The sequence below is a fragment of the Lutra lutra genome, chromosome 17 (assembly GCF_902655055.1).
Source record: "Lutra lutra chromosome 17, mLutLut1.2, whole genome shotgun sequence".
Classification (NCBI taxonomy): Eukaryota; Metazoa; Chordata; class Mammalia; order Carnivora; family Mustelidae; genus Lutra; species Lutra lutra.
In genome coordinates, this window is record NC_062294.1 from 13617402 (window position 1) to 13860169 (window position 242768).

Here is a 242768-nt window from a genome sequence, read left to right on the forward strand (position 1 = left end):
CAGGCCTGTACCCCTGGGGCTAATAATATATTATATGTTAATTTTAAAATTTTTTTAAGCAAAATAAAATAAAATGCCAGAATGAGGAAAAACACTCTGTACCCTGAGGTGAATCCGCAATGATGAAGTCACCTCACTAGTTTCAGTCCCCAAGAAAAATTTCAAAACTAAGAAATATCTAGTGTGGACTCCAATAAAAAAAAAATGGTATCATCCCTTTTAGAATACTAATGTCTAAAAAATGTCACAATCTTTGTGGATATGGCTAACATGAGAAAAAGTTACTATTTTCCACCATTAACAGATAAATGAAACTGGTAATTTTATTCTTACCTTTCTTTTAAAAACCTGAGATTCCTTTAAATGCGAAATATTTGATTTTCCTGAAATCTGACTCCCTTGCACCTTTAAAAAAGAAAAACAGCCTACTGAAATACAATTCACATACTATAAAATTCACCCACCTAAGTGTAAAATGTAACGGTTTTTAGCATATTCAAAGTTGTGCAACCATCAACACAATCAATTTGAGAACATTCATCACTTCCCCCCCAAAAATCCTGTACCTGTAAGCAGTCATTCTCCACCTTCCACCCGCCAAATATACCCTCACCCTCAACTCCAGGCAATCACTAACTTATTTTCTGTCTCTATGAATCTGGCTAATTTAGACACTTGACATATATAGAATCACACAAAATATATGTTTTTTTTTTTATTTGGTTCTTTCACTTAGCATAGTATTTTCAAAGCTCATTGGACCATGCATCAGTACTACATTCCTTTTTTTACTGCCAAATAATAGTCCATGGTATGACTGTGTCACACTTTTTTTTTTAAGATTTTATTTATCTGACAGGCAGAGATCACAAGTAGGCAGAGAGAGAGGGGGAAGCAGGCTCCCCGCCTAGGAGAGAGCCTAATGTGGGGCTCGATCCCAGGACCCTGGGATCATGACCTGACCCCGAAGGCAGAGGCTTTAACCCACTGAGCCACCCAGGCGCCCCTATGTCACATTTTATTCATCCATTCATCAGCTGATGGGTATTTCGGTTGTTGCTATCTTTTAGCTATTAATGAATAATGCTGCTATGGACATTCTTATAAAAGTTTTACGTGGACATGGTTTTTATTTCTCTTGTTTTCTTTACTGTAGGAGTGGAAGTGATGGTCATATGGTAACTATATGTTTAACCTTTTGAGAAACTACCAAACTTCTTTCCAAAATGGCTGAACATTTTACATTCCTACCAGCAGTGGATAAACATTCCAATTTCTCCACATCCTTACCAACACTCATCTGCTTTCTTAATTGTAGCCATCATCAAGGATGCCTGGCTGGCTCAGTTGGTAGAGCAAGCAACTTTTTTTTTTTTTTTTAAGATTTTACTTATTTATTTGACAGAGATCACAGGTAGGCAGAGAGGCAGGCAGAGAGAGAGAAGGGGAAACAGGCTCCCCCCTGAGCAGAGAGCTCGATGCGGGACTCCATCCCAGGACCCTGAGATCATGACCAGAGCCAAAGGCAGATGCTTAACCCACTGGGCCCACCCAGATGCCCTGAGCAATCAACTCTTAAGCTCATGGTCATGAGTTTGAGCCCCATCTCAGGCAGAGACATTACTTTAAAAGAAAAAAGAAAAGTTAAAAAAAAAAGTATATAACCATATAGTAAGTGTGAAGTGATATCCCATTGTGATTTGGAATAGCATTTTCCTAAAGGTGAATGATGTTGAGCAACTGTTTGAGTACTTATTGACCATTTCCTTGTTATCTCTTTGAAAGTAAACTTTCTAAATGTCTTTGTCTCTGGGTCTTCCTTCTGCCCTACTAATATTTTCAGTTAAGCTCAATATCTACTTGTAGTTCACATAACAAGAAGATTAAAAAGTAATGGCAATACACTGGTCTTTGCATTTTCTCATTCATTCATTCATTCATTCATTCATCCATTCATCCAATATCGTTTGAGAACTGATTATGTAACAGAGGCTGTTCTGGGCACTGAGCATATACAAGAAAATAAAACGTACAAAGAAGTCCTTGTCTTTGTGAAGTTTACATTTTTGTGTCTTTCAATTTTTTTTCAACTTTATTGAGATATAATTGGCATACAGCACTATATAAAAGTTTAAGGAGCACATAGTAACAACTTGACTGACATATATTGTGAAATGATTTGTAAGGGGCTTCTGGGTGGTTCAGTTGGTTAAGTGACTGCCTCCGGCTCAGGTCAGGATCCTGGGGTCCCAGGATCAAGTCCCACATCAGGATCCCTGCTCAGCGGGGAGTCTGCTTCTCCCTCTGACCCTAGCCCCCATCCCTCCCCATCCTGCTCTCTCTCTCTCATTCTCTTTCAAATAAATAAAAGCTTGGACACATGGGTGGCTCAGTGGGTTAAGCCTCTGCCTTCGGCTCAGGTCATGATCCCAGCGTCCTGGAATCGAGTCCCACATCTGGCTCCTTGCTCCGCCTCTGCCTGCCACTCTGCCTGCTTGTGCATACTCTCTCTCTGACAAATAAATGAATAAATGAAATCTTTTTTTTAAATGTAAAAAAAAGACAAATAAAAGCTTTACAAAAAATGATTTGTGCAACAAAACATCCATCATCACATAGATACAACAAAAAAGAAAAAAATTATTTTTTTTCCGTGATGAGAACTCTTAGGATCTATTTTATTAGATACAAAGGAAACATGGCATAAAATTTACCAGCTTAATGATTTCTAAGTGGAAGTGTACAATTTAGTAACGTTCAGTATATTCACACTGTTGCAAAACAAATCTCCAGAACTTGGTTCATGTTGCAAATAGGAAACTCTATACCCACTGAACCAGAAATCTCTTTTTCCCCCTCTCCCAATGCCTGGTAACCACCATTCTACTTTCTGTTTTAATGAAATTGACTACTTTAGATACCTGGTAGAAGTGGAATCATACATTATTTGTCATTTTGTGATTGGCTTATTTCATTTAAAATAATACTCTCCAGGTTTAACCATGTTATAGCATTTCCTTCATTTTTAAGCCTGAATAGTATTCTGTTGTATGTATACACCACATTTTGTTTATCCATTCATCCATCAGTGTACATCTTTGGATTGCTTCCACCCCTTGACTCTTGTGAATACTACTACTATGAACACAGATTTACAATATCTCTTTGACACCCTGCTTTCAATTCTTTTGGATATGTGCCCACAAGTAGCATTGCTAGATCATACGGTAGTTCAACTTTTAATTTTTTGAGGAGTTTCAATGTTTTCCATTGTGGATACATCATCTGACATTCCCACCAAGAGTAAACAACAATTCCAATTTCTTCACATCCTTTCCAGCACTTTTTTTTCTTTTCCTTTCTTTTTCCTTTCCTTCCTTTCCATTCTCCCTCCCTTTCTTTTTTCTTTGTAATCATCCTAAAGGACATGGATATCTCAATGTAGTTTTGTTTTGCCTTTCTCTGATGATTAGTGATGTTGAGCATCTTTTCACCTTTCATTTCCTTGGTTAGGTTTATTCCCAAGTATTTTATTCTTTTTGATGCTATTATAAGTGAAATTAGTTTCTTAATGTTTAATTTTTAATTGAAGTATAGGTGATATGTTCTAATAGTTTTTTTTCTTCCTAGTAGTTTTCTTGGGGGAATATTTAGGGTTTTCTACCTATAAGATCATGTCATCTAATAATAGACATAACTTTACTGCTTCCTTTCTAATTTGGTTGCCTTTTCTTTTCCTTGCATATTTGCTCTAGCTAGACTTCCAACCTAATGGTGAATAGAACTGTAGAACTGGCGAGAGTGGGAATCCCTGGAAAAGCTTTCAGACTTTGACTATTATGTTAGCTGCAAGATTTTCTAGGATGGCCTTTATTATATTGATGTCATTTCCTCCTATTTCTAGCTTGAGTGTTTTTATCATGAAAGAGTGTAGAATCTTGTCAAATGCTTTGTCTGCATCGACAGGGATGCTCGACAGGGATGCTCGTGTTGTTTTCATACGTTGAACCATTCTTGGATTCCTGGAATAAAGCCCACTTGGTCATGGTGTATAATCCTTTTAATGTGCTGTTCAATTTGGACTCCTAGTACCACCTTCACCTTCTCTGTATTGTTCCAATTTTAGTATACATGCTGCCAGAGTAAGGACTCCTGTGGCTTTTTTAAATGTGGCATAATGTACTCTGAATTCCATAATGTACTTTACATTTCAGTGCAATTACTGAATTTCTCGTTACCAAATGAGTAAATGCCTTAAAGAGCAAGAATTCTTTTCCATGCTTGAAACGCTGATAGAAATTATGAGACGCTTACTAGTTCATCTCATTGCTTCCTTTGCAGAAATGGCCTCACCTCCTACATAATATACTTCAGCTGTAATGTTGGAAAGCGACTGCTTCTTTGGAAGGTGCTCTGCAACAATGCGACCCATAGAAATCATCCCGATTTGCAGGTTCTAGGAAACCCATAAAACTTGCTTACAAATATACCCAAATGATTTAAAATACTAAGAGTATGAGTAAGATGTACCAGGAATTCCGTTCTTCTCGAACTACGAAATCAGTAATTCAACCTTTAAGGTGCTTAAAACACAGCCCCTCCCGATGGTAATGTGTGGAGTGTGTGGAGCATAGCGGTGGATTCATTTTTTTCTGCCTGAGATCCGAACATAAACGCCAGATACTTGGGACCACGAAGGACACAATTCTTTGGAGTAAAGTTTCAGGGACCACACAACTGTTGTCAGCTAACAACAGCTACGGGGAATTTCTGCTTCTGTATCACAACTCATCGGACTTGTTGGGATTGGCCCAGAGGGAGGAAAAGAAAAATGTACATTTCACTTATTTAACAGGTGTTTACAATACCTAGGGATGTGTCAACTTCCGGGAAGTCTCCTGCCAAATGTGGCCCAGACAGGGGACAAACGAAGAAGAGAATCTCTCCACAGGGCGCGGGTCCCAGAAAGAAGCTGGAGGAGGAAACACCGAATCCCCCAAACGAGAAAAAGCCAGCACCAGCTAAAATCCTCTCAGGTTCTACGCCTGCGCCCTGAGCGACGCTACGATTCCCGTGATGGCGCATGCTCCCTGAGCTGCACGCCCCCTCCCGACCCCGCACGCGCATCGGCGCCTGCGCAGCGAGGGTTTCGCCTCACCTGACTCCGCTCCTGCGGGGTTAGGGCGTTGTTGGCTTTTAGGGCGTGGGGTCGGGTGCGTTGTGGCACCAACTGTGTGGTACTTGCCGGTAACCCGGTAGGCGGTGCTCTGGCCTAGAATGAAAGGTGAATTCACAGACTTTTTAATGCAGTGTGTTTTGAGACGCTCGGACGCCTCCGTCTCTCCAGCTGCGGCCCTCCGAGAGCGCTCTGGAAAGCTGTTCATGGGGGAATTTTAATCTTGTTTGGAAGCAGCCCCGCCCAGGACTTCTTTTTATCTAAATATCCAGGAGGTGTCGGACACCTCAGAAATACTCCTTATTTGTCTTCCATAGGAAGCTGAATTATAAAGTTGGGTAATACTTTTAAGAAAGGAAAGAAGAAAGGAAAACTCAGCGCGCGCGCACACACACACACACATACACACGTTTACCTATACACAGAATAATTTCTAAGAATGGACCAGCAACTGCTAACTGATTACCTCAGGGGACAAGAGACTGGGTGGGTGAAGGACACGGGCAAGAGAAATGTTTTTGGTTTTTTGTTTGTTTGCATCCCCTGAAATTGCCCAGTGTGCATGTATCTTTTTTTTTTTTAATGTTTGAGTATTTCCTTGACTCCTCTATCAAAATGTAGACACAAAGTTGGAAGTTTAAGAAGTCTGAGTAGAAATCAGTAAACTGGTTAGAATTATATGCACATGTCAAGATAAAACGTCTTGTGTAAACCACCAAGTCTTCCTGTATAGTTCGGGACAGAGATCTTTTGGGGGTTGGGGCCAGGGGGATATAGGAAAAGAGGAACCCGGTACTTTCGGAAAATTATTGGCATTAGTGGCATACAGGAAACATATCTTTATCATCTCAATTGTTTTGTTCCCTTTGGATTTGACAAATTTAAAAGGTAAATTCTAGTGGGAACTCACTAAATACGGACTTTTGATGTTTATTTTTGTAAAGGAAATTGAACGGGTGTGACTGGCAGGGTTGAGATCTGAAGTTCCTTTTCTAGATAAGGAAAATTTCTCTTAGCGAGTAATCTCCAGACTGATTATAGTATACCCCTGCCCCCAACCTTGCAAGATAATTTCATGCTTCCTCCTCTAAGGGAGGTCATGAGGAAAAAAACTAGTCAATTGGGCATAAGAGGATTTGCAGGCAAGAGGCCCATAATGAAAGACATCTCATACCTCTCATTCCCTGGGTCAATAACCCCTTCAGTTTCATTCATCAGTGAGTGGCTAGTGGATCTAGAGCATAGGAATTCGGCACCAGAGATTGGGAGTTCCAAAAAGTAGGAAGTGGGAACTCAAAGGCCACAGGTTTATAATGTTGCTTCTTAGTTTGCCTTGTTTTTAAGTAGGAAGCCAAAAGTTGAACTCCCAAATAAGATGTTTCAGGAATAGTGTTTCTTAAGTAATTCCCAATGTCAGTACATGGACAAAGAAATTAATGAAGCCTAGAACGCATCAATCAGACTGAACAATGAACAGCACCTGGAAATAGGAATTCCCCACAGAGGAGAATAACCACATCACAAAAGAGCATACTTAGTAAAATTTATTTTTTTAAAAAAAGAAAACAATAATTTATGCCCTTGGCAAAATAAAGGATCTTGTCAATATAAATGTTTCTTAGAAAACATATGAAAAGATAATATAATATATATATATATCAATAAATCAATATTAACCTTACAGAAAAAGCAATGATTCCATAAAAATGATAAGTGAGGATCTTTCTGGCCCTTACACCACAGTATTTTGGGAAGGTCCTATGATTCCTCCTTTTTTTTTTTTTTTTTTCATATAGATGTGCCCTCATTTTAAGAAACCCTAATGTACACACATCTAAATTTAGAAAGTTCATTGATTACTTTTAAATCAATAATTCTACTTATTTACGTATGTATGTATGTAATACACTCCATGTGGGGCTGAAATTCATGATCCCAAGATCAGGAGTCACGTGCTCTACCGACTGAGCCAGCCAGGTGCCCTGTACAATCAATAATTCTTTTAAAAAATCAACAAAGTTTCTATAAGGGATCCTTCAAATTAGAAAATTTTCCTACCGTGTTTAAAATATAATTAACAAAATATATATGTCCCCAACTTCTTTCGTTTATAGTTCTATTGCATAAAGCAAGGTATACCTGAAGTGAAGCAGTAACAGAGTTGGGCCTCAGACCTGACTGGAAAGAGTGTGCTCTTACTTATAGCATGAGGAAATGTTTGGGGGCACAAATTCTCTCAATCTTTTATTTCTCTCATCATGAGCTTTTTTTACTTTTCTTGTCTCTACCACTTTCTGGTAAATTTTGCTCACCTAGTACTCTCAGGGAAAAAAGGAGGAAGTCATACAGGACGGGGCAGATTCCTGAATTAGTGAGTCACTCCAGCAGACAAAGTGAGAGGAGATTCTGGGATTCGGTGTGTGTACGTGGACATAGTTGGGGGAAAGCAGGAGCAATTCTGAACCCTTGATCTGCTTTTGAGGCCCCTCTCCCAGTAGGGGCATCTGATTCCTCTTTAGGAATAGCAACGCCCAGTCCAGCCCTCCCCGGGTGGGACACATACTCAAGAGAATGGACTTGGGCCTATTTGTCACACTCCTCCTGGCTCCCTTCAGCACAGTGGTAGTGCAGCTCACAAAACTCCTGGATCCGGCTACAGGCCTCCAGCATCATCACTTTGGGGACCGTGATTACCACTCGGAAGAAATTCGGGTACTCGAAGCACTGCAGAAATAAGAGCCTGTTATTTTTGTAGCATTTGAATCTGGTACTAAACCTCCCTAAAATGATCAGGGTCCTAATCAGCAGGAAGCAGTGATGTCATTGACTCAGAGCTGTCAGTTTGCTCAGTTCCACCATGCAAGGTGAAATGAAATGGGGTCACTTATGTCAGGGGGGTTTAAAACAGACCCAGGAGGTTATTAAGGAGATGGACTTTAGGCACCTCTTCACTGGTGAATCCATGAACTTTTGAACTGGGCCAAACCACCAATCTTACAAGGACTCAGCCAGAATCCTTATTTACTCCTTCCTGCAACTTGCTGTAGTAAGTGTCTTTGCTCAGTGATAGCCTTAGTAACAAATTATATTCAGCCAAGATTAGTTTTCTGCCACCAATCAAAATTCTATAAACAATAAATACAAGCATTTCCTTTTGTCTTTAAAAACCCTTGACTTTTGTTCCAGGGCGATGGGGAGGGTGGGGAGTGGGAGGACACTATTTGGATTGCTGTCTAAATCTGTGTTCCCCGAATTCCAATTCTGAGACACCAAATAAATGTTTTTGTTTTATTTTGGTTCTGCTTCTTTTCTCAGTTGACACCGTCATTGAGGTGCTAAGTCTATCACAGTTAATTCGTCTTGAAAGGGACTTGTGGGACAGGCTCGTCTCCCCTCACCTAAAATGTTCCACCACAACTTTTCTCCCCAGTACAGATGGGATAATGATGGGGGAGAAACACATCTTAAATCGAGGCCATGAGACACATCAGTTTAAATCTTATCAAATGAGAATACACTTTGTTGGGGCAAAAAAAAAAAAAAATCAGGTTAAAGCCAGCTCAGGGAGAGCTCCTGAGGTTCTAGAAATAGTTGAGAATGTCCTGAGAGACACACAAGCACTCACCGTTGCTGGGAGGCAGTGGACTGATTGCTCAGCAACTAACCGCTCTGTGAACTCCACATCGTTCTCAAATTCTGGGAAATGTTCCATCTCAATTCCAACCTATACCAATAACAGGGAGAGGCAAATTTATCAGAAGGAGGGAAAACAGACCAACTCCCTATGCTAGAAATTAAGGTAGGGACTGCTCTACAAAGTATCTTGGAACTCCACTACTGAAAACTAAGAGTTCTAATACTTATGAGGTCATGGAATTTTTCATAGGGAAGAGAGAATTATATTTATATTAATATTTACGTTTTTTGAAGAGTTCCTTCCTGGATGATGATAAACCAGAGCTGCAAACAGAATGCCAGTATTTCTCTAAAAAGCATTACAGGCCAGGCAATTCTTGACTGCACGGAACAATCCCACCTACTGCAAGATACTTGGTATCCCCAGTCCACGAAATGCCAAGAGCATGCCCCCACAGCGGCCACAAGGCACTCTGCAAACAAACAAAACTCCCATATACTCCAAACACCCCTAGGGAACCAGTATCATTCCTAGTTGAAAAGTACAGTGGTGTGGAAAGCCTCTTATTTGTGTCTTTTCTTTTTCTTATTTGTATCTTCTATCTTCCCTGTATCTACCCATAAAATGATTTTCTGAATCAAGGAATTAAGAAGTCATTTTAAAGGGTGTTTTGTTGTTGTTGTTGTTGTTGTTGTTGTTTAACATGTTAGTGGGCAATTCAGAATAAGGAATTCCTAAACTGCCTGGCCCGGAAGCTCAGTTGGTTGACTTTGTGAGTGCTGCAGACTGGCTTGTTTGCCCTATACCAACTACCTGACACCCACATACTTACCATGAGGTACATGGCCCCCAAAGGACGGATTGGCTGGAGTCCAGGGATGGCAGCCAATGCCCCATAGCAAAGATCAGCATTGGACTGTAACAGGAGGCAGGAAGATGTCAAGGGACAAAATTTAAGTGAAAGAAAACCAAGTCATTAAAAGTAGAGCCCACACCGAAGGCAGGGAACCCAAGTTTGCTCTGTTGGCATAAAGGGTCAACAAGAAAAAGTCTTATCCCCGGAAGCTTTCAACCAGGAGCTGAGTGAAGTGCCAGAAATGAAAGAAATGTCAGGGTGGCTGGTTACACTGATGCCACCTCCTGATTTGGAAACCCCGTAATGGAACACTGCTCCAGAAATGAGGACCCATTATCCCTAATTCCACGGGTGACTTTCCCTGACTGCCAGAGTGGAAGGCCACGGGCTGCGCTTACCTTCAGGAGGCTCAGGGTGTTTTGGTAGAACTCCTGAGGTGTGCGATGCAGGATGCTTTTCAGAGCTCCCTGGACAATGGTACAAGGTCCCAGGATCCGCTGACTCAGCTTCACCAGCCCATCCCGGATCTAAAGTGCCCCGGCAAACAGATTATTTAGCCTTCCTTAAGCATTCCAGCTTTGGGGATTCTTGTTCTGACCATTCTTTTCATCAGGTTTTACATCTCTGAAGAAGCGATGGTGCTTAGTGGCATTCTTGGATTAGACTGCTTGGGTTTTAGCCCAGCTCTGTCACATACCTCCTGTATGACTCTGGGCAAATGATACAATGTCTTAGTGCCTCACTTTTCTCAGCCATAAAAGGTAGATGATACTAATCCTGGCCTCATCGGGTTGCTGGGAGGATTAAATTAAAATGATGTATTTTGAACACCAGCACATCGTAAGCCTGCAAATAACACTTGGGATCATTACTGCTATTGTTTCCTTTTTTGTGGTCTGAAAACTAGAAGTGGATGGAACTTCTTCACAGAGCCAGGTACAGGAAAACTGAGTTTTGGAAAGGAATAACTAGTACCCTCTTTACCAGCATTTTTCCAGGCACCCAGAACTACAGGACCAAGGAGAAGGAAAAAAAAAAAAAAAAACACTACAACAACAAAAAAATCACCTCCTAATTACTATGCGCGCAAAGTAAATATATACATATATACTAAATTAGAAGTACCATTTCACCAAATTGTTCTTACCTCGTTGCCAAAAATGTCTCTTCGGTCATGAATGAGGATCCAACCCAACCTCCAGCCAGGAACCAGCCAGCGCTTGGCCAGGCCTCCACAGGACAGGATGGGCACGTTGCTGCTGAGGCTGGCCAGAGGCTCAAATGTGGAATCCGAAAACACCTGAGGAGAGGAGATGCTTGTTAGAGTTGTCTCCTGGCTTACTTTCCTCCAGATCCCATGCCTCCCACCCTTTACTTTGTATAACTAGGGACGGGGCCTTGGATTCCTGGGCTCATCCTACCCCAAAGCATGAATGGGAGCCCAAGAGGCTTCAAAGGAGACTGTCCCAAGATATTTAATCTGGTGTCTGGATTAAAGGAAGCCTACAATGAGGACACTGACCCCGGCCTGGGAATATATATATGTATAACTCAATGAAGCTTGCTCTAGGGAATGAATGCCTGTTGGGATTAGAAATCTAAAAGTAAAATTGGGGCCCACAACTGTTTGTCTGAAATTCCAGGGCCCATATTTGTTGCAGAATGCAGAATTTTTTGGATTTTGGAGATGTTATGTAGCACATGTATGATATATTACATAACGCCCCGAAGGCAGTCAGGAACAGCACTCCTAATCAAGCAGATTAACATTTCTGTCCCTTTCCGTACATTTTTGACAAATATATAGATCTGTAAGTGAGATACATCAAAAATCTTCAAAAACTTTGTATCAGGTCAAGTCAGGTTTTTCCACCAAATGAATTTCAAAAATCTTCAGATTTTCAGCTTTTTGGACTTTGGAAAATTGGCTAAGGTGTTGTAGATCTATATGTATGCTTTTTTAAGGTGGGGGGAGGAGGGGTAGTGGGAGAGGGAAAGAAACCATCTCAAGCAGGCTCCACACCCACTGTGGAACCTGACACAGGACTCCATCTCACAGAACTGAGATCACGACTTGAGCTAAAATCAAGCGTCAGGTGCTTAACCGACGGAGCCACCCAGATACCCCAATCTATGTATACTTTTAAGAGTGCAGGGTTACTGATTTGCTGTACTGAAATGATTAGCAATTATAGAATTACTTCTGGTTATTCTAGATGCTAAAGGTCTCATGAAATAATTTGGAATTGAGATTATTGTAGTGATATATCCTGCCCAAGACTTACCATGTCTCCATAGATCTCATCAGCTAAGATGGGTACGCACTGCCTTGCAGCCACTGAAAAGAAGAGAAATGGGCTGAAATCGTTTACTGTGAGTTGCCTTAGCAATTAATATTCACCTGGACTTGTTTTATTTTGCATTCCATGTTTGTGTGTTTTGTTTTCCTCTTTAAGAACTATATACTCTTCGGGGCACCTGGGTGGCTCAGTGGGTTAAGCCGCTGCCTTCGGCTCAGGTCATGATCTCAGGGTTCTGGGATCGAGCCCCGCATCGGGCTCTCTGCTCGGCAGGGAGCCTGCTTCCTCCTCTCTCTCTACCTGCCTCTCTGCCTGTTTGTGATCTCTCTCTGTCAAATAAATAAATAAAAAATCTTTAAAAAAAAAAAAAAGAACTATATACTCTTCTTATACTCTTCTAGGGTACAGAGCCTAAATTTTCCATTTAATCAACTGGATATTTCAAACCCTCTCTTCCGCATATGGGAATGGTGCAGGGGCAAGTGTTGCCTTTTTCCCCTGGTAGACAAGTCCTACCTTTCCAGTGGCATGTTATTCACTGGGAAACCCCGTGGAGCTCCCCCATTTCCATCCTCAGCTTAGAATGGACTCTTTTCTCATTCCAGAAAACAGATAAAGGATTCCATCCCCATATCTGCTCCTGTCAAATGAAGTCTGATGGACTTACCAGCCAGAATTTTCTGGAGATGACTTCTACTGAACACTGACCCACAGGGGTTTGATGGATTGTTAACGATGAGACAAGCTGTCTTTTCATCAATCAAAGATTCCAGTTGTTTCAAGTCGATTTCCCAAGACTTCTCTGGCTAGGGAGGAAGAAAGGGTGAGACCAAGATGATTCTGAAAAATTTAGGGGTAACATGCACCTAACACTGTTTTCTAAATAAAATGTGTTTGTGCCCTCCACCACCCACTTCCAGATCTTTCTGTGCTAAGATAATTGTCATATATTTTTATGACATAATAATTGAGCACTTGTGTCTAAAATTAAAAAGTTGTTTACCAATAAATTGTAGAGTTTGACCTCAATTCCCATCGATTCAGCCAAAGTCCTGTAGAGAGAGAAACCAGGTCTCGGAACTAGGATGTTTTGTCCTGGGTTGGCCAACACAGCTAAACAAAGTTCAATAGCCTGACTGCAGCCACTAGTCAGAATGACATCCTGAAAACAAATAAAAGGCTCACTTTGTTAGGAGTTCCAACAGCAATAGAAGAAAAGAGATTATCCAATGGGTGAGTGGCAAGCAATAATAAACTTACTTTTACAAGTTCCAAGTGAAGTAGTAAAGGACTATACTAAGCCAAAATTAAAAGAAATTAATGTTTATGTATATCCATATCTAAATGTTGAAAATGTTGACCACTTAAAAGACGTAAATTACTTGGGGCACCTGGGTGGCTCTGTTGTTTAAGCATCTGGCTCTTGATTTCAGCTCAGGTCATGATCTCAGGGTCATGGACTTGAGCCCCAAGTCAGGCTCCACACTCAGCAGAGAGTCTGCTTGAGATTCTCTCTTTTCTTCTTCCTCTGCCCCTCCCTGCTCTTTCTCTCTCTCTCTAAACCAAATAAATAAATCTTTAAAAAAAAAAAAAAAAAAGGAAGTAAATGACTTTAAAAAGGACATAGCAGCTGTGACTCAGCAGATTTCCATGAGAGATCATTTTGACCTTGGACTTTTTCACTTGGCTAGTTATTTTGACCAGAAATTTAAAGCCTGACTCTTCTCTGAAATAAAGACTGAGGGCACCTCTTATGTTAAGAAATATCAACCACACAGAGTAGACAATAGAGGGAGAGGAACATTTAAACTTGGCACTGCCATCAATTTGATATGCCATAGTACCTTGATCTTCCCAAATGAGTGGACTTCAGGTGAATGAGGGAAGCTACAAATTTAAGAAAAGATCCTATTGGTAAAATTTTTAAAAATGTTACTTATTTGGTGTTCATGAATTACTGTTTTTTAATGAACTTTTGTGAAGAATCAAATGTAGGGGGACCTCGGAGTCCTTTGAGGCTCCTTAAGACAGGAGACCACCTAAGTTGTATGCAACATCATCATCATATTGTAATGACATTAAATATAATCATGGATTAGGGGATGCCTGGGTGGCACAGGCAGTTAAGCATCTGCCTTCGGCTCGGGTCATGATCTCAGGGTCCTGGGATCAAGCCCTGCATCAGGCTCCCTGCTCAGCAAGGAGTCTGCTTCTCCCTCTCCCTCTGCCTGCCACTCCCCCTGTTTGTGCTTGCTTGCTCTCTCTCTCTCTCTCTCTCTCTGACAAATAAATAAAGAAAATATTTAAATATATATATATATATAACCATGGATTGGCAGCTTCACTCTATGAGAAGTCCTCAAATTGCCAAAGGGAAATTCTCCACACCTTTTTCCCCCCTGAAACCCTCATTCCTTGTGGGACAGAAACAAGGAAGAAGATACAGATTGTCCAATACTGCTTCAGAGCTGATACATTGTCTAAGACTTACCTTAGCTTCCAGGGGTGCCTCAGGCCGGTGGTAGTAAGAAGCAATCTCCTCCCGACTGGATAAGTAGCCTGAAAGTGTAGAAGGGAGAAGCTGACCACTATGCCTGAGAGCCAAGAGGGCTTCCTGTGACCTTCTGCTCCCTTAGAGTACGTGCTATTCAGGTTAGCTCTCAGCCACCACAGAGAAAGGAGATTGACTTTATGTTTTACATTTTTATAATAAGCTGAAATGTATGGGGGCTCCTGGGTGGCTCAGTCAGTTAAGCATCTGCCTTCGTCTCAGTTCATGATCCCAAAGTCCTGGGACTGAGCACCACATCAGGCTTCCTGCTTAGTGGGTAGTCTGCTTCTCCCTCTCCCTCTGCCCTGCTCCTGTTCTCTCTCTCTTTGTCTCAGTCTCTCTCTCTCTCTCTCTCAAATAAATAAATAAAATCTCAAGAAAAAAAAAAGCTCAAATGTATGATTAATAACAAGGAGAACTCTCCAAACTATAAAATACTCTGCACCATCTTGGTTACTGTGATTATGTTTTATTTTTCATTTAAAAAAAAGAAAGCAGGATTCAGATTATTTCTAAATCCCTTCCAGGCACTATATTTTTTGAAAAGTTATAATCAATGCATTCAATACACTGGGTCCCTTTTACGTTTTTTAGATCATATGATATACCTATTTGTGGTTTTGCACAATATTTTTCTTTTACATTCTATTCTTGAACAATATTTCCAAATGTTGGCTTACAAACATGAAGTAGAGTTACCATCATATAAATTATCTTTTACAAAATTGCTTTCCATAAAGATTCCACCTCCAATCAGAAAGTCCAGATGCACTATTTCATAATGTTCCACTTAATAAAAATAAATGTCCTGGGGCGCCTGGGTGGCTCAGTGGGTTAAGCCTCTGCCTTCAGCTCAGGTCGTGATCCCAGGGTGCTGGGATCGAGCCCCGCATCGGGCTCTCTGCTCGGCAGGGAGCCTGCTTCCTCCTCTCTCTCTCTGCCTGCCTCTCTGCCTACTTGCAATCTCTCTCTCTCTGTCCAATAAATAAATAAAATCTTTAAAAAAAAATAAATGTCCTGAAGTTATACAAATCAGCACTTCCTTAAGTATTCATAAGGAAGAGCATTTTCTTAGATATACATTATGATCTGTATTTCTTTTGGCATGAAATGTTCATATCCTTTGAATATCTGTCACATGGAGAATTGGTTCTGGTTTTTCAGGTTGAATCAGTTCCTTAATACTTTGGGAATAAAAGTTATAAACTTGTTTTATAATCACATTTTGATCTTTTTTTTTTTAGATTTTATTTATTTATTTGACAGAGAGAGAGAGAGTGATCACAAGTAGGCAGAGAGGCAGGCAGAGAGAGGAGAAACAGGCTCCCTGCTGAGCAGAAAGCCCAACATAGGGCTCGAGCCAGGACCCTGAGATCATGACCTGAGCCAAAGGCAGGGGTTTAACTGACTGAGCCACCCAGGCTCCCCTTTTTTAAATTTTTGTTGTATGAAACTTTATAAAGTGTAAAAAACAAACCTAAAAGTTTTGTCCCTCAGACCTCTCTGAAATATTTTTAAAATTCTATTTTATGGGGCGCCTGGGTGGCTCAGTAGGTTAAAGCCTCTGCCTTCAGCTCAGGTCATGATCCCAGAGTCATGGGATTAAGCCCTGCATTGGGCTCTCTGCTCCGCAAGGAGTCTGCTTCCCTCTCTCTCTGCCTGCCTCTCTGTCTACTTGTGATCTCTCTGTCAAATAAATAAATAAAATCTTTAAAAATAAATAAATAAAATAAAATAAAATTCTATTTTAGTGGGGCACCTGGGTGGCTCAGTCGGTTAAGCCTCTGCCTTTGGCTCAGATCATGATCCCAGGGTCCTAGGATTGAGCCCCACATCAGGCTCTCTGCTCAGCAAGGAGCCTGCTTCTCTCTGTCCCTCTACCTGCTGCTCCCCTGCTTCTGTTCTCTTTCTGTCAAATAAATAAAAATAAAATCTTTTTAAAAATTCTATTTTAGCATGAAACTGGATTTGTATTCTACATTAGAAATATGTAATTATGGCTTGGCTCTGTGACAACATGGATGGACTCTAGAGGGTATTAGGTCAAGTGAAATAAGGCAGACTGAGAAAGACAAATTCACTTACATGTCAAATAAAAAAAGCAAACAAATGAATGAACAAACAAAAAACCAAAAAAGCTAAATCACACCTATAAATACAGAGAACGAACTGATGGCTGCCACAGGGAGACGGGCTGGAGGATGGGCAAAAATGGGTGAATGGGACAAGGGGATCCAGTTATGAAATGAGTAAGTTACGAGGATAAAAGGCACAGCACAGGGAATACAAGTCAATGATACTGTCATGCGGTACATGGAGACAGATGGTCGCTACGCTGTGGTGAGCACAGCATGACATACAGAGATGTTGAATCACTATGTTGAACACCTGAAACTAAGGTAACATTGTATGTCAACTGTATTCAAATAAAAAATAAAAATAATTTTAGAAAAGAATATGTTGCTTGGTGCACATAATAGAGAGATGTGCAACACTGAAATAAAGCCAAAGGATCACTGATTTTATTACAATGCTTGATGTGGAAATGTTTAATAGATGGAGACAGTTAAACATAAATAAGAATAGGAATGGTTAAAATGGGTGAAGAGGTCAACTGTATGGTGACGGACAGTAACCAGACTTGTGGTAGTGATCACTTTGTAGTATATAAAGTTATTCTATTATACAGCTGTACATCTGAAACATATTTTAAAACACCTACATAGGAATATTTCTTTCTGTCAGAAAGAACCTTCTCATCTTCAGGAGGAAAACCCCTTCTTTATATTCTAGTTTGTTTTTATCTCTTTCACCCGAGACATTTAAAACTGCATTTGAGGGGCGCCTGGGTGGCTCAGTGGGTTAAAGCCTCTGCCTTCAGCTCAGGTCATGATCCCAGGGTCCTGGGATCGAGCCCCGCATCGGGCTCTCTGCTCGGCGGGGAGCCTGCTTCCTCCTCTCTCTGACTGTCTCTCTGCCTGCTTGTGATCTCTGTCTGTCAAATAAATAAATAAAATCTTTAAAAAAAAAAAACTGCATTTGAATGTGGTTAGAACTCTAGCTAAAATAATCATCATATGTATGGAGAAGGGGAAATAAAGCCAAGAAGCTATTTGCATATGCATTAAGTAAATTAATGTAGGACCTGGAGGGTTCAGTAAGCAAGAAGCTACAATGACACCCAGGGCCTTCCTATTAGAATTAGCAATGATAGGATAGGAGTGCTATCTGAGAAAGAAGGAAGCTTAGAAAGGAGGGCTCCACGTGCCAGAGGAAGCCAGGAAAGAAGGTGGACTTTGCTGGCTGTGTTTAAGCATTCTGAGATCGCCTTCCCCAAATCCAAATGACCACTGCATTTTAGCCTTTCCTTGGGAACTGTGCATCAAGGAAGCAAGAAGAACCGCTAGAAATTTATTCCTAATAGAAGGGCACTAAAGATTTGGAAGCCACTGGTTCGAGTCTCAGGAGAAGCTTACCAATGGAGGGGGCATAGCCGTTATATTTCCCTGAGTCCAGGGCATCTTTCATGGCTTGGGTAACTTCAGGGTCTGTAGGCAGGTTTCCAAACACAGTAGGGTCCCCTTTTCATGGGAGAAAAGAAAGAGCCACAAAGATGTTACTTTTCCATGCCCAGTGCTCAGACTCCCCCTCTACTCCCATCTTCTCCAACCAGCTGTAAGGACGGCGGTAAGAACAACAGTGATCGCCCCTCACCCAAGAGCCCCCAACTCACCAATCGACAGAGCAATCATGGTTTTGTCTGGATTTGGCTTCACCTTCATGCTGTCCACGATGGCCCGGATGGGATTGAAAGTTTTGTTGGACATGTCTGAAGGCTTCACTGACCATCTGGCCTTCCTGCCTTTCCTTTTTTCTGGTAAGGAGCCTCTCCCACCGATGTTGACATGCATATCCAGAACAGAGGGGAGGCTGCTGTTGCCATTCATCTGAATCACATACGGGTCCATCACTCGTGGAGCCTATGGGAAAAAGGAGGTCCCTGTGACTCTACCAACAGAGCACCATCCTGAGGGGCCATATTTCGACCTACAAATCAGGGTGATTTCACTAAGCATCTCTTTTCAAACTGCCTTCTTTCGCCAAATTTCTCATGCTTTCTTGTGAATGAGGGGAATTTTAAGACCTTCTGCTGAGATAGAAGACAAAGCAAGAACCCACTGTATAACATTAGCAAAGACCGTTCCATTGAATACTTATCTACTGTGAGATTTGCTGTGTGCAACCCTAATGCCTGTAAAATTTTAACAGCTCTCGGTGCAACTGAAGGGAAATGACATGAAAACTGTGAAACCGTCAAAGCTTATGTGTTGCCTCCTTTCCAAACAAAGCCTAACAAGAATCTCCCTAATGCTTCAACAGACCGTGTCTTGCCCTCTGCAGAGAAAAACCAGGAAAAACAATTCCACGTGGTTAGAAATGTAGCATTAATCTTGTCATTAGTAAAAATAAAGTCCTGTCCCATAAGCATCTTACTGCCCTGTGGAAAAAGAAGTCAACACACCATAGAGAAAAAAAGCTTACACCCCAATTACCACCACCAGATTAGCTGAGGCTTGAGATTTTACCTTCCAGCTAAAGGAGAAACAGCCTCTAAGTAGGGAAACTTGGAAGCTCTCTTAGTGTCCTTCTTTCACAGGTCACAGTGACAATGGCCTCAAGTGCAATTCTTGACTCCTAAAATAGTCTGCACATATGGGCGTTGGGCCCAGAACTTTTGTGCTATTGGTTAGGGTGAAAACTAGGTGGCCAGCCCTCCCTCCCCTCCCCTCCCCTCCTCATTTCTGAGGCTTCTCACCTCTAACCCTTCCCCCACCCCCACCAGCAAATCAGGAGTTTGTCCTCACTTCAAACATCTGGAATTCTCTGTGTTAACTCTTTCTGGACACTTTGTGAGACATCTGAGAGGACTGTCAGAGGAACAGTTATGATTACAGTCGGCAATTTTTATTAAATCTCTTTTGATACAAAACAACCCAGTAACAAGTTAACAGCACAGAAACGTGTAAGGTAAAAAGTGAGGGTCCTTCCTTGTACCCTGGTCTCTGTATGCTCTATTCTCACTTCCAGGGGTAGGGAGTGGTAATGATTTGGCCATTTCTATCATTCACCAAGATGGACTAATAGGTAGGTATGCAGACGACAAAATACATAGATACAAGATAGATACACAGATACATAATTTCATAGGTTTTCAAAACACTGAAGGGATCAGGTTTACAATTTGTTCTGCAACCTGTTTCTTTACTTCCTACATCTTGTCCTCCTTTCCTGGTCCAGGAGGTTCTACTTCAAGTCACAACGAAGTGGGCAGTTGAAGCAAAATAAGTCCCACTCAACAAATAGCTTAAACGACAGAAGGGTTCAAGGCAATTAAAACCTGAGCAATGTCATCTTGTCCTCTGAATTCTCCCTCCTGTACTGGGTAAGGAGTTACTGGGAGAAAAAGATGTTGAGGTCTAAACAAAACAACTTCCCTAAGCACACACAGCAGAAATCTCAGCATTCTGGCAAGCCTATGGAAAACACTGTCCATTCAAGGGTTAAGAGAAGCCTGGGGACTCCATGGCTCGGCTCCTATCTGTTTATTTATTGGAAGACAAAGAGTTGTTACATAAGTTCTTTCTTCTCCATTTACTTTTGGGTGATTTCAGTCTCCAGGGGAGTTGAATAACCTTTTATTTTTCTGGACCTTTCTTCTCTTAGTGCTTTGAAGAACTTATCTAACACATTCCCTTCCCCAAACCAAAGAAGCAAGCATTCGCCACCTCATCTTACCAGGGGAGCAACAGAAGCATAAAGCAAGGACAGGAAGCCTGCCAGGTCAAAGAGAATTTTAGTTCTAAAACTGGAAACCAGGCACCCTGAGCTAGAGACCTATTGCTGCTCTGTTTCAAAAATGCAAACGCACAGCCCTGTTCTTGCAACATCCAAAGACACAGAGAAGGAAAGACCTGTCAGTTTTGTTATTTGGCACCCTATAGCAAAGCCTACTTTGTTTTACTAAATGGTGGTTAAACATGGCACAGATAGATATATACTTCACAGGATGGACAAGGGTTAGGCCTTGCATACTTGCCAAGACAATGAGAACACAGCATTGTTCCCAAAGCACACAGATTTTGTCAAGGGAGAAGACCTTTCTCTCCTAAATGCTTTTATTCCTCAACCACCTCTATTTGAAATACATGAGTACCAGAGAACATTAGAAAAAATTAAAAGCATTTATAATCCTATCACCAGTCCTAACACATTAGTCTTATTCCTCCCCCCAAAAGTTGGGAATTGTGTTCTATATCTTTTTTTTTTTTGAAATTGAGATAAAATTCGGGTAACAAAATATTCACTGGCTTCTTCATTTCAGAGCGTAAGATTCAATGATTTCTGGTACACATTGTACATCACCACCATCTAACTCCAAAACATTCTCTTTTACTCTTACTTTTTCAGTAGTTAAAACCCTCATAGAGTAAATTCAAATAGAGATGTTTATAAACTAATCCCTGAACACCTTTCCCCACAACCCCACTCCATAAAGATGGCTGCTTTAGTCATTTCTTGCATATCTTTAGTGTTTTCTGTTTCTTTTCTTTTCTTTTCTTTTTATAATTGAGAAAGAGAGACGGTGAGAGAGACAGAGAGCACAGCTGGGAGGAATAACAGAGGGAGAGGTAGAAGCAGGCTCCCTGCTGAGCAAGGAGCCCCACATGGGGCTCTATCCTAGGACACTGAGATCATGACCTGAGCTGAAGGCAGATGCTTATTCCACTGAGCCACGAGCCACCCGTGTTTTTGGTTTCTATACAATACTTATGTAGCTGGTTTTAAAGTTGTTTGAAAATCTGGATACAACATATTTGTTCTGTAGCTGCTCTGTCCCTTATTGTAGCCACTAGTCAAAAGCAGCTACTGAGTACTTAAAAGGTGGTGTTGGTATAAAATACACATCAGGTTTTGAATACATATATAAAAATAATGCAAAATAATTCATCAATAATTTTATATTGATTACATGCTTAAATATTTTGGATACATTGGGTCAAATAAAGTATACTATTAAAATTAATTTCACCTTCTTCTTTTTACATTTTAAAGTACTTCTACTAGAAAATTTGAAATTACTATGTGGCTTGCATTGTGTCTATTGAATAAGGCTGTTCTTTTTTTCATAAATCATTAAAATTTTTAAAATTTTATTTATCTTTTTAAATTCAACTAGCCAAGGTATAGTATATATTATTAGTTTTTGATATAATGTTCAATGATTCATTAGTTGAATAATGCTGTTCTATAGCTTGCCTTTTAAAAAATCTTAACATGTTGTCTTGACATCCTTTCCATTTTCATACATGGAGATCAATTTCATTCCTTTTAATGGCTATATAGTATTCATTTAATCATTCTATTCTTGTTGACATGGGACAGATTCTCATTTTTTTTCTTAAAATAAAGCATATTAAACACACTCGTTAATAATGATTGAGAATTTTTATAAGTATCCTATAATGTGTGGGATAGTTTCCTAGAGGTAGAATCACATTTTGAATACCGATAGACCTGCCAAACTGATCAGCTGATGGGCTATAGAAAGAAGAGACAATATAGATATGTTATCTTGACAACCTGCCACTCAAGAATTAGACTCTCAATGATCTCAGCTACACATGAGACTCAGGTTCAACTCCCCCTCCCACACAACCACACAGTCTATGGGCTTGGTGTTCGGTCCTCATCAGGAAGTTAACATAGGAGCTCCAGATTACTCAGATAATCAATTCTGGGGTAGCAGCAGTATCAACCCACCTATGTCTCTGGTGTTCCATTCCTTTTCATTGTTTGGCCTCTGGGGTATTCCCTTTTTGTATCTTTGGAGCTCAGTCAGACATTTTGTTATATGTATTTTTAAAATATTTTATTTATGTATTTGAGAGAGAGACAGTGAGAAAGAGCATGATCAAGGAGAAGGTCAGAGGGAGAAGCAGACTCCCCATGGAGCTGGGAGCCCAGTGTAGGACTTGATCCCAGGACTCCAGGATCATGATCTGAGCTGAAGGCAGTTGCTTAACCAACTGAGCCACCCAGGTGCTTTTTTGTTATATTTTATCCAACATTTCTAGATATATATTTTTAGATTAAACTGTAGTTGATATATAATGTTACTTTGGTGTCAATATTCAGCATGGTGATTGGACAATTCTACATGTTATGTTGTGCCCATCACAAGTGTAGCTACCATCTGTCACCATAGGACACTATTACAGTATCATTGATGGTATGTACCCTATGCTGTACCTTCATTCTCACGACCTACTCATTTTATAACTAGAAGTCTATATACCTCCCACTCTCCTTCACTCATTCTGCCCATCTTCCAATTCTCTTCTCCTCTGGCAACCATCAGTTTGTTCTCTACTTATAGGGCTGATTCTCCTTTTTTTTTGTTGTTCATTCATTTGTTTTTTAGATTCCACATTTAAGTGAAATCATATGGCATTTTTCTTTCTCAAGGTGACTTGTTTCATGAACACAATACCCTCTAGGTTTACCCATGTTGTCCCAAATGTTAAGATCTCATTTTTTATGGCTAAGTAATATTCCATTGTGTATGTGTGTTGTGTATGTGTATCAAACCTTCTTTAACCATTTATCTATCAATGGACTTGGGTGGCTACCATGTCTTGGCTATTATAAATAATGATGTAATAAACATAGGCTTGCATATTTTTTTTGAATTAGTGTTTTGGTTTTCTTTCCATAAATACCCAGTAGTGGAATTACTGGATATTTCTATCTTCAATTTTTTGAGAAAATTCCATACTGTTTTCCACAGTGGCTGCCCCAATTTGCATTTCCACCAACAGTATATGAGGGCTCCTTTCTCTTCACATCCTCACCAACACTTGTAATTTCTTGCTTTTTTTTTTTTATACTAGCCATTCCAGCAACTGTAAGGTAATATCTCAATGTAGTTCTTTGATTTGCATTTCCCTTATTAATGATGTTATGCATCTTTTCATGTGTCTGTTGGCCATCTGCAGGTCTCTTTGGGAAAATATCTATTCAGGTCATCTGCCCATTTTTTAATCAGATTACTTGGGAGTTCTTTTGGTATTGAGTTGTATAAGTTCTTTATATATTGTATATCAACCCCTCATCAGATATATCATTTGCAAATATCTTCTCCCATTGAGTAGGTTGCCTTTTCATTTTGTGGATAGTTTCCATCACTGTGCACAAGCTTTTTTTTCAGTGTAGCCCCAATAGTTTATTTTTGCTTTTGTTTCCCTTGCCTGAGGAGACATGTCTAGAAAAATGTTTCTATTACTGATGTTAAAGAGATTATTGCCTGTGTTTTCTTCCAGGAGTTTTATGGCTTCAGGTGTCACATTTAGGTCTTTAATCCATTTTTAGCTATTTTTGTGTATGATGTACGAAGGTGGTCCAGTTTCATTCTTTTAGATGTAGATGTCCAGTATTTGCAGCATGATTTATTAAAGAGGCTGTCTTACCCCATTGTATATTCTTGCCTCCTTTGTCATAGATTAACCATATAAATGTAGGTTATTTCTGGGCTCTCTACTCTGTTCTACCGATCCATGTGTCTGTTTCTGTGCCAGTACCATACTGTTTTGATTATTATAGCTTTGTAGTATCTTGAAATCCAGGATAGTGACACTTCTGCTTTTGTTCTTCTTTCTCAAGATTGCTTTGGCTATTCGGGGTCTTCTGTGTTTCCAAACAGGTTTTAGAATCATTTATTCTAGTTCCATGAAAAATACAACTAATGTTTTCATAGGGATTGCAATGAATCTGTAAATTGCTTTGGGTAGTATGGATATTTTAACAATACGAATTCTTCTTATCCATGAGCATGGTGTGTCTTTCTATTTGTTTGTATCATCTCAGTTTCTTTCAAAAATGTTTTGTAGTTTCCAGAGTACAGGTCTTTCATATCCTTGGTTAAGTTTATTCTAAGTATTTTATTCTTTTGGTACAATTGTAAATGGAATTATTTGCTATTCATTATTAGTGTATAGAAATGCAAAAGATAGCTGAATATTTTGCATCTTGCAACTTTACTCAGCTTATTACTTCTAATAGGTGTGTGTGTGTGTGTGTGTGTAATCTTAGAGATTTCTATATATAATACGTCGTCTGCAAATAAAGACGTTTTAACTTCTTCCTTACCCATTTGGATGCTTTTTATTTATTTTTTCTTGTCTGATTACTGTGGCTAGGACTTTCAGTACTAAGTTGAATTAAAGCAGTGAGAGTGCACATCCTTGTTTTGTTTCTGAGCTAAGAACAAAATCTGTTTTTCACTTCTGAGTATATTAGCTGTGGGTGTGTCATATATTGCCTTTATTAAGTTGAGGTATGTTTCCTCTAAGCTCACTTTCTTGGAAGTTTTAATCATGAATGAATGTTGAATTTTGTCAAATGCTTTTTCTGCATTTATTGAGATGATCATGTGATTTTTATCCCTCATTTTGTTAATGTGGTGTATCACATTGTTTTCTGGATATTGAGCCCTCCTCTCATCTCCAGAATAAGTCATACTGAATGATCCTTTTAATGTATTGCTGAATGTCGTTTACCAATATTTTGTTGAGGATTTTTGCATCTATGGTCATCAGGGATATTGCCTTACAATTTTTTTTTTTTTTTTTTTTGGTTTGCGCTTTTTTTTTTCCAGTGTCTTTGTCTAGTTTTGGTATCAGGGTAATGCTGGTCTAATAGAATATATTTGGAAGCTTTCCTTCCAATTTTTTTTTGAGTAGTTTGAGGAGAATAGGTATTAACTCTTCTTTAAGGTTTGGTAGAATTCGAATGTGAATCCATCTGGTCCTGGACTTTTGTTTGTTAGGAGTTTTCTGATCACCAATTCCATTTCATTATTAGTAACTGGTCTGTTTTTCCGATTCAGTTTTGGAAGGTTGTATATTTCTTGGTATTTTTTCATTCTTCTAGGTAATTTATGATCCAATCTGTTGGCATATGGTTTTTCAAGTAGTCTCGTATAATCCTTTGCATTTCTGTGGTGTCAACTATTCTCTTTCTTTTTTTTTTTAATTTATTTTTATCTTTTTATTAACACATAATGTATTATTTGTTTCAGGGGTACAGGTCTGCAATTCATGAGTCTTACACAATTCACAGAAAAATATGGAACACTTCATGAATTTCAATGTCATCCTTGCACAGGGCCCATGCTAATCTCTGTATCATTCCAGTTTTAGTATAAGTGCTGCCAAAGAGAGCACTATTCTCCTCTTTCACCTATGATTTTATTTATTTGAGTCCTCTTTTATCTTTCTTTGATGGGTCTGGCTAAAGGTTAATCAACTTTGTTTATCTTTTCAAAGAATCAGCTCTTGGTTTCATTCATCTTTTCTTTTTTTTTTTTTTAATCTTTCTCCACTTTATTGCAATTTTTAAAATTTATTTTCAGCATAAACAGTATTCATTGTTTTTGCACTACACCCAGTGCTCCATGCAATCCGTGACCTCCCTAATACCCACCACCTTGTTCCCCCAACCTCCCACCCCCCACCCCTTCAAGACCCTCAGGTTGTTTTTCAGAGTCCATAGTCTCTCATGGTTCACCTCCCCTTCCAATTTCCCTCAACTCCCTTCTCCTCTCCATCTCCCCATGTCCTCCATGTTATTTGTTATGCTCCACAAATAAGTGAAACCATATGATAATTGACTCTCTCTGCTTGACTTATTTCACTCAGCATAATCTCTTCCAGTCCCGCCCATGTTGCTACAAAAGTTGGGTATTCATCCTTTCTGATAGAGGCATAATACTCCATAGTGTATATGAACCACATCTTCCTTATCCATTCGTCCATTGAAGGACATCTTGGTTCTTTCCACAGTTTGGCGACTGTGGCCATTACTGCTATAAACATTGGGGTACAGATGGCCCTTCTTTTCACTACATCTGTATCTTTGGGGTAAATACCCAGTAGTGCAATTGCAGGGTCATAGGGAAGCTCTATTTTTAATTTCTTGAGGAATCTCCACACTGTTCTCCAAAGTGGCTGCACCAACTTGCATTCCTACCAACAGTGTAAGAGGATTCCCCTTTCTCCGCATCCCCTCCAACACATGTTGTTTCCTGTCTTGCTAATTTTGGCCATTCTAACTGGTGTAAGGTGGTATCTCAATGTGGTTTTGATTTGAATCTCCCTGATGGCTAGTGATGATGAACATTTTTTCATGTGTCTGATAGCCATTTGTATGTCTTCATTGGAGAAGTGTCTGTTCATATCTTCTGCCCCTTCTTTGATATGATTATCTGTTTTTTGTGTGTTGAGTTTGAAGAGTTCTTTATAGATCCTGGAGATCAACCTTTTGTCTGTACTGTCATTTGCAAAGTCAATGTACAGAAATCAGTGGCTTTCTTATACACTAACAATGAAAATACAGAAAGGGAAATTAGAGAATCGATTCCATTTACTATAGCACCAAGAACCATAAGATACCTGGGACTAAACCTAACCAAAGAGGTAAATGATCTGTACTCAAGGAACTACAGAATACTCATGAAAGAAATGGAAGAAGACACAAAAAAGATGGAAGACCATTCCATGCTCTTGGATTGGAAGAATAAACATTGTTAAAATGTCTATACTGCCTAGAGCAATCTATACTTTTAATGCCATTCCGATCAAAATTCCACCAGTATTTTTCGAAGAGCTGGAGCAAATAATCCTAAAATTTGTATGGAATCAGAAGAGACCCCAAATTGCTAAGGAAATGTTGAAAAACAAAAATAAAACTGGCAGCATCACGTTACCTGATTTCAAGCTTTACTACAAAGCTGTGATCATCAAGACAGCATGGTACTGGCATAAAAACAGACACATAGACCAGTGGAATAGAGTAGAGAGCCTAGATATGGACCCTCAACTCTATGGTCAAATAATCTTCAACAAAACAGGAAAAAAATATACAGTGGAAAAAAGACAGTCTCTTCAATAAATGGTGCTGGGAAAACTGGACAGCTATATGTAGAAGAATGAAACTCGACCATTCTCTTACACCGTACACAAAGATAAACTCGAAATGGATAAAAGACCTCAACGTGAGACAGGAATCCATCAGAATCCTAGAGGAGAACATAGGCAGTAACATCTTCGATATCAGCAGCCACAGCAACTTCTTTCAAGATATGTCTCCAAAGGCAAAGGAAACAAAAGCGAAAATGAACTTTTGGGACTTCATCAAGATCAAAAGCTTCTGCACAGCAAAGGAAACAGTCAACAAAACAAAGAGGCAACCCACGGAATGGGAGAAGATATTTGCAAATGACAGTATGGACAAAAGATTGATATCACTCATCTTTTCTATTTCTATTTCTCATAGTTCTACTCTGATCTTTATTATTTCCTTCCTTCTGTTAACCTTTTCCTTCTTTTTCTAGTTTCTTTAGGTATGAGGTTAGATTATTTGAAATTTTTCTTGATTCTTGAGGTTGGCCTATATCACTAAAAACTTCCCTCCTAGAACTGCTTTTACTGCATCCCAAAGATTTTGGACCACTGTGTTTTCAATTTCATTTGTCTCCAAGTATTTTTTCTTTTCATCTTTGATTTCTTTGTTGACCCCCTTGTTGTTTAGGACCATGTCATTTATCTTCCAAATATTTTTTTTCCAGTTTTATTATAGTAATTGATTTCTAGTGTTATACCATGAAAGCTGCTTGCTATGGTTTCAATCTCCTTAAATTTATTGAGACTCATTTTGTGGTCTGACATGTGATCTATTCTGAAGAATGTTCCATGTGCACTGGAAAAGAATGTATATTCTGTTGTATGTTCAGTCTATCTGGTCTAATGTGTCATTCAAAGACATTCTTTTTTTTTTTTTTTTTTCAAAGACTTTATTTATTTGACAGACAGAGATCACAAGTAGGCAGAGAAGCAGGCAGAGAGAGAGGAGGAAGCAGGCTCCCTGCTGAGCAGAGAGCCCGATGAGGGACACTGGGATCATGACCTGAGCCAAAGGCAGAAGCTTTAACCCACTGAGCCACCCAGACACCCCTCAAAGACATTCTTTTTTTTTTTTTTAAAGATTTTATTTATTTATTTGACAGACAGAGATCACAAGTAGGCAGAGCAGCAGGCAGAGAGAGAGGAGGAAGCAGGCTCCCTGCTTCCCTGCTGAGCAGAGAGCCCGATGTGGGGCTCAATCCCAGGACCCTGAGATCATGACCTGAGCCGAAGACAGAGGCTTTAACCCACTGAGCCACCCAGGTGCCCCCCTCAATGATTGATTTTCTGATGGGTGATGTAAATAGGGTTCTACATTTGTTTCTGTTTTAAGATTTATTTATTTATTTTAGAGAGAGGGGGAAGGAGTAGAGAGAGAGGGAGAGAGAAACCTAAGTTTCATGTGCTCAGCATGGAACCTGACACGGGGCTCGATCCCACCACCCCAAGACCAGACCCAAGCCAAAACCAAGAGGCCCATGCTCAACCGACTGTGCCATCCAGGGGCCCCTAGATTTGTTTTTAAGTTCAAGTACAGTTGTCACACAAGGTTACATTAGTTTCAGGTGTACAACATAATGATTCCACAAGTCCTAGATATTTTTGTAACCGAAGATTCTCTAGGTCATTCTGACCTTAATATTGCCAGAAATGGAATTCTGTCTCCTAGTTAATTTGAAACTGTCACTTTCATTTTATACCTAATTCCCGTATCTTTCTGAACCTTTGATGGAATGTTCCATTCTAGAACAAACATTTTTACAGTTCCTGATGTGCACTGCCAGCTTGCTTTCAGAAGGGCCAATCACCTCCCTATTGGTAATTGTTTGCAAATCCTGGGAATTGTTTTCTAAAGAAATCTTTGCCAAATGGATTGCCAGGTGGATAAAGAAAATGGCTTTAAGTGTTGATGTTATTTCTGTCCCTTTTTATTTTGATGAGGGTGGTCATTTTCATCTATTTCTTTAGTTCTTGGTGTTTTGTGAGTTACCTGCTCATGTCCACTACCTAACTTAGAGGGTGACTCATTTTTTTCTTAGGTGAGAACCAGACCTAGGAAGTGACTGCAGGGGAGCAGCACAGCTGCTCTGAGATCACCTGCCCGGCTGCCTCTGTCTCAACCCAGCTGGCTCAGATTCAGGTTTACCGGTCAAAGAACAGCCAGCAGCACAGGATTTTGGTGGGTGGTCCTGCAAATAGTGCAGCTGACGCAGAATCTGCTGGGTTACGGGGGTGTGAAGGGGGCAAGGGCGGCTCTATCAGGTCATCCATATGGACACGCCCTCAGATTCAGTAGCTGACAACTGAACCTAGATCAGAAAGAAAAACAGCCAAAGCAAACAAGTTTTGGTAATTTCCCTCTTCTGTAGCTCATGTTTTCTATCAGTAGAATCCTGAGGGTAAAAACAAATCAGAGGACCCATGTCTACTTAGGAAGCCTTACTATTCTGTTCCTGGGCTGACAGGTTCCAATAAACTGTAGACATACTCAGATAAAGCTACACCAATCAGCCATAGTTATGACTTTCATTTAAAACCTAACAACTTGGGGCGCATGGGTGGCTCAGTAGGTTAAAGCCTCTGCCTTTGGTTCAGATCATGATCCCAGGGTCCTGAGATCGAGCCCTGCGTGAGGCTCTCTGCTCAGCAGGGAGCCTGTTTCCAGGATTCCATCCAGGAGCCCATGTTACATTTAGCAGTCATGTCCCCTGAATCTAATCTGAGATAGCTTCTCAAACGTTCCTTATTTTTCATGACCCTGGCGTATAAATTATTCCTCAATTTGGGTCTGTCTGATGTTTCTTTTATGGTTAGAAGGGAAGATTACTTGAACTATTATTAATGTTAAGGGCTCTAAAAGTGAAAAAGAAAGTAAACTGTCATCTGTTTGCTGACTGAAATGCCTGCTGGCCATTCTATTTTGGTTTGTTCTCTGCATAACTATTAAACCATGCTCCACTAACTCAGTCATTTTTCTTTTGGAAAATGAGAACTTTTCTTATGAGAACTTGGGTTTTTTCATTTGTGGATGGCTAGAACCTCAATCCGACTCCAATTCTTAGCATTCTTAGGAAGAGTGTCATTTGTACTTACAGAGAAAGGCCTAAATAAACAGGCCCAGATTCCTGGGAAATAATGTGTGTTCTTCACATTCTGATGTCCAGAATAATCCAGAGTTTATTTTTTTAAAAATATTTTATTTAGGAAAACCCAAAAGGCTCCACTCCAAAACTGCTAGAACTTGTACAGGAATTCAGTAAAGTGTCAGGATATAAAATCAATGCACAGAAATCAGTTGCATTTCTCTACACCAACAACAAGACAGAAGAAAGAGAAATTAAGGAGTCAATCCCATTTATAATTGCACCCAAAACTATAAGATACCTAGGAATAAACCTAACCAAAGAGGCTAAGAATCTATACTCAGAAAACTATAAAGTACTCATGAAAGAAATTGAGGAAGACACAAAGAAATGGAAAAATGTTCCATGCTCCTGGATTGGAAGAATAAATATTGTGAAAATGTCTATGCTACCTAAAGCAATCTACACATTTAATGCAATTCCTATCAAAGTACCATCCATTTTTTTTTTCAAAGAAATGGAACAAATAATCCTAAAATTTATATGGAACCAGAAAAGACCTCGAATAGCCAAAGGAATATTGAAAAAGAAAGCCAAAGTTGGTGGCATCACAATTCCGGACTTCAAGCTCTATTACAAAGCTGTCATCATCAAGACAGCATGGTACTGGCACAAAAACAGACACATAGATCAGTGGAACAGAATAGAGAGCCCAGAAATAGACCCTCAACTCTATGGTCAACTAATCTTCGACAAAGCAGGAAAGAATGTCCAATGGAAAAAAGACAGCCTCTTCAATAAATGGTGTTGGGAAAATTGGACAGCCACATGCAGAAAAATGAAATTGGATCATTTCCTTACACCACACATGAAAATAGACTCAAAATGGATGAAGGACCTCAATGTGAGAAAGGAATCCATCAAAATCCTTGAGGAGAACACAGGCAGCAACCTCTTTGACCTCAGCCGCAGCAACATCTTCCTAGGAACATCGCCAAAGGCAACGGAAGCAAGGGCAAAAATGAACTATTGGGATTTTATCAAGATCAAAAGCTTTTGCACAGCTAAGGAAACAATTAATAAAACCAAAAGACAACTGACAGAATGGGAGAAGATATTTGCAAACGACATATCAGATAAAGGGCTAGTGTCCAAAATCTATAAAGAACTTAGCAAACTCAACACCCAAAGAACAAATAATCCAATCAAGAAATGGGCAGAAGACATGAACAGACATTTCTGCAAAGAAGACATCCAGATGGCCAACAGACACATGAAAAAGTGTTCCATATCACTCAGCATCAGGGAAATAAAAATCAAAACCACAATGAGATATCACCTCACACCAGTCAGAATGGCTAAAATTAACAAGTCAGGAAATGACAGATGCTGGCGAGGATGCGGAGAAAGGGGAACCCTCCTACACGGTTGGTGGGAATGCAAGCTGGTGCAACCACTCTGGAAAACAGCATGGAGGTTCCTCAAAATGTTGAAAATAGAACTACCTTTTGACCCAGCAATTGCACTACTGGGTATTTACCCTAAAGATACAAACGTAGTGATCTGAAGGGGCACGTGCACCCGAATGTTTATAGCAGCAATGTCTACAATAGCCAAACTATGGAAAGAACCTAGATGTCCATCTACAGATGAATGGATAAAGATGATGTGGTACATATACACAACAGAATACTATGCAGCCATCAAAAGAAATGAAATCTTGCCATTTGCGACAACGTGGTTGGAACTAGAGGGTATCATGCTTAGTGAAATAAGTCAATCGGAGAAAGACAACTATCATATGATCTCCCTGATATGAGGGAGAGGAGATGCAACATGGGGGGTTAAGGGGGTAGGAGAAGAGTAAATGAAACAAGATGGGATTGGGAGGGAGACAAACCATAAGTGACTCTTAATCTCACAAAACAAACTGAGGGTTGATGGGGGGAGGGGGGTTGGGGGGGGTTGGGTTATGGACATTGGGGAGGGTATGTGCTATGGTGAGTGCTGTGAAGTGTGTAAACCTAGCGATTCACAGACCTGTACCCCTGGGGATAAAAATATATTATATGTTTATTAAAAAAATTTTATTTATTTGACAGAGAGAGACACAGCAAGAGAAGGGAACACAAGCAGAGGGAGTGGGAGAGGGAGAAGCAGGCCTCCCACCGAGGAGGGAGCTCGATGCAGGGCCAATCCCAGGACCTGGGATCATGACCTGAGCCGAAGGCAGACGCCCAATGACTGAGCCACCCAGGCGCCCCTGGAATAATCCAGAGTTTAAACCATGCTCCAATCCCTCAGCCTTTCTCTGGATCGCGATCACTAATTTTTTTGTAATAATACATTATTGTTTTCTAAAATTGAAACATAATTCATATACCACAAGTCAACCAAATGTACAATTCACTGGTTTTTAGTATATTCACAAGGTTTCACAATCATCACGACTATTTAATTCCAGAACATTGCCATCACTCCAAAAAGAAACCCCATACCTATTAGCAATCCCTGCCCACTTCTCACCACTCCCCACCCTACCCCAGCTCCAGCTGCCCTTGCCTGGCAACCAGTAATCTACTTTTTATGCCTATTCTGGATATTTTCTATAAATGGAATCATATACAATGTGGTGTTCAAGAACCCTTTATGGAAGTCAGAAGCTGACCCCAGGTTCTTTCTCTGCTCTAATAGTGCTAGTCTCCCTGTGAAATGGTGCCTCTGCGTGAATGGCAGAGAAAAGTCACAAATGAAGGAAAAGAAATGCACTCTAATGCCCCTTCAAGATAATATTTAATGACTCATTATGCTAAATTTATTTACTTTTGTGATACCAGTGGCCACTTCTTGAGACAACCATAAAGATAACAACTTTGTCTGGTGTTCTTTTTCGAAATGAGTCCTCTGAGTTGGAAAGCAATTTTTTTTTAAAGATTTTATTTATTTATTTGACAGAGAGAGATCACAAGTAGGCAGAGAGGCAGGCAGAGAGAGAGAGGGAAGCAGGCTCCCTGCTGAGCAGAGAGCCGGATGCGGGACTCGATCCCAGGACCCTGAGATCATGACCTGAGCCAAAGGCAGCGGCCTAACCCACTGAGCCACCCAGGCGCCCTGGAAAGCAATTTTCTTACAAAATTACACACATGCAGGGTGCCTGGGTGGCTCAGTGGGTTAAGCCTCTGCCTTTGGCTCGAATCATGATATCAGGGTCCTGGGATTGAGTCCTGCATCAGGCTCTCTGCTCAGCGGGGAGCCTGCTTCCCCTCTCTCTCTCTGCCTGCCTCTCTGTCTACTTGTGATCTCTGTCTGTCAAATACATACATACATACATACACACATAAATAAATCTTTTAAAAAAATGTTAGCTCCTCCAATTCTGTCTCCAATTCAACAGGAGACAGGTACTATTGCACAGCATAGAACCCAGGCACAGAAAAGTTAAGGAACATGTCAAAGGTCACACAGGGACTGAACAGCAGAGTCAAAACTTAGGCCACGGTAGCATTCTTACCCACCAGGCTATACTGCCTCGTAGCCACTAAAACATCCCACCCTGTGTTCATGGTACTTAAGTGACAGTTAAAAAATCAATAAAGCAATAAAAATCATTAACTTTTGTGACTAAAGTGACCTCCCGAACCCTGGTTAATTAGGCCATTCGGTTTGCTGGCCAATTATCAAATGACGAAAGGAAGGCAGAGCCAATCCTCTCTGGTTGGCTTTTGTTCTGTTAACATTTGCTGAGTGCCCTTGACGTGACAAGCACTGTGATAGGCACTGGGGATAGATAAATAAAGAGGCTCCTAGACAGATAATCACCGCCATGGAAACCTGCAGAAGATTCACAATGTGCCCAGAGGAGCAGAGAAGGCTTTTTTGACCCTTGTGTTGCAACTTGAAGAAGGAGGCCATTTGCCAACCAGACGAGCAAAGGAAGTCTGGACTGTCTGGCAAACCTCCTACCCTCCAGATCTGAGGCCAGGCAGATTCCTTCCCCTCTCTTTACAAACTGATTTCAGTCCCCTAGAACACAGGAGCAGCTCTGGTTCCCTACATCTGCCAGAGCAAATATTGAGAAATGTCCAGCTCAGTGACTTCAGTATTGTACCTTATTGCGTGTGCCACAGAACGGATCCATTCCCCAACCCGTGGCCACCCGAAGGAGAATCATATGGCTTGAGAGGCAGAGGAAAGTCCCAGCAAATCCGAGCGGGGAAAAATGAGAGGCTACCGAGGAACGCAGACGGAGAGCAAAGAACAGAAAGAGAATGACCAGAGATTGATCCTGCTAAGTTTCCTGCACACCAGGGCACGGGGAGTGCAGATATGGTGATGGAATATTGCCTGACTTCAGGACAACAATCCACAGCTACAAGGCATGTGAATGCCAACTCTCTCCCAGGAACCCTGTCTCCTTTCTTAAAAAATAAATAAACTAAGAGTTACAAGCATACCCTTGAACATACATACATCAGTATTTTCTCAAGAGATTTTGTATATGACCAATCTATCAAAGTGACCGATAAATTTGCTCACAAAAGTTATAGATTTTTACTTCTCTACTGATTTTTTTTAACTACCATTAAGTTCTCACTTAGATGTCAGTGAGCCCTAACATGAAAATTATTAACTGCAATGCTTATGTGTCTTGTGAATATTTGATCAATGTATTCTTGGCTTCTTGTGCTTGTGCCAAAGTGTGGACTCTGGGAAAGTGTATATATTTCTAGTTCTTTTCACATTTGTGCATTTCTGAGGACAGGGGCCATATTTATTTAACTGGTTTTAAGATTTTCTTTTATTCTATTTATTTGACGGAGAGAGAGAGATCACAAATAGGCAGAGAGGCAGGCAGAGATTGGGGCAAGCAGGCTCTCCGCTGAGCAGAGAGCCCGATGCGGGCCCAACCCACTGAACCACCCAGGCGCCCCTATTTAACTGGTTTTATACAGCGCTAGTTTCACGCACAAGGGAACACTTAATTCAATTTAATCAAGAAGTGGATGCTTATTCCCAAGAAGGGGTTAAAGTAAGAGCACATTCACACATCTCAATTTTTAAAAACTCATAAAACAAATGTAATTTACAAGTACCAATTTACAAGTACCAAATAAATGAGACCAAAATATGCATCCTAACTAATAAAAATGGCAGGGTGTCTGGGTGGCTCAGTTGGCTAAGCGTCTGCCTTGGGCTCAAGTCATGATCTCGGGGTCCTGGGATGGAGCACCGTAACCAGCTCCCTGCCGAGCATGGATGATCTAGCCTCAGAAGCCACCCTTTGTCATTTCTATGGTATCCTACTGGATACATAAGATTAGCACTATTCAATAAGGAAGGACATTCAATCAGAGAAAGACAATTGTCATATGATCTCCCTGATATGAGGAATTTGAGAGGTAGAGTTGGGGGTTTGACGGGTAGGGAAGGAAAAAATGAAACAAGATGGGATCGGGAGGGAGACAAACCATAAGAGACTCTTAATCTCACAAAACAAACTGAGGGTTGCTGTGGGGAGGTGGGGTGTGGAGAGGGTAGTTGGGTTATGGACATTGGGGAGGGTATGTGCTATGGTGAGTGCTGTGAAATGTGTAAGCCTGACGATTCACAGACTTGTACCCCTGGGGCAAATAATATATTATATATTAATAAAAATGTCTTTAAAAATAAGGAAGGACATTGAGGGGCACCTGGGTAGGTCAGTGGTTAAGCATCTGCTTTTGGTTCAGGTCATAATCCCAGGGTCATGGGATCGAGCCCCACATCAGGCTCCCTGTTCAGTGGGGAGCCTGCTTCTTCCTCTCCTACTCCCCTGCTTGTGTTCCCTCTCTCGCTGTCTCTCTGTCAAATAAATAAATAAAATTAAAAAAAAAAAAGAAAAGAAGGACATTGATGTCAGGAGGCAGAAGTCACTGTGGGCCATCTTGGATTATGGCTACCCCATCATTCATCAAGTTATACAAACCAGATACCTAAGGTCATCTCTCCTCTCATCCTTATATTTACTACTGGTATCCCTTTCCTCTTTTTTTTTTTAAAGATTTTATTTATTTATTTGACAGAGATCACAAGGAGGCAGAGAGGCAGGCAGAGAGAGAGGAGGAAGCAGGCTCCCTGCTGAGCAGAGAGCCCGATGCAGAGCTTGATCCCAGCACCCTGAGATCATGACCTGAGCTGAAGGCAGAGGCCCAACCCACTGAGCCACCCAGACGCCCCTCCCTTTCCTCTTTTGATTCTGTCAGTTCTGCTTCTTATATTGCAGGGTTCCGTTGGGTGAGTATGTGCTTAGAAGTGTTATACCTACTATATCCTTTTATGATTATGAAATTTCCCTTTATGTGTTTAATAATATTTTTGTCTTAATATCTATTTTGTCTGATATTAGTATAGCCACTTCAGTTCATGTATAGTTACTCTTTGCATGTGTATTTTTCTCCATCCTTTTACCGTCAGCCCATTTGTGCTTTTGAATCCAAAGTATGTCTCCTGGGATGACTGGGTGGCTCAGTCAGTTGGGCATCTGCCTTCAGTTCAGGTCATGATCCTAGGGTCTTGGGATCGAGTCCCACATCAGGCTCCTTGCTCAATGGGGAGCCTGCTTCTCCCCCTGCCTGTGCTTTTTCTCCCTCTCTCTCTGTCTGACAAATAAATAAAATCTTAAAAAAAAAAAAAACTAAAGTATGTCCTTGTAGTTAGCATATAATTAAATCTTTTTAAAATATTTATTTATTTGAGAAAGAGAGTGAGTGTGGGAGGTAGGGGCAGAGGGAGAGGGAGAGAGAGAATCTCAAGCAGACTCTGCACTGAGCATGGAGCCCAATGCAGGACTCTATCCTAGGACCCTGAGATCACCACCTGAGATGAAACCAAGAGTCAGATGCTCAACTGACTGTGCCCCTCAGTCACCCCAAACTGAATCTTAAAAAAAAAAATTCAGTCTGACAATCTCTGCCTTGAAGTTGGGTAGTATCAATTCCTCTAACTTTGCCCTCTTCCAATATTCTGTTGGCTATTCTAGGTCATTTCCTTTCCAAATAAACTTTAGGATATGTTTGTCAATAGTCATAAAATAACTTACTGGGATTTTTGGGGGGCGGGTCATACTGAATCTACAGATGAACTTGGGAAGAAATGACAATTTGACACTATTGGCTCTTCCTATCCAAGAACATGAAATATCTCTCCATTTATTTAGTTCTTTGATTATATATATATATATATATATATATATATATATATATATATATATATATCTTGTACCTACTTTGTTAGATTTGTGGCTATTTCATTTTTTTCAGTACTAATGTAAATGGTATTATGTTTTTTAATTTCAAATGTCACTTGTTCATTGCTGGTATATATAGGAAAGTGGCTGATCACTGTATCTTACTTAACCTTGCATTCTGAAACCTTGCCATAGTTGCTTATTTGTTCCAGGAGCTTTTGGGTTTTTTAAAAATTTTCTATGTAAATGATCATGTCATCTGTTAACAAAGACAGTTTTCTTTCTTTCTTCCAAATCTGTATGCCTTTTATTTCCTTTCCTAGTCTTATTGCATTAGCTAGAATTCCAAGTATGATGTTAAAAAGCAGTGATGAGAAGGAACATCCTTGCCTTCTTCCTATTCTTGTGGGAAAGCTTTGAGTTTCTCACCATTAAGTATAATATGACCTATACATTGTTTTACAGATACTCTTCATGAAGTTGAGAAAGCTCCCCTCTATTCCATGTTTACCAAGAATTTTTATCATGAATGGCTGCTGGAGTTTATCAAATGACTTTTCTGCATCTATGGATATGATCATGTGGCTTTTTTTCATTAATCTGTTGATGTGATAGATTACATTAATTAATTTTCAAATGTTGAACCAGTCTTGCATACCTGAGATAAATTTCATTGGGTCATGTTGTATAATTCTTTTTATACATTGTCAGATTAAATTTGCTAATATTTTGTTGAGAATTTTTACATCCGGGTTCATGAGAAATATTGGTCTGTAGTTTGTCAGGTTTTGGTGTCAGGATAATGCTGGACTCACAGAATGAGTTAGGAAGTATATTCTCTGGTTCTATCTTCTGAAAGAGATTGGAGAGAATGGATATACTTTTCCTCCTTAAATATTTGGTAGAATTCACCAGTGAACTCATGTGCGCTTGGCACTTTCTGTTTTGGAAGGCTATATACTGTTAAGTCAGCTTCTTCAGCAGATATAGGCCCATTCAGATCATCTATCTTGTACTGTGAGTCTTGGCAGATTGTGCCTTTCAAGGAATTGGTCCATTTCATGTAGGTTATCAAATTTTTGAACAGAGAGTTGCTCATAGTATTCCTTTACTATCTTTTTAATATCTATGGTATCTGCAATGATATCCCCTCTTTAATTCCTGATATTAGTAATTTGTGTCACCACTCTTTTTTTCTTAATTATCCTGGCTAGAGTTATATCAATCTTTTCAAAGAACCAGCTTTCAGTTTTGTTGATTTTCTATGGATTTCCTGTTTTATATTTCATAAAATATAAAAATATTTTATTTAGTTATTTGAGAGAGAGTGAGAGAGAGCCCAAGTGCGGAGAGGGCCAGAGGGAGAGAGAGAACTAGACTCTGCTGAGCAGGGAGCGTGATGTGGGGCTCAATGCCAGGACTCTGGGACCATGACCTGAGCTGAAGGCAGATGCTTAACGGACTGAGATACTTGGGCACCCCTATTCCATTGAGTTTTGCTCAAATTTTTATTATTTCTTTTCTTCTACTTACTTCAGATTTGCTCTTCCATTTCTAGTTTTCTTTTTTTTTTTTAATTTTTAAAAGATTTTATTTATTGGACAGAGAGAGACAGGCAGAGAGGGAACATAAGCAGAGGGAGAGGGAGAGGGAGAAGCAGGCTACCTGCTGAACAGGGAGCCCAATTTGGGGCTCCATCCCAGGACCCTGGGATCATGACCTGAGCTGAAGGTAGACGCTTCACAGTTGAGCCACCCAGGTGCCCTCATTTCTAGTTTTCTAGAGTAGAAACTTAGATAATTGACTTAAAATCAACCTCTCTTGGTTAATGTTCCATGTGAGAATGAGAGGAATGTGCACTCTGCACATTGGTTGGATGAAGGAGTTTATCTATGTCTTTTATATTCCTAATCCTCTTCTTTGTACATAAGTATAAATACAAACAGTCTCTATGTGTATATATACATAGGCATACAAACGATAAATACAATTTGCATAAGGTCCCTTGAATATATAGGTATAATTTGCATGGATATAATCTGATAGTATACTGGATGCATCAAGTTTTTTTAATCACACATTTTCATATTTTACCTTAACCTGCATATTCATGACTTTAATAATCCAAACTATTGATATATGCTTGGAAAACTTTACCTCTGCCTTAGTACTACCACTCTCCAAAGAGAGGGAAAAGGAAGCCAGAATCACCAAAGAGACTCTAAGCCCTATGGAGAGCATTAGTCTTCCCAGAGTCTATGACTTCTTGAGGTCCTACTAGGGGGAGTGTACTAGTTTACTAGGGCTGTGGCACAAAGTACCAAGAACTGGGTTGCTTAAACAACAGAATTGTATTGTTCCAGAATTCCAGAGGCCAGAAGTCTGAGATAAATGTATCCACAGGGTTAATTCCCTCTCAGGGCTGGGAGGGAGAATCTGTTTCATGCCTCTCCCCAGCTCATAGTGGTTTACTGGCAATCTCAGGCATTCCTTGACTTATAGGTACATCCTCTTACTCTCTGCCTCATCTCCCTGTGCACTCTCCCTGCGCACTTGTCTGTGTCCAAAATTCCCCTTTTAATAAGAATGCGAGTCATATTGGATTGGAGGCCCACTCTACTTCACGACTAATACGCAATAACCTTATTTCCAAATAAAGTCACATTCTGTGATCCTGGAGAGGGAACATAATTCAACCCAGAACAAGGAGCAACTAGGAGGGTTGGTGTGACAAAATGGAAAGATATAACAGAATTTGGGCTCCAGTCTTAGGCTGTCAACACTCTGTTGTTGACCCTGAGCAAACCGGGCAAATAAGGGAGGTCCTATAGATGATACCAACGCTTCTCTTCTGGTTCTGTTGTTCTCAAAATAGCACAGCTGTGGGAAGACTTAAAACATAAAGTTTTAAGTTAGATGGATTTAAAACAAGCCATCAACTCGAGAGAGAGATCTTTTGAGAGGACTGTAGAATGAAGAGGCCCGGGATGCACGGGGCAGGGTCCCTGGGACTGGTTTGCAAGAAGAGCTACCCTCACCACACACGATATCACAGGACCACTGCCTTCAGGCTCTGATCATTTCCAGCCTTTTCAGAGTTGCAACACCAAACATGTTACAGTTGTTTATTTGATTTTGTGGCATTGCCTATTACTCTCTACCTCTCTGCAGCTTCCCTTTCCCCCAGCCCCAGACCAAAGGAACTGCCAAATATGGACTTACTTTTAAAAATTAATTAGGTCTTGCCAATTTTGTCATACCCTAAGATAATTCTATCCCCTTTGTCAAGGATATAAACAAAAGCAGATGGCCACTGGGCACAGAAATGGATGGAGGAGAGAATACTCTGGACTACCCAAAGGACCATGTTTAGGAAATTATAAATTATTATTTTTTAATCACCTTACACTATTTTTTAAGACTTTATTTACTTATTTGACAGAAAGAGAGAGAGGCAGCAAGAGAGGGAATACAAGCAGGGGGAATGGGAGAAGGAGAAGCAGGCCTCCTGCCAAGCAAGGAGCCCGATGCAGGGTTCTATGCCAGGACCCTGGGATCATGACCTGAGCCGAAGGCAGACCCTTAATAACTGAGCCACCCAGGTGCCCCCACCTGACACTATTTTAAAGCACTTTCACTATAGCAAGTACATAAACTTTGATGTCCAAAGTTACTGGAAAAATATTAAACATTAACATTATTTGGAATAAGGGATTCTAGACTTATTGGTGACTTTTTTATGGGTGATTTTAATTTCTTCTCTACATTTTTCTCCATTTCAAATATTTCTACCATAGTAAGTGCTTCTAATAATCCAAAATAATAATATTGACATTATTTATTTATAAAGCATTTTCATTTCTTTATTTGACAGAGAGAGAGAATGGAAAAGCAGGGGGAGTGGCAGAGGAGAGGGAGAAGCAGGCTCCCTCAGCAGGGAGTCTGATGTGGGGCTCAATCCCAGGACCCTAGGATCATGACCTGAGCTGAAGGCAGTCACTTGACCACTGAGCCACCCAGGCACTCCAATAGTATTGACTTTAAAAGATGAAGCTTATTCCTCTAGTCAGCAAATGTTTATTGAGCATTTACTACATGCCAGGTACTGTTACAGCAGTCAAAAAACAACAGCTCCGGTGGGGCTTCCATTTTGGCAGGTGGGGGCTAAGTGATATTATTAGGCACAGATCACTTGTTCCTCTGTGTAAAAGTTCACTCTGAGCAGATTTTTTGGGGTAGCGGATACAAGGGGTAGGGGATAACATGAAGGACATGATGCTGAATGGAGAAGTCAGAAGGTGAGCAACACCCTTTGTCTGTGTCCAGATTTTACTGGAAACTAGCTCTTGAAGTCAGAGCTTCACCCTCCCCAGCCCCAGGCTGCTTCTTGTACTCAATTGCCTTCCCAGAGACATTGTGAAACCTGAGTTGGGAATCACCCACAGCTGGGTGCTACTGGTCAAGGTGGTGCTAAGAACAGGACAGGGCATTCTGCTGACGTCAGTGTGCAGAAAGCCAACAGGGCCCACACTTTTCAGCTGATGCAGGCCAGTGCATTCTCTCCAAGTCACCTTTGAAGGCAACATGCTGGACATTTAGTGAGATGAAAACATTGAAGGAAACTGTTTTTGTTATTACTGATGTCCTAAGATTCTGAGAACTGCTAGTGTTTGCTGGCACCTTGCAGACTTTTTCACTGAACACTATAATAGAAACGATGATGCTCCTAGAGGGCAGAGGGCATTACCAAGTACATGAAGCTCTAGAGAGACCCAGAACAGAGACAGGTAATTACCCAGGACTTTGATTTGCTAGGACCATGTTTCAGACATGGACCACCAGAGTGGCCCTTCAAGAAAACAAAGGCACATCAAGATACAAAAATATCCATATTCCCTGACCCCAGAAATCCCACTCCTAAGAATTTATCCTAAAAAGTAAATTATTTCCACACTCGCTATAATATTGTAACACTGAAAACATCCTAAGTGCCCCAAGTGGGGGAAAAGCTAAATAAGTTGTGATAACATCACATGTTTAATGAATACACATTATAATAATTAGTATAATCACAATTGTAAAGGTATATATTCCATCACAGAAAAGTGTATTAGTTTGCAAGTGCTGCTATAACAAGATGCCCCAAGGTCGGTGGTTTAAACAAGAGAAATTTATTGTCTCACATTTCTGGAAGCTAGAGGTCCAAGACCAAAGGGTTCATAGGATCGGCTCCTTCTAAGGGCTGTGAGGGAAGAGTCTGCTCCAGGCCTCTCTCTCAGGCTTGCCAAGGGCTGTCCCCTCCCTGTCTCTTCACATTGTCTCCCCTATTTGCATATCTTTGTCTGTCTTCAAATGTCCCCCCCCCCCTTTTTTTAAAGATTTTATTTATTTGACAGAGAGAGAGACACAGCGAGAGAGGAACACAAGCAGGGGGAGAGCGAGAGAGAGAAGCAGGCTCCCCACTGAGTAGAGACCAATGTAAGGCTTGATCCCAGGACCCTGGGATCATGACCTGAGCTGAAGGCAGACGGCCAACGAATGAGCCACCCAGTTGCCCCAAATGTCCCTTTTTCTAAAAAATTTTTTAATTTTTTTTATAAACAAATAATATATTATTGGCCCCAGGGGTACAGGTCTGTGAATCACCAGGTTTACACACTTCACAGCACTCACCATAGCATATACCCTCCCCAATGTCCATAATCCAACCACTCTCTCCCTACCCCTCTCTCCCCCGCCCTCCTCAGTCTGTTTTGTGACATTAAGAGTCTCTTATGGTTTGTCTCCCTCCTGATCCCATCTTGTTTCATTTATTCCTTTCCTACCCCCCAAGCCCCTCCCCATTGCATCTCCACTTCCTCATATCAGAGAGATCATATGATAGTTGTCTTTCTCCGACTGACTCATTTTGCTAAGCATAATACCCTCTAGTTTCATCCACGCTATCACAAATGGCAAGATTTCATTTCTTTTGATGGCTGCATAGTATTCCATTGTATATATATACCACATCTTCTTTATCCATTCATCTGTTGATGGACATGTAGGTTCTTTCCATAGTTTGGCTATTGTGGACATTGCTGCTATAAACATTCAGGTGCATGTGCCCCTTCGGATCACTATGTTTATATCTTTAGGGTAAATACCCAGTAGTGTGATTGCTGGGTCATAAGGTAGCTCTATTTTCAACTTTCTGAGGAACCTCCATGCTGTTTTCCAGAGTGGTTGCACCAGCTTGCATTCCCACCAACCGTGTAGGAGGGTTCCCCTTTCTCCGCATCCTCGCCAGCATCTGTCATTTCCTGACTTGTTAATTTCAGCCATTCTCACTGGGGTGAAGTGGTATCTTATTGGGGTTTTGATTTGTATTTCCCTGATGCTGAGTGATGTGGAGCACTTTTTCATGTGTCTGTTGGCCATCTGGATGTCTTCTTTGTAGAAAAGTCTGTTCATGTCCTCTGCCCATTTCTTGATTGGATTATTTGTTCTTTGGGTGTTGAGTTTGAGAAGTTCTTTATAGAATTTGGATACTAGCTCTTTATCTAATATATCATTTGCAAATATCTTCTCCCATTCTGTCAGTTACCTTTTGGTTTTATTAACTGTTTCCTTTGCTGTGCAAAAGCTTTTGATCTTGATGAAGTCCCAGTAGTTCATTTTTGCCCTTGCTTCCCTTGCCTTTGGCGATGTTCCTAAGAAGAAGTTGCTGCGGCTGAGGTCGAAGACGTTGCTGCCCATGTTCTCCTCAAGGATTTTGATGGATTCCTGTCTCACATTGAGGTCCTTCATCCATTGAGTCTATTTTCATGTGTGGTATAAAGAAATGGTCCAATTTCATTTTTCTGCATGTGGCTGTCCAATTTTCCCAACACCATTTGTTGAAGAGACTCTCTTTTTTCCATTGAATGTCCCTCTTTAAAATAAGGACACCAGTCACATTAGATTAGGGGCCCACTGTAATGACATCATGTAACTTGATTACCTCTGTAAAGGCTCCATCTCCAAATACGCTCACAGTCTGAAGTACTAGAGGTTAGGACTTCCACATATCTTTTTTTTTCCTCCCCAGAAAGTCATGACACTGTTTTTGTTTTTGTTTTGTTTTGTTTTGTTTTGTTTTAAGATTTTATTCATTTCATTTGACAGACAGAGATCACAAGTAGGCAGAGAGGCAGGCAGAGAGAGAGAGGAGGAAGCAGGCTCCCTGCCAAGCAGAGAGCCCGATGCGGGGCTCGATCCCAGGACCCTGGGATCATGACCTGAGCTGAAGGCAGAGGCTTTAACCCACTGAGCCACCCAGGAGCCCCCATGACACTGTTTTACAACAAAACTGTGTTCTGTGACATAATGCTAAGAGAAATGTTAACAATGGCAAACTCTCACTTGGCATTTAAAGTGTTTATAACACTTTAAACTATCTAAGACTCTATGTCACACTACCTAAGACTCTATGTCTTAGGTAGTGTTATAAACACTTTAAATATGTTAACTCATTCAATCCTCACAGCTATGATGTATTAGTATCCTCATGTTGCCAATAAGAAAATTGAGGCATAGCAATGTTATTATTTTCTCAAGGTCACATAGCTAGTAAGTGGTGGAATCAGGCTTTGAACCCAGGCAATTTGGCTCCACAGACCAAACACTTAACCTCCTCATCATATTGCAAAATGGTATGTGTTATATTTACAATAGTATTAAAATATATTTCACATATTTTATAAGTATACACATATATATGTATATATTTCTGCAAAGTTTTAATAGACTGTGCAAAAAAGAAAGTAGTTTATAATTATGAAGGGTTATTTTTTATGATATTGCATTACTTTTACAATTAATACATATATATGCATTTATAGACTTTTCCTAAAAACAAAGAATGCTTTGAAAATGCTTCCACAATCTGAGAAAATTCTTAAGGATACTGTACATCAAAAGATTCGTGATGGGGCACCTGGGTGGCTCCATCAGTTGGGTATCTGCCTTCGGTTTGGGTCATGATACCAGGGTCCTGGGATCAAGGTCGGCAGGGAAAATGCTTTTTCCTCTGCCTACTGCTCCTCCTGCTTATGCTCCCTCTCTCTCTATCAAATAAATAAATAAAATCTTAAAAAAAAAAAAAAAAACTAGAGATAACACCCATCAGGGATAGTCAGCCTCCACAACAGCCCAATGATCCTTGCCTTCCAGTGGCCATGCCCTCACATGGCCCTCCCACATGCAAGCAGTGCTGACCTGCGTGACCAATGATTCCCCTGAAGTGGTGATAGCATGTGACTCCCAAGGCAAAGGTCAAAATAAAAAACACTGCAGCTTCCACTTCGATCTCGTGGATCTCTTGCTCTGGGGAAAGCCAGCTGCCATGTCTTGATACCCAAGCAGTCCTTTGGACAGCCCCAATGAAGAGGAACTGAGGCCCCCGCCCCCAACAGCAGCAGCGATAACTTGTCCACCACGTGAGTGGCTGACTTTTGGAGCAGATCCCCGTGCCCCATTAAAGCCTAGATAACTGCAGCCCAACCGAACTCTTGGCTGTAGCCTCACAGGAGCCTCATGAACCACCCAGACAAAGCACTCCTGAATTTCTGACCCACAACACGCCCCTCCAAGAAGTCCACTGCCTACTCCCTGGCAACTGTGACTATGTTGCCTCATGTAGCAAAATCAACTTTGCAGATATGATTAAGAATCTTAAAATAGAGAAATTATCCTGGATTATCTGGGTGGGCCTAGTCCTGAAGCCTGAACTCTATCCTGCCTGGGTTCTAAAACTTGTTTTTTGGGTAGGAGTTTGAGGGGTTGAGCTCTAAACCTTTTGCAACTTTTTGAAATGGTGGCTACTGTAGGGGGGTGATTCTTAATTATGCATGTGGACAGTTTACATGGAGGGGTGTCCCTCAGGCCCTGACGACTCAGCCTGACCTTGATAATTTTCTTTCTTTTAGAGAAATGGGTGCTTGGGGATGATATATAGAAACTACTTTTTGTTTTATTTTGTAGAGTATTAAGAAAAATTATTCAACACTTGGAAATGAGACAAGAGATAACTGTGTGTCTTCAATGTTCTAAGAAGCATTGTGAGGCAGGCCCACACCGAAAGTACTGATTCTCTAGGGGTAGAGTCCTCTTGTTTGACTTATCACTGGCTCTTGATAGGGGTTCAGGTTCTATAAACTTCGATGCTCTTCTGGATTGGTAGACTGCAAATGCTTTTTGGAAACAAAAGATTGACGGGATTTCTTGTCTAGTAGAAAGAATAACTTTAAAGTTTATAGCTTATGGTCCTGTAGGTTGGGTGACCAACTGTTCCCATTTGCCTGGGGATGGAGGGACTTCCCAGGACAAAGAATTTTCAGTGCTAAAACCAGGACTGTCCTGGGCAAACTGAGGCTATTGCTCACCTGCTGCAAGACAGCAGCCAGTGTGGGAGCTCACTTGACCATCTTCTTTTGGTGTGTTGTCTTTCACTGGAAATACTTTGGTCTCTCCCATAGGCCTCTGGACCAGTTTTCTCATACTGCTGTTCTGTCATTAGTAATAAACAATCCAAATAAATAAATTAAGCTAAATAAATAAAAAGGGCTAAATAAATCTTTGACACACACTTCACCATTTGTGTAAGAGTCATGCTTGTTAGGGGTGCCTACCTGGCTCTGTCAGTGGAGCCTGAGATTCCTGATCTCAGGGCTGTAGGCTCGAGCCCCAGCCTGGCTGTAGAGATTACTTAAAAATAAAACTTAAGGGATGCCTGGGTGGCTCAGTCAGTTGAGCGTCTGCCTTCGGCTCAGGTCATGATCTCAGGGTGCTGGGATAGAGCCCTGCATCAGGCTCCCTGCTCAACGATGAGTCTGCTTCTCCCCCTTCCTCTCCCTCTGTGATTTCTCTTGCTCTCTCTCAAATAAATAAATAAATAAATCTTAAAAGGTAAAATAAATAAAATAAAAATAAAACTTAAAAAAAAGGTCATGGTTTTTAGCCATTTTAAATAAGAAGTACAACAAGAGAAGGGGTTTCTTTGGTGAGAGGAAGTGGAGTAATACTGCCAGGGAACCAGGCCCTGGGGAGGCTACTGGAGAAGCTGTTTCTATTTTTTTTTTTAAGATTTTATTTATTTATTTGACAGAGATCACAAGTAGGCAGAAAGGCAGGCAGAGAGAGAGATAGGAGGAAGCGGGCTTCCCGCTGAGCAGAGAACCCTATGTGGGGCTCGATCCCAGGACCCTGGGATCATGACCTGAGCAGAAAGCAGAGGCTTTAACCCACTGAGCCACCCAGGTGCCCCTGTTTCTATTTTTCATCCCATTATTAATCCCCTCTTTCTTGAGCCTATAGATATGCTTAAGTCTCTCCCTTCTAGGAAAATTGTCTCCCCTTCCTCCCTGCAATGGTCCTGCCTCCTATCTTCTCACCCAAAAGTACAGTCTGGCTCCTTCCTAGCAAGAAGGAATCATCCTCCTCCCATGATCTAGCGAAGGTCACTTACAGTCCAGATACAACTGAAAAGTTTCTAATATTGGATTTACTGAATTCTCTGTAATAAAAAAAGTAATAAAAAAATTGATTGCACCAATACCTGGTAGTCATTGGGTACCTGATGTTCTGTGAGTGTTTGTTTTTCATTGAGCATTTGACATTCTGTTCCCCAAGCTCTTGGCCACCTGGCCACTTACAGATCACCTGCTCCTCATTGGTTGATGGAACTAAACACCTCCTTCATATCACTCAAGTCCACCCCTTGTCGTCTCCAGTGCCAAGGCCTCAATGTGGGCTAGCTCACCTTCTAGGACGTTCTGGAATATTATTACTATTGCTTCTGATTAAAAGACATCTCTGGTGGCTCTGCAGGACCTGTAGTCATAAAGCTAGCATGTATCCCAATATACAAACACAGCTGACCCTTGAACGTGGGTCTGAACTGTGCAGGTCCACTTACATGTGGATGTTTTTCAATAAATACGGTACATCACTGTAAATATTTTCTCTTCCTTATGATTTTCTTAATAACATTTTTTTAAGATTTTATTTACTTATTTGACAGAGAGACACAGCAAGAGAAGGAACACAAGCAGGGGGAGTGGGAGAGGGAGAAGCAGGCTCCTCGCCGAGCAGATAGCCCGATGCAGGGCTCCATCCCAGGACCCCGGGATCATGACCTGAGCTGAAGGCAGACGCTTAATGACTGAGCCACCCAGGCGTCCCTTAATAACATTTTCTTTTCTCTCGCTTACTTTATTGTAAGAATACAGAATGTAATACGCATAACATACAAAACACTTGTTAATGCACTGTTATGTTACCATTAAGGCTTCCAATCAACAGTAAGCTGTTAGTAGTTAAGTGTTAGGGAAGTCTAAAGTTATATGTAGATTTTCAGTGGGGTAGGGGCTTGGTACTCCACCCTCCCCCCATGTCATTCAAGGGCCAAATGTATTTATTTAAAATTATACCATTGTATTAACATATTACTTAATATTATAAACCAGGTACAAAGGAAAAAATTCCCAAAAAGATAACATTCACACATTAAAGCGCTAATATGTCTTTCCTACCCCACAGTGGAGGTTGTACGCCCTTGCTTGGAGGCCCCAGACCCACAGCAGTAAGTGCAAGTCCATAAGGCTGATTTTCAAGACTGGTCATGATTTGGTCCCTGCCCCTATTTTCCCCTGACTTCCTCCCTTGTCCCTTGTGCTGGTCCAAGTTGAAGGAATGGAAGCTGAAGCTACCCAAACCTGCCTACTTTCTATTCACTGCCCCCCCCCCTTGGTTGGAATGCTGCCTCCTGCCTTTGTTCCCCAAGCCCCAAGCCCTTTTGTCTTATTTATTCCTAAAAGCACTCCTTCTTCTGGCAAGCCATTTTTTGGTTGCTTCTGCCTCCCTCCATACCGCAGGTACACTCACGCACAGCTTTTCCTTTGCAATATCATGTATTTCCCTCTCTGCCTTTTAGAGCTGTGAGCTTTCAAAGACAGTCCGGGAGGCACGTGGGTAGCTCAGTCAGTTAAGGGACCGACTCTTGATTTCAGTTCAGGTTATGATCTCAGGGTCATGAGTTCAAGCCCTGTGCAGGGCTCCATGTTTAGTGGGGAGTCTGCTTGATACTCTTTTCCCTCTGTCCCTCTCCCTACTTATGTGCATGTGTGCACGCATACCCTCTCTCTCTCATATAAATAAATAAATCTTAAAAAAGAAAAAAATCTCATTTACTTAGGAGTCCACAGTACCTGATAAACAGTAACAGTGACAGTAATAACAGCTAGTACTTTTATAGTATTAATTATGTCCAACCACTGCTTCAAGTGTTTTACCCATCTTTACTTGATTTAATCCTAGGAGATGTGTGCAAACATCCCTATTCTGCAAACAAGGACACTTGGGCACAGAGACATTGAGGGACTTCCTGAAGTCATTTGCATAGTATGCAAAGTTCAAGGAACTAAACTGAACTGTGTGTTTTTTTTTTTTTAAGATTTTATTTATTTATTTGACAGAGAGATCACAAGCAGGCAGAGAGGCAGACAGAGAGAGCGGAGGAAGCAGGCTCCCTACTGAGCAGAGAGCCCGATGTGGGGCTCGATTCCAGGACTCTGAGATCATGACCTGAGCCGAAGGCAGCAGCTTAACCCACTGAGCCACCCAGGCGCCCCTGAACTGTGTGTTTTCTATCACACCTGTGATCAGAGAAATAGTCACCCACGCTCAGGTGAGCTGGGAAACACTCAGGCTGAGAAAAGGGGAGATGGCGCAGACACCCCAGCCTGAGCCTGTGCTGCCCCCTGCTGGTCATCTCTGCCTTCGCGGCAGGCTTAACTGTCTGAAAGTCCCTGTCACCTGAGCTTGAGCCTGGAGTCTGGCGCCCAGCACAGGATACTGTAAGAGGGAGAGGGGCCAGGAGGAGATCGTGCAGAGAATATGCAGGGGTAACCCGTGGATTCACACATCTGAAGGGCTGTCTTCCTAATAGGGACGGCTGCATGAAACCACTCAGAGTTAAGAACAGAATTGGGAAAATAAACCCTCTGCCCCCAAATGCCATAAAATGTACCCAAAACCAAGAGGAATGTTTATTTTTTTTAAGAAAAAACTTAGGTGAGTATCTGGATTCGTCTCACATTAGGTTCTCATTTAGTTAGGATGGAAAACTAATTTACATGAATATATTAGTTCTCAAACGGGGTGCCTCAAAGAATTATTTAAAAATGTAGATGTTTTAAAAAAAAAATAAAAAAAAAATGTAGATGCACAGGCTTCATTGCGAGCCTGCTAAGTCAGAAGAGGCAGCGCGTACTATTTCTCCTCAGGGAGAGCCCCTCACTACATTTCCCCAAATGCACAAATCTCTAAGACCATTGAGCATCCAGCTTTCCCAGTTTAAATGACGGCAATGCCCTTCTGTTTGGGCCTCAGCAGAAAACTATGTTATTTTTGCAACACCAAACTGTAGATGTTCGATAGCCAGGAAAACAAAAAAAAGTTTTGCCTATACACATGCAAATTCTATCCTGTCTGGTAACGGTTCAACTGATTTTCCTTTCCCTCATGACAAGCAATCAATTTTGCCTCCTTCACACACTCATTTCATTATTCCCGACCTATCCTGGGTGTGTTCTTCAGATTTTCTTCTGAAACTGTTGTAACAGCTGCCTGAGTCCCTCAGTGATTACTGAGTTAAATAAGATGTTTAGCATGTGTCCACTTTATATCTGAATGAGAGTTGTGATCTTACCTAATTTCAGGAAATTTCTCTAGAAGACACCAATGGCGAGTACTTTCCTCTTCCATTCTTTGGCCATCGGCTACTGGTGCTCTTTATTTTGGCTGAACATTCAGGGGTTTCATCAGAAAAGAGCTCCTGCCCTTGTAACCTTTCACCATATGCATAACATCTGTCCAAGGGTTCCTGGAAGAAGGTGGAATAACCAGAAGATTTTATACTTCCAACTAAGGCAAAGAAGAGGTCAGAGCATTGGTTCCTAATATTTTCTATAAAAATGAAAAGAACATACATTAGACTAAAATTAAATAAGCCCATCAAATTTTCACTGGGTTCTAACTTAGCTACCTTACTTACTCCCTCCTTACTTATGTAGTTGATTGATTGATCAGAAATTACACATAGTTGGAAACTTTTCTTTTTAATGCCCCTTATGCCGTCTTGTATCTTATGCAAGATATGGAAGATATAAGGTCCCTGTCATCTTTCTTAGAACACAGATTCACCAACAAGAACTAATGTTATTTATCCAACAATTAGTTATTAAGCACCTTCTAAATGCCATGCCATTATATTGTCAAAAACATCATTCCAGGCAGTCGACAGCCCAGAGAGAGACCGACAATGCAAATCAATACAAATAAATGTAAATTTTTCAAATATTGGGACCAATAGATAAACTGCATGTTTTGAACCAAAACTGCAATACATTTGGCAATTCAAAAAATTTCCCTACTCAGAAAAAGGAGAGGCCAAGGTGAGCTCGAGTCATGGAAGGTACTATCTTTTGCTGAGTAACTAATCCAATCCCCTGCTCCCCGGCCAACTTAAAGGCATAAGAGAACCATTTACTATGCTCATGGATTCTGTGGGTTGGGAATTTGGAAAGGCCCAGTGGAGATGGTTTATCTCTCCTTCATAAGAGTAAGAACTGAGCAGGAAGATCCAAAGGCTGGAGGTGATTCGAAGGCTAGGGTTGGAATCACGAACATGCATTCACCAGCCTTTGGCAGGTGACATGAGCTGTCAGCTGGGACTGCAGCTGGTGCTAACAGCCAGAATACCCACACATGGCTTGCTCATGTAGCCTGGGATTGCTCACATTACTGTGACTGCAGTCCAAGAGGGAGCATTCTCAGAGAGCCAGGGGAAAGCTGCATGGCCTTCTATGACAGGCCCTAGAAGCCATTTTGTCCCTTTCACCACATTTTGTTCAGGGCTAGCTTCAAAGGATGTGACCTGTGCAGTCACCCAGGACCCCTCGCTTAGAACATCCTATACTTGGTTTAATACTCTGCTGTCACCGTCTTGAAATTCCTAATAATATTTACACAAAGGGCCCCACATTTTTATTTTGCACTGGGCCCTACAAATTATGTAGCCAGCCCTGAATCTCTTCATCCAGACAATTGCAAAGGACTGCCCACGCTCCCAGTGTGGGGATAAAGACTCTCCGTCTTAAAGGGGCAGTGGGAAGGTTCTGGAAGAGTATGTGGGACTGGAAATACTATTGTGACCTGTTTTAGAAAAGGCAATCTTCCCTAGACAGTTTGTGGCGAAGTTAAGTCATCACTTGGATTTTGGAAAGACTTTCCTCCAGAGCCTCCCACAAAAATATATCCAGGTCCCCCTTGTTCCACAAGGCATCCCAAAGGGAGTAAAAAAGCAATATGTATCTGTCAATCCTTCCATTCAGCAAATCCTGACTGAGCACAGAATGGGGAACATTTACAGATGACTCTCAGATACCCAGCCCTGAGTGGACTTGGTGTTCAGAGTGATGGAGTCTGTGAAGGGAGAAGAGAAAGCAAAGGGCTAACTACTGTTAAAAAAAAGAGAAAACACTGACCCTCAGCCCTGGGTCCAGGGTCAAATGTGCTTTTGACAGGAAGCTACACCCTGGGTGTCCCGCAGAGTCCTGCTCAGGGGGACAGCAGACTGGAAGACCACTGATCTGAGTCAGGGCAGGCCAGTGTCGCATAAACAATGAATCTTGGAACACTGAAAAAATAAAATTAAATTAAAAAAGAGAAAACAATGTGGTGCCTTGGGGGTATCTGCCTTCGGTTAAGCATCTGCCTTCAGCTCAGGTTATGATCCCAGGGTCCTGGGATCAAGCCTCATGTCTGGCTCCCTGGTCAGTGGGGAACCTGCTTCTCCCTCTCCCTCTGTGGCTCCCCCTGCTTGTGTGTGTTCTCTCTCTGTCAAAAAAATAAATAAAATCTTTAAAAAAGAAAAGCCCTAAATGGAGTCATTTGCACCCTTTAACAGCAAACCAGTAAGTAGTGGATCGAGGTAAAGATGCCAAACAAAACAAAAACAAGGGGAATAAAAAGGTAAGGTGGTAAGGGTTTTGGTTTATTCAAAAAAGGGGTTCCAGGAGCCCAGAGGGAAGGCCTGAGAGAAGCAGCACTTTGCCATCTCACTAACCATCCCATGTCTGCCTGTTCACCAGGCTTCCTGGAAGGCCACAGCTGTCCCAGGCTCAGAACACGGTGCAAGGCCCGAGGATTTGGCCCTCGGCGTTTCTGCAGGATGATGTCTGGCAGCTAGGCCTGTTGACTCCCCACTACCGGCTTTCCTCCTACCCCAGTCACCACTTCTCAATCCTTTTAGGATTAGCTCTAAAGGTTAGATTTCCCTGGGGCTCAGCCCAAGGTTCTCCTGGCATTTAAACTTCTCCCTCTTTAGGTAACTGCCTTTATTCCCACAGAGTATCTCTGCCCCCTCTTCCTCCAGACTCATTCATCTATCCCTTTGCAACTGGACGTCTACACTTGGATGAATCATTGCCACATCAAACGGAGCATGTCTAAAATGGAACTCTCTACTTTGCCCCACACCCCGTTCCCTCCAGTCTTCCCATTTCAGTAAGCACTTGCCTCCACCACCCTCACCCCCCACATCCAATCTATCCTTTAAGTTCTTCCTCCAAACCACAACCCGGATCCACCCACTTCTCACCAGCAACTGAGCCACTAGCTCCCCTCACTCAGGTTGCTTTGGCAACTTCTTAATTTATCTCTTGCCTCTCCTCTTGGCTCCTGGTCCTCCACCCTCTACAAAAAAGCCAAGCAGTGATCTTTTCAAACCATGTATCAAGGGTGCCTGGGCCTCCCTGTGGTTAAGTGTCTGACTCTGATTTTGGCTCAGGTCATGAGATCAAGCCCCTTCAGACTCTATGCTGGGTGTGGAGCAGGCTTCAGATTCTCTCTCTCCCTCTGCCCCTTCCCCTCGCCTCTCTCTCTCTCTCTTAAAAAAAAAAAAAAAAAAAAAGGAATAGTAACAATAATAAAAACCTAAATCAGAGCAAGTCACTTTCTTGCTCAAACTGTTCAATGCTTTCCCATTACTTTCAGAATGAAAACAACCCCTCACTGTGGAGACCCTACAACACCGGGCTGCTCCGCCTCTCAGCTTCATCCCACATCCCCACTCTGTATTACCTAGCTTCTCTTTCTGGCACAATCTTTCAGCTACCCCCAAAGCTGCCTTCCGGGACTCAACTCAGAGGTCCCTTTTGAGGTCTAAGGAAAGAAACCTGCCTTCCTCCTTAAATTTTAGACATTGTCTCTTTCTTCGTTTAGTGCCCTTTCTCTCTTTTCCCACACGTGCTAGAAGGGAAGCGCCACGCAATGGGAGTTCGCCACTGTGTCTCCACGGCCTGCCAGCGTAGCTGCTCGCGTGTATTTCTCTAAAGGATTAACAGACGGCAGTTTTTATGTTTTTAAACATCTGTACTTGGCAAAGGAAAAGCTGACTATTCTGTGCGGTTACTTTAAAAAACGTTTATAAATCCGAGACTGTTGCAGTAGATGAACTGGCCTCAAGCCCCCCTGAACAACACAGTTTTAAGCATAGAGGGAGACGGAGGAAGCGAGAGAGGGCAAGTGCAGGGGGAGACGGCTGGGTGGCTGGAGGGGCAGGAACCATGGGCGAGTGACTAGATGGGCACGCGACGGGAATGCGCACCCAAGGGGCTGAGGAAGTCCAGAGCTCGCTTCCCTATGCCACCCACCTTCCGGGGTCACGGAAAGGACGCGTCAGGGAAGACTAGGTGCGGCGGGCGCAGGGGTATCCGCTGAGCGGGGCGCAGAGCAGCGAGCCACCCTCTCCCCCGGCCCTCAGCCTCGCACACGCTCCCCGCGCGCCTGCACGCCAGCCACGCACAGCCGCGCCCCCTACCGGCGCGCGCGCTCAGGTGAGCGCCCTCCGAGCCCGCCGCGCGGCTAGTGCGCGTGCGTGCAGGTGAGCGTCCCGCCCCGCTCCCGCTCCCTTTCCCGCCTCCGCCCCCGCCCCGGTGCTTGGCCACCTGCCCGTGAAACTGGTGGTGGATTGTTGCCCTCGGGTCGCTCCGGGGCGGGGACACGGAAACTGGCCATGGAAGGTACGTCGGGGACTCGGGAGCCCCGGGCCCGGCCAAGAGAGCGGGACCCAGACCGGCACCTCCGCCCGGACCGAGACCGCCACCCCGAGCGACACCGGGACCGACCCGGGGACCGGCGGAGGGAGAGAAACGGGGGCGAGCGGAGGGACCGGGACCGGGACAGGGGGAGGCACCGAGACCCTCGCCAGGACAGACACCGGGTCGGGGACCTTCGCGCCGGTGAACAAAGAGTCTGGGAAAAATCCCATCAAAGTCGGACGCGGGACAGACCCCGGAGGCCGAGCTGGGACGCAGCCCCGCCCCCCTGGCCCGCACCTTGGGAAACCCCGGAGCTACCGCCCCAGAGGAAGGAGCGCTTCGGAGCCAGTGGCCCGGCAAGGTGAGGTGGGGCTGCGGGGCGCCCTGCGACCTGGGGACCCGGGGTCTGAGACACTCCTCTCTCTCCCCCGCTGCGGTGCTCCAGCGCCCGACTCCATGGTCTAGGAAGGCGGCTTCAAGGAAGAACGTGCCATTCCCCCTTTTGTGGTCTTAGAGGACACCTGGGAGGGAAGGAAAACCTTACGGTGCCCCACTTCTTGATCCGAACCCGATTAACAAAGTAGAAACCACCCCTGTTGGCAGTGGCAGGGCCGGGGACCAGATGAGGAGGAAGAGAAAACTTCAGGAGCGGAAAGGGAAGGAGTGGGAAGGAGGGTAGGTAGGTGGGGTTAACCTGAGGCTCCTCCCTGACCTCATCCCACCCTACCGAGACGTGCCCACAGGACCGTCCCGTGGGGCTTCGGACCCTTGTCCTGTGTTCCAAAACCAGCCTTCCAAAGTCTCGTCAGGGTCTGATAAGGTCAGCCCAGTGAAGGGTTAATAGTTAAATCTGTAACCTCTTGTAGGGGTATATGCATTTCAAAACAGACTGCTGGGAGAAGCTACTCTTAAACCCAAAGAACTGAATCTACCTAAAACTCCCCCACTGAAGGGCAGAGATTGCCCAACGTTGTCAGTGAAGTCTTCTGGACAGCCTCCTGCAAATCCCGACTGTTCAGATCCCACCTCCCTGAATGAACAAACTGGGCTGTCCCTGCCTTTTAGAGCACAGACGATTCTGGTAAGGTCTTGTGAGGTGAAAGCCTCATGCTATCCTGGAAGACTTAGGGAGCTGGGAGAGGGAGTGGAAGGGAGGAGAGGAGGAAGTCAGCTCTAGACTCCACACCCCTATCAGGAGTTGGGTCTTTTTTCCATCGAACATTCCATCCAGCTCCACAGATATTGCTGAATTCCCAGGTTATGTGCCAGGCCAACAAGGAGACAAGTAGGTACTGGAGTGACGACTGCCTTCTGGTTTTGGACACCTGCTCTTTTCTCTAAGGTAGAGTCAAGCTCCTCTCTGCTGTAGGATTTGAAGGTTTAAACTCAGTTCCCTTCCCAGTTGTGTCCACATAGCGGGAAAGCTGTTATCCTGAGCTTATGTTACATTATCTAAAACCAACTAGCCAAACTCTGACAAAGGTTATACCCAGATACAGTCTGAGGCACGAGCTGTTGTGCGTTCCTGACCAAAACCACATTGATTTGGTAGCTCCCGAGCTTCATTTTGGGTTTCTTTTTAAATCAGTATCCTTGTCCCTCACCACGACCCCCTGCCCCCCACCCCCACACCCAAAGTGAGTGAAGGGATTACTTTTGCTTTTTTGGCTCATAGCCAGTTGGTGGTTTGAAACCAAAAGACAATTTATTTCCGCCTTTCTTCCACACAATAAACTTTGATTTAATGGGCAGGGTGGAGGGGCCAGGGCTCCATTACTTAATGGGTGAGATCTACTGACAGTGTCCACAGTCTGGTAGGAGACTGACCAGTAAATCTGCCACTGCAGGGGAAACAGATTTGGAGAGAACAGATCCCCTGCCTGAGATCTGGAAGGTTTCCTGGAGGACATTGACCTCGAAGCTGAGTACTGGAAAAGGAGCAAGAATGAGGGGACTTTGGTGGCTCAGTAGTTAAGGTTAAGCATCTGCCTTGGCTCAGGTCGTGATCCCAGGATCCTGGGCAGCCTGCTTCTCCCTCTTCCTCTGCCCCTCCCCCGCTAGTGTTCTTTTTCAAATAAATAAATAAAATCGAGAAAAGAAGAAAGAAAAGGAGCAAGAATGGTAAGACTGGGAGAGGAAATGAAAGGGGTTCCAAGCAGAGAACTAGCTTCCACAGTGACCTACAGAACGGGAGTGCAGGTCATCTTTTTGGGGGCCAGGGGAGAGGAGCAGTTCACTATGGTTGGGTCTTTGAGTGTGATGTTGTGAAGAGAGATGAGCAGGGCCTTGTGTGCTGTGCTGAAAGTTTGGACTTTATCCAAAGTCATGAGAGTTTAAGGATTTCAAACCCCAGAGAACCATAATGAGAACAATGAAGGATCCCTGGCGTCCAGCAGGTAGAAAGCTCGGGATATGCTGGATAAAGCGGGGGAAGAAAAAATAGTTCCAAAACTAGCAGAGGAAAAGGGAGAGACAGGAAGACACACAAAGTTATCTGTATTACCCATATGCCTAGAGAATTATTGTGGATTCAGCCCTTTGCAAAGTAACAAGAGAAGGAAGAGAATGCCAGCCTGGGCATCAGAGTCTTTTGAACGTAAATTAGCTTTAAAGAAGGCCTGGTCCATGCTGAAATGGAAAGTTAGGCTCACAAAGGTGGCTCCCAGCTACCTGGTTAGATAGCTTCAGCAGGTGGGCAAACCAGCATCCAATCAGTGCTCAGAATTATAGGGATGTGTGGCATGGTGGCTTAGCAGTGTTGGGCCAAGTGTTTGGATACCCTGTGGGGCCCCTAAACCAGAGAATTCTCTGGAATATGAAATGGTGCAGCAAAATCTGTTTGTTCTGCACATCTCTTTAATGTCTCTTTAATGCCAGCGTGAGATGTTCAGGGTTCTAATATTGAACAAGCTGTTGATTTTGAAGCCCCTAATGGCCACGTATGTTTTCAGTTACAGTGAACCCACTGCAGGGAGATACCTGCCCTCGAACCCCAGGTCTGGACTAGAGGAAGTGGAATATTACCAGTCAGAGGCTGAAGGACTCCTGGAATGCCATAAATGCAAATACTTGTGCACTGGGAGAGGTAAGCCATTTGGGAGGCATTGTGACCGTTTACTGTTTGCTGATGGTTCTGGAAGGGGTCTGAGCTGATGAAGTGAAAATTCAAGCAGACTTCCCTTTTGGGTTCCTAACATTTTCATTTATACAACTGCATGAGGTTCGCATTCCCCCAGGCCTCCAAAAAAGTAGGTACATCTGAAAAGTATAGTGAGATTTCCAGTGCTTCTCTTCAAATGTCTGGCAGTCAGGCGAGCAGCCATGGTTTCGGGTGGCAGGTGGAACCTCAGGGAGAACCAGCTGTGAGCTGCCCGCCGTGGGAGGGCTGGGTTAGAGACAGAAAGCCACCTGGAGGGGGCAGCCTGGTAGCAGTTCATGCCATAGGATGTCTTTTAAAGTTTGTTGTCTGAGATCCATAGGAAGAAATAGATCTTCCTTGAAGGCCCGGGTTCACACACATACACGCACGTCGTGAAACAGTACTTACCTTATTAGATATCAGCTATGTGAGTAATTTCTGTTCTACCCTGTTTTACTGAGAACAAACAGGGGAAAAAAAATAGTTATAGAACATGCAGTTTGCAGAATATGTGAATAATATGTGTCGGCTCCAAGTGTGGTGCCCCGAGTTCCCATCCAAGCATTCGTCCTGGCCTTGCCAGTAATGAAGAAAATCTGGTTTGCCACGGTGAGCCCTTGTAGCTCACGTGATTTGGTGAGAAATTCTTCTAGGCTGCCTATGACTAAGGGGGAAAACTTCTCAGCCTAAGGGAGAGAAATCAAGGAACTTGTACCTGAAAGTGTATCATAGGATGATTCCAATAATGTACATGATTATGGGGTTCCCTGGAACTTCCGTTAAAGAGCTCTAGGCAATCCAGGTATGAGAATCGACACTCTGGTTTACATGTATTGGCACAACCTCGCTGCTTCTAATTTGCTCAATAATTCCTGAAACTCAGAGAGGTATAGTAAGAGAACAAAGCCACACAGCTGTTACGTGAAAGACTTGCAGTGGAAACTCAGAGCCTAACTCTAAGGCCTGAAATGGTTTACTTGCTTGACCTTTCTTTTCCTTTTTTTTTTTTTTTTTCCCCTTGATGATAAAAATAATGGGAATAAGCCAGAGGCTGCGTTAACAGGTTTCTCAGTAGAAGTATGTTTTCCTCTGTGATTATTTTACCAAGAGGAGAGGGCAGGACTTGGGCCTCCTGACCAAAACACACCTTGATTTAGCTTTGACTGCTTCCGGCTGTCTGGCTTTGGACCTAGAGATCGTTTCTGAGTCAAGACAGTGGAAGGCTGGTTTAGAAGTCAGAACCCTGGAGGGCCTATAAAGATCTCTGGATATGCAGAGGCCCACATCAGTACATAATTCTTGGTGTTGTGTCGAGAGAAACAGCCATTGAACACCAGGAACTTGTCTCCAGCAGGCAGTGCAGGCCTGGATAAAGGTCACCCGAAGATTTCCACCCCTATCTTAAGAGTAGGTCTTTTGTGACTGCTTTTCCTTATCAGTGAACTCATCTCCTCCCTCAGCAAACTGGTGGAAATGGGAGGCTGCTATGGCCCTCTCTGACTTCCTAGGGAGACTCCGAAGTCATGCTTTGCTAGTTCAGTGGGACAGTCAGGACACTGATGGAAAGAGATGGATCTCACATTCACTTATGAGCAAGTCCCCTCAGATACTAAAATCTTTAGGGGGTGAGGCTTAAGATCAGATAAAGAGCAAGTTCAGCTGTCCCCGTGTGTGTCAGATCACCAGGGGATCCTATGCACATACAGGTTGTGCTCATTTATTATTTGGAGGGACGGCTAAGAAGTTGCAAGTTCCCTGGGAAGAACGTGTATTTCCTGCTCCCTCTTTGGCTCCCTGATTTGTTTGGAGCAGTTTCTTTTTTTCCTTTGTTCTTTCTCTCTCCCCTTTGACTGGCAATGTTCACATCATGATGTTTGCATTCAGCTTGTAGTCTGAATTACACGTCTCCCCCAGCCCTGCTTATTCTCTCCTGGTTCTGTTAAAACTACAATAGGAACAAGGGATTGCAGGGGCTCTGCCCTCCCCATACAGCAAAACATTGGGAAAACCCTAATTGTCCTTTACACTGGAATTTTTTAAACTCATCGTGGTATTCTATACACCTTCTAAAAATACGAAGTAGATTTATATTTGCTGAGATAGAAAAAAAATGTTCCTCCTATATTCTTAAGTGAAAAAATAGGTTATATAATAGGGGCTAGAGTAGGACCCTGTTCTTCACCTAAAAGCAAATAACAGAAAAAATGATAAACTATGATAAAAGTCCAGAAGAAAAAATAATGGTATTTTTAAATAGTTGGATTTTAGGTAATTGTGACATTATATGTTTTTGTCTTTATTTTTTCCTATCAGTATATAGTATTTTTATAATTAAAGACAATAATAAGGCTGTCTGCATCTTGGAGGAAAGTGAAGAGAGTAAAGACAATACTTGATAGTCTGTCATTCCCATTGGAGAGTGTGTAGATAGATGTACCATGACTTCATACATAAACCAGCTGGACCCAGGCACAAAATCCCGTTCTCTAAACACCCACCAGGGAGCTGCTGACCGTCTGCTCGTAGTCAACTGACCTACCAGGACTGTGCCAGCATAAACAATTTCCAGCTCAGAGCACCTAGCTTTATAGAATCCTGAGGAAAAAGAAGCCACACACAAAAGAGTACATAACTGTATGATTCCATTTACATGAAATTCTGGAAAGGCTAACCTCGTTCCTAATGGCAGAAAGCAGACCAGTGATTGTCTGAGGAGGAGGGTGAGGCATTGACCACAAGCAGTCTCTTGGGGGAACTTTCTGGGCAGATGAAGATATTCTGTATCTTGCTTCGGAAGACCTGGCATTTGTGTTTGTCAAAACTCAACAAGCTGTACACTTAACGTGGGTCATTTTGTTCCGTATCCATTATATCTCAATGAAGTTGATTTTAAGGAAAGCAGCCAGTTTGGGCAGAAAAGCTGGAGCTCTTTCCTCGTCCAAGACAGAGAAGCCAAGGGTCCCCCAGAGAACCTAGCCCTGCGAATAGAATCACAGCCCAGATTTGCTCTTGAGGGAAACCAAAGAAAACAAAGTTAAATTGTAAAACAGACTTACTAGTTGAAATCTAAGAACAAGGAAGCCCATTACGTTTCTTTAATTCAGTAAACCATGTGGGTTTAATTAACTTGATCTTTCCTCTTTCCAATATATGTGAACCACGGTTAACATTTTGATGTATGACTCCCATGCTTTTTTCCCGACTTCATTGTATTTTTTAAGCTCTATGTTATTTCCTTCAAACTTGGAGAAGTTTCCTCTTTCCAACTGAAGCAAGCCACAAAACGTATCTAAAGAGGAGATCGGTCTTTCTTAGTCTCTTTGGCAAGGAAGGGGTGGGGCAGAGAATGTTCTCGCCTTCCATGGAGGATGCCTTTCTTTCTGGCCGGGAGCTGGCCTGATTTCTCCCGCCATCTTCCTGCACCCCGGCGTGGGGAGGCTCCCTTGAGAGTTACTCTTATTTTTAGCTCTGAGCACCTCCGACAGCATTTCCAGAGCCCACAGTTCCCCGCTCCCATCTCATGCCCCTCACGCAGCTGGGGCAGCTCGGGCCTCCCGGGGCAGAACCCAGAGCCCGCCGCGGCGGCGTGAGCTACCACGGGGAAGAGGAGCATCGAGACGGACGTCTCCGAATACGAAATAGCAGCTCTCAAAATGGTAACACACCCTTCTTTTGCAGCCTGCTGCCAGATGCTGGAGGTGCTCCTGAACTTGTTGATCCTGGCCTGCAGCTCTGTTTCTTACAGTTCCACAGGGGGCTACACGGGCATCACCAGCCTGGGGGGCATTTACTACTACCAGTTCGGAGGCGCTTACAGTGGTTTCGAGGGTGCCGACGGGGAGAAAGCACAGCAGTTGGACGTCCAGTTCTACCAGCTGAAGCTGCCCACGGTCACTGCGGCGATGGCCTACAGCGGAGCCCTCATGGCCTTCTGCTGCCTCCTTGTCCTCCTGGGCGTCCTGCGGGTCCCGTGGCACTGCCCCCCATGGCTGCTGATTGAAGGCTTGTTGGACGTGCTCATCGCGGGGGCCTATGTCCCCGCTCTGTACTTCTACTTCCACCAGCTCTCGGCTGCCTATGCGTCCCCGGTGTGCAGAGAGAGGGAGGCGCTGTACCAGAGCAAAGGGTACAGCGGCTTCAGCTGCACTTTCCACGGGGGGGATATAGGAGCTGCAGTCTTCGCCGTCCTGAGCATCGGGCTCTTTGCTCTGGGGGCTGTGCTGGCCATCCGAGGTTACCGGCAGGTCAGGAAGCTCAAAGAGAAGCCTGCAGAGATGTTGGAGTTTTAGGCCTTTTAAGCCAACCCATCAAATGTCAGCGGTGGAAGTTACTCCGAACCACTGTCTTTCACGGAATACTTGGCCATGGGACTTGCCTGCACTTGAAGAGGGTGGGGCCAATATCAGTGTCCTAGGGGGGCCAACATCGGTGTCCTGGGGAAGCTCCAGGTTACACGGAGCAGCCTTCTCTGAGGTTATAAGTTCTCGAGTCCTCTGCTGGTGAGCGAGTCAAAGTTATTGAAACAGACCAAAACTGGAAGTCAGGACTCACGAGGAAAAGGCACGGGCTGCAGCAAAATGCACTTTTGATTAGCTCAAGGGAGATAACCCTGTGAATCTGAAGAACCTTATCTTCCAAGTTGGAGGAAAGCCCTATACACCGGAGACAACATTCAGGCTTAAACTTTTGTAAACACAGCTGTCTTAAGCAGATGAGCCCCAAAGTTTTTCCACACTGAGGGCTTGGATCCTTCACTTCCTTGATGCTCTGCAGGCAGGGTGTAGGGAAGCTGGGGAGACTCCGCCTGTAAGTTGGAGGTAGGCGTGGGCCGAGCAAAGAGGAATCAGATTCATTCACTGGGCTGCAAAGAAGCTATTCTAACAAGCCCCTTCCAACGGCCTTGAAAACTCAATAAGTGTTTTGTACCTCTTGTAAATGTACCATTGTACCGAGAATTAAACCCAACATCTGGAATTCAGGATCCATCCAGAATAAAAGAATGTAAAATCTTTTCCAACGGAAGAATGCAACTTTTGGCTAGACAGCTTCATGGGTTCTTACTGCATGTTAAATTGTGACTTCGGGAACATTACAACATATTCTGGATACAAGTGAATATGATCTTTGCTTTACGTAAATCCAATAAGAGTCCAAAGAAAAATTTTAACTTGGAGGTGATGCTCCTCTTTACAACACATTTTTAACAGTATACCCTTAAACACAGGCAACTTGTCATATTTAAAAGGTGAGTTCCATTTGGGTTTAGAAAGTGAAATAAATGCTTATCTATGATTAGACAATTTCTTGAAGAATACATAAGAAAGCATGAAGAGTATTGGCTTCTGGAGAGAAGGAGATTTTATTTTCCATTTTAGCATAGCTTGACTGCACGTTTCAATTTTATTTTAGAGAAATAAAAAACTTGATTTGCTCCCCTCTTTTTTCACATTTACAGGGCAAACACAGAAGTAGATGTCTAATTAAGCGGGGTATTACATGATCAGCCACAAAACCAGCCTCACCCAAAAAGACCCCATAAAAAATAACCAAAATCCCATGTCTGTTTTGGTCTCCACTTCCCTCTCTAGAGCCCTCGCTCTGCTCTCTTTCCAGAGACTTGTCCCATCCTACCATCAAAATAAACTGCTGGTTCCGGCAATCACCCCTGTTCTCTTCTGAGAGCTGTGAATCTTTCTGCGCTAACAGCGAGGTTAGAAGTACAGGAGCCTGGGGGTGCCTGGGTGGCTCAGTTGGTTAAATATCTGACTTCAGTTCACATCACCATCTCAGGGTCCTGGGATGGAGTCCCTGCTCAGTGCGGGGGGTCTGCTTTTCCCTCTTCCTTTGCCCCTCCTGCTCGTGCTCTCTCTCAAACAAATAAACAAAATCTTTAAAAAAAGAAGAAGAAGAAGAAGAATAAAATACATGAGCCTGTTTGATATTAATAGCTAAGCCAGGCCAGGCCTGCCTGGTCTGTGATGGTACTCAGTGGCCATATTCCTTCAGCAGACCCAACAGCACTGGACCCGGCATCAGACCATTATTCCTCTCAACTGTCCTATCCGGAGGGTGGAGGGTAGTTGACAAGATCTAGATTTATTTCATTTCAGCCCAGCAGATACATGCATGGATCACGACTGCACTGTTTTGGTCGAATCTGCCCCAGGAGGAAGCGTTCAGGTTTCTCCATCTTGTAGCACGACAGTATTCCTGTCTCCTTCAGGGGTGAGACGTTAATCTGCGCACAGAAGGAAAACCAAGGCAGAGAAGGGTATTGGATGCAGGGGAAAAGTGCTCCCCCTGAAGTAGAGCGATGTTTGGGCCAATTCACTTGTTCTGCTCTGGGGAGCAAGTGGCCAGTCCCTTACAGTGCCTGGGTGGTGAGTGGGCAGTTCTGATCTGATGTTAATTTCAGATCTAAATTAGAGGAATGTAGCTTGTTGACTGTCAGAGCTTTTGGCTGCTGTGTCCCACAGACGTCCCAGGAATTCGTGTGGGCCTGGCAGGAGTTAGGACCACCCGGCCCAGGAGATGGTGCCTCAGTCTGTTAGAGAGACTGGTATTTCGCTGCCCAGTTTTTAAATGTTATGGTACTCCCCGGTGTACTAGCGAGGCTTCCCGATTTCTGGGAAACCACACTTCTCATAATTTTTCTCATTTTTTAAATCTCTCACTAAGCCCCTTCCATTGTCTAAACGTTAGTGAGTAGCATCACTCTCCGCTTGCATTCACATTTTATGACTTTCCGAATATTTACACGTACTTGGCTTTCACCGGGGCCTCAGCCCAGCCCTGGGGGATAAGACAGGCAGGCACCACTTTCCCCAGATGAGGTGTGTGAGGCTTCTGGTCCGGGCAACATCCCCTGCAGCAGAGTGTAGGGACGGGAGCCCGGCGTTCCCACTCTAGGTTCATATGCTTCTCTCTGAATTCTATTCTCTGACCCCTGGAGCATGACAGGTGACATTCTTCCAGAAGTACACCTAAGCAGAAGGCAGGGCCTCTGTTAATGATGAATGAAAGCTGACCTTGGACGAGAAGATACTCAGTGTCCAGTCACCTCTCGTTTCCTTAAATGCATAAGAAACCCCCAAGTGAACAGCCCATGTGTTGGTCAGCTGAACAGGCCGGTCTGTCCCCACAGTGGCATCGGAGCCCACATAACGAAGTTTGTGGACGCTGTGGGAGCAGATCTGAAAACACCTCCTAGAATAGTAAATGAACAAGACTCAGAACAGCGTGTGGGGTATGCTTCCTGGTGAAAAAAAAAAAAAAAAAAAAGGGAAGTGGGGAATGAAATGCAGATTTGAGTCTGCTTCATATGCATGAAAGAACACTGGAAAGTTATATTAGGAAATAATGAAAGTGGGTGGGGGCAGAGAACAGGATGGTCAGGGACAGGAGTGATTTTTCCCAGTGTTATTCCTTTTTATGTCATTGTTTAGTTTTTTAAAAAAAAACTTTAAAATTTTAACTGTAGATTCAGGAAATGGTAACAGATGCGCCCTCTACCCCGTGTTCCCCGGGGCTCCTGTCTTGCGTCACCAGAACACGGTGCCGGCAGCAGGACACTGACGTTGGAGAGCTGTGGATTTCACCGGCTGTACTGCACTTGTGTCTGTGTGTGTGCACACTTCCGTGCCATTCGGTCACAGATATCTTCACATCACCACCACCACCATGATCAGCGATAGAACTCTCCCATGCCAGACGTTGCTAGGGCTCCCCCACATCTCCCCATCTGCCAATAAGCATGGGTCTGTGCTCACTCTCCAAATTGTGTGCTTTGAGACTTACATAACAGGAATCACACAGTGTATAACCTTTAACACTGGCTTTCCTCTGCTCATCGTAATTCCCTGGAGATCCGTCTGAGCAGTCGTGTGTCTCCAGAGCTCCTTCCCTTGGACTGCTGAGTGGAGTTTCTCGTGGCATGGACACATCTGACTGCTGACCCTTCGCCTGCGGAAAGATATCTAGGTTTCTGATATGAGGCAATGACAGATAAAGCTCCTGTGAGCTTTCATGTGCACAGTTTTGTGTAGACTTTCAGTGTGTCTTTCTTTAGGATAAATGTTCCAGGAGTCTGGTCTTAGGGTCACACGGTACGTATATATAAAAATATGTTTTTTTAAGAAACTTGACAAAATTTTTTCCAGAGTGGCATTTTGTTTTTTGAACATGTGAATATTAAGGAAAAAAAAAAAAAAACAACTGGGGTTCCTGGCTGGCTTAGTTAGTAGGGTATACAGCTCTTGATCTCAGTGTTCATGAGTTCAAGCCCCATATGGAGCATGGAGCCTGCTTAAAAATCCATCCATACATGGGGCGCCTGGGTGGCTCAGTGGGTTAAGCCACTGCCTTCGGCTCAGGTCATGATCTCAGGGTCTTGGGATCGAGTCCCGCGTTGGGCTCTCTGCTCAGCAGGGAGCCTGCTTCCCTCTCTCTCTCTCTCTCTCTGCCTGCCTCTCCGTCTACTTGTGATCTCTCTCTGTCAAATAAATAAATAAAATCTTAAAAAAAAATCCATCCATACATACATACATACATCAGTTTAAAAAACAAAACCAAGGATGTTAATATTGAATCAGATCGTGTCCTTAAAAGCAGGGCACCGGCGGTACTTCTCGAGTCTAACCTAGACTTTTCCGGGTGAGTGATGTCGGTGTTAAATCCCAAATCTCTCTCCTCCTAGGTGTGGTACAGATAGTGGAGGTGATACTGAATGGCATGGTTCTCATGTGTGTCGTGTCCTCCTACTTTGTCCTTGCTGGATTCACTGCCACCTTCACCAGTGGTGGCGGCTTTGGGAACAACTACTACTCACCATTCGAGGGCACCGAGCTGGAGCAGGTTCGGCAGCTGGACCAGAAGTACACAGTGCTCCGGGCACCCCTGATCTACGGGGGCGTGGCTGTTTCTCTGGGGCTGGGTGTCCTCACTATGAGTGTTTTACTCCAAGGAGCCAAAAGTCTTGAGGAACTGTCGGGGAAGTGGCTCCTCCTAGAGGCCACCTTCAGCCTCCTGGCAGCGGTGAGCTACGGCGTGGGCACCGGCATTTACCTCCACGTGGCCTTGCAGATCAATTCCACGGACACTTGCAGAGCACGAGAGAGGCTCTATGCCCGCAAGGGTCTCACCTGGATGAACTGCCAGCTGGCAGGCACGGACGGGGCGGCAGCCACCTTCGCCTGCCTCCTGGTGCTGCTGTACGGGGCCGGCGTGGTGCTGGCCCTGCAAAGCTACCGGGAGCAGAGGCTCCGCAAGGAGAGCCAAGCGCAGCGCAGCAGTCACAGCGATGCGCCCGAGTACCTGTGGTCTGAGACCCTCTTCTCTGTGGGCAGTCCACATCCCTGTTTCTCTCAAGAAAAGGTGTCTTTTCAAATGACACGTTAGACAACGGTGGTTTTCACATAATTGATTTTGCAAATGGTCCCGTCAGGACGCTTGGGTGGCTCAGTGGTTGGGCATGTGCCTTCAGCTTAGCTCATGATTCCAAGGTCCTGGGATCAAGCTCAGCAGGGAGTCCGCTCTCCCTCTGCCTCTTGCCCTGCTTGTGCTGTCTCTCTCTCTGACAAATAAATAAACAAAATCTTGGAGGAAAAAAAAAAAAAGTCCCACCAGTACCAGTGCAGAGCTCCATGATCATCTCCGTTTTCTTTCGAAAAGTCTTCGTTGGCTGAGAACTTGGGAAAAAAAAAAAAGAAAGAAAAGAAAGAAATCACGCTTTTGCAGCAAAGAGCAACATCCAGAGTCTGGGTACACTGCTGCGGTGATGGTAGGATCATGATGATACAGAACTAAGGAGCCAGAGAAATTCAGAAGGAGAGAGGAGACCTACACGTCCAGGGTAGCAGGCCCAGCGCTATAGCAGAAATACTCTTGTCTGACATGACTACTTAAAGTCACTGAAAGAAACCTGTCTTTGCTCCCCGTATTTGGTCCCTGGGGAATGATTTTAAAGCAGCTGTATGACTGAATTCTAAATGAGTAGCTACAGTCTGATTCTCCTAGAAGGAAGCCGCCATGACTGCCTGAGTCCCAGGAGCCATCTTCCCTTCAAGGCGGGAGGTGGGACTCCCGATACATGAAGGCAGATGCCGGTAGTGTGCAAGTTCCTCCTCACAGTTGGGCTGAGAGAAAATGGGTTTTTGCCAGCATTCCAAGTTCCTTGTTTTTGTTGCAAGTCATTCATTTGGATTTCACATCCCTAAAATATGTTATAATTTTCTAAAATACAAGCCTTTCCAGAGAGAAATAAAATTCATGAGCTTCTTCAATGCATTATTCAACTGATTCAACAGAACAGTTAATTTTACTAGACTAGAAGGGTTTTTTGGAGGTTTCCCCTTTTCTGCCTTCCCTGACAGCACTCTCCAGAGAGGCCTTCAAAGGCAGCTTGTCATCTCTCGTGACCCTGGATTGTTTTCACAACGTAATATAGATCATTGACACTGAATATTAAAAATAAAGTTTTCGGGGCGCCTGGGTGGCTCAGTGGGTTAAATCCTCTGCCTTCAGCTCAGGTCATGATCCCAGGGTCCTGGGATCGAGCCCCACATCCGGCTCTCCACTTGGTGGGGAGTCTGCTTCCCCCTCTCTCTCTCTGCCTGCCTCTCTGCCTACTTGTGATCTCTCTGTCAAATAAATAATAAAATCTTTAAAAAAAATAATAAAGTTTTCAGTTATTTTAATCTCAAGTTTTATGGCTGCTCTTATACTTTACGACCGTCTCAGACTTTCAGTTCATGTCAGATGCACCTCGAAATACACACGCCCTTATCGTTAAGTTTTTCCCTAATTGCCCTCTTGCTTCTCAACAGCTAGTCCTTTTTTTCTGTAACATCACAGTTTTACTTTCATACTATAAATGAGGTTAGGCTATTTATAAATTAAATTTTTAGTACACTTCTAAAAACAATTCATTTCCACAATGCCAATTCTGACATCAATTTCCGATTCTTTAATTTCTAGTGAGTAAGAAACCAGCAAACATGAGCCTCTTTCCACATATACCAAAATGGCTGTTGGGAGAAACTTCCTTTTCCTCCTCCCCACCTTCCAGCTGCTGTCCTCCCTGGAACATACTCCTTCTCCTCTCAAGTCCCTTCAACAGTTACTTCTTGTAGAACCGATCCAAGCTGAAAGATCAAAACTAAACCTCATACAGAAATGGGAAAATACCTCATTCTCCTTCTATGTAGAAGTAAAGCTTGGAGGAAAATAATCAACTGAGCATCCACATTCTTAGGTTAACGTACAGACGCGGTGCCACAGAAAGTTGCTTCCCTGTCACCCTCAGCCTTGAGGCCATGGCCAGAGCCCCGTTTTCTCCAGCTAGTAGGATGTTTAACAGCAGCAAAAGTCAAAAGAACTCGCTCCTTCCTCACACACACCCCAGAAAAGAAGATTCCTGCCCTGCCCCCCAAACCTAGCATTCTTCCCCAAGACATGTCCCTGTGAGAGTTTTACCCATGTCTGAGTCTTACTCTTGATAAAACGGGGACTCTGGCCTATCTAGACTCCAGCACTGTGCCCCGGGCGGCTTAGCTACTGCCCCGGAGAGTCCCCTCCTCCTGAGGGATTGGAGTCCATCTGTCACTGCACTCATAACCTTCCACCTGTGCAGTTTCACCATGTCCAAAGGCTGGAGCAAACCTAGCCTTATTTACTACTCTTGTCTGATAGGCAAGTCAGGATTTATTGTTCACTTGCTACAGATGAGGAGATGAAGTTTCGAGAAGGTTTAAGTGGCTTACCTGACAGCTGACGTTTTGTTGACTGCTCATCATAAGCCAGGCCTGGTACTGGGCTAAGGCAGCATTTGCACGGTCTCGTTCAAGCTCATAAGTTACTGCTGGGAGAGATGGGGTTATTTCCATTTTTAGCAGGTGAGGAAAACAGTCTTAGGTTATTTAACTTGCCTAATGTCAAATCTTTTTCTTTAAGAGAGGGACGGAGAATCTTAAGTAGGTTCCACACCCAGCGTGGAGCCTGATGTAGGGCTTGATCTCACGACCCTGAGATCACCATCTGAGCTGAAATCAAGAGGTGGATGCCTCACCACCAACTGAGCCACCCAGGTGGCCCTAGTCAAATCTTTTAGGTAGCAGAGACAAAACTTACCCAATACATTCAGAACATGTTCTGAGAGACTAACGTACTCTTGTGTGAACCAGGGGCTAACAGAGGAAGCAGAGAACACATTCAGAGGACTTGACTTCTGTTGTTGACTTCTCCCTGGAGTAGGGAGGGGAGTGTCTCAGAGAGCTGAGGCACTAGAGCATACAGATGGTGGCCCCGAGCCCTGCACGTTGAAGGAGCTCAATGAACAGCTGACACACCAGGGTTTCAAAATGTTCATTCTGCCAGATGAGGAGGAAACCTGCAAAATGACTTCAACTTGGCTTTTATTAGAGAAACCTAATCTTCCTTGGAAGTCCAGAGATTATGGAGGACAACCAGTGGGGGAGGGAGGGTGGTGAGGAGATAATTTAGAGGCTGAACTGGATTTTAAGTATTTTTGTGAGTCAAAGCACACTCCTACAGCTAAGGTTCTTACACCAAACCCTCACCTTAGGACAAATGCGACGGCTAGGTTATCCAACTGGTCCTTCTGTGTCATCACCAGCTCTATGATTTGGGAGATATCAGTTACTTATAACTGGGTTTCTTCTAGTCAGCTAACAGCCTGCATGCAAATAAGGACTGTTTCTGGTCTTTGGGATTTATTTAAACATATAAGTCAAGTCAGAATGTTTCTTAACATAAAAAAATCTTTATTGCTGTTTCAGCTTAAGAGGTGAGCGAAAATATTTATTCTTGCCTTAACTCATTGCTCCATAGTGTCATGGAATGTGGTTTCATTTGTTATCTTCCTCTAAAGCAATAAATAAATAAATAAATAAATGGGGGGGGCAAGAAAAATCCTAAAGATGCTTTTGGTTAAGAAACTAATTCTATATACAAGTTAGAGAAAATTACAGTTTCATGCCAAAATAAAGTATTTATAAAATAACAGGTATTCCATTTTAAAACAAAGCCATGAAAAAGATATTCCATTTTATTTTATTTATTATTACTGTTATTGTTATTTTTTACAAACAATAGATTTGCTGCAACATGCTCTGGCTCATATTATTGAATTAAAAAATTTAACACATTTCAAAAATATCAAAAATACACTATAATGAGTCTTAGGACTACAATACAACAATGATTGCACAAAACCATAAGATATGAACTCACTGTCTGGATGACATCCACTGGCAACAGTGAGAGAAAACCCTAGAGCATCTGGGAGAAGTGTGTGAAATTCAGAATACAAGGAGCTTCTGTGCGACTGAATGATCACCAAATGAAGGAAATAGCAGGATTTACTGTAGCTGCTTTTCTCAATCTAGGAAGTGCTTACCCAACTACGGGGCAAAAGTCACTAACTGGAGAGAAAGATGAACTCGCCTCCATGACTGGGGGAGTCTGAAAAGGCCCCGCCCGGAGGGAAGTAAAAAGTGACGCGACACAGTTCTCTAGCGATGCTGCGGGCATCACTGAATGGCTTGGAGGCTAATTATTTAATAATTGGTACATTTATCGGTAACAGCCAAATGCTCCCTTATGGAGGTCTCTTCATTAATAATTATTGAGTAGATAGAGAAGGTGAGCCTGTGGCTTCCAAGTACCTGCTTTTGCTGAAGGTCTACGTGGGAAGAAGAGCAACGTTTGAGATTCAGTAGATACGCCTGACCGGCTCCGTCTCCCGGAAAATAGCACTCGCTACAAACAACTGTAATAGCACCCAGGGATTACCAAGCTCTTGTGTTGGCTCTTCCGTACACCGAGGAATGAATTCATCAGTTTATTGCACACATACACTCTACAGTAGTATAATAACGCCCTCACTTGCATGAGGAGTGCCAACTCAGTGACTCTACGGTAGACTTGTAATGACATAGCGGCATTCAAATGTTCAGAAAATGAATTTCCAACCCATTAGGATAAAATAAGAATACCATGGCTGCCAAGACTCATGGGTTTTTCTTTCTTCCACGGGACTCCTGAACTGCTCCCAGAAGTAGGAGTGATACACTTTCACAAATCCTCTTACAGTTCTCTATTAAATGGGAGGTACACACAGAGACCTGAGAATCACCCAGAGGCCAGAATCTCTGGGCTAGAGATCAATGGTACTCTGCCCACCTGGGGAAAACATCCTCTGGGTAAAGTCCTGGGCAGTAGATTACATTCACCTGGAGACAGATTCCTGGATTTCACCATGTGACAACCTAATCAGATCACACGAAGATAAATGACCTCATAGGTCAAGAGTTCTGTAATCTATTTTTGGTAACGGACTATGGCCTTCTTACCCTCTATTTTAATACAAAGCAATTATAGAGGGAAATGAATGAAAGAAGTCACAGAAAAGAGTAGTTTGGTACTAATGATATGAAAGCCTGTATGAAAGGTTTTCAATGCAACCTAGTGTTTCCTGAAAATAAATCTACCATGTAAAAAGAATATATGGAATTTTAGAGTTCTCCTGACAAAAAAGTAAATACATTTACTTTGGGTAAAGTCATTTCAGAACTGGGTTTCATGGTAGCTCCAGTAAGTAGGGTGGGAAACAAAGACAAGAAAACGGTTCACAGAGATAAAGAACTATTGTTAAGAAGCTATTCTATGAAAGTGGTATATTCCCAAAGTAACTTTCTTCTGCAGACAGACAGCATCAGTGTTTTGTAACTCAAAGATTCTGCTGTCTGGGTAGCAAGATGTTTCACATGACCCATCACTATTATTTTGGGCTTTTCTTCACTTTCATTTCTCCTTCACCCCCCACCCATTTCCCCATATAAAAATAGGGCAGCAACACACAATTCGTTCCCTCTTTTCTAACAGCATCTAAACTTTGCATGAATCATTATTTTCCCTACTTCAAATTAAGACCTGAGTTCTGACCAGTAGTTTGATATATAGAAGTCAAGTTTTTCTGACAATATGGGGACTAAAACTCAGATTCTTGAGGGGTTGAACTTCAGAAAGCCACTGGAGTGGTATGGAACCCCCCAAGAGTGAACCCCACTCACACACACACACACACACACTCTCTCTCATGGATGTGGGGCCTCTGAGATGAGGACACATAACCATTTGTGGACAAGTCATCTGGTTTTCTACTATTGCTTTAACAAAAACTTCAAAAACTCCCTCAAAGATATAAATAGATGGACAGCCAGATCTATATATATCTCAACCCTATCTTTAACATTTTGTTTCTCATAAAGCAAATTCATGATTCTGCACTATTTTCTTTTTAATTGTTAAAGTATTCTAAAAATTCAAAGCACATTCCCCATCGGGTGAAATCAAGCAATGTCAAAATTTTATAGGAATAAGTAGGAATTAGTTTCCTAAGTAAGTCTTCTAATGGAAAAGGCAACAGAACAGAAATATGGAAGGACTGCATTTTGCTAGGGTTATATGGAATGTGCAAAAATACAGTAAACCAGGTTTTCTGTAAGCTTAGGATTTTCTTAATTCAGTCCTCCTTCCTCCTCCTATTAATTGAGCCTCGTACTCCGAAACCATGTGAGGTGGATAAGCAGTTTTCAGAAGCGTACTCTGTTCAACATTAAAGATGTGAACTCATTTCTGACACTTTAGGAAACGATCCCTCTGCTCTAGAGTAAGAGAAGGACCTTGTCTTAACCCATGAGCTCCGTCCATCCGTCTGCTCTCATTCAGCCTCAGTCTGTGCAGAGTCACCCGCTACACTCAAGGTTACCTGGAGGCAAGCAGCATCAGCCTTGGCCCTACATGTGAGGAGGCTGGCTGCCAACTCCATCACACGTTGTGGGAAGAGGCCAGTCCCCAAATACTTCTCTTGTGATCTCCCGGGCAATTCCTGGCAGGTGTCACATGTGTCAAGGAATTAAATCTCTTTTTCTGACTGACAGGGAAGCAGCCTTAATTCTCTTTCCTTCCCCATCTTCATCCCCAAAGATCCTACTCCCCCAAGTTTCCCAGGAGCTTTCCCAGCCTGCCCTCCAACAGTTCGAAGATTGCCCAGGGCCCTTCCTAGTACCCTCACAGAATGCTCCAACACCTGATGATCATTCTGTCTACAGACAAAGGTGACGGGCTGCCTCTAAGAAGATTGGCTCGAGTGCAGATTCAAAAATAAAAAGTTCACAGTCAATGAAAAGTGCTCTCATTACATTACATACATAAATTATCGGTTGGATTGGTTCTACATTTCCAATAAACATCATTTCGAAAGGCTGTATTCTCGTAGAGAAGAATGAAAAGCCATGTGACTAGTCACATCACATCCCATCAGTTAGGTTGAGATATAAGGTGATTTCTCTGTCACAGAGATCCATCAGCAGCAATTAGTAAAGAGAATCAATCTTCAGTTATTTCCTCCACAGAAAAAGTCCCTTTCCTGCCCAGGCAGGCAAATTCTCAAATTATCCTAGGAGAGAAAGGGTTAATGGCAGGTGGTAGGACTGATACAGAACCACATCGGCTTTCTTCCCAGTAACTCTGGGAATTCCAATGCAGGTTAAATGTGAAACTTAACACTGATGGTGTTTATTAGCTTATCCCGGAGCAAGACCCTGATAGCTCTTACCACGTTTGGCTCCAAGTTCTTCCCCTCAGCTACGGTTTAGGAAAGCAAAGGCACCAGGCCTCTGGTAGGATCCCTACCCCGACACTGCGCAGCCTGGCCCAATGCTCCGGCTCCCGGGGGAGGGTTACAGGGCCGTGTCAAACTCCTCCGGGAGCTCGGTCCGATCCTCGTCGTGGGGCTCAGGCTCAGGCCTGCTTTCCTGGTGTTGCTTCATTTGCTCTTTGACTTCTTCCTCCAGGTCACGAGGTACAACAAACTGATCCTCCGGCTCCAGCTGAGTCGGGGCAGCGAAGTAGCCAGTCTTCTTCCTGGGTGCTTCTGTGGCCACTTCAATGAGGTTCAGGCTATCTTCTAGGGGCACGATCGAGCCATTCGAGAGTTTCTTTCCGTAGAGACAGGAAGTGGAGGGGGACTTCTGTAACTCCATCCTGTCCTTGCTCCCTGGCAGAAGTATGCCACTATTCACACTGTTCTGTCTTCGGATCCCAAAAAACGATCCTCTAGCATGTTCCTGAGGACACGGGGTAGGAGAATTCTCTCTAAGAGTGGGAGAGTTCTCGAGATCCCTTCCCCTACAGCAGTGGATATCTACTTCTACTTCCACTTTGCTGCCATTTGTTATGACACCTTCGACAGGCTGGTCGTCATCACTGTCCAGGCCATTGTCAGACTGGTTACTTGAGAAAGTCGCACAAGAAGGCTGACGCTGAAAGAGCGTGGAGGTGGGTGTCGGGTGGAGGCTGCAGCGCCTCTCCGGCCTTGGAAGCAAGCCAGCATCCAGCCCGACAGTGTTGTGTTCGTCGGAAGCGGTGGACCCCACCTCACTGCTCACCTCTGAGGTGGACATCTCGCTGCCGAACTCGGAGGCAATGCCACTGCTGGAGGAAGGAGTGGTTGGCTTGGGGGGGTCCTTGAGGACAGTGGTTGAAGCAAATCCCACCGGACCTGGGAGAGTGAGCCCATTCATTTCACACGTGCACCCTTCCTCTCCAATGTTCAAATAAACCACCATCGCCCCCACATTGTCCTGACAACCATAGCTCTGGGCTAACGTGCACAGCTTCTTGGCAGCTGCTAATGGGTCCTGCACGTGGCGTACTGCGTCGACAGCTTCTGTATATGACAGGTGTTCCCACAATGCTTTGTTTCCCAGAATCAGCAACTCATCTTGAATGGTAAGTGGAGTGGCAGATATATGGGGTTTAGGGAGGATCCAAGGGTAGAGGTATGTACAGCCCAGCATCCGGGTACAGCAGGTTACCCCATTCACTTTGTTGTCCTAGGAGACAAGCAGAACGCAAAATTCTGAGTAACAAGCAACAATGACAAACAACTGCTTATCTTTCTAGATCATAATGTCTAGTGCTCTACAGTAAAAGAACAGACAGGTATGGCTTTTCCTCAGATCTCTATAATTTAAGTGGACTTACAAAAATGAATGTACAGAATTCTTAAAGGACAAAGTATCATGTGGTTATTATACCAAATAGTTCACAGGACTGGAGTTAAAACCAATTAAAATTAAGTGGCGAAAAGTTTAGCACCTCCATCTCAAAAGATACTGGCTCTCCTAGAAGTACGGGCCTCAGCATGTCCTTAAACAGAAAAAGAGCTGTTAGAAAAACAATAAGCAGTGCTGGTATTAACCCTCCATCACCAGTATCCTCACAGAGGTGTGTCACTAAAAATGATTTCACATTAAAGGCACAGCTGGGACAGAAAAGATTCAGTTAGATATTAAACGGCTAAGAGAATCTTTGTAGTGCAAGCATTAAATGACCTCTAAAGCTATTTAGCCTAGAAAAGTCAAGTCTGAATTCCATGGCATAATTTACCTCATCTGTAAGGCCTGTACCCGGAGTGAAGAGCAGATCAAGTCACAACGGATACAATTCTAAACTTAGAGGAAAAAGAATAATCCTCTTTTGCAGGTTGGGAATGGTCATCTGCCAAATACTTTGTACTGATTTCTTTTTAAGATAAAATCAAACAAAACCTCTAAAAAGTCATCAATATATTTGTTTCAGAGCTGTGGTCATTCTCTGGGTAAAAATCTTGGCTGTCTCATTTACCAGAATTTGTCACAAACTCTAAATTCTATTTTCTTCATCTGTAAAACGGAAATAAAAGCACTTCTTTCATGGGGATTATTGTGAAAAGTAAATAAAACAAGAGTCAAGTGCTTAGCAAACAATAAATGCCTGTGGTTAAACTGACACTTTAAGAATAATTCCTGCCTGCCTCTGGCGCCCCAAGTAAAACCAAAACATTATCTAAATCCTGGAAAAAGAGATTATTCAAACACAAAGTTATCTTTTCTCTTTCCTTTGTTTTGACTGAAAGACCTTCCTGAGACTAATGCCTTGGTCTACCAGAATCTCCTTAATATCAACCCACACCGTAATGGCCCTTTTTATGGTTTTGTGTTCTTTGGGTGGAATCTCCTCTGGGTAATCCTTACACAGAATTCTGACAGAACAGACAGCCCAGAAATGGACCCACACACACATGGTCTGTTGATCGCTGCCGAAGGAGCAAAGGCACTTCAATGGAGAAAGGACTTTCTGGTCAATGAATACGGCCGCAACAGCTGGGCATCCGCACGCAAAAAGCAGAAAGGACTCTAGACACTGAGCTTACATCTGTCACAGAAATTAATTAAAACCAGATCCACCTAGATTAAAACATGAAACTTCTAGAAGATAACACAGAAGAAAATCTAGGTGACCTTGAGTTTGGCAATGAATTTGTAAACACAAAAAGCATGAACCCATGAAAGAAAAAAAAAGGTAAGTAGAACTTCATTCTCAACTAAAAACTTCTTGGGATGTACCTGGCTGGCTCAGCCAGTAGAGCATTTGACTCTTGATCTTAGGGTCATGAGTTTGTCAAGATCCACATTGTGTGTGGAGCCTACTTAAGAAAAAAATTTTAAAAAATTTAAAAAAATTCATATGAAAACTTCTGCTTTGCAAACAACACCATTAAAAGAGTGAAAAGAGGGGTGCCTGGGTGGCTCAGTGGGTTAAAGCCTCTGCCTTCCGCTCAGGTGATGATCCTAGGGTCCTGGGATCGAGCCCTGCATCAGGCTCTGCTCAGCGGGGAGCCTGCTTCCTCCTCTCTCTCTGCCTGCTGCTCTGCCTACTTGTGATCTCTGCCTGTGTCAAGTAAATTTAAAAAAAAAAAAAGACTGAAAAGACAGACACAGACTGGGAGAAAGTATGTGCAAAACACATGTTGATAAGGACTTGTACCCAAAATACACAAAGAACTCTTAAAACTCAAAAACAAAGAAACAATTAAAAATGGGCAGAGCATCTGAGCAGAATTCCACTTTTGCAGTAAACAGTGTTCACATGCAATTACTAAAGTCTCTTTGAAAGCCAAAATGTGATGCTAATTACTAGAAAAGGAAACAAGCTATAAAACAGTAGAGATACTGATGCTTCATTATTAAAAAGCAAAACCAAACCACCAGAGCATACTAAGCCAGACACAATATAAACAGTAACAATATCTTAAGACTTTGCACTTCAGAACAGTGATGTCAAACTGCAGAATTTTTTCTTCTTCTACTTGGAATAACAAACCAGAGGAGTTGAAAATTAACCAAGGGAGACATCTGCATTGTTTACGTGCTAGCTATCAGCTGAAGGATCACAAATTAGGATTTCTCATTTCTAATTTGCCTTTTCTTTTTGTTAGTCATTAACTATTCATTAGATTGTCTTCTAGTACTATTATCTGGATTGGACACAATTTACCAGGCTTGATGGGAAGAAAATGGACCTTCACTGCCTGTATGCAGAACAGCATTCAGTAGATTTGGGAAGCAGAAGCAACTGGTAGAGAGTGAGACTCACCTCTGTTATGATGGCTTTCTGGTCCTTCACCCTTTGAGCCTCCTCCGGATCCTGCTCCAGGCTGAAGACTTTCGAGAGGGGCACTGGCTTCCCACTGCGGCACAGGACCGCTTGGCACGTGCCAACGTTGGCTACAGTCAGGCTAAAACTACTTGTTGGGTCAGCAGTGTCAGGGCGGATGTAACAAAGGAGAGCGGAGGAGCCCAGCTTCTGGCCAGCCATTCCCAATTTCCTATTGAGGAAAAGAAAAGAAAAGAAAAGAAAAGAAAAGAAAAGAGAAGAGAAGAGAAGAGAAGAGAAGAGAAGAGAAGAGAAGAGAAGAGAGAAGAGAAGAGAAAAAAAGAAAGAAAGAAAATGAAGTCGTCGAAGTAAGAAACAGTCCTTTGTGTCCACATGTTCCTCGTTCCTCTGCCACATGACTAAGAGCCAGCTGCCCAGTGGTCACCTGAAGGCAGACTCTTAACTACCGGACACGCCTTCCACGCACAGCTGACTGAGAAAAGAGATTTTACAAACAGGCTGAGGGTGGGGGAGCCAGTGAAGCTACATCTTTGTCTACAGCTTCTGCTTGTGTCTGATCATAGACTGTTTTTTCATTCGGTCACTTTCAACTTCAGCCCATCAGAAGTCACCTGGTGGGCTCATTAGAACAGATGGCTGGGCTCCCTCCCCAGAGTTTCTGATGCAGTGGGTAAGGGGCTGGCCCAGTAATCTGCTGTTCTAACAAGTTCCTAGTGGTGCTGAGGGTGCTGCTCCTAGTACATCACTTTGAGAACCACTCACTTAGGCTGTGAAGTCCTCCAAAGAAGGACCACTCTCCCTCCTCTATGTCCTGTACACATGGCATCCATCTCCTCTCACCTGGCACCAATGCTAAGCACAGAGCAGACACTTTGAGAAGGATCCGGTTGCAAATTCCAGCTCTGCCATTTGCTCACTGCAGATCCATAGCGAGATATTTCTCTGGGAAATTTTTCTGAGAAAATACCCATTTCTTTGGCTTGTTTGGAAAGTTAAAGATATGGTATGAGAAAGACAGACTGGTCTTCTGCCTGGCTCTTGGGGGTGCTTCATAAACCGAGTTCTCTTTCCCGAACTCCTTCTTTTGCCAAGTTCCTAGCTCAAGTCCATTACTGAAAAATAGACTCTTTTCCCAACATCTTTGCTTTGTGTTATAATGAGAGGTAATACCAGCTTGGGCTCCAGGTTATTCCATCTCAACCTGGATGATACAAGGTTATAACCTCTCATTTGTGCACGGCCTTCCCACAGCCCACCTGATGTACACGAGGCTATATTAGCTACTAAGAGATTTTCAATAGTTTGATTATATAGTTTTTGCCCTTAAGTGGCTAATTAACGGTAAATCCCCAATAAGAAGTATTCTAAACACACAAATCTGATCAGTGCTTATTAACTTTTTGTAGGTCACTGAGTCTGTGAAGAATCTTACAAAAGCTTACACACCACCCAAATGTACAAATGCACTCATACACAATCAACCTTCTACACACGATTTCTGGATTTTCCAGATCCTCAGCAGCCTCTGGGTTCAACAGGGAAAACAAATGGCTCCCCAGGCTCTTCAAAGGACCAATGTCCTCGGGCTCCTGGGTGGCTCAGTCAGAAAAGCATCAGCCTTCAGGTCAGGTTGTGATCTCAGGGCCCTGGGATGGAACCCCACATTGTGTGTGGCTCCACACTCAGCAGGGGATCTGCTTCTTCATCTCCCTCTGCCCCTCCCCATGCTCGTAATCTTTCTCTCAAATAAAAATCTTTAAAAAAATAAACAAAGGACCAAAGGCCCCACATTTCTCCATGCTGGTCCAGAGAACAGTTGTAGCAGAAGGATCAAGTGAGACCTTGATCCTCTACCTATAAATTTAGACCCTGACCTTCTGGCTTAGTGAGATTTACGTTCCAAAAGTAGAACCGAGTTAGGGATTATTCAACCCACCTGCTTACCTGTGAGATACCAAGAAGGTGTTAGCCATGAACACCGTGTCATTTGTTGACTGCTGTACTTCTTCCAAAAGCACGTCCGCCATGGTGCACTGGAGCAGGCGAGGGAGCTCCTCGTTCCGGTCCCCGTCAAACATGCCGTACACAGCGCCCACCCCCTCTGCAAAGTTATCCACAGCCAGGGCAGAGACACACAGCCTGTAACACAAACAGGAGAAAAACAACCATCAAAGCAAGTTATGGTAAAAAGGATTCTTCTCCAGGTAGCCTTCTTTGAAAAATACGAACCGCGGGTGGAAAAAACAGTAGTAAATTCTAATCTACACGTGAAAAAAGCATGAGGTAATTAGTAGCACCTGAAAGAGCTGATGTCCTAAGAAACGGGGGAATTCAGCCACACTCACGGGCAGTACATACTCGCTTTGCGGTGCTGCCAAAGGCTGGGAAGAGGCAACGTTTTCCTTTAGTAGTGATTAAGGACTAGTATGGTCAACATCCTTCAGCCAGAGACCCCCAGGAGCACAACCACGGCGGAGCAAACTAGGCTTATTCCTCCTCGCAGCAAGGAACAATGCCCACCACGGAACTCTGGGGTGAACAGGTAAAGGTGTGCTGGAAAAAAGCCTCGAGAGGGTTTGGGCTTTCGCTGGGTCATTCTGGGAAAGGTCTGATGAAGTAAACCAAGATTAGGTGCTGTCGGAAAGTGGGGTCGTTCTATGGCTGGGTATCTCAGTGAATCTGATCTATACGGAAAGAAGAGTAGCGTGAGGAGAAAGTAGCAGTCACCGTTTTAGCCGTGAGAGGGGATGTTCGGTATTTTGTGGACTGTGCGTTCATCTTGGTTTTGTCTCACTGCACCATGCTCCCGGAGGGATCTTCTCTCGTGCCGGCATTCTATGATGTGTTTATGTCCCACAGGAATCAACTTGGCCCAGCTTTCAGCCCCAGATCAGATGTCAGGGGCTGCCTTTTTAGTTTTTCTCCATGGCCAAGATACTCACTTATTTCTCTGCCCTGCCATCTCAGCCAGTCCGTGGCTCCAGAAGGTTGATGTAAGTGTAGCATCGGTGGTTGGCAAAGGTTTCTGGTCAATTTTCAAGGTGGTGATATGGCTGTGGAAAGTGCACGAAGGGAAGATGAGACCACAAAGGCTTCTGTGTTTCACAAAAACTATCCCCAAAGAACATGTGTTTTTATAAAATCATTTACTGACAGACCAAGACTCATCTCCAGAGAGAACGAGGAAAGAAGTGTGCTGACCCACAGGCTAAGGAGGAGGAGAAAAAAAAAAACGGGTTGGAGGAAGATACAGCGGCCAAATAGTGTGGCAATTGGTACTGTTCACTTCGATGAAAAACCAAGCACATCCAAAGATTTCCAAGCCTTAGCCAACTGTCTACTTAAATATTCTGATACAATGAAGGCTTGGTACAATGAGTGAGGTTGCGTCGTCTCTCAGATGATGTAATGCAGTGTAATCCAAGCCACCTAAAATGTCTATGTACAGATATTCAGCGTGTGGCTGAGCAGTACCCATGACACTGAGTTTGATATAAATAGGCTGTCTACTGGATAGAATATCTATCCATAATTGAATTAAGTAAAAGAACAGAGGGGCTCTATGGCCTAATTCATTCTATTTCCTTTAATAAATCAAGATCCCTACCGACCTCTACAGGAGATCAGCAGCATGGCTGACGGAATTAAAAGCACGTGTGGATTCAATTTCAAAATTTTTCCTACCTAAATGTGTCCAGCGTCTTGTGTTCCAGAACCAGATTCGTATTTCCAGTCAGGTCAAGGTCTTGTAAAGTAGCAGGCAGAGCCTCGGGAATCAGGATTTCTGTCAAGTCATTGCAACTTAGGTCCACAAACTGAGAGGAAAATGGGGAAATCAAAAGAAAATACATCACAGACAGTGAATTCTTAGATCCCTAAAAGTCCCCTACCATATCCTCAAAGGAAATAATTTCTTCCCAGGGATTGATTAAATTTGTTGTGATCTCAAACTGCCACTTTCTTCTCCTCTACGAGAAGAGAGTGACCTGCCGTTTCCCCAGCAGGACACTGCTCCGTCACAGAAAAGTACCTGGATCTGAGGCAACTGCAGTATCTCTGGGAAAATACTGATGTTGTTGGAGTGCGCCACAAGGGTGTGAAGCCTTTTGCAGTTGGCTATGGTCGTGGGAATGGTTTTAAGCTTGTTGCCACTTAGGTTCAGTTCCTCCAACTGCTCCAATTTATTTAGTTTGCTGAAAAAGAAACAACCACATAGCACACTGCATTCACAGGGGGCAGCCACCAAGCCAGTGTGACAGCGGCGGCCTGGTCCGCTGCCAGAGGGCTGCTCAGAATGAAACAGCCAGAGGCCAGCAAAGGGGACAGCTCCCCAAGAGGACTGCTCCCTAAATCTCAGCCTCATCTGTCTCTCACTGGGTTCCAAGGCCAGAAGCTTCCCTTGCTTCTCTTACAGCTCTTAGATCTGGTGGGTATGAACATCTTTCTGTTATCTGACTTACGGGGAAGAGGCTGAATCCGCGCTGGCTTGTGGTGAGTGGATTATCATGGGACTAGCTTGGCCATTGCTAACTAGCTGCAAAATACCACACAATCTAATGTCAGCGGGCATCAACATCCTCAGCTATGAAATGAACAAGTTGTACTAAATCATCGCTAAGATTCCTTTCAGGGCTAAGTCTCTGCAGCTACCTGTGCGTCACATAATCCACCTTCAGTAGACATCTCAGGAGGGCTCGCTCTGCACGCAGCGACGTGCCAGGGACTATGATGTGAGTGACTCACTGTTCTGCGGGCCTAAGCAAAGCTTTTTTTTTTTTTAAGATTTTATTTATTTATTTGACAGGCAGAGATCACAAGTAAGCAGAGAGGCAGGCAGAGAGAGAGGAGGAAGCAGGCTCCCCGCTGAGCAGGTAGCCAGACATGGGGCTCGATCCCAGGACCCTGGGATCATGACCTGAGCCAAAGGCAGTGGCTTTAACCCACGGAGCCACCAGGCGCCCCTAAGCAAAACTTTTACACAGCAAGCAAAATATCTTCAGACAGCCTAACATTTTTACCTAAATTATTACAAACTGCTCTGTTTATAATTTATTAATTAAAAAATTATAAAAATAAAGTCCTATAACATGAAGAGGAAGTTTAGAAAATAAATAAAACAATAATACCACCAATCTGAAATTACTGTTTCTGCTAAATGAGATGCATATGCAGAATTTTCATTTGCATATTTGTTTTACATAAAATTTATCTCCTGCCCTTTCCATGTATCATAAGTAATTTCTATTGCTAGAAAATTCATACTTTCGAATAAGTTCAGTAAATTCAAATTGTTTTCTTTCCTACTATAATAGTAATGCATACTCATTGAAAAAAAAAAACTGAAAAGTAGAGATAAACAGAAAAAAATCTTTTAGTCCTACTGCCAGAGATAATCTCTCATAACAATCTGGTGGAGGGTATTCTTTCTTGTCTTTTTTAATGCAGTAAACTATATTTTTCAAAGTAAAAAATGTTATATATGTTTAATAATTTGCCTTTTTTTAACTTAACAATTTAACATTTTAAAATTAACAAATTAACATTTTAAAAATGTTCTCCTGTCCAAATCTCATGCTTTTCTTTTATACTAGTCCCTGCTTAGATCTAATTTGTAAATAATAATGTAGCATTCCTATTTCAGCCAGCCTCTTACTGAGCACCCAGAGCTACACTAGATTCTGAAAAAGAAGTCCAAAAGAAACAGAAGATTTGGACTATGCCTGTGTAAACACTGCTCAGGAGATGACTTGTTAGTGGGTTTATGATTCAGCGTAGAACATTTTCTTTAATACACTGCTCCTAAATTCCATTTAGTTTTATTCTCTGTATTCAGAATACTCTAATTTTGTGTAATCTCCTATTACTTTTTATCTTCTAACCTATTTTCGTAAACTTTGAGGTATTTTAAGTTCTGTATCAGCCTGCTTTTAATGCATCCAATAAGAATGTCATCAGATTAAGAGGAATTCATCAGCTTCAGAGCATTCCATCCGCTATCTCCCAAAAGCTTAAAAAACCAGTATGACTTGTCAATGGTCTGTTGTTTCCACTTTACAGGAACGTATCCGAGGCCAGTGGAATTAATCTGATAGGATTTCAAGAGACCTCTCACATGCTGAAATTAAGATTCTGCCTTCACTTTTTTTTTTTTTTTAAGATTTTATTTATTTGAGAGAGAGAGAGAGAGAGACAGAGAACCAGACTCCCTGCTTAGGGACGTGAGGCTTGATCCTAGGACTCCAAGATCATGACCCGAGCTGAAGGAAGGTGCTCAACAGACTGAGCCACCCAGGTGCCCCAAGATTCTGCCTTCACTTAAAAAGCCATTGTTCAAATTCTTTTAGGAAGCCATCAAGTTCATCCTGCTTGTCTTTTATAAGCTGCAAATACCTCATTTCATAAACATTCACAGAAACTATGATCTCTGAGTTTTTCTAAGTTTATTACATTTATCTCTCTTTTTTTAAAAAGGATTTTATTTATTTATTTGACAGAGACACAGCGAGAGAGGGAACACAAGCAGGGGGAGTGGGAGAGGGAAATGCTCCCTGCTTGGCAGGGAGCCCAGTGTGGGGCTCAATCCCAGGACCCTAGGATCATTACCTGAGCCGAAGGCAGACCATTAACGATTGAGCCACCCAGGTACCCCAAGTTTATTACATTTCTAAGAAAAATCTATAAAATAAAATTAGAATATCAAAATAAATAGTTTTGTTTTCAAATTATATCAAACATAATTTCAAATTACAGCAAACATAATTTTATATGATACACATAATTTCATTCAAATTATATCAAACATCATTTCCCTATTGGCTTCATTTTTGAAAACATCATTTTTGGGGCACCTGGATGTTTCAATGGGTTGAGCCTCTGCCTTTGGCCTGGGTCATGATCTCAGGGTCCTGGGATCAAGCCCCGCGTCAGGCTTTCTGCTCAGCGGGGAGCCTGCTTCCCCCTCTCTCTTTGCCTGCCTCTCTGCCTACTTGTGATCGCTCTCTCTGTCAAATAAATAAATAAAATCTTAAAAAAAAAAAGAAAACATCATTTTTTTAATGATGACTTTCATGGTATAGATTCTTCTGGCATCAAATTTTCCAAAATCTTTAAATCAAATATATTTTGGAAAATATTGATTTCTCCACTGATACTGTTTAAAACTTTAACAGCATTAAATAGCTCTGTTATGTTTTCTTGTGGGTAGAGTCTGGCTAACTACTATTCATCTCTTCCTCCTGGAGGGCAACCCCATCCCCAGGCACCATCCAGTGCAGCAAGCTACCTGTGTGTATTCTTAACATTCCGCATTTGTTTTTTTTTTTTTTTTTAAAGATTTTATTTATTTATTTGACAGAGAGAAATCACAAGTAAGCAGAGAGGCAGGCAGAGAGAGAGGAGGAAGCAGGCTCCCTGCTGAGCAGAAAGCCCGATGTGGGGCTCGAACCCAGGACCTGGGATCATGACCTGAGCCGAAGGCAGCGGCTTAACCCACTGAGCCACCCAGGCGCCCCAACATTCCGCATTTGTTACACTGTACTGCAACTGCCCATTACTTGTCTGTGTCCCCAGCTTGACAGTAAGTTACTGTAATGACGACAGAGACTGTTACCTAACCACTGTTTCCCTAGTACTTATGCAGAACTTGACATAAAGTAGACATACTATATATAAAATATACATATAATATATTTTATATATATATAAAGAATAAATTAATGGACTCAACAATATATTATAAAACAGAGCTGACAAGGGAAAAGAAAACATTGTTTTCAGAGTGTATTTCTTAGGCCTGTACTTTTATAGGTTGAAAATTCTGAGACCATTATTAAGTACTTAGAACAAAGAATTAAATGCATTTTATCTACAACTTCTCTGGTTACTGATATTTAACAATTGGATACAGATTTTCTCATTCAACTAGTGGAACCACAGTACCAGAAAGTTGCTCAACACAAAGCAAGAGCATCCAGTAAGAGAACTCTAAGGTAGACTGGCAAATGCAGATTTCACCCGAAGTTGTCTGAAATGACCATCGGGTGCATTTGCTCACCTTGCAGGAAAGGTCTGTAGCTGGTTGTTGGCAAGATGCAGGATTCGCAGGTGCGGGTGGCCCACCAGAACAGGCACACACTGGTCTGTCAGGAGGTTGTTGGTCAGATAGAGCAGCTGCAGAGCACTCAGACTCTCCTCTCCAGCGCCAGCAGATGGCAAAGAATCCAGACTATTTGCAGATGCATTCAAGTATCTGAGACTGACACAACACACAGAAATCACCATTTCCTTTACGGCTATTTGTTACCATCCTCCCATCTCACTATGGGACACTGCTCCCAAACTTGTGACACAAGTCAATTCCTCCAGGGCTTTTTTCTAATTGATTCTATCCACCCAACCAAAGTTCCTTTTATTCAACTCATGCAAGCCAAGCAGAGAGCAAAGAATTTAGGTTTGCTTACGTTCCCAGGCTTCTGCAGTGGCCTGATTCTAACCTAGTTTCATCTTTTACTGTCTGTTGTCCACAGAAAAGGTGTTGTTGGATCTCATGTTTACAAATTTATCAATGGTGAAGACACCCTTCAGGGAAGTTTTGGTCTGATTTTAATAGGATCGTATTTATTTAGACAATTCCCTGACAGTCCCCTAATGATGGGCATATAGGCTGTTGGCACCTATTCGCAATTATAGACATCATAATGAGCAACTTTGTGTCCTTATCTAATTATTTCTTTAGGCTATATTCCCAGAAGCAGAATTTATAGGGTCAAAAGATACATTCACCTTTAAGATTTGGGTATATATGCATTGTCAAACTGAGCTCCAGGAAAGCTTTATCAAGTTATACCTCCCACAAGAAGGATATAAGAAAGTCAGTTTGCTCGATCCTTTGTCAACAATGAGTATCATAATTCATTTTAATCTCCACCAATTTAACAGATAACATATGGTGTGATTTTTAAAATTTGCCTAGCATGGTGTTTGGTATATACAGAACATGCTCCATAAAAGACAACTATTATTGTTAACCTTGTTGTGTGTTAAGTCTTCCTCATATTGTGTGATTCACATCCCTAATTAGCTTTTTAGCTGTTGAGGGTACTGTTAATATGTGTATGTCTTTATATGTCCCGAAAGTGCTCTGTGCAGAGTTAGTATTAAATTAATATCATTGACAGTTTGCTATAGCTACTAAGTAGGTTCCTTACTACAGATTCTAAGGTTGTAAACTAATTTTATTCAGACTGTCATTTGAACTAAATGCAACAGGGAGGAAAAAAAAAAAGAAAGAAATGCAGAGGGGCGCCCAGCTGGCTCAGTCTGTGGCGTGTGCGATTCCTGATCCTGGGGCTGTGGGTTCAAGACCCATGTTAGGTGTAGAGATTGCTTAACAATAAAAACTTGAACAACAACAACAACCACAACAGCAACAACAAAGAGGGCACCTGGGTGGCTCAGTCAGTTAAGCATCTGACTCTTGATACTGGGATTGTGGGTTTAATTCCCACATTGGGTACAGAAATTCCTTAATAATAAAATCTTTAAAAAAAAAAAAAAAAAAAGAGGGTGACTCAAGTCAAGTTAAGCATCCAACTCTTGATTTTAGCTCAAGTCATGATCTCAGGGTTGTGAAATGAAGCCCTGTGATGGGCTCCATGCTGGGCATGGAGCCTGCTCAAGATTCTCTCTCCCTCTAGCCTTTCCCCTCTTGCTAAAAAAGAAAAGACCGGGCACCTGGGTGGCTCAGCTGGTTAAAGCCTCTGCCTTTGGCTCAGGCCACCATCTCAGGGTCATGGGATCGAGCCCCACATCGGGTTCTCTGCTCGGCGGGGAGCCTGCTTCCCCCCCAACTCCACCACCTGCCTCTCTGCCTACTTGTGATCTCTATGTGTCAAATAAATAAACAAAATCTTAAAAAAAAAAAAAGAGCTAAATGCAGTGTTATGCATTACTAACAAATATTTATTAATTAACAAGTTAAATGTTACTGCAGTAAAATCCCATATAAGCTTTCCAAAAAGAAAAGTGCCCTCAAATATTTTATAGAATTTTCAAAGATTTTTTTTTACAAAAATCCAAACAAGTATATTATACATTTAGAGATATATAAGCTTCCAAAGAGTAAGCCAGACACTTGTGAGCTAAACGCTTTTCATATGTATCCTATAGCCTTATGTTAAATTACTAATGCTCATCTCTGTTTTCTCCATCTCTAAACTGAAGACAATATAGCAGAAGACTATAATTAAAACGAGTTTTCACTTAATGGTAACATATGCATAAGATAAACCTGATTACAGGAAGTAACAGGAAGACACACTATCTGTTAATTTACAATGAAAACACAAAAAACACCTTTTGGAACAAAGTTACCTTTAAATGCACAGTTTTCAAAGTAGGTAGTAAAAAAGCACTGCACATTAAGAATATAACTTGATGATAGCTTGGTAAAGCAAGAAGCAAAAACTAAATTAACTTTACTGATATGTCCTTTTCTCCCATATGCAAAAGCTGAAAATTGCCCAAGAAAGCTTTATCAGAATGCTGTAATTTTTCTTTAAGAGGTCATAAATGTATTCATTTTCAGAGATGAAAGCCTGTTTGAAATTCCCCAAGCTGCTTGAAATTGTTTGCAACACTAAAACTTCTTCACCATTTGATGGTTATTTCAACTCTTGAGTTAAAGACTACATGCCATGTTTCATTTCCTATAAATTACTCATATAAGTCAATCCCCACCTATAGTTGGACCACACGGCAAACACTGTAAATAGAGTTCCAAAGATCATGCCAATGACAAGTCAATACTGTTTGTATTGATGACTCTCTTTTCAATAAACGCTGTGGCACTTACTTTAAGGCCTTGGAGAAGAGAGTATCTGGCAGCCTGGTGAGCAGGTTATGCTGAATATCCAGCGCCTCCAGAGGGATGTGCTCCGCCAGCACCGGGAGGCTCTGCACCTGGTTGTGCCCCACCATTAGCTTTCTGAGACTCAAGCTACTAAGGATTCTAAGGGCAACAGTACAAAGAAACAAATGAAAACCTTCCTTAAATCACAGTTTCTGAGTATGCCCTTGGCCATCTCCCTGAAATCAGTAAATTAAGAGAAGCCTATTCTAGACAGTCTCCTCACTGGCAAGCACCTGAGCCAAAAGGGCAGCCATGACCATATGCTTACCCACCACCCACCAGGAAGTCATTATAAGGTCATTTTGGGAAAAGGTGACTTAATGAAAGCAAACAACACAGATCTAAGCAAACACACAAACAAAAAAAGCAATTTCTAGAATAAATTGATTTATATTTTAAGTCTAGACAGCACCAAAATTCAGTGAGTTAATTAATACACAGTTTATTCCTGAACAACATGGATTTGAATTGCATAGGTCCATTTATGTGCAGATTTTTTTTAATAAAGGCAACAGAGTACTGTAAATGTATTTTCTATTCCTCATGATTTTCTTTAATGAGGTTTTCTTTTCTTTAGCTTACTTTAAGAACAGAGTATAAAATACATATAACATACAAAACACAACTGTTTATGTGATCAGTAAGGCTTCTTTCTGGTCAACAGTAGGCTCTGATTGGGGATGGGGGGGGAGTCAAAAGTTACATGTGGATTTTCAACTTTGCGGGGGCCAGGACCCATAACCTCCACAGTGTTCAAGGGTCAACTGTAACTGAATGTAATAAATAAAAACATTTATTATAACAAAAATTACTACTTATTTAGAGTTTAAAATGTGCCAAGCCAATTTAACTATTAAGTTCAGAAGGGTTAAGGGACTTCGATTTCCCAAAGATCTCACAATGAATGTGGGAAATTATATTGTCGGGACTAGAACTAAGGTCTGATTCCAAAGGCTGCGTTCACACCTACTATGCTGCAAGCCTCTAGTTTATTTTAAAGACTCCACTAGGTACAACTACACTTTTACACCTCAGTGCTTCTGAATACTCCACTCACTCACCCCTAGTACCTCCTTCTCTCCCCGTCCACATACAGAATCTTACCATCTTGTAAAAAGGTCGTCCTGAATATGCAAATCTCTCATGAAGCATTCTCTAACCATTGAAAGTTGTGAATTTCTAAAACATTTGATTCATACAGCGTAATGATGAAGAATGAGGGCTTCAGAATAAGAACGACTACACTCAAATGTCAGCTCCCATCATTTCCTAGTCAAGTGTGACCTTGGGCAAGTTACCTAACCGCCGCAGGCCCTCATTCCCTCATTTGTGAGATGAGAATAAGTGTCTATCTAATAACATGGTTAAAGGATTAATAAGATAATAAAATTGAGATTCTTAGAATATTACTCAGTTCCTAATAACTTATTCAATACAAATGATCTATTATCATAATCAAGTCCCTGATCTATGCCAATAGCTCTTGTTACATTTTATCACAGTTATCTGTGCACAAGTCATCCCAACTATCCACTTACCAGTTCCATGCAGGCCAACACTGTGCATTAGCCATCACTGTATTCCTTACCACACTTCACACTGCCCTGCACTCAGCAAGTACTCAATATTTAACAACAACAACAAAAAGGAATGAATAACCTTTGAAAGGCAACCCAAGGGGCACCTGGGTGGCTCAGTCAATTAAGTGTCTGACTTTGGCTCTGGTTGTGATCCCAGGATCCTGGGATGGAGTCCCAAGTTGGGCACACTGCTTGGGGAATCTGCTTCTCCCTCTGCCCCTCCCCTTCTGTCTCTATCTCAAATAAATAAATAAAATCTTAAAAAAAAAAAAAAAAAAAAAAAAAAGGCAACCCAAACCTAGGAAAAGAATTACAGATGCATACAAACTCACGTACCTCATGGGAACCTCTGTCAGAAGATTATAGCTCACATCTAATATTTCCATCTTCTTTGCTTCACAGGCCCAGTCAGGGACACACTCTAGCAGGTTTCTACAGAAAATAATTAAAAGGCATCACTGAAGATGACAAGCGGAACTCATTTCACTAGTCTGTAATATATCTGTTAACCAGCCTGCGAGCGCCTTGAGGGCAGAAGCACTCTTCCCAAAGCATCCCTAGCACGCCACCTGGAATATGGAAGGCGCTCAATGAATGCTGTTGATAGGAAGAGAGAGACAAACACATGAACATGTATTATATTCCATCAATTATGCTACCTACTCAAAGAAGACACCGAGGCTCCAAGCACCAAGGAAAGCACAGAGTAGAGAGATGGGCGAAGGTAAGACAATGAAATCAGTGGCATTCTAAACAAACTTTCAAAGATGAGTAGGATTTGCACAGGTAATAAATGACTGGAGGAGAAGAGAAGGAAAATTGTAGAGAAAATGCACCAAGTGAATACACAGGTGAGGAAGTGGGGACAGAAGGTAAATGGTGGCAGAAGCTTCAAGTCATTTACAGTGTGAGTTCAGGCCACCCAGCAGATAGTTAGCGCAAGGAATTCTATGTTCAGATGATACGTAGCTTCGCAAAGGCTCAAAGAATCTACTGAAGGACCGATCACATCATGAGGCAGAAAGCAGATACTGCTACAGCAGCCAAGTGAAGGGAGCACTTTGCCCGACATGGATCAGGGCCAGCTCCCCCAAGACACACGACATCTGGGTTAGAATCTAAAGAATGTTGTACACTGACCCAAGATGACAAAGACATACTAAGCAAGAGGTGACAACATGAGGTAGAGCAGCAAGAAGAAAAGAAAGGGCATGGTGGATGTGAGGAACAATGAGCAGTCTGGTGAGGCCAGAGCAGCCAATAAAGAACCGAGGGGGAGGAAACGAGCTGGAGAGATGTAAATCATGTCTAGAAGACTGTGACTTTATCCTGCAGGGACAGGAGGATCACTGAAGGGTCCATAAGCAGTAGGAAGACACAGTCAGTGTTGTACCTTCAATAGCTCACGCTGTGGACACTCAGAGGTCTGGCTGAGGTGCTTTTTTTTAGTAAAAGGAAGCGGCTACAGATTTCCAGACAAGACATGGTATGGGCCCAAGTGGGTGGTAAGACAAAAGGAAAGGAGGGGAGGGATTCCAGAAATATCTAGGAGGCAAAAATCAAAGCAACTGAGAGATGAATTAGACATGGGAGTAGAGCAGAAGAATAAAAAATGATTTTTAGGCTTTTCATCTAGGGAGAAAAATCATATCCCGAGAAAGGACTGGTAGGCTCCAAAAGAGGTTGGAAATGTAAGTTGCAAGTGGTGTCCATCTGATAGGACTATCTTATGCTAATCCCAAAAGCTGAAGCAGACGTAAGACAACAATCTAAACTAGGGTTGGAGGAGTGAATAAGGAGTTTCACTTGGCACGTGTTTGAAGGACTTGGAGACAGGCAGGTCAAAAAATCCCTAACACGCAACTGGACACATCGGTCTGAGGCTGGAAGGGGTCCGGGCTGGCGATCTAGGTGATGTTGACGCTAGGGGTAGCTGAACTAATGGAGTAAATGAGACTCTGTCGCATGAGAACGTAGCAGGCAAGGGCAGACCCAGAATAAGGGACCTGTAAAAGGCTGGCTGAGGAAGAAGAGTGTGCAGGAGACAGGAGGGGTCGAAGCCGCATGAAAAAAATCTGATTGTATTAGCCAGCTGAGGAAAAAGCGTGCTTGAAGAAAAGAGAGCAGGAATGATAGTGTCGACATAAAGAAGTTCCATATGAGAAGGCTGAAAGCAAGCTGTGACGGAATAAACGAATGGGAACCGAGGAAAGTGAGCCAGCAAATGAACATACTTACTGAGAAATTTGGACAAAAAGGGAATGTGAAGAATTAGATAAGACCTAGAGGGGCTTCAAGTACCTGTGTTTTTAAAGACAGAAGAGGTGTGAGTCTGAGTGGATGGAGAAGAGGGAAGACCACGACCACACACGTAGGGAGGAAGTGGTGACTCACAGAGCGAGGTGTGGAGCAGGGGAGCGGCTGCCGGGCCCGGGCCGAGAGGCTGGCCTGGACTCGAATAGAGAAAAGAAGTGGAGAATGGATGTCAATCTACATGCCTTCAAGCAAGGTGGGAGGAAGCTGAGGGAGACGGCCTAAGATGATCTCGATTTTCTCAATCCAGTGAGGAGCTAAGCTCTGGAGCGCAGGAGATGGGGGACAGAGCAGCGGAGGGAAGCCAAGCCACATGGAGCAGATGCCCAGGACACTGGAAGGACCCGACAAGAGAAAAGACTGATCAGCTCCAGCTGAGGTTGGAAATTGTGACTTTACAGTGATGTCTGTATGATTTTCTTTAGCAATGATCAAGCCCGGAGAAGGTAAATCTTAGTATTATTGACCCATGCTGCGGTTTTGCTGAGAATGTATGACAGAAAGAAGGGGATGGAAAGGAATCTAGAACAACAGCTTAATAATAATGGTAACAGTAACAATAAAAAGAAACCTGGCTCTAAGAGTCACTATTTCCTGAAAGACTATTTTGTCCCAGGCACCATACAAATCTTCTGCATTTAGTATCTCATTTAATCTTTGATGCTAACCATATAGGACCCCATCCACCTTCTACCTGCTCTATCACTCCATGATCACAGCATTAAGGAAGCTACCCTATAATTGTCTGTTTGGTTGTCAAACTCTCCACCAGACCATAAAACTCAACCACTGAATCCTGAATGCCCAACAGTGTTAGAAATGAAAGGAAGAAAGCATACCTCAGTTATATTTGTTCTTGACCATCAATGGAATATAATTAATATATAATTAATATTTCTCTGACCATCAGACCAACATGGGTCATAAGAATACCAAATAATTAAGAGAAGAAAATTTTAAAAATAAGTCACTAAAAACCAAGAATTATCTGATTTCAATCAGCAAAAAGGAAATCATTGCCACGAAGAAGATAAAAGATCTTGTTTGCACCTCATTCTAAATTCCCAGACTTTAAGAATAATTCACAGACACCTTTCTGTTTCAAGAGGACCTTCCCTTGAAATAGATGGTATGGCAATTAAAAGTATTCCTCCTCTCATCCTTTCTCCCTTCTCCAGGCTATCCAAATATTTCCATGTACTTAGATCTCTTATACCTCAAAACCACCAAAGTATCCACATCTATCTCTTAAACATTAAGAATCAAACAAGCACCACTCTCATGAGACACACTCACCGGGAAAGTTCTAGAGAAGTGAGTTGACTGGGTACTGGATAGACATTCACTGCTGTCAGCCCTAATCAAAAAACAAACAGGTGTTAGTGACACTTTCCAAAGAAGAAAGTAACTGAGAGTAAACCAGGGCAAAGTGGCTCCGTGAGATCACCAGGGAGAAAACTGATGTCATCTACTGAGATGGACTGAAGACAAAAACCTGGGTAACTTGCAATGACTAACTTTGACTACCTGATCCTGATCTGAAAACCAAATAAAACAACTAATAGAAGGATCCTATGTACTGATCTGAATTCACATTAGCTCAGGCAGTCAACAGTGACTACTTGACTACTTGACTACTTAGCTTTTAAACTTAAAGAAATAATAATAATAATAATAATTGGATTTTTACTGGCAATATTTTAACTTTTAATTAAAGTAAAACATAAATACAGTAAAGTACAACAATCTTAAGTGTATAAATCAACGAATTTTTACAAACAGAACCCAATGGGGTAACCAGTACCCAGATCAAGAAACAGCGCATTACCAGCTGCTCCCAAGACCCCCCGTTTTCCCTTTTAGTCACTCCCCAGCTAGGCAACCCTACCCTGATTCCAAATACCACAGATCATTTTTGCCTATCCATATAAACACACACAGTCTGCATAATTTTCTGTCTGGCTTTATTTCCTCCACACCATGATTGGGAGATTTGGTGCTATTACTACATACAGCTGTAGTTCACTCATTCTCGCGGCCATACAAATTTTCTATGTAAGTATACCACAATTTATTTAACCATTTTAGAGTTGGTAGGCATTGAAATCTTTTAAAGTTTGGGGTCACTATGAAATTATGAATACTGCTTCCATGAACATTTTTGTCCATGTCCTTTGTGGACACGGACATACCAGCATTTATGCTGGTATAAGATAGGAGGGCAAGAGAGAGTAGACAATTCTTTGGTTTTCCAAAGTGGTTGCCCTGATTTACACCCACAACAGCAGATGCTGGCATTTTCAGTCTTTTCTATTCTAGTCACTCTGGTAGGTGCGCAGTGGTGTCACGCTGGGGTTTCAATTTGCATATCCATGATGACCAGTGAGGTTGAGTGCCTTTTCCTCTTCCTACGGTAACTTGGATAACCTCTTTTGCAAAGCTGAGTTCTTTACTTTTGAGGCATCAGAGCTGCAAGTGTTGGTATAAATTCTTCCAGGTTGTAGAACTTAAGGGTTCCTTAAGTTCCTTAAGTTGCTAACTTCAAGCAAGCCACATTTAGTAGGGCACTGTGAGAGAAAATCAGTCCCTAAGACAGGGTGTATATCAATGAGGCCTTTTCCAGCAGGGCCACTCATTCAGATTCTCTAGATACATTTAGAATAGAGAATGGGCCTGAAAACAAGTATTTACATCACAAAAGAAAGACTATCATCTCACAGTAATATCTATAAACAGCATAAGTGGACATTCATCAGCTGTGACACTGTTTGGACCTAAGCTATTAATCCAAGCTACAATTTGAAACTTCTCTAGCATGATAAAGGAAATGAAAAGAGAAGTCCTTATCTTTTACCCTAAAAATGTATTTTAGAGATTCAGAAAAGAGGATAATGAACACTCATCCACCCATCATCCAGCTTTTAGTGAATCTTCACATTCTGCCTTATATACAGACTTTTCAAAGAATTAAAATACTGCACATATCAAGAGGTAAACATCATTTTTAATATGGTTTTTATCTCTCCTACGGGTACTTTTATACTGTTATGGCATACATATAGCTAAGGAAACAACATTTCTGTGTGTTTGAGAATCTGATTAACAACTATCTTGGTATACATATAACTATGCTTTTTTTCCCCCCTCAAATAGTTTCTAAGATTTGCCCAGATTAACAAAGAGAGCTTCAGGGCATTCATTTCCATTGCTGTGCAACATTCTATTGTATAAATATGTCTTCCTATCAATAGTCATATTTTTTTCTTTTTTTTTTTTTCACCATAAGGAACATCACCTTATGCAGATGTGAGGACTTCTGAGAGATATCCCAAATGAAGAAACTGTCAGAATATGGGCTACACGCATCTTTGACTTCTTTTAACACTAATTGCTCTCCCAAGGGGTTTTACCAAATGACCCTCTCACTGACAATGTGTGAGAGCTGCTTCTCCACATCTTCAAAGCACTTCGCAGTATTTTTTTTTAATTTGTTGAGTATACAATGGCATTATCAAAATTTGCACTCTTTGACACTTAGTGATACTCAACATTTTCCCCCATCCCTTCCTTAGTACAGAAAAAGTAATTATAATTTCCTTGGTAAAGAAAACTCCATAAAAAGAATGGCCCCAACAAATATGGGGGCTTTTACACCTAAAAATATTCCTGGAGCAAATCACTATTGAAGTGAGTGGCTTCTCATTCTGGAACTGAAGCAGCACAAAGTTTTAGACTAGAGATGGGAAAAAGTAAAGGGCTAAGCCTGTTACAAATATTTTAGGCTTTGCAGGCCCGCCAGTCTCTCTTACAGCACTTCATTCTGTCACTGTCTCGTGAGACCAGTAACCTGTAAACAAATGACAGTGGGCATGTTCCAACCAAAGTCTATTCACTGAGATTTGAATTTCATAGAACTTTCCAAGTAAAAATTACTCTTTTGATCTCTTAACCCTGCCACTAAAAAATGTATAAACCCCCTTCCTCGTGGGCCCTACAGAAACAGGTGGTGTGGCCAGATCTAGCCCCTGGGCTATAGTTTGTCAACACTTTTTCTAGCCTATTATTGATACTCTATTTTGAACATGCTTGCCCACCCTCCTACCCCTCGTTATTTTGCAAAATGCCTATTATACTTCCTTAGTGAATATCCAAGTATCCTGCAATGCCTTTTTATGCATATCTCAACCACTTAAGTGTTGACAGCAAACTTGAAAGACAAAGCTGGTCTCCAGGAACCTCAAACTACACTTTGCAGAGTGGTTGAACAACATCACAGATGCCACTGTTCTTAGAAAACTCAGATGAGGGGTGCCTGGGTGGCTTATTTATTAGCATCTGCCTTTGGCTTGAGTCCTAATTCCAAAATCCTGGGATTAAGTCCCACATTGGGCTCCCTGCTCAGTGGGCAGCCTGCTTCTCCCTCTCCCACGCCCCCTGCTTGTGCTCCCTCTTTTGCTGTGACTCTCTTTGTCAAATAAATAAATAAAATCTTGGGAGGCCTCAGTGGCTCAGTCAAGCACTTGCTTTTGGCTCGGGTCATGATCCAGGGGTCCTGAGATTTGAGTCCCGCATGGGCTCCCTGCTCGGTGGAAAGCCTACTTCTCCCTCTGCCTGATGCTCCCCCTGCTTGTCCCCACTCTCAATCTCTCTGTCAAATAAATAAATAAAATCTTTGAAAATAAAAAATAAAATCTTAATAAAAGAGGAAAATATATATATATAAAAAGAAAAAACTCAGACAAGATCTACATGAGAAAAAACAGGAGGTTGGATGGAGAACTCACTGTTGGAACTGGCGTAGAGAGTTCGGAGGGAGAAGCCACTGAGCGTCAGCTCTCTCAGCTGGTTCCGTTCACAGTGCAGCTGCTCCAAGCTACACAAGGAGCTAAGATCTAAGTCAGACAGTTGATTGTCCCGCAGATCCATATGAGTGATGTACTTATTTCCCTCCAGATTTTCAGTAACCACAGTTTTCAAATGGTTCATCCTTAAATATTCAGAAATAAGGAAATCATTAGAAATAAATTATACTAAATGTGCTTACCAAAATAAAAATAAGAGAAGTATGATCCCTTTCTCTTTCCTAAACAACTCAAAAGTTAACTACTTGCGTCATTTTGCATGGACAGCTGTACCCTGAATTCTCTGTTTATAAACTTAGACGATCCAGACTTGCAAAAACATATCCAGGTTAAAGAGAAAGGGAAAAGGGACCATGCTTACAAATCATTAAAAACTTAATACTAAGTTAGGCAGGGATGAAGAAGCAGGCCAAAGGAACAAGAAGAGGAACATAACTTTCAGGTTAGTGAGAAGCAAAGCAGTCGTGGTGTACCATGTAGAAAACAAGAGGAAGCAGCCATACTTTCTCTCGGGGCTCTGCCTACTCTTCCTTGTGGTAAGATTCACATCACATTAATTATAGCAAAGGAAAATAATATGTATCTATATGGAATAGTTCAAGGGCGAATTACAGAAAATGGCTTCTTAGTTCTCTTCTATGTAGAGAACACACAGACATGTTCTCATTCCCTTGTATTTCAATAAATTTTTGTGTTACTATTTCTTTACAACGAACATCAATGGCTTAGTGTAAATGAAAGTACATTTACACTATGTATATGTGTCTTTTATATGTATGTGTCTTTTACCAGCTTCCTTTAGGAAAATATTATGGCTAGAAAATTAAAAACTACAAAAAAATTGACAGGAAAACCTTTAACATTTTAATTGTAATACAATGGATATCAAAAAGAAACCCAATGATTCAACAGAAAAATGGTCAAGTGTAAGGAAAAATACAAACTACCAATTAGCATATTAAAAAGATGCTCAACCTCACTCATAAATGCTGTTTAAACAATGAAGAACTATTCTCTCCTACTACGCTGACAATAAGGAAAAAGACTGCTAAAATCCAACACTGACAAGGACATGAAGAAGTGGGCATTCTATAAAAGGCTGCTGAGAGGGTAAGTCAGAACAACCTGTGTCAAAGGTACTGTGAAAGTATCGTGTGGTACACCCAACTCACTCATAATCTCTCCGCTATTGAGTGAAAAATGAAGCTTTACTATAGTTTGGACAACAGACACTATTCTAAAATCCTGATGTTTTACAGAAGTGTTCGTACAGAGCAAACATAAGAAACCATCAGAGATCCATCTGAAGAACGGCCTCACCTTAAATCCACATGTCTGATATGGCTCATCCTGCTCAGCACCCCAAGCTTTAGGACTTCCAGGCGATTTCCCGCCATAACCACTTTATCTAACATACTGAGTTTCTCATAAACCTCTGGAATTTGACTAAAGTTGTTAAAGGAAATTCCCAGGGAAGAAAGCTGTTGCAGATTTCCCAATTCTTCTGGTAAAGTCGTCAGAAAATTGCCATCAAGACAGAGGGTTTGAAGACTGTAGTAAGAAAACAAAAAACAGACTTTAGGAAAGGTTTTAACTGGAATGGATAGCACTAGAGGGATATATTCTGACTGTATCACTAATTTATTATGAATCCAATAATGATAAAACACGCCACCTATGGAGACTCAATGACACACATAACTGCCATGGATGGTCCCTCCACCATCAAAAATAGTCAGAGCCTCTGCTGTTGAAACTGAGGGGCTAAGGAGTTGCCCCGGCAAGCTAGTAAGAGCTGCTGTCTAGAATCCTCATAATTACATGATTCACGTCACTGCCAGAGCTCATGTGACTACCTTCGCTCCGAATGCCAGACAAGCTCCTGATGCTGCCAGTAAAAAATGAGTCTAGCAAAAGTCAGATACTCACTTCAGCAGACTGCCAATCTGACTCGGCAGGTCATGAATTCCGTTACAGGAGAGGTTGAGCTCAGTGAGGGTAGAAATCTCACATAACAATACAGGAAACAAACCAAGTTTATTATGGGACAAGTTTAGGCCCTTCAGCTGAGAAAATCTAAAAAGCAAACATACAAATTACAGTAATGAATGAAAAAGCCATCTGTTTTAAATGTCCACAGTAGAATCTGTTCCACAAATATCTACTGAGTACTCACCACATGCCAAACATCGTACACAGCACAGAACGCTAAGATGCCTAACCCCAGCTCCATACCAAGAAGGAAATCAGGTCTAGGGCCATGGGAGTTCCTCTCCCTTCTCCTTAAAAAGGTACAAAATCTTGAAAAGCCCATGCTGATGTAAGTATTTTATATCAAGTCATACTGATATGCTTGAAATCTCTTCCTTTATCAAATTTCCATATGCAATATAAAAAACCTTGTAACAATTCACCAACTCATGGACACAGGAAGAGCTAACGAAAACACACATCAAATCCCATTATAAAAGCAACGTTTACATATTGAAATTATATTGACTCAGATGTCACTTGAAATGAATGGGCCACTTAGAACTTACAAATGTGAACGTGATATGGAGTCTGACTGCAATACAATCTGATAATAATTTTCAGTGCTTCTGTTTTGTTCCTAGAAGTGCAAGCATCTACACTGTCTTACCCAGAGACTGTATCACCACTCACTGGATCCACAGGCATCACTCTGGCCAATTCTACTCAGGAGGATTAATGATTTTATTAGTGCAAGGGGTAAGCCTGATGTGGTGCTCTCCACGATGATGGTTTGTATCACCTGCTCCTAGACTGGAGTCTGGTACTTCACTTTAATGCTCCTCTTTCAAATTTTCAACTTTTGATTTCCAATTGTCCTAACCTTGAGTACTGATTGTTCCTTTGGCTTGGTGCCTTGACTTCAGAATTCCTAATGCTGCTCTCAAACTGCATTAACCCTATTTTCATAGTGACTGAGAAGAAAATGCTAGAAACCCACTTCCTTAAAATTATCGCTTCTGTAGTTTTTACATATTAATATAATTAAAACTATTATCTCATTACTAGATAGAGGCTTGCTTATACCCAAAAAGCTTCATAACACATCATATGGGATAAAAATCAGTGCTTTCTCAAAATTATTCTAGAAATATTAAAGTAAAATATGCCATTTCAAGGAATATTATCTTTTTTTAAAGATTTTATTCACTTATTTGAGAGAGAGCGTGCAAGCAAGAGAAAGCATGAATGGGGGAGGGGCAGACAAAGAGGGAAAGGAACAAGCAGACTCCCCACTGAGTGGGGAGCCTGACACTGGGCTCAATCCCAGGTCCCTGGGATCATGACCTGAGCTGAAGTCAGACACTTAACAACTGAGCCACACAGATGCCCCACAATATGTATTGTTTTTTTAATCACCACTTAGTTTAAATGCTTTAATTTCCAATTTCTCCCCTGTTCACTAGAAGCCCACACAATTACTTATACTAGGTATTTACTCACTTCCACCCACTTTTAAAGGGTGGAGGGTTGGAAGGGGGAATATATTCTGACAAAGAAATTGGAAAATATATGGGCCATAGTCCTTCAGGAGTAAAATGATCAGAAGAGAGAGGTTTCACAGCTGTCAAAAAGCTTAGAAGCTAGCATTAGCGGGTACACAGGAAAGATAAAAGCCCCAACCTGAAAATGGAATTCTTGAAGTTAGGCCTATTTCCTTAAAGCTATTTAAGTTTGATACTTATGATTCAAAAACTTGCCATATACTCAATCTCCCAATTTACCCTGGCTTCAGATCATGCATCACTGTCAGTGACTTATGTAACAAGATTATCCAGATCAATGGCAGCTCAACATTGCCTCCGTAACAGAACAACTGCATCTATCCTCTGTTGCATGAAGGGGTGGTGGTGGTGTAAGAAAACTGTATGGATAAAAAATTTTACTTCCTCTTCTAAATGGAGGGGAAATTTTCAAAAATATATACGATGGTAAGCATGCTCACTTCCAGGTACAGATGACTAAGACGGTGATCATGATTTGGTTTGAATAAGTCAGTCGGGAAACCCATTCCTCACATACCTGTAGAGAGTGTCAAGGCCCCCAGGTCTTTCCAACTGCATAAAATTATGCCGCAAATTGAGGTAGGTGATATCTTGACTGTAGAAGAGATGCTCAGGAACCTCCTCAAGGCTGTAACATGACAGGTCAACAGTGCTGATTCGCTGGGACACCACCTGAACAGGGTCAAGGAGAAGAGCCATCTGAGCTAGCACCAAATGTCTCTCACCCAGCACAGGAATGAATCATATTTACATAAAAAGGCACTAATTTTAAAAATGTGAAGGAGAAAAAGGTAATGAGATCCAATTAGTTATTTATAAAAACCAGTTCATTTTTGCTTTTTCCTAAAACCATAAACTGCTTCAAAACACACAACAGTGTAAGTTTTAAAGTGTCTATAAGTAAAAAAAGCACAAATCATAAAGACAGAAAGTTAACATTTCATACAAGAAGTTGAGATGATCCAAAATAACTATACAAAACTCTAACAAACAGGGTGAAATTGAAAGCCATGGCCTTTTGTATCCACACGGGCTTCGCTACTTACCAGTGCAGTTTCTTCATCTGTTGTGAGGATAAAATTAAATAACCCAGTACACAGCACACTACCTAGTATGCAAAAGGTGCTCAAAAAATATTAACTTCTCTTTATAAGGTCAAAAGAATGGAATAGCTACTTAAAACTGAAACTCGTTTTATTCAGAAGAGATTTTATTACAACTACAATGTATGTATAGAAAATTCAATAAAACCAAAACAAGTTTATATTTCTATAATAGAATGCTAATAAAAGATGGGTTGTGAAAATTGGTCTAAAAACCAAACAAAATGCCACTGGAAAAGTCACTCATGTTTTATGGCATCTCATTATACGAAAACCATCCTTTATGCAACAATTTAGCTCCACAAGAAAAATGTGCTAAAATTCTGCAAATAGCTAGAACAAGAGAATTTGGAAACTGCAACACAGTTTTAGAGCATTTCATCTTTAAAGACTAAAAAAGCAGAAATTATGCTGAAAAGCTAATTATCCTCAGCATACAGTAACAATACTTTGTGACAGGAGCACAGGTCACATCCCATGGTAAGTTCAAATTTAAAGTGGTTCATCAGGGACGCCTGGGTGGCTCAGTTGGTTGGACGACTGCCTTCGGCTCAGGGCATGATCCTGGGAGTCCCGGGATCGAGTCCCGCATCGGGCTCCCAGCTCCATGGGGAGTCTGCTTCTCTCTCTGACCTTCTCCTCGCTCATGCTCTCTCTCACTGCCTCTCTCTCAAATAAATAAATAAAATCTTAAAAAAAAAAAAAAAAAGTGGTTCATCACAGCTGTGCTAAATACATACAAGACCAAGAAGCACTAGGCTAGGAATTAGGGAACGGCACCATCTCTCACTGACTACAGTGGTTGAGGGAAAGTCATCTGAATCTCATTGTGTCTCAATTCCTTCAAGGCCATATTCCTCTCATGAGCTGGTAGAGGACACCTGGGTGGCTCAGTCGTTAAGTGGCTGCCTCCGGCTCAGGTCCTGATCTCAGGGTCCTGGGATCGAGGCCCGGGTTCCCTGCTCAGCGGGAAGCCTGCTTCTCCCTCTGACCCTCCCCCTGTTTGTGTTCCCCCTCTCTGTGTCTCTCTGCCAAATAAATAAATTCTTTAAGGGGGAAAACAAAGAGAGATGGTCGAGAGGTACCTGCAAACACTTCTGAAAGCTTTTTCTACTATACAAATAATAAATAAGTTAAGGACCTGCTGGACTTTCATTCTTCCATTCATTATATACTTAGAGGGGCCTAAAGCAAGATACATAAAAATTATAATTCACTCTCCTGGAGAGAGTTCAGTTTCAAATTACATCTCTCGTGGGATTTTGCAGTCTTATCCCCACATCAGGACGTCCTACAGCTTATCACCTTGGATGCCTGTCGCTGCCATCTCTGGCACTCGGCCAGCGTCTCAAAGCTGACATGATAGGTCTGAGCTTGGGCTCCGGCTGAGCTGAACGCCAGGGAATGCTGCCGTCGCTTCACTTCTTCCACCTGAAGGGGAGGAGGGGCAAAAACCAGAACCAAGAGAAAAAATCCCAGTCAGAGAGCAAAGGAAAACAAGACAAAGAACTCAATTTTCTAAAACAGGCAAAAGATTTGCATAGACATTTCTCCAAAGAAATGTCTCTCAATAAAGCCATTTAGAAAAAGCAAAGGATTACTTCACTGAAGTATGTTGAAGGAATAGGACTCGGAGCATACTCCTACGTAAATCTATTTATTAATTCCTCTGTAAGTCACAACACAGCCCATTTGATAATTGAAGATTTGTTGCATGAATACATTCTACGGTTCTGCACGCTGGGGGCAAGGAGGGGGAAAACACAAAGCCCCCGCCCTTAGTGTAATCTGTATTTGAGAAGGGACAAACACTCTAACACCGAAATGGTGACACAACGTAGCATAACACAATATAATATATAATGAATAATATCAAGAAAAAGAAAGCAGGAGAAAAGCCTGGCGAACAGGGTGGGTGATCTGAATTAAGAAAGGGCAGTCAGGGAAGGCCTCACTGAGGTAACAGGTGAGCAAAGACCCTAAGGGGGTCCAGGCGTGAGAACCTCCTAGGCGAGGAGCATTCTACATACAGGAACACCAAGTACAACTCGCTGCGATGCAGGGCTGCATGCCGTGTTTCAGAACAGGAGTCTCTGGACCGTGTGATAAGAGCCAAAGTCTCCACTGCAAAGGTAACGCAGTTCCAACCCTTTCCACCTACACTGGGGCACGATGGAGGTAGCTGTCTGCCTGCAAAGGGTGCCATGGCCTGCTTTTTGGACTCCTCTCCGTTCTCACTAAGCCCTGGGCTAGCTCCCATTTTTGACCCCCTCCAGGGCTGAAGTAGAAAGGGAAAACCAAAGGTTATTACTAGATAAGGAGAATCATAATCTGATTTCACGGTCTCTGGGCCCAGGAGATTCTAAAGGAATGCTTTTCCACAATGGGTCCATTTAAGGGTTCTTTTGGTTACCCCCCCACCCCACCCCAAACAATGACAGTGTCTCACAGATCACTTGACCTCGCTAATGCATACTCTTCCAGCAGCTGACTACTCCCTTCTCAGACATGAAAGAATCCTGTGGTCCACTGTCAGCCTATCCTCAAGGGAAGCTTATCTGACCCTCAAGATGGCCCTGCCAGGCAAGTTCTAAGAGAATCCACCCACTCATCCATCAATCTACCCACTGGCTTTTCCTCTCTCAACCCATCTGGGTCACAAACTAACAAATCCAAGGAGACACAATGATCCCAATGCATGACCTAGGCTCTTAGGCTACCTGGCTGCTCTGGTGACAGACTCATCTCTGTCCTCAAGACTTCTTGGAGGAGGAAGGACACCAATCCACTATGCCCCCCTTACTGCAAGGGACCCATATTAAGCTCTCTTGAATCCTGCTGAAACCTCTTTCGCTAGGTTTGAGGAAAAAGGCAGAAGCCATTCCCAGCTAGGAAGGCTGTAGGGATTCACAGCACAATAGCATTTCTCTTCAAAGCAATTCTCCCCCAAAATCCAATAACCCAATTCACATAGCTTTGATGAAGATGAAGTCTCTATAGTTACGGAACCACTTACACCTTTGTCTGACATCTTACTTTGATATGTCATAACTATTGAATCTTGGTGAGTCAGCTGGAAACTTCTAAATTATATTCGTAAATCATTAGGTTTCTAGTGCCAAGTAAAGACTGAATCGAATGGCAAAAACACAAAATACTTTAAGCAAAAAAGAATCATATTAAAAAGATCCCAATAAGGGGCACCTGGATGGCTCTATCAGTCAAGCATCTGCCTTCAGCTTAGGTCATGATCTCAGGGTCCTGTGATGGAGCCCTACACTGGGCTTTGCGTTCAGTGGGGAGTCTGCTTGTCCCTCTCCTTCTCCCTCTTCCTCTGCTCATGCATGTGCATGCTCCTCCTCTCAAATAAATAAAATCTTTTTTTAAAAAGATTTAATTATTTCTTTGACAAAGAGAAATACAGTGAGAAAGGGAACACAAACAGGGGGAGTGGGAGAGGGAGAAGCAGGCTTCCCGCAGAGCGGGGAGCCCAATATGGGGTTCAATCCGAGGACCCCTGGATCATGACCTGAGCCAAAGGCAGATGCTTAACAACTGAGCTACCTAGGCACCCCTCAAATAAATAAAATCTTTTAAAAAAATACCAATAGGGGCGCCTGGGTGGCTCAGTGGGTTAAGCCGCTGCCTTCGGCTCAGGTCATGATCTCAGAGTCCTGGGATCGAGTCCCGCATCGGGTTCTCTGCTCGGCAGAGATCCTGCTTCTCTCTCTCTCTCTCTGCCTGCCTCTCCATCTACTTGTGATCTCTCTCTGTCAAATAAATAAATAAAATCTAAAAAAATAAAATAAAATAAATTTAAAAGTACCAATAAAATTAAATAATATTTATAACACTCAACTGTGATCTCACAACAGGATCTTTTTTACTAGGAATAAACCATGCTAATGAATACGTCAAAATAAAGGATCTTACTGAAATGAAGAACAGATACTAATGATTGTTTTAGAATAATCTTTTTTAACAGATTTTATTTATTTAACAAAGAGAAAGCGAGAGACCACACACAAGCAGGGGGAGAGGGAGAAGCAGACTCCCCACTGAGCAGAGAGCCGGATGTGGGACTCAATCCCAGGACCCTGAGATCATGACCTGAGCTGAAGGCAGATGTTTAACTGACTGAGCCACCCAGGCGCCCATATTTTAGAATAAACTTTTAAATATTTTACTATGGGGTATGTGACACAGAATAATATACTCACATAATGTCAAATACTGAGAAAGGTTTATAAATCTGAGATTCTCTTTCTGCCTCTCCCTCTGCCCTCCCCCCACCTCCACGCTTGCTGGCTCAAGCACTTGCTTGCTGTCTCTTTCTAAAATAAATAAATAAATCTTAAAAAAAGAAAGAAAGAAAATAATGTTTTTGAGATTCATCCTCATTTTGGTGTATATCAGCAGTTCATTCCTTTTTACTGTTCATTCCACTGTGTGGAATGTACCACATTTGTTTATTAATTCACCAGTAGTCAATGAATTTTGGGTTGTTTCTAGTTTTTGACAATTATAAATACAGCTGCTATGAACAGTCATATAAAGTCTTTGTAAAGACAGATGTTCATTTCCCAATACCTAGGAGAAATGCTGGGTCATCTGATATGCCTATGTTTCAGTTTATAAGAAATAAGAAAACTGTTTAGGGGCGCCTGGGTGGCTCAGTGGGTGAAGCCGCTGCCTTCAGCTCAGGTCATGATCTCAGAGTCCTGGGATCGAGCCCCGCATCGGGCTCTCTGCTCAGCAGGGAGCCTGCTTCCTCCTCTCTCTCTGCCTGCCTCTCTGCCTGCTTGTGATCTCTCTGTCAAATAAATAAATAAAATCTTAAAAAAAAAAAAAAAAGGAAATAAGAAAACTGTTTTCCAAAGTGACTGTACTCCCACCAATGATGTGAGAGCATTCCAGTTGCTCCTCATCTTTGCTAAATTTGGTACTCATCAGTCTTTTGATTTTAGTCATCCTAGTGGTTTGCAGAATCTGTGATAGTGATTTGCATTTCCCTAATGACTCATGAGGGTGAGAATCATCCTATGTACGGATTTGCCATCTGTAGATCTTCACTGGTAAAGGAGCTGCTCAACCCTTCTGCCCAATTTTTACTAGGTTATCTGCCTTTCTGCTGCTGTGTTGTAAAATTTCTTTATTAATTCTGGAGAGAAGTCCTTTGTTGCAGATAAGCTTTCATAAAAATGTTTTGTATGATGTTAATATGACCACACCGATTTTCTTTTGGTTGCTATTTGACTAGCATGCTTTTCACACCATCCACATTCAACCTTCTAAGTGTAGGGTCTCTTACAAACAGCAAGTACTGAGGGTATCTGGATGGTTTAATAGGTTAAACATCTGCTCTAAGCTCAGGTCATGGTCCTGGGGTCCTGGGATCGGGCCCCACACTGAGCTCCCTGCTCAGCCAGGAGCCTGCTTGTCCTTCTCTCTGCCCCTCCCCCTGCTCGTGCTCTCTCTAATAAATAAATAAAATCTTATAAAATAAACAGCAAGTACTGGGATTTTAAATGACAACTTGTATCACAATTATGATTACTGATATATTTCTATATGTTTCTGTCACTATAATTTGTGATAATTTACCATGCCAATGATTTCATTCATTTCTCTCCGCTCCTTTCCTGCCTTCTTTTAGCACTACAGAATGTTTTGTTTTCTTTTCCCTCTCTACTTTTAGTGGCTTTCCTTAAAATTTTTACACTCATACTTAAGGTTTTTCCTAATAAAGTTAAAAGTTATTTGGTATTTCTATTCTCTTATTCCATGGCTGTATCACACATTACTTATCAAACATACCACTATATCTTAAATATCATTCGGGGCAGTTTGAGCTTTAAGAGTTTATATTCATATTTAAAATATTTTAAAAATTTCAACTTTTTACAATCAATATTAACTTTACCATCATATTTTGTCAATGCCTGCACTTATCATTATTTCTTATTTCTTACAACTTCCCTTTGAATGTCCTCTCCTTTGCTGTATTCTTTTCTCTTTTATTTTTGGTGGGGTTGGGGGGGTGGGAAGGGCTGTCATTTTCTTTTAACTTATTTTCTTCATTCTGTCCTTCAGCTCCCAAGACCAGAACCAGGTCTCATATCAGTAAGTGCTGGGTTGCTGGCCCTGGTTGAGAGTGGAGCGTGCACATTCATTCAGTGGGGACGTGTTCACTTCCTGGTCACAGGGCACATAACTGGTTCCTTCCACTTTTCTAGGACCACGGCGAGAAAAAGACTTGGTTCCAGTCAGTGGTTAACAGCTGTTTGGGGCTGTTTTTTTGTTTATTTGTTTTTTCTTTCCAGCTTTCCTTCAGGAGCAGAGTACCACTCATCTCCTGCTTCAAGGACTAAGCCTGGGCCAGGTTCTTCTTATAAGCAGAGGACTTTTAAACCCAAATACTTATAGGGGCTGAACTCCTGGGCTGCCACGACCTTTCAGGCCCAGAACCCAGCAGGCCCTCGGATTCAGACCCTCTCATAGCATCTATTCTACATTCCATAGCACAGCTGTGTCTTTTTACATATTTACCTTTTGAATATATCTATTTTACTGATATTGCTATGCATCTGGGCCAGACTGGACATTTCAAAGCATGAATGGACTAAATCATTTCATACAGAAGTTCTCTAAAATTCAGACTGTTTTATGATACTCAAGATGGAAAATAAAGAAACAAAATGATGTACAGCTTCATATAAATATTAACGTACCTGTTTCTAGTCATCTGTCAGTCTGTTTCAAAGACTTGCAAATGAACTCCTGCCTAGGATGGGGAATTCTCCAGCACAGACCAGAAACGGTATGCCTCCACTCCCCTTGCTGCTGGAGAGGCGCTTGTGACCACCCACGACTCTGAATTTAAGCCAAATGGGGAAAAAGGAGAAGCTGGAAAGAATCAGTTTTGGGGATGGATGTGGCAGGAGGCTGCAAGTGGCAGCATTCTCGGTCTACTCGGGTGTTATGGGGGCCCAGCAGTGGAGGCAGAGGTATCATCAACAAATGGGTTCTGCAGCAGAATTTGGGGTATGAACAGGCTTTGGACCTCCCAGAGAACCTGTGATATAAATAAGCCTGTTTTATGCTTAAATTAGCCTAAGTAAAGTTGGGGTGCCTGGGTGGATCAGTCGGTTAAGCATCTGACTTGGTTTCAGCTCAGGTCGTTATCTCATGGGTCATGAGATTGTAAAATCATGAGATCATGAAATTGAGCCCAGTGTTGGGTTCCAAGCTCAGCAGGGAGTCTGCTGTTCTTCTCCCTATCCCTCTGCCCCTCCCCCTGCTTGCACACTCTCTCTCTCAAATAAATGAATCTTAAAAAAAAAAAAAAAAAAAAAAAAAAATAGCCTAAGTCGGTTTCTTCTGGGTAAAACTAAGAACTCTAAAAAACAAACTTTGTAATGCAATCTTTAATAATGCTCATATTGGCTTCTTTAAAAAGATGTGGGGAAAACGCCAAAAATTAAATGTGATTTTAATTAAGATCAAACAAATGAAGAAAAATCATTTTTATGAGTCTTACCTTTCCCCCAACCAGAGGCAAAATGTGCATCTTCCCAGTCTGACAATCCTTCACCGAGGAAACGATGAGGCACGTCCCACAGAGAACAACTAGGCGTTCAGCCCACTTATGCAGCTGGGTCTTTCCCTTGCGTACATTATAGATGCCAGACAGAAGGATTCGATCCAGATGATCCATCTGGCATGGTTTTTCTAAAAGAAAACAGAACAGGAGTCAGCATTCAGAAGTCACCATTCAAGTATATGAGACTCCTACAAGGAAGAAGAAAGTATTGTGCGCCAATATTCAACAACCTCGTTTACAGATTTAAGTTACCAAGCAATACACATATCATAAGATATTATCTCAGTTCTAAAGTGTTATCTATCACTTCAGTTTTACAATGGGGGTACTGCGGATGTTGGGCCGGGGAGGAAGATTTTATTTTGGGTGCAATTGTTAATTCTTCTTCCAACACAGTCCTATCTCCATGTACACAGAGAAAGGCAATCTGGCAAGTCATTAAGATCACAGACTTTGGGGCCAGACATGCAAACCTGAGTTTGAATCCTGGTTCTGCCACTTACTTTGTTTCTTTGAACTACTTAATATAATCACTGAGGTTGACTTTCCTCATTTATACAGTCTGGATCTTAATACTACTTATCTTTAGGGTTTTCTTTTTCAAAAATTAGCATAATTAATTTAAAGTCCTGAGCATACTTTTGGGTAACAAAAGGAGTACTGAATAAATGACAGCAACTCTTATGATGAGTCCATTCTAGACGGAAGAAATTAATAAGTATGGGACCACACTAGTTCTGACACATTACTCCATTTTCCAGTTCCTTGTGAGGAAGAGCTTATGGCCAATACTTCAATCAACTATCCCAATCTTGGTGGCAGAAGCGCATACGCGCATACAAGAGTTTCTTTCTTTTTGTACCTTCCCTCCCCATTAGAAATCTTTCTAAGGCTGAGACACAGTGAATAAAACAGCACATTATGACAGAAGACAGATTCTTGATTAAAACATGGCTAAAACCAGACTACACAAAAATGAACAGGAGCACCACTAGTATGAGGTGCTGCAAAGAGCAATCAGCTGGGAAGAGAGAAGACTGCATTATATTTGATATTATCACAGGATTGATTATGGAACCTGGCCATCCTGTCGCCCTTTTAACTATGTGTTTCCCATAGATGATCTGAGGAAATGGGTTAGACCACTTCAAAGCTTTAAAACTTTCTATTTGACACTAGCTCTGGGGGGAGACCCATCTCTCCTTCTATTTGAGGCCAATCCTTGGATCTATATTCCAAACTCCACCTTTCTCGGGGAGTTTGGTTCTTCTCTCTTCTAACTCTTTAGCTCCACCCTCCTTACTGTTCCTGTCAAAGCTACAAGAGCATTCCCATTTTCTCCCGTGCCCTCTCGGTCTCAACTGTGGAATTTCTTTAGTTCAGTGATTCTCCGATTTGGGAGTGTCCAAGACTTACTATGTAAGTCCAGTTTAAAATGTGGGACGCTGACACCCACCCATGGAGAGTCTAATCCACAGGGCTTGGGATGGAACACAGGGAAATGTTGGTCCACAAACTGTATTTCGAAAAATTGTAAGTTTACCCTTCAAGACTCTTTTGTTCTCATTTGTGCCTCTATATGAGCTATCTCTGCTATCTCACCTCCTATTTACTCAATTTTCTTCAGTCTGGCTTCCAGCCTCCAAACTGCCCTATTCAAATGATGATCATGGCCCTCAGAATTCTATCACCTGCCCCAATTTTCCCTTGGTTCTAATCGCATATCTAATTGTCTGCTAGACGTGTCCAAAACATGTCCCCAACCACCTCAATTTCCAATATCAGACTAGAAAGAAAACTATCTTTATTTGCAAACTACAAGATCTTGTATATAGAAAATCCTAAGTGAGCCACAAAAAAGATAATTACAACCAATAAGTGAATTCAGCAAAGCTACAGAATACAATTTTTTTTTAAGATTTTATTTATTTATTTGACAGATTACAAGTAGGCAGAGAGGCAGGCAGAGAGAGAGTCGGGGAAACAGGCTCCCCGCTGAGCAGAGAGCCCAATGTGGGGCTCGATCCCAGGACCCTGAGACCATGACCTGAGCTGAAGGCAGAGGCTCAACCCCCTGAGCCACCCAGGCGCCCCACAAAAAAATTCCTTAAAAAAAAAAAAAAAGATTTACTTTTATTTGAGAGCAAGAGAGAAAGAAAACACACAAGAGGGGGAGGTAAAGGGCAGAGGGAGTAAGTCCTCAAGCAGACTCCCTGCTGAGCAGAAAGCCCAGTACAGAGATTCATCCCGGGACACTGAGATCATGACCTGAGCAGAAATCAAGTGTCAGACGCTTAACCAAATGAACCACAAAGGCACCCCAGATACAAAAATTTTTTAAAAAATCAACTGTATTTCCATGCATAAGGAATAAATAATTCAAAATAAAATTAGGAAACTTACTACATCTAAGATAACATCAAAAAGAATAAAATGAAAATAGTACAGTGAAAACTACAAAACAGAGTTGAAAGAAGTTGCAGACCTGGGGCACCTGGGGGGCTCCGTGGGTTGAGCCTCTGCCTTCGGCTCGGGTCATGGTCTCAGGGTCCTGGGATCGAGTCCCACATCGGGCTCTCTGCTCAATAGGGAGCCTGCTTCCCCCTCTCTCTCTCTTCCTGCCTCTCTGCCTACTTGTGATCCCTCTGTCAAATAAATAAATAAAATCTTAAAAAAAAAAAAAAAAAAAAAAGAAGTTGCAGACCTAAGTAAATGGACAACATTCAGGGTTCATGGGTTAGAAGATATAATATGGTTAAGATGAAAAAACTCCCGAAACTGATCTACAGCAGTGTGATCCCTATCAAGATTCCAGCTGCCTTCACGGCAGAAACTGACACAAAAACCCTAAAATTCATACAGAGAAGCACGGGAGACTCAGAACAGACAAAACAATTTTAAAAAGAACAAAATTGGAGAACTCACATTCCCTAATTTCAAAACTCAACTATGGAGTATGGAGTTGCCATATACAGTACAGTACTTAGGGCATCCGGCTGGCTCGGTTGGTATAGATTCTGATTCTTGATCTTGGGGTCATGAGTTTGAGCACCACACTGGGTGTAGATATGACTTAAAAAAAAAAAGCAGAGCACTGATGTAAGAACAGACATAGAGCAATGGAACAGAGCTCATAAATAAACCTCTACATTTATGCACATTTGATTTCTGAGCAGGGTGTCAAGATAACTCCATGGGGAAAGAAGAGTCTTCTCAACAAATGGTGCTGAACAATTAGAAAGCCACAGGCAAAAGAATAAAGTCAGATCCCTAACTTCATATCATATACAAAAATTAATTCAGAATGGATTACAGGCCTAAATATAAGACCTAAAACTATAAAACTCCTAGAAGAAAACAGTGGAAGAGATCTTGTGGTCTTAAGTCAGGCAAAGGTTTCTTAGGCATCAACACAAAAAGTAAAAGTGACATGGGATGCCAATCAGTGAAGCATCTGCCTTTGGCTCAAGTCATGACCCCCGGACCTTGGGATCGAGTCCGGAGTCGGGCTCCCTGCACAGTGGGGAGTCTGCTTCTCCTTCTGCCCACAGCCCCGTCCCGTGCTCGTGTTCTCTCTCTCACACTCTCACTCTCTCAAATAAATAAAAACCTTTAAAAAATAAAGTGACAAAAAAGAAAATATAGAAAAATGGACTTCATCAAAAGTAAAAAACTGTCATGCTTCAACAGACACCATCAAGAAAGTAAAAAGATGACTCACCAGCTAGGAGAGAATAGTTACAAATCATGAACATATTTAGAGACTTGTATCCAGAATAAAGAACTGCTACAATTCAGCAATAAAGACGAATAGCACAATTAAAAAATGGGCAAAGAATCTGAATAGATATTACTTCACAGAAGATATATAAAAGGCCAGCAAGCACATGAAAAGATGCTCCATCTCATTGTGACCAGAGAGATGCAATCAAAACCACAATGAGATAGCAGTTCACATCCACTAGGATGACTATAATAGAAAAAGACAAACATTAGAAAGCGTTGGCAAAGATGTAAACCAACACCACTGGAGCAATCACGAAATGGTGCAGCCACTGTGGAAAGCAGTCTGGTAGTTCCTCAAAAGTTTAAACAGAGACCCACCATATGCTCCAGCAATTCCACTCTCACATCTATATCCAAGAGAACTGAAAACACATGTCCACACAAGAACTCATACACACATGCTTGTTCAGAGTAGCATCATTCGTAAGAGCCAAAAGGCAGAAACAACCAAAACGCCCAGCAGCTGAGCAATGCATAAACCAAAGGTGGCACTATCTGTTTACACAATGAAACACTGTTCGGCCATAAAAAGAAATGAAGTACGGACACCTATAACGACATGGATGAGCTCTGAAAACACTAGGCTGAATATAGGAAGCCAGAAGGCCAAGAATGTATGATTCCACTTACAGGAACTGTTCAGAACAGGAAAATCCGTAAGGACAGAACGGAGATCTGTGGTTGCCAGTGCTGTGGGAGTGGGGAATGGAGAATGATGCTAATGGATACGGGGTCCTGTTTTACAGTGATGAACACATTCTAAAATTAGACTGTGGTTATGGCTGGATACCTCTCCGAATATACTAAAAGGCATTGAATTGTACACTTTTAGAGCATGAATGTTATGTGAATCATATCTCAATAAAACTGCTATTTAAAAAAAAAAATCTCATTATTCTCCCCAAACATGCCAATGGCTTCTATATTCCCCACCCTGGTTAACAGTATCACCTACTACAAAGTAGGCTAAATTATGTAAAAATGGGACTTCATGATAGTTACCATGTTTTCAAATTGCCTAATAGTCTTTTTAAAAGTTTACATGAAAAAGATGTTATATCAACTGATATATAATTCTGAGTCTGTTCTTACTTGGCCTTATTTCTTTGTATTTTATACAGATAAATCTACCTACCACCACTCTCGTTGTGTTTTGGAAAAGTCATTTACATATGAAATAACATGCTGTTTTATTAATTTTGGAGTGTTTGCTAGACATTCAGTCTCTGATCTGAAAGTGATTATAAAAAAAAGAAAAAAAATGAGGTGTGCCTGGTGGATTAGTTGGTTGAGTGTCCTACTATTGATCTCAGCTCAAGTCTTGATCTCAGAGTTCTGAGTTCAGGGCCACACTGGGCTCTATGCTGGGCATGGAGACTACTTAAAAAACAAAAAAACGAGAATGAGAAAGTTCTAGTAAGTATTCGGAATGTGTAACAGTTCGAATTAAAAAATAGTTTCACAATCTCAAAAGCCAAGGTCCTATGTGGAAAATTACGGATAATTTTAACTTCCTTATATTTATACATCCAAATGTTCTGTAAAGAAAATGTAATGTTTTTATAATTTTAAAAAGTTGCTAAAAAACAATCAAGGGCAACCCTGTAGCAATGAGTTCCTCTACTGTCCAGAATATAATCTCTAAATATCATTTTTCATTAAAATGAACCAAGAGTCCTTAGAAAAAGAGTTTATTCCTGGTCTGAGTCAGACAATGAAAAGATGAGCTTAGGACATCTTGTTGTGCCAGAACTTAATGGAAAATCCAGAATGCTATCATAAACTCCTGGGGTCATGCTGAAAGGACAGAAGCCAATGTAAAGAGCTCCCACTAGCTGAAATGGGACAAAATGAGCAACAAAAAAAGTAATGGCTGTAATGAGTCAAAACAAATACATACAAGCCCATGAGCTCACAATGACAGACAAAAAGAATCATATAGAGTGTGAATATAAACTGAAAGACAAAACAATAGAGTTTCTAGAAAATAATAAAGGTAAATTTATTAAACTGTTCAACTGGACTATATTAAAATGAAGTAATCAAAAGACACCATTAAGATTCTGGTTCTGAGTAAGATGGAGAAGGCGCACTCCACCCTGTCTTTCCCACTAAATGCACCTGTAAGACCTAGACAGAATGCACAGAGCAGCTATACAAGGATGCCGAAAAGTAAAGAGTAGCATGCAGATTAGGGAAAAAGAACACAATGTGAATTACCACCCAAGCAGTGGCAAGTTTCTCATTGTTTCCTCCTGTGACATCTTCCAGCCCAGGACTCAGGAAGGCCCAAGATCAGAGGCAGGTGCTGGTGTGGACAGAGAGCTCTAGGAAACGCCCTCAGGTCCTGTCTTAAGTAGGAGAAAAGGGGTCTCCTAACACTCAGAGAGAGTGGGAGAAATTCCTCATCCCTTTCCCTCTTTTCATTTTCTTAAGTTCCAGCCCCCAAAAGAGGGGACACAGGAACCTAAAACTCTGAGGGGTGTGACTTCCTCTCTGGTTAGAAGATCCGCAATCCCACGGTGAAACCTGTTGAATTTTTGGTCTCCCTGTCCCACTGGGAGTCCTGCAGTGTGGATGCCCTTGCAGGATGTGTCCAACAGGGCAGGTTAAGTAAAACCCCAGGAAATAGCAAAGAGGAAGGAGATCTGGAAAATGACCCCCCTAAAGTTGTCTATGAACTCCAGGGCTTGCCCTTGAGGTATACAAATGTGAATGTGATCCCAAGCAGCAGGCCAAAATCTCTGCCAACTGAACTAAGGGATAGAGCCAAAGGGAGAGAAGAAACAGCACAAGAAATACAGGAAAACTCCTCTAGTGAGAAAGATTATAGTGAAACTTATGGATTCAAGAAGTTCAGCGAACCCCAAACAAACCCAGTGAAATTCTAGCTCAGATACTATATAATCAAAGTGCTGAAAATTAAAGACAAAGTCTCAAGAGAAGCCGGAGAAAATGGAAGTACTATTTATACCGGAACAACAGTTCAAATGACCGCATGAAGGGTGTGCAGGAGGAGCTCTTCTGTACTAGCCCTCCAACTGCTCTGAAAATCCAAAGTTAGCTCCAAATAAAAAGTTAAACCAAAAAATACTGGCAGATATGTAAGAAGGTGAAAATGAAATATTTACTTACATTCAAAGATCAAAATAGGAAACCTCACAGCAAATTTCAAATTTACAACAGGCTCTCATACCACACAAAAAACTTCTATTTGAAGTATTTCACTAGAAAACTTGGCAAAGCAGTGGTGGCTAAAGTAAGTCCACCATCTGGTTTCATGATCCCAAATAAATCTTACATCTTCAGGCCTTAGTTTCCTGAGTTTAAGACCAAGGAGTTGGATTAGGTGTTCTCATTTGATGGATCTCTCATCCTCCTCTAAACTCTCTCTCCAGGGGCGCCTGGGTGGCTCAGTGGGTTGAGCCGCTGCCTTCGGCTCAGGTCATGATCCCAGGTCCTGGGTTCAAGCCCCACATCAGGCTTTCTGCTCAGCAGGGAGCCTGCTTCCTCCTCTCTCTCTGCCTGCCTCTCTGCCTACTTGTGATTTCTCTCTGTCAAATAAATAAATAAATAAATCTTTAAAAAAAAAATTAAAAAAATTAAAAAAAATAAACTCTCTCTCCAACAACTAAACAGCGGAGTATCTTAGAAGTTAAAAAGATGAAATTTAGAAGCAGATAGATGTATCTGCTTTCTGGCTCTGCTATTTGACTGGGGCATGTGACAGTCTCTCAGGAATAATCACATCTACCTAGAAGGTTTTTTTTTTTTTTTTAAAGATTTTATTTATTTATTTGACAGAGAGAGATCACAAGTAGACGGAGAGGCAGGCAGAGAGAGAAAGAGAGGGAAGCAGGCTTCCTGCTGAGCAGAGAGCCCGATGTGGGACTCGATCCCAGGACCCTGAGATCATGACCTGAGCCAAAGGCAGCGGCTTAACCCACTGAGCCACCCAGGCGCCCCTACCTAGAAGGTTTTAAGGGTTACATGAGACAAGGTATACAGAGTGCTCAGCACTTGAGAAAGCACTTGGCACACAGCAAGGGTATAAAACCAAAGCTAGTTATTATAATGAAAATTCTGCCTGCGTTAAGCCTCCTTTCCCTATGTTTAAGAATTCTTTCCGGGTATCGTGACAATTTCCACAGTTTTAACATCCCCACCTACCCTACCCCCAGATCTGTATGTCCTAAGCTCTAGTTTCACATTGCCAACTACCTGTCAGACATCTCACCACCACTCAAAATGAAACATTCCCAAAACCAAGTCATCACCATCCCTATGAAGCAGCTCCTTCTCACAACTCAAGCCCTGACATTCTCCTGAGGTAACCCCGGCTTAAAACCTCAGGGTCAGCTTCAATTCTTAGGTTCTTTTCCTCGCTTCCCCTTTTCAGTCAGTCATCAACTCTCACCGATTATCCCTTCAAAAAGTCTCTCATTTGAACAATTCCTTCCCATTCTCCACTCCAGGTCCCTATTAATTCACATCTGAATTATTCTCCACACTGGTGCCAGATTCACCTTCTCTGGCTCACTTGGATCCTCTCACTTCCTGCTATCATCTGCCAAATGAAGACTAAACTCCTGATACTGCCCTCAACACCCAGAACAATCTGGAATCTAATTCTCTGTGATTCACAGGACATACACTGAGGTGTCTAATCTCCCACCCAAAGTCCTCCTTTTCCTTTCTGCTAACAAAATTCTGTCAATTTTTAGAGAACAAACTCAAATACTACTTCTTCACAAAGGTTTCTCTGATTCCAGAGATCTCCCTGATTTTTCAGAGAAGAACAGTGATAAGGTACTTCCCTACCAGCTATCAAAATGTGTTATACAGGGGCACCTGGGTGGCTCAGTGGGTTAAGCCTCTGCCTTTGGCTCAGGTCATGATCCCAGGGTCCTGGGATCGAGCCCCACATTGGGCTCTCTGCTCGGTGGGGAGCCTGCTTCCTCCTCACTCTCTGCCTGCTTCTCTGCCTACTTGTGACCTCCATCTGTCAAATAAATAAAATCTTTAAAAAAAAAATAAATAAATAAATAAAATAAAATAATTTTGGCATTAGCACGAGACAAATTGGTCAACTCTATCGTGTCCAAAAATAGAACACTGCCTTTATAAGAACTTAAGAATAATAAAGATGGAGGGGCGGGTGGGGCGGGGAAAAAAAAAAAAAGAATAAAGATGATATTTCAAATCAGTAGGAAAAGGATGATGTATTCCATAAATGTTGTTAGGACAAAACACTATCTACCTATAGAGAAAAAGTAAAGTTTGATCCCTACCTTACGCATATTTCAAAAATCTAGAGTACTGAAAGTACAGATTGCCTTTATGACCTAGGTTAAGGACTATAAATGCATTAAAGGAAAGGACTCACCAAATCTGACTAAATAAAACTTCTGCACAAAAAAAAATTAAAAAAAAAAACAAACTGCACAATTAAAAACAATAAACAGGGGCACTTTGGTGGCTCAGTGGGTTAAGCCTCTGCCTTTGGCTCAGGTCATGATCTCAGGGTCCTGGGATCAAGTCCCACATCGGGCTCCCTGCTCAGCGGGGAGTCTGCTTCTCCCTCTCCCACTACCCTCTCATGCTCTCTCTCTCTCAAGTAAATAAATAAAAAATATTAAAAAAAAAAACCAACAACATTCCAGGGTGCCTGGGTTGCTCAGTTGGTTAAGTGTCTGACTCTTGGTTTCAGCTCAGTTCATGGGCTCATGGGTCCTGAGATGGAACCCACGTCCAGCTCCACCCTCAGGAGGGGGTCTGCTTGAGATTCTCTCCCTCTCGGGGCGCCTGAGTGGCTCAGTGGGTTAAGCCGCTGCCCTCAGCTCGGGTCATGATCTCAGGGTCCTGGGATCGAGCCCCGCATCGGGCTCTCTGCTCAGCAGGGAACCTGCTTCCTCCTCTCTCTGCCTGCCTCTCTGCCTGCTTGTGATCTCTATCTGTCAAATAAATAAATAAAAAATCTAAAAAAAAAAAAAAAAAAAAAGAGATTCTCTCCCTCTGCCCTCTCCCCATTTGCATGCGTGCTCTCTCTCTCTCAAATCTTTAAAAAAAAAAGTAACAACAACAAAAAACTATTCTACCATCTTTACATAATTATGTTTATGATTATGCACATCTTAGTCATATTTTATATGCATTTTTCACATTTATAATCATTGTGTCCATATATTTTTCCTCTGTAAAAAATGTAGTTTTAGGGGTGCCTGGGTGGCTCAGAGTTAAGTTAAAGCCTCTGCCTTCGGCTCTGGTCATGATCCCAGGGTCCTGGGATCGAGCCCCGCATTGGGCTCTCTGCTCAGCAGGGAGCCTGCTTCCTCCTCTCTCTCTCTCTACCTGCCTCTCTGCCTGCTTGTGATCTGTCTGTCAAATAAATAAAAATTAAAAAATCTTTAAAAAAAACTTGTGAAATTAAAACCACTTCTTTTTTTAAAGATTTTTATTTATTTATTTGACAGAGATCACAAGTAGGCAGAGGCAGGCAGAGAGAGAGAGGAGGAAGCAAGCTCACTGTGAGCAGAGAGCCCAACACAGGGCTCGATCCTAGGACCCTGAGATCATGACTGGAGGCGAAGGCAGAGGCTTTAACCCACTGAGCCACCCAGGCACCACTACAGTCTCATTACTTATAGCATTTCAGTGTCTTACAATCACCTCCCAGGTCCATTCACTGCTATCAACTTGGTGTATATCTGTTCAGAATTTTCTAACTTATATTCATACCTAATATATATTTGTAGAAATATATTTTGTGTACGTAAGTGGTATTATTTGCTTGGTCTTCATGCTTTTTCACTCAACCATATGTTTTGGAGATCTTTCCTTAGCTGTCTTCTATATGCAGTTCTCTAAGTTGCACAGTATTGAATATCATGTATTATAATTTATGTAACCATTTTGCTAGTGATAGACCTTTACAGTATTTCCAGTTTTGACTATTGCCAACAGCATTACAGTAAAATCGCCTCCTTTGTGCCCGTGTTTCCTCAGAGTAGATGTGTAAACATGAAATTAATGGGTCATAGAATATTTGCATTTAAAATAATGCAGAACAAATGTATAGCCCATCAGTATATCAAAGTACCCCTTTACCCACAATTTCACCTTTTAATATTATTAGCATTTGAAAGTTTTACTAATATGATAAATAAAATGATGGTGTCTTTGTTTTCATTTTCGTTTACCTGAGTACTACTAGTATGGTTGAATGTTGCTTCGATTTTCATTGGATCTTTAGATTTCTTCTTCTTTGAATAACCCATTGATATTTCTGTGTAAATTTTTGTCTTATTTTCATATTGAACCAAAGAATATGTGTATGTAGGGGCGCCTGGGTGGCTCAGTTGGTTGAGCAGCTGCCTTCGGCTCAGGTCATGATCCCGGAGTCCTGGGATCGAGTCCCACATCGGGCTCCCAGCTCCATGGGGAGTCTGCTTCTCCCTCTGACCTCCCCTCTCATGCTCTCTCTCTGTCTCTCAAATAAATAAATTAAAAAAAAAAAAAAAAAAAGAATATGTGTATGTATTCTAAGTATACATCCTTTGCATACTATATTTGCAAAAAAAATGTTTTCTCGGCCTATAACTTGTCCTTAAATTTTGCTTATTTTTATTTTTTTTTTTTTAAAGATTTTATTTATTTATTTGACAGAGAGAGAAAGCACAAGCAGGGTAGTGGCAGGCAGAGGGCGAGGAAGAGGGAGAAGCTGGCTCCCGGCTAAGGACCCAATCCCAGGACCCCAGGATCATGACCTGAGCCAAAGGCAGACACTTAACTGACTGAGCCACCCAGGCGCCCTGGGACAAAGATTAACTTTAACAATAATAACTGATGTTGGCAAAGGTACAAAGAAACAAGCATTCTTAAATGCTACTGATGAGAGCACATATCAGTATTGTCTGTGCAATTTAGGAATATTTTGATAAAATTAAAAAAAATATATATATATGTATTGACTCAAAAATCATATTTGTAGGGTGCCTGGATGGCTTAGTCGCTAAGCGTCTGCCTTCAGCTCAGGTCATGATCCCAGAGTCCCGGGATCGAGCCCCATATCGGGCTCCCTGCTCAGCGGGGAGCCTGTTTCTCTCTCTCCCTCTCCCCAGCTTGTGTTCCCTCTCTCACTGTGTCTCTCTCTGTCAAGTAAACAAAATCTTAAAAAAAAAAAAATCGTATTTATAGCAATTATGTCCTTGTCCCTCCACCCTAGAGATCAGCCACTCTCCTGACTTTTATTATCATTTCCTTGCTTTCTTCATATTTTTGCCACTTATATATGCATCCTGGATCAGTTATAGCAGGTTAAACTACTGCAACGAAAAAAACATAATGGCTCAAACACAAAAGAAATGTAATCCTCTTAGGGTAGACACTGCAGGTTTCTGAGGTCAACACTATCAAGAAACTCAGGCTGATGACAGCTCTGCCATTTCAACATATGACTTCTAATACTGCTTTGATGAATGCCATCCTAGCCCATGGAAGAAGACAAGGGCACTAACCAGATACAGAGGGACACCTGGGTGGCTCAGTCAGTTAAGTGTCTGCCTTTGGCTCAAGTCATGATCCCAGGATCCTGGAATTGAACCCTACCATTGGGCTCCCACTCAGCAGGGAACCTGCTTTTCCCTCTGCCTGCTCTTGCTCTCTCTCTCTCTCTCTCTCTGACAAATAAACAAAATCTTCAAAAAAAAAAAAAAAAGGAACCAGGTACAGAAGCAGCACAATTCCACTCCATACCAGGGAAGAAAACTGTGTCACATGTGAGCAAACCTAACTGCAAAAAAGGTTGGGAAGTGACATGTAGTTGGGCAGTCATGTGCCAACTGTAACTCTATTATTATGGAAGGAAAGAACAAATTTTGACGGACAGATAGTAATACTGCCACACATCTGTAAACAATATGGCTGAATTTTGTCTGGTTTTGAACTTTAAATGAATGGAAACATACTACGTGATTCTTCTGTATCTGGCTTCATTTTTTTGTGCTTATGCTCTTTGGAAAAAACTGTCTTAGGGTGCCTGGGTGGCTCAGTGGGTTAAGCCTCTGCCTTCGGCTCAGGTCATGATCTCAGGGCCCTGGGATCGAGTCCTGCATCAGGCTCTCTGCTCAGCAGGGAGCCTGCTTCCCCCCCACTCTCTGCCTGTCTCTCTGCCTATTTGTGATCTCTCTCTGTGTGTCAAATAAATAAATAAAATCTTTAAAAGAAAGGAAGGAAGAAAGAAAATGTTCAGGCTGGGACTTATACTACCTGAGCCACAGAGCCCCAGAATTACAACTTCACTAGTAAATCACACCTTCTAGACTCCTCTTCCTCATACACAAATAAAGAGTTCATTAATGTGCTCTCTTAATCTCTGTGACTGATCATGCTACCTACTCATCTTTAGTCAATTATGTTATTTCCACAGCTTTTATCATGAATTTGCACTGAGCCAGTCATTCCACTAACTCACTTTCCCCCAGAACTCCCTTTCCAGCAACACTACTAATGAACATTTGCATAATGGCTGCTTGGGGTACGGGGTATCTTTTAGATCCAGCAAGCACAGCAACATTAACTGGTTTGAACTTAGGCCTTTATGACCCTGGCCTCATTAACACTATATGCTAACTAAGCTAACTCACCAAAGACACTCTATATAAAATATTTAAAGCTGATTACTAAGCTATTTGCTTCTAAGAGAATATTTCAGATATTTTTTCTTCTCCTATCAGTGGTTGTCTCAGGATTCAGGAACTGAGTGGATAGAGGAACAAGGTGAGAGGGAAGCACACTTTTTGTGATCGTTTTAAGACAGGTCCACAAATGCTTCGCTAGTTCTCTCTCCAAAAGGTGGGCCTAATTTCCCTCTCTAGAGGGTAGGCTGTATATGGTGGCTCACTTCGACTAAACAGAAAGTGGTAATAATGTAGGTGACTTATGAAGCTTGATCATAAAAAATACTGAGGCCTCCGTGTGTGTGTGTGTGTCTGTCTGTCTGTCTGTGTGTGTGTGTATGTGCACGTGCACACGTGTGCATGTCTGTCTCATCATTGACAGAAGCTAGTTGCCTAATCAGGAAGACACTCAGGCAGCCTTAGAAAGAGGTCTATAGGGGCGCCTGGGTGGCTCAGTGGGTTAAGCCGCTGCCTTCGGCTCAGGTCATGATCTCAGGGTCCTGGGATCGAGTCCCACATCGGACTCTCTGCTCAGCAAGAAGCCTGCTTCCCTCTCTCTCTCTGCCTTCCTCTCCGTCTACTTGTGATCTCTCTCTGTCAAATAAATAAATAAAATCTTAAAAAAAAAAAAAAAGAAAGAGGTCTATAAAGTGAAAAACTGAGACATCCTATGAAAGCTGGGTACCAGCTCCTGAGACCTACCAGCAGCTGTTTGAGTGGGCCACGCTCAAAGCGATTCTCTGAGCCCCAATCAAGCCACTGGATGACTATACCTTCAACCAAAAGACTGACTACAATTTCATGCAACCCAAACCGGAACCATCCAACTAAATTACTCCTAGATTTTTGACACGCACAAACTATATAATAAATACTTATTATCATTTTAAGTCACAAAGTTGTTTTTTTTTTAAGTTTATTTATGTTTTTTAGTAATCTCTACACCCAGTGTGAGCTGCATGTTCTACCAACTGAGCCACCCAGGTGCCCCCTAAGTTACTAAGTTGCTCTTTTTTTAAGATTTTATTTATTTATTTTAGAGAAAGAGCACATGACTCGGGGGAGGGGCAGAGGAGAGGAAGAGAATCTCAAGCTGACTCCACACTGAGCCTGGAGCCCCATGTAGGGCTGGATCTCACAACCCTGAGATCATGACCTGAGCCAAAACCAAGAGTTGGACACTTAACCAACTGAGCCACCTGGGCACTCCCATAAGTTACTAAATTTTGAGGTACTTCATTACATAGACAAGAGATAATACATACATATATATATATATATACATATATATATATATATTTTAAACTTTTGGTTTTGGTGCCATTTATACATATTTTCTAGTTTCAAAAATAATTAGCTTAAAAAACCTCTTTCCCAAACGTAATTTTCTCACTCAAATTATACTAGCTTCTCTAAATTAATAGAGCCCATTTTTGGAAATGTTCTCTGTTAAGGACCCCCTCCCCTCAAAAACACAGTAAGAACTACAAACTGTACTCTTTTAGACTCTATTAGAAATATTTTCTTAAGGGTATATGAAGATCCTGGGCATGCTATCATGCTCATCAGGTGGTGGCAAAAGATTACTGTATTAGGGCCAATACTCCTGCAATATACAACTGGGTGCAATGCAATCTCAGTGGTTCAAAAGGAGCTTGCTGACACTTCCAGGCTCAACTCTCAACCTTAGAATAAAACATATAAACAGAACTCATGTTCAACCACAATCACAAAAGGAACATGTTACTGATCCAAGCTGTTCTCTTTTTTAACCCAAGTTTTATAGGTTTAAATGGGCTGTGCTCTTCAAATTAATCTAAAGAATTTTCCTCTTTAATTCCTTTTTTTTTAGTGGGGGAGGTGTGGTGGGAAGAGGGAAAAGCAGAGAGAATATTCTTTTTTTTTTTTTTTTAAGATTTTATTTATTTATTTGTCAGAGACAGAGGAGAGAGAGTGAGCGAGCACAGGCAGACAGAGAGGCAGGCAGAGGCAGAGGGAGAAGCAGGCTCCCTGCCGAGCAAGGAGCCCGATGTGGGACTCGATCCCAGGACGCTGGGATCATGACCCGAGCCGAAGGCAGCTGCTTAACCAACTGAGCCACCCAGGTGTACCCAGAGAGAATATTCTAAGTAGGCTCCATGCCTAGTGCGGAACCCAACACAGGGCTCAATCTCACAACCCTGAGATCATGGCCTGAGCCAAAATCAAGAGATGGACCCAGGCATCCCATGGATTTTTCCTATTCAATTTCAATCTAGCAACTATTTTCCTTTCATGAACTAGCAATGAACACAAAGTAATCGAAATAAAATAAAATAAAACCAATTTTTAAGGAATATGTCACAAAACAGTGTTATGATGAAAAATTAAACATAAAATCTTTTGTGAAGTGCATTAAATAAAGCTATCTTGTGACATTAGGTCACAAGAGTTGTATTATGAGGTATACAGAGGGGCACCTGGCTGGCTCAGTCAGTAGACCATGACACTCTTGATCTCGAGTGGTAAGTTCAAGCCCACACTGGGTATAGAAATTACTTAAAAATAAACACCAACCAGGGGCGCCTGGGTGGCTCAGTAGGTTAAGCCTCTGCCTTCGGCTCAGGTCATGATCCCAGGGTCCTGGGATGGAGCCCCGCATCGGGCTCTCTGCTCAGCAGGGAGCCCGCTTCCTCCTCTCTCTCTGCCTGCCTCTCTGCCTACTTGTGATCTCTGTCTGTCAGATAAATAAATAAAATCTTTAAAAATAAATAAATAAATAAATAAACACCAACCAAAAACAACAACAACAACAACAAAAAGAAGTATACAGAAATTTAATCGACACTTTCAGGAATGAGAGCAGGGAATTTTAGTAAATAACTTTGCCTACTATATACTAATCATTCAGTTATTAGTTTGATTGTTTGATAAGTGGGTCATACTAATTCAAATTTTTCAAAATCACTTGGTGTTAAATGGCTCTGTCACTTAATAGCTGTATGACCTTGAACAAGTTGTTTAACTTCCCTGCCTCAGATTTCTCATCTGTTGAAGAAGATAATAGTTCCTATGGCATAAGGTAGTTGTAATAAACCAGGTAATTCACAACCATAAAATCACACAGTAATACTCACACAATAGTACTCAACAGTCACAGTATTAGTAGACTATGTATATTTGGAAAGCAATATTCAGAAAGTATTTAGTTTTAATAAGTCTAATTTTATTATTGAAGTGATCAGGTGAAAAACAGATGATGGGGGAAAATGCACCAAAGGAGAAACAAGAGTTAAAGAAATCCTAGATTTCAAGCCCACTAAGTTTAATAATATATAGATTTGACAAATGTATTCATCAAATGTCAAGTCATATCTGATAATGACCGCCTAGCTCTCAACATTCTTGAGGTATCCAGAACTCCATGGTTTTTTATAAGGCACCAGAAAGTAAAACTGATACTGAAAAGCATGATTTGATCAAGATTCTGACAAAGAAATAAAATGATTCTAGTTTTAAGTCAGCAAAAACACTAGAACAAGAAGAACAAAAATACATTCGGGAAGGTGTTTTGGCTAATACTTCGAAGTCTCCCTTAACTACAACTCACCTTCTTCTTTTCATTGTTTTTTTAATCACACTAGCTAAATGGCTTAAAAACAACTTTTGTTAAAATGCTTTTAAAAAGCTGAAGACAGAAAGGAGCACAAATGATCAACTAAAAGCAACTAAACACATTCAGAAAGCCACTGATGAATTCTTACCACCATAAAATCGAAGCATACAGCCAAGGTCAGGATCTGTTGCCTCCTCCTGTATACGCACAGGGTCATCAAATCCCAGCCTGGATAAGTAATCATACACAATCTGAAGAGGTCGTTCAGTAGGTTCCAGTCTCCTGCTTACACAATTTAAAAGAGAAGTATTCAGTAAGAAATAAAAATGCTGCATTTAATATTTATAATCTTTTAATATGTTCTAGATTTTTACTTCTGTATCAAGATTTTCTTTAATATCATATGATACAACTAATCTAAACAGGAAGTGCTCAGAGGTTTTGGTCTCAGGACCCCTCTTTAGTCTTTGAGGATTCCCCAAAGAGCTTTTGTTTACATGGGGCATACCTACTGGTATTTACTCAATGAGGAGCTCAAATTAATGATTTCCAAATAATGGGGATGCCTAAGGGGTTCAGTCGTTTGAGCTGCCCACATAATCAGAGATGCAGTCTTTGAATTGCCTACTGTGTCTCAGGTACTATGTTTTCCACTGGCTTCAGAGATGATTCTCGCATAAAAATTAGGAGTGAATAATTCCCCAGAAATCATTCTACCATGTGGTCCCAAATGAAAGCTAAATTAAAGTCAGAATGTCTAGTAATTATTTGTGGCCTCTGGTGACACTGCACATTCTAAATCATATAGACCTAAAACACTTAAAATACGTAAATATTAAAATTTTTAGGGGCATCTGGGTGGCTCAGTCATTAAGCCTCTGCCTTCAGCTCAGGTCATGGTCCCAGGGTCCTGGGATTGGGGCCTGCATCAGGCTCCCTGCTCATTGGGAAAGCCTGCTTCTCCCTCTCCCACTCCCCCTGCTTGTGTTCCCTCTCTCACTGTGTCTCTGTCAAATGAACAAATAATATCTTTAAAATATATATATATATAAAACAAAAACCTTCCAGGCATATTTTGATAGAAGGGACTACATCAGTAATAACACAAGACAGCCCTTTTACAATTGTTTTATCAGAAAGCAAATAGTTATAAATCAATACAGTCACTAAGAGTATAGGCTCCAAAAGTCAGACTGCCTGGGTTTAGTCTTAGTTCTACCATTTATTTATCAGCTGTGTGCCCTTGGACAATTTATTCAACCTGTCTTAAATTCCTCATCAGTATAATGGGAATACAATAGTACTTAACTCACAGAGTTGTTATTAAATATACTTACTTACAAGATATTATATAGTAACTAAAGTGTTCAGCAAAACATCTTATATATAATAGTATTTAATAACACACTGATGACTTATGCAAAAAAAATTCTTAGAATTTTAATTTTAAATTAGAAATTGTATTTCATTAGAATAAAAACAAAATTATCTCCCCCATCTGAAACAATAACCAAGAAACAAGTATAGGAAACCACATGTGTGCTCAAAAGGTCTTGAAGAGGAGTGCCTGGGTAGCTCAGTGGGATAAGCATCTGCCTTTGGCTCGTCACGATCTCAGGGTCCCACGAGTCAGGCTCCCTGCTCAGCAAGGAGTCTGCTTCTCCCTCTCCCTCTGCTCCTCCCCCTAATCACGTTCATGCTATCTTCTCTCTCTCTCATAAAAAGATTAAATCTTTTAAAGGACCATTCGTCTTTATGTCTTAAAAGGATTCTGTTTAGAAAACTTATGGAGCGCCTGGCTGGCTCAGTCAGTAGAGTGTGTGATACCTGACCTCAGGGCCATCAGTTTGAGTCCCATATTGCGTGTAGAGATTACTTAAAAATAAAATCTTAAAAAAAAAAAAAAGAGGGGGGGGAACCTGGGTGGCTCAGTTGGTTAAGCTTCTGCCTTCAGCTCAGGTCATTATCCAGGGTCCTGGGATTGAGCCTTGCATGAGGCTCCCTGCTCAGCAGGGAGTCTGCTTCTCCCTCTCCCTCTGCCTCTGCCTCTCCCCCTCCTTGGGCTCTCTCTGTCTCAAATGAATAAATAAAATCTTTAAAATAAATAGAAAACTTAAGAATTGTATTAATTACAAGAAACATGATACACTTCCCATCACTGCAAAAAGATATGAAGGACATCTGTGTTTTATGGTGAAAGGAGTAGAAAATACTGTTGGCAGTAAGATTTAAGTAAAACTAACATGAAAATAGTAATACTACAAAGCTGAATGTAAACAACTACCAAAATTGTAGAGACTACTTTTAGGCAACAGGCCTCAGCAATGGAAACTTGAGCAAGACAAAAGGGCCCACAGCAACTACCAAGCTGACACTAACAGGCTCTCATTAAGCCACAGGCCCTGATCGACCATAGTCACTTATAAGCAGGCATACTTCTTAAGATCACCAAAACAGGTAAAATTCCATACGTCTCATATTCCCTCATTCCAACCTATAACTACAACTTCTGCCCATCACCTATGGCAGTCTCTCCTTTGCTGTCCTGCCTACTACTTCAATGCAGCGTACTCAATAAACTTCTACCTCTTTTGCTCTGCCTTGCGTGACTTCTTTCCCTGGCCACACCACCAACCCCCATCCAATCAGAACAGCCCACAAAAAATGATAATTTAGGAATATAAATCATACTGATGAGCACAAAAATAAACAAAAATAAAACAACTACTTGGCCCCTCCTGACTGCTCAGTGCAGACTTTTATCCATAAACTCAGAACTACTACATGAGGTATGACCAAGAACTAAAACCCTACAAAGAAAAATAAATACTGAATTTAATGGAAACAAAAAATTAACTTTTCAGAATAAAAACATCATCAATTACAACCAATCTCTAGTCAAACAAAATAAAAATTCACAAAGGATTACAGTGATATTAAGCACTTTCCAGTACAGTGGTAGAATTCTTCTAAGGAGGATGTATTGTAAGAGGGACTTCTTTTTTTTTAAGATTTTATTTATTTATTTTTCAGAGAGAGAGCGAGAGTGAGAAAGTGAGCGAGCACAAGCAGGGGGAGTGGCAGGCAGAGGGAGAAGCAGGCTCCCCGCTGAGCAGAGACCCCCCCCCCCCCCAACATGGGACTCAGTCCCAGGATCCTGGGATCATGACCTGAGCCAAAGGCAGACACTTAACTGACTGAGCCACCCAGGCATCCCTGTAAGAAGGACTTCTTATAAGCTGTATTCTGGAGCGGTCAATTAGCCATGTAACCTGAACACTGAAGGATTAACTTGAAGACAAAGGCATAAAGAGCTATCTCTCTCTTCCACTGTCAAGAAGGATTAGACTTATTCTGGATCACTCCAAAGAATGGAATTAGGAACAATGAAAAGCTGCACAGGTAAACCTGGATCAAAAATGAGGAAGAACTTTAATAATTAGAGATGACCAATAATGAAAGAGACTGATTCTCAAAATAGCTCATGGAAGGCTAGAGAACCACCTGTCACAGGAATTTTAGATAAGAGTCTCCTGAAAGAATCAGGTTGAGGCACATTTGGGTGGCTCAGTCAGTTATGTGTCCGACTCTTGATCTCAGCTAAAGTCTTGATCTCAGGGTTGTGAGTTCAGGCTCTACACTGGGCTCCACGGTGCGTGTGGAGCCCACTTAAAAAAATAAAAAATTAAAATTAAAGGGGCACCTGGGTGGCTCAGTGGGTTAAAGTCTCTGCCTTCGGCTTAGGTCATGATCTTAGGGTCCTGGGATCAAGCCCCGCATAGAGAGCCCTCCCTGCTGAGCAGAGAGCCCGCTCCCCCCACCCCCCACCTCTGCCTGCCTCTCTGCCTACTTGTGATCTCTATCTGTCAAGTAAATAAACAAAATCTTTTAAAAAATAAATAAATAAATAAAAATTAAAATTAAAGAATCAGATTGGGCCAGATAATCTTTAGGGTCTTTCCGAACTCAAGGGTCTATGAGGTATCCAACACACCCTCCTAATATAAATTTAAATTCTGCTATTATTTTTAGATACAGAGTTCGATGTACTTAAATACCATAATTCCATATAATGATCACATAGCCAAGACCAAGAAATGATATATTCAGGCTAAATCTCACCAGCTCCATTTTTCAATTTCTGTCTAGAAAATCAAGAGAAATGGAAACATCCTAATTCTGCATTTTTTACATGATCAAATTTCCTTCCAAAAGGGGCTCTGTAGACTTTGAAACCCTGTTTATACATTCCCACCTAAGGAAAGTCATGATCCTGGGGACTTGAGATCGAGTCCCTGCATTGGGCTCCATGGTTGGCAGGGAGCCCATTTCTCCCTCTCCCATTCTCCCTGATTGCGCTCTCTCTCATTCTGTCAAATAAATAAATAAAATTAAAAAAAAAAAAAAAGAACAAGAACAACAACTCAATCTCTAGCTACCTATAGAGGTAAAATCTGCAAATGTTAAGATTAATAATACAGGGGCGCCTGGGTGGCTCAGTGGGTTAAAGCCTCTGCCTTCGGCTCAGGTCATGATCCCAGGGTCCTGGGATCGAGCCCCACATCGAGCTCTCTGCTCAGCGGGGAGCCCGCTTCCTCCTCTCTCTCTGCCTGCCTCTCTGCCTACTTGTGATCTCTGTCTGTCAAATAAATAAATAAAATCTTTAAAAGAAATAATTAATAATACAGATAATACTAATACAAACAGCAATACTAAGGATACTTCAATGAATGTCTACTCCATGCCTGACTCTATGCTGAAAAGTGCTTAACATTTTATAAAGTTATGTCTGTTTTGCAAATAAGGAAAGTGAGATTCAGAATCACACAATGAGTACATAGTGGCATCAAGGTGTGCTGGTTTCATTAAAAATCCTAGTTTCTTTTGGGTAAACCACATTATTTTATATAGTTAAAATAATCTATGCAAAAGAGAGCTCAAAACACTTCATATGTTAACTTACACCAAAGAACCTAAAGAGTTATGTTTTAAAATTATTGTATTCCAGGCTATGGGGCGCCTGGGTGGCTCAGTGGGTTAAAACCTCTGCCTTCAGCTCAGATCATGATCTCAGGGTCCTGGGATCAAGCCCTATGTCAGGTTCTGCTCGGCAGAGAGCCTGCTTCCTCTTCTCTCTGCCTGCCTCTCTACCTACTTGTGCTCTCTGTCTGTCAAATAAATAAGTAAATCTTTAAAAAAAAAATTATTGTATTCCAGGCTAATATGTCATTTGAAAGATACACGACCTTTGTGTGCATCACTGTATAATACAGAATCTTACACTAGTCTTCCATCCCTGATTCTTGGGGGGAGATTCTAAAGCCTTGGAATTTCCTGAATAATAGGAGTGTCTTAGTCATTCTTGAGCCCCTGGCATCACCCCTCACAGATGAGATGACTCAAGATGCGGGCTGGTCACCATAAAGACCAACCAAGTAAAGAAAAGGCTGGGGTTTGGAGCTAGCCTGACTGTAGGGAAGGAAAACATGGCTGGAGATTGAAGGCCAAGCATGACGTCAATGAACCAATCAAGCCTACCCAATGAAATGCTAATAAAAACTGTACTGAAGGGGCGCCTGGGTGGCTCAGTGGGTTAAGCCTCTGCCTTCAGCTCAGGTCATGATCTCAGGGTCCTGGGATCGAGCCCCACATCGGGCTCTCTGCTCAGCAGTGAGCCTGCTTCCTCCTCTCTCTGCCTGCCTCTCTGCCTACTTGTGATCTCTCTCTCTCTCTCTGTCAAATGAATAAATAAAAAAATCTTAAAAAAAAAAAAAAACTGTACTGAAGTTCCATGGATCTTTCTGGTAAGTGACAAGAGGAGACATGGTGAGAGGATGACAAGGGTGAGGGCATGAAAGTTCTATGTTCATGACCCTCCCAGACCTCCCTCACCCTATGTGTCTCTTTAGTTGGCTAGTTCTGATTTGTATCCTTTACTATCCTTTACTAAAACTGTAATCATAAGTAGAACACGTTCTTGAGTCTGAATCATTCTATTATTATTAAATCTAAAAGGGTCATGGGAACTCCCAAATTTATATCCAGTTGGTTAGAAGTGTGGCTAGAATCTGAACAGCAGTCTTACTGTGGACCATGGCCTTTAACTTGTGAAGTGTGTGAAAGGTCTGGGTGGTTAGTACCAGAATTGTACTGCAGTAAACCAAGTGGTATCATAATAACCATTATGAAAGAAAAAAACATTGCCAATTAAACTATGACCCATCAACAACTATAGAACACAAGCTGATATCAGCAGTATTATGATGTAAAAACAAAAACAAAACAAAAATGAATTAATGTATAACAGATAATTTTTAAGTTTTAAAATAGCACAGAAAAATGAAGCAAAAAACAAAACTAATCTTTTCCTTCCTCAGCAGTAATCAGCTCAGTATGTATCCTGAAAGAGAACTGTTCACACTACTTTTACAACACCAAAATATGGTAAACAAGGTTTTAGTGACCTGTACAAGGTCACCCAGCAAGTCAGTGACAGAAAAGTAATCAGAATGCAGGATCCCAAACCCCAAGGGTATTTTCTGTTATAAACATCTTACTGCTTCCTAACTTATCTTAAAAAGATAGTCTATCAAACACAGAAATCTTACTCAATTTGATGACTAAGAATAAAAGTAAATATACGATCATGAGCCAAAGGGCACTCCACTTTGTCCTAAATGATCTTGTTACAACTTTTCAGGCAGAAGGCAATGTTTCAGGCAGAAACACTAAACTTCACTAGTGAGTCCGTTCTCACTTAAACGGTTCAATAAAAAAGACAAACCAAGTGTCATCATGTAAGAGCAATGGAATGGGACAGCGGCAGACCAGGCAGCAGCCAGAACGTGCTATCCACCAGCCCTCTCCAGGCCTCAGTTTCACATTTATGAAACAAAGGGAAATGCTCTCAGTTATTCCCACTAGGAAGTTACCGGTCTTTTGGGCAAGACAATTCTTGGTTGTACAAGTCTATCCCACATACTGAGGACATTAAGCCTTTCTGGCCCTTCCCCCTAAATGGTGGTAACTCTCCCTAGTAGTTCTGACAACCAGCAAACACTGCCCCCACATATATTTCTGAATGGAGAGGGCGGGGAGGGGGTCGTTAAGTTGGGTACACTTTGTTTCCTTAGTAGATGATCTCTTTCAGGTTCCTTCAAGTGCTACAATTCTATAAATTAGTAATCCTTCAGTTTTACTGAAGTGACAAATCCGTGACTGAAAAAAGAGTATGGAAAGAAGGAAGTCATGGATGGTTTAGAAAAAACACACGGTAATTTTCGACCCAGCAATCCCATTTCTAGCATGGAGCCTAGGGAGATCAACAATATAAGGATTCTGGTGTGTCTGGGTGGCTCAGTCGTTAAGCGTCTGCCTTCAGCTCAGATCATGGTCCCAGGGTCCTGGGATTGAGCCCCCGCTTCGCTTCCGGCTCACTGCTCGGCAGGAAGCCTGCTTCTCCCTCTCCCACTCCCCCTGCTTGTGTTCCCTCTCTTGCTGTGTCTCTGTCAAATAAATAAATAAAATCTTTAAAAAAACAAAACAAAACAATATAAGGATTCATGAGCTAAGGTTTAGTCATCACAACACCACTTCTAAAAGTTGAGTGATTTGAAACAACCCAAGTAAGTAACACTCACTGAGCACTTACTGGGTGTCACAGACTGGATGACAGACATAAACACTTTACTTCCTTTCCACTCTAAGTGAAGCACATCACTTAGGAGCTTAATACACAATCTCAGGCCCCATCCCAGACCTTCTGAATCAGAATCTGTAATTTAACAAGCTCCCAGATGAACATTAGAGTGTAAGAAGCACTACTTTAGGGGCACCTGGGTGGCTCAGTGGGTTAGAGCCTCTGCCTTCGGCTCAGGTCATGATCCCAGCGTCCTGGGATCCAGCTCCGTATCGGGCTCTCCGCTTAGCGGGGAACCTGCTTCCTCCTCTCCCTCCTGCCTGCCTCTCTGACTACTTGTGATCTCTGTCTATCAAATTAAAAAAAAAAAAAAAAAAAAAGCACTACTTTAGGGGCGCCTGGGTGGCTCAGTGGGTTAAAGCCTCTGTCTTCGGCTCAGGTCATGATCTCAGGGTCATGGGATCGAGCCCCGCATCGGGCTCTCTGCTCAGCGGAGAGCCTGCTTCCTCCTCTCTCTCTGCTTGCTTGTGCTCTCTCTCTCTCTCTCAAATAAATGAATAAAAAAAATCTTTAAAAAAAAAAGTACTACTTTACAAGTATTAATTTATTTGATCTTCATAAGGTGTAATTAATTTTCATCATGACAGCTCTATAATGTAAATAGAATCATCCTCCATTTTACACATTAGTAAATTAAGGCATAGAGAGCATCATACAACTTGCATAGTGACTGTCAGAGTCAGGATTTGAACCCACACACTCTGGTTCCAGAATCCAAGCTCTAAATCATCACTGCCTATTATTTCTCAATTTTTAAATAAGTTATAGTAGCATTTCTGTAAAATGTAATTTCCTGTAGAGATTAAAACCGATGTCTAAGCTCATTAAGTGACCCACCCTGAAATAACCATAGGCCCTAAATGAACAATTACAACCAGGCACAGCTCCTAAGATCAACAAAAAAGGGAAAATTCCATTTGTCCCCATACTCACTCCACCCTATACCTGTGGCCCCTCACCACGGCCTTGTGGCAGACAGCCTCTCCTTTGCTAATCCGCTCACTGCTTCCTTGCTGTGTATTCAATAAACTTTTATCTCTTTTATTCTGCTTGGGGTGAATTCTTTCACCACCAGCACTGCCGGCCTCTACCTGATCTGAGTGCCCCACATTTGGTGCCCCCCCACACCCCACAAGTGATCTTAGGTGAGAGGCTGAACCTTTTTAAGCCTCATTTTCTTGATCGATGAAATGAAAATAGTACCCTACCTCCCAAGATCATTGTGAGGATTAAATGAGGTACTCTACAAAAAGCACAAGCACTGAAGATTATTTCTCTTTATACTTTTTCATTTGCCAGAATTTCTACAGTGACTACATGTTACAATTCAGTAAAGAGAAAAAAAAAGATAGCGCCTGAGATTGTCAACTATCTCATGGGCTGTTACAAAGAAAGTACCTATTCCTCTGATTAAATAACAGAAGACTGAACTCAAGCAGTAACAGTTGAGTAAGATATCTAAAAAAGATCTTTAAGTATGATTAAATAGCACCATTTCCTCTCCAGGAGGGCCTTTCCTGGAACAAAGTCCACCACCTACTTTCAATGAGACATTCCAACTGCCTGGCAGTACCTGCCTGACCTTGAACAGGTTACCGGACCTCTTGCAAAGCCTCACTTTTCCTCATCTGAAAGAAAGGATGCTACCACCCTTGGATCTACTCTGAGGATTTAATGAGAATATGTACATAAAGAACTAAGCACAGAGGACTGGCAAAAAAAAGTGTGATGTCAGCCCAAATCTACCGTCATCACCAGAGGTGTCATTCTTTGGCTGAGTGACACCTCTTAAGCTGCTCCAAGCAATGAAAACATACTCATTCTTTCCAATAGCAGTTCAATAGTATTTCCATTATTTTCTAACCAATTAGATCTATGAAGAGCTATTTCATTACAAAATTATCAAGGCCACTCTCCATTTTAAGTAATTTAGATTCACTAAAGTATATTATTTCACATGTGGATTCTTCACTACACAACTAGTAGTAGCAAGCTAATTCAGGTGGGGGTTTCTCCACATTTCTAGTACCTCTCTATACAAATACATTAGTATACAACTGAGTAGGTCTTTGGCTTAAATACACGAACTCCATCAATCACTACCAGCTATAATGTAGGTCAAGGCTTCCACCTGATAAAATTAGATCAGAATCAGTGTTAAGATTTAGAAAAGCCTAAGGATCACCCAGTCTGATCCTTTCGTTTTGCAAATAGATTTAGGAAATGTAGTTAACTAGTGAACAAGGAAAAACATTCAAATGCTAATCTACTTTTTCAGGAATTAGTCCAAATCCTGAAAGGAACACATAGTAAACCTCAATTTAGACTTTTAAAATGACATCAATTTTTAGCTCAGCTGAAGGTGTTACTATTATTACCACATTCTGAGGTGTAAGTGGGAGCTTCCTTTCTCACTTTCAAGAGTACTGAGTCTACGGCTCTGAATTGTTTCAAGACATTTATTTATTACAGGGAAGAGGGAGGAGAGAAAGGTCAGTCACTTTAAACTCTTATTTGATATCTAATTCAAAGAACTAATAGTCATTTTCTTTTTAATTGAAGCAAAGAGTTCATAAGCACAGTAAAAGATTCTATGAGAATACTCTCCTTCACATTCATATATAAGATTTTAAAGAAACACAAATGGCACCTGAATCTACGAAAATATGCTCTACTTCATTCATTAAGATAAATGAAAATTAAAATGACAAAAATAACAAAATTCTATCAGATTTGCAAAAATCTAAGTCATTAGGCTTGACAAAAGCCTCGTCTTTGGAATGCTAACTTTGCAATTCCCTAATCTAAAAACCGGTGACAATCATTTCTACTCACAAGCAAGTATGCACTCATGCATGGGTATGTGTCTATACTTATATACAAAATTTAATGCTAACATGTTCTGGAGAAACTAAGGGGAAAATAGGCTTACTTTTATATTACTTGTTGAAGTTTAACTTCTATGAAGAGAAATCTGAAAATATGCATCAAAATTATAAATGCATATGTCCTTTGACCAGCAATCCCACTTCTAGGAGTTCATCCTACAGATTACTTCTACAGAGAAGAGATATCATAGGTAGAAGGATATTCACTACAACACCACTTGCAGAAGTGAAAAACTGCTAACAATGCAAATGTCCCTTAATAGCAGATCGGCTAAACCGATGGTAGACTCATGAAACAGAGTATTATACAGCCATTAAATAAATAAAAATTATATAAATATTAATATCGAAAGATCTCTAAAACATTTCAAGTCAATAATGTGCTGCATAGGGGTGCCTTGGTGGCTCAGTGGGTTAAGCCTCTGTCTTCAGCTCAGGTCATGATCTTAGGGTCCCTGCATGGGACTCTCTGCTCAGCCCCACCCCCACCCCCGGCCTCTCTGCCTACTTGTGATCTTTGTCTGTCAAATAAATAAATAAAATCTTTTAAAAAAAAATCTTAAAAAAAATAATCTGCTGCATATAGCACCATTAATTTTAAAATTTACATATAAATAGAAACATATTTATTCATGAGCATATATCCTTCTCATTCTATTTCCTTCTATACATTTCAATTTCATTCTATTTACATTCATAACCCTGAGATGGAGACCTGACTAAAATCAAGAGTCAGACGCTTAACTGACCAAGCCACCCAGGTGCCCCTATTTTTTTAAATGACTTTAAAATATTATTTTAGGGGCGCTTGGGTGGCTCAGTGGGTTAAAGCCTCTGCCTCCGCTCAGGTCATGATCTCAGGGTCCTGGGTTCGAGCCCCACATGGGGTTCTCTGCTCAGCAGGGAGCCTGCTTCCCCCTCTCTCTGCCTGCCTCTCTGCCTACTTGTGATCTCTGTCAAATAAATAAATAAAATCTTAAAAAAAAATTACTTATTTTAAATTTGGATATCTGACCCGTGGTGTAATCCAAATGAAGTAACCATCAAATTTTCCTTCATGCACTGCTTTTAAATTCAAGAATAATAATTTCACCATTCCAAAGACAAATCTTATTTCAAGCCAAGTGATCCCACAATCATTGTCAGTTCTAAGCACCAGTCAAATCCTACAGCCCACTTCCAAGCAGAAACACAGATTATTTACACTATAATGGAGTTAGAGGGGTAAAACTCAGACCTCACCTGACCAGGTCCCCATGAAGCTGTAAATAAAGACTTTCCCTTCCCTCTCCGGCACAGATCTCTGATGCTGGCGTCTCCACAGTGCACAGAACCAGATGCAAGTCGGAGGAGGCGGAGGCAGAAGCGCTGGCGGTGGCAGTGGTCGAGTCCGCTCCGTACAGGTACACACAACCTCTCCTGACATCTTCTCTCAGCCAGTCTCTTTCTCGAGAACCAAACCTACTCCGCCTATTCAAACAATTCCTGCTCCCATTGCGTTTCATATTTCTCTAAAAAACATCAAGAGAAAGAAATTATTAGCTACAAAGTCTGGCTGAGTTCACCACGTTCGGGCCTCACCCCACGCTTCCACTCTCTATTCACCGACCACACCGCCCAGCCTTGGGGCCTTCCACACTGGCCATGCCCATTCCTAAGCTGGAAAACAATTTCCTCTCCTGCCAGTGGTTCTTGGCCTGTCCGTCACTCTGTCTGACCTTTTCTTTTTCTTACGTTTTCATAAAAATGTAAGAATAATAAAATTATCTGTGTACCTACTACTTACTTTCCACAAATTTTAATATCCTGTCATATTTATTTCAGATCCTTATTCTAAAGAACATACATTCTTACATCTAAGATTTACATGTCTTACACACATATAAGAACATGTATATATATATACATACACAGCTGAAGTCACCTGATACCCCACTTCAATCCCATTTCCTTCCCTCTCTCCGAAACACTCTAGTGTACTTCCTATTCGCCATTCCGTGCATTTTTATGTCTGCCATATTTGTACATATCTATAACTGAATACAATTGTTTTCCATGATTTAGAACTTTAAATCCTAACATACTTGTTTCTTTTTTTTTTTTTTCTTAACATTGTTTCACACTGACATTTTTTTAATTTGGTTCAACACTGGTCATGCTAATACACCCAGCTCATTCATTTAAGTAGTATCTCATTATATGAATACACTGCAATTTTTCCATTTTCCTGCTGATGGCATTTAGTTTTTAATTTTTTCACTTTCAGAAACAATCCTGCATTAAACATTTTTGTATATGTCTCTACAGTGCAAACTGGAAGTTTCTCTAGGGTCCTGACCCTCTGCCTCATATCGCAAATAACACAATGTTGCACAAATATTCTTTCTGTTCTAATGTTTCCAAAAAATTAGTGCTACGTTTGATAATTTAGGTATGTGAAATTCACACATACGGTGGTTACTTCAAAGCAAAAACAAATGCTACAGCAATATGACAAGTCTCTAAAGATCAATAGTGACTTACTCTATTTTCATGACAGGCCAGTTCTATTCCCTTTTTTAAGATTTTATTTATGAAATTATTTGAGGGGGGGGGGAGGTGGGAGGGCATGGCAGGAAAGAGGAGGGAGAAGGACAAACAGACTCACCGCTGAGTAGGGAGCCCTACACCTGTAGCCCCATCTCACAACCCTGAGATCCTGACCTGAGCTGAAATCAAGAGTTGCATGCTTAACTGACCGAGCCACCCAGGCGCTCCTGTTCCCAGATATAAAGGCATTTCCATTAACACACTGCCATACCTCTCTAGCATCATTCTCTGTTACCTGTCACTGTTTTAGTCATACCCAGCTTCTTGTAACTCCCCAAACACATCATGAGTCCATAATTCTGTGACTTGTCTGAAATGTCCTTCCCCGTCTTGCCCATCTGACTAGATGGCCTTCAAAACTCTACTCACATCACCCTCTCTTGTGTTCCATATGGAGCCTTCCATGTATCCCATCCCCATTTTCTCTGGACAGCTAGAATTAGTGACTCTACTCTCTTCATAGGAGAACCTCTTCATCTTGAAGGTATGTCTTCTAGTCCTTTGGGGGTTACAGTGGGTTTTTTTAAAAAAGATTTTATTTATTTATTTGGCAGAGATCACAAGTAGGCAGAGAGGCAGACAGAGAGAGAGGAAGGGGAGCAAGCTCCCCGCTGAGCAGAAAGCCCGATGTGGGGCTCGATCCCAGGACCCCGAGATCATGACCTGAGCCGAAGGCAGAGGCCCAGCCCACTGAGCCACCCAGGCGCCCCTACAATGGGTTTTAATCATGCATTTGATATTTCTTCCTCTCTTCTACACTGAGAATCTATTATAGTGCCTTAATACCTGAGTGGCATGCAGAACTCACAGAAATCACAGAATATATTATCAGTCTGTAATGTAGCCCAATTTGCTCTGGCAAGAAGTTGAACAAACTTGAGGAGAAAAATCTCCTTTTTTTACAGAGAACACTAAAATCTTTTTACCAACCACAAAGTAAATATAAGACTTTTGCTACTAATCCTCATTCGAAGTCAGAAATACCTATAAATAAAGCAAATATTACTGTTGTAGTTACTGAGATTAAGTATTTGAGGGTGATTGTGGCACCTAAATTTAAATTTCTAAGATGATAAAGAAAAGTGAAGGAAAAGTGAGAAGGCATTTCCACGTGGGAAGAAAGAAAATTATGAGTGAGAATGGCTTCATTGTTTAAATTAAGGATAACAGAGGGCACCTGGATGGCTCAGTTGAAGCATCTGCCTTCAGCTCAGGTCATGATCCCAGAATCCTGGGATCGAGCCCCGCATCCGGCTCCCAGCTCAGTGGGAAGCCTGCTTTTCCATCTCCCACACCCCCTGCTTGTATTCCCTCTCTCGCTGTCTCTCTCCCTCTGTCAAATAAAATCTTTAAGAAATAATAATAATAATAACTTTTAAATTAATTAATTAAGGATAACAGGTAAATCCATCATTTTACAGATATTAAGGATTTGAATATAGCTATTCAAAACCATTAAGGATTATTACTGATTCTAACTTTAGATAAGTAGGATAAACCCCAGCTACAAGTAGGAACTAGGTCTCTCTCTTGACCACAAGAGCATTTTCTCAAAGCTGAACATCTCAGAATGAACAAAAGGATTTCAAGTACTTATTTTATAAAGACAAGGACCATCATATTTGTATCAGTAATTTCAGCCACTGAATACAATTAACTGCTGATTAATTTTAAATATCCCCTATTTTTTAGTCTTTGGAAAAGATCAACTGGCCCATCCAAAAACTGTATTCTATAAGGTACAGCAACATTTATACAAAGAAGCTCTGCATTCTGCACTGACTGGAGAGAAATTTTGCTCCCTGCTACTAAGAGAGAGCAAGTAGATACTATACCACAAAACCACCAAAAAGCTTTTTTTTTTTTTTTAAGATTTTATTTATTTATTTATTTATTTGACAGCGATCACAAGTAGGCAGAGAGGCAGGCAGATAGAGGGGGAAGCAGGCTCCCTGCCGAGCAGAGAGCCCAATGCGGGGCTCGATCCCAGGACCCTAAGATCACGACCCGAGCAGAAGGCAGAGGCCCAACCCACTGAGCCACCCAGGCACCCCTGCCACCAAAAAGCTTCTTAAAAAAAAAACTTTTTGGGGGCGCCTGGGTGGCTCAGTGGGTTGGGCCTCTGCCTTCGGCTCGGGTCGTGATCTCAGGGTCCTGGGATCGAGCCCCGCATTGGGCTCTCTGCTCGGCAGGGAGCCTCCTTTCCCCTCTCTCTCTGCCTACTTGTGATCTCTCTCTGTCAAATAAATAAAATCTTAAAAAAAAAAAAAAACAAACTTTTTCAAGTCAAATAATAGCCCAATGATCTTCTCAATCCTAGAAAAGTCAAGAAAATCCCAGGAAGTTATATTAGTTCATCCATGAATTTTCTTCTGGGAGGATTTTTAAAAGTCATTTTTAGGGGCTTCTGGGTGGCTCAATCAGTTAAGCATCTGCCTTCGGCTCAGGTCATGAACCCAGGGTACTGGGATCCAGCCCCACATCAGGCTTGCTTCTCTCTCTCCCTCTGCCATTCTCCTTGCTTGTGCGTGCGCTCTCTCTCTCTCTCTCTCTCTCTCTCAAATAAATAAACAAATAAAATTTTGGGAACAAAAAATTTTGAAAGTCATTTTTTAAATGTATTTATGTGGGGCTCAGTTGGTTAAGCATCTGACTTTGGCTGGGGTCATAGTCTCGGGGTCCTGGAATCGAGCCCTATGTCTGGCTCCCTAACTACCAGGGAGTCTGCTTATCCATCTCCTTCTACCCCTCCCCTGCTCATACTCTCTCAAATAAATAAAGTCTTAAAAAAAAGTGTTTCTATACTTCCCTTAAGACTATAAATCCCTGGCAGCTCTTCCTGCCCATGGGTTCTGTCCCTCTGCTTTAATAAAAACACTTTTTGCACTGGGGGGAAAAAAAGACTATAAATTTCTTATTGAAACACATGTGTTGTTGGTCAAAGAATGTATCTCCTATTTATATGATATATTCCAGACCCCATGCAGATAAACTGCTGAGTTAGACCTTTATTTAGTAGATATCATTCCCTTAAACCTGTTCAATGGACATTTAAAAGGTCTAGACACCAAGCAAGCATAGCCTTCCAGCGACAATCTAGATGGACTGTTCAGCTGTTATTCGCTATTGCTGAATTACTTAGTGCTTCCTTCTCCACTGCGAAAAGCATCAGATAACTGCTGGAAAGGCCAGTCTATCAGGGTCCGCTGATAGACTCTCACCTTTTAGAATCACTTTTCCACTGAAACTGCTAGATTAAGAACATTCTGTTGCTTCCCTTACTTTTATGTAAATCTGTGGACAAACTTTTCTAAAAGGGAACAGATCTATAATCAACTCACATCAAACAACTGTAAAAGAGCACATTTCCGATTTAAATAGGGACCTGGGTGGTTCAGTTGGTTTAAGCGACTGACCTGATTTCAGCTCAGGTCATGATCTTCAAGATCCAGAGTCTCCCAGAGGAGAGCCTGCTTGAGATTCTCTTTCTCCCTTTGCCCCTCCCCCATACTCTCCCACTTCCAAAAAAAAAAAAATTTTTTTAATTATATTCAGAAAGTGAAAGTCTTTAAAGTAAGCCATGAATTAAGTACTCACTTCAGTTTTAAGCTTTTAACTCTCTAAAAATGAAAATAACATATGAGGGCTGTGATCAAGGTGATAAACTATTAAACGCCCACATACAATTAACTCTAAGATATGTATGGGAAAAACAGAGTCTGGTCAAGTAACTCTCCCTACTCACTGAGTTCTATGAGAATGTGAAATACTGTAATGTAGGAGATTTGTTCCAGCATTTAGAACTTTAAAACAATATGGGCTCATCTTTAGGAATATATATATTAAGGATATTTTGCAAAAGGGTGGGATAAGATAAGGAGAAGAATATTTCCGTTCATTAGAAATCATTTTGGTATTCACTGATTTTTTTAAAAAACCATATAAACACATTACTTGGATAAAAACCTGGAACTAGTACTGACAAAAATGGATCTCAGGGGACTTGCTGCTCAGTTATAACTTCATGTCTTCTACAGTCTGAGTAAAAAAATAAGCCCCAAATTGTCACAAACATCTGGAAAACTATGCTTCACAGGTATTCCCAATAATCTTAAGAGTATTACAAATATCATATTCCAACAACAGTAAAGGGGTACATTCTAACTAGCAATTTGCTAAATAAATCTGGGAGCAGATTTTGACTCAAACTCTTCAATACCACATACTGATGGACTGAGATCTAATCTGGCTAAATTATACTGGTTTAGTTATATTAGCCTTTTTATGAAGATCTGTATTATTTGACAATAATGATGCTCATGACTTCGTAGTTAGTAAAAAGGCATCGCAAAATAGAATAAGCCTTTTTCAAAGGGTCTTCAAAGAACAAGTAGGAGATTATGACTTTTACCTAGATATTCTTTTCCAGTTTCACTTAGCACAAAATTCAACGACTCAGCTATTTAACGTAACTTCTGTATGTAGAACACACAGGACCTATTCTCCAAAGGCAGTCCCATTTACATGCAAGGATTACTTAAGTGTTGACCATATGCAATAAAGCAAGAGACACAAGGGCACTGTGGGCCTCCCACACTCAAGACCAATTTCTGGTATCTTTCTAACCGTCCCCAGATTGGAGCCCAGGGAACCAGTGGTAAATCTGACCACTTCCTAAGTCTAGGAAGACAGGACCCTCGAATCAAGAGCCTCCTATCTCAATTCCTTCTATCTCACAATTCACTCCCTCCCCCACAAAAAGTTGTTATAAAAAAAGCCAAGGTTGTTTATCTTCTAGGCCAGAGGGCATTACCTATCTCTCAGACCTGCCATTTCCTGATAAGCCAGAGCAGCACAGCATTTTTTTAAAAGCTCATTCACAATTTACATTTGATGACCTTACAGTTTTAAATAAATATCTAAAAGCCTTAAAGTAATAAGACTTAAAACTTATGGCTAAATAAGTTAAAATAAATATGTACAAGCTTTATGCAGAAGTAAAGGTAAACTATGAAAAGTTATTGCTTTAAGTCACTGCATTAAGATTGGGAGGTAAGAGCAGAAAAAAAAAGTGTTTTATATTTCACAGAGTTCTATTTTATGTTGTTTCATGGATGGATTCACCAGATCCTTCACATCTTTTTTTTTTTTTCAGTGTTTCCCTCTTAGCAGTGTCTTGCAAATAATCTTAATATACAGTGCTCACCCTTAATTCCAATTAACAGCTATTACTTAATGTATTTTTTAACATCATGTATTTTCACTGTTGCAAAATAGTTTTTTGAAAGACATCAAAACCTCTTAATTTTCTTTCCTCTCTTCCGTCTCGCTGGCAAGTTTTAAATCCTGCTGATTTCCTCTTCTAAAACTCTAGAAGGAATTCTATTTCATCTCCAGAAGGACATCTCGTTTATATACTTGACCTACAGAAAAATTCTTCTCCAACTATTTCACAGGCCAGTAGAAAACTCCATCCAGTTAGTCTCCCAGAACCTCTCCTTTAAACCATCTTCACTGTCCCCTGCCGACCCTACATTCCTTGTGCATGTAAACTTCTTGTCATTCCCTTCAAGGCTCCACTCCCCGCCTTGCCAGCATCTGCTTTCATTTTCCTCCTACTCCCCCCAATTCCTGCCCCCAAACCCCGCTAGCTGCCTGTTGCATAACCGCTCCCCCATTACCGTCTCCCTGGATTGTTAGCCCGGCTCCCGCAAACGGGAATGCCGTTTTTGCCAAACCCCTCCTCCCTGCTGCAACACGCCCAGAGATTCCCCGAGATTAAGCTCCTCCGGGGATTCTCTGTCCGGGAGGGCAGGTGGAGCTTACAGGCCGGCGCCTCGGAGCGGGGAGCCGGGTCCTAACTTCGCTGGTGAGCCCCGAGGGCAGAGTCGGCCCGCTCCACCCGGCGCAGCCCAGAGCACACGGCAGCACCCGGCCAATCACCGCCGCCATCCTCCCGCTGGGGTGATGTCTTCAGGTGTCCGGGGAGAAAGCCCTGCGTACTTCCAGCCACGCTCTCGGGCCACTGGCTACCGGCCGCCGGCCCCCAGCGAGGCCGAGGACAGCCGAGGCGGGCCCCCGGGTCCCGGAGGAGCCGGGTGGGCGGCGGCAGCCGGGCGGACGCCGGACCGAAGGCGTGGGCCTGCGAGGCGGGTGGCGCGCGGCCAGGGATGGGCAGCGGAGGGGAGAAGGAGGCGGCCGAGGCCTCGGTGGGGACCAGGCGTGAAGGCCTCGGCGGGGGCTGCGGCGCCCCCAGCCGGACTGCGGGACAGCCGGGCGGCGAAGCGGACAGACTGACGCGTCGCGGGGGTCGCCGGCTGCCTCGGCCACCGCGCGGGTCAGGGGCGGCCTCTCCCCGCCATTGCTCTCTCCCATCCCGCTCGCCTCACCTTCAGGACCCGGATCCCACCTGGCCGGCGGCTCGCGGGCGCTTCGGGCGGCTCCGGGGGCTCGAGCGGGCCCGCGGGCCCCGGCTCCACCTCCCCCATCGGTGGCGGAGGCTGCACAGGGACGCCGGGCCGGCGCGACGGCGCGCGAAGCCTCGGCGGCGCGCGCGAGCAGCCCGCGGCCCCGCCCCTCGCGGCCGCCCGCCCCGCCCCGGGCCCCGCCCCGGGCCCCGCCCCTCCCCTCCCGCAGCCCAGCGGGACCTGCGTAGCAGCGGGCCCGGCGCAGCCCAGGCTGTGCGAGCCGCATCCTGGCTGGGCGGCTGTGTCGACTTCGCGGGCGGAGCCGACCGCCACCGCAAGCCTGGGCCTGCGCCTCCCGCCCCGCCGCCCTCGGTTTGAAGGACTGAGGCACGGGGATGGTTATTTACTGCTATCCCCGCCTCCGAAGTACCCACTGGACTAGGGACAGGTCCGGGGGTCTGCACCTGTTAATAATGACAGGGCGCTGCCCTCCGCTGAGGGTGGCTCTTGTAACTTACCTCTCCCAGACGTTTCCTCTTTCTGCTGCAGAACTGGCCTGTCACCTTCACGTGCAAAGCCACTGAATGGATTGTTGAGAATATTCACCTTAGCAAGGCCTTTTCTCTTCCTTATTAGATATGTTCACGATGTTCTTTAGCAAATTCGACCCAATCTCGTGTACAAAATGTCAACTCACCTCCCAGCCACATTTTAATTCCCTTTTCTCCTCCGTTGGTAGAAGTATCCGAATTCTTTCCTCTGCCTCAAGCCACAATATAATCTAAGGCCATTTTATTATTTGCGAGGCTAATTCAGAAAATCTCTAATTCATTATTTTAATTCCTGCAGTGACGGTACTTTGTGGCTAGTCAGTCGGCCAAATTTGGAGTCGGGCAGCCTGATTCCAAATCTGAGCTTTACCTCTTACTATACCCTTGTGCAATTTACTTGATTTGAGCCTTTGTTTCTCAGCTGTGAAATAGAAATCAGTATCTTTCTAGCAGTTATTACCTAGATTTTGTGAATGCATACAAAGTGCTTAGTAGGGATCCATAATAGCCATTATAATTCTGATTTTCCAAATCTAAGATTCACTCGATTCCTCAGTGTTCTCTTCTTGTAAATTCTAAATTTTCCCAGGATAACCTTTTAGACTTCTGGATTTGGGGGCTTTCCCTCTTAAAAAGGTGTTAATGAATCTTCAAGCAACATGTGAGGAATTAAGCAGCAAAAAATTAGTAATTCCCCAAGCTTTGAATTGGTAAAAATAGTATCACCTTATCCACTGCTCCAGCTTGCCTGGTCTATAACAACTATGTTTAAAATACTTTAACTATAGGTTTAGGACAAGAGAGTTTGAGATCTAACAGTACAGTCCATGCCCCCTCTCTACTATAAGATATGTAACCACTTGGAGATCTTTCAGATTACTGGACAAAATCTGACTCTTGTAGATTCTGACTCTGTATAAAAGTTTAGTCACTACTTTCTCCCTTCACATGAGCTACTTTGCATATACCAAAACTCCAATCTCCAATAGTCTTCATTTGTCTCATTTTAAAATTAAAAATGACTTTTATGAGTCTGGTATATATACTTGAAACTACTTTCAAGGAAGCTACTTAAAGTAGTTGAAATCCCATTTCCATGCTTACTGGGTAACTTCTTCCAGCAAGAACACTGGTGTATAAACTATAGGCACCCATATGGGGAGAGAACTGGACTTTTGACAAAGGACAGAGAGACAGTGGAAAGACCAAAATGTGATTCAGAATTAAGTGTTTCTAAAAGCCTGTTTCATGAGGTTTTATACATTACATTTTCCGGATCTCGTAAGTTTTTTATTGATTAATCACCTGAAGGGAAAGGATTTTATCCCAGGGCCAGCATTTTGAGTTCATGCTGGGGAATAGCAGTGGTAGATTGGTGTTTTAATGAATGGAATAAGGGCTAATGCATAAATTCGGAATACAAGCGTATGTTAAACGTTATGTATTTACTACTTCATCAAAAACAGTAGTACCTCTTTCAAAAGGAAAACAAAAAATAAAAAACTACCAATCCAGATGTTCCAGGGAATTATTTATAATGCAACTCTTTAAAGGTCTCTTGTGTTTTAAGATCCAGTTCAGCAATCAACCAACTGGATTCTCCTTTTTCTTTCCAAATCATGTACTGCCATTAACATTTTATGTTGTTTCAAAGGTCATATATTCATGTTCTTCCCCAGTTCAAGGCAGTGTGCATTAATGTATGCCAAGGGTTATGTAACTACAATTTCTGGAAATGGTAAACAGCTGAGACTAACCCTAAAAATAAAATCCTCTGGGAATTTCTGTGCAAAAATCCATCTGCCCTCACTGCAGGTTCATCATTACACAAAAATCACTGTTTAGATTAAGCCAAGAGACAGAGAAGTCATGACTGTCTCCTCTCTGTATCCTTCCTGTAAGCAGCTGTACACACGTCTCTCTCCACCTGAGGAGGGAAGCACACACACACACACACGCTTTATCCCAGGAGCTTTTCCTAATCCTCACTACAAAATCAAAAGAAAGTCTGGAGAAGAAAAGTTTGTCAAAATGTGGTAGAAGAGCCATAAGGTCTTATTACATTCACTTATTTATAGCTAGTTCCCACTCCTTTAATGACCACAAAATCATCTTTAGGCCTATTCTCTTCTTTTTAACCACAGGTTAAACAAATTTAGATATTCTTTTTTAATATTTTATTTATTTGAGAGGGAGAGAGCACAAGAGTGGGACAAGGAGCAGAGGGAGAAGCAGACTTCCCGCTGAGCAGGGAGCCTGTGACAAGGCTTGATCCCAGGACTCCAGGTTCATGACCTGAGCCAAAGGCAGATGCTTACCTGACTGAACCACCCAGGTGCCCCAGTTTTAGACAGTCTTTATTTTAGTTCCAAAGAAACAGGTAGTATTTACCTGGCCTCAGTGTTTGATGTATTTTCAAAATATGGCGACAACTGAACTAGGGGAGGAAGGAGCACGGAAAAACCTTAAAAGTGATAAAAATTCACTCAGTCCTTCTGGACTAAAGTTCAATTCTGAACACTATTCACTGTATTGTTGACTAAGTGCCTGAAGTCTATTACTGGCTAATCTTTTCTACTGTAGCTTTTATATTTTCCCCTAACAGGAAATTACATGCAGATGAACATGTTAATTAAATTTAATATTAGAAACAAAGATGAATTTTAACTAAACCACATATAGGATTACAGAAATGTCACTTGTCAGTGCCAAAGGGCATTTCTGCAAAAACTAGATTAATGCTGAGACTTCTTGTCCTTCTCACATAGGGGGCTTTTACGCCCTCCCCCTTCTCAATCAAGGGAGTATCAGGGTTCACCCAAGTAACAGAAAACGTATAGCTTCCGACATCCAACCACTCTCACTTCTCCAGAAGAATTCATTTAAAATAGATCCTGAAATAGAATTCATTTTGGCTGGTTAAACCTTGCTCTTCCCAGTCACAGATACACTTAAACAATTTACAAATAGCTTATAACTAAAACCCCATGACCAACTCTAAATACACATTTCACTTTGATACGATTTCTTTGCTTTGCTTGATAATTCACCCATGTGGAGCAGCATGAGCTAATAATCATTAATAAAAACTTCCAATTGCACTTTTTGACTGGTACGGACTACAAGTTTGTTTGTTTGTTTTTTTTTTTAACAATGTTCAAATTCTTCTAGGTGGGATTTCTGTGTTTAAGGAACATTAACAGGTCAGTAAGTTTAGCCCAAAGCTCTGGAATAAGAATTCATTCAAGGCTTCTCTAATCTACTTGTAAGAAGCAAGGAAGCAAATTTTAAATCATTGAGTATTGACTTTTTATTATTAGTCACTGTTCATAATTTGTTTCAACCAAAAGACAATACACACAGCAGAATTCTAATGCATCCCATGTAAATGTTTACATCCATTTTATTCCTCACTCACCTCTAAGACTTATCATTTAATTTTAAATTTCTTTTTACATCTCAAAAATATGTCTGCAATAATTAGAATTAGCCGTCCCACTTAGAAACAGCCTTTTAATATTTTTACAGTAAAGAAGATGTGATGGGGCTTAATGAAAATGTAACTTACAACAATTATGAGAGAAAAGGGACTTTACAGGGACACAGTGGGAGTTCACAAAGGAAAGAGTCCAGAAGCTCTTTCCCATGAGCGAGCCCCCCCAAACTGAAAACGAAAACAAAACACACAAAGCGCAACAGCAGGTTCCAAAAACAAAAACAAAAAAGAACTTGGATGCTCCATCCTGAAGCCAGAATCAGCCTCACAGAAGTTTACGAAGCAACTGTGCAAGCTGCTTCAGCACGTTCTTCTGTTTAAGTGTCCTGGGTCCTGGATCCCCGCAGATGGAGCCCACTCACTACTATTGCTTGAAAAAGAGTGATTCACTTTCACTTCCACTTCCACAAGCAGCCCCACCCTCCTGAGCCAAAGCTGGTCAATGTGTTCTAAACTTCAGGACTTTCCGCTGTTCAGTGACCCTCCCCACTCCCAAACACATGAGTATACAGTCGTGGACCACCTCTCCACCAACCACCAATTCGTGAATATCCACTTTTTGCTCTCTAGCTCTCACTTGGTTTAGGACAATGTGGATAAAATACATTCACTAGAAAAAAAATAAGACACATTCAAACTCTTTCTTCCCCCTAGTTCTCATGGCCCAAGTATTTTCCAATGAGGAAAATAATAAAGTTGAACCTCAAAACAGTATTCCCCTAACTTCCAACCTCTTCTAGAAGAACATAAAAATGAAAAGCATGTTATACAGTAGATGGAAATATTCAAACCGTTAGTGCTAAACAGTTTTTAAATGTCTACTTTCTTATATGAATGGGACAAATAAAGGGTATGAACCACATCTTTAACCTAGTTGAGAGAAAGAATCCCCGCCCGAAAGTTACACTGGGGAATGTTTCTTTAAATGAGAAAGACCTTAAAATGAACAGATGATCACTACACACAGCATAAAACATTCTATGACTGTCCCAATCACCTCAAGGTAACAGTACCAGAGCATTATGGGAGAAGCTTCTCGGGTAGAGCACCCTTCTTACAGTTTTTTGAGATTACTTAGATGAGTTCTCCCTTAGGATTGCTTGGGTGGAGGGGGTGGGAGTAAGAGGATACACTACTCTGAAAGAGGGGGGAAAATGAGGTCAAAGTGCACGTGAAATTGTCCGAGTATGTGTAAGCTCACTGCTCATCACCCTGGGGTTATTAAGACAGCCATGGGAATCACTCTTTCCTCACAATGGCTGTGATGTTGAATAGCCATCCAAATTTGCTCCCCCTTGCATGGTCATCCCAGGGAAAGAAATTGCTGAAATGTGTAAGTATTTATAGAAAGTAAGAGATTTCTCCTGTTAGCAGCAAGGCCAAGTATGAGGAGAACTAATTCTGATCCTAGAAACTAAGGCACGCTGAAGCCTTCAAAGATCCCATCATTTGAAAGAGTCGTCACAACCATCAGGATCCTAGGCAGCTTTCTGGCCGCGAGTTCTTCAGTGTGGTGCTCAGCTTCAACTCTCCAAAATCACCTCAAATATTCTAGGCAGCACCCTCTGCGTTAAGGCCATGATTTTTATCCCGTCTAGACAAAGCAATGGAGAACCACATCACTCCACCTCAAAACTACAGTCACCCATGGAGACGCTTTGTTCCTAGAGCAGACCCTTTCCAGCTCCACTAGCTAGCACGGTCTCATAGCACGGACTTTGGCAGGTTTCTGAGATTCAATTCAGTCCAACTGAAGAAACTTGAGCTGGTCAACTATTAACGTGAGAGAAAAATAAAGCCTCTAATCCAAAGAGGAATGTTAGATAAATTCTATTCGAGAAATCCACCAATATTACGTTAATCCTATCATGTTTCACAGCATTAAGTATCCATCCAATGAAATCAGTCAGCAAAGAAACCTTGAAAGGCTACTCTTCATTGCACAGGCAGAGCAAGTTGTCTGAAACACTCTCTAATCCACACCTGCCTTTACTGAAAACTGTGCACCAAATAATATCCTGTTCTTGACTCAACCACTTATCCAGCAGAGTAAGTTTTAGCAAATCTTGCTCTTGTTTACAAACAAGACCAGAAAGTTTCCCCTTTGGAGCCTTTTAGTTCAACCCCGGTTTGTCAAATGTTAGGAATAATCTAGCATCTGATACAGAGCTAGATCTGACAAGACACTGAGGATTTTAAGTAAAGACTTGGTGAAACGAGGGGCGGGGGAGAGGAAGAGATTTGTACCCAGATTTTAAGACCGAAGCCAAAGTAGTCCTTATACTGTACTCAATACAGTAATGATTGAGAACATTCTAAGAGCAAGGCGGGCCTGACTCTTCCTTTCTTCTTGAGTACGTCAGACATGGCACCTGCGCACCCGAACGTACACAGTACATTCACCATGTGCCACAGGAGTCACCTTACCTCATTCCAGCAACTCAGTGTTAAAGGTCTGAGAACACAAGGGTCCTTTCTAAAAAGCACTCGGCACTCTCCCTAGTGTAAAAAGCTCCAGACCTCAGGTCTTTGATGCTGATATTCATGAGACCAACTTCTCAGACTCAGGAAAGGATATGCCTACCCTGTGGTGTTCATAAGACTTCCTCTCACACAGGGGGCAAGGAAGCTACAAGGCTTCATTCCAACACCATAAAGTACAATATAGGAAAGATTTCTTTAACCGCGTGGTCTTTATTTCAGTGCCAGTGTTACAGATACAACACAAATGTTCCAGTTAGAAAGGAATTCAAACGGAATGCCAAGGTCCAAGCCAGGCTCAGGAACTAAAAAGGAAGGTTTGGAGTAATGGAGAAGATGACTCCAATATGCTCTAGGATGAGTCTGATACTCACTCTTCCTATGGGCAAAGGTGCTTTTGTTAAGGAGTCTGATCTTAAAAAGCGAACTCCTCTTTCCACCCATTTACCATAGTTCAACAGGCAAGTTTCGGGCTTAGGAGAAACTTCAAAATTTGTGGCGGGGATAGGGGCATTAATAACTATTAATATATCTTTTAGAAGTTGTGCACTTTGCACTTTCAGGGGAATCAATTTTGAAAATCAGGGAGAGTATTCATGACTACAGCTAAAGAATGGAGAGACAGGGGAGCTGGAAGAGCCTTGGGAGTTTCTGTTACAAATAGAGCACCATATCCTTCATGCCAAATCTCAACAAAAGCTCTTTTTAACTGCATCTGTCCAGTGTTTACAAATAACCTCTCCAGGTCTGCCCAGGTCTTGGTAACAAACATACATACACGTGTGTGTCTGTGTGTATACAGCAATGCACAGAAAAGGCTACCAGGAGCCTAATGCCTCTTTCAAACATTGGGGGAACCAGTAGAAAAAGGCAGGGCTCCCTAATGTCCACTGTTAACATTTTCATTCTGAGTGCCTGATGTAAAATGCGCCTGAAGATGGTAACCCAGCGAGTGAGGAATGAATACCCCCACCTCGCCCAGTCCACAGAAAAACACAGTAGAAAGAAGGGGAACTCTTTGCTGCAGAGACAGAGTGAGTGTTTTCTTGCCATGGATTCCAGTCCTCTCCTCCAGACCAGCTGCTTATTTCCTCAGGGGCCCAGGGAATGTTGATTCTGGCTGTAAATGTGGGAGGGGTGGAGAAGTGCGGACAAAGGAGAAGAGGAGGAGGAAGAGTGCAAAACAGACTCCAGGAGCAGCCGGCCTCAACACTGGAGGAGAGGAGATTCGTGTTTGACAATGCTTCAAGGTCAGCAGTAACTTCAGGAAAATCCTCCTCAACAGTTCTCTTCAGCTCCTCATGCCCATGGTACAGTTGGGGGGGACTTGCCAGCAATCACAACCTCCTTCCCAGAGTTCCTTTGATTGAGTGGGACAAGAATGAGAATGGTGCCGGGCCCTCATTGCCAGGACTGAGGGGGAAAGTTGTTCACCTCTGCTAGATCTTGCATTGCTGAGCCCTTGTGGTTGTATGTGAGCTTGATCCGCATTCGCAGCTGTTGCTGTAGAAGAACAGAGAATCGCAAATTATACACTGAAAGGAAATCTCTAGAATCTGTGTGGTCCATAGATAGTCTTTTAATCCAGAGAAAAGAAATTTTTTTAGAGGAAAGCTGTCTCTTAAAAATGACACACAGGCAAATAACCACTACCACCATCATTCCTGCCTAGTCCGCCAGCCAACATCGGGCAGTGGAGCAGAGAAAGTGCCCTTCCAGAACACATCATCAGCTTCCATCTTAGAACCGCATTAACAGGACAGAACCACTTGGTAGCGTTTTCAAAGTAACACTGGCTGAGTGCTTCTCAAAAAGATTCAACCCTTGCATCCGACTTCCCAGAAAAATGAGGTAAACATTCATCTTATGCTCTACATTCAGAGATACTGTTGCTTTGTGTATAAAAACAATAGTAAACGTAGACATAAACTTGTTTTGTTCCCAAGACATAAAAGGAAAAAAAGTTAACTATGGGAACAGAAGTCATTTTAAGAGAACTCAATTATACACCCTTTTTATTTTATGTGGCAGATTTCAAATATTAATGCACTAAGAAAATTTTTACTCTTTGTCAGATCATCAAAGGAATCTGGGCTATAGGCAGATACTCAGAATCCAGTGAGTAGCAGAGGAAAGGCAAAATGTTAGAAGAAATCATCATACTGGGATTATAAGACATTGCTAGAAATCTTCCAAGGTGAAGAAATCCTCTGGGCCATTTACAGAAACTGTACAAAAACTAGCCAATTGATTAGTATTAAAAGTGGAGTCAATTTACTTCTTTGAGAAGATATAATGAAAATACTGCTTAATGTCAGTTTTTTTTTTTTTAAGATTTTATTTATTTATTTGTCAGAGAGAGAGAGGGAGAGAGAGCGAGCACAGGCAGACAGAAGGCTCCCCGTCGAGCAAGGAGCCCGATGTGGGACTCGATCCCAGGACGCTGGGATCATGACCTGAGCCGAAGGCAGCTGCTTAACCAACTGAGCCACCCAGGCGTCCCTTAATGTCAGTTTCTAAAGCTACTTTTCACTTGGCTGCTTCATTAAAAACACCTCCACTTATACTGGCATTCTTAATAATCACAGTAGTAAATATGGATAGACGGGGTTCTACAAATACTCTTACACCAGACTGCACCTTGTGTAAAAATTAAGGGGCACATGGGTGGTGCAGTCGGTTGGGCATCTGACTCGTGGCTTCTGTTTAGGTTGTGATCTCCAGATCGTGATATGGAGCCCAGAGTCAGGCTCTGTGTTCACATGGAGTCTGCTTGAAATTCTCTCCCCCCGCCAACTCATACGTTTGCTCTCTCTCTACAATAAATAAATAAATCTTAAAGTAAAGAAAAAAAAAAAAAGATTAAAATGTCTAAGCTTTCCCTCTTCTCTTGCAAAAAACTAGACTTTGAAGCCTCTAAATAAGTAAGTTCTTAAAACTGTATTTTAGGGACACCCAGGTGGCTCAGTCGGTTCAGTGTCTGACTCTTCACTTCAGCTCAGGTCATGATCTCAGGGTCGTGAGATCGAGCCCCTCGTTGAGCTCTGTGCTGGGCGTGGATCTTCATTAAGATTCTCTCTGCCCCTTCTGTCCCCTCTCCCTCTCAAAAAAGAGCTGCATTTTAATCCTGCCACTAAACCATTTCAAGTGTCTAAGCTACATTTATTATCTACAAAAGAATGAAGAGGTTAGACTAGACATTTTCACAGATTTCTTCCACAACTATGAGTCAGAAAAAAACCTAGAGAAACGAAGCGGAATTTTATTCCAAGGAAATACGCTTACACCTCACTCAGATACTGTCTTCAAACGTGCTACTCACCTTCTGTGGGTTCAGAACTTTAATGACTTGTGTGATGGTCCCTGTATTAAATGCTGGGACAATGCTGCTGCTGGGAGACAGAAGCTGCAGCTGGAATGTCTGTGGGGAACAAAGGGCACTCTTCAGAAAAAAAGAACACATTCAATACCATGTCAGAGATGTTAACAAATAAAAAAGCCAGACACCTGGGTAATTATTCAAGTAACAGATTCACCTACTACTACATTCTGTTTGTTTTCCAGATATCAGCAATTCACAGTATGTGGGCTGACTATAACCTTCACGTTATTTTACAAACCCCACAGTTAGGTCTTTGGTCATGAAAACTAGCAATGAGCCACTCTCCTCTTTCAGGCAAAAGGAACTTTAGCCTACCACTTTTCAAAAGGTGACCAATTCTTGTTTTGGCAACCTCACTTAATAGTAACTGATCAACTACGCAGGTGAAAAATGGGTGCATGTGGCTTAAAAAAAAAAAAAAAAAGCTATAGGGGCGCCTGGGTGGCTCAGTGGGTTAAGCCGCTGCCTTCAGCTCAGGTCATGATCCCAGGTCCTGGGTTCAAGCCCCACATCGGGCTCTCTGCACAGCAGGGAGCCTGCTTCCTCCTCTCTCTCTACCTGCCTCTCTGCCTGCTTGTGATCTCTCTCTGTCAAATAAATAAATAAAATCTTTAAAAAAAAAAAAAAAGCTATAAAGAAATGAAAAAGAAAAAACACTTTCTAGAAATAACAAACCAGCATACCAATCACCAACTACAGGCCTTTATGCTGTTGTTGATTTCCATGTTTGGGAAATGGAGACTTAAACATTTGTTTTCTCAAGTCTACATAATCCAGAATGGGTCAAGGGCTACATGACAGAGGTAAGGAAAAGCTGTAAAGAGCCAAGCTGTTAATATCTATGTGGAATACATCAAGATCTCCCCCACTGGGGTCACAAGTCTTAAAAGAACAATTTCGTGCAGAGCTAGCCTATACAGCAAAAGACCTGGAAAACCCAACTATCATAATTTGTAGAGTTGGTGGGTTTTATTTGTTTACATAGGAGAGAGATAAAAGTGTTATCAGCAAGACAGGGAACCCATAATTGTTAGCACAATATAGTATGTATGTAGCTATTCTACATACTAGGATTTTACTTTATTTTTAATTTAAGTAGGCCCCATGCCCATCGTGGAGCTCATTGTGGGGCTTGAACTCATGACCCTGAGATCAAGACCTGAGCTGAGATCAAGAGTCAGACACTTAACTGACTGAACCACCCAGGCACCCCATACTAAGATTTAAAAAATCTTTCCCGAAAGTGTGGCCTTCTAAAATAATGGAGAGTAAGGAGAGAAAAGAGAGAGGGAAAGAGAGGCAGAGGGAAGACGACAGAGGGAGAGAAGGGGGGAGGGGAGAGAGAGGAAAAATAAGGGAAAAGCGGAGAGAGACAGAAAGAGGTAGGGAGCAGGGCTGTCAGAAAACAAGAGGAGGAAAGTCTATCCAGCCTTCTCTTAGGACCAAATTGTAAGAGTAAAGAGATTTAGTATCAACTCAAAGACTTACTATGTTGGCTCTTATTATAATTCTATTGTAAAGATAGATTATGTAAGCTGAAATATTATTATTTACATTTATTTCATCAAATAGAAGATGCCATTATTTTTCACACCATTATTTTATATACCACTGAGAAGAAATTAAAGGCCATCAACTGGGGCGCCTGGGTGGCTCAGTGGGTTAAAGCCTCTGCCTTCGGCTCAGGTCATGATCCCAGGGTCCTGGGATCGAGCCCCGCATCGGGCTCTCTGCTCGGTGGGGAGCCTGCTTCCTCCTCTCTCTCTGACTGCCTCTCTGCCTACTCGTGTCTGTCAAATAAATAAAATCTTAAAAAAAATAAAAAAAATAAAGGCCATCAACTAAACTATGATAAAGAATCAATTTTAAAATGCATCTCAATTTCAGAGATAATAAAAAGCAATGGTAGAATCTATGAAATATGATTATTTTGAAGTTCAAGATACATCATGACATGCAAATAGGTATTAAATAGTACAACAGCACCAAAAATAAGGCCATGCTTTAGTGGCAGAGATGCTATGTTGCTAGAGCACAGCCTAGAATAACAAGTATAAAACCCAAGGTTACAGCAGTTAACATTTACTGAGCAATGAACATATGAAAAGTGCTTAAAACAGTACATAGCCCATAAAACTCATCTATCCCTCAAACAAACCCCAGGAAGTAGATAATCACTGCCACCATCCTTCCTTTGTAAATGAAGAGACTGAGGCACAGAGGTTAGGAAACTTGTTTAACATCATACAACTAGTACTGAAACTACCCCAACTCTACTGCTTATAAAAACATCTACATGACTCTGGCTGCTAAAAAATGCAAGTAAAGGAGGCTGTAAAGTCAGCAGTAACCACAAACAAAGAAAAGTTTTCAATTTCCAGAAATGTGTCATTTGAATGCCATATTCCCATGTCATTGCAAAGATTAGATTAGTTTAGCCTAAAACAAGGGCTGGCAAACCATGGCCCATCAGCCAAGAATGACCCAACATCTGCTTTTGTAAATGTTTTATTGGAACAGAAACACACTCTTTCATTTATATATTAACTATGGCATTCTCCCTCCACTATAACAGCAGAAATGAGTAGATGCAACAGAAACCATAGAGCCTAAAATACTTACTATCTTGTCTTTGACAGAAAAATTTTGCCCACTTTTCATTTACAATATTTCTTTATACAAAACTTTTCATTATTCAAAGGACATAAATATTCCTTAAACTAAGATTTGGTATAAACAAAGCTTCAATTCACAAAAATAACCAGTCATTGTATCAATACTAAACTACACGTTAACGAAGAAGGAAATGTTTCTTTCACTTAAATAAATAATAAGAGATGAAAACTTTAAATTCTGATCCAGTAACTAGAAGAAAATACCAAAGAGATAAAGTCCTTCATCTTAATGAATTTTAATTCCATATTAGAATTTGTGTTTTTTAGGGTTTTAACCACTGAATTACTAAATCCCAGTCATCCTCTATGGACTGAGCATTACCAGACCACCTTGCAGAATTCTGCTGTAAGTCTCACTAGCTATTACAAGAATGTCCTTTCTTTATACTGTAAGAATATTTCTGACCAAGTAAAAAGCTTTCAAAATGACATGCTTCAATGAACCATAACACACTATTGTTAATTTGGGTTAAATCTGTAAATTTAGTTTAACGTATAACATTAAAGTATATCCCTTATTAAATGCATGGAAAAGGCAAAGAAGACACTGTAGTACCTTTGGTACTGCAGCCTGGAAAACAAAGTCTGTCATGTCCAGCTCTGTGCTGTTGGAGGCCTGTATCGTTATCACTGTGACGCTAGGGTTGGTATTTGACCGTTCAAAGGTGAATTCTATCTTCAAGCCATTCTTACTGTACGCTGTGATGGAGGGGATGCCTGGAAAGCACAGGAAGATCAATCTAACTGCAGTCAGCTTAATGCTCACAGAATAATCTTCTTCAATAACTACCTCTCACTGAGGGTGATAATAACCAGTACCTGTAGTGATGTCATTGAAGAGAGGCTGTGATGAAAGCCCATCCAACAAGAAGGGGGGCTGGGATATCTGTGGGACTGAGGCAGGGGCAGGAGCAGCAGCTGGAGCACCTAAATGAAACATTCCAGTGGTAAGTCAATCTTAACCAGCATGACAAAGCTCACCAAAAAAACACCCAAAAACCCCAGGAGAAGATTGTTACATCTCACATTAAGAGAAGGATTCCTTAAACAAGCTGCGAAAAGCATAAACCAGGGGTGCCTGGGTGGCTCAGTCAGTTCAATGTTCCATTCTTGGTTTCCCCTCGAGTCAGGGTTATGAGATCAAGCCCTGCCTCAGGCTCCATGCTGAGTGCAGAGCCTGCTTAAGATTTTCTCTTTCCGGGGCACCTGGGTGGCTCAGTGGGTTAAAGCCTCTGCCTTCAGCTCAGGTCATGATCCCAGGGTCCTGGGATCGAGACCCACGTCGGGCTCTCTGCTCCACAGGGAGCCTGCTTCCTCCTCTCTCTCTCTCTCTCTGCCTGCCTCTCTGCCTACTTGTGATCTCTGTCTGTCAAATAAATAAATAAAATCTTTAAAAAAAAAAAAAAGATTTTCTCTTTCCCTCTCCCTCTGTCCCTCCCCCTCCTCGCACTCTCTGAATAAATAAGTAATATATTTCTTAAAAAAAAAAAAAAAAAAAGAACAAACCATAAAGGGAAAGAACTAAACATTCAAATACTTTAAAAAATACTATAATAAAATAGGATGAGAGACTATAGGCAGGAGAAAATGTTTGCTACAAAATGGCAAATGAATGAGTATCCAGAACTATAAATATTTTCTACAAATCAGTAAGAAAAAAGATGACCCAACTTAAAAAATGTTAAGAGATATAAACAAGAAATTCACAGAAGAGGGAAACTGAGTAAAAAGAGAATCTTCTACTACTCTCTGCTGTAGAGATGGCACACTAGTACAAACAACCTTGAGAACAATCTGGCAATAACAGAGTTGAAGATGATTATACCTCTAAACTAAAGTTCCTGAACCTCAAAACTAATGAAATTTTAGGCTAATTATTTGCTGTAGGGGGCTATCCTGTGCACTGTAAGATATTTACCAGCACCCCTGGCTTCTACCCATTAAATGATAGCAGCATCCTCTCAGCTGTGACAATCAAAAATATCTCCAAACTCTGCCAACACCTGGCAGGCAAAATGATATTTTAATAGTAATTTAATAAGATTTTATTTTATAAGGTAAGTAGATCAAGACATTTATTAAACTATATAGATGTTAAATACCACATAATAAAATTTTAACACACATGCACAGACACCCTGGGAGAGGTGGTATGAACTGGAAGAAAGAAGTCACCAAATTACCATCTTCATTTGATCCTTCCAAATAAGAACAAGCTCAGGATCATGCAAGTGATAGAAAATGACCATGAACTGAGAGAAATCAGGATTCCAAGAAAAGGCATAAGAAAACAGTGAAATAAGGAGTTTTAGGTGTAAACAGATTTCAAACTACTTATGAAATTATCTGAAAATATACCATTTCAAAAAGGATTAACAAAGTGAAGGAGAGTTAAAATCTTAAAAAAAAAAAAATACCGAAGTACATGAGAAAAAACGTGACATTTGAAGTTAGCAAGGAAGGTAAAAATATATATTGTTAAACAAACCTTAAGAAGCTAAAACAAATGTTAACACCACAGCAAGTATAGTCAAGCACATTACCAATAAGGTATACAGAGAAATATTCATATAATTCTCCTAAGTTTTATAACTCCAATCTAGTAGTTTTCCCATAATTTCCATTTTCAAAACAATTTCAGAAATGCATGCCCATGGAAAAATCAGAGGCTACTCAAAATATACAGGCAAGCATTATGGGTCCCTAAGTCCCTCAGACATTAGTTCTTTTCTCCTGTAAAGGGAACATTAAGTAGTTTGGGGAAACAACAAAAACTCACTGCTCCAGTTCTCCTAAAAAGACACACTAAATTTATTTCCTAATTTCCACTTACTTAAATGATTATGCATTACAATACAGGACTATAATTAATGATGGCTTAAACAATATAATCCTCAAAAATGTCTAACCTAATAAAGAAAATGGGAAAATACATTTAATACACATTATAAGTAAGGAAAATCCAGGCTCTTTTAATGTTTTATCAGTTTGCTTTTTCATGTAACACTAGGAAAGAAAGTAAAAACAAAAACAAAACATTAAAACCCTCCTGATAAATGAGTTTAAGATACAGAAGGAATATTCAAAAAAGAAATCCATGTGCAAAAATATAGATAGATATAACTATCCCTGTGATGGAAAAAATTAAAATTTAACAAAATAATAGGGCCAATCTTTTACCTGGTAGGGTTTTTAAAAAATGAAAATACACAATGCTTATGACTGTACAGTGAAACTGGTAGCCACATGCTACTGAGGAAAAGATACAACATTTACTAAGTGCCTACTATGTGTCCTGTATGTACTGAATAAACCACCATTCCTGACAAAGAGCTCATAAGGTAAAGTAGTTATCATCCTTCTTAAATTATTTTTTTAAAGATTTTATTTATTTATTTGACAGAGAGTGAGAGCAGAAGCAGGGGGAGTGGCAGGAAGAGGGTAAGGGAGAAGCTGACTCCCTGATGAGCAGAGGCCCATACTGGGCTTGATCCCAGGACCCTGGGATCATGACCCTAGCTGAAGGCTAATGCTTAAGTGACTGAGCCACCCAGGCACCCCCATCCTTTTTTTATTTTAAAAGATTTTATTTTTAAGTAATCTCTACATCCAAGCTGGGCTCGGACCCACAATACCAAGATGAAGAGGTACATGCTCTACCGATTCAGCCTGCCAGGCACCTCCCATCTTTACTTTAAACAGAACCAGAAATACTGAGTAACCTGATCTAAGAATGTAATCCAAAATAAGAGAAAATCAATGTAATGATGATATTTGTTGAGACATTCGTTACAAGAAATATCTGAAACAAAACATCCAATAGTGGGGCACCTGGGTGGCTCAGTGGGTTAAAGCCTCTGCTTCAGCTCAGGTCATGATCCCGGGGTCCTGGGATCGAGCCCCACATCAGGTTCTCTGCTTGGTGGGGAGCCTACTTCCCCCTCTCTCTGCCTGCCTCTCTGCCTACTTGTGATCTCTGTCAAATAAATAAATAAAATCTTAAAAAAAAAAAAAAAACTGAGTAAATAATGATGCAAAAAAAATTTTTTTTAAAGATTTTATTTATTTGACAGAGAGAGAGAACACAAGTAGGCAGAGAGGCAGGCAGAGAGAGAGAGGAGGAAGCAGGCTCCCCGCTGAGCAGAGAGCCCAAGGCGGGGCTCAATCCCAGGACCCTGAGATCATGACCTGAGCCAAAGGCAGAGGCTTTAACCCACTGAGCCACCCAGGCGCCCCTGATGCAAACCTTTTAATGCAATATTGGAAAACCATCTAAAATTATAATTGTGAAGAGTATGAACTAACAGAAATGCTAATACATTAATAAGTAATTGAATCATCTACACACTATGTTTGTTTGGTTGTTGTTTTTTTAAAGATTTTATTTATTTATTTGACAGAGAGAGATCACGAGTAGGCAGAGAGGCAGGCAGAGAGAGAGGGAGAAGCAGGCTCCCCGCTGAGCAGAGAGACCAACTTGGGGCTCGATCTCAGGACCCCGAGATCATGACCTGAGCCAAAGGCAGAGGCTTAACCCACTGAGCCACCCAGGCACCCCTACACTATGTTTTAACTAAGGGGCTGTTTTTGCTTTTTGATATATCCAGTAGAGCTATGGCATCTGAGGATGTGAAACTATCTGGGAATGACTCAAAAGTATGCATCAGTAACATTTTGAAATTTTGTTAAGGCATAAATATAAACTATAAGCTCTGGGAAGAAGCTGTGTTAGGAAAAATCATTTAGCCTCTGGTAGCTTGTCTAGATGAGCAGCCAAAATCCTCATCCTATGGCTACTTTCTATTTGAGGTCATATATGCAGTAACTCACCATTATACTTTTAAAGAAATCACTTGAGATAGAAATTATATGCTACAGTGATATGTTTGGACTCAGGGTTCATAATGTTACTGAATACATCAACAATCACTAATGTCTACTACATACAAATAAACATAAGAAAAAAAAATGTGCCAGGGGCACCTGGGTGTCTTAGTCATTAAGCATCTGCCTTTGGCTCAGGTCATGATCCCAGGATCCTGGGATAGAGCCCCGAGTAGGGCTCCCTGCTTGGCGGGAAGCCTGCTTCTCCCTCTCCCACTTCCCCTGCTTGTGTCCCCTCTTTCACTGTCTCTCTCTCTGTGTCAAATAAATAAATAAGATCTTAAAAGAAAAGAAAAGAAAAAAATGTTCCCAAATGAAAAGTTACGTTTGAATATTATCATCATGGACAATTTTCTCCCTCCATTGTTTTATTAAGAAGGTGAGAGGAAACGTCTCTCCACTCTCCACAAATGGCCTTGGCTACTGAAAGCTGATCATGAGTAGAAAGAAACATAGAAAAAGTGATGTCTTAGGACACTAAGTAAAAGCAGAAGTGACTTGGAATATATTTCTTTTGTAGCCTGAAAGAGAAAGTCCTTTCTATCTTAAATACTAGGAGAGCAATTTATCCTCCCAAAATTAAAAATTGGACTCTATTCCCTGTGAATTGGCTCTAGAATATTAGCATGGCAGTTTTACATCCCAGATGTTAAGATTCCATTCCTACTTCTCACTTAGCTTCTCCCCTCTATAACTGTTTCACATGCCAGAAAGTCTATGTTCAGTGTAGTTTTTCCCTAAGGCCTTTAACCCTAGCCAAGGCATTAAGTAACTCCAGTCTGGTCTCACCTGTAAGGTTGATGTCTCCCAGCAAATCAAGAAGTTCTCCACCAGCAGAAGCTGGTTTGCTTGTAGGTGCAGTTGGAATAACAGGTGTTATGTCATTTCCTCCCAACAAATCCAATAAATCATTGGCCTATACAAGGAAATAATACATCAATTCATTAGTCATTTGTCTAATCTGCAACGAGGGCAAAGCTCTTTCAACACTTAAAAATAAGGAAGAGAGCCATCAATCAATCCAGGAACACTAAATGGAATCAGCTGAGAGGTTATAAGGAACTGTTAAGATCATGAGGATTCCCAGATAAGCAAGTGAAAAGCTACCTGGCTGGTGGGCTGTGGCCCAGAGGGTGGTGGTTTGGTCTCTAGTGGAGCTGGTTCTGTCTCTCCATTTGTCTGCACAATCTCAGTAGGGCCATTTGTGGTCACTTTTTCCATGACAGGCATTCTCTCAAGGAGGGCAGACCTAGAAGAACCTGAAGTGGTTAAATTCTCGGCAGTTAACCTAGATTCCCTACCCAAGACAATCACTGTTACTATATTGGAGTCAAATATGGACAGCCATCTCCCCTCCCCACCCTGTAACACACACACTAAAATAGAAGGTGGATTACAAGAATACATGACCTAAATTCCTGGCTGGATTAAGGGCAGGCAAGAAACCTTGAATAGACAAACTGTCTACCTAAATCCCAAGAGACTGGGATTTCTTGGTGGTAGAGAAATTGGAATGAAAGAAAGGTAAATAAGTAGGAATTAACAAGTTCCAATCAAGAAGACACTGCATAACAGAAGTGGAAAAAAAGATCGTGTGTCACAGAGTTATACACTGGAATGAGATTCCGTTGAAAAAAAGAAAACAAACAAACCAAAACTCCCACCTCTTAACCCAATAAAATGGAACATGAAGCAAACATTTCACACCAAAAGAAAGGGGAGAAGGTGAATAGGAGGACACGGCTGACTTGAGTCTTTACAGAGCAGGCGGAATAGAGGACAGACAAATAAGAGCAGTCAAGCAATTAGGACTAAACAGAGTTGTGAGGTCCAGGTAATCAAGCACAAGGAATGAGTCTCCTTTGTGGATTATCATGACAATGTGTTCAGGATGCTAACAGCCACATGCACTGCTCAGCTTCCTTCACTTACCTCATATGGTCATATTTCTTAAAAAGTGCATTATATTCTACTGCCCTCTGCTGGAGTTCCACATCAATGCTGCTTCCATAGATTGAAACCACTTTCTTAATTCGGCTTTGGGATAAAATGACAAACAAATTCAAATACCCAAAAGAAAGTTCATAAACAAGCAGAGAGAACAAACAAACCAGAGTTTTCACTCCTCTTTCCTTAATTTACATATCTTCAAAAACAAAACCCCTTTCCTTTGTCTTCTTTCATCCAACGTACACTTCAACACCATCGTGTACCACACTGTACTTGTTCTAACTGTAATGTTAGATTTTGTCTGTTAAATATCCCATCCCTAAAATTTGCTAGAAAAAAGTACCAATTATTAATCTGTTACAAAACAAGCATGTAATGTTCATTCTCTCAACACCTTTAAAATAAGCTTTTATCACCAAAACGTTATTACCTAACAATGAATTCTTCTAGTTCACAATTTAAAGAGTTAGTAAAAAATACCCTTTTCACATGGCCTTACAGAAAATCTAAGAGAACTAAGTTTGCCTTAAATATACCTGGCTGGGAAACTAATCCAACTGACTTTTATTCAAAATAGTGAAGAGCAGAATGTAAACATTTGACCACCAAAACCTTTGTGATTTTCTTCCTCTTCAGACATCTCAAAATACTATAATAAACTAGAACCCTTATATAGGGAAGTAACTTCTCTAACTTTGAACAAGAGAAAAGGCATTAGAAATCAGATTTTAAAAACATAACTTTTTACCTTCAAAAAAATAAATGGTGGGGTGTGAGGGTAACAGGGAGCAAAGAAAGTATAGATAAAATAAGGATGAACTACAAATTAATGATTACTATCATGGAAAAACAGGTATATAAAATTCATTTTACTATCCTATTTTTGCCTTTGCTTGAAATTTTCCATAACAAAAGAGTTTTTTAAAATTACAAATAACATGTCCATTCTACTTTTTCTCCATACTCACTTTACAGTACAGGTGAATCGAGTAGAAAGCTTCATAATGGCAGTGAGGGCATAACCTCGGGTCACAGAGGTGGACATATTAGAGATTAAGACACTTTCTAAAATATCCAACACTTCATCTTCTGTTACCTGGGGAAGGAAAAAAAAATAGGATGAATTCTAACAGTAGATATCTAAATTTGATTTCAAGTCACAGGATGCCACCAGAAAGACAACCCTACCATCATTACCAAAACTTCTAACACAATCTGTGCTTCGCCACCATTAAGTGTCCATGCTGATCCATCAGTCAGAGGCAGGTAGGAGGGAGGTTTAAAAAAGCAAAAGAGTGGAAAATACCCAATGGGGGCTGCAAGACACATTATATTAGTTTCAAGGGGCAGAAGTAAAGGAAGAAAATAAAAGGATAAATAGAGTTCAAGTGCTGTTGTCACAACTCCTCCTAAAGCCAGTCTTTTTAATTTTTAATTTTTTTAATTTTTAATTTTTTTTTAAATTTTATTTACTTATTTGACAGGCAGAGATCACAAGCAGGCAGAGAGAGAGGAAAGGAAGTAGACTCCCCGCTGAGAGAGAGCCGGATGTGGGGCTCAATCCCAGGACCCTGGGATCATGACCTGAGCCAAAGGCAGAGGCTTTAACCCACTGAGCCACCCAGGTGCCCCAATTTTTTATTTTTTTAATTTCCTTTCAGTGTACCAGAATTCATTGTTTTTGCACCACACCCAGTGCTCCATGCAATACGTTCCCTCCATAATACCCACCACCAGGCTCACCCAACTTCCCACCCCCTGCCCCTTCAAAACCTTCAGATTGTTTTTCAGAGTCCATAGTCTCTCATGGTTCATCTCCCCCTCCAATTTCCCTCAACTCCCTTCTCCTCTCCATCTCCCCATGTCCTCCATGTTATTTCTTGTGCTCCACAAATAAATGAAAGCATATATTTTTTTTAAGATTTTATTTATTTATTTGACAGAGAGAGATCACAAGTAGGCAGAGAGGCAGGCAGAGAGAGAGGGAGAAGCAGGCTCCCCGCTGAGCAGAGGGCTTGACCTGGGGCTCTATCCAGAACCCTGAGATCATGACCTGAGCCCAAGGCAGAGGCTTTAACCCACTGAGCCACCCAGGAGCCCCTAAAGCCAGTCTTTTAATAAGCAAATGCAGACACAGATATGTCTCATTTCTTCTTATCAAGCCACAGGGTAGGAGAAACAATGTATTTTAGGCGGATGGAGCAGGGATTCAGTCTGCAGGTGGTTTGAAAATCTCACATAGGGCTAGTAAGTTCCATCTCAAAAACTGGCAAGTTTCCCAATATAATTCTGGCATTACCTTCTTTAACAGGTTTTTTAGGAATGAACCTCAACTCCTCATTAAACACTATCCTCCTGTAACCAAAACTACTATTTCCCCCCACCTGAAAGAGTAATAAGGAGTACCTGAATAGGTTCTTCCTCTTCACACTGGCCTGATACAAGAAGATCTCCATATTCACCTATACACCACGCAGCCACTTGTACCAAAGGTTGCTGTCAAAAGAAAGTCACCGTTTGTCAAAGGCTTTTCCTTGCAAGGATTAATGCAAATCACACGTCATCTAATCATAAAGGTCAAAACCAAGAAATATGTATCTGGAGTGTTAGTAGTAAGAACACACCAGGAACATAATGGGTAATTTCCCCGCCAAAGCAGAAAGTACCTACTTGAGAATAATCACCAAGAATTGCTTTGTACAAGCGCTGGACAGTATAGGCATGCATCTCCACACTATTGGTTATTAACTGGATCAAGTTGGGGACTGCATCATCGCGAACATAGCTTCCTGCCTAAAAGGAAACGCAGTTACCCTTAGAAACACACCGTAATGATAATAAAAGCTATTGCTTTTATTCAAAGGAGACGACTACAGAGCATCCTCACAGATAAAGCTGGTTCCAATTCTCAGGTTTATACGCAGCTCAAACTTCAATTTTACTTATTCAAATGACTTACTTCTTATTTAAATGAATATTCTCATTTTATTAATTTTATAAAAAATTTAAAAATCTCTTTTGTCAAAGTAAAAGTAAAATATAAAGGACCTTTATCAAAACAGATTAGGTTTAAGAGTTCAAAAACGTATGAAGTACATTCATTGGGAACTTAACTACAACAACCTGTCCCTCTCACAACTCCCCAACACAGTTAAAAATCATATGGGCTAGCTAAAGAAGCCACATTACTCTGGGGGACGGAGAAGGGAGTGTGTATCAGTAGTCCAGAAAGGTGGCATTTTTTAAAAATTTCTTTTTAAGATTTTATTTATTTGAGAGAGAGTGTGTGCCTGCATGTGAATGAATGGGGGATGAGGCAGAAGGAGAAACAGACTCCCTGCTGAGCAGGACCCTGGGGATCATGACCTTGAACCTAAGGTAGATGCTTAACTGACTGAGCCACCCAGGCACCCCAAAAGGCAGCATTTTATTTTATTTTATTTTATTTTTTAAAAGGCAGCATTTTAAATAAGAATAGTAATCTTTTTAAAACTGCAATTTATTTAAAATATCACATTGTCCTTTGAAAACTAGAGTTTATAAAAATTAAAGAACCATTCGTCCCAGAAAGGAGAAATATTTTGTATTCAATCATGCACACTAAAAACAAAAATAACCTGGTCTCTCTAATGTCCTCTTGACTAGTAGAATCTGAGGTACTGTTTGCAACCATGCAACAAAGTAAAGCTATTTAACCTCTGAGGAAACTAAACCTTGGCCTTGTCAGAGGATTATGATAAGCAAGCTGTGCAGGACTATAAACAGTGGAACATGTGCCTCCTATCAGCCCACCTTGATCAAGGACAGAGGACCAGATCTGACCTAGAAGAATGAGACCAAAAGGAAAAGAAGAAAGAGAAACAAAGAGAAAGAGAAATAGGGAAAGGAGAAAGAGAGAAACAGAAACAGAAAAAGAAAAAGAAAAAAACCCCAGGTGATTGGGATACCCACACTTGCTAAAAAAACACAAAGCCAGAGGAGAGAGAAGTTTGGGGAAATGGTGAAAAAGGAATGGACAGAAGTGAAAAAATAAATAACTGTTTTACATTCTTCTTTCCTAATGGAAAAAATAGTGTTTTAAATAACAGAAAGCATTAACATGATCTAATTGACATTTATACACCACTTCATCCAACAGCAGAAAACACATTATTCTCAAGCTCAAATGGAACATTCACCAAGACAAACCATATTCTGGGCCATTAAAAATCTCAAATTAATTAATTAATTAATTTAAAGTAGGTTCCATGTCCTACTTGGGGCACAGACTCATGACAGTGAGATCAAGAGTCACGTCCTCTACCAACTCAGCCAGGTAGCGGCCCCAGAAAGATCTCAAATTTAAAAAAATAAAAGACAGGGGCATCTGGGTGGCTCAGTTGGCTAAGAGTCTGCCTTCCGCTCAGGTCATGATTCTGAGGTCCTGGGATCGAGCCCCATGTTAAGTTTCCTGCTCACTGGGGAGTGTGCTTCTCCTTCTGCCCGTCTCTCTCTCAAATAAATAAATAAAAATTTTTAAAAAATAAATAAATAGGGCGCCTGGGTGGCTCAGTGGGTTAAGCCGCTGCCTTCGGCTCAGGTCATGATCTCAGGGTCCTGGGATCGAGCCCCGCATCGGGCTCTCTGCTCAGCAGGGAGCCTGCTTCCTCCTCTCTCTCTACCTGCCTCTCTGCCTGCTTGTGATCTCTCTGTCAAATAAATAAATAAAAATCTTTTAAAAAAATAAATAAATAAAGGAATAAAAGTCATATAAGATTTAACTAGGAATCAGTAACACAAAGATAGCTAAGAAATCCCAAAATATTCGGAGACTACACAACTAAGTAACACAGAGGTCAAAGAAAATAACAGACCAGTATTCTCTCACTAGTAGAGATGCAAAAATCCTAAAAAAAATCTATTAGCAAATCAAACATAGCAATGTATAAAAAAACTACATACTACAACCAGGTTGGATTTATTCTAGGTATGGAAGGTTAGTTCAACATTCAAAAATCAATTAATGTAATCCAGCACATCAACAGGTTAAAGAGGAAAAATCATAGGACTGTAATAAGACTATAGAAGTCAATTGGAAAAATTAAAAGAATGAAGCACTGACAACATTTTTCTTCAAGAGCTTTAATTTTCTCTTCTCTTAAGCTTTATAAAAACTAAAAAAAAAGTGTCCTGATTCACAGCTTTTGTTAAAATATAATTTCTTCATTAGTGCATTAACTTTTTATGAAGTTAATTCAAGTAAACTAGCAAACCAGCATGTCAAAACAGAATCCCACAGCAACAAATACACACACGGTAATTTTAACGATTTCATTCCTTCCTACAGACACGTTTCATAACTTGCTTAACCAATGCCCATTTGGAGACTTGTATTTATTTCCAGTTTTCTCCCATTATAAACAAGATTGAGATGAATATCTTTGTATATATGTTTCTGTACACTTGTCCTTTCATTTTTCTAAGATAAATTACTAAAAAGACAATGACTGAATTCAAAGGTATAAACTAGGGGTACCTGGGTGCCTCAGTCAGTTAAGGGACCAAAACTTGATTTCTGGAAGTGTACTCTGGAAAAATGGCACCATTTTATACCCAATACGAAGTGGAGGGTACTGTCTATTTTTCTATTTTCTAACTACCACTAGGAATTTGATTAAAAAGTATGACAAGTGAAAAATGATATCTCCCTTGTAATTTTACAAGTAAAGTTTCTTTATTAGTAAGGGTATTTGTCAATGTTAACTAGCCATTTCTTTCTTCTTTTGTGAAATGTCTGTTCAAATGCCAATTTTTCCATTACAGTGTTTGATTTTCCTTATTAATTGTAAACTATTTATAGATTAAAGATATTAACATGCTGTCATATGTTAGTGTTTTTCTCCACTTGTCATTTGCCTTTTAACTCTGTAGATTTTTTTCCTTTTGCCTTACAAGTTTTGAATTTTAATGTAATTGAACCTGTGAAAATTTCCCTTTATGGTATCTATCTCTGACACAGCAATTAAACATAGGTAGTTATGTTTTCTTTATATGCCACAACACTTTCATTTTAACTGTTAAATCTCTAATTCCTATTAATTGAATGATAAACAGAGATGCTCCAAAACTCTGGAAGACTGCCAAAGAAAGAATAACTTATAATTCTGTAATTTTAAAACCAGAATAAATGTAGTCATTCAAAACCCTCCAATGGCTTCCAAACTCCTCGAAGGCCATATATAACCTAGCCCCTGCTTCAATCCTACCATTCTCTGCCTCTCATGCTACTGGCTTCACTTGCCTTCTTATTGCCTCCAAGCAGGCCACACTTGCTGCTACTCAAGGGCTTTGCAACACTTGCTGTTCCCCCAAACCTTGGCATGGCTCCTCCTTTCACTGAGCTCTCTCCTCAAGTGTCACCTCCTCTGAGTGACCTGCCCTGACTACTCTACCTAAAAAAAACTGGCCCGCTGCCCCCATATTCCACTCTCTCCTGCCACTGCTGTAGTCCTTCATGCTGCTTCACTGTTTCTTGTAGTATTTTTTTCTTGCCTAACAGGATGGTACGTATTTCTCCATGAATTTCCTATCTCTCCCCCTAGAACTGGAATGTAAACCCTCCTGAGAACAAAGGGATTTGTCTGCCTCGTTAACCAGCACATCCTGCACTTGGTATGTTGACTAAAAAAACAGTACTTACCGTTGTCAGAACACGCATAATCGTGTCTATGTGCCACCGTTTGGAAGGTGCATACCTGGGGAAATAATGGCACCAGATGAAATTATCGGAACCTGTGAACTATATTCTGTGCTCAGTGACTTTCAAAAATCCTGTCCTATAATCTTTTTTAGGTTTACTGGTAAAGTGATTATTTTGGGGCAAATCTTACCTTCGAATCTAGCAGCTACCCCCATTTCAAAGAGTAATGAAATGGTACACAAACTCAGATGTTTCCCATAATAACTGTAACACGAGTTACTGAGCTGAGACATGGGACTCCATCTCCAGTTTTTCAGAAAACAAATCACGAAGACAAAGCAGGAGGACAGAGAAGAAAGAAAAGGGATCCAGGTAATACCAGGACTAGAAACTCATTTCCTTAAATTCAGAGTGCAGAGAGGAGAAATAACCATACTACTAAAATTGAGGTGGTACTTCCTAAAAGTTGTATACAGAATCACAATTTAGATGCTGTGACGCTGTAGTCTTTCTATTCTCTACCCAAAACCCACAAAGAAACAAACAAAAGCTTCTCTATTCTCTTCTTCATAGATGAGAAGTTGAAGAACAGATATAAGAGGACATTTTATAAAAGTGGGCTGTTTTTGGTCTTAGCATACTTAAATACTGGCTAGAATGACCTTCTTAATGAAGCAAATTTCCAACTGGGAAGCTGAAATAAACATTACACATTTTAAAGAGGTTTACAACATTTTCCCCAAGTTGTAAAGATGCTTTCAAAAAGTTCCAAGCATCTTTTACCACTAAATGTAAAAATTAAATCTTACTTTTCTGCAGCAAGAAAGATTCCAGATGCACAGTCTGCTTTAAATTCTGGCTCACAGGAATCCAGAAAATAAAGTAATTCCTTCATCATGCCTCGGATATTATTCCCATTTACCAGGGCAAAACTCAATTCCATTGCACGCCTTGCAGAGGGAAAACATTAAAAAAAAAAAAAAAAAGTTATGATATTTATAGCAGGAACGAAACAAAGACCCAGGTGTGTTGTTTCTGAACATCAAGTACTGGCAGATATATTGATGTCCTTCCATGATCTTGTGATCGCAATCTTTGTACACAAGACAACTAAAGTTAACAAGGTTAGTTTTAGCATTTTGAATCTTCATTCAACACTTTTCCTCAAAAAGCTCTAAAAGATACACTACCTATGACCAAAAATGCAGTTTGGGTTCAACAGTCTAAGAAGCTGAAATTCAGAATACTTAAAAGGCTCAAAAAGAGAAGCAACAAAAGTATTACCGAAAGATACCCCTTTGCATTATTCCTTAAAAACGTGATAAAGCCACCACGTTCGCCTTTTATTACATCCATTTCTGTTCAAAGATCATGTAACAGTCTACATCAAAAGATATACAGAAAATTGGAATAAAAACACACTTTGAAGGTATTATGATAAGCGAAATAAGTCAGAGAAAAACAAATACTGTATGATGTCACCTACACCTGGAAGCTAAAAAAGTCAAAAGCATAGAAACAGACTAGAATGGTGGTTACCAGGGTCTGGGGTGGGCGGGGTGGGGGGGATGTCAATCAAAAGGTACAAACTTCGGCCATAAAATGGGTAAATTCTGGGGATCTAATGCAGAGCATGACAACAAAAATTAATAATTATAAAAATGTATTATATACTTGAAAGTTGCTAAGGGAATAGATCTCAACTATTCTCAGCACAAAAAAGAAATGGTAACTATATAGTATGACATAGGTGTCATAATGCCATGGTGGTAACTATTTTACAATATATATCAAATCAATGCACCTGTAAACATCAAACTTACACAACGTTTATGTTAATTTTTTTCTCAATAAAGCTGGCAGGGGCCGGGGGGGCAGAAGAGAGAATGAGGGCCATGAAAAGGGAAAAAGGGCATGTGCTGTGCAGGCAAATAAGAGTTTCTGTAACTGCCTATCGAATGTGGCAACCAAGGCAAAATGGAAATGTCTGACATGCAAAAGTTAGAAGATTACTACATGCATCTTCTCATATTTGGTCAGTAATTTCAAACATGATATATAATTTACTTTCAAAATACCAATTTAATAAGTAAGAAATACTTTCATCTTAGCTAATCTATGAACAACTCAATCTTTACAGGGATACAATAATAGCTAATTCTTGTACAGTGCTTAAGTACTTTACATATAATAATCCAGTTAATCCTGCATAACCCTTTGAAGTGGGTGCTCATTTTTTTTTTTTTAAGATTTATTTTAGAGAGAGAGAGAGAATGAGGGGTGGGGAGGGGCAGAGGTTGAGGGAGAGAGAGAGGGAAAAGCAGGCTCCCCACTGAGCAGAAAGCCTAACATGGGGCTCAATCCAAGGACCCAGAGATCCAACCTGAGGCAGGTTAAGATGCTTAACCGCTTACCCGACTGAGCCAAATAGGCGCCTCTGGAGTGGGTGCTCTTGCATTTGCATTTTACATATGGGACAACTGAGGCAGAGAAAGGTTAAGTGACCAAAGCAAGTTTAATAAAGACAGAGCCTAAATTTGAAATGAGGCACTCGGACTGCAGAGTCTCAGCTCTTAGCGTTAAACAGCCTGTCAAGAAGACATAGTTTTTACTTTTGAAATGCAAATCCCAGTCATGAGCAATAGAGAAACAACACAATTGGAGTCAGAAGGTCTAATTTCTATTCCCAGGGGCTCCTGGGTGGCTCAGTGGGTGAAAGCCTCTGCCTTCAGCTCAGGTCATGATCTCAGGGTCCTGGGATTGAGCCCCACATCGGGCTCTTGGCTCGGCGGGGAGCCTGCTTCCCCCTCTCCCTCTGCCTGCCTCTCTGCCTGCTTGTGATCTCTCTCTCTGTCAAATAAATAAATAAAATCTTTAAAAAATAATAATAATTTCTATTCCCAGGTCTGCCCCTTACAGGGGTAGGTTTAGAGGAAATCATTTGATTCCTGTGGGACTGTATTTTAACTAATTTGTTAAGTGGGGACAGAAGTAATTGCCTAGTCTATCTCACTGGCTTGCTTTGAGAATCAACTGAGAGGGTGCTTATAAGCCCTGTGCAAAGCACCCCCCCACCACCACACAAAACCCTGGGGTGCCTGGCTGGCTGAGTTGCTGGAGCATGCAACTCTTATAGGGTTGTAGGTTCAAGGCCCACATTGGGTACAGAGATCACTTAAAAATAATCTTTAGGGGCACCTGGGTGGCTCTGTGGGTTAAAGCCTCTGCCTTCGGCTCAGGTCATGATCCTAGGTTCCTGGGATGGAGCCCCGCATTGGGCTCTCTGCTCAGTGGGAGGCCTGCTTCCCTTCCTCTCTCTCTGCCTACTTGTGATCTCTGTCAAATAAATAATAAATTTAAAAAATATATTTAAAAAAAAATAAAATCTTTAAAAGAAAAATTTTTTTAATTTAAAAAAAATCCTGTGCAAAGCACTAGGTGAGTTATGGTGGCTGAGTTTAGGTCTGTCTTTAAATTGCTCACGCACGTAGCATCTGCTCTCTGAAAATAAAAGGAACTCAATATCAATAGATATTTGTTAAATGAATGGTTTCAGAGATCACTTCAAATCTAATTTATTCTGGATTTGAACACACAACCAAAAGTTCACTGAGGCCAACTCTAACGAGGTTTTACAAACATCTCTCAGTTCTTCCCATAGATTCAGTGGAGTTATTCCACTGGGGAAAATAAATTATGCCTTTTCAAAGTGCTATCTTCTGCCTAACAGTCATTCTTAGATGCACTGTTCTAAAAAACACAGCTGCTTCTAGTATCTCAGGGCATAAGTACTGTGGGAAAATGTGTGCTGTCAGCAACTGAGTTTCAGCATTGTGATAAAACACTTAGCCGATGGATCACTCCGCATTTTCATCCTCCAGCACACAGAGCACAGTACTTCTGTTAAGCAGACCTCTCCCCAGCTTATATATGTACCTGTCTGTTTGTACAAAGAACCAAGGAGAACTGCAGTGTGCACTTCAGTACTCCTTATTGGCCTCTCTCACTGATCTAACCTTCCCCCTGCCGATCCTCTCTTAAAAAGGATTTCCTCAGCAGAGTTCAACTGTGAAAATAATGACTAAATAAACAAATGGCAACATACTCATTCTCAGAACTATTATGAAGTTATCAGGTAGGGGGTAGAGCAGAGAACGATCAGTAATCTGTTACCGTTTTATTGAGACATCCAAATCCTTTAAGCAGTCCACAATTGTGCTTCTGTGCCTCTGTACTGCGTTATGATCTGTCTGCACAGTCTTCAACAAAGATGTCAAAGCTACATATCTGGATGGAACAAAGTTGAAATGAAATGAAATGTAAAATTCAGGATAGTTCTTCTCTACTTAAATAATGACAAAGAAGATGTCTAATGACTATATATCTTTAAATATTTAAAAGTCAAGACAGAATTAGTGTAATAGTAACATCTTAAAGGCATAAAAGACACTACAATCTGAAGTAGTGGTAATCACGAGAATTTATTAGATTTGCATTCATGGTCAAGTCCACTTAAACTTCTAAAAGTGACTGATTCCATTCTTCCAAATTCTTCCAAGTAGTACAACAGAACAAGCATATAGTATGCCTTTCCTTAGCCCCAAAACACAAGAGAAAATGATTTCAATGTTACCATTTGTATTTTCTTTGTTTTTATTTGATACTGGTACCAAAACTGCCCCTGTAAAAATCTGAGTTTAAGATTCAAATATTTAAAAATTCTTTTGGAAGGAGGAGATAATTCAGGGTACCACAATGATTATTTACACATTTTTAAATGCTCACATAAGAAAGAATATTTTCTCCTGATTAAAACGGGAAAAAGGGCAAGGAGGATATAATACATGAAGGAAAGTAACAAAATAAAATACTTATAAATTCATCTACTTAAAAAAATTAGCTGGAGTTGACAAACACATTCCAGGTCTGCAGTGCAAAATGTTACTTTTTTCTTCTTAATTTAGAGCTGAGGTCAGCAAGCCACAGCTTCTACCTACAAGACTCTAGCCCTATCCTGCATGGTTCTATAAATGAATTTTTACTGGAACAAAGCCACTCACTACTTACATAGTCTATGACTGCTTTCATACCAAGACACAGGATTTTGAATAGTTGCCAGAGAGACCCTAAGGCCCACAGAGCCTAAAATAGTGACCATCTGATCCTTCACAGAAAAAGTCTGCTGACTCCTAATGCTGACTGTGTAAACCAAAGTAAAAGTTAAGTCATGAGCCAAATCCTCAAATTCTTTACAAAACAGTAGCTTTAAGTTTTAAAATTTAAAAATAAAAATCCTGAGTTGAAGTTCTAGAAAAGTCACTCAGTACATATGCGATTTTGAGCAAAATCACTCTTGAAAACACTGACTTTCTAATACCAAGATACAAGATATTTTCCAGCTGACTTACCTAATATTCTTGTCATTGTTCAATAAGAAACGACCAAGGATGTTTATGGCTAAGACCTAAAGAGAAATAACACAGGTTAAAAATCTAATAAAATTAAACATTTTAATGCGCCTGGGTGGCTCAGTGGGTTAAGCCGCTGCCTTCGGCTCAGGTCATGATCTCAGAGTCCTGGGATCGAGCCCCGCATCGGGCTCTCTGCTCAGCAGGGAGCCTGCTTCCTCCTCTCTCTCTGCCTGCCTCTCTGCCTGCTTGTGATCTCTCTGTCAAATAAATAAATAAAATCTTTAAAAAAAAAAATTAAACATTTATGTTGTATAAGGATCACCTCCTGACCCCTGATGGTGCAAACTATTTAAAGGTGATAGTTGATACTTCTACAGATGGCTAGCAAAAAACAAAAATGAAACAAAACAAAAATCTGAGGGCAAACTCATAAAATTATACTCTTTCAAAAGTAATTGCTAGAAGATTGTGTTTTAAAGTTTTTATACTGTTAGTGGAAGAATAATATTGGCACAGCCTCACTGGAGAAAATTCTGGCAATTATACATATTTTAAACATCTCCTCTGCTTCCACAATTCCACTTATAGAAATTTATCTGAAAAACACACTTGCACATATGCACAAGAATCTATTGCAACACTATCTGTAATCACAAATGACTGGGACATGCTAAGTGTCCATTAATAGCAAGTTTGCTAAGTACACTATAGCACATCCACACAACGGAGTATCACGCAGCCATTAGGGTTCTGACACATACTATAACATGGATGAACCTTGAATACATTATGCTAACTGAAATAAGCCAACTACAAAGGGACAATACTCTATGATTCCACTTTTATGAGGTATCAAGAATAGTCAAATTCAGAAAAAGAAAGTGGAATGATGGTTGCCAGGCACTGAAGGTAGGAAATAATGGAAAGTTATTGTTTAATGAGTAAAAAATTTCTGTTTGGGAAGACAAAAAAGTTCAGAAGATATATGGTGGTGCTGGTTGCAAAAGTGAATTACTTAATGCCACTGAACTACAGACTTAAAAATGGTTAACTTTTATATTATGTATATTCCACCATTTTTTTTTTAAATGAGAATGGTCTCTATACATGAATATGGACTAATTCCAAGATAATGTTAGGTGGAAAGAGTAAGGTACAGGACAATCTATACAATATGTTATCATTTTGCTTGAAAGGGAGGGAGAGGAAGAGAACTAACCTAAATGACTTTGGTTAAGTTATCCAGATACTGGAATGATAAGGACAAAAAGAACTGTATACATTTAAATACTGGACTGTATTTAGTAAACCTGTTTCTTACAAGGCTACGAACTAGCGATTCTTATATTAAGTGATTGAAAAAATGAATAAATTCATGAATAAATTCCTCCTTACAGAGGAATTACAATTATTTAATGAGGAAAAAATGAGGCAAATAGAAAAGTGTCACTGGAACACTACCCTAATAACTACTGTAGAAAAGATTCTCTGATGGAGGGCGCCTGGGTGGCTCAGTGGGTTAAGCCTCTGCCTTCGGTTCAGGTCATGGTCTCAGGGTCCTTGGATTGAGCCCCTCATCGGGCTCTCTGCTCAGCAGGGAGCCTGCTTCCCCCTCTCTCTCTGCCTGCCTCTCTGCCTACTTGTGATCTCTGTCTGTCAAACACATAAATAAAATCTTTAAAAAAAAAAAAATTATTGGATGGATACTAAAATGGGTGGGCAAAAAGTCTGAGAACAGGGTGTTTGCAAAGTCTCAAAGTATCTCCCTCAAACTATTTTTAATTACAAATGAAAAAATAACAAAACAAAAAAAAATAACAAAAATCAGTGGAGAGCCACAATAGACACCACCTTAACCAAATGACCAAGGTTAATATCACCAGTAATGAAAGAAAGAGATAGCATGTCTCTCCTGATAGGATACTGAGAAGGGCACATCACTTCTGTGGTAGTCTTGCCAAAAAAGCATAAACTCAGTCTAATCATGAGAAAACTTCAGAGAGAGCCAAACTGAGGGACATTCTACGAAGTAACTGATCAGTACTCTTCAAAAGTGTCAAAGTCATGAAAGTCACAGAAAGATGGAGGAATTGCCTCAGACTGGAGGGCACTAAGGAGACATGACAAATACAAGTGGAATCGAGGATCAGCTCCTCAAACAGAAAAATGGCAGAAGTAGAAAAATTGGTGGAAGCTGACTAAATTCTGTAATTTAGCATGATACCAATATTAACTCCTTAATTTTGATAATTGTCTCTAGTTATGCATGATGTTAATATTAGGGGAAACTGAGTGAAGAGTATGTGCAAGCTCTAAACTATTTTTGCAACTTTTCTGTAAGTCTAAAATTACTGCCAAAAGTTTCAAAAGGTGGGGCGCCTGTGTGGCTCAGTGGGTTAAAGCCTCTGCCTTCGGCTCAGGTCATGATCTCAGGGTCCTGGGATCGAGCCCCACATCAGGCTCTCTGCTCAGCAGGGAGCCTGCTTCCTCCTCTCTCTCTTCCTGCCTCTCTGTCTACTTGTGATCTCTCTCTCTCTCTCTCTCTCTGTCAAATTAAAAAAAAAAAGTTTCAAAACGTGAGGAAGAGAAGAAATACACGTGTACAGACACATTTTCAGATTTCTGAAAAAATACATGAGGAAAGGGTAACCATATTCCCCACTAGGAGAACGTGAAAGCTACAGGAAGACATTTCCCTCCCCACACACCTTTGGTACTGTTTTAGCTTTTTTACTTTAAGTGTTCATTTCTTTGAAAAGAAACACAAATATTTAAGAAAAACAAAGTAACTCAAATATGATGTCTTATTTGGAGTGATGAATACAATTCAAATCATGGCTCTAATAAAAAGCTTATTTTGAAATGTTTCCTTCACTCAACAGTATCTATATATCTAACTATACCTAAGAGCTCCCAAACTTTATTGTAATCAATATTAAAAGCCTTCAATGGAGGGAATGATACTTCAGATCCCAAAACACAGCATTATACATTCCACATCACTTTCCTAAAGTTAATTTCCAAATGCAATTCATTTCTACAGTACTCCGGCCTAAGTTATTTATTCTAATTGAAATGTTTAGGGAAAGATTTAAAAAGACTTACTCGCAGTCCACTCTCTGACTTAATATCCATGATAGTCAAAACCGTTTCATAAAGAATAGCATTTCCTACATTTTTACTAGTCTCCGTATTTGTGGCAACCTGAAAAGTCACAAGTGGGCAGTACATTAGTGATAAAATAACACTTTCAAAAAATATCCAGAGGTAACAAGAGACAGTTTGTGAATGATTACAGCCACCAATGAGGAGACACAAATAAATACTGCTTCATCTAACCACCATCATTCTACTCCCACTACACTACAATGAAGATTTTATACAACGCAGACTGAGTCTACTCACCTGTGCTAATATATCATTCATAGCTTCACTTGAGTCATCATCATTTCGTCCTAAAATTCTTAATAACCGCAAAATTCGTACCTAACGTGCAAAATATGATTAGTGTCAACAAATTACACCTGGCACAAAGGAACTTACTTGGTATAAAACTCAAATAACTTAAATGAAGTCTCAGATCTCATTAGAAATGGTCAAAATTCAAACAGAAGAATTTTAAACATTATCTTTAGAGAAGTAGTAAATACTTCTAAGTCTGAATGAGGTAATTAGACAACCCACACTTCATCACTCCACAGCTAAAGGATACCACCACCTACAAAGCTTTAGTATATTGATAAGTCAAGTCTCTATGCGATAGATATTACATAGTACAACTATAATTTTATTCTACTAATGCAGTATAGAACTGTCACTATTCACTTATTGATGTAATTTGTTTAATCAGTTAATAATCAAATTCCTACTGACATAAACTTAAAAGGAAAGAAACAATTTATTCCAAAGGTATTAAATTCATTTCTCCAAAATTTTCTTTCAACCTCACCTGCAAAAAGGGGTCACTGATACCAGAAACATCATGTTCTGGTGAATATCCCGACATGATGAGGTTCTTTAGAATACGAACTAATTGGGGCACAAGCTGCAGAGAAGAAAAATGCATCAAAAAACAGTGAACATCAAAGAATTTCTCATGAATAGGCAGGTAATTTGCCTAATTAAAAAGGGGGGCAAGGGTCTGAATCCAAGAAAATTCTACTGATACCATATGCTGGTATACTGCTGATGCTTGATAAACAGAACTTAAGAGTATCTAGGCCAGGAACTCAAGACGGAATATGTATTTTATCTGAATTAAAAACAAATGATGCTTTTACCCTAAAGTTATATATGCAAAGAGAGTACAAGTAATAGGAGGTCAGAAAGCCTATGGGAATCAAGTCAAACAGATGTCTACAGGGCACATTGCATTTCTACTTCTACAGAACTTGACATATCTCAGTAACACAAACATGTTCAGTTTTTATTCACTCAAACATTTGAATATAAAACATTATCACCAAAAAATACTGGTGATTTTATTAAAATTACAGTTTTAAGATATACTATCTCAAACAGAGAAAAAACTTAAGACAAGGCTAGTTCTATTCTTTTCCAACAAACAACAGGGAATCCAAAAGCCTCCAACATTGACCAAGTGGAAAAGACACATAAAAAAAATTGTACTTTCCACCTTAAGAAGGTAGCAAGACCGTGAATAATTTCCTTTCCCTATTCTTAACTCGTAAGACACAATTTTCGGTAAAATTTTATTTCAGCACTTAATTATACACACTTTGTTGCCTACTTTGTCTCATCTTGTTAATGAAACTATGTATTCCTTATGGTCGGAATTCTCCTCTTGCCCTTCCTTTACTTTGTCCACTAGAGTCATAACACATAGTAGAGGCAATTTTATGGCTAAGCTGAACTTCAAAGTATTTTTTTCAAATGCTTCAAATGTTACCATTCATTTCATTCTGTTGATTACGCACTTAATCTTAAACCCTGTTCCAAAATGTGCGCCACAATGGGAACTTTTCTGGGCTCCAACTAAAAACTCAATTTAGCTACATAAACAATTCTATCACCTAAAATTAAGAAAACAAGTGTCCAAAGTGAAGCAAATCACATCTCTTTTGGAGGCGATCAGAACAGCCCCAACCAATTTGCTGCAACTCAATGACTTTTTCTCACTGTGTTCTGGCTCTGTTCCTCCTTACGCCTCAACTTTAAAAGGGGATCAAGATCAAAACAAAGGCCAAGGAATGCACTCACAACACTGAGGCCACTTTTCAATATGAGAATATAATCTGTATGGATTTAAAGAAGTTCGGCTGTAACACTTCAGAATTAGGTGATTCATAAGCCATTTAAACAAAATTCTAACTTGGAGAACTCCAAGATTAAAACAAACCTAAATTACGGTGACCTGTAAATTCTAAACAGAATCCCCATTAAATCTGTCAACTGTGGACAGATTTGTTTAGTGGGAAGAATAATATAAATTTGTAAACTGCTTTTAACATGTAATAAAGCCGGGATCACCTAGTTACCAGGCTCTGCACAAAAAGTGGCTCAGCCTGCATACTTCCCAATGGCCTCCTTTTTTGTACTACACATATCCCTAATTACCTGTTTAACCTGATTTCTTAGAGAAGTCTTTTTTCCTTGGGCTAATAAATTCACAAATTTTTTTATTCACGGACACAAGACCAGCACACCGCATAAAATTGTCCTGGGACAAAAAGCACAAATGCCTAAATGTTTAGCATACAAATTCTTGGAACCCAGCTTTATTTTTCAGACAAAAACGCAAGTCACTAAAACTTATGACAAGACAAACAAGATAAGATGACAAAGGGAAACGCTGCAGCCATGAAAATCAGTTGATGCCCACCCACTCTATCCCATAATCCTTTCATATCCCAAAACTTCCAGGAAAGAGTAAGTGCAGGTAAGGGAGAAATAAGAGCTCTAAGTCTGGACCAAGAGCTCAGAAGTACATACAGAGTTTTTTATAAAGTATGAGGTTACCCACACATGATTCTAAAATATCTACTTCAAAAAGAAGCAGTGTTTTGTGCCAAGCCTCCAAACTGATCTGGAATTGCCATCACCAAAGCCACTGGGAAACTGTTCAAAGTTTCTCAAGTGAATATGAAGAAAAAGCAGAGAGGGAGGCTTAGAATTCAGGAAAGGCTGCAACTGAAATCCAAGGCTGACTTTGGAGTGAAGAGTTTAAGTGACAAGACAAAAACTGGACTCGGGAGTTAGCCAAAAATGCTAAAACAAATAACTCATAGTATAAAGCACAGCTTCAGCATTAGTTTATTTTTTAAAAAGCTACATTTGTGGATGGATGCACAAAAGCTACTAAGGACCTAATGCCAGCATGCACCATCTAAAAGAGGGTTAATTCTTACCTTTTCATTCTAACATACAGCAGGATTCCAAACAGACAACAGGAACAAAACATACAAAGCAAGCATTAGGGACAGATACAGGCCTCATACTATTTTACAGTAATTTAATCAAGACATGAACATCTAAGAAGAAAAAAAAAATCAAAAAAATAAATGCTATTAGAGCCTCATTAGATCTAAAATACAAAATAAGCCCCATTATCAAGTGATCAGCACTTTAAAAAGGAATTAAATGCATGTAACTACCCAAAGTACAGTTTTTCCCAGGCACCCTTACTACCGTCTTCTAAAAGCCAGTGAAGAAAACAAAAATTTCCACTTTAGAATGCTGTAAGAAAGAGAGGGGGGAACCTAAGAGAGCTAGACTTCAGTCACCAGAGTCAAGAGTCTAAAATGAACAGAAGGTGACCCTGTGTTACATAAAAGTAATGTAAAACTTCACTTTGCAGTTTTCACCTTAAACAAAACAAATTACCTGCCTTTAAAAACACACATCGCATCACCCACCCACACACACAGGTGCGCGCACGCGCATGCAACGCACACACAATTCCTGTTTGTAATTTGACCTCAAGTTACATTTCCTGTCTTCAATGTGAAAACAGCAGATAAAACACATGAGAGACTGGTAAGTGTGCCAACACTGAGAGACTTCTATTATGAAAGGGAAAACACTGTACTACTGCCAGTTCTTATATGCCTAAATCTGGCTTCCAGCCCTACCACACAGCAGGGCTGGTCAAGTCCTTTATTCAGCTCCATAACTTCCTTTCAAAAGAAAATTCCTAAGTGAGGAAATCATGTACTCTTCAGGAAAATTGTTTTTCAATCAAGAAAGGCTTAGGCATACAGAATGGTACCTACCTTTCTGAAATGTGCAAGCATGTCTGGGCTTCGTTCACACATTTCTGTGAGGAGGACTACAGATGTGTGAAGGACACCTGAAAGATAAGAGCAAATGAAAACTAAAATGAGGCTGTATGTTATTCAACTCCACAGAATAGGGCTTTGAGTTCTGCAGGTCAATTCCAAAAAGATAGTTGCTACTTCTGTTTTTAATTTTAAAGAAGCTAAGCACTGAGGTGAATACAAAGGAAATATTAAACAGACGCCTGGTCAACTCAGTTAAATCATAATATTTTAAACCATGTAACCAAGATAACTGCTAAAAAATGATAACCAACACACGTGTCTCTCCATCTGAGTCTATACTCACAGTCACTATAAGCTAGGTATCATCTGCCCTGTACTTATTAAAGAGCTGTTAGCTGAGATCTGATCATTCAAAAAGGAAAAATCTTAAAAAAACTTTTAAATTTCCAGATAAAATGAATCAAAACTCCAAGGTAATTATGGATGACAAAGTAAATACACTTGTTCCAGAGTAAAAAGAATCTCACAACAGTTTCCACTACTAAAAAGTAAGTACCCTACCACTCATTTGTCCAACAAGTTTACTTTGAGCCTTCCAGGCACAGGACTGAATTAATCAAATTAAATATACCTTACCATTTTTTCTCTTAACATTTAGTAGGACAAATGAATTTTCTTTACTCAGAACTTGTTTCACTGACTTCAAAATAAGAATAAAAGACGGGGCGCCTGGGTGGCTCAGCGGGTTAAGCCGCTGCCTTCGGCTCAGGTCATGATCTCAGGGTCCTGGGATCGAGCCCCGCATCGGGCTCTCTGCTCAGCGGAGAGCCTGCTTCCTCCTCTCTCTCTGCCTGCCTCTCTGCCTACTTGTGATCTCTCTCTGTCAAATAAATAAATAAAAATCTTAAAAAAAAAAAAATAAGAATAAAAGTATGGGAAAAAATAGCCACATTCCATTTAGTTTCTCTCAAGTTTTATATAAATATATCTAAGTACCCATTATAAATTCCTGTTACAAGTAACCTAAAGGATTTTCATAAATTTTATACTCCTACCACAAGGTAATAAAAATATATTTTTTTTTTCTAGGGCAAGATAGCTAGGAAATCAAAGTGTTTTAGATATGAAAATCAAGGCTAGGATAATTTGTACATTACATTGAGTATCAGTAACTTAACATAGTATTTTTAATATAGTAAAAGAGGACTGAAAATGGAAACCAAGTTTACTATGAAGGAATCAATCTCTAATTATAAAAGTAGGATTTGAGAAAAGTGAGACTTGACCCATCAACCCTTCCTGGCAAAGTGTCTAAGCACAGCAAAAAGGTAAGTCCGCTGCACTCAAAGAGAAAGCCAAAACTCCCTGAAGCCCTTTCTCTTTCCTGCTTTCCCTCAGTACTTCACAAGCACGTCCAAATCACATTACCATGGTTCTTTTCATTCAATAAATTTTTTGTTGCTGGTAAAAACATCTCCATAAGTTCAGGAACCTTCCTGATGACATGAACAGCACATAGCGCTGCCTATGAAGGAAAAGGAAAAAGATTTATTTCAACCAAGTCAGGGCAACCAGTCTTACAAAAAATACCAACAAAAGCCTTATCATTTAGTTCACCTAATGAAAGAAGAAAGAACAAAGAAGTGAGACATCAGATCTATTATATATTAACTGGTCAGGACTTTCCAATTTATACTAGTTCATTAAAGAGAACTCTTAGCTCAGCTGTCCCTTTGTTCATGTATTACTAAATAAGTGGACAAAAACTTCCTAGACTAGACCATGGTTAACATGAATTTATCATACAAATTAAATATAACTTCTATGTTTTTCCAAGTAAAAAATAAAGACTTCCATTTGTGATACTCATTCTTCTAAGATGACCAAAAGGTTTTATAAAAACACTATAAAATTTAAAGATACATTACTACTGTTAGGTTTTTTTTTTTTACTACTGTTAGTTTTAATAATACCTATTATCTTCCCCAATTCATTCTCTGCTGATATTAAGAAAATCATTTGATAATTAGCTAGTCTCTACTGAAGAAAAGATGGTCTTGGCTTGTTCGCTGGAAAAAAAGGTACAAAGACTGATTTTGATTATGCATATCAAAAGTACCCATAAATACTATTTGCTGGAGTAAAATACCACAAACAAAATAGATATAGTAACAAGAAAAGATTTCAGCTAATTCTTCCCAAGTTATATTTGGGGGAAAAAAGTTTTTTTTTCCAATCCACAGAAGTGTTTTATTTCATGAAATAATGTACTTTTTGAACAAGAACAGTCCCCTCATACTTTAAGAGAAAGCACTGACTTTGGTTCACAATCATCATCAACAGTCCATGATTCTAGAAAACAGCTTTGGCCTTGTCACACCATTAATGTGGCGGTACAGTGAATGACAACCAGGCAATAGTAAGTGCTTGCGTCTTCTAAGTTCTACATTTTACACCCTTTGTTTATGAAGGTTACAAGGTTCAAGCACAATTTTAAAAAACATAAATGTTTATATCAACATATAAAAGCAAGTAAGAAAGATTATTGTCTTCCATTACTATTCCATTTAGACACACCAATTTTATAAAGTATGTTCTAGATCATTCTCTAATAATTACATAGGTCCCAATGGAACTGCATTTCCAGAGATTCAAAGTCACTCATACAAAGACATGGGCACTAATTATTAGGACAAAAGTAAATTCTTAAAGTTCTGTTCATTATCACTCTATTTAATACTGTTTAGTATGTGGCAAATTAGGAAGTAATTAGGTATCTAGGATATCCAGTAACATTTGTTTGTTTATAAATCATTCCCTTGAAAAACGGAAAATTAAGAGAAGAATTAAAGTGTTCACAATTACCAACTGGAGTTAATTATTAATAATAAAAAAAAGACCTCCAAAATTAGTATAAAGAAAGATTTTGACTTACAAACACCTGATTCATATATAATCATTTAAAATAAATCTACTGCCAAGAAAGATACGTTATACCATCATCAGAGCTCTCAAAAATAATTTGCCTCCCCATCTCCATAATAGTCCCTGATCCAAATGCAGACATTTGGTTTCATTAAAAGTTACCTTTTTTCTTAAGTAAGAATTGGAGGTTTTCAGGAGTTTCTCTACCTCTCCTGCAAGATCTCTGCACATCTCTGAAGAGCCCATACAGCCAAGGGTACAAAGTGCTAGCCCCTGTACATATTGCGTGCTATGATTAAGATCACTGCAAAAGAATGGAAAAAGGTAGAAATGAACATGCTTTTACTTGTGCTCTGCATACAGAAGCTTCACAATCTAATGAGGCAACTCTGAATGATTCACAATTTGTCCAATAAGAAAAATAATTAATAAGATTATTTGTTGCAAAAATATGTTTAACTTATTACAAATTACCAATACAGTGAACTGATTTACAGTGCCTCCTACAGGCTTACAACTCCATGTTTCCAAATACCAAAGTAACAGAAATTCAGCGATATGTTATCTGTTGAAGACAAGCTACTTCAGAAAATTCAGCAAACCAATGAAAGTGAAAGCCAACAAAGACAGAAATGTGAAGCACAACTATATGTTTAGAAGATTTGGGGAGGCGCCTGGGTGGCTCAGTCAGTTAAGGGTCTGACTCTTCATTTCCCTCAGGTCATGATCTCAGGGTTGTGAAATCGAGCCCTGCACTGGGCTCCACACTGGGTGAGGAGCCCAATTAAGATTCTCTCTCTCTCCCTCCATTCCTCCTCCCCCTGCACGACACCCCCTTAGACCCCCACTTTCCCCCGCACCCCACTCTGGCGCATGCACATTCTCTCTAAAGAATAAAAATTTTAAAAATTTAATACACTCTACTAGTATTTACTAAAAAAAATGACAAGATATACATACATACATCAACCAAAACCTTTAAAAAAAAAAATCAAAAAGCAGTCCCCCCACTAGAGTATTTTTTTTTTAAAGATTCCACTTATTTATTTGACAGAGAGAGAGAGAGAGAGATCACAAGTAGGCAGAGAGGCAGGGGGAAGCAGGCTCCCCGCTGAGCAGAGAACCCAATGTGGGGCTCGATCCCAGGACCCTGAGATCATGATCTGAGCCGAAGGCAGAGGCCTAACCCACTGAGCCACCCAGGGACCCCTACTAGAGCATTTAAGGTGACTTAAATATCACAACAGAAATACTTTGAAACCTCTAACCTTATGGTATAAAATTTACCTTGCTGTCACATTAATTTTTACATTTTTTTTAAAGATTTATTTATATGACAGACAGACATAGCGAGAAAGGGAACACCAGCAGGGGAGTAGGACAGGGAGAAGCAGGCCTCCCACTGAGTAGGAAACCCGATGCAGGGCTTGATCCCAAGACCCTGGGATCATAACCAGAGGTGAAGGCAGACACTTAACAACTTAACAACCCAGACGCCCTAATTTTTACATTTTTGTGTATTCAAAAGAAGAAAAAAATAGTAACTAGAAAAATTAGCTAATTAAACAACCTTTAACAAACTAAACTAGATATTTACGGTGAGGCCCAGTATCTGGTGATACAGATATACAAAATCCTATCTCTAATAGACATTGATAACTGTACAAAATTATTTACAAACCAGCCAGGAAGTATACCTTCATAAAAAGCTGAAATACTAAAAAGCTTGAACCAGTAAATTCATCTATATATTATAATCAACTTCTACTATTTAGAAGCTGAATTACTATATGAGTTACTCCACTTCTACTGGCTTTAAGAGCATTTTAATATTCTTTAGTTGGTGTTTCTCAAGGATTTCAGTGGTTACGGATCTCTGGAAAGTCCCAAGACTGTTTCACGGGTCCAGGACAGCCAAACTATTTTCACGATACTAACTTGTTATTTGCCAACTATACTGACATTTGCACTTGATGCAAAAGCAGTGGTGGAGAAAATTAAACTGGCAGAGTAGTGGCACCAAACTGTACTAGTGGTCATTGCATTCACTGCCACACACAGACAAATGAAGGAAGGAGGGTAGGAAAAAAGGAAGGATGGATGAAAGGGAAGGAAGGAGGGAGGGAGGGAAGGAAGGAGGGAAGGAATGAGTCTGTTTCACTTAAGACTGCCTGTGACAGAGCAATAAAGATGCTCAGCTTTACTAAATCTTGACTCAGATGCGTACTGTTTAATATCGTGTGAGGAAATATGAAGTATTCATAAAGAACTTCTGCACACCCAAGTGGCAATCTCAGAGAAAAGCACCTGCTCACTTGCAAGCTAAACAATGAACTTTTTTTTTTTTTTTAAGATTTCTGTTCTTATTTATTTGAGATAAGAGAGAGCACGAGCAGGAGGACAGAGGAAGAAGGAGAAGCAGGCTCCCAACTGAGCAGGGAACCCAATGTGGGGCTTGATCCCAGAACCCTGGGATCATGACCTAAGCCAAAGGCAGACGCTTAGCCGACTGAGCCACCCAGGCACCCCTAACTATGAACTTTTCAAATATATACAATATTTATTTGAAAAATAACTGACAGACAAGCATAATTATTAAGATTTGGGTATGTAGCTGACATCTTCTGGAAAAGGAGCCAAGTTGGCCTATCAAGAGCAACAACTAACAATACTTGTGGCCAATGATAAAATCCAAGCTTTGAAGTGAGAGTTAGAATTTTGGATAATTCGTATTGCCATGATGAACTTCATAGTCTACCAATACTTCAACTCAGCCAATTTTTCCCAAGTGACTTAGGCATGGTGTTACAAATGCATACATGAGTAAAAGATTCCAAGTGCAAGAGGACCAATGGGTTTAATTTAACAAAGTACCAAACTTCACTAATATGGTTTCAAATTCCACCTTGCAACTAATCCTTAAGGAACTACCATTTATGGAGTTTTGGGATAGTATCAAAGAAGAATATCCAGTTATCTGAAAGGCTATTAAAGTCCTCTTCCTTTTTCTAACTATCCAACTATCTGTGAAAGGCTGGATATTCTTCATATACTTCAATCAAAACAACACAAGAAATTAAATGTAGAAGCAAGTATGACATCTGGCTGTCTTCCATTAGACCAGATGTTTAAAGATTAAAAAAAAAAAATGAAATAATGTTGTTTTTCTCATTTGAATTATTTTTATTTTGGAAAATAATTTTTCATTAAGAACGTTATTTATGTTAACATGTAAGGGGTTCATTACTTGTAATTTTATTTTATTTTATTTTTTTAAGATTTTATTTATTTATTTGACAGAGAGAGATCACAAGTAGACAGAGAGGCAGGCAGAGAGAGAGAGAGAGGGAAGCAGGCTTCTTGCTGAGCAGAGAGCCCGATGCGGGACTCGATCCCGACCCTGAGATCATGACCTGAGCCGAAGGCAGCAGCTTAACCCACTGAGCCACCCAGGCGCCCAATTACTTGTAATTTTAAATGAAATAATAAATGGTTTTAACCTTCCCTGAATAAAGAAAGGAAAAGAAAGTAAAGTATAAATTAGCCATGTTTGCTACTTTTTAGCAATTTGAATATTTAAGATAAAAATGACCGATAAGGGGCACCTGAGTGGCTCAGTCAGTTAAGTGTCCAATTCTTGATTTTGGTTCAGGTCATGATCTCAGGATTGTGAGATAAAGCCCTGAGTCAAGCTCCAAGCTGGACATGGAGACTGCTTAAGACTCTCTCTCCAGGGCACATGGGTGGCTCGGTGGGTTAAGCGGCTCCCTTTAGATCGGATCATGATCCAAGCGTCCTGGGATCAAGCCCTACGTTGAGCTCCTTGCTCAGTGGGGAGTATGCTTCTCCCTCTCCCTCTGCCTGCTACTCTCCCTGCTTGTGTTGTCAAATAAACAAATAAAATCTTTAAAATAAATAAATAAATAAGAGTCTCTCTCTCTCTCTCTCTCTCTCCCTCTATCCCTCCCCCAACCCCACCCCCTGCTTGCCCTCTCTCTCCCAAAAAAGTATTTTTTTTTTCCTGGTAAAAATAATGTTTAAATCTTTTTTTCTTTTTTTTTAAGATTTTATTTATTTATCTGACAGAGAGATAGAGAGAGCATGCACAAGCAGGCAGAGCAGCAGGCAAAGCAGGCGGCAAAAGGAGAGGGAGAAGCAGGCCCCAAGCTGAGCAGGGAGCCTGATTTGGGACTCGACCCCAGGACCCTGGGATCATGACCTGAGCTGAAGGCAGACACTTAACTGAGTGAGCCACCCACACACCCCAATAATATTTAAGTCTTAACTATGACTTTCCCATTTAGGCTCCCAGTTTCCAAGAATATTTATTTAGCTGACTTTTCATTCATTTTTCAATGATTAATAACATTTGCATAATGCAAGTTCTTAAAATATCATATCCAATTTTTAAAGATTCCAAGATCTTCAATTGCTTAGAACTTTTCTAGGCCAATGAACAATGAGGGAAACATTTTTTTTTTTTTTTTTTAAAGAGTTTATGTATTGTAGAGAGAGAGCACAAGCAGGGAGAACGGCAGGCAGAGGGAGAAGCAGGCTCCTGGCTGAGCAAGAAGCCCAACGTGGGACTCAATTCCAGGACCCTGGGATCATGACCCGAGCCGAAGGCAGACGCTTAACCAGGCATCCCGGAAAATACTCATTATTAAACATAAAAACCACTGGTACACAATGATGCCCCATAATAAAAACCAAAAGCAAAACAAACAAAAAACAAAAAACCTCACAAAACCAACCAACCCATTCATTAACAAATATTTTTGAAAAACAAAACTAAATGACTCGAAGTCCTTTAACTTGAGCTTTGACTAAGGGGCCAGATCAATTCCCAACTATTAGTTCTCTCTCAAAAAGTTCACCTGAGGCCTGGTTAGGTCTCATTAAAATTCAAAGCAAAGATTTCTTCCTTGCCCATGTGCCTCATTCTTCAATTTTTTTATCAAGCTATAAACCTACACTTGAGTTTGGTATTAACTCTTTACTATGAACTTGCTGCTAGGCAGAACTGCTAAATCATCAGCATGTGACTGAAGGCTTAAGTAATACGGGCAACAGAGCATGCAAGAACCAAAATTAAAGAAACTCTCAGAGGCCTAGCCAGAGTAAAGGTATAAAAGAGTCATGCTGAACATGAAGACTGTAACCTCTGTAACACCGAGGATCTCTGCCAATTGTTTTCACTCTCCCTCCCCAGAACTTGTAACAGCTCCTGGCATGCAGCAGGTATACAACAAGTATTTGTTGAATACATGAATCAACTTGGTATTTTCATTAGTATTTATGTCAAGACCCAAAATTAAGTTCACGGACTCAATGTATTTACATGACACCCTCTATACTTATAAGCAAATCGTAATTCTCCTTTTGGGATTTTCCATTATCCACTGGGAAATTTTAAAGTAGAACATTATTGACCACATAAAAGTGTAAGAGTTCAATCACAAATGTGATTACCTATATCCCCTGCATCTACTTTCTGTCAAACAAATACTACAAATGAAAAAGAAATCTACAAAGGAGATTAAACTAATAGACACACCAAAACCAAACTAAAACAAACCAAAAAGTACCTTTAACCAATAAGGCCACCAGAACTTCCACAACTTTCGAATAAACATTTGATGTAAGAAGGATGCTGGGAAGAACTGCTAATTCCCTTGCTCAGCTACTCTAATTCCTCCATATAGCAAGCATTCCTCAGTTTATAAGTTAAACAAACATGACTGGACTAGTAAAGCACCCATTAGAGGGGAAAAAAGACACACAAAAATTCACAAGCCCAAGTAAAATTTCATGCAAATAAAATCTGGAATTAAACCACTAACAAGCAAAACCTCTTCTTTTACCTTTAAATGGTATTTACTCAGAACATATACTGGTAATTCTTTAATAAATGTAAAATTTCATTACTCATGGTATTTAAGGTCCTGGAAATACAAGAAATCTCTGATTTACCAATGCTTTTTCTATTCCATGTAGGTCCAAATTCTTGTTTCATTGCTAAACTGTGGTCCTATGCCTGAAGATGTTGTACATGCAATGCCTTCATTTAACTACCCCCTACACCTGGGTGGTTCAGTCAGTTAAGTGACCAACTCTGGATTTTGGTTCCAGTCATGATCGCGGGGTTATAGGATGGACCCCGTATCAGGCTCTGCACTCAGTACAGAATCTGCTTGAGATTCTCTGCCTCTCCTTTCCTCCCGCTGCTTTCATGTGCTTTCACACACTCTCTCTCTCAAATAAATAAATAAAATCTTAAAAGATAATAAATATTGCCCTACAGAAGTTTTAATCCTTTGTTTATCTTCTTTATACACGAACTCTAAGAGCAATTCAAATATATTCTAGGTAGTAAATAAAGTCAATAAACAGGCGCTCTCAATGTCATATTGTAAGAAAACTTTAAAAGCACAAAGTAGTTATTAAAAGAAGGAAAAGACTTACTTCTTGATACAGTTTGTCATGAGAAGATGGACATCTTGTCTTTCATCTAACAGCAGCATTGCCCCTAAATAGCCAATGCGTTTGTCTGTGAACTTTTGAGAGGCGATAAGCTTGAGGCATTCCAACTGCAAATTTTTTAAAAAAAGAAAAGAAATTAAGGAATTGCTACCACAATCAGGAAAGCAATGTTTTTAACCCAGAGTCAATGGATAGCTGAAATAAACAGATATCAAATCGTCTAAGATCTTGAGATATCCTGATGATAGGATACCAAGTTCTGGAATAGATCATCTCGGCAAGGTCCTATGATATAATCTGTAAGGTTTACCTTACTTCCACAGATTGAAGTAAGTAGTTATTAATAAAGTATTATAATAGAATATTAATAAACCCAATTCTTAATTTAATCCCCAGTTGTACTAAATGAGCACCTAACTTATGGGTACATTTATGGTCTTTTCTATTTTGAATATCAAAAAACTCAATAACTGGAAATACATTAAAGTGCCAAACACTATCTTAAACATCAAGAATATACAACTGAAAAAGAGACAACAACTAACCTTAGTATGATGTGGGAAGTGCTACATTTAGGGCTTGAACCAAGGAGAAGGCAGAAGAAAGAGTTTAGCATATGAGAAATAAAAATACAGAGGAAAAAAAAAAGGCTAGAGGAAATTTCAGGAGTGGAATAAACCTAAAATGTTTTATATGACTTTTTCTTTATGTAAGTTATAAAAATTCTCAGAGCTTAAGACTCTCTGTAGTTAAATAGATCGTCTTGATACTCAGCCTTTCTTGAATATCACAATCACCTTATCACTCCCCCTTGACATGCAAAAGGCCAAATATCCCCTCCATAGTGATGGTTTTCAAAGCGTGTACCTAAGTTAGACACTCCAAAACTCTAAGAGTTTTGCAAACTATGTTCCCATTTAGAATCACTGTATCCCAAGGAAAGGGGTTCAAATGCAGACCTGTATACAACAGTCTAAAATCATGAGACTATTCCTATCTGAATTTGCCTGTAAGTTCCAAAGTGAAATTGAGGGAAATAAAAGCATTTGCAAATAAAACTGTTTTAAGCTACTTAAAAACTGCTCTCTTGATATATCTGCATTAAAAACACCTCAAGTTAACAGAATGACTATACGATCATGAACAAATCAAAGCCTCCAAGAATAACCAGGATCCAAAAGGGAAACTGAAATGCCTCTGAAACTGACAGATTACATAACAACCCTTCCCTTCCTTCTATGCATTCAATTTAAATTTTAAAAAGCAATTTCTGAAATAAAAAAAATGAATAAAGTCATTTTCACAATCTCAGCAGAAAAATTACTGCTGAGGTGAATGAAAGAATAGGAGCTAAAATATTATCAGAAAATCTTACTCTTTTTCAAACAGAAGGATTTTTAATCTTCCCATTTAATAATCCTAAAAATGAATATTTAAGCAGTGAAAAAAAAACACAGTTCTAAAAGAGTTTCAGGTATGACTGAAATTTTTAATCATCCTTATTGAATCGTGGCTTTAAGAAATACCAGGCATTATGCAAATAAATTATCCAAAAATTTGTTATTAAGATGAACTAATGAAGTCTGTCTTTACTCTTAAGCATTAATATGACTGTGTATTTTTTAGGCCAAGTTTTTTTTTTTTTTAAGATTTTATTTATTTATTTGACAGACAGAGACCACAAGTAGGCAGGGAGGCAGGCAGAGAGAGAGAGGAGGAAGCAGGCTCCCTGCTGAGCAGAGAGCCCTATGTGGGGCTCGATCCCAGGACTCTGGGATCATGACCTGAGCTGAAGGCAGAGGCTTTAACCCACTGAGCCACCCAGGCGCCCCTAGGCCAAGTTTTAAGATAGTCACACTAAAAGTCATCAATGACTTGGGAGTACAATTTGTTGCTCTTTGTGACACTTACTTAAAACTTACCTAAAAATGAAGAAAAAAAACTACAACTTAAAGGGACAAACACTAAATTAATTATTTTCAATATTCCCCATTGGTACAGTGACTTTGCTTTAAGAATATACATTTGTTTTACGAAGATGGCAAATTTTGAGAGGAAAATCCAAGATTAAAGACTGGTGGGGCGCCTGGGTGGCTCAGTGGGTTAAGCCGCTGCCTTAGGCTCAGGTCGTGGTCTCAGAGTCCTGGGATCGAGCCCCGCATGGCGCTCTCTGCTCAGCAGGGAGCCTGCTTCCTCCTCTCTCTGCCTGCCTCTCTGCCTGCTTGTGATCTCTCTGTCAAATAAATAAATAAAATCTTAAAAAAAAAAAAAAAAAAAAAAAGACTGGAAATGGCGTTTGAAAAAACATCCTCCACTGAGGATTAATTCTCATCATCCTCTACACTTTGGTGTTAGTGGCCAGCAATGGTGCTAAGAAAGCACTGTGTTTCATCTTTAAGAATATTATCAAAGTTTGGGGCGCCTGGGTGGCTCAGTGGGTTAAAGCCTCTGCCTTTGGCTCGGGTCATGGTCCCAGGGTCCTGGGATCGAGCCCCACGTCGGGCTCTCTGCTCAGCAGGGAGCCTGCTTCCTCCTCTCTCTCTCGGCCTGCCTCTCTGCCTACTTGTGATCTCTGTCTGTAAAATGAATAAATAAAATCTTTAAAAAAAAAAAAGAATATTATCAAAGTTTTCAGATATGGAAAAAGAAAAAAGATGGAGGGATGGACAATGGGGTTTTGGGGGAAATACTAGGGGAAGGCATCCATTTTTGAGCAGCAACCACTAAATAGGCAACTCTAGTGTGAGTTACAGAAGAAAAATGGTAAAATCAATTAAATGTTTCTGACCCTTAGGTAACAACCTCAAATTGAGTTCTACTCCATCTCACTTAAAGCTACTTGAAAATCCCACCTGAAACATTGCTAACCTACAAATCTAACATATGCTTTAAGACCACAGAAAACAGTCTAGCTTTTATATTCACACGACAGAGATAAAAAATAACTTTTGATTTTACTCCAAACTCCCTGAGCAAAGTAAAAAAACAAATGACAAATGTGGAAGAAATATTTCCAACCTGTTTCATAGACACGAAATGCTATATAACAGGATCCTACAAACTGATTTTCAAAAAGACCAACTAAAAAAAAACAAATAAAAAGACCAACAACTCAATATAAAAATGGACAAAGAATATGGACAGTTCAAAGAAAACAAAAATAATTCAAACATAGGAAATGGAGTTCAACCTCCTCATAAAACATTTATGCAAACCCAAGTAGGTAAATTTACTTAAAACGAATCACTGTACCATACACTTGAAAAGCGTGAATTATAAGATATGCAAAATATGCCTCAGTGAAGTTACTGGAAGAGAAAAAGAAATGCAAATGGAAACCACAGTGAGAGTTTTTTAACCTCTTATATTAGCAAAGTTAGACTGTCATTATGGAGCGAGGACATTAGTGATTGGCTATAAAGTGACACAAGCTGTAGCCAGAAAGACCTGGCCTATCTAAAATACAAATACATATATCCTTTGACTCAATAATTCCACTTTTAGGAACTTACACTACCTTTACATTTCATATACGTGTAAAATAATGGTGATTATTCCATTGTAGTACTGCTTTAAGCAGTAAGATTGGAGGGGCACCTGGCTGGCTTAGTTGATAAGAGCATGTGACCCTTCATCTCAGGGTCCTGAGTTGGAGCTTCACAATGAGTGTGGAGCTTACATAAAATTAAATAAATAAACAGTAAGACTGGAAATAAGTGTCCATTAATAAGGCATCAGTGTAAATAAATTATGATCCATAATTATCATGGAATATGGGGCACCTGAGTGGCTCAGTTGGTTAAGTGTGTGCCTTTGGCTCAGGTCATGGGATCAAGTCCCACACTGGGCTCCTGGTTCTGCAGGGAATCTGGTTTGTCCCTCTCCATCTGCCCCTCCCCCTGTTTGTGCTCACACCTGCACTCTCCCCACCCCCAAATAAATAGAAACTTAAGAAAAAAAAAAAGGGGGCGCCTGGGTGGCTCAGTGGGTTAAGCCGCTGCCTTCAGCTCGGGTCATGATCTCAGAGTCCTGGGATCGAGCCCCGCATCGGGCTCTCTGCTTGGCGGGGAGCCTGCTTCCTCCTCTCTCTCTGCCTGCCTCTCTGCCTGCTTGTGATCTCTCTGTCAAATAAATAAATAAAATCTTTAAAAAAAAAAAAGTATCATGGACTACTTTGCTAGATACATTACCATGAGTATGTCAAAAAAGCTGGCAAAAAGAATGAGAATGTCAAAAAAGCTGGAAAAAAGAATGAGGACATGGGCTAATCTTCAAAACAGATTAATAAATAGACACTGAACACATGTATTTTACAGTGGAGTAGGCATTTCCATTGCCTGGAGATGTATTAAGTATCTCTGGAAGGATAGACACAGACCGTTGCCTATAAAAAGGAAACTAAGCAGGGACGCCTCATAGGCTCAGCCAGTTAAGCCTCTGCCTTCTGCTCAGGTCATGATCTTGGGGTCCTGGAATCCAGCCCTGCATCCATCCACCCGGCTCCCTGCTGCGCGGGAAGCCTGCTTTTCCCTCTCCCCTTGCAGCTACCCCTGCTTGTGCTCTCTCGCTCACACTCTCCTTCTCTCTCAAATAAATACATAAAATCTTAAAAACAAAACAAAACAGGAAACTAAGTGTCTGAAAGTGAACAGAAAGCAAGGTTTTCATCATATATTCTTTTCTATCTTTTAAATTTTGCATTAATGAACTGTCATTATCTATTCCAAAGATATTAAATAATATTGGACTAGAAAGAAAAAAGTTTAAAACTGCAGGATAAAAGGAACTTTTTATCTAATTTGTGGTTACAAAAGTTAATATAACAATACAATTAAAAAGGAGGGGGGAAAAACCTAGGGCAATTACTCCCTCTCCCAAACTGAGTAACATGTAATTTCAAAAAATTAACAAAAAAGCATTTGAGTCTTAAAATAGTTTTATGAAAAGACTTTGAGAATTTAAGACCAAAAATCTTATGAAAATACAACTCAGTAAATGGGAACAATCAGCCTTTTTAAAATAACTTAAATTCCTAATGAACGATTGTTGTGCACACCTGTAATGCTGTAAGAGCTTACAAAGTTAGGTCCATTCCTTATCTCTAATGCCCACGATGGCTATGTTTTCTTCTGACTGCAGTTATTTTATATTTTTCACTATCAGCTTCTCCCTTTTCAACAACACTCATAACTGGCTTTTCAACAGCAACCTCCTCGCTCTCCCTGCTATCTTCCATTCCAAAGGTCTGACTGCGATAATTTTTAGCTGTTCACTGATTTTCTTTATATTTACTTTCCAGTTGTTTTTAAGCTGTGATTTTTCTTCAACTTCATAAACCCCTGCTGTGTAAAAACCAATGAGCTAGACGTTCTCATTGATACCCAGTTAGAAGGGCACACAAAAGGAAACCAACATTTGGATATATATTACAAGTATGATACATACATATACATCGTAGGAGATATATATATAATATACACACTGTGACAATTAAGCACAAGCTACTATGCAAACAAGTTAGGAAGGGCACTCATTCAAGGTGAGAAACAGTAAGAAAACATCAGAGAAAGATTCCTATCCCTTTATATAACACACTGGAACAGAAAGACACTATTTGACCTAAAAGCCCTACTCCTGGTTCTAGCTTAAGAGACCTAAGCAAGTTATTTCAACAACCTGGGCTTCAGTCTCCTCTTCACTAAGATAACTGGGTCACATCATGAAGACAACCCTAACGCTGCCCTCCACTCTTTACTTTCAAGGCAAATACAGTAGTCACTAATTCTTTACAGCTGACCCTTGAAGTGGCCTAAGAATTTTTCTCAGCAGAAACATTCCAGGCAGCCATTAGCAAGCCTAGAGAGTGAAGTTACCGGCTCCCTTTGGAATAAACATAATGCCTTAAGAAAGTGGTTTCCAAACCTGACTGATCAAAATCAACTGGAAGAGTTTTGAAATATGTAGGTGAAATACGTAGATCATCCCCAAAATATCCTGATGGGAGTAGGTTTCAGGTAAAGACTGTTTTCTGCCTCAATATTCCAATTTTTCCTGAATTTCAAAGCAATTTTTTAAAAGAAAGGTTTTTGGCCTTGTTACATTGTTCTAAAGCAAGTACAAATATTGCCCTTTATAAACATTTAATCTGGTTGCCCTTGAAAGAATCTACACCTATTTTGTTAGCTTTCAGAACAATTTCCCACAAGGTCAAATGCATATATACATTTGCTTTTAAATTTAACATCTAAGCTTTATGATGTGAACAATCACCTTGATGAAAATATGCAACTATTTATTAATGGAACTGCAACTGATTGGTTAGGTTTTTAAAAATTACCTTTATTTCTATTTAATATTCAGAAATAACTTTCTAGTTTATACACACAGCACACACATACACACACACGAAGAATAAGCTTGTAACTGCTTTTGCACTATGTAGTCTGGCAACATAAAAATCTATATGAGACCAGGTTGTCTTTTTCATTCTTTTGGCAAAGGGGAAAAACAAACACAAAATACTTAACATTGCTATTGCATCCCATTTTTCCTCTTGAGAAAAATTATGAAATTATGAGATATTACACTCAAAAACACAAAAATCATGCAATACTCATTAAGCCATCAGCCAGCTTTAGCAAATCTTAAAATTTTAACCTACTCACTTTATTTTACATTTTTTAGTATCACAAATTCAAGTGAAGCCCTCTGTATACTCTGCCTTGGTCCCATTTCCCTTCTCTCCATCCTAGGAGTAACCAGAACTCAAAATTGTTGATCATTGCCATGCCCCATGCCTTTACTACATATGTTGATACAATTATTTTTTAATGTCTTAAGCTCTATGTGTCATACCATATCCCTGCTCTTTTCTTTTTCTTTTTTTTTTTTTTTTAAGATTTGTATTTATTTGACAGACAGAGATCACAAGTAGGCAGAAAGGCAGGCAGAGAGAGAGAGGAGGGAAGCAGGCTCCCCGCTGAGCAGAGAGCCCGATTCAGGGCTCAATCCCAGGACCCTGAGATCATGACCTGAGCTGAAGGCAGAGGCTTTAACCCACTGAGCCACCCAGGCGCCCCATCCCTGCTCTTTTCATTCAACATCTTTGAGTGTTACTCATATTCAGATAGGAAATTGTAATTTAGTTATATTCACTACTAATATACTATCCCACTTGGGAATATACCACAACTTACCTATTCTTTCTGTGGACACAAAGATTATTCCCAATGTTTTCATATCAGAAACAACGCTGCAATGAACTCTTATGAATGTCCCTTGTTAAATGGACAAGATTCTTGATCAGATTCAGGTTTTTCAGTTTTTATTTTGTTTTGACTTAGCAAATACACTTCATAGGTGATAGTATGAACTTTCATCAAGAAGTATATAATTATTTCTGGTGGTTGTCTCTCTTTTGTGACATTAGTATTAAAGATGATCACCAGGAATTACAAAATGGTAATATTCTAATTCTTTTATTCTTTCTTCATTTATTGGTTGGGCTTTTCCTCTAAGGAGCAATTTCGCTATATGTACCCTTGAAGGAACTTACCAATAATTCCTTCAGAAGGAACGACTACTGGTAGAAAAGGCAGGATAGGGGCACCTGGGTTGCTCAGTGGGTTAAGCTTCTGCCTTTGGCTCAGGTCATGATCTCAGGGTCCTGGGATCAAGCCCCGCATAGGGTTCTCTGCTCAGCGGGGAGCCTGCTTCCCCCTCTCTCTCTGCCTGCCTCTCTGCCTGCTTGTGAACTCTCTGTCAAATAAGTAAATAAAATCTTAAAACGAAAAAAGGTAGGATAAATGTTTCTTTCCTTTTATTTACCAATTTTCAAAATGAGACCCTAATATGCTCCAAAGTTGACCAATGAAGTTTTTAAAAATTTGTTTAATACTTATAAACTCACTGGGACCCTTGGTGGCACAACCGGTTAGGCATCCAACTCTTGATTTTGGCTCAGGTCATGATCTCAGCATCGTGAGATTGAGCCCCATGTCAGGCTCCTTGCTCAGGGCAGCGTCTACTTGAGATTCTCTCTTTCCCCCTTCTTCTTCTGCCCCCTCCCTGCTCCTTGTGAGCGCTCACTCTCTCTCTAATAAAAACTTAGGATAAAAAAAAAATTATGAACTCACTGATATAAACTTACTTGATATATTCAATTATAATTACTCGTATTAATGCTCAAATTTTCTTATTTGGGGGCACAACAAAAAGCTACTTCTGGTGGCTACTAAACCTTTTACCATGACCGCTATAGTTTTTGTTTTCTGTCTGGCACAGTAAGAGTTCAGGCTTATTTTGGACACAATCTGGGCATAACAGTGCTCAAGACAAAGACACCTACTATCACCATCCAATTACAGGTACAGTGTAGTAAAGAAAAAGAAAAAAAATGACTAAGGATGGTAAGTCAGGGAATTGCCAATGTTTACAGACAACAGTACTGATTATATGGAAGCAATGGAGTCTGCAGGGACTCTCAGAACCAAAGGCTATAATGTTGCTAAGGAGATAAATATGCAAAACGAACTATATTTCTGTATATCTAAATCTTAATTATTAAAGTTTTAAGAGTGTTATTTGCAACAGGAAGAAGAGCTCCAAGGAACCTACAAATTTCACCAAAGATTTGTAAGACTTTATAGAGAACACTGGAAAAACTTTAAAGAATATAAGGAAGTGAACTGCTACACTGTACTGATGGAAGGGAAGACTACTATGGACGGGTAACTGAGTACAGCAGGCCAGGCTGGGACGGGAAAGAAATATACAATGCAAGCCCAGCCTGGAAAAGGTCACCAGCCTACAAGTGCCATGGCAAAATGTGGATCCAGTGATGTCAAATCCTACTGATTTTCTAAGAGAAACTAAAAATCCAGATTTCCATGAGAAGTTCCTTGATTTTTATGTCAGCAGCAAATTTAAAAAATTTAACATATTGTGCAAAACAAAACACATCTGTGGAAGAATCTGGCCCCCAAGCCACTATATTTTACCCCTGCAATCTACCCACTTTTTTAGATACTCAACTTTACTTCTGGGTCGTGTTTAAGCCAGACATAAATTCCTAATGAACGATTATTGTGCACACCTGTAATGCTGTAAGAGCTTACAAAGTTAGGTCCATTCCTTATCTCTAATGCCCACGATGGCTATGTTTTCTTCTGACTGCAGTTATTTTGTATATTTCACTATCAGCTTCTTCCTTTTCAACAACACTCATAACTGACTTTTCAACAGCAACCTCCTCGCTCTCCCTGCTATCTTCCATCCCAAAGGCCTGACTGCGATAATTTTTAGCTGTTCACTGATTTTCTTTATATTTACTTTCCAGTTGTTTTTAAGCTGTGATTTTTCTTCAACTTCATAAACCCCTGCTGTGTAAAAACCAATGAGCTAGACGTTCTCATTGATACCCAGTTAGAAGGGCACACAAAAGGAAACCAACATTTGGATATATATTACAACCTCTCCCTAATATTTGCTAGCCGTGTGAATTTAAACAAGTCCCTTAATCTCTGAATCTCAGTTGCCTCATCAGCAATATGAGGATATTAACTATCTTGTGGGTATTACTGTAAAATTTGAAAGACTTTCAAATGTGGCTACTAGAAATTTTAAAATTCTACATCTGGCTCATATTTTTATTTCTATTGAACAGCATCATGCTAGATACTGCAGTAAAAAGTAAAAAGAAACAGGTGAAATTAGTTTGAATAATAGATTTTATTTAACCCAATATATCTAAAATATCATTTCAACATATAATCAACACAAAATTATTAGATATTTTACAACTTTCTTTTGTACTAAAGCTTCTAAATACAGTATGTATTTTACACTTAACAGCACATCTCAATTTGTATACTACATATCCATCAGAAATATTTTAACTATATTTAGATTTCATAAAATTTACAATTGATAAAGTAGATTCACATACCCAAGCTGTCGAAAACATTTAAAAGTTTTCCAGTAACTGCATCAAATACCCATCAAAAATTTATTTTCCTTGAATATTCGCCTCAGTTGAACTAGCCACATTTCAAGAGAACGGTGGCTACGCATGTACTATCATAATGAACAGCACAAGTCTAACAAGTCTAATAAAATGCAATAAACGGTAGCTGTTTTTACACATAATTAAATGAAAATGATACTGTGATTCATACATGCAAGTGAGAGAACCTAGATAAGAATCTTTTTATGGGTACATTATAAAGGAAACTCTGATGCGCAGGATACCAAATTACTGCTTGGATAGGGCCCTGACTTATTCAAGTAAAGGAAATAGAGTAAGGGACTTAAAATTATGATTTCCTATCCCTATTCGGAAAAATCTTTTCTTCGGTACCAAAATTTTAGTACAGTTTCCTTGAATATTAACACTTTCCACCTAAGAATTAAATGTTTTATCAAATAATTAAATTCCAGAACACCCAAAAAAATGCCATCTAGTAAAGTTGGAAAGTATATTTTATTTACATAGTAATGACTCTTAGAAATAGAGTATTCTTTCACAAAATGAAATATCATCAGTGTTAAATCTATTATATGATTTTAAATTCAACAGTTGGTCTTTAAAAAACTCCTTTAATTCTGTGATGATAACAATGGTTATTTCTGAATGTAGGGATTAAAAAGTCTCCCCACATCCACCCCTGACTATCTTTTAGAGCCCAACATAATAGATTTCTGTAAATCTAACCTAAATATGTCTACTTAAAATCAACCAACAAAAATACACACATCTCTTTGCTTTATACTATGACATTCACTAAATGTATAACCACCTGGATCACTTTTTGATGTGGTAAAAGCATATAACGTGTTTTACTCAGAGGAGAGTTTTTGTTTGCCTAGTACCTGGTGGTCCTCCTTTCCTGTGATAGTAACACCTCAATCTTCCTTTGGGAAATTAATGCTCTCCCACTCTCAATCATGTATTTTTAGAGAAAGTGACCTCATTCCCAGCCCTAAGATAAGCATAAAACTAACCCAAGTCAGTCTGATAGGATTCAATCCCATTACTATTTTGTTTTAATTCAGAGGTGGGGAATCTCCTTTCACTGGACTTACTGAGCTGAACAAAAGATAAACATGTCCACCTTTCCAGGTAAATTAAATATATCAAAACATTAACCAATAGTTATCTTTGAATAACGGAAACATGGGTGGTATTTTTCTCCTAATGTTGCACATTCTTTCAATTTTGTAGTCTTTTCCTTAAAAAGACTATTTAGCATGTAATACAATTCCTAAATTCAATGAGATAAAATTTAATAGCATTAATAAGAATTAAAAAACAACCCGCTATACTCTTCTCTGTGACTCAATCCCCCCTTAACATGTATAAACATGGATGGAAGAAAGCACTTATCACCAAGAATACCGTTCTCAGAGCTTAAATTGGCTGTATCTAGTAATATGCATTTGTGTGTAGGAGAAAATCAGGAGGCAGACCTGCACAGTGGCTATAGCAATCGAGTAATGAGGTAATTACGACAAAATCCATAAATGCCATTATGTGGCAACCACTTAATTTCTTTTACTTAAAAACATCTATTCTGAGTGGTCCTCCTTATATCATTGTGCATACAGAATAAAGCTAGGGAAACATTTAGCAAATACTTCTTAAATATTCATTACTGTCCAGCCCCTCTGACCGACCAATCACAACCTACTGGTTAATCCTTAAAGCAAGCTAGTTGCCACCATCAAAACATACTCTAATCCACATAATGAGAGATTCCCAATGGAAAGCACAACTGACAGCAATATCATGCCTTTCCAGGTCTGCAACTTTCTCAATTCTACCTTCAGTTCCACAATGATCAGACTACATGACTATGAAAAGTATCCTGTCTTTCCTGACAGGAAAATACTGACCGACCCTCCCTGAGCTACTGTCATTCAAACAAGAGTACCCTTGCTAGATGTGGTCTCAGCCCAGCCTACCTGTCCAAAGTGAGCAGGGTAGCCCAGCATGTGCATATATAGTAATTTTGCCACATTCCGACACCGGTATGTATTGTCTTCTTCTCTAAAAGATGATCGGATTGCAGCACATTCTTTCTGGATCATTTCTCGTTCTTCGGCTTGGGTTCGGGCTGTCCGGATGGTCCGGATCAGCTCCCGCAATCTGATGGGGGCTGGCATCCTCTGGATATGGAAAGACATTAAATAAAAATGTTCACTTTTTTACTATCAAAACCATTCACACAACTTCCTACAAAAATTTCTTATTTTTAAGAATTCAAGATTTGCTAAGTCCAAGGATACAATGCTTCAGCAAAGCTATTACATACAAACTCAACTCAGTAAATATCTGGAAAGAATACAAACAAAAGTGTTAAGTATTAAGCAAGATAAGCACAGAATATACCAATATCTAAAATCCATCATTATTATCAAAATATCTTAGGAAAAACTCAATCCAAATCCTTACTCCATCCTTAAAGTAATTAAGAAAAGGTCTATGCCCAACCTTAAAGACAAATATTTTCTGCTCAACTGCTAACTCAGTATAACACAATAAATTATCAGATGAATACTGAATATGATCACAAAGTTCAACTCAACAAAATAGAGATTACAAGACCAATTATTAGATTTAAACACTTTTTCCAAGAAACAACAGTCATCTCAGTACACTGGGTACTCTCTGGAAATTGTGATGAGGAAAAAATAATAAACCAATCTCAGAGGATAAGACTACTAGAGTCATATTCTCGTATTTTTAAAATTGTAATAGTAACAGTAATAAAACCTATAATAGCCAAAACAAGGAAAAAAGAAAAAAAAAGGCGGGGAGTGCCTCGGTGACTCAGTCGTTAAGCCTCTGCCTTCAGCTTGGTTCATGGTCCCAGGGTGCTAGGGTTGAGCCCCACATTGGGCTCCCTGCTTCTCCCTCCCTCTCCCTCTGCTGCTCCCCTGCTTGTGTTCCCTCTCTCGCTGTGTCTCTCTCTGCCAAATAAATAAAATCTTTTTTAAAAAAAAATTTTTAAAAGACAAAGTTGGAGAAATTGTACTACCTAATTTCAAGAAATATTATAAAGCTACAATAATTAGGACAATGCGGAGATGAATTTAAGTGCAGATTCAGAGAATAATGGAGCAAAAGAAAAAGTTTGGGAATAGACCTACATAAAAGCTCAACTGATTTTCTAAAGAGACCAAGGTTAGTCAATAGGAGAAAGGGTATTCCTTCAATAAATGGTGCTGGCACAACTATATATCTGTACAGAGAAAAAAATTAACCTTGGATCCTAACCTCACATAATATACAAAAAATTAATTCAAAACAGATCACAGCCCTAAATAATAAAGCCAAAACTAAAAATCTTCCATTAGAAAACATGGGGGGAGGGCGCCTGGGTGGCTCAGTAGGTTAAGCCTCTGCCTTCCACTTAGGTAAAGATCCCAGGGTCCTGGGATCCAGCCCTACATCTCTCTACTCAGCAGGGAATCTGCTTCCCCCTCCCCGGCTCTCTCTCTCTGCCTGCCTCTCTGCCTACTTGTGATCTCTGTCAAATAAATAAATAAAATCTTTAAAAAAAAAAAAAGAAAACATAGGAGGAAATCTTTGGGAACTTAGGTTAAGCACCGATGTCATATATAACAAGCACAAAATACGAAAGAAATAATAAACCTGACTTGACAAAAAGTTAAAACTTTTGCTTTTCAAAAGATGCAAATAAGGCAAGCCACAAAGAAAAAAATAAAATTCCGATCTTACAAAGGACATGTATTCAAAATATGTAATTTTACAACTCAATAAGACATCTTATTTAAAAATGAGTAAAAGATTTGAATACACACTTCTCAATGAAGATATATGAATGGCCATAAACACATGAAAGCATGCTTAACGTCATTAGTCAGCAGGGAAATGCAAATTAAAACTATAAGATATCACCCTACACCATTAAAATGGCTAAAATTTAAAAGACTAGCCATACCATGTGTTGATAGTGATGTAAAACTTTTTTCTTCATTTTTTTTTTATTATGTTCAGTTAGCCAGCATATAGTCGTGCATCATTAGGTTTTGATGTAGCATTCGGCGATTCATTATTTACGTATAACACCAGAGCTCAAATTTCACATGGAATGCAAAATGGAATGGTTCAACTACTTTGGAAAACAGTTTGGCAATTTTTTATAAAATTAAATATATATTTAGTATAGGATTCAGCAAATCCACTCAGTATTTACCAAAAAGCAATGAAAAATATATGTTCTCACCAAGACTTGTACACAAATGTTCACAGAAGCTTCATTTATAATTACTAAAAACTAGAAACAACTCAAATGTCCATAAACTGGTGAATAATAAGGGTATACCCACATAAATGAATACTTTCTAGAATAAAACAGAACCAACACAACATGGAAGAGACTCAAAAACATTATGCTAAGCAAAAGCAGCAGGAACAAGAAAGTACACACTGTATGATTTCACTTCTATGACACTGTAGGCTCATCTATAGTGATGCTAAAAAGATCAATGATTGTCTCGTGTTGAGGGTGGGAAATGGGAATCGACTGGGTTGCAAGGAAACCTCTTGAGGTGACAGAAATGTTTATGATGGGTATATACACATCTCAAAATTCACTGAACACTTAAAACAAGTGCATTTTGTTGTATGTATTTATACCTCAACAGTGTTAAGGAAAATGATTAAAAAATTAGATTAAGGGGCGCCTGGGTGGCTCAGTGGGTTGAAGCCTCTGCCTTCGGCTCAGGTCATGATCCCAGGGTCCTAGGATCGAGCCCCGCATTGGGCTCTCTGCTCCGCGGAGAGCCTGCTTCCTCCTCTCTCTCTGCCTGCCTCCCTGCATACTTGTGATCTGTCAAATAAATACATAAAAATTAAAAAAAAAAATCTTTAAAAAAAATTAGATTAAAATATCATTACCATCATCTTCAGTACATACAAGCTGTGGAATCATTAAACCAGTAAGTCTCAAAGTTGTTCTAATCGCACAGACCAGGAAGATATCCCAGTCCCATTAGTTCACTATAGCATCACTTCTCAAGGCAGGGATAGTATATTGGCAATTTTTTTGAAAAGTTCTCTAGGTACTGGTATGTTCCTCCCTATGGCCCTCTTAAAATCACACGTACTAATCTGTATAAGGCTACCTATACAATATTTTGTTACTTTTTAATAGAAATACCGTGGGCCTAGTGTTTCAAGGTTCGTACATTCACTATCTTCATCATTTCATTTGTTCTAATCCATTTGAAATAAGGGCAGAGATCATTATTCCTGCTTTGCCCATGAAGAAACTTCACCTCAGAGCAATTATGCAACTTCAGATTACAAAGTGGTAAGGGACAGAACTAGCACATGAACTCCAAGAATTAGAACTCCAAGGCTAGAGTTCTTCTCAGTACTTCAAAAATGAACATTATCTTTAGAGATAAAATTATGTGATTGCTATGATTTGTTTCAAAATACTCCAGGGGAAAAAGTACTGAGGAGGGAAAAAAATGAAACAAATTGGGCAAAACACTGATTACTTCTGAGGGCATATGATGACTACATGAAATTACATTCTATTATTCTCTATTTTTATGTATGTTAGAAATTTTCACAATCAAAAGCTTTTTAAAAGTCAAAAAGGTTCAATAAACAAAGCATTTAAGTCCTAAAATTTTTCATAAATAGCTCATTCAGTTAAACATCCAACTTGGTTTCGGCTCAGGTCCTGACCTCATGGCTCCTGATCACAATCCAGCCCTGGGTCAAGACTCTGTGCTTAGCATGAGTCTGCTTGGGTATTCTTCTCCCTCTGCCCCTTCCCCTGCTCATGCACAGGCATGCTCTCTCTCTCTCTCTCTCTCTCAAATAAATAAATACATCTTTGAAAAAAAAATCTTATTTGGGGAGCCTGGCTGGCTTGGTGGGAGGATCATGCAACTCTCGATCTCAGGGTTGTGAGTTTGAGCCCCACAATGGGTGTAAGATTACATTAAAAAAGATTTAAAAAAAAAAAAGAATCTTATATATTATTTTTTTTTTTTAGTTTTTTTGTTTTTGTTTTTGTTTTTGTTTTTGTTTTTTTTTTTTGGTCAGAGAGAGAGGGAGAGAGAGCAAGCACAGGCAGACAGAATGGCAGGCAGAGGCAGAGGGAGAAGCAGGCTCCCCGCCAAGCAAGGAGCCTGATGTGGGACTCGATCCCAGGACGCCGGGATCATGACCTGAGCCGAAGGCAGCTGCTTAACCAACTGAGCCACCCAGGCGTCCCGAATCTTATATATTATTAACCCAAATTTGGTGTGTGAACAAAACAAGATTACGGGAACTTAAAAAAAAAAATCAAGGTCAATTAGTAATACACTGCTGGAAAATAACTTTTCTCTATGAAGGCTTGAATGATTCTATAAAGCAAACAAGACTATTAGAGAAAGCCTAAATCTATTTCCAAAACACTTAGGCCAACAGCAGGGTAAAAAAATCACAAGAGTTTAAGCCTGCTGAGAGAAAAGTTACCTGGAGCAATTTCTCAGCTCAGCCAGAGGATCACAGACAGACAGTTTATGGCACTAGCTTTTTATGGAGGAAATTGAGGATCCAGCTGTTAACTACCTTGCACAAGGTCAAAGAATTAATTACTAGCCTGACTCACATCTTGTGATTCCCCCAATCAGCACTCTTTCTCCGGCACCAGGCTATCTCTAGAGAAAAGCAGTATTTTTTTTTCCTTGGCTGTGACAACTTACTTCTACTTATTTCTTTTTTTTTAATCACAAGAAATTCTCTTAGGCATGAATGAAGTTAATTTACAGAATAAAGAATTTAGTGTATTTCAAAATATAGTCTAAGTTCAAAACTAAACAAAAAGTTCTAGTTCCAGGGAGGATGAAGTAAACACACTTCATGGAGAACCCTGTCTCTCCCTCTGACCATAACTATAAATCCTGGATACAATGCATACCATACCCAAGGACTCTGAAAAGTAATGACAGCAGATTTGAGAAAGAGAGCAGAATTTGAAGTTCTTTCGAAATGCCAAGAAGTTGTCATTTTTCCTCCAGTACTGCCCAGCCTAGATCCAATGGCAACCCCAAACCCAGAAGTGTTCACTAAGTACGGAGAAGGAGCTCTAAGAAAAACCCTCTCTTTTCGGTCCAGGAAGCAGGAAAAGAAGGATGGGAGAAATTTCGTTTTGGCTTATACCCCAATAACAGAGACTTCAATATGGCCCCTAAGTAAATGATAAAATTACAGAATATCACCAAAGATACAAAAGACCTGAATGCCATCATCAACTGACTGGCTCTAACCAACAGTAATGGAACACCTCAACCAACAAGGGCAGAATATACATTTTTCTCAAGTGCACACAGAACACTCACCAAAATAGAACATGTCCTGGGTCATTAAAAAAAAAAGTTAATTAAATGAATGGGAATCATATAAAACAAAGTACAGTCTCTGACCACTAACAGAATTAAACTAGAAATCAATAACAGAAAGCTAACTGGAAAATCCTCCATGGACTTGGAAACTAATACATTCCCAAATAATCCGTTGGTGAAGGAGGAAATAGCAAGGGACATTAGTAAATACATGGAACTGAACAAAAATATAAACACATGTTAAAATATGTGGTACACACCTAGACAGTGCTTAATGGAAAATGAACAGGATTAAATTCGTCTCTGTCAGAGCAGAAGAAACATCTCAAGCAATCTAAGGGTCTACTTAAGAAACTAGGAAAAGAAAAATAAATCTAAGAGAAGTAGGAAAAAAGCAAATAATAAAAAATAGAAATCAATGAAATTAAAAACAGAAATTTAGGTCAAGTCAACAGCACCAAAAAAGCCAGTTCTTTGAGAAGACTAATAAAACTGATAAACCTATATGGGGCGCCTGGGTGGCTCAGTGGGTTAGGCCTATGCCTTCGACTCAGGTCATAATCTCAGGGTCCTGGGATTGAGCCCCGCATCAGGCTCTCTGCTCAGCAGGGAGCTTGCTTCCCCACCCCCCCTTGCCTACTTGTGATCTCTGTCTGTCAAATAAATAAATAAAATCTTAAAAAAACAAAAAACAAAAAAACCCTGATAAACCTATGGCTGGATGATAAAAGAGAAGTAACACAAATTACCAGTATCAGTAATGAAAGGGGATATCACCACAACCATTAAAAATATAATTAGGTGAGGGGCGCCTGGGTGGCTCAGTGGGTTAAAGCCGCTGCCTTCGGCTCAGGTCATGATCCCAGGCTCCTGGGATCGAGCCCCATGTCGGGCTCTCTGCTCGGCGGGGAGCCTGCTTCCCTTCCTCTCTCTGCCTGCCTCTCTGCCTACTTGTGATCTCTCTCTCTCTGTCAAATAAATAAATAAAATCTTTAAAAATATATATATATAATTAGGTGATACTATGGTATCAAAACACACACAACCGGACATTCATATGGAAAAAAAACTGAACCTCAACCTAAATCCCATACCTTACACAACTATTAACTCAAAATGGATCACAGATCTAAATGTAAAACAAAACATACAACCATAAAAAACTGTTAGAGAAAATCTTTATGACTTGGGGTTAGACATTATACCAAAGTCACACCCATAAAAGAAAAAAAATTAAAAACTGGATTTATAAAAAATTAGACTTTTGCGCTATGAAAAACACTGTTAAGAAAATGAAAAGACCAGTTACAGACTGGATATGCAAATCCAACAAAGGACTTGTAACCAGACTATAAAAGTAACCAGACTATAAAAAGGAACTCTCCAGGGGCGCCAGGGTGGCTCAGTGGGTTGGGCCACTGCCTTCGGCTCAGGTCATGATCTCAGGGTCCTGGGATCTAGTCCCACATCGGGCTCTCTGCTCGGCAGGAAGCCTGCTTCTCTCTCTCTCTCTCTCTCTCTCTCTCTCTCTCTCTCTCTGCCTTCCTCTCCGTCTACTTGTGATCTCTCTCTGTCAAATAAATAAATAAAATCTTAAAAAAAAAAAAAAAAGGAACTCTCCAAACACGGCAGTCAAACCCAATTTTTTAAAAATGGGCATTAAGTTTTGAGAATCTTGAATTCAGAAAGCAGCAGGATCAAAGTCTTTAATCAAGAAAATTAAAAAAAGGGGCGCCTGGGTGGCTCAGTGGGTTAAAGCCTCTGCCTTCGGCTCAGGTCATGATCCCAGGGTCCTGGGATCGAGCCCCGCATCGGGCTCTCTGCTCTGCGGGGAGCCTGCTTTCTCCTCTCTCTCTCTGCCTGCCTCTCTGCCTATTTGTGATCTCTGTCTGTCAAATAAGTAAATAAAATCTTAAAAAAAAATTTTTTTTAATAAAAATTTAAAAAATTAAAAATAAATAAATAAAAAATAAATAAATTTTAAAAAGAAAATAAAAAAAATTTAACACTTCAGGACCCATTAACTACAGTTGACAGAGAAAACAATATCATAAATGATATCATTTATATCCATTTCAAAGGAGGCAGGGAGAATGTAAAAAAATATGGAATCATGGGGCGCCTGGGTGGCTCAGTGGGTTAAAGCCTCTGCCTTCAGCTCAGGTCATGATACCAGCATCCTGGGATCAATCATCCCCCGCCACCCCATCGGGCTCTCTGCTCAGCAGGGAGCCTGCTTCCCTTCCTCTCTCTCTGCCTGCCTCTCTGCCTAATTGTGATCTCTGTCAAATAAATAAACAAAATCTTAAAAAAAAAAAATATGGAATCAGAAGTTAGCTTCATGCATCTCTTCTTTTTCCCTCCTTATTCAATTTGTCACACTATCCCACAGATGATCTAAGAAATAGGGAAACACGTTATACCAAAAAGTTGCCAACCACTCATTCAACAAATATTTGCTGAGCCTTCTCTGTCAGGCATTGCGATAAATGCTGGCAACAGCCAAGGTCATGATCTCTAACCTTAAGAATTCAAAAGTTTAGTGAGGAAAACAGATTTTTACAATTCCAGCAATATAAAAAATCAGCAAGATCTGTTTCGGCTGACCAGTGACAGAACAGAAAATTATAATTATGGTAAGCTAAAGTGTGTCATGACCAAACTAATTCAATATATTTAGAAAATTTTTCTTTTGCAAAATTAAGTGTCCTCTTGATTAAACCAGCAACTCCAAAATTCCGTGCAGAAAGCGATCTACAGCACAGTACCAATCCACAATTTCTCATCCAAAACCTTTAAGAACAAAACTTAGAATTTTCTGAATTTTAGAAAGGTAATGCAGTGCATATATTATAGGTCATTACTCGCCTAGTATGTCTGGGACAGCAGTTCCATTATCAAACAATATTTCTGCAGCAACAAAAATGAATATTCACACCAAATGAGAAAAAATAAATACTACAGCCTCCTGTCTGGTCACATCAGATTTTAACACCAAAAGAATTAAGAAGAACCCTTGTGCTTTTGTTTTTGTTTAATTTCAGAATCCAATGACCCTAATCATTGTTTAAAATGATGACCGTGGGGCGCCTGGGTGGCTCAGTGGGTTAAAGCCTCTGCCTTCAGCTCAGGTCATGATCCCAGGGTCCTGGGATCCAGCCCCACGTCGGGCTCTCTGCTCGGCAGGGAGCCTGCTTCCTCCTCTCTCTCTCTCTCTCTGCCTGCCTCTCTGCCTACCTGTGATCTCTGTCAATTAAATAAATAAAATATTTAAAATAATAATAAATAAATAAATAAATAAATAAAATGATGACCGTGGAGTGCAATCACCTGAGTTTGAATCCCAGTTCTACCACTTGCCAACTGTGTGTCCTGAGCAAATGACTTAACATCCCAGAGCTTTCATTTCCTCATCTGTAAAATGGGGAGAGTACCCACCTCAAAGGACTGTTACAAGAATTAAATGAGAATACATTTAAAATTCTTAGCACAGTGCCACACACATAGTATGCACTAAACAACTGCTGGACATAATGGCTGGTTCTATACACTATCCTTGAATAAATTAATTCTGAGCAAAAATAAGGTAGAGAAAGATATAGTACTAATATTTTATAAAGATTTAAAATGTATAAAGAACCTATTCTTTAGAGATACAAAACTGCAGTAAGAATAAGAACATGCACATGAAACACAGACCAAAAAATGGCACATCTGGAAACGGGAATATGATGAGGAACAGAGTAACACACAGGAGACTTCAGCTATACTGGTGTTTTATTCCTGAGAGTAGGTAGTGGGTAAATGAATATTTATCCTTATCCTCCAAATATTTTATGTCCGAAATATTTCGTATTAGAAGATTAAATTCAGGGGCGCCTGGGGTTGCTCAGTCGGTTAAGTGTCTGCCTTCAGCTCAGTCATGATCCAGTCCTGAGTCCTGAGATCCAGGGTCCTGGGATGCAGTCCCACATCCAGCTCCTTGCTCAGCAGAGAGCCTGCCTCTCCTTCTGCCTGTTGCTCCCCCTGCTTGTGCATGCACGCTCACTTGCTCCCCCTCTCTCCGACAAATAATTAAATAAAAATCTTTTAAAAAATAAAATAAATAAAAGTTAAATTCAAATACATCTAATCTATGTAGTGACTATTGTAGACCTCATAAACTGGAAAACACAACCTACTGGCTGGCTCTTAATATAATGTTGAGGATTTTTTTACTTTTTAAGAATTTTTACTTGCCTTTCAAAATACTCAAAACCACAAGATTCCTTAAAATACAGTAGCTTAAACATCTATTATTAGTAATAACGACAAACTATCCTGTTTTTAAAAATAAAGGATGAATATGGTGTATAGTGATGACTCAGCTAAACAGGACATAACTCAAAACACATCTTATAACCTCATGGAGCAATACAGAAGAGTATCACATCAATATAGTAGAACATCTACTTTATTCTATTTGCAGGCTCTAATTTACAAATTAGAAAACTAGAGAGGAAACAGAGGAGAGTGGGAACCAGGAGATAGAGGCTGTTTAAGGGAAGAACACTGATGGTCGCCGAAGTGTCATCTAACAGTAAGGGAAGAAACAGTAGCAGCAGCAGCAAATGCAAACAAAACCTATATTTAGCAGAAACAAGTATCCAAACATCACAGCAGCAAGATTAATAAACTCTACAGATTTGCTATACAAACTGTGCCTACAGATAACAATACCGTATTATACAACTGAAAATTTGTCAAGAGTAGAAATCGGCTTGCATTCTTATCATAATTTTTAAAAAGTTTGTGCCTTTTAAATCATAGATTTTTAGGGGCGCCTGGGTGGCTCAGTGGGTTAAGCCACTGCCTTCGGCTCAGGTCATGATCCCAGGGTTCTGGGATCGAGTCCTGCTTCGGGCTCTCTGCTCAGCGGGGAGCCTGCTTCCTTTCCCCTCTCTCTGTCTGCCTCTCTGCCTACTTGTGATCTTTGTCTGTCAAATAAATAAACAAAATCTTTAAAAAAATAAATAAATAAATCATAGATTTTTATCCTATAAAAATTTTCCATGATTAATCAAAAGGAAAAGATCTAATCACTTGCAAATCTCTGCCTTTGAGTTCCATAATAATTACCTTAATTTATCATTTTTTACAAATCAAAAATTAAAGTCTTTATCTTAAATACACACACACAACATAGTAATCTGAGCCTATTTAGTATACTGGCAAAAAGCATTCAAGTCTCCCTAAAGTCTTAAGAGTATTAAATAACAAAGAGTATTGTAATTGGTTTTTATAGTAAGACCCTAATTTATCAAGAAATGGTAATAATAACATCAACATTTAGCATTAAATGCAGAGGACAGAAAAACCTTAATATAAAATTTTATCCTAACATCAAATTATATAAATTAAATATGTACATTAGTGCATTTATGTGTATTATGAAATTTATATTTCAATCCATAATGCATTTATAATCCAATTACAGACATTAAATATTGATATACCTCAATAAAGCTGTTTTTTAAAACTAAGATGACAATCACATGAAAAAAATTATACCTGTGGAACAATTTCTAAAAATTATATAGTTCAGACACTGTCTGTTCTTATTAATTTAACGACTTGACCCATCCAAGACTGAGAAAGATATGAAGTCTACCACTACAGGAGTGCCTGAGTGGTTCAGTCAGTCAAACATCTTCCTTCAGCTCTAGTCATGGTCCTGGGATCAAGCCTCTCAACAGGCTCTCTGCTCAGCAGGGACACTGCTTTGCCCTCTCCCTCTTGCCCCATCCCCACCCCGCTCACAATTTCTCTCAAATAAATAAACAGAATCTTTTTTTATTTTAATTAAGGGGTTTGTGGGTGGCTCAGGCACTTATGTGTCGGCCTTTGTCTTGGGTCATGATCTCAGTGTCCTGGGTTGAGCCCTGCACTGGGCTCCCTGCTCAGTGGGGATTCTGTTTGTCCCTCTCCCTCTGCCCCTTCCCTTCCCCCTGCCATGTTCTCCCCCTCTCCCTCTCTAGTAAGTAAATAAAATCTTAAAAAAAAAAAAAGTTTATGGGGCACCATAGTGGCTCAGTCAGTTAAGTGGCTGCCTTCAGCTCAGGTTATGATTCCAGGGTCCTAGGATCGAGTTCCACATCAGGCTCTTCGTTCAGTGGGGAGCCTGCTTCTCCCTTTCCCTCTGCCAACCCCCTTGCTTGTCCTTTCTAGGACAAGCAAATAAATTTTTTTAAAAGAATTTTAATTAAAAAACAGAGTCTGGGTGCCTGGGTAGCTCAGTTAATTAAGCGACTGCCTTTGGCTCAGGTCATAATCCCGGAGTCCTGGATCAAGTCCCGCATCGTGCTCCCAGTTCCACAGGGAGTCTGCTTCTCCCCTCACATGCTCTCTCTCATTCTTTCTGTCAAATAAATAAATAAAATCTTTGGGGGGAAAAAAAAAACCATAAAGCCTACCACTATAATTGTTTCTGTCCATTACATTTAGTATTTTTTTAAAGATTTTATTTATTTGACAGAGAGAGAGCACAAATAGGCAGATCAGCAGTCAGAGAGAGAGGGAGAAGCAGACCCCCCACCAAGCAGGGAGACAGATGCAGGACTCGATCCCAGGACCCTGGCATCACAACCTGAGTGGAAGGCAGCCGCCCAACTGACTGAGCCCTACATTTAGTATTTCAATAGTTGTATTCAATGCCTATGTGTCCATCTGTTTTATATTTACATAGTGGGTACATTTTGTAAAAATAAAATGTCCTTTTTTGTCCTAAAATACTTACTAGGGCAAAGATGAGAAAGGAACACAGAAAAATTAAAATTCTAACTTGTTAAAATACAGAGATTGTGGATAAATGTATTTATTTCGTTAATGGCTATTTGTTAAATAACATTGAGGAGTTCTTGGGTGGCTCAGTCAGTTAAGCGTTCAACTTTTTTCTTCTTTTTCTAAAAGATTTTATTTGAAAGAGAGAGAGACAGCAAGAGAGCACAAGCAGGGGGAGCAGCAGAGAGAAAGGGAGAAGCAGACTCCCTACTAAGCAGGAAGCCCAATGTGGGGTTCGATTCCAGGACACAGGGATTTTGACCTGAACCGAAGGCAGCCACTTCACTGACTGAGCCACCTAGATGCCCCTAAGAATCCAACTCTTGATTCTGATTCAGGTCATGAGAGGATCATGAGATTGAGCCCTGCTTCAACACAGAGCATGAAACCTGCTTGGGATTCTCGGTCTCCCTCACCTTCTGCCCCTCTCCCTTTACCCAACCTACACACACTCTCTCTCTCAAAAAAATAAAATAAAAAATAAAAAACATTGAAAAATAAAGAGAACATAAGCAAGTGAGAATTTAATTTCAAATGTTTCTATCCAAATGTAAACAAAATTAGGTTTTGGAACTTAAGCTAAATTAATTACTTTATATAGCCAAAAAATAACCAAAATCGTGAATGCTTACTATAGGGGAAAAAAACACAAAAGACAAAAAAAAAAAAAAAAAAAAGACTGTATATGTTCCAATTCTCCTAAACTTTATTCCAAAATGGAGAAAATGGTTATTTTCCAAACTCTCCACAAATCTCTATTTTTAAAAAAAGATTTTATTTATTTGAGGGAGACAGAAAGAGAGAGAGAGAAAATGCGCACACACACAGTTGTAGGACACAGGGCTCAATCCCAGGAGAGCGGGACCACAACCCAAGCTCAAGGCAGACACCCATGACCAACCTACTAAGCCACCCATGCACCACACAAATCTCTTTAATTGATAAAAATTTTCCTCATACTGCAATACTAATAACCTTAGACCATGATTACCTTTTTTCTTTGAAATGTGTATTATTCCCACACAAATATAAGCTCCTAAAGGCCAGATCCTGGGGAGTCTTATTCATCCCTGTATTCCCCTTACCTAAGGGTAGGAACTTGAGAAACACTGTATTTAAATGAATCCTAAATGCTAGAAGAGTCTTGAATAAAGAAAATGCACTTGTCCTTTCCAAAGCAAACAAAGTAAAGGTGTGCTGGCTACTTACCAACAGCAACGGGAGGGAAGGCATCAGGACTCAATGCAGTCCTCTATTCTACCCTCTCAGTTAACTTTCTTTTTCTACTTCTCAGCTCATACTACCTGGCTTTAAGCTCAGAACCACTGTCAGCCCAGTTAAGAACATATAACCAAATAGCTGGGGCTCCTGCTGTATGGTGTCCTTCTTTCCCCAAACGTGAAGCTATGTGAGCTCTAATCTTAAAAAAAAAAAAAAAAAATCCTAAATTAAAAGCAATTTCTCAATATTAAAATTACCTCCTTTTCTAACCAACACAAAATCTGTACATGAAGTCTTTCTTGCTTAACAATGAGAAAAGATTCAAGAAATTAGATTTCAATTAATTTTGCCAGTGATTACCCTATAACATCCAGTCACAGATTTAAGTATGGCTAAGAACACTCAAGGGACCTAAGTTAACACTAGGCAAAACCCTACAGAAGAAGTTACTGTGCTCTCTCACCCACATTTGCCACATGGCCATTTTTTTTTCAAATTAATAACAATACTTTTATTTTTTTAAAGGTTTTATTTATTTATTTATATGAGAGACGGGGAGAGGAACAAGCAGACTGAGCACACAGTCTGGTGCAGAGCTTGATCCCATGACCCTGAGATCATAACCTGGGCCGAAATCAAGAGCTGTTGGCTTAACTGACTGAGCCACCCAGGGGCCCCTTTCCACATATATTTATATGTATATTTAGATTATGCTCCACAGAAAAGCCTTATTTCAAATTTTTTATTGTATATGATATCTGAATTGGTTAATGCATTTACAACTTAGAAAACACTGACCAAACTAGTAAGAAAGCTTACACCAAACTGATCAACAGTATTAAGCTTTGATCAGACTTTAACTTTCCAATATATCTTATAGAGAGCAACTGTCATTACTCTGACTTAGCTGGGTTCTTTTCACCTTTTTTTTTTAAGATTTTATTTATTTATTTATTTGACAGACAGAGATTACAAGTAGGCAGAGAGGCAGGCAGAGAGAGAGAGAGGAGGAAGCAGGCTTCCTGCTGACCAGAGAGCCAGATCTTTTCACCTTTTTATGTTTCAGCGGATTCCTCTGAGTACTGGGGGCAGGGAGGGGGAAGCAATGCACATCTATCTCCCCTGTATGAGAAGTGTGCTGCTTATAGAAGGGAAATGTTTTACAGAGTGAAGAAAAAGGAAAAGCAATGTTAGTACATCACTATTTGAACAAGAGAGACTGTATCTGGGGATAAGTATTTTGGTCACTGCAAAGGTAAACACCATGTGGGACAGGGATAGTTCTTTCATTGGGTTTCACAGGGGCCAAGAATAATGAAACATTCAAGACCATTCAACTTTATATGCTCTGGCTTCAGGCTCATAATGCAACTTTGTAACTATCAATCATCTTTCCAAGTAGCTTGTCTCCCAAATTCCTACACATAAGGAAAGGGGAGCCCTGGAAATCACAGGTAATTAAGGATAAAAAGCACAGCCCCTTGTGAATTACAACACTTATTCTAACTCACATCAATGAGTCTGATTAGGCTAAATCACCCCCAAAATAAATACTAAAATGGAGTTTTTCCATCTTCGAGGCTAAGGAATAGACTGTGAAATGTGTGACCACATCAATATACCACCACACTCTGTCTAGGCAGCCAGCTGGCATTCCTCTAAGAAGTCCTAAGCTCAATTCTGCCTAAAATGACAAATTACAGGAATCTTCTTTTTATTTTTTTTTAAAGATTTTATTTGTTTATTTGACAGAGAGATCACAAGTAGACAGAGAGGCAGGCAGAAAGAGAGAGAGAGAGAGAGAGAGAGAGAGAGAGAAGCAGGCTCCCTGCTGAGCAGAGAGCCCGATGCGGGACTCGATCCCAGGACCCTGAGATCATGACCTGAGCCGAAGGCAGCGGCTTAACCCACTGAGCCACCCAGGCGCCCCAGGAATCTTCTTTTTAAATTATCCAATCAAAATTCACTGAAACTGAGAATTTAATAGATGTATATAAATGCAAATATGCCTCCTGGACAATTTAATTGCATAAGATGCATGAATATAAAGTCCAAATAAGGGGCACCTGGGTGTCTCAGTCGGTTAGGTGGCGAATTCTTAATTGTGGCTCAGCTTATGATCTCAGGGTCCTGGGATCGAGCCCCACATCAGGCTCCTGGGATCGAGCCCCACATCAGGCTCCACACTCAGGAGGGAGTACACTTGAGAAGTCTCTCTTCCTCTGCCCCTCCAGCACTCTTTTGCTCTCTAAACAAAGAAACAAATCTTTTTTTTAAAAGGCCAAATGGGGTGCCTGGGTGGCTCAGTGGGTTAAAGCCTCTGCCTTCGGCTCCGGTCATGATCCCAGGGTCCTAGGATTGAGCCCCATATTGAGCTCTCTGATCGTCAGGGAGCCTGCTTCCCTACCCCCCCCCCCCCCGCCTACTTGTGATCTCTGTCAAATAAATAAATAAAATCTTTAAAAAAAAAAGAAAGAAAAGCAATTTTCTACTCTCAACCCTAAAATTGGCACAAAAAAAAAATTCTAAAGCGCCCACAAATATCAAGAATTGTAACAAAATTCCCAAAACAAAAATTTTGTTTTTTTAAAGCTATGCCCCAAAGGGTACAATAAATGTTAGAGATAGACTATCTGTGCTTTGTATAAATATAGATGCCTTTTTAACTTCTCTGTATTTTCTGCTTTTACTTTTTTTAAGATTTTATTTATTTATTTGACAGAGATCACAAGTAGGCTGAGGCAGGCAGAGAGAGAGGGGGCAGCAGGCTCCCCACCGAACAAAGAGCCAGATCCTAGGACCCTGAGATCATGACCCAAACCAAAGGCAGAGGCCTAACCCACTGAGCCGCCCAGGCACCCCTATTTTCTGCTATCTTATAAATAATAAATGATTATTTCAGCAATAAATCTTGCTTCAAAAATTCAAAATAATAAAAATCAGGAAAACTGTGAACTTTCAAAATAAGAAGACAGTATTAGTATTCATCCTGGAAGGGCATAGTCACGTTTACCTAAAGGCATTTTCTACAGGAGAACATTAGAAAGTTTATTTCTAATCACTAGAAAGTGATTTCATACTAAAATAATAAAGTTTCCCTAAATATTCTTCACAAACCCAATTTCTGTTAATTCTGGATACCAAGAAAGGAGGGGAGGGAGATCTAGTCCACAGGAAATTAAAGATTCATTTTTAACCCATGTTTCTGACACTAGTTAGAAATAGATTGGAGGGGGGGGCGCGCCTGGTCGCTCAGTTGGTTAAGCAGCTGCCTTCAGATCAGGTCACAATTCCAGGGTACTGGGATCAAGCCCTATATCGGGCTCCCTGCTCAGCAGAGCCTGCTTCTCTCTCTCTCCCTCTGCCTGTCACTCTGCTTACTTGTGCTCTCACTCTATTGCTCTGTCAAATAAATAAGTAAAATCTTAAAAAAAGAAAAGAAAAAGAAAGAAATAGATGGGGGAAGGGGTGCCTGGGTAGCTCAGTCAGTTAAGCATCCAACTACTAATTACAGATCAGATCATAATCTCAGCGTCATGAGATCGAGCCCTATGTCAGGCTCTGCACTGGGCCTGGAGTCCATGTTAAGATTCTCTCCCTCTCTTGAAAAAAAAAAAAAGAGAGAGAGAGAGAAAGAAAGAAAAAAAGAAGCAGACAAGGAAAAGTCCCATTAACAATAGTATCAAAAACTATAAAATGCCCAGGATCAAATTTAGCAAGAAATGCAAAGAACTACACGAAGAAGACTGTCAAATCTATGAAACCTTTACTGAAGAACCTAAAACTGAAACAGGACTTGAACAATGGAAATTCATCATAAGGAAAAATTTTGGTCATTAAAAATGTCAGTCCTCTCAGGATTAATATGTGAATATACTGCAATTCCAAACAGTGGGCTTTTTGTGAGGTTTACTGAACCCAACAGAATTATTTTCTGTCAATAGATGTAAAAATAAATGTTCAAGAATAGTTAAGAAAATGAAAAAGTACAGTGAAAGGAGTTTTTCTTTCTTTTTTCCCCTTAAGATTTATTTATTTTAGAGACAGAGAGCGCACAAGCGGGAAGGGTAGAAAAAGAGGGAGAGAGAGAATCTCAAGCAGACGCCACACTAAGCACAGAGCCTGATGCGGGGCTTGATCTCATGACCCTGAGATCATGACCGGAGCCGAAACCAAGAGTCCAAAACTTAGCTTAACCAACTGTGCTACTCAATTGCCCCAAGAGGAGCTTTTCTTAACAGAGGGTAACTTTTTATAAAACTATTACACTCAAAAAGTAAAATAACAGTAAAGAGAAAAAAAGAACCAGAAATAGAGCAAACATATATGGGAACATAACATATAAGATGGCATTTAACTGGGGCGCCTGGGTGGCTCAGTTGGTTAAGTGCCTGCCTTTGGCTCAGATCATGATCTCAAGGTCCTGGGACAGAGCCCCATTTCAGGTTCCCTGCTCAGTGGGGAATCTGTCCCTCTCCTGCTGCCCCTCCTCCTAATTGGGCATGCTCTCACTCTCTCTCACTCAAATAAATAAAATCTCTCTCTCTCTCTTTTTTTTAAAGATGGCTTTCAATTCACTGAGAAAGACAGTTTAGGGGCGCCTGGGTGGCTCAGTGGGTTAAGCCGCTGCCTTCAGCTCAGGTCATGATCCCAGGTCCTGGGTTCGAGCCCCACATCGGGCTTACTGCTCAGCAGGGAGCCTGCTTCCTCCTCTCTCTCTGCCTGCCTCTCTGCTTACTTGTGATTTCTGTCAAATAAATAAATAAAATCTTTAAAAAAAAAAAAAAAAAGACAGTTTAATCCTCATGTAGCCAGCTCTCTATACAAAGGAAAACCATATAAGACCCACTGCTTCTTATCCTATAAAGGTTAATTCCAGGGGCGCCTGGGTGGCTCAGTCAGTTGGGTATCTGCCTTTGGCTCGGGTCATGATCCCAGGGTCCTGGGATCGAGTCCCATACTGGGCTCCCTGGTCAGTGGGGAGCCGGCTTCTCCCTCTCCCACTGTCAAATGAATAAATTTTAAAAAAAAGTTAATTCCAGATGAATAAATACATGTGTCATACAACAAAGAATTAATATATCATAAGATATTCCTACAAGATTAAAAAAAAAGGGGGGGGGGCGCCTGGGTGGCTCAGTGGGTTAAGCCGCTGCCTTCGGCTCAGGTCATGATCTCAGGGTCCTGGGATGGAGTCCCGAGTTGGGCTCTCTGCTCGGCAGGGAGCCTGCTTCCCTCTCTCTCTCTCTCTCTCTGCCTGCCTCTCCGTCTACTTGTGATCTCTCTCTGTCAAATAAATAAAAAATCTTTAAAAAAAAAAAAAAGGGAGGAAAAACAACTTAAAAGAAAAATGAACCAAGGACATGAACAGAAAATTCTCAACAAAGGAAATTCAAACAGAAAAAACAAACAAGGGGCGCCTGGGTGGCTCAGTGGGTTAAGCCGCTGCCTTCGGCTCAGGTCATGATCTCAGAGTCCTGGGATCGAGCCCCGCATCGGGCTCTCTGCTCTCTCCGGGAGCCTGCTTCCTCCTCTCTCTCTGCCTGCCTCTCTGCCTGCTTGTGATCTCTCTGTCAAATTAAAACAAACAAACAAACAAAAAAACATATCAACAGAGGCTAGCTCTAATAATGGCCAGGAAAACTGAGACAAACTGAAAGAAGATTCATCATCTGGCAGACGAGTAAAAATTAAATTATTTACATCTAAGGATGTGATGCTACAGAAAACCCACTGCTAGTGGAGGTAGAAATGACAACCTACTTAGAGAATAATCTGACAATAAAAACATTTAAAGAATATTCCCTTTAACCCAGAAATCCCATCTTGGAGAATCTATTCTGCAGAAATAAAAGTTGCAGCAAATAAGGTGACAGGTACAAGGATGTTTACAAATACATAGCTTGTATTAACAAAATCTAGAAACCACCTAAATGTCCTTAAGAAAATCGCTGAATAGGGGCACCTAAGTGGCTCAGCAGGTTAAGGATCTGACCCTTTATTTCAGCTCAGATCATGATCTCAGGGTCCTGAGACTGACACGGGGCTCCACGCTCAGCTGGGAGTCTGCTTAAGGATTCTCTCTCCCTGCCCCTCCTCTCCCCCATCCCACTCCCCACACACTCTATCTTTATAAAAATAAATAAATCTTTAAAAAAAAAAAAAAAACTTGAGTAAGTTATGTTATGAGACGTAACAGGGATGTTTAAAAAACAAAACTGAATTATATTTACTAACCAGGATGTGTTAAGAAAAACTTGTTACAGGGTAATATAATAAATATGATGTCCCATTTGTAAAAATAAAGCATCCTTATAAATGTGCACATTTAGGTTACTATATACAACACCTGACCAAGCATGGAGAGAAATACTGAAGAACACCCATAACCTGATAAAATAGCTGGGTAATAACAATGAAGAGACTGAGGGAAATTAATAACTTTAAATATGTTTTTAGATTTTTTCATTTATCATAATGGAAACCTATTATTTTGTAAATTAAAAGGATAGATTTAAAAAACTCTTAGCACTATAAAAGTATATTATTCAAACAGAAGAGAATCAGAAACAATTCATTGAACTGCATCGACATATTTCCACTGGGGGGAGGGGGAGACTGACATTCTCAACTTACTATCAGCTTTCTTAGCAAAATGAGTTACATATTAAGTATTCAAAAGAAAGAAGATGGGGAAGTGTGGGATTCTTTGCTGCCACTTGAAACTTTTGCAAAAGAGTTTGAGTAAATCACAAAGAAAAAAGAACAATGCCAATTTCAAAATTAAACATTTAAATAATATTGTCAAGGACACAGATATGAGGTTTCATATATGTTTTCTAAATCTGAAAATAAACTTCACTGACATCAACTCTACAGGTCATAAGTAAATGACCTGCAGTAGCTTCTCATAACTCAGGACCCTGACTGCTTTTGGCTCTGGCATCAACCAGTTACCATATATCTGAGTATATGATTTTTTCATATTATTTTTCCATATTATTTTTCCATATTATTTTCATTCATAACATCTATTCCATGGAGTAGCTACTAGGGGCCAGTCACTGTGCTATGTACTATGGATGTCATAAATTAGATAGTTCTTGTCCTCTGAAAACTCAAGGAAAGTTAGACAGTTGAAGGACTTTAAAGAAAGTGCTACACCCCTTTGCCTGGGGGTAGAGAGGAAGGAAGAACACATTCACTAGGTAAAAGGGAAAAAAGAAAAGCATTCCAGGTATAGGTAGAACAGGTACAAAGAAAATGAAAGAACATAAAATATTAGAGGAACAGTATTTTAAAAAAAAAAAAAAAAGTTGTGTGTGTAGGGGCAACTGGCTGGCTCTGTCCATACACCATGCAACTCTTGATCTTGGAGTCGCTGAATTTAAGCCTCACCTTGGGTGTAACAGCGCTTACATTTAAAAGTTTAAAAATAGGGCGCCTGGGTGGCTCAGTGGGTTAAGCCGCTGCCTTCGGCTCAGGTCATGATCTCGGAGTCCTGGGATCGAGTCCCACATCGGGCTCTCTGCTCAGCGGGGAGCCTGCTTCCTCCTGTCTCTCTGCCTGCCTCTCTGCCTGCTTGTGATCTCTCTCTGTCAAATAAATAATAAATAAAATCTTAAAAAAAAAAAAAGTTTAGAAATAAATGAAGTTCAGTATGTGTAAATAAAAATAATACAACTAATTGCTAGTAAACTACTTCCCTAATTCTACTTTCTTAAATAGTCGACACCATTTACTAACTTTCATCACGGAATGTTTCTAAGGAAAACGTAAAGCCCAACTTTCACTGGTAGAGACAAACACATATTTAAAAAACATCACGTATCCAAAGTGCTATCAGAAAAAGAAGCTCTTCTCACAACAGCTTACCTTCAATAAATCATACCCAAAACCTACTATCTACAAAAATATTATTCTCAAACCAATGTTTTCACCGTATTTTTTAAAAATATATTTGTTTATTTGACAAAGAGAGACAGCTAGAGAGGGAACACAAGCAGGGGGCATGAGAGAGGGAGAAGCAGGCTCTTTGCTGAGCAAGGAGCCCGATGTGGGGCTCGATCTCAGGACCTTGGGATCATGACCTGAGCCAAAGGCAGATGCTTAACAACTGAGCGAGCCAGGCACCCCTCTTTTCACCATATTTTAAAAGGATCACATTTTCAAAAATATCAAAAAGTGGGAAGGGAACCAAATCCTTTGTGCAGACTTTAAAAAGGCATTTTTAAGGGCACCTGGGTGGCTCAGTGGTTGAGCCTCTGCCTTCGGCTCAGGTCATGATCTCAGGGTCCTGGGATCAAGTCCTGCATCGGGCTTTCCCGGCCGCGGGGAGCCTGCTTCCTCCTCTCTCTCTCTCTCTGCTTGCCTCTCTGCCTGCTTGTGATCTCTCTCGGTCAAATAAATAAAATCTTTAAAAAAAAAAAAAGTTTATTAAAAAAAAAAAAAGGCATTTTTAAAAATTAACTTCCCTTCCTTTTCTTCAGCTTCAAATGGGATAATTTCCCAACAGTGACATTTAGTAAACAGCTTCACTAAAATGAGCTGTAAAAACACTAATGGAACTCCTTTTGAGTTGTACAACTATATGACTATTTACTAAAGTTAGATCTTTTAACCCAATAGTGTACATCATCTATTCTAATCAGTCTCATTTTTAAACCAAAGGTTTGTGAGGGGAGTGCAAACATTTTACAATCCCAAAGATCTAAAATCATGTCTTTCTCATATTTGCTCTTCCCCAAAACCCGTAACATGAACCGCAAGGCCAAACAAGCTGAAAAGCCTAGGGTGCTCAGTAAAACACAAGACAGATGCGTGAGCGACGCAACTGCCTATCAGGTTACACTGTGATTGCTGCACTGCAACAACAGAGAAAGGAGGTAAAAACCACTTGCCTTTAAGATGTCTTTATTTTTTTATAAAGTGCAAAGGTCACGTATGTTTTCATCATCTTTTAAAAGACAATTACTTTTTTTCTTTTGAAACCTATTTTTCACTGACAACATTTATAACTCAACTTTCTCTCTCCAATTGTCTAAGCAAGCCAAAAAATGAAACAAAACAAAACTTTCAAGTACCTAATGAAAAATAATTTCTCATTTCAATCACAGTATCTTACACCTTGCCCTTTTTATACAAAAGTGTTAGTTAATGCTGACTCAACAAGTCTGGCAAGTGTGAGGGTTTTTTTCACTTCTAGACGCTTCAAACTTTGACAAGAGATGTTCTGGTAACCAAGACTCATGCCAAATTAAATTATTCCTCCATGCCAAACTGTGTTGTTACTCCTTCAGTGAAGGAGGGAAAAAAAAAAAAAAAAACCCCAACCCAAAAAACAAACAAAAAAACCTTATGTATATTTTCAAGATAGAAATGAATGTCTTCACAGATACAATATTTTCTATACAAAAAGGCAAATGGAAAAATCCTAATACTTTCTGACAAAGATACTTTATTTTTTTTTTAAGATTTTATTTATTTATTTGATGGACAGAGATCACAAGTAGGCAGAGAGGCAGGCAGAGAGAGAAAGGGGGAAGCAGGCTCCCCGCTGAGCAGAGAGCCTGACAGAGGGCTCGATCCCAGGACCGAGATCATGACCTGAGCCAAAGGCAGAGACTTAACCCCCTGAACCACCCATGCGCCCCAAGATACAACTTTAAAAAAACCTATATGCCCAGAAATATGAGAGCCTAAATAAATCTATATGTTCTCTTAATTTTAAAATTAGTTGTTACTTTAAACCTAATCCTGCAAGAAAGGAACTGAGTAAAAGTAACAGAGGGATGAAGACGCCAAAATCAAGAACTCACAACAACTGATAAAGCGGAGAATGAATGAATTTTAAGGACCAAATATAGCTAAACAAGTAGTTCCAGTTTATAGAAAGGTGTAAAAGTTTTATATTCTCTGAAGCTAAATCTAAGAGCTTTAAAGTTTTGCTTTCAATTAAGTCCTGCTTTATACACAAAATTTTTAAATCCTCATCAAATGCAAATAAGGGGATTAGGCATTTCGAAAATCTGTTTTGGTACGTAGTTTCCTAATACATTTTTTTTAATTAAAAATAATCTTTGGGAAATACTCAACTTTTTCAATACGTATAGACTTTTAATAAATCACAAAAAAACCTGGGGTCACCTGGGTGGCTCAGTCAGTTAATGGGCGCCTTTAGCTCAGATCATGATCCCAGGATCCTGAGACAGATTGCCACATCGGGCTCCCTGCTCGTGGGGAGTCTGCATCTCCCTCACCTTCTGCTCCCTCACTTGTGCACACTCTCTCAAATAAATAAGTAAAATCTCTAAAAAAAAATAATAAAAATAAATCACAAAAAACCTGGGGGTGCCTGGGAGGCACAGCTGGCTTAAGATCCAACTCTTGGTTTCAGCTCAGGCTGTGATCTCAAGATGGTGAGATGGATCCCCAAGACGGGCTCCACACGCAGTGCAGAGACTCACTGAGACTCACTCTCCCTCTGCCCCTTCCACCTGCTCTCGAGCTTTTCTTGTGTGCATGCTCTCTCACTCTCTCTCCCAAATAAATAAATCATAAAAAACTTGGACTTTTGTTTTTGCACATCACTAATTTCAAGACTACGTTTTAAAATAAACAGGGGGCAGATTATCACCAAGGTATTGCTGACAATTTTTGTACTTTATAGTTTCACTCTAATATCAAGGGGCACCTGGCTGGCTCAGTTGGTAGAGCATTCAACTCTTGATCTCAGGGTTTTTGAGGTCGACCCCCAAGTCAGGGGTAGAGTTCACTAAAAAAATAAACTAAAATTCACGTTTAGTTCAAATCTAGAACTGGTAAAAGTGAAACGGATCAAGGAACAAGAAATTGCTCCCAAAAGAAAATGAACTGAAGTTTCCTTAACAATAATGTTTCTTTCAAGTATAATCCTACAACCCTAGACAAACTGGACATTCAAATATGTGATCAATCAACAGTGCACTAAACAGCATTTTGGTTATAATTTGTAAGGCAAAAGGACACTTGCCAAATGAATGCAAACCACCTAAGAATGAATAATGTTTGACTATCAATATATTATACCACGAAATGAACAGAGTTAAGTAACATCTACCCGATAGCTCTTCCAATAACCTTGTTTTAAAAAATGTAACTCAGAAATGGAACATTTCAGTAAAAATTACAAAGGGATATTTATTAAATGAATAAGCATTCCATAGATGTTCATAGGTGTGATAGTTCCTTTATCCAAAAGAGAAACTCCCTATCCTGAGAGTAAATACAGAAACACTAACATAATTTTGAAAAGTCTCTTTAAATAACAAGAACACTATTTACAATGAAAACATTCAGTCTCCAACTGAGACATCATATGACCAGTACAGGAATTTATCTACATGGTGATAAGAATAATGCACTTAGACATGGATTAGCAGTATTAAAAGGTTTGATCCAAGTTCAAGTTATACATTTTTTTTTCACTTTCCTCTTCATCCCCCTACAGGAGTCCATTAAGTTACAAATTTAAATTTCAACTGTCACTAGGCTGTAATCTCAAATAAGCTCTCTTCAGCAGGTTTAAAAACCCAAGCTGAGATGAAATAGAGGCGATTCAATCACACTCGCCTAACTTGAAATGTAGGAAATAATCAGTGAATTACTGTGAAATACTTTTTATTCAAGCATGCCATAATGCAAACATACTTTAAGAACAGCATAAAAGTGGTGAGATTATAGATACCTGGAGAGGCTATATTTTTAAACCAAAACTTAAGGTATATAGTCTGACAAGTATTATGGGAGAACAGCAGAAGTGAATATTCAAAATTCAACTAACCCCCCCCCAAAAAATTCAACACACAGTCAACTTAAGTATTTTTCAGAATCAGTCAGCAAAGATCATAACCTGCAAGTTAAAATCACTAAGAAATCTTCACTCCTCTCCTCTGTTAAACTAATCCTTACAACAGCCAAAAAAGTTAACTTCCCTTTCTGCCGACGTCGGATTAAGATCCTTCTCGGGCAATTTTCATGCCCAGGGATATATAACACCAAGACAAATACATAAGTGTCAATAAGCATCAAAAAGCCAAGTCTTCAGCACAAGGAGAGAATTCACAAATGAGAAAACATTTGACAGTCTCCTCCCTACACCCTTCCCCAAAGCCATTTAATCAGCTTTCCAAACATTTACTGCTGAAGTATACTCTAAGCGAGTGGTTCAATGGCTCTCCTTCATCAAACCCTAACAGGGAAACATAACCAATCGTCCCGACTCTTCCAGACAGTCAAGAAAATAGGGAGAATTATTAGAAACTGCCGTCCGCAAGATCAAGAGTTTGAGAGAAGGGTAAGCAGGGCACTCGCAGCTGAGTTAGGGAGTGGGGGAGGGACCCTAAAAATTGGGAAAGAAGTTGGTTGGAAGGGTAGAGAGAGGCGAGGGCAATGTCCGGTTCTGAGAGGACGGCACTGCAGAGCAGACAGCGATTAATTGAGCATTATGAGGAGCTAAAGAGAGTTCTACGAAAGACATGACCCGAGTACAATATACAAGAACGCTGATACGTGGCTCAGAGAAGACACGCGGGGGTGGGACCCGCCCGGTGGGACCCGCCCCGCTAACCCCAAGCTCCCTGAATGAGCCCTCAAAAGAGGATCGAAGCCCGAGAAAGTCAATGGGTCCAAAGGAGGCCCGCACCGGCCGGGCAAGGCCACAGCACAGAAGACAGCGGCGCGCGGAGCCTCCTTGTCCGAGGCCTCGGGTTGGCCCTCAAGAAGTCGGAGCAGCCCCTGGGGCTCCGGGCCCCTCCTGGGCTAGCCTCTGTCCTCTCTTCTCACCCCCCAAAGCCCAGGACCGGACCTCTGGTACTGACAGAAAGCTTCCGGCCGAGCGCTGCCGGCAGGCATGGGGCAAAAGAAGCAATATGTTCTTAGCGCCGCGAGTGACACTCACCGGCCCGAAACCTCGAATGAAACCAGCAGCTCCGGGGGCGGCGGCAGCAGTGGCAGCAGGAACCGAACATCCAAAATGGCGGCTCCCTCGGCCTCACCACCGCGACTGCAGGCGGAAGGATCCTTTTAGGAAGGAGGAAGTTTTTAACTAACTTCACACAGTATAGCAGAAACTGTGGTCCCTGTCTTCCTCTTCTTGCCGATTCCGTGTTCTCTGGCTGCAACTTCTTGTGCCCCCCCTCTCCTATTATCCAAGAACTCGGACCCCGCCGAGGACTATTTGCCAAGGAGGAGGTGACTGCTTCTGGCAGAGCGACGCAAAGCGTAGCAAGGTACGGGGCGGTCACTGATGACGCGAGACGCTGCTGCCGAGTCACCGCTGCGAAGAGTCTGAGAGAGAAAGATCCGGCTGACCCTGGAAGCCTCCGAATATTGGTTCCGCTTGTGGGGGAGGAGCAGGCTGGGCATACCAGGAAGCGGCGGGGCCACCTGAAGAGGGCGGGGCTACCAAGGTGGCTGAGGAAGTGGGCGAGGCGAGGCAGGTGGCCGCTGGGACTTAATGCACAAATATCCCAAACTATTTCCTATTGCAAACTATTTCCTATTGTGTTTGAGACCTTAGCTTTCTCTCTAGGTTAACTTCGGGAACATGCTCCAAGTGGTCTCGGATTCTCTAGATTAGATTAGAGAATGATACATTAGAATGGATTCCAGTTCCAGTACCATCGCTCAACCTCCTGCATTGGACAAGTCATTTAAACTCTCAGTGCTTCAGTTTCTTCATATGTAAAAACAAAGGATTTGGACTAGTGAGGGTTAAAACCCTTCCAGAGTGGGCTTTCTGACCATTTCTCCAACAACTAATGACCTGAGCCAAAGACAGTCTACCGAGACAGTTCCTGGCTTGATAAATAATTACTAACACCTGACTCAAATATTTTCCAAGTGAACAGTAAAGAGGGTCATGATACCTTGGCCCATTTAAGGGAAAGGTGACCTACCTAAACTAAAGTCCTTCAGGTAGATTGGCAGTAAAGTAGTCCTGAAAATGAATAAAGTACTACACCTGGCTGGATGCCAAAAAGAACTACTAACCAAGGGTGCCTGGCTGGTTCAGTGGGTTAAAGTCTATGCCTTCGGCTCAGGTCATGATCCCTGATGCGGGCTCTCTGCTCAGTGGGGAGTTGGCTTCCTCCTCTCTCTCTCTCTCTCTCTCTCTCTCTCTCTCTCTCTCTCTCTCTGCCTACTTGTGATCTCTTGTCTGTCAAATAAATAAAATTTAAAAAAAAACTGTACTAACCATACATCTTGAGTTTAGGACCTGTTATAGACAGGAGGTTGTGCTTTTTTCCTTAGGTACATTTATTTGGGGATTTCAAAACATTTTCCAAAAATTGAATTGAGGAGGGGCTCCCGGGTGACTGAATGGGTGAAGCCTCTGCCTTCCCATCATGATCCCGGGTTCCTGGGATCCAGCCCTTCGAGGGCTCCCACCTTAGTGGCGAGTTTTCTTCTTTCTTTGCCTTTCCCCACTGCTCCTGTTTCCTCTCTCTCTTTCATATAAATAAAATCTTTTTTAAAAAAACTGAACTGAAGCCTCTGCCTTCAGCTCAGGTCATGATCCCAGGGTGCTGGGATCGAGCCCGACATCGGGCTCTCTGCTCGGCAGGGAGCCCGCTTCCTCCTCTCTCTCTCTGCCTGCCTCGCTGCCTACCTGTGATCTCTATCTGTCAAAAACAAAACAAAACAAAAAAACTGAACTGAGGCGTAGCCTGGGTGGCTCAGTGGGTTAAGCCTCTGCCTTTGGCTTGGGTCGTGATCTCAGGGTCCTGGGATCAAGCCCCACATCAGGCTCTCTGCTGGGCAGGAAGACTGCTTCCCCTCCTCTCTCTGCCTGTCTCTCTGCCTACTTGTGATTTCTCTCTCTGTGTCAAATAAATAAAATCTTTAAAAAAAAAAAAAACTGAATCGAGGCGGTCAATCTATACAATTTCACACCTGAAATACTAGGACTTACGAAGAGACTGGAAACAAAGCCCAGGGGCATGATAATAGTAATTACCATTGTTTTATTATTAAGTATTGATACCACATTGGTTATAAAAGCATTTTCCTAGTTTTCTAATTTGACCCTCCCACCAACCCGCTAAATCAGACTAGACAAGCATAGGTAACTTAGTTTTACAAATAACGAGACAGAGGCGCCTGGGTGGCTCAGTCAGGTAAGCAGGTGCCTTTGGCTCAGGTCATGATCCCAGGAGCCTAGGATAGAGCCCCAGGGCTCCTTGCTCAGCGGGGAGCCTGCTTATCCCTCTGTCCTGTGCTTGTGCACGCTCTCGCTCTCTCTCTGACAAATAAATAAAATCTTTTTTAAAAAATGAGACTGAGGCTCACAGAAAGTGTTACTCAAAGACCTCCCAGCCCCTCCCACATTGGGATTCTGCTACATGGTGCCACCTTCTGAATTAGAAAAGAGTACACACCCACCCACCCCCCACATCCACACTCAAGGTAGAATCAGTCCAAATGGTCTGAGGAACAGAAAGCTTATGGAATTCAGTTGCCTCATACCCCCAAAGCACTACTGTACAGTGCAGCCTTGGATCATGCATCTACTCAGTAGTAGCATAAAACTAGAGAACATGGTGATGTCACTACAAATATTCCTCTGAAGTATAGCTGGGCATGATCACGTTAAGAACAGTTTGGGTGGAGGGTACCTGGGTGGCTCAGTTGGTTAAACGTCTGCCTTCGGCTCAGGTCATAATCCCAGGGTCCGCTGCATCGAGTTCTGCAACTGGCTCCTTGCTCGGCAGGCAGCCTCCTTCTCCATCTGTCTGCCGCTCCCCCTACTTGTGTGCTATCTCTCTCTCTCTGACAAATAAATATACAAAATCTTTTTAAAAATAAAAATTTAAAAAACCTTGCAGGTTACAAAGCAGTTAAGGTATTTTGTTTGCAACATCACAAAAATTTGCTTTGAGCTTGAATTTAAGTGTTTACCACTGCAAACCACAAAAGAAAAATTAAACTATCCTCCTAAGAAAGAGGCAGGAACTTTTCTAGTACCATGCCAAGTGGCAGAGCATTAAAGAGAACATGACAGACAGTATAAAATGTAAACTCCCTCCGTGTATCTTTTTATTTATATTTATAATTACCAAACTCCTCCAATGCAACAAAAAATAAAAGCAATTGACCCAGTAGAAAGCATGGTCATCATTATCCTAAGAGCTTTGGTTTCTGTGGCTAGCCATTAAAGTTTGGGAAGACTTACTCCCTGTCTAGTCAAGCATAATCCTCAGTTTCAGATAAATTACAGCACATCAATAAAACAGAATGCTATGCTGCCAATAAAACTGAACCTCTAGTTTTATCTTTATTATCATGGTATGACAAATTAGAAAAAACATTACAAAATGGCATTATAATAATATTGTAATATTATTATTATAATAATTATATTATTATATTGTAATAATAATATAATAATATTGTAGAAAGTGTGTATGTACACAGAAAAAAGTTGAAGGACAAAACTAAAATGTGAAAATGGTTATCTTTGGATGGTGGGATTAGAGAGGATTTTTACTTTATTACATTTTGGTTTTGCAATGAGCATGCTGTACTTTTGGGGGGAAAAAAGACTTGCCTTTTGGAAAAAAGTTCTTATAAGATAATGCAGTTGTACAGGGGTGCCTGGGTGGCTCAGTGGGTTGAAGCCTCTGCCTTCAGCCTGCTTCCCACTCTCTCTCTGCCTGCCTCTCTGACAACTTGTGATTTCTGTCTATCAAATAAATAAATAAAATCTTAAAAAAAAAAAAAAGCCTCTGCCTTCGGCTCGGGTCATGATCCCAGGGTCCTGGGATCGAGCCCCGCATCGGGCTCTCTGCTTGGCGGGGAGCCTGCTTCCCTTCCTCTCTCTCTCTGCCTCTCTGCCTACTTGTGATCTCTGTCTGTCAAATAAATAAATAAATAATCTTTTAAAAAAAAAGATAATTCAGTTGTACAAATCCAAATCCTAAAAGAGATCTTTGTTTTTATCTATTTATTTTAAAGTTTATTTAGTTTTTTTTTTTTAGTAAAACTCTATACCTAATGTGGGTCTGGAACTCAGGACCCTGAGATCAAGAGTCATATGCTCTTCAGACTGGCACCCCAGGGGATTTTTGTTTTTATACAGCAACATCTTGAAAGAATTAGCAAAACCTGTAGGAAGAAAAAACAGCTGGGAGAAAGGATAATTATTTGTATAGTTCTGTTTATTACTAATAACTCATATGTTCAATTTAACAAATAATAACAACAAAACCAAGGACAAAACCAAAGAGGCATCAGCCAGGAGTGGGATCATTCGCGTGCCAGTCCTGACTGGGTTACTGACTTCCTGCTGTAAGCAAGGTGTTTCCCCATCTCTGGGCCTGTAACTTCAGCGGCCCCACATGTATTGATGACCAGCCTTGTTCCAAAATGGATTCAAAGTGGCTTATTATCCTGAGAGATCAAATGTGTGAAAGCACTTTGAAAAGTACCAAGGATCATTACAATATAAGTATAAATACTTTTTGTGCCACCAAACAATTCAGCTAAGCCATTTATTGATGGTCCACTACAAGTAACAGTAGTGCATTGTGTCTCACAACTCACAAAAGTGTTTTCATATGCACTGATTCATTTGCTCCTCGGGAGCCTGTAAACCATAGAGGCATTATACTGTAGCAGTTAAAAATGTTGGTTTCTAGTGCTAGACTGCTTGGGCTTGAAATACCACCCTTCTTCTCTTTACTGTGTGACCTACAGCAAGTTCACATCTCTGAGGATTTCTGAACCTCGGTGTCTCCATCTATAAAATGGAGTTAATAACAGCCAGTAGCATTGGCATCTTAAAGCTGGTGTCATTATCAAATAAGCTGATACACTTGAACTTAGAACAGGGGTAGGCATATAGTAAGGGCTCAATAAATATAAGGTCTTTCTAGGAAAAATCTTACCTAAATTTTAGCATAGATCTCAGGGAAAAAACTTGGCAGGGACACTCTCACTGCTCCGTGTGCATGCTGCCTCAATGCTCCCTGCGAAACAAACACTGAGTGCCATTTTCACTTTTTTTTTTTTTTTTTTTTGTGGAAGTGAAAATCTTCAGATTTCCTTTGGTTAGCGAGAACAGGTACTAATGTAGGTCATTCATAAAAGTGAGGCGGTCTAATGTGACCTTTTGAAAAGTGAGAACTAACTGTATATTTCTTTTAGTCTACATAGCAGTCATTTAATAAATGGACTGCCTGAGTCTCTTCACTACACCATACTGTCCTGGGTGCGCAGAATCTGTAAGAGACATTTTTCTTTTTTCCAAAAATTTTTTTAAAGATTTATATTTCACTACACCATACTGCCCTGGGTGCACAGAATCTGTAAGAGATATTTCTTTCTTTCTTTCTTTTTTAATTTTCTTTAAAGATTTCTATTTCTTTCAGAGAGAGAGAGAGAGAGAGCAAGCACGAGCAGGGGAAGGCACAGAGGAAGAAGCAGACACTCCTGCCGAGAAGGAAGACTGATGTGGGCCTCAATCCCAGAATCCTGGGATCATGATCTGAGCCAAAGGCAGATGCTTAACCAGCTGAGCCACACAGGCGCCCCTGTAAGGGACATTTCAAAAGAGACTGTCATACCTTCCTTAATCTCATTAAGGCAAGCTAGGTTTTTTAAAAATCCTCTAACACAAAAATGTCAATGATATTATCACTTAGCAGATAAGTCCTAACCCCAAAAGAAGCAGAAAAATGAGAGATCATGGGGCACCAGAACAGTGAAAGAAATGTCTTGGAAGACATGGCATGTCATTTGGAATCTCTGGTATCTGGGGGGTGGGGTGAGGTATATTTTTTTTTTGGGCTTAGATGCAGTGGGGTTCTTAAATGACTCAGTATCAGCAGCTGAAGCCATATGATCTTTACAGCAGATAGGGAAAGCTCTCCCCGCAGAAATGTGGTGAGCATCTTTCACAAGGAACCCTTCCTGCTTCTCCACGTGCCAGAGACCTCAGCCAAGAAAAGAGAGTGAAGGAGATACAACCCTGTAGGAAATATAGTGACAGTGACGTGAGGCAGCTCCACTCTTTTGAGTCACCCAAATCTATAAATAAGCCTGAAAGTCAGAGAGAAATTAGTCCCTCTGTTGTTTACGTAATGTTTTCACAAAAAGCATTTTTACAATTCTTTTAAGCATGGTCCCTACTCACAATTTATCCTGGCTTGAGAAAAGGGTTTAGGAATTAATTTTTCAGTTGTGACAAAAGAGCTAGAAATGATGTAAAAATTGAAACTCTAAGAGCCAACTCCATATGCTCTTTAACCTCCTACCAAAACCAGCAGGAAATCTACTACATGTTCCTTCAAAGTCTATAGGATACAAGGGTCAGCCAACCCAATTCTTTGCTTTAGAGATTTTTTTTTAAAAAGGCAGTCCACAGTGCCACTCGAGATGTTTTATGTCACAATATTTTCTTTTTTGTAGAATACTTATACTTGGCTTGTAAACGATTCTATATCTTTTTTTAAAGATTTTATTTATTTATTTGTCAGAGAGAGAGAGCGCGCACAAGCAGGCAGGGTGGCAGGCAGAGAGAAGCCCGCTCCCCGCTGAGCAAGTAACCCAATGCAGGACTCTATCCCAGGACCCTGGGATCATGACCTGAGCTGAAGGTAGCCGCTTAACTTTCTGAGCCACCCCGGCATCCCTAAGTGATTCTGTATTATGTTGGCACCTCTGGAGTGAAAACTCTCACCAGATATGACTGCAACCAACTGAAACCCCAACCTGAGGAAATAGTGCCATTCTTTAGTTTAGGGAAGACAAAACTGTGACCACCAGAAAGGGTTGCACTATCCAGAAACACAGCAGGGCTTCTGACTCATTTCCTACTCAAGTACTTTTAGTTCCTTAATATGGGCACCATCATTTGCCTACAAGATTCCATGGTAAATTGGTTTTGTTTTCCTTTAAGTGCATAGCCTTATCCTTACTCCTTTAAAATCAGGCAGATCAACAACTTGCTTTTTTTTATATATACATATTTTACTTATTTGACACACACAGAGAGAGAGTGTACATGCAGGAGGAGTGACAGGGAGAAGGAGAAGCAGGATCCCACTGAGCAAGGAGCCCAATGCTGGGCTTGATCCCAGAACCCCAGGATCATGACCTGAGCGGAAGGCAGACACTTAACTGACTGAGCCACCCAGATACCTACATTTTGCTTTAAAATTAGTCTGGGAAAGGGTACTTGGATGGCTCAGCCAATTGAGCATCTGACTTCTTTTTTTTTTTTTTTTTAATGAGCACCTGACTCCTGATCTCAGCTCAGATCTTGACCTCATGGTCTCAGGTTTGATCTCATGGTTGTGGGTTCAAGCCTTTGGGTCGGGCTCCATGCTGGGCATGGAGCCTACTTTAAATAAGATAAAAATAAAATAAAATTAGCCTGGAAAGTCCAAGAAGTGTTGAGACATATACAGCAGCTGATGCAGCAATTTCCTTGTACCCATTAAGGAAACACCAAAATCCTCCATCAACCTGCTCACACATTCTAGAGGATGATCTAGAACTCAAACAGGTGCCAGAGTGAGGCGCTATACTCCACAGGAGAGGCAGCCCGCTTGCTGCGCAAGTGAGTCCCTGGCCTTGGATGTGGAAGATCCTCCCTCTGACCCCATAGTCTTTGAATTAACGTGCTTTATACGAGGAGGGGGAAATCCTTCAATGAAACATTCAAGATCAAACTGATTTTTTTTTAAGATTTTATTTATTTATTTGACAGAGAGAAATCACAAGTAGGCAGAGAGGCAGGCAGAGAGAGAGGAGAAGCAGGCTCCCTGCTGAGCAGAAAGCCCGATGTGGGGCTCGAACCCAGGACCTGGGATCATGACCTGAGCCGAAGGCAGCGGCTTAACCCACTGAGCCACCCAGGCGCCCCTCAAACTGATTTTTTAATTTATTTTATTATTATTATTTTTAAAGATTTTATTTATTTATTTGACACAGAGAGAGAGAGAGAGAGGCAGGAAGGCAGGCAGAGAGAGACGGGGGA

General features: G+C 40.7%; 4 protein-coding genes and 2 non-coding genes across 11 annotated transcripts; 1 reads left to right on the forward strand and 5 right to left on the reverse strand.

The window, feature by feature from the left end:
- Positions 1-6705: 6705 nt before the first annotated feature.
- TAT (tyrosine aminotransferase) lies at positions 6706-55690 on the reverse strand. 2 transcript variants are annotated; one of them, XM_047710302.1, is made up of 13 exons: positions 55583-55690; positions 51582-51750; positions 18254-18502; positions 17997-18101; positions 14461-14528; positions 12973-13131; positions 12637-12775; positions 11955-12007; positions 10817-10969; positions 10068-10196; positions 9646-9729; positions 8802-8900; positions 6706-7900 (listed from the first exon to the last, which is right to left on the reverse strand). In XM_047710302.1, the coding sequence occupies exons 3-13, from the start codon at positions 18486-18488 to the stop codon at positions 7760-7762; spliced, it is 1365 nt and encodes a 454-aa protein (XP_047566258.1). In that variant the 5' UTR covers positions 18489-18502; positions 51582-51750; positions 55583-55690; the 3' UTR covers positions 6706-7759. The 2 variants fall into 2 exon arrangements, with proteins under 2 accessions (XP_047566258.1, XP_047566259.1); XM_047710303.1 differs by lacking the exons at positions 51582-51750; positions 55583-55690 and adding an exon at positions 19107-19231 and having other exon boundaries at positions 18254-18500.
- LOC125090039 (U6 spliceosomal RNA) lies at positions 25699-25802 on the reverse strand. Its single transcript, XR_007124150.1, has one exon. It is a non-coding gene; the product is annotated as a U6 spliceosomal RNA (small nuclear RNA).
- Positions 55691-55811: 121 nt separating the features above from the next.
- Positions 55812-69383, forward strand: MARVELD3 (MARVEL domain containing 3). Of its 2 annotated transcripts, none has more exons than XM_047710304.1 (3): positions 55812-56330; positions 58921-59054; positions 67804-69383. In XM_047710304.1, exons 1-3 carry the CDS (start codon positions 55945-55947, stop codon positions 68502-68504), a joined length of 1221 nt encoding a protein of 406 aa, XP_047566260.1. In that variant the 5' UTR covers positions 55812-55944; the 3' UTR covers positions 68505-69383. The 2 variants fall into 2 exon arrangements, with proteins under 2 accessions (XP_047566260.1, XP_047566261.1); XM_047710305.1 differs by lacking the exon at positions 67804-69383 and adding an exon at positions 62787-64126.
- On the reverse strand, positions 67546-148338 carry PHLPP2 (PH domain and leucine rich repeat protein phosphatase 2). 3 transcript variants are annotated; one of them, XR_007123792.1, is made up of 20 exons: positions 148158-148337; positions 140422-140690; positions 128741-128874; positions 111472-111662; positions 105237-105362; positions 103346-103500; positions 101222-101368; positions 100613-100843; positions 99215-99417; positions 95727-95787; positions 92454-92549; positions 90481-90636; positions 87682-87882; positions 83659-83821; positions 83313-83443; positions 82571-82681; positions 81573-81767; positions 79608-79839; positions 74189-77023; positions 67546-67566 (listed from the first exon to the last, which is right to left on the reverse strand). XR_007123792.1 is itself a non-coding variant. In XM_047710299.1 (19 exons), exons 1-19 carry the CDS (start codon positions 148254-148256, stop codon positions 75869-75871), a joined length of 4056 nt encoding a protein of 1351 aa, XP_047566255.1. In that variant the 5' UTR covers positions 148257-148337; the 3' UTR covers positions 71867-75868. The 3 variants fall into 3 exon arrangements, 2 of the variants coding, with proteins under 2 accessions (XP_047566255.1, XP_047566257.1); XM_047710299.1 differs by lacking the exon at positions 67546-67566 and having other exon boundaries at positions 71867-77023; XM_047710301.1 differs by lacking the exon at positions 67546-67566 and having other exon boundaries at positions 76867-77049; positions 148158-148338.
- Positions 148339-152011: 3673 nt separating this feature from the next.
- AP1G1 (adaptor related protein complex 1 subunit gamma 1) lies at positions 152012-234813 on the reverse strand. 2 transcript variants are annotated; one of them, XM_047710566.1, is made up of 24 exons: positions 234684-234813; positions 208295-208498; positions 196316-196440; positions 190013-190154; positions 188354-188450; positions 186917-186993; positions 186053-186061; positions 183634-183729; positions 183090-183170; positions 182790-182888; positions 179682-179737; positions 178447-178560; positions 175083-175223; positions 174274-174328; positions 170265-170387; positions 170001-170090; positions 168563-168690; positions 167577-167681; positions 166752-166893; positions 166434-166560; positions 161580-161687; positions 161317-161477; positions 158026-158124; positions 152012-156206 (listed from the first exon to the last, which is right to left on the reverse strand). In XM_047710566.1, the coding sequence occupies exons 2-24, from the start codon at positions 208493-208495 to the stop codon at positions 156105-156107; spliced, it is 2478 nt and encodes an 825-aa protein (XP_047566522.1). In that variant the 5' UTR covers positions 208496-208498; positions 234684-234813; the 3' UTR covers positions 152012-156104. The 2 variants fall into 2 exon arrangements, with proteins under 2 accessions (XP_047566522.1, XP_047566524.1); XM_047710568.1 differs by lacking the exon at positions 186053-186061.
- On the reverse strand, positions 178076-178160 carry LOC125090071 (small nucleolar RNA SNORD71). The gene has a single exon (XR_007124178.1). It is a non-coding gene; the product is annotated as a small nucleolar RNA SNORD71 (small nucleolar RNA).
- Positions 234814-242768: the final 7955 nt, after the last annotated feature.

Coding starts and splice junctions, on each gene's coding strand:
- AP1G1 (XM_047710566.1), bottom strand. CDS start 208,495: ATGCCAGCCCCCATCAGATTGCGGGAGCTGATCCGGACCATCCGGACA. Junction 174,329..175,082: donor ATCTTTCTTGCTGCAGAAAA/GTAAGATTTAAT, acceptor TTATTTCCCCAG/GTATGCACCTTCCAAACGGT. Junction 170,091..170,264: donor TTCTTGGTGATTATTCTCAA/GTAGGTACTTTC, acceptor TTCTTTTGACAG/CAACCTTTGGTACAAGTGGC.
- TAT (XM_047710302.1), bottom strand. CDS start 18,488: ATGGACCCGTATGTGATTCAGATGAATGGCAACAGCAGCCTCCCCTCT. Junction 18,102..18,253: donor CATGATTGCTCTGTCGATTG/GTGAGTTGGGGG, acceptor TCCCATGAAAAG/GGGACCCTACTGTGTTTGGA. Junction 10,197..10,816: donor GAGACATTTTTGGCAACGAG/GTAAGAACAATT, acceptor GGGGCACTTTAG/ATCCGGGATGGGCTGGTGAA.
- PHLPP2 (XM_047710299.1), bottom strand. CDS start 148,256: ATGGGGGAGGTGGAGCCGGGGCCCGCGGGCCCGCTCGAGCCCCCGGAG. Junction 111,663..128,740: donor TATGCTTCGATTTTATGGTG/GTAAGAATTCAT, acceptor GTTTTCTTTTAG/AAAAACCATGCCAGATGGAT. Junction 99,418..100,612: donor ATCAGACATGTGGATTTAAG/GTGAGGCCGTTC, acceptor TGAATATTTAAG/GATGAACCATTTGAAAACTG.
- MARVELD3 (XM_047710304.1), top strand. CDS start 55,945: ATGGAAGGTACGTCGGGGACTCGGGAGCCCCGGGCCCGGCCAAGAGAG. Junction 56,331..58,920: donor GGAGCCAGTGGCCCGGCAAG/GTGAGGTGGGGC, acceptor GTATGTTTTCAG/TTACAGTGAACCCACTGCAG. Junction 59,055..67,803: donor ATACTTGTGCACTGGGAGAG/GTAAGCCATTTG, acceptor CTCTCCTCCTAG/GTGTGGTACAGATAGTGGAG.